Consider the following 265,182-nt stretch of genomic DNA (forward strand, 5'->3'; position numbering starts at 1 on the left):
CAGTCGGCACTCCGAAGCATTATTTTTAGCGGGGATAGCAAATGTCACCGTCAGCCATTGGTCAGTGCAGTAACTTCGCTGGTGTTATGAGGGGTGGTGGCTTCTTGAAAGTTCAGGTCAAGTACTAAATTTAATCGGAACAGAAAAGCGTACTGCTCACATGTCACGTAACTTCCATGCGTGTTAGACACTTCTGTAACGGGCAATGTCGTAAACTATGCGGCTTTTGTACTGTTTTCAAGGCGTCTTTGTTGTTTTAAAAGTAGGGCTCAATTTCTCGTGCTTCATGTGCATGAGCTAGAAAACTTTTATTATTATTATTATTATTATTATTATTATTATTATTATTATTATTATTATTAAACTGTTTCTAACTTGTGCTCTGTTGTGTAAAGCTCCATAGCTGGGCATACGCAACAGTCATTGGGCAGCAGAGTGCAGCAGATGCGAGCGTTAAACGAAAAGTATGTTTTGCGAAACGGGGCACCTAGAAAACGTGAGTGAGAGAGAGAGAGAGAGAAATAAGGATATATAGAAAGTAAAATAAAGAGAATAAAAAGAGGGAAAAATACGTGGTAGAGAGAAATAAAAGTAATAAAGACATAAAAAGATGGAAAGACAGAAACATTAGGACAGAGATGGAAAGAAACAAAAATGATAAAAAAACGTAGAAGAGAGAAAAAGATAAAAAGGCGGAGAGCGGGAAAAAGAAGTAGAAATAAAAATAGATGGGCAGAGAAAGAAACGGACACATAAAAAAGAGATAGAGAGAATGGTAGATGGACAGAGAAAAAAACGGACACACAAAAAAGAGAAAAGTAGAGGGTGAAAGAAATTGTGTAAAAAGAAAAAAAATATAGAAAAAGTGACAACAAAAAAGAAATCCATGTAAATAGAAACAAACAGTAGGCAAAAAGCAATAGAAAGAAACAATAAAAAAGAGACGCAAGAAATAGAAAGAAGGGGAGAGAAAGAGAGCAACCTAGCTACACTATAGTGCGCAACTGTCATAATTTTTTGAAGATAATAGTCTTCCTTGGATACGTTAACGCAAAAATTTCAGTCTGTCTGTCTGCTTTTATTTCTGTCTATAGAGTTTTCTAAAACTATCTAGAGCAGCTCTAGAGCTGCGATCGATAAGCGACCATCGAAATGATGGGTAGTACACGGATTTGCCTAGTCTTCGTACTTGCGGGTGAAGAATCACACTTGTGGCTTCGTTTATTGCCGTGTTTCCATTTTGTTTCGAAAGAAAGAACGAACCCTCTTAAACTTCGTGATTCGATTTCAAATTATAAGACTAAAAGATTAAGGCCATGAAGCTCAACTGCTGAACATTCGCTGATTTCTTTTGTGACGAAACAGGCAAAACAGGCAAATCGATTAATGACGTTTAGTCCACCCACCTACAATGCTAAACAGTGTCTACAAGAAAATAAAATGTTTGATGTGGCCGCCCCGGTAAAATTCAATCTCGCCACTTTTCGTTTCAAACTAATTACTGAACAAATATCATTATCATCTATTACTTCATCATATTTACTAAATACTAACCAAACTCGTTTCACGCAGCATAAACACTTCATTCTGCCCTAAGTACGAACTAATTACGGCAAACACACAGTTCACTTTGCAGCCATATTATTGTGGAATACATTGCCATTTTTATTAAAAATTCGAAAAACACATATACATTTTGCCATGAACGAAAAAAAAATTTTGTTATGCGACACTCACTCTTCTGCCTAACTGGTTTCTCCCTCACCATGTCATTTTTTCTTCAGTCTCTTGCCTTTTTTCTTTATCACGTTATGCTATTTATGTGTATGGATATATATTTCTTTACAGTTTATACATTTACGATTGCATATAGTCGATGTTAGCATGGTCATTTAACTATATCTATAGTTCATTTTGTGTAACCTTGAAATGTATTATTTTTGCCACTGTTATTGCCAATCAAATATTTATGCTTACATTTCATAGGAGGTCCCATTTCAGTGTATACTATGGGACCTCCTTCTGTATAACCTTTTTTGTGCATTGTATTATGAAATAATAAAAAAGTGATTTGATTTGATTTGAAAGTCACGGGAACCCAAACGGAACCAGAAGTACGAAGATTAGGCAAATCTATGTACTACCCATAATTCCCATTGTAGGCCCGTGTGCTCAGATTTGGGTGCACGTTAAAGAACCCCAGGTGGTCAAAATTTCCGGAGCCTTCCACTACGGCGTCTCTCATAATCATATAGTGGTTTTGGGACGTTAAACCCCACATATCAATCAATCAATCAACCCATAATTCCCATGCTCGCTGGAGCGCCATGTGTTGCAGCTTCCATAGACACTAGTGCCAGAGTTCCCTCTAGTGTATTTCTAGGGAACTGTGTTTCTGTCAACTAAAACTATTGAGCAACCAGGCCGAAAGTAAAACCACTTTCTCAACGCCCACCCATTTTATTATGCCGTCTGCGTTCATGCTTTTGTACATCGTCGACCAAAAAGCAAATACTGCGCATATCTGAGGTGCGATATCAACATGTGAATATTTAGTGGTGTGTTTATGCTAGAAAATACACGGATACGTAGTTCTACAGACCGCGGTGTTTATTGCGCTTCGCTGAGGATGCGACACTGTGCACGAAAAGATGGGTGTTTCGTGCACTCTGCAAAGACGATACTGCGCCAGTTGCCAGATGGCGCTCACGTTTTTCGCAGTGCCTCCACCTTATCACACAGAACATCAAGTATACGTTTTATTCTCTCTCCATACAGAAGACTGTCGGCTTTCGACGAAATTTGCAGCAAAACATGCAGATACGCGACCATATTTTTTTCTTCAATATTTATACTCAACAAAGGTGATATGCTTTACGCGTATATACTTAGCTATATATTTTTCATCTTGTCGTTTCTTTAGCCAAATAACTTTATTCCACAACGCATGAAAACTTTACGATGTGTACTAAGACCAGCACATTGCTTACGAGTTAAACACCTACACCTAATTGAAGCTTGCGCCCACAAACAATAACGTTGGGTGCCACGGCGTAAAGCGGCAATTGTGCTGCACTATTTAGCACGACGTTTCTCACTCAAATTTAAACCATTGTGAGCCTATTTTGATTGGGCAAAAGTTTAAAAAAAACACATGAAAATTGGAACTCACCTCGAACGAAACTTTGTGAGGGGTCCTTCATAATCATATCGGGGTTTCGGCACGTAAAACTGCCTTATTTGAACTGCTGTCACATGGAGCGACGATTAAGAGGAAAAAAATAATCCGTAAAGCGTAAATGACAGAGCAACTTACAGCTCAACAATGCATGAAGAACAACACTCGTTTACAAGGTGGTGCTGCTGTCTAATGACCAAAGCAGCGCTAAAGAACAAAAGGGGCTCTCGGGAAAGCTGAAACGTCTGTGAGGGGTTCGAACTTGGTGTGCAACAAAGTTGTCTGTTTTGTTCATACAAAACGAAAATGAAGCGAAAAGTAAGAAAACTAAACTATGTGCGACAGGAGAAGAAGACATTCCCCACGAGACGGTTTATTCTTCACAGAGACGGAACAAATCAGCGGTCCGTAACGCTGCTGATAAGAAGCGAGCACCGATTTTCGCTGCCTCGACGTCCTTTCGTCGCGAGACCGCCTTTTTATCGCACTCGTTTCTCGGTAGCATCGCCTCTCAGTAACCCCCTTCCACATCCCTCGTAACCCCCCTCAGCCCCATTCTCGCTCGATCATTTTATTTCCACCTTATTTTGCACGCGCAGCGCGATTGGACGTAGCCGCAGACACTCAGCGACGCAACCCTTGCCTTCTTCTACTTCCCCCTTCGCAGCGTGTCCGTACATGGCTCACAACGTCGTTCAATCTCGCTCGCGTGCCCGGAGCAACTGACCCAGAGCTAAACGTTTCTCTCCGGTGGGCGGCGATCGACTCGTCCGTGACACTTTCGGCGGGCCAAACTCGGCGAATTTTTCACCGAGTGAGTGTTGTCGTCCCCCTTCACTCTCTCCTGTAACTCGCTCGTTCCACCTAGCCCAATTTTTTTTCTCTCTTCCTTCAACTTTGTGCGAGAGTCGACTGCCACCTAGCTAGATGTTAGCGGACGACTTTACTGTGAAATTTATTCTTTCTTTTCTCGGTCTGCGGTAGCTCTTTATCGACTTCGAGAATGAGTTGCACACTTCAGGGATCGCGATAAGAACGCGGGTTAGTTTAGGCTGGCATCACGGAAATGCTTCTTTTCCTCTTGCTTTTTTAGCAGTACATGTCATGCGACACACCTGTCGCTTCATTCTACGCCATATTTTAATGGCGTAAAGTCAGAGCCTATGAATATCCCAGAAAATTACAAAAAAAGCTGATTGCAACTCTCATGATAGCAATCAGTGTACCGCAAGACTGAATCTTTTTACCATTTTTTCACACGAATATAGTTCATTTTGTATTGTATACTGATGTATGAGAGCTTGCACAGTGTCTGCTGGCATATTTCATCCGTAGCGCCACTTGACGTCGATGCACCCACGTAGACGCCTAGCGGCACATTTCCATCTCGACGACTATAACGCCAAGAATCATGATTTAATCTTTGAGGTAGCCGAAATAATTAATGTACACCTCGACACAACATCTGCTGGGTCCCGCCCAAAGATGCATCAACAAACACATAACACTGGTACTCAATACCCACCGTGGTGGTCTAGCGGCTAAGGTACTCGGCTGCTGACCCGCAGGTCGCGGGATAGAATCTCGGCTGCGGCGGCTGCATTTCCGATGGAGGCGGAAATGCTGTAGGCCCGTGTGTTCAGATTTGGGCGCACGTTAAAGAACACCACATGGTAGAAACTTCCGAAAGCCTCCACTACGGCGTCTCTCATAATCATATGGTGGTCTCGGGACGTTAAACCCCACATACCAACACCGGTACTCGATAAGTACTCAATCAAAGCATCATCAGGACAGAAACGGCAAAGTTCGCGCTCCCCTGTAATAGTGTAATCGGCGCCCGTGCTCATGCATGGACCACAAAAAGCTTGATTAACGCTAGACGCAGAGTTTGTAACTTGATCTATAACCTCGAGAAGGCGTTCCGGTTACCGCTGCACGAAAAGCTGGAACTACTGAAGCACCCACTGTCTGCTCTGGTTGGTGCGGTGATGTGGCCCCGAGATCAGCTCAGGCAGCACAACGGCATGCTACCGTTGCCAATCGTAGAAGCCACGGCTAGAACACCACGGTTGGGACACCAAGGGAAACACGACGCAAGTCGTGTGTCTTCTCTAGCCTGGCATTTCTCAAGAGAAGTGGTGGCTACTAGGTTCACCTTGGCTATGCTAGCCATCCCTTTGGCGGATCGCATACCTCCATAAAGTCTGACGATAATAAAGTTGCATTCTCTTTCTTCTGGTGGAGTGCGGGGAACGTGGTGTGATAGCCAGGCAAGCATCGCGCAGTTTTTTTTTTTGGGTAGGATAGGATGCTATGAGTGAGGCTTGGGCTAAGGCAGTCACCTTGTAGCATGTTGAGACATTTATAAAATTACAAATGATTGACATATGACAAACGCGCTGAATGGGACCACAGCGACGAATCTTGGAAGCCATGGTCAATAAGGAGTACTTCATTTCCGTGACGGAAGTACGTCACTGAAATCTTGATAGACCCCGTCATGAAACACTTTCAGGTTAAACTTAACTGTGCAGCTTGCACTGAGTTTCGCAGGTTGGGGCACAGTAGAGCTCATCGTCATTCGACCGTTTCACGTGATCACGTTGTAAATTACCAGTATTGGTTAGGTGTCGACCGGGTTTCATTGGGCATTGCTTGTAAATAGCAGCACCGAGTAGCTAAAAAAATAGAAGAGTATTTTTATGTTCTTTTTTTATTATTTATTTTTCTCGGTTTTTCTATTCCCTGTTTAATTTTTTGCCTTCCTGCCTGTCTCTATACATCCCGCTTACTCTTTCTTTCAAGATCTTTCTCTATACTTCTTTCTTTCTTCTTCATTTCTTTCTATGTATCCTTTCCTTTCTCTTTCAGTTATGATCTTTTCCCCAATCTTTTTATATGTTCTTTTCTATCTATTCCTCTCTTTGTAAATGTCGTTGTCTGTCTTTCTATATTTATTTTTCCTTTTCTATCTAATCATGTATATCTACCTTCTCAGTTGCTACTCCTCTTCTCGCACGTCCGAGTTATTCTTTTCCACGCCGGACAAATCAGCGCAGTGGTAGAGGGTGCGCCCGCCGCTAGTCTACGGGTAACGAAGCAGAACATGAAGAAGATGACAAACAGAGTGAGTGCTGGTATGATGACGAATGTTTCTTATCTACGTCGCGAAACGGACTAACAGAGGGCGTAAAAGCTCTGCTGTAAAATTATTGCGATCTCTAATGTACAATAGAAGAGGCTGTGATTAGAGCGCTTAAATACAGAACGAACGGACGCATGGTACGATTAGTTTATTTACCATTATCGTGCTCCCCTACCCTCATTATCACAGTGCATAGCTTACAACGACTTAGTTAGGCCGGTTATTGAATACTCTGAAATTGTATGCGGACTTTGGACACACTTGAACTGCAATATAATGGTGAGGGTACAATGACTTAGTGCTGGGTTCATCTAAACTAAATATCATCGGTAATGTCCTCCTACTTAAGCTTTGTAGGAAAGCTGACCAGTCTATAAATTTTGGTACATATATCGAATATTAAGATCGTCTGACCTGGCGCTCTTCGGCCATAAATTGGTCCTTGCGTCATAAAACACCACGCATCACCAACGAATATTAAGACACTTGAATTGTTTTTCTATCATTCCACAATCAGATGAAGCTCACTCATGCAGATTTTTTGTCCATACCAGCCCAAAAGAAAATTCCAGACATCACCATAGCATATAGAGGTCGGTCCACTGTTAGAGGGAACAAGTGAGCGCGTGGCTTGCGCTGCGCACAGCAAGCAGCGAGGACCACGCGCATGCGCAGAACGACGCTGAGGTGGCACATGCCGTGCGGGTGAAGGCTTGGGCTAGTTGGTTCATGGTTGCAACAGGGAAAGAAACACCATGAAACATTTAACCGAAACACAAGACCAAAAAAAAAGTATGACAACTGCGCTGATTCTTCTCTTATAGCTGTTGTCTGCCCATCTTCGTCTACGGTTATTTCAGACATTTTTTGCCTTTCCATTGAAAAATGAGGGCTCTGTAGCAAGTTAACTGAGATGGGAAAGGCTGCAAGGCCGTCACTTCGAATGTCTTTTAGTGTGGCTGAGAAACAGCTGCCGCCAACCACGTCCACAGACTAATCCCCGTATTCACAAACAATCCTCGACTCGACTTTAACCCTTCACTTGACAGAGTTGAGCACTGCGCCGCTGCTCGGCTGAAATTGACGCTGCACTGATCGAGAATCGCACCGCATTATCGCTGATATGCAGTGATTTGCCGTACCTAGAGAGGGCGCTTCCATCGGCTTTCTCAAGTGGAGGTGAAGCGTTGAGTGAAGGGGCGTTCTAGAATACGGGGGAAAGGTAGTCCGCGCAGCCGCCGCGCCGAGTTTGCCACGAGGGGCGCGAGCAGTGTACGATCAACGAAATGTCCGCATCAGTGTCCGAGATAGGGCTCAAAATTAGCCAAGAAGGCCGCGTTAAGCCCCTAAGATCGACCAGCTCATGCTGTTTCTTGAGCTTCAGACGGTTAATGTAAACTTCTTTCTTTTTTGTTTTTCTTAGTAATTAGCGTGAAACAGAGGCTCGATATGTTTGTTAGATTTGCATATTATGTGCGTGTGCACTGCTTCACAGTGCGCCACTTCATGTGTAGTTTTTGTTATGGAGAACCACAGTATGCGTGGACGCGAGGCGGGCCTCGATAGCACTCGTTTGAGAGTGTTCCGCTCTTTTCCACTTCATGAAACGAACACTCGGAAGTCATAGTGAAAGAAAAAATCACCTTATCGCTTAACTAAACAATGAAGCGCCTCTTCTGTCATAGCATACATACGTAATATAGTTTTCTTTTAACTATTTCGAGTGTCTCGTGCCTACAATATTATTGGGAGCATATTATTGGCTTGCAATACGAATACGTGGCATGCTTTCTGCTAGATAATTAATGTGACAGCTACTGAAGTTGAAACTTCAATAGCACGAAGCTCTAGCAGTTATGGATGTAAAAGACATAGGTTAATTTCGGTACAATACAATGCTTTTTCATTGGTAATTGAGGCACGCTGCACATTCGCGCAATGAATTACCATTGTTCTGAGTACTTCTGCCCATTTCTAAGTCTGTGAGTGTGCGTTCGTAGAGCGTGTGTCTCACCGTTGTTTTCACTTATTAGATGCGTTACTTGAGTCGCATGCATGTCGGTATGCGGGCTGACTAGCCTTTTTAGCGTATAATGTAGCAATCGTCTATGTTGAGTGATTTTGGCCAGATGTTACCATACCATGTCGAGATGGCTAAAACTATTTGTTTGAATATTTGTGTTTAGAATTTATTTAGTTAGTAACTTGTCTGTTAGTTAGTTAGTTAGTTAGTTAGTTAGTTAGTTAGTTAGGAGGTTAGGTAAATGTTTCAGTGCAACACCCGAGCTTAGAACGCGCACAATTGCGATGGGTACGAGGGTTTGTGAACTCAGTGAACCCACGTGAACGCCTTTACCGCAACTGGGAGTTGAAGTTGCGGCGTTTTGTTCAGCGACAAAGTCTATGTAGACGAAGTCTATGTATATATATATACATAGACTTCGTTTATACATAGATAAAGTCTATGTGTAGTAACAGAGTAAACACAGGGGAGGGGGTGAGGAGGTGCGTCGTACATTGTCGTTGATTACGTGTATATTAGCAACCATTTTCAATGTTCCTTGTTTCGGGCCGAGGAGCAACGTTGAATGAATATGAACAATTCGGATATGGTAGAGCAACCAGATATCAATAAAACAATGTTGGCTAAGCTTTAACATTTAAAAAACATGTTAACACCAGCGAAATGTATGTTTAGCTTGGTTTTGCGAAAAGTACGCACTCGGGAGTCGGCTACTATTTGAACTAAATAACGATTGTATAAGTTTTCTTTTTCCTCATAAGGTGTTTCAAACACTAGCGTGGCTCCGTAATGAACTGCTGAGTGCCACGCAGCAGACTACTTTGTTACGTGCATCCATCCGATTTCTCGCTCACAGCCACCTACACCAATGCAGACACCAGAATCTCTGTGACACGAGTTATTTGACGCCATTACGTTCGGAGAACCTTTGCAATACGAACCTAGGACTGTTTTATGACAAAAGGAGAGCGTCCTCCCTCTGTTTTCGTAGACGCTTTATACGCACGTTTTTTTTTGAACGATGTACTCTATGATTGGCAGGTGGGCCCAGAGCGTCCATCATCTAATAGCTCGGCCTTGGATTGTGAAAGCCATCGTGACAAAGGCGCGTGCCGCCGTGGATTGATTGATTTGGGGGGTTTAACGTCCCAAAACCACCACACGATTATGAGAGACGCCGTAGTGGAGGGCTCCGGAAATTTCGACCACCTGGGGTTCTTTAACGTGCACCCAAATCTGAGCACACGGGCCTACAACATTTCCGCCTCCATCGGAAACGCAGCCGCCGCAGCCGGGATTCGAACCCGCGACCTGCGGGTCAGCAGCCGAGTACCTTAGCCACTAGACCACCACGGCAGGGCACGCGCCGTGGAAGCCACAGGAGTCCCTAGGCACTCCTCCAAGAGTTTGTACAGCGGCCGGCCCTCGAGGCCGCCCCGGTACAAACTCTTGGAAGGAGTAGACCCTAGGGCTTCTACATAGTCTACAGAAATGTTTTCCACCATCACCACAGAATAGTACATTGTTAAGAGCACGCCCATGCCCTTAGAGCGTCGAGTGTCTTGTGGCTGAGGTACTCGGCTGCTGATCCGCAGGTCGCTGGATCGAATCGCGGCTGCGGCGACTGCATTTCCGATGGAGGCGGAAATGCTGTAGGCCCGTGTGCTCGGATTTGGGCGCACGTTAAACAGCCCCAGGTGGTCGAAATTTCCGGAGCCCTCCACTATGGCGTCTCTCATAATCATATGGTGGTTTTGAGACGTTAAACCTCACATATTAATCAATCAATCAATCAATCAATCAATCAATCAATCAATCAATCAATCAATCAATCAATCAATCAATCAATCAATCAATCAATCAATGTTCTAAGAGCATGTGCCAACCATGCGCGGGAACATGCGCCGTTTGAAACGTGACATTTCTCGACATTGGTCGTCGTTTTGGGATTAGCACATATTCCATGTCAGGAGAGAGTGTACATTGTGTGACACGTGTAGAGAAAGAGAGAGATGTGATATGTCAAATACAGAAAGCAAAGAATGTTGCGAGCATTTTCGGCTAATGGCAACGGTTTACATGCCGCACATTTTGTTCAATGTGCAGGTGTTTGACGTTCGTTCAATGACGTAGACAAAAAATTGTTGAGCTCCCCGTACTGTACAACTTTATTTCTTTGAAAGCTCGTTATTGTCACCCAAGCAGTAAATATGGAGAAGCTGCTTGTTCGTAAGTCGAGTGAGCAGGAAGAAAAATGACACTGAAGAAAAAGAAGTGGCTTATGTGAAAACAAGAGTTTTGTGTAGTTAATGTAAGTTAACTTTTTTATGACAGCGACGACAAAGTGAGAATAAATGAGAAAGTTTCGTCGCAAGACAATTCAACTTCAGTGTGTGCTATCAACAGCAAAAGTTTGCGTGACGTTGAATCCACAAGAAATGCAAATTTCTGCTATATCAGTGCTTAATGATTGTAATGAAACTGGTGGCTGTATAGGTCGGAATGCTAAGTGCAGTATGGAACCCTTATTTATAAATTACACTCACAGAGAAAGGGAAAATTCAGCTTTATCAAAAATTTCGCGCCCTGCAAATTTTCGCTGTTGATAGTACAAAAACACAAAAGAACGTAATATATTTATACCTGTGTGAGTGAACAAAAACTAAACACCGGCTGCCTCAGTAAGAAGCGTTATTTTTTTTATCGTTCACCAATAATAAAAAGTTTTGTCTGCAACTAAACACAAGCGCATTGGCTTCAAATTCGGCATTGTATACAAGGTTCATGCTATCTAGCTCCAGAGAGCCGGCTGATAAGTCGGTTCTTTGGGACCACGTTTAGAAGCAGATTGCACCATAGTATCAATGATGCATGATGTAGATGTCTACAACTGCCTGCAATGATGCAATTCAGCTGCATGTACAAGCGGCGGCTCGCTGAAGCTAAAATGCATTGTACGTCTGCCGTACTACAGAAATTCTATGTGGCCTTTTGCTAGTGCGTTTTAAGTACCACCGCGTTGCAGTGTCCCGTTTAAAATTGAGCCTCTTAAAGACTAGGACCTGAGAAGATAGCGCCTTCTCAGAATAACAAAGAAAACTGCTTGCGCGATGTGTCGTAACCAAAATAGCGCATTCAACTCGTGTGACTTCTATATACCTATTCAGAAAAGAAGAACCTGAACCCATCAGAGCAGTTTTATAGCGAAGATTCTGCGACATCTTTCTGAGCAGGTACAGTCTTTGTCAGAAGTGCGAGAGCCTCTCTGCGACTGAGATATTCCACTGGTCTCTGCAGCTGAGATTCTATGGAAAGCCTGGCGATGCGAAGTTCGGAGAAGACAGTATACTTTCAGCTCTTTGAAACAATTACAGTTTCAGGAGGTATGTGCATGCGCATGCTCAGGCTGGCCAAGGACACTGTTTAATCTTTCGACAAACACTGTCAAAGCTTTGAGAGCGCAAAAATCCATTCTTACCCTCCTTCATAAAAACAAAAACACGCGGTCACACGAAAGAAAGTCGAAAGCTGCTGCCGTACGATGTTCGTACTATAGATTATTACCGTACGCCTACAAATGGTAGGTCTTACGCCTATTGATTATTATGGCCATGTACTGCGTATTTCGAGATCGGATAGCAGGAGACAAGAAATGTTGATTACAGCGTATTTGGAGCCAAAACTGTGCGACATTGCTGCGTCATAATCTTCTAAGTTCGTTGAATGCAGCGTAATAGCGATAATGTTGCAATATTTTTTTTGTTCGACGGTACAGCCTCCTGCAGATAAATTCTCATAAAACGTGCAATTATTAGGTGTAATCTCCAATTACTAACATGTAATAGAAAATAAATTGGGCTGCTTTGGTTAATCTTTCTAGCTTTTGATAACATCGTCGTATTATAAAGATATGATAATAGATAAACGCATGTATAATAAACGAACCATTTAGTTCGGACTTCTTTTTAAGTGCGTGTGATATCCGCGATTTTTTTTATCCTTTAGCTCGAAACTAAGGCAGCTACAACAGCAGCTCTCGTGTTTACACTCTCCAGCATAACTAGCTAAACAGCGGTGCAGTTCTACCAAAGCGTTCGCCATTTCACAAAAAAACAAACAAAAACTACTCAGTTACAACATGCTTTGTTCTTTTCCTTTGAGTCGGCATCAGTTGGCACGTCGTTTACACTTGTTTACACTGCAGAGGAAGGGAGTGAGAAGGAATATTTGAGGAGTAGTAGAAGGAAGAGAAGTCGGGTTTGTAGGCGGCACAGGTGTACCGGCACGTTACTCGAGCAGACCGACCGTACTTGTCGTCCTCTTCATTTTTGTTTTGGCGCAGGAGCCTTTTCACAACTCGGTTGGTTGCAGAGTCCTCCCGCGACGACACTTGTTGAGATGCGAGGAGCACCGAAAGTACCGTTGTCAACATGCACTGAGCGTCCATCAGTTCTTTCGCAAAGAGGTCGCACGTCTAACGGTGATAGTTCCGGTCATTTTCTGAATTTGGTTTTTTTTTGTCTTCCTCATTTTGAGCTCGAGCCAAGCTGATGGCGGGTGCGAATGAACAGAAAGAAGCGACTCTTCCTTGCGACGCGTTCCATCGTTCAATTTTTTTTTGTTGTTGTTGTTCACATTGGCTACGCGCAGCGCCTGGAAGCAATACACGCGTGGTTCTTGATTGCAGGCGGTAGTCGTTGAAAGCGGTGATCAGACGCCATGAGCGCGAAGCAGCAAGGTGCAAACTGCGACCAGGAGGACAACTGCGGAAGACGTGGCACGGCTTTGCGGGACCGAGTTGTGACCTGACGATGGTCGCGCGCTGTCTTTGTCCGCTGTAGGAAGAGAGAAAAAACAAACAAAACACAAGTCGTAAAGTTGCTGACATCAAAAGATCATGCACATCTTTCATCTACGTGATCGGAACAATCAATGCGACGTTGTACCATTAGAAAAAAAAGTAACTGAGAAACCATCATGAGAATTATTATCGCTATAATATTTGCACCCACTCAACCAAGCATAAAATATATTTGTTTCTTGTTTTCTTTATATTGTAACAACCAAGGGAAAAGAGTAGCCGTTGCCAAGTAATGATGACAACTATTTCATTCATTTATTATTTCAATAACAAATTAAGAAAATCGTGAATAGAAATACCCTGCGCTAGCAAGATCAAGTATACTTTGTACTGGAACCAGCATGATAGGGTCTTGTTCCCCAGTCGTCCACGTAGGAGCAGGTTGAGTAAGGTGTAGCCCTATTGACACATCATTATTACTTAAATAGCATGGTAATAATGAAACGCTAAGGCGTCAATTATCTCCATATTATTCATTGACGTTTTATTCTTAAATGAGGCGTCGTTGCAGAGTTCAAGGTTTCATCTTCTCAAACGGTACTTTTTGTTCATGTATCGAATTGCCGTTAATGGTTGCGCGGCACCATCACTATGCTATGTGCTAGAGACGCTTACACTTCGATATTACAAGCCCTCGAAACTCCTGTAGTTCAGCATAGTATAGCGCCATGAATTACACACGTGGTTGAATGACGACTGTTGCCCCGCACATTTCTGTGCAGACTTTTCTTGGCATGGAGAGACCTCTGGGGTACATCTATTGTTTTATTTATTTGTACAAGTGCCTGCAGCTCCACGAGGGCATTATAGTTAGTGGGCAACTCAAGAAGCAGTGGACGCATACCAAATATATGATACACAGAGAGAGAGATGAAAATATGACCTATGTAGGATATCATACGACCGACTCACTAAAACAAGTGCACATCACATCATGATAAGAAAAACACGTATCACGCATATCACTTCAGAAAACATATTCGAAAAGAGAGTTCCGGGCAGAGTGAACTATAGGCCTACATAACGCGGCTAAAATATGTGGTTGCTGCCCTGACAGAGGCAAGTCTAATGCCGAAACATTTGCTCCAACGACATTCGTGTTTCAACGATTTCTCAGACACGTCAAATAGCCATCACAAGGCCACTCGCGGCAAACAGTGAAGTAAACGAAATTTCGCGCACCCCTGGACAAACGCGATGTATAATAATAACAGAGTAGTGCTGTGGATGTTTAGGGCTTTCGAACAAACTCTGACTGTGTGTAATTATTAACGTGCGCGCGTAATTCCTGTGCACGAGTGTACTTGTGTTGCATCGCCATTTTTTTCTTTTTTACTGTTCAGCGCCAGGAAGAGGCCGGCGACGAAGCCGGCAACTTCGCAACTCAGCTGTAGAACACCACAGCCATCGATTCCATCAAAGTGGATGAAAATATACGAGGTGGTGCAGACCGCCACTGAATATAAAAATTTAAAAAATTACAATAACTTATAAACTACGTAGAAGAACGAACACGAAAATTACGACGACGGAGGCGTTCAACAGAAACGCGACGCCTTGAGGACGCAGCGGCGGTGACCGAACTCGCGGACTTCGACAGCTCTCGTGCGTGGTGACGCCTTCGTGTCTGTACCGACTCTCTCTCTCTCTCTCTCTCTCTCTCTCTCTATCTCTCTCTCTCTCTCTCTCTCTCTCTCTATCTCTCTCCCTTTCTCTCTCTCTCTCTCTCTCTCGCTATTCCCATAAATGTACGGCCGATCACTCCTGCGCCACACAGTCAATAACGATGAGTATAAAGAAAGGAAAAAAGCAGACCGGGCTTTCGCCTCAAGCACAGAAGACGAGCGTATGCGCAACAGGGGCGGCGGTAAAGGGCCTCTCCTTTTATACGAGCAGCCGTAAATGAGCGCACGAAAGGATGGCCACAACGGGTGCGCGATGGTCGCCCATTCGCACAAATTGCAATGTCGGCCCGAGCGATGCCCGTATAAGACGACTGTATAGTATACGACGAGTGGCGACGCGAGGGCCGAGTCTCGTACGAACACGCGGGCGAGGCCATTTGTTCCGAAGGGAGGAGGAGGAGGGGAGGGAGACGACACGTCGCTCGGTCGCATGTAAATGCGCCCTCGAGCAAGACTTATATTATAGCTCGGTCACGGTGGCGCATTGTGCGGGGAGTAACGGAACGTATACACATGAGCCGTAAGGCGTTGCTTCGGTCGTCGCGGCTTCATAAAACACGTATGTATTACGCCGTACGAATGACGGCCGCGTCGAAGGACGGGGCCCGAATGTAGCACGCGTCACCCGAGCTTTCGTAAGCAGACAAAACACGCAGAAAAAAAGAAGATGGAAAAATTGCTATTTCGGTCACGAATTTGTCGTGGTTGTTAACTGCTCTAAACGCACCTGTTTACCTAATAATAATAATAATAATAATAATAATAATAATAATAATAATAATAATAATAATAATAATAATAATAATAATAATAATAATAATAATAAAATTGGTGAAGTTTAACGTCCGGGAACCACGCCATGATTATGAGAAACAGCGTAGTGGAGGGCTCCGGAATTTTCTATCACCGGGGCTTCTTAAACGTGCACCTAAATTTAAGCACACGGGCCTCAGGTATTTCCGCCTCGACCGAAAACGCGTCCGCCGCTGCCCGAGATTCGTCGTGCGGATCAGCAGTCGAGTGCCGTAACTACTAGACAACTGCGGCGGGGTGTTTTCCTGCGTTAAACGGGTAAGCTAAAAACGGGCTTCGGATTTGTCAATAAAAACACTGTTTATTAGCAGATACACGCCTCTACATTTAAATAACTGTCACGTGACGTTGATCGCTATGTCCATGCACTTTTCGAGTTAAAAAAAGAAAACCTTACCTGGCGTGCTCGGTGGGACAGTGATATTCTAACGTGGCACACAGTCTGTTTGTTCCTCATATTTATTTTCTTCCTCCAATAAAAAGAAGGTTGGTCGAATATTTCGAAGTAGGTACATTAGGAAATGAGAGCTCGTGAGTCAGTGTATTCGAGTGCCGACGAGTGCAAGACACACTTCGTCGGGCAATATTAGAAAAAAAAACTTAATTTCGGGTCGGCATTTAGATGTATCAGGGATATTATAGCGCTCAGCCGTCACTAATACCTTTAGACGGCAGGGAAAGAAAAGCGAACAAAAACCAAATAGATTGCAAGGAACTTACCGGATCTCTCGTAGTCCTGATTAAAGTTTGGAGGAGGGTACCCTTGAGTGCCTTCTTCTTCAGTAGAATACTCTCCTCGGCGCCCTAAGAAAATTTTTGAAGTTATAACTCATAAACTACTCTTACTATTTGTACGCCATGTCGTGACATTATAGCTATGCACTCGCGGCTATGCCAAGTGTGATACGGACGTTATTGAGGCAACGATTATAATGTTTGGCTGAACAGAAAAGTTGAAAAGAGTAACAAAACAATCCTTTCGGGGACCTTACGTTTCGTGCAGCGCATACTATTGTTCTTAGACCTCCGCCTGTCCTTTCTTGTTTATGACGTTCTGGTTAGTGTGTGCAGTGTTTAAAGTATACAAAATTTTTTCCGCTACATATTTGTTTAGTCTCATTGGCAAATTGTTGTTTCAGCCGTGTAAAGCTGAAACAGCTCTTCTTTTTGAACTCAGTTTATTGAATCTTTGGCACTGAGGAACAATTATTTTATTGGCCTGACGCTGACTCATTCATTCAGCTTATTCTGTTATGGATTCACTCGGCATGAACCAGAAATTTTCATCCGGTTAATCTTCCTCTATTTCACTCAACCTTATTATCTCTCTCATTCGGCATGCGTACGTGAGAACACTTTCCGAGGTCATTATGAGCCTGATATTGTATGCGTCAACGGATATGCGCACAACTCAAAACATATATATATATATATATATATATATATATATATATATATATATATATATATATATATATATATATATATATATATATATATATATATACTCGTACTGGCAGACTTAGACTTAGGGCCTTTAGGTTGTATACGAGGGAGTATTGGTCACGCCAGACAGGCTCAAAAGAGTGTGCCACACTTGCCGCCATGGCTACTGGTGGCGCTGACTGACACTTCCACGTTTAATTTACATATAAACCCAATAAAGTGGCTGGGGGGATAGCTGTCGTGGTAGCTCAGTGATAGAGCATCGAACGCGTCATTCGAAGGTCGCAGCTTCGGATCCTGCCCACGGCAAGTTATCTTTTCACTCACTTTTTTTTCTTCATAGTTACATTACAATTCGGTCTGATATCTTCCCCTATACTTTCCTTGGCATTATTGTTTATTAGATCTGATCAATAATGTGTAAAAACACGAAAACACGAGTCCTTATGTATACACTTCTTTCCTTATATATATATATATATATATATATATATATATATATATATATATATATATATATATATATATATATATATATATATATATGAGATCTAACAGACAGTAATGCCAAGGAATGTACAGGGGAAGGTATTAGAACCAATGGAATGTAAATAAGAAGAAAGAAAAGTGGATGAAAAAATAACCGGCTGGTTATTTTTTCATCCAGTTTTCTTTCTTTTTATTTACATTCCATTGGTTCTAATACCTTCCCCTGTACATTCCTTGGAATTACTGTCTGTTAGATCTCAATAATATTGTGTTAAAACACGGAAAAACGAGCCCTTAGGTATACACTTCTTTCCCTTATATATATATATATATATATATATATATATATATATATATATATATATATATATATATATATATATATATATATATATATATATATATAATGAGATCTAACAGACAGTAATGCCAAGGAATGTACAGGGGAAGTTATTAGAACCAATGGAATGTAAATAAGAAGAAAGAAGAAAGAAAAGTGGATGAAAAAATTACCAGCCGTGAGCAGGAATCGAACCTACGATCTTCGAATAACGCGTTCGATGCTCTATCCACTGAGCTATCGCAGCGGCCCTCCCTCCATCCACTTTTTTGGGTTTATATGTGAATTTAGAAGTAGGAGTGACAGTCAGCGCCATCTATAAGCCAAAGAACGAGTGTGAAAACACTCTTATTCGCATGTTTGGCGTCACGTAGCACGTGAACTTATTATGAGCGGGCAGCTGATTAATTGTCCCTCTTATACAACCTAAACGCACCAAGTCTGCCAGTACGAGACCCTCGTTCAATGAAATAAGGGAAAGAAGTGTATACCTAAGGGCTCGTTTTTCCGTGTTTTAACACAATAATAATGAGATCTAACAGACAGTAATGCCAAGGAATGTACAGGGGAAGTTATTAGAACCAATGGAATGTAAATAAGAAGAAAGAAGAAAGAAAAGTGGATGAAAAAATTACCAGCCGTGAGCAGGAATCGAACCTACGATCTTCGAATAACGCGTTCGATGCTCTATCCACTGAGCTATCACAGCGGCCCTCCCTCCATCCACTTTTTTGGGTTTATATGTGAATTTAGAAGTAGGAGTGACAGTCAGCGCCATCTATAAGCCAAAGAACGAGTGTGAAAACACTCTTATTCGCATGTTTGGCGTCACGTAGCACGTGAACTTATTATGAGCGGGCAGCTGATTAATTGTCCCTCTTATACAACCTAAACGCACCAAGTCTGCCAGTACGAGACCCTCGTTCAATGAAATAAGGGAAAGAAGTGTATACCTAAGGGCTCGTTTTTCCGTGTTTTAACACAATATTAATGAGATCTAACAGACAGTAATGCCAAGGAATGTACAGGGGAAGTTATTAGAACCAATGGAATGTAAATAAGAAGAAAGAAGAAAGAAAAGTGGATGAAAAAATTACCAGCCGTGAGCAGGAATCGAACCTACGATCTTCGAATAACGCGTTCGATGCTCTATCCACTGAGCTATCACAGCGGCCCTCCCTCCATCCACTTTTTTGGGTTTATATGTGAATTTAGAAGTAGGAGTGACAGTCAGCGCCATCTATAAGCCAAAGAACGAGTGTGAAAACACTCTTATTCGCATGTTTGGCGTCACGTAGCACGTGAACTTATTATGAGCGGGCAGCTGATTAATTGTCCCTCTTATACAACCTAAACGCACCAAGTCTGCCAGTACGAGACCTTCGTTCAATGAAATAAGGGAAAGAAGTGTATACCTAAGGGCTCGTTTTTCCGTGTTTTAACACAATATTAATGAGATCTAACAGACAGTAATGCCAAGGAATGTACAGGGGAAGTTATTAGAACCAATGGAATGTAAATAAGAAGAAAGAAGAAAGAAAAGTGGATGAAAAAATTACCAGCCGTGAGCAGGAATCGAACCTACGATCTTCGAATAACGCGTTCGATGCTCTATCCACTGAGCTATCACAGCGGCCCTCCCTCCATCCACTTTTTTGGGTTTATATGTGAATTTAGAAGTAGGAGTGACAGTCAGCGCCATCTATAAGCCAAAGAACGAGTGTGAAAACACTCTTATTCGCATGTTTGGCGTCACATAGCACGTGAACTTATTATGAGCGGGCAGCTGATTAATTGTCCCTCTTATACAACCTAAACGCACCAAGTCTGCCAGTACGAGACCCTCGTTCAATGAAATAAGGGAAAGAAGTGTATACCTAAGGGCTCGTTTTTCCGTGTTTTAACACAATAATAATGAGATCTAACAGACAGTAATGCCAAGGAATGTACAGGGGAAGTTATTAGAACCAATGGAATGTAAATAAGAAGAAAGAAGAAAGAAAAGTGGATGAAAAAATTACCAGCCGTGAGCAGGAATCGAACCTACGATCTTCGAATAACGCGTTCGATGCTCTATCCACTGAGCTATCACAGCGGCCCTCCCTCCATCCACTTTTTTGGGTTTATATGTGAATTTAGAAGTAGGAGTGACAGTCAGCGCCATCTATAAGCCAAAGAACGAGTGTGAAAACACTCTTATTCGCATGTTTGGCGTCACGTAGCACGTGAACTTATTATGAGCGGGCAGCTGATTAATTGTCCCTCTTATACAACCTAAACGCACCAAGTCTGCCAGTACGAGACCCTCGTTCAATGAAATAAGGGAAAGAAGTGTATACCTAAGGGCTCGTTTTTCCGTGTTTTAACACAATATTAATGAGATCTAACAGACAGTAATGCCAAGGAATGTACAGGGGAAGTTATTAGAACCAATGGAATGTAAATAAGAAGAAAGAAGAAAGAAAAGTGGATGAAAAAATTACCAGCCGTGAGCAGGAATCGAACCTACGATCTTCGAATAACGCGTTCGATGCTCTATCCACTGAGCTATCACAGCGGCCCTCCCTCCATCCACTTTTTTGGGTTTATATGTGAATTTAGAAGTAGGAGTGACAGTCAGCGCCATCTATAAGCCAAAGAACGAGTGTGAAAACACTCTTATTCGCATGTTTGGCGTCACTTAGCACGTGAACTTATTATGAGCGGGCAGCTGATTAATTGTCCCTCTTATACAACCTAAACGCACCAAGTCTGCCAGTACGAGACCCTCGTTCAATGAAATAAGGGAAAGAAGTGTATACCTAAGGGCTCGTTTTTCCGTGTTTTAACACAATATTAATGAGATCTAACAGACAGTAATGCCAAGGAATGTACAGGGGAAGTTATTAGAACCAATGGAATGGAAGGGACAATTAATCAGCTGCCCGCTCATAATAAGTTCACGTGCTACGTGACGCCAAACATGCGAATAAGAGTGTTTTCACACTCGTTCTTTGGCTTATAGATGGCGCTGACTGTCACTCCTACTTCTAAATTCACATATAAACCCAAAAAAGTGGATGGAGGGAGGGCCGCTGTGATAGCTCAGTGGATAGAGCATCGAACGCGTTATTCGAAGATCGTAGGTTCGATTCCTGCTCACGGCTGGTAATTTTTTCATCCACTTTTCTTTCTTCTTTCTTCTTATTTACATTCCATTGGTTCTAATAACTTCCCCTGTACATTCCTTGGCATTACTGTCTGTTAGATCTCATTAATATTGTGTTAAAACACGGAAAAACGAGCCCTTAGGTATACACTTCTTTCCCTTATTTCATTGAACGAGGGTCTCGTACTGGCAGACTTGGTGCGTTTAGGTTGTATAAGAGGGACAATTAATCAGCTGCCCGCTCATAATAAGTTCACGTGCTACGTGACGCCAAACATGCGAATAAGAGTGTTTTCACACTCGTTCTTTGGCTTATAGATGGCGCTGACTGTCACTCCTACTTCTAAATTCACATATAAACCCAAAAAAGTGGATGGAGGGAGGGCCGCTGTGATAGCTCAGTGGATAGAGCATCGAACGCGTTATTCGAAGATCGTAGGTTCGATTCCTGCTCACGGCTGGTAATTTTTTCATCCACTTTTCTTTCTTCTTTCTTCTTATTTACATTCCATTGGTTCTAATAACTTCCCCTGTACATTCCTTGGCATTACTGTCTGTTAGATCTCATTAATATTGTGGTAAAACACGGAAAAACGAGCCCTTAGGTATACACTTCTTTCCCTTATATATATATATATATTGTAATGACGAAAACCGAAACTGGAACTCTCTCTGGCACAGACTCGCATGCTAGGGAGGAAGAGGAGGAAGACGAAGCAGAATAAGAACAGCCGGCCTGCAGCAAAGGCGTTGTGTCTTATTTCTCGTCGTTACAATGGCGCAGTCGACGAAGAAGACGTCTTACGTCCCGGCTTCGTCACCCAGGATACCCGCCGACGTGTAGCCGCGGTAAGCGTCGCTTGGGACGGCGTCAAGGCCTCCTCGGCGGCTCCAGCACCCGTTCCCGGTACCAATTCACGATAAGGAACGCCGTCACGCTTCTTCGCTGATGGAACCCGCAAGGCGTCCGTCGCGGCCAGCATCGATCCCAGCACCGACGGATGGCGTCCAGGCCTCCGTTGTGGTTTCGGGAAACTTGCCCAGGGACGCGACACGTCACGGCAACCATGCGCACGGGCCTCTCTCACCTAGGGATGGCGTACATGCCTCCTCCATACCTGGCAACCTGTCGGCGCTTCAAGCACCCACCGTGTACGGCGTCGAGGCCTACCCGGCGGCGCAACACCGCTTCATCTACGCCACAGTACCAGGTCACAACTCATCACACGGGTTCCGCTTGCCTGGGAACGTCGTTGACGCTTCCAGCGCCCTGGAACCCATGTCCACGAATCCGACCACAGCTGGATTTCCAAGGGACGCCGTCCACGCGTCCTTGGTCAGGAATTGTACCACCTCGAATACCGCAGTCACTGTATCCTCCGCAGAGGCGGGCCTTGGCTTTTCGTGCGGATCACACGACAGCGCAGCGGAGCTGCAGCATACCATCGCGCAACTCCGTGTCACGACCAACGCCCTCATAGCGTCGAGTTCCAAGCTATGTCCTGCCATCTTGCCAACATTGTGCGCACTCAATGCCATGTTGGCTGCGGCCGCCGCACAAAACTTCGAGGTAAGCTCGCCCGAGAACCGTCGCAATCTCCGGCGTTCTCTCGCGGAGGTATCGGAGCAAGTGAACTGCTTGGCGGGGGCACATTTCGGAGTTCTGCCCGCCGTCCCGCCATCGCCGATTTCCTTCGCGCTACCGGAATTTCGCGGCTTCCAGGACGACGCCGAGGAATGGGTGGCAACCGTCAACGCTCTCGGAACGACTGAAGAGCACAAGTGGGACATGGCCATAGATCGCCTGCGGGATGCTGCCGCAGCATGGCACAGGTACGAAGGCGTCAGGCAGCAGTCCTGGGCAGAATGGAGTGCAGCCCTGATTGCCGCTTTCGGACGGATTTCCTGTGACTCCAGCAAGTCCAGCTCGATCTTTCCCGAGGCCGAGGATGGAGCCCAGGCAGCGCCCCGCCTCGAGGCTGCAATCGTTCGTTGCAGCTCGTCAACGGAATGCTGCCAGGAGTTCCCTGCTGCTGACCCTGACCGAAGTGGCTGGAATCCTACACTACAGGTCCCGGACTCTGCATCGGTATTCGACCTGAAAATACCGCCACCAGACCTTCGTCCGGAGATACGGCCCTCGCGCTCGTCGTCTGAGGACATCGAGGCACTCAATCCTATTGTATTAGACACAACTGAACCCTACCAGACCACGATCATGCTCAGCCACGCAGACACTCGGCTACCAAGGAACGTTTCCTTCGAGAAAGCCCAGATACCTAGCTACGCTGAGGCCACTGCCATCGAGAACTTGCCGAGGACCAGCCCTCCTGCTGTTTCCTCCCAGCATACGATGTTTGCACATGACAGTTCGCCAGAAGCCACCGGCTCGACTACGTCTGGGAGTTCTGCTGTGGTATTTATGCCCAACCATGAGCTGCGTCCCATCTCATTTCAAGAAATGGCCCAAACGTCATCATGGCTGCCTCGCAGGGCATCCCGCTGCAGTTCAGTCCACCAGCGACGGTGGGACAAACACCAGCGTTTCCAGGTTACTCTGCGACCTTGCCGGAACAGTCAGGGCCGTCCACCTGAACTGCATTCTACGAGTTGTCAGGAAACGTTGCATCATGGACGAGTTCGACCACGGCGACAAAGTCAAGCCCACCCACCAAAAACTTTACCGCCAGCTCCGCGCGCGCACAGGACCCAGTCTCCATCACGACACGGTGAACGACCCAGACGACATAGCCAGTGTCGGCCGCCGGAGCCAATTTCGACAAACTTCCAGCGTGGTCGAGACCGACCACGACGATGTAGCCAACCTCGCCCACCTGAAGCACTGTCAACTGCTGCAGCTAGCCTTACCTACCAGAACATTGTCGTTTGGCCCAACGACAATGCTAGCAGTCATGGCCGAGTGTAATGACGAAAACCGAAACTGGAACTCTCTCTGGCACAGACTCGCATGCTAGGGAGGAAGAGGAGGAAGACGAAGCAGAATAAGAACAGCCGGCCTGCAGCAAAGGCGTTGTGTCTTATTTCTCGTCGTTACAATATATATATATATATATATATATATATATATATGTATATATATTTAAACAGCAGTACTCTTCCACGACGCACGAAAAATACAAATACTAGCTTTTACTTGTCTCTTGATTTTTGAATTTTGAAGACCAATCTCAATTAGAACTCTAAGAATAATTTTCTTAGCTACGGTTGATGGACTAATGTCGTCGTTTCGGTGTCATTTTCAACTTGAACAGTGAGTTGTACCTTCTATAGAGAAGTACAAGAAGCATTTATTTAGCAGGTAGTACCACCAGAGTCAACTTTTTCGCAAAAAGAGTTGCTTTCGTCAAGGTTTCCGCCTTGACGAATGCAACTGCCTTTGTCGATACATATGCTCCAGCGGCATTCTCTCTTCTAGAATTTTTCGTTACTTTAACCCCCCCCCCCATTCCTAACTTGCGTCTTTCTCTGGACTTTTTATTTCTATTGTTAACTATGCCTCATATCAAGGTCAAAAAGCTCGTACCAAAAGGACGCTATCGAAAAAATCACGAGGTTCCTTATGCATTCGCCTTATGTGAATCGAAGTCGAAAGCTGTCTTCTTTTTATTCCTTTTATTCTCAGTCAGTTGTACCGATTCCCCCGCCCTCGTAAATTTTCTGCAGCTAGCGTGGTTTAGCGCTGCATCCGGGATCGGAGACATTAAAGCCTTGTGCACCTCACGTGCCTCAGGGATCGGTCCACTTTGAGCGAACGACAATGTCATGCGACGGTGTCATAACGTGACGTCACGTGACGTGGCGCTACAGTGACGACATGATAATGGCATAATTATTTTAGAAATATTAAGTCATCACATGACGTCACATGTTTCACGTCATGAAGTAATGTCATTATGTAAGGAGTTTGATGCATGTGACGTCATGTTGTACGTCATAATGTGATGACGTTACATGGTAGCGGCACCACATGATTTTTTTTCGCCGTTCATTTTGACACCGCCGACGGTCCCTTTTTGCGTTTGATGAAGCATCTAAAGCTTTTGCCTAAATAATTAGACGGAAAAATAACAAGATACACACGAGAGAGATATTTTTATGCTCACCTTCTTTGAGCAGAGCGTTTGAAGCGTGAGTTCCCAAATGATGTCGAGGTCCATTGGATTGCTGCGTTGCTGAAAAGAGACAAAGATGCGTATAACAGGCTTTTTGTGTTGATTCTTACGAGTTGTACGTAGTTCACAAGTGGGAGGTCGTTTAGAAGAAGCATAATTAGATAAAAGTTTGGCATGTTTTGTCAAATAATCGCGTGAAAGGGACGCTAGACTTTGATTTACCTTTTTTTAAAATAATTTTCAAGGCCAACACAGCGCTAAGCTTGGAAGATTGTCACTCAGCTAATGCGTTTTTTTTCAATACTTTTTTTTCTTTGCCAGTACAATGCGACCAATGCCCATCTTGAAAAACACTTACTTTGTGTTGAACTGCTCATTGATTAAGTTTAGCCGTTGGAGTCCTAAACAAAATCACTGGACACTTGGTGAAGTCGTTCCAAGAAGCTTGTATTAAGTTTCGGGCGAAGAGTAAGATTGATGTAGTCGCTTTCCCGCAGAACTTAGTTTTTTTTTTTCGTTTCTCGTGTTTTCGAAAAGGTTGCTTGCGTTTGCGTTCGAAAATGGCAAGAAAAAGAAACGAGACAACGTCTACTCTATCACTAATCCAATCATTTAGATAATTTCTGAGTTTATTATCCTAAAATGTGCCTGTTCTTAGATATATGTGTCATGCGTGAGGATGCACGTGCTCTCAGGTTTTCTTGCACTATCTTTGTATCTTTGTCTTGACGGCTTTGTATATGATTACAGTACTGTTGTTAGCACAAACTATTCTTTGTAATCATAGAAAGGAGCCGAACGAAAGGTAAGGTTGTTAACTATGCGATGATGTTTATTCGAACAGAGGAGTCGCAACGAGGTCGTGACGGAAAATGGGCGAACAGCAAGTCTGGCAAAGGCGGCATAGGTTCTCGCGCAATCAGAGCACGGGCTTTTCGTTGTCTTCCGAAGGCGCATACGCGTTGGTGCGTATGCTCCACTACAATACCCCCGGGGTGAAGGGTAGCCATCCTGGCGACTCGGGGAGTAGGCACAATGAGGGGGTCGTAGTAGGGCTTGAGACGGTCGACGTGTACGGTCTCGCGTCCTCGACGGCGCAGATCTGGTGATTGTGTTAATGGCTCGATGACGTAATTCACCGGGGAGGTCGCGTCAATGACACGGTAGGGACCATGGTACCGGGCCAGAAGTTTAGAAGACAGGCCAGGAACGTGCGGGGGCACCCAAAGCCACACAAGGGAGCCAGCACGAAATGTAGGAGCTATGCGGTGAGCGTTGTCGTGTCGAGTCTTTTGTAGACCTTGAGCCTCACTTGTCAGAGACCGAGCCAACTGACGGCAGTCTTCAGCGTATCTGGCGACTTCCGAAAGCGGGGAGCACTCAGATGCATCAGGGCGATACGGTAGTATAGTGTCGAGTGGGTGGGAAGGTTCGTGGCCGTACAATAGAAAGAACGGGGAAAACCGGTAGTCGCTTGCGTCGCGGTGTTATAAGCGAAGGTAACAAAGGGCAATACAGCGTCCCAGTTAGCGTGGTCGGAGGAGGTGTACATCCTCAGCATGTCGCCAAGTGTGCGGTTCAACCGCTCAGTAAGACCATTTGTCTGTGGATGGTATGCGGTAGATTTTCGGTGGATAATGTTGCATTCAGCGAGGATAGCTTGGATGACCTCCGACAGGAACACTCGACCCCTATCACTGAGTAATTCCCGCGGAGCACCATGGCGTAGAATGAAGCTGCGGAGAATGAAGAGTGCAACTTCGTGGGCGGTCGCTGCCGGTAGAGCTGCAGTCTCAGCGTAGCGTGTCAGATGATCGACTCCGACAATAATCCACCGGTTTCCAGAGCTACTATATGGGAGGGGGCCATAGAGGTCTATACCCACGCGGTCGAATGGGCGAGCCGGGCACGGGAGCGGCTGTAACATGCCAGTAAGGTGCCGCGGAGCTGTCTTGTTCTGTTGGCAAGTGGTGCAAGACTGAACGTATTTCTGCACAAAGCGATACATTCCTCGCCAGTAATAGCGTCGGCGCAGCCTTTCGTAGGTTTTCAGGACACCTGCATGAGCACTTTGGGGATCTGCATAGAAATTCATGCAGATGTCAGAGCGCATATGAGTTGGGACAGCAAAGAGCCACTTCCGACCACCAGGCATGTAGTTGCGGCGGTACAGAACGTTGTCTCGTAAGGAAAAGTGGGCTGCTTGCCGGCGTAGCGCTCTCGTGGAAGGGACAGCAGACGGATCGGTAAGGTAGTCGACTAACAAGGCAAGGTATGGGTCTTTACGCTGCTCCGAAAACATGTCAGTCGTGTCGAGTGGTGACAAGGTGGTAAAAGGGGGAGACAGAGAAGCCACATCTGGTGTTAATGGCGATCGCGAAAGTGCATCGGCATCCGCATGCTTGCGACCGGAACGATATACGACACGGATGTCGTATTTTTGCAATCGAAGTGCCCAACGCACCAGGCGTCCGGACGGGTCTTTCAAGGTGGACAGCCAACATAGAGCGTGGTGGTCTGTGACCACGTCGAAAGGACGGCCGTAAAGGTACGGGCGAAACTTCGTCAACGCCCAGATTATGGCCAAACACTCCTTCTCTGTCACGGAGTAATTCAATTCAGCCTTCTTGAGAGCGCGACTTGCATAGGCGACTACGTATTCAGCTTGGGTGCCTTTCCGTTGTGCCAAAACTGCACCAAGACCGATGCCACTTGCATCGGTGTGAATTTCTGTGGCCGCAGCAGGGTAGAAGTGACGAAGAATAGGTGGTGAGGTCAGCAGGCAGCGCAGCTGGCGAAATGCGTCGTCACATGCAGGTGACCATGCAGATATGCCTTTGCTGTTAGAAAGCAGACTCGTGAGAGGTGCGATGATGGACGCGAAGTTGCGCACGAAGCGACGAAAGTAGGAGCAGAGAGCGACGAAAATTCTTAGGGCTTTCAGTGATGTGGGCAACGGAAAGTCAGCGACAGCTCGAAGCTTATCGGGATCCGGAAGAACACCGTCTCTTGTGATGACATGTCCCAAGATGGTTAGTTTTCGTGCTGCGAAGTGGCACTTCTTGGAGTTAAGTTGTAGGCCTGCAGAAGTTAGACCCGTCAGAATCTCGTGGAGGCGAGCAAGATGTGTGGGGAAATCAAATGAAAAGACTACGATGTCGTCCAGGTAACATAAGCAAGTTTTACACTTGTGGGCACGCAAGATGGTGTCGATCATGCGCTCAAATGTGGCAGGCGCGTTGCAGAGCCCAAATGGCATGACTTTGAACTCATATAGGCCATCCGGCGTTACAAAGGCTGTTTTAGGGCGATCACATTCAGCCATTGGCACCTGCCAATACCCACAACGCAGATCCAAAGATGTAAAGTACTCGGCACCTTGTAAACAGTCAAGAGCATCGTCTATTCGTGGTAGCGGGTAGACATCTTGTTTCGTAATATTGTTTAAGCGGCGATAGTCCACGCAAAATCGTACGGTGCCATCTTTTTTCTTGACCAGAACCACAGGTGATGACCAAGCGCTTTGAGAAGGCTGTAAGACTCCACGTTTAAGCATGTCATCTACTTGCTCCGTAATGATGCGGCGCTCTTCGGCGGAAACGCGGTAAGGACGCTGTCGCAGAGGCGAATGTGAGCCGGTGTCAATAGTATGAGTGATAGTCGTGGTGCGGCCCAAAGCAGGTTCTTGAAAGTTGAAAGAAGAACGAAACTTGTTAAGGAGAGCAACAAGTAGGCGGCGATGCGAGAGGGGAAGGTCTGCGTCAATAGGATTGTCGAAGGCTGACGAACTTGATGGCTCAGACGCATGAGTGATTGCAGCAATGTGACATGGCGTTTCGTCGGGAAGAATAATATCATCGACATAGTCGACAGGTTGCACATATCCTAACATTTCACCACGAAGTAAGCCAATGGGGTAGTTGCAGTGGTTGGTGACCAGCATTACGGTTAAACCAGACGCAATTGTAAGAACAGCAAATGGGAGAACGATGCCCTTGCGTTCAGTAAAAACCGGAGATGGCGTAACACCACCGGGCCGTCAGGTTGCGCCACACATGAAAGGCTAATAGGGACTGAAGCTTCAGGAGGCAAGGTGATGTCGTCATCAGCGATGAGTTTGCAGAGCAGAGGAGAGCGGTTGGGTGGTGGAAATTCACATGTTGGCACAAGGGACACTTCGGCACGGGAACAATCGATGATAGCTTCATGACGTGATAAGAAATCCCAACCCAGGATAAGGTCATGAGAGCAAGATGGTAGAACAAAAAACTGTACGACGTACAAAACGTCTCGGATGACGACGCGCGCCGTACACACAGCCGAGGGATGAATGCGTTGCGCGCTAGCCGTGGACAGCACCAGGCCACTGAGAGATGTGGTCAATTTCTTCAGTTTCCTACGAAATTTTGCGTTCATCACAGAAACGGCGGCCCCGGTATCAATTAACGCTAATGTGGCGACTCCCTCAACATTGACATCAACAACATTTTGCGGCGAAAATGGAGGCCTTAGGAATTGCGCACAAGGTGCAGTTCTTGCCTCCGGAACTGCACTGATTAGTTTCCCTCCTCAGGAGGTGGTCGACGACGCATAGGCGATGGCGATCGGCGACGAGGTGATGGGAAACGAGCAGTCGATGGGTGGCGATCCGAGTCGGAGTGCCTCTGTTCATATGCAGACGTGGTGGTCTGCTGCGGTGCGTAGGTAGGAGCTCCGAAGTATGCGTGCGCAGGTGTGGGACGGCAGCGGCAGAAGCGTGCAATGTGGCCAGCGATGCCACACGCGAAGCAGATGGGACGATTGTCTCGAGTGCGCCACTCATTAGATGGACGGAAAAAGCGAGGTGGGGGCCTGTAAACTGGAGGCGAGGCCGGAGGAGGTGGAGCCGATAAGGCGACTGGATGCGGTGGGGGCCGCGCGACCACAGCTGCGTAGCTGAGAGGCAAAGGCGGCGCAGTTGGTGCGTAGCCAGCAGTTGAGAGATCAGGTGGCACCGAAGTGCATGGGTAAGAGGCCGGAACTGTAGAGAGTGCATTGCAAATTTCAGTGCGTATGGCCTGCTGCATATTCGAAGGGAGGCTTGTCGTGGGCGCGTCGCTATGCGGCAGCAGGGAGAGCTGTCGGGCGACTTTTTCCCTGATGAAGTCTTTAATCTGGTTCGACAGAGTTCCTTGGTGAACGTTGCCGTTTGCGAGTGCGACGGCCGAGATCGAATCTGGTGATGGGACACTCTGTCGGGCGATGGAACGCTGACGACGCAATTCAACGAAGCTCTGGCACAGGCTTACGAGGACTGCCACCGTGGTCGGGCTTTTCGCCAGCAACATCTGGAATGCGCCATCCTCGATGCCTTTGAGAATATGTCGAATTTTCTCTTCTTCAGGCATGGATGAGTGAACACGCCTGCAGAGGTCGAGCACATCCTCAATATAGCTAGTAAAGGTTTCGCCAGGCTGCTGGGCTCGGTGGCGCAGACGCTGGTCAGCGCGGAGCTTGCGGACCTCTGGTCGGCCGAACGCTTCGGTCACGAGGGTCTTAAAGGTGGACCAGCTGGCGATGGCGGTTTCGCGGTTGGTGAACCATAGCTTGGCGACGTCAGCCAAGTAATAGATAACATAGGCAAGCTTAGAGTCGTTGTCCCATTTGTTGCTGGCACTCACGCGTTCGTACAAGGAGAGCCAGTCTTCGACGTCTTGCTCACCACTGCCGCTGCCGCTGACGGGTAGCACCGGGGCAGGTCGATGGGGCAGCCGATGGTGCTGGCTGTGCTGAGATGGGCTGGTTGTCGACTGCGTCAGTCATGTTGTACGGTGGTCTTTCGGCGAACTTGCGAGAGCGGAGCTCCAGGTCTGCTTAGGGATCTCAGCACCTCCACCAAATGCGATGATGTTTATTCGAACAGAGGAGTCGCAACGGGGTCGCGACGGAAAATGGGCGAACAGCAAGTCTGGCAAAGGCGGCACAGGTTCTCGCGCAATCAGAGCACGGGCTTTTCGTTGTCTTCCGAAGGCGCATACGCGTTGGTGCGTATGCTCCACTACAACTAGAAAATTTTTGCTAGATATTCTGCAGGATGTGGATGCAAGTTCGCTTCACATGAGTGTTGCGGCCACCGCTAACGTCCAACGTAATGTCCTTTGGACTGTACACGAACGAGTTATAGCATTGATCACGCTTAGTGCAACGGTTCATTGCACTGTCGTCTCTGGCATCGCAGGCTTGCAAATCGACGTGAGCATTGCTGCTGTTTTCAAAATCTACTGGCCTCAGTGACTGGTCACGGTCCTAATGAACAGCCGCACGCGCACTGATAACGCGTCCTCCTCATCCCCTCTTTTATTTTTATTTTTTGTACCATAACCTTTTCCCTAGCGTAGGGTAGCAAACTTGACTCTCATCTGGTCACTCTTCTGCCATTCCTTTGATGCTGGAGGCAAACCGAATTTCAAGTACCAAGTACTTGGCTATCTCGACGCAAAAATGTGAATAAAGTTAAAGGGGCCCTGAAACAATTTTTAAAGTAGCCATGGAATGAATTCACTAAAAGAGCTTATTGCCTCACGAATTCAGCGTCACAAAAATATTAAGAATCCGTCCAGTGCGAGGGGAGTTACAAAGGTATGTGGCATGTTTCAATTGCATTCTCTCTTCTCTCGTGCCGACGAAAGCGCTGGAAGCTAAGCAGGGAGCGATAGTAGGGCCACAGAAAAACGTCACATGCTCTTCGCAACCTTGAGCACTTCTTAATTTTTTTTCTTCGAATGCGCGGCTTTCTCAGTGTGATTGCGCGCGCACGCGGGGACAAGTCGCGGCCTCTCGCGGCGATCTCTGCAACAAGCGAGCGCGCCATGTTCAAGTCAACCAATGGCTGATAGATGGGTCGTTGGCGTGTTATTTTTGGACATATAACAAGATTTGTCGAGAGAAGAGAAAGCAATTTTTAGCTGACTTTGATAATTTATTTCGAATTCCAGGCCGTGTTCTGTGCTATAATATTTGGCTCGCTTGCATTGTCGGGAGCCTCTACTACCTATCGGCAGCGTTTTCTGACCACGCTCAAAAAGTGTTGCAGGGCCCCTTTAACGTAAACGTTTTGCCGATACATTGATGTACGCGTTACCATGCTGGAAAGCACATGTACGTATTAATGAAATCTTACAGGTTGTCTCCCAGTGTTTCTTGGTTTGAAACTCTTTGGAGGACGCCGCAGTCGAAGACGTCGGTCGAGGTATTTCTGCGAAAATTTTGAACATTCATCAGTATGAACGAAATTTATTGTACACCACATCAAGGGACCAGTGCAGTGCTTAAGCCAGAAACTGTTACTTAAGAACTGCTTTTAATTGTTTTCTTTTTTGTCGACAAGCAATTATGAGTTTTCAGCATTATATGCACAATCCGTATCAAGTAACCTCGCATAGAACGATGTGAACGACACTTCACCATTATTTCCTGCTTTTTAGCACATCTTTGTACAAGTGCTTCTCAAATACGAAACTGTGGTTTAGAACTGTGTGTTTGACAACGCATTAAAGCTTAATTGCCCCGAATGTACGCAGTTTAAAAAAGCGTCATTTGCACTATCAACTTGATTATGGTATTATGATAAGTTGTCTTGGTCTGGTTACGATTTTGTGTTGGACCACACCATAAAAATATACACGTGAGCACGACTAAACGTAAATGCTTGCTTATATAAATCAAAACATTTTGCGTAATACTACGCTTGAAAATCAAATTCTCATTGAGTTTTACGGAATAATATCATGTGGCTACTTTGAAGAAAGTTTTTCTACCACCTTCGTGCACTGCAGTTTACGGAGTTAGTTAGCGTCTTGACCAGCAGTAGTAGTATGAAGTTCAGGCGGCATTATAATGCAGCATCAGCCACTCACCTTGGAGCTTGATGTTGGCCTCGGTCTCGCCGAGTGGGTTCTTGGAGACGCACTTGTAGGTGCCGAAGTCGTCAGGCTTCAAATCGCGTATGGTGAGGCGCAGCAGGAGCCTGTAGGGTCCGGTCTCAACCACCAGCGAGTCGTACTTGGCGTTCGAGATGAGCATGGTTCCGTCGTCTCGCTCCCAGAAGGTCATGCCGCGAGGGTGCGTCTCCAGGTTGCACTCGAGGGTCACGTCGGCGCCCAGCGGCGCGCCCACCAACTGGTTGGGTTGCCAAATCATGGGTGCGACTGCGTAGGCAGGGCGCCCAGCTTTATAACCCGTAGCTTACCGTTTGTCTCTAGGGCCTGCGTTATCGAGTCTTTTGGGAATGGTGTAATGAAACTACGCCGCAGTTTAAAGAAAGATGAGAAATTGGAGTTGGGCAAATAACGACTCAGAGCAGCACGTCATTTTCGAGAGGGTCGACGCAGGAAAAAAAACACGGTTCTACACTGAACACTGCACTGAACACTTCTACAGACTACGCAGTTTAAGTAAATCCTAGTAATACTGTAAACGCGGAAGCACGTTTAGTGGCAAACTTCAACTGTTTTTTACTCTTTTATGTCAGTAGTGTTTCATATAACTCCCTTTGGTTATTCATGGTCGCTAGCGCATGCCTATTTATCAACGGCTCGTTGAACTTTATGGGTCAGAACTTTTTATCCAGCTATGTTGGAAAGGAGAATCGAGTTCGCTGTTGAATGCTTTGGTTTCCAAATGCAAAGCTGGCGATTTTTCTAATGACAGACCTGTTGTACAAAAGAGTAGCTGAAGGTTAACTCAACGTGCTTTCCTGAATTTGTCCCCCTTTGTTTTTATTTATACCTTGTGGCCTGCGATTAGTACTAACTTAACCAAGTTGCTAAATTTGTGAACTAGGACGACATAACTTGAGCAAATATGAAACCGTATAGCTGAGTTCACATGTGTAAAAGCATGGGCTCCTATCTGGATCATATAAGTCCCTGTGTCATACTCACAGTCAACCTTGAGAAGTATACGCTTGCTCACGGACGGCTGCACGCCGTTCAAGGCGATGCACAGGTACGGCCCCATGTGCAGCCGCGTCACTTTGCTCATGTTCAGGTACTCGCCTTGATAGCTGGGCACTCCTGCAGACAGCACCACAACACGTATTTATTGTTTATGTCAAGCCTTCGTTGTAACAGCTTAGCTGTTTGATTTCGAGGTTAATCCCTTTAGATCGTAGCGCAGTTTTTATAGTGGGCATGTTGCACATAAATTGGGTAAGCCCCGCTATTCCACTCAAAATTCTCGAAAATTACACAGAAACTTCTATTAGCAATCGAAAAATTTCAGACTATATGACCCGCCCGACTCTTGGCCTATCCCCCTGAATGGGTGGATGCCAATGATGCCAGGATCATTGTCATCATCATCGTCTTCGTCATGTGCCAAGCAACTCTAGCGGATATGTACCCACAGGAATTGGGCAAGCGCAACTACTCACCTACGGTCCCCTGAACATTACGAGCAAAGTCAAGCAAGGAAATTTCAATGAAAATGTGATGCCACCAGCTTCACTGTTTAACGAGTCTTCGCGACGTCATGTGAGCGAGACTGCTTCAAATATTATTCCTGCTACTCTATGCTCTCATTAAGAGGGAATCTCAGACGTACAGAAGAACATTTATTATAATTGCATCACCACGACGCACCCGAGCTGGTGATTTCAGATTGATTTACATAGCTTAAAAAATGATCCAACGATTTTGCGATTCACTCAGTAAATCTATCTATCTATCTATCTATCTATCTATCTATCTATCTATCTATCTATCTATCTATCTATCTATCTATCTATCTATCTATCTATCTATCTATCTATCTATCTATCTATCTATCTATCTATCTATCTATCTATCTATCTATCTATCTATCTATCTATCTATCTATCTATCTATCTATCTATCTATCTATCTATCTATCTATCTATCTATCTATCTATCTATCTATCTATCTATCTATCTATCTATCTATCTATCTATCTATCTATCTATCTATCTATCTATCTATCCGTCTCTCCGCCCGCCTGCCTGTCTTTCTTTCTTTCTTTCTTTCTTTCTTTCTTTCTTTCTTTCTTTCTTACTTTCTTTCTTTCTTTCTTTCTTTCCTTCTTTCTTTCTTTCTTTCTTTCTTTCCTTCTAGCTGCCTACGACTTCTTTCTAGCCGCCTACGAACATGAATGCATCGCCATATCACCAAAGTAGTGACTAGCTTATGATGAGCGGTATGATATTTACACGTCGTCGTAGTGGTGCTCCTGTGACCGGTTCCGTAACTTGATATATCCAAACATTGGTATGATAACACATTGCTGCTTGACCAACATAAATGACAGGTGATAATATATGTAAATAATGATTTGTATGTCCTGTACAACATGATTTACTTGTCACGCTGATGGTGTGCTGACGATGGTTTCGCTAGCTTGATATACACCAAATCAGGTATTGCGTGACGTGACTGTATGATGAACACCCTATAATATGGAAATCATGACATGTAATGTGCAACATAACCTGCATGCCACGCTCATGGCAAGCTAGTGGCTGTTTTGCTAGCTTGATATACGGCAAATTCGGTATTGCGTACCGTGTGACGAACATAAATGACAAGTGGTAATATAGAACCATCTTGGTAGGAAGTGCAGCAACTATTTCACAGAACACACAACATAAGCGCTTACTGGCCCGATACAATTGTTTATTGAGTAATATAGAAATCGTCACATTTCTTGGGCAACATGACTTGCATGCTACGTTTATGGCGCGTTCACGGCTGTGTCACTAGCTTGATATACAACAAGTTCGGTATTGCATGACGTGGCTGTATGAAAAACATAAATGACAAGTGGTAATGTAAAAATCATGACATGTCATGCACAGCAAGACTTGCATGACAAGCTCATGACGTGTTCGCGGCCGTTTCGCTAGATTGATAAACACAAGAATTGTTATTGCACGACAGGACCGTATGACGAACATAAATGCCAGACGGTAACATGAAAATCACGACATGCATGTCATGTATACAATGGGACTTACTTGCCACGCTCATGCTGCACTTGTGTCCTGTTCGCAAGCTTGATATACACTTAAATCGGTATTGCGCCATGTGACCATATGAAGAACATGAATTACAGGTCTTTAAATATGAATCATGAAATGCGCGTTATGTACAGCATGATTTGCTCCTTTCTGGCTTCTTCGCTTTACAACGATTTCACAATGCGTGAGATCTGTGGATTTTTTGTTGTTGATCAACTTAAAGCTTCGCTAAATATGTATACGTGTAGCTCGTTGTAAACGTGTAAGTGTATGTTAATTTTGCTCCTATCTCAATGCGACCGCCGCTACCGAGACTCGTACCCGCGACCTGCCACACAGCAGCAAACGTTACCACCGCTATGCAACTGCGGCGGGCTTCCTTGAGCATTGCTCAGTGATTCTCACACAGAAAAGAAAGTCGCTTTTCCTTCTTAAGATAGCAGAAATTGAAGTACGTATAGGTGGCAATTGGCCTACCGTTTTACAGTGCAAGCTGTTATTAGATCACAACAAGACTCGCGTTCTCCGCCACCGCCGCCGGTGTGCGTAACCACTGTCGCGCGAACTAGGAAAAAAAAAAGTAAGCAAATGAAAAAAATGCCACGCACACAATGGGATTCAAACCAGGGTCCCCGGCGTGCCAGCACGGTATTCTAACAGAGCCGCGGCGATGCTTGAAACTCCACTGCGAACTGGCCTTAGGCAAGCTTGATGTCGGGAAAGAACTCGCGGTAATATGAGTAACAAAGCATTTTAGAACCGCAAAAGAACAACGAGGCGTCACACAATGCAAATGGTGGTACGACGTCGTCGTCGAATTTGCTTGTTCCTGTTCACCTATTGCCTTTTGCCCATGGCACATACCCACTGTGAGAGATTGGCCAAGATGTTGATGTAGATTCTAAACTTGTGGCTCACACCCACCCTGAGGGATCGGCCAAGGATCGGGTAGCTCAACAACAACAAAAAAGGCGAATGTATCTATTTAATACTGGGGAAAAAATTTACAGAAATATTGATTTTGCGTAAATTATTCTTGAGAAAAATGAATTAGTATCTACTGAATGAGCAATAAATAATTGATATCAAAGAAAATTTTTCTATGGCCTTCATTGGTTAATTAACTGAGAACCTTTTGGTATTAAGGTAATTAAGTAAATCCTTTCGACTGTACAATGAAATCTTGCACGGCCACGCACTCATCCAACCCATTACAAAAGCTTCTGGCATGGTTCTTCGTCGTCGTCAGCCCAGGCGTAAAAAAAGAATGCACCAAATTCTTTTATTTGTATTACCTGTCGATCTCTACGTCGGAGTCACCCGCTACACGCTAAGCGCTTTCTGCATGATAAAAATAGAGTATTTCCATTCCATTCGTTTCAAGCGTGTAGTGGGCACCACGCGAAGAATGACGAAGGATGGCATGGTGAATGGCTCCCCAGTACACAAAAATTACGATGATTAATGGCGCAGTGGGTACCCTGCAACTGTGCTTGTAGCAGTTACGCAAAGACCGCTCTTCCAGCTTTCGCTGTGACTGTGCTGCGCGTTCCGCGCAGGCCTGGTGTTTTTTTTTTTACGACGGATGTTTGTAAATTTGACCCCCCCCCCCCCCCCTTGCATTCTCCATGGTTTGCAGTGGTGACGGCGTTCTTCCGTTAAACAAATAACAAGTTTATGCTAAGTACCAGCCAAAAGGGTAATCAAACGTGTTAATTGGGAAAGGCGATTCCCCACTGTGACTAATGTCATAAAAATATTGTACATTTGGTGTTTATGCTAGCGTATACGAAACAATTCTTATCTAAGATCGCCCTCTGCTGCCAGTGAGCAACGAGCTGACACGATAACGACAGCAGTCCTGACACGGCAAGTGATCGGAGACTACTCACGTTAATATACACCTTCCTTTATCTTCAAAGGCGCATTTTTACAGTTTTCTTCGCCGTTGTTTTGACAAAAGTTGCACATTACATTTACTTTCGAATGGCGCTAGCCATATGCTGAGTAAACTGTCACGAGGAGGTCCCAACCAACCGTGCACTTGGGTGCCAGACCTCGCCATTATTGACGTTTCGCTGAGCTCAAAATTTGACGAACTTTGTTTCACGCCTGGCAAATTATGTGTTTAGGGTATAAAAACGTAGTCCTCCCATTTTCGCGCACTCTGATTGGAGTACTGCATCTGAAAGTGAAGTCTAAGGATGGCCTCACCGCTGAAGGGCATTTGTTTGAAACAACGTGTCACGGCTTTGTGATAGCCTTTCGTCGCCTTGTATAGTTCGCTCACACAGTTTACGGACGTGCAGTATTGTCCCAGCCGTCCGGTGCAGCTGTACGCAACGATGTGTAAGGGTCTGCGCCCCGATTTCGAACACCGCCTACGTAGCAGCGGGGCCCAGAAGGCAGCGGCATTGTGGCACAGTCAATATAGTCGGGCAATTAGCAGAGCTAAAAATTTCCCTCTTCCCCACCTCTCGCGTGACTCGGGGCACAGATTGACTAGCTATATCGTTCGTCCACGCCATAACAGCTTTTATCAGGGGGTCTTTACCGAAAGAATATCTTGCACGAGTTGCCAGAAAAAGGGTTTGCAGGAGAGAGAAGGAAAGCAGAAGACGATAAACATGAAAAAGAAACATTTGATTGGCTAATTTACGATCGTATAAGCCGAGGGAGAACACAAAGATGATGAAGTCAGAGGCGCTCGCACAAACGAGCCATTTTCGCGAGAGAGTCGGGGGAGGGTGGGGGGTGAGAGGATGAAGTAACGACTGCACAAGAGAGCGGAAAGGCAGGCATGTTAACCAGTTTAGAATAACTAATATGCTAACCATCACTGGGGGAGTTTGGAAGTTCAGAGATTAACGAAAGTGAGAAAGCGATGGGTAGTACACATAACGCCACAATTCATCAGTCTTGAACAGTGTACGGAATCACTCTTAGTACACAGCGGCATTTGTGAGCCTATATCTCTTCCTTCAAAATTGTAACAGTGCCTTTGTCGCTCTCATTCTCGATGACTTATGAGGAGGGCGGTCCACAACAGTTTCTACGGACATCGGTCTGTGGTCGAGGGGAGTTAGAGGGATTTCAAGGGCTTGTCTCTGCATGATAGCGTTGAAGTTTTTGTCGTTGCCCTCTGGTATGATGTTCGGTGGGGACAGTGTTCCAAATGTTACACACTGAGCGGAAGGTTGCGTAAGTGCACAGTACATCGATTTGCTCGCGTGCACACCAGGATACTTTGCTCGTTCACTGGGAAGTAGTGACTAACACGTCTTACGAAGCATGAACCTCCTAGAGTCCGGGCGCCACATTTTCGAGGCTTTTGTTCGCGAGAGATGACACGACCCCTAACATTGGACTGACAGGAGAGTATCGCGCATGAAGCTGTTCTGCTCGACTCATCCTCAAGGGCCCTTTCTGGCGATCAGATCTCATGACACTCCAATTTTGTGTAATTAGATCTTATACGAAACATGACGATGACACCGACGGTGACGAAAATCCACCTGGAGTATATACCGCCTGGACAGAGTGGCTACCGCAGTTCGGAGACATCAGTGTGTTCATTCCTGGTTCTAGTGAATAAATTAATTATTCTTCACAGGGACACATTACTTCCAGGGTGAGTTCTAAGTGTTCCAGTAGAGGCCACAAGCTAAATAGTGGGATTGTTTTTCTTCTTCATGTTCTTTTTTGTTGTTGTTGTGGCGGGCAAACTTAAATTATGTTTCCCTTCTAGCTTTCCTGCGATGTATGCGCGACGTGTGTCGAAATGGAACTTACACGATCATAAACGGGCCGAGAAAACGCACACAGGCAAGAAAAACAAAGCAAAAATCCACGCTAGATGCGGAGGAGACGGTGCACGCCCACACTGGTGTACATTATTGCGCCTCTGCCAAGAAACCCAAACATTTTCGCTTCATTTCCGCGGAACTTCACGTTGAAGGCCAGGGGTCTCGGTCCGCATGATTTGCGCGACATCACTTAGGCTTATATTCCGAGAAAGGCAGACGGTGTCGTTGTTATATATATTTCCAGCAGTGCTCGTGTTGTTCGACTGACGAAGGCTCTCGCCGTCACCACTACCGCAAAGTTTTCTGGCACGAGTGCTCGTAGGCCCAGGCGCCGCTTTCGGGCATGGTGATGCGACTTCCACGACGAAAGACAAGAACCAGAAAGTGGAAGCAAACGGGGGGGGGGGGGGGGGGGGGTGTTCAGGAGGGGGATCAGAAAGGGGGAGGGACGCCCTTATTTTCTCTCTCGCCAGCTTTGTTCTTGGAGGCCATCTCAAGAAGCGGCTGGCCGACACGGACTGGCCCGGAGCCGGACTCTACGACGCCGAGAAGGGGGACCGACCGTTGTGACGACGTCGTAACTTTCACTTAGGCTGCCCTGTCTTCGGGACTTCAATTTTCAAAACGAGTTTCTTTCTCTTCCTTGCCGCTGTTTTACTTTCGCTATGTTGCATGCTTAGCACGGCGACACCCTGCAGCGCTGGCCAACCCGTTCCCTACCCCTCGTCCCTTTCCTCTCTTGCCGTCTTCCTCGAGGGAGGGGGGAAAGGGCTAGACGCTAGCAGTTTTTTTTTGTTTCTCGTACATAGAAGAGGCTTCGCACTGTAAGGCTCAGGACCATGCTTGTAGTCCCTCCTCGTTACATAATGGACGCGGCGCCCTCCTGGAACGCCGTACGTCTTTTACGCACTTTGAATCGTGTCCGTGCCTCTGCGCCGTACGACTTCTTATTTTACTGCGCTGTCACTCCAGTGGTGTACATGTACAAGGCCTTGGTTCGCTCTGTCTCCCCACTTTCCCTGGCCCTTTACTCTCTCTCTCTCACTGTTCGTCACCCTCGCTCTTTCTTTCCCGTATCTTCCCCACACCACTTCTCTCCTCTCTCTTGTATCTCACTTATTTTATTATTGCAAGTGCAGGCAAATGTTCCGAAGCCGTCGAGTTTGCCCGTCAACGTCAGGGCCTTCTTGGCCTTGCGAGTCGCGTTCCCTGCTACCGGGCCCACGAAACTTTTTTTTTCTTTTCGAGGTGCCCACGTTTTGTGTTTCTTCCATTCTTTCCGACGTTTTCTGCTCTCCTTTCGTCCCACCACCGGCCAACTGTACAGCCGAGCAGGTTTTTTTTTTTCTTCTTATACGTGGAAGCCAATGTACGGAAAAAACTGGATGAAGCGAATACGTTATGCGAAAAGCGCGGGATAGTCGTTAAGAGCGATCCGCTGCGCGACTGATGCAGCTCGCGTTATTAGGTTGTCCGATCGCGTTCCAAGGCACGCGCTCGCCTTCGGGGCGATAGACGACGCTCGCTCGGCCCACTCTCCGGCGAATTTTTTCGTTTAACTTTTTTTCTTCCGAAACGTGCACAGTCGTAGCCGCTCGCTTGTACAGGAAGTAAGGCACTTTACTATACACTATCGCGTGCTCGGATATGCGTGACTATCCGTGGATGAATTAGGCGGTGCGATGCGTTGCGTGCGTCTCGGCGTTGACAGTGGAGGTCACGCGCGCTATCCGAACGCTACATTTCCGAAAGCCCTTGACGATAATGTCACGTCGACGCTTATGTAAACTCTCCCCCCCCACCTCTCCCCCATCAACCCCCTCCCCAAGTTTTGTTTTTCAATAAACAAAAAAATAATGGTGACTAAAACATCTGAAAAGGAGAGTGCGTGAGGACTGATGCAAGAAAGCGTTACTTAGCGGATGATACAAAATTCAGGATGCGAGAGCAAGAAACTGTGAACATGTCTGGGCGGCGGGTTGTAACACGCTCCACTCTTGCTGTATGCATGTGCACTTGGAAGTGCCATGCAGATAAATGGAGTCTCCGTAATGTTGAAAACGCCGATGGAAAGCGACGGTAAATGGGAGCATTCAGTATACTTTGCGAACAGAACTGAGTGCACTTCAGAAGTTCCGACTTAAAAAAAGTACAGTGGGCAACAGAGGCAGCATACGCGTGCATATACGGGCGATGGGGTGAAGCTTGCGCTAAATTGGGCCTCAAGTTTATTCGGTCCGCATTAAGAAAGCAGACAATAAGTTCTTCAAAAAATGAAGTAAAGAAACATAGAGCAGCGTACTGTAGGACTTCGTCTGCATGGGGCTCGTATAGCTGGGTCTTAATGCGCGTCTGCAGTTTATTATTCGATGACTTGGCACTCCTTGGTGCCTCTGAGAACGATTATAGTGTGGAGTGCCAGTATTGCCGTCTTATTCATTTTTTTTTCGGTAGAACGAATCGCTGCGATGACTGAATATGTAGGCCAGCCACGTGCCGCAAATGTCCTTTTTTTAATAAGCTCTCGATCGTTGGCAATCATAGGGAGAAACCGTGTAGTTCCATGGAAGGTTACGCAACACTTTTTTTTCGTAAACAGTTCAATGAAGCCCTCATCCTGAAATAGATGGGATCGCTTACGCTGTGCCTGGAAAGTGTTGTCATTCATACTCCTCATATCGCACACACATATGGCTTCCGTATATGTGAATAGAGTGAGAGCTTGCATGAAAACTAAAATGCTAGAGCCATAAAATGAAAAAAAAAGTGGTAACACTCTCTATAGTATTTGAACGTATACCAAAGCAGCATAAGGTGATTGTCATAAATTGGTAGCAAACGAATTAAGTAAAAGAAAGGGAAGTGACGTTATCAAGAGGGAACTTTCCCGTTTGCGGTCTTGTGCTGTTTAGACGGAAAAGAAAAAAAAAAAGAAGCAGAAAAAAAAGTACATTGCACCTGCAGAAGGGTGTAGTATATACTTCTTGTGGATAGCGCACATCCTCCATAAGGATTTACACCATCGCTTTAAGATACTGTAATCGCAGAAGTTGTGTTTATCCAAGAAATTCGAAACTCAAAGAATATCTTGTTCCCAGTAAGTTGCATCGCTGCAGAGCGTAAGTGAATGAAAACATTATTATAGCAAATTATAAGGAATGGTTCAAGAATGGATCTGCGAAAGGTCAGGGTGTCCTTGAGTATATTGGTAAAGGAAAAAGAATTCGTGACTGGAAGTCGGTCTTATGCAGCTTATCAAGAATGAGTTTATGCGAACCGAAACGTCAATGTAGTAGGCACGCAATATGAGAACGAAATTCGCACGCGGGTCAGAGCTATTATAGGCGAAACATTTTGAGGCACGGAGAGTGTGCATTGGAGATCAGAGGAGCTTAGCCGATGTTGTATAAATTAAGGAAATAATGAGTAGGGTGGGTGGTGTGATTCGTAATCAGTGGTCTATTGGACTGATGCCACAAAACATGAAGTGACCAGATCGCAGTATCTGAATGACATATGATAGGGCTGCGTGCTTTACTTAGAAAACTTGCCATAAAATGTTAGAATTAACTGAAGTTAGAAAGTGAGAAATTGTGCTAGTCGACGAATTTTCATGATGCTTAGGTGAGTGGTAAGTGGTTGAGATAGTGGTTTGAATTCAGGAAATATGCTGACTGCAGCCCTTCATGGAGCCCGGTTCAGCATCGATGAATAAGGAGAAACGGGAGCCTATGGAACAGGAAATGATAGGCCATTTTTTCATTATATTATAGATCTAAGCACATGAGCGTCGATCTTTTCCGGATTCGATCTCGCGACCTGCGGGGCGGCAGCCGAGTACCTTAGCCACTACACCACCGCGGTGGGGAATTCGATCCTGCATGTCAGCATAACCACAATATTACTGTGGCAGGTGACAGTTAGATTGTTTTATAATACAGTTGTGGACAATCTTGAAAATAGCGCATTAAGAAAAAAAAAAGAAAGCAAACAAGAACAAGAGAACAATGAAGGTCTTCCGGTCACCTCTTGTCTGTCTCATTTTGTTCTTTTATACGGTTTCCAATATGTTCAAACGCACTCTTCCGTCTTCTGGTCCTCTGTCTCAAAACGACAGCACACAGGTCACGTGCGCATCCTCCTGTAACGTGCGTCTTGCATTCTCGTTTCATCGGCGCAGTTTGCCTAAATATGTCGTGTTTGGGCATCACCGGGAGATTACCTCCCTTAGCTGTGGGCGTGAATTGGAACAAAATGATGACTCATACTTTATAGCAGCGCCAAAGACAGAAACACGACGCAGAGAACACCAAAGGACAAGGCACCGGCGGGAGTGGCGGACACTGGCAGCTTTACATCTTCTTTTAAAATTATGGTGACCACGTACCTTTCTTTCCGGAGAGAAGTATGAGTGCGTCATCCTCCCTCCTCCACTTGATGACCGGTTCGGGGGTGCCCGTGGCTCGGCACCGCAGGGACACGTCGCTGTTCTCGCGCACCTCCACGTCAGAGCTCGTGTTCTCATCGTCGATCCTCGGAGGAACTGGGACAACAAAGTTAGAATGAGCCGCAGCGTCGATGACGTCGTGGCGTGCGTCAGGCAATATTGGTGCTTCCGGTGGTTCTATGCATCCTCATCGGGACGTGTAAGTCACGTCTAAAAGCGGGAAACTAGAGGGGCAAGACCAGTATTGTGCAACTATATGATATACGTTTGATGTCAGCCACCTAAATAATTATTGTTTGTGTTCAACGTCCCAAAACCACGATAGATTAGGAAAGACGCCGTAGAGGAGGGCTTCTGAAATTTTCGCCACCTTGTGTTCGTTAAGCTGTATTCACACGATGGGCGTGATCACGGACGAATACGAGACGTGACATGCGCGTCGTAATTCGGATCCCTCCGCAACCAGCATTCACGCGATAAGGGAGAATTCATGCTACAAGCGAGGATGTCGGCACTGCTCCCTGAGGATACCAACTGTGATTTGGCCGTTCTTTGTTTCACGAACCGCTCCGCGCGGACCCGAAGCGGGAACGCGGAAACCGGTGACGTATGGTGACGCAGTACTCGATCCCCGGACTCTAATGGTAATTTCGTTCGTCGTGTGAACACAGCGTTAAGGGGCACCTAAATCCAAGTAACATGAGCCTCTGGAGTTACGCCACCATCGAAATGCGGCCGCCGCTGCCCCGAGTAGGCCCCGTGACATTCGATTCAGCAGTAGACCCCCATAGCTACTAGGCCGCCGTAATGGGCAGCTATCAATCAAATCGACAAATTGTTTCGTTTAATCCGAGTCTTCGTGGCGACATTATATCTACTTAAAGTTTGTCTACAAATCTACGACTTCTAAAGCAACCTCGCAGCCGTCTTTGGGTATTTAAAATCACAGATTCCAAAAGCATGCCTTCTCCAGTGACCACATCCCCACCTATATAAAAATCAAGGGGCTAAGCAAGTCGCAAATCGCGCCCACTTCACGGATAGACTGGTCAAAGTATAGATCATCCACAGAGAAGCAATGCGAGAGAAACCAAGAAGGTTCTCTTGAAAGCCTAGAAGGTATAATGAAGGCCGCTATTCAAGAGGCAACGTTTAATTGTGGACCTTTGCCAGATTTTTGCAAATATGAGGTGGAGTTGGAGCGACTTCGTGCAATCTGTCGTCACGCCGAACGACGTTATAGGCGCACGAAATCCATCTACGACTTGAGGGAAGCGAGACGTCTACAAAAGAAGATTCAACGTCGAATCAATGCACTACAGTCGCAACGATGGAAGTCACTATGCGAGTCGCTCGATCCCCATAAACCTCTTTCGCAAATATGGAGAATAATCCGCGGCCTACGAACACTGCCACAACAGAATCGTCCGTTCAAATGCCTTGCTCTCCACCAAGGCCGGCGTGAAATCGATGTGGCGGAAGACTTCTGTGCCAGGGTTGCAAACAAGGGGTCCGGGATCAACATGAGTAACCTACGAAACGCGCCGGCGTCCAGAGACACTCGGATGGACATTATGTTTTCTCTAGAGGAGCTTCAGGCAGCATTGGCAGCATGCAAGCGCTCGTCATCGCCTGGACCCGATGGAGTCACTTACATGGCACTTGCTAACCTAGGACGAACAGCTCGGCGTGCCCTTCTAGCTGTATACAATGACTCGTGGAGCAACGGTTTGGTTCCTCCTTCGTGGAAGTGCAGCCGCCTTGTGCCCCTGCTCAAACCAGGCAAATCGCCTCTGGACATGGCCTCCTATCGCCCCATCGCGCTTGCCAGCTGTTTTGGAAAGGTGACGGAGAGAATGGTGGTGACTCGCCTGGAGTGGTACTTGGAACATAACAATATATACCCCGATGCTTTGACCGGCTTTCGACGTGGACGGTCTTCCATAGACAATGTTGTTGATCTTGTCACGTCTGTACAACAGCAGAAGAGCCTAAAGAGATTATCAGCGGCACTTTTCTTGGATATTAGGGCTGCCTACGACAATGTATTACATGAAACCATCCTGGACGCCTTGGGCAGCATTGGATTGGGAGGCCGCGTTTACCAATGGATCTACAGCTATTTGAAGGACAGAACCTTCTTCGTTCAGACAGAAGATGGCGCAACAAGGCAACATCATACTTATCGCGGCGTACCTCAAGGTGGGGTCCTAAGCCCCATACTTTTCAACCTTGCGCTCATCGGCCTCGTTGACGTCCTGCCACACTCCGTACATCTGTCGATATACGCGGACGACATCTGCATCTGGGCATCAGGGGTCACGCGTCTACACGTACGAGCCAGGCTTCAGACAGCGGCTACACTGACGTCAAACTACCTTCAAGGACGAGGACTGGAGCTGTCATATGAGAAATGCTCACTAGTTGCGTTTACGCGCAAGACAATGACGCCATACCGCATCAGAATTAATGGACACACAATCAGCTATCAAAAGACTCACCGTTTCCTGGGAGTAATAATTGATCGTGATTTGTCTTGGAGCCCTCATATCGCTTACATGAAGAAGAAACTGACCATGATCACCCACGTCCTAAGGTTTCTTGCGGGAAAATCATGGGGTGCATCGGTACGAGCCATGCTTCAACTGTATGCTGCACTTTTTCTTGGCTTCATGCGCTACAGCCTACCTGTGCTTGGCAAGGCCCGCATAACAAACGTACACGTCCTCCAGTCATTACAAGCTCAAGCACTGAGAATATGCCTCGGGCTGCCGAGATGCGCATCCTCAGCAGCGACTGTCGCAATCGCTCATGAACACCCTATCACAACGTATACATTCGTGTCGATGCTTTAAGAACGCACATAACACATGCCACCCGGATTCAATCGCATCACCTCGCCTCCCTTCCAACTTCCAGGCCATGCTCTGCGTTCTGCTCTATTATTGCCCCACATCGCACGGTGATTCCCACGAACTTCACGCACGCAGCAAGACCGTCGTTACCATTGTGGTGTCTACATCCACTGGAAGCCCTGATAACCATCCCCGGAATGCAAAAGAAGAAAAATTTGTCAAATTTGGCCCTAAAACAAACAACATTACTGTTTCTGCATGAGAAACACAGTGGACGCATTCACATTTACACGGATGGGTCGGTCACTTCAACAAGTTCAACAGGCGCAGTGGTAATTCCGGAGAAATCCATCACGATAAAGTTCAGGACCTCGCATCTGACATCATCCACGGCGGCAGAACTCGCCGCCATTCGTGCCGCTCTAGAGTTCCTAGTTGAAGAACCGCAACAGACATGGTCAATATTCTCCGACTCCAAAGCAGCTCTCCAGGGCATTGCCTCGCCATATCGTCATGGACCAAACGAACAGCTTATTGCTGAAATACGACTGCTTCATCACCGGGCTATAGAGAAACAACATGACATAGCGTATCAATGGATACCAGGCCGCTGCAGCATTGATGGAAACGACCGTGCAGATGAAGCAGCCCGAACTGCTCACGATGATGCCCCTTGTGTAGCTATACCATTATCAAGAACGGACGCCGCTGCAAGGCTTCGATCACTTGCACGAGAACTGACACTCGCTCAGTGGAATTCACCGGCATTCACCAACGTCCGCCTTCATAATTTGGACCCACACCTACAGCTCCGTCTTCCATCAGGAATAACCAGAGCAGAGGAGACACTTTTGTGCCGTCTGTGGATTGGGGTGGCCTTTACGAATGCTTATTCGTTTCGAATCGGAATGGCCAGAAGCCCGACATGTGACAACTGTGGCTGCGCAGAGACTTTCTCCCATCTTCTCTGCGAGTGTCCTCGCTTCAGCGTGCCAAGAAAAGAACTGTCAAAAGCCTTAGATAGAATAGAAAATCGCCAATTGTCGGAAGAAAGGGTATTAGGACACTGGCCGAGACCGTCCTCTGCACGCAAGGCATTGAAAGCGTTGTTGCGCTTTCTGCGGGCAAGTGGTCTTAGAGACAGACTGTAAACAGCGTCGTGGATCGTCTGATGACCTTCTCTCTCTTTTTTTTACAACGTCTCTTTTCTCTCATCCTTTATCCCCCTTACCCCCTTCCCCAGTACAGGGTAGCCAGCCGGTCTGAGAACTGGCTAACCTCCCTGTCCTTCCTCATTTATTCCTCCTTCTCCTCCTCCTTCTCCTAAAGATAAGGAAACGAATCGTTTAATATACTGAACACGGCGTCCGCATTTTCGATGAAGGCGAAAATATTTGAGGCCCGTGTACATAGATTTAGCAGAATGTTCGAGAACCTCGGGTGATAAGTAAGACTTTTCTGGAGCTCTCGACTGCGGCGTCCCTCGTAATCACATCGTGGGTTTAGGGACGATAAAGACAGCAAATCATTATTAATTACAAGAGCCGCCTTATCGTCTACAACGCATCGAATGGGGACGGGCACTCACCGACGACGTGCAGGTAGCCCATCATCTTCTTCATGGGGTTGGTGTTGATCTGGCACATGTACTCGCCGTGGTCCGCCTCTTCGACGTCACGCACGTGCAGCTGCCACGTGCGGTGGCCGTTGTGTGCGATGTTGTACCGCGGGTTGGTCGTGATCAGGTTGTCGTGCATCGAGATCAGCATGTGGCGGTCCGTGTGTATCCAGGCCACCTGCGCGTAACACAAAATTTAGGAGCTTTCTTGTTTTCTTACATTCTTGTTTACTTTAGAAGCAGCCCCGCCACGGTGGTCTAGTGGCTAAGGTACTCGGCTGCTGACCCGCAGGTCGCGGGATCAAATCCCGGCTGTGGCGGCTGCATTTCCGATGGAGGCGGAAATGTTGTAGGCCCGTGTACTCAGATTTGGGTGCACGTTAAAGAACCCCAGGTGGTCAAAATTTCCGGAGCCCTCCACCACGGCGTCTCTCATAATCATGTGGTGGTTTTGGGACGTTAAACCCCACAAATCAATCAATCAATCTACCTTAGAAGCAGTTCCAATCAACCACTTACTTCCGGTTTGAGGAATATTTAAAAAAAAATAGTCTTCTAAAAATAGAACTGGTAGTAAACCAATCGTTCAGGTTCTAGTTAAGAGTTGTATTAGATACATGTAATATCGGAGCGTAAGCTTACCTAAGATGCGTCAGCTGATTGTCAGGATATTAATTCGAAATCAATTCTATAGTTCGGTCATTGAAGCAATGTCATTACCAGTGGCATCAAAATCAGAAATCGGCATATAAATCAGTGGTAATGGCATAGAAGGCGGAGAGCATGTTAATTAAAATCAGTGGAATATGTTCAATCAAAAAGGAGACGTGCTTTTTAAGATCAGCTGGGAACGTGGCGGCACTTGGCGAATCGAATATGAACCATGCGCTCATTTTGACGTGGCCTCCGAGAAACGCTTCAGCAAGACCTAATGAATATATCATAATACACGAGCGCCGACGCGCAAGTACTGCTACCAGATTCTAATAAGTCATGAGATAGATAGATAGATAGATAGATAGACTGATTGATTGATTAAGTGAGTGATCGATCGATTGATTGATTGATTGATTGATTGATTGATTGACTGATAGATAGATAGATAGATAGATAGATAGATAGATAGATAGATAGATAGACGGACGGACGGACGGACGGACGGACGGACGGACGGACGGGTGGATGGATGGACAGATGTACAGATGGATGGATGGATGGATGGATAAATGGACGGACGGATGGACGCCAAAAATGCTCCCAGTTGATCTATTTAGCGGTGTACAGGGGTATACAATCCTCGCGAACACCAGCGCTTCATATTAGCTTACCGCTTTTGGTGTTGTTAATATTGATGTTGCTGTTGGCATCGTCTTGCAACTGTAGACAACTGGTTACATAAAACATATGCGGTGGTTTAACGTATGTATGTGCGTGCATTTGTACTTATCTTTAGTGCAATTTCGTAACGTTTCACTGATTTGAAAATAAATTACATGACAGTCATTTTCCATCTGCGTGCTTCGCATAACGTCGATTCCCAAGGTGTGGGGGATCTGCCGAATTTTCATTATTACATTTTGTTTGAACAGCATCATTTCCCGGAAGTGAACTTATCGGGAACCATCTATAGCAAGTCATACGCTCACTATCTTTATGCCAAATAACACGACCACTGCAGACACCTTCGTAAGAATGTCTGCGAGAAATGCGGATTGCATTCATTGACCAATGCTCGTGCTTTGTTTGCATCACACACGGTTCGCCTTTAAAAAAAAGTCATGTTACGTTTCATTAAAAATAAAGGCCTAATTTGTCCGTGGAACAACCAGGGTCGATGATTCTGAAAGTCTTTGCGTTTAGCCCAACTATTGACCACCGGAGATTTCGCCTGTTTGCTCTTATGCCTTTTATGACATCTAATTATACAATTACTGGTCTATTGTGTTTTCTCTATGGTTGACGAAGTACGCATAGAGTGTTTGTTTTTACGCCACATGATTTATTATTATTATTCTCTCCCTAACAGCACTTATTGCGCGTCGATTGTTTAGTAACAAATTTAGAAATGCTACCTTCGATCACTGTGGTTATGCGCGTGGTGCAAACGACATATCTGTAGTCTTGCGAAATATGTGGACACAACTTTAGGTCTGTGAATCAGATTCTCTTTACGGGATAAAAGAAATAACTTTTTTTTTGTCATTCAGTAAAACTACCACGATGCAGACAATTCATTCGTGACGTCGATCGTGCTTCACTGCCGCCACACTGTGCGGCCCTTCCGTAACAAGTGTGCGAACATTTTCGAATTACCGTACGTGAACTTATCAGGCGAGTTCTCGTACGTTACGAAACGCTGTGCTGTTCGATAAGATGACTACACCGGCCTGTTTAATCATTGAAATTCAAAGGAATATCAGTTCACCCAGTATACCGCGTTTTTGTGTCTGTGAAGTTCCTCTATGTCCTCTCTATTTGTGATTTGGATGAAGCCACGTGAAAGATCCGCGACATGTTGTCTGGTATCATTCAATATCCCGGAAGCATCGCTTTGAGAAGGATATGAAATGATCCTTTTTCTCGGAGATGAGGAAACAGCCGCTAATCTTGAACACGAAATAACCTCGGAAACTTATTTTTCGTGCGTTTTCCTATAATACCAGAACTACCGCCTGACCGTTGGAAAGAAGCCAGCCTTATTTGCATTACAAAACCTTGTAATTGAGATCCTATCGCCGCATGGTTGGAGGATAACATGTTCCAGGAAAGTGGAGCGTGACAAAGCATTGATGCGGCTGTCAACAATTTGTACGGGATGACTATGTCGTATGCTCAGCAAGCAAGCATCTTAGATGCCGACAAGAGGCGCTGCAGCATGTACGTTTAATTAAACTTGCAAAGTCCGAGTACGTGTGCGATCACACCCTTTCAGTAGGAGTTTCGGTAGTTGCTGGTGCTGTACAAAAGTGCGCCGCTCTCTCCCCCGCTTGCATGTTTCCTCAATAATTCTGAACTATCCATTCTTAGCTGTTTCTGCAAACTTATGGGAAAAAAGAAACGCTTGAAAGCTTGGTACCGGAAAGTGGAGTATAGTTAGATGAGAACTTGTTGCGGATGAATAGGGACGAAAGCGTTGCTCACTCTCTTGAAGACAACACTTTCGCACTGGTGGTTATAGACCAATAGCGGTATTGTGATTGTGAGGTCTCTGAATGTGTGTGTTTGTGTTTGTGTGTTTGTGTTTGTGTGCGTGTGAGCGAGCTCATCCTCTCTTCTTTTCTCTGCCTCTATATTTCACACTCCCGAATCCCTTCCTCCAATGTAGTGCCGTATAGTTTTTCTTGACTGGTCTTAACATTCCTGCTTTTCTTCTCTCTCCTTTATACTTTTTTTTTCATTTTTTGGTGTGTAAGAAACATTCCTTCAGGGATACATTAAAAGCCTATGAAAGTCTGTTGTCCTTACTGGAACTTTAGCTCAACAAAACTGAGCATAAAGCATAAGAAACACACCCCCACCCCCCACCCCCCCAAAAGAATGTTTTTTTTTAACCTTTCAGCCTAATACGGAAGTCTGCTTTAGCATAGTTTTCTGTTGTTTGCCATTTATGATAATTTCCGATGCCAGCGATGCTCAGCAGATTGGCGCAGTCCTGCTAATCACCCGGCCGCCGAAGTGGCCAACCCAAATTTTCCCACTCCCACGGAGCGCTGTCTGTGTGGGACACGCTACGCACGCTCGTGCTCACAGAGCGTCGAAGACGGAGTGGTGCGTCAGGCACCGAGACGTGGTGCACGCCGCAATGACGCGCATCTAACAGCCACTCGTATACGCCAAAAATAAAAAAAAATAAAAAATAAAAGAGAACTTTACGAAATACAGTGTAGATATAAAGGTATTCTCTGCTGCCATCAACACCAGCGCCTACATTGCTATTGCTACTATACGAGAAGTCCGCTTGACAATCTAGCGAAGGGGAACAATGGGACGTGTGCGCTCTCCGCACGACGGTATTGTACGACGCGAAGAGACGTCAGTGGACGGCCGCGGCATGACGCGCTGTACTGAAGAGCGTGGACCAGTGGACGACGGGGCGAGTTGAGCGAAATGAGCGCTCGGAACAAGCGAGAATGAACGCCTAAGATGAAACGTTAAAGCTAGAAAGAAAGGAAGAAAGAAACACTCAAATAGTGGATTGAGAGAGGGGACTTCTGGGCGCGCTTTGGTATCATCCGTTGTGAATAAACGTAATGGAAGGAGGGGAGAGAGGTCGAAGGGCCACCGCCACGGTGCTTGGGAAACCAACGTAATATGGGGTGCCGTAGAGAGGAGAATTCGTGAAGAAATAAAGAATGAAGAGAGAGAGAGAGAGAGAAAAGGAAAGAAAACGTGGCGGGAAGTACCCTCGATTCCACCCAGAGGAAGTGTCATTAAAGTTCGCCAACGAGTCGTGTCACGTAGCGCTGTGCGCCGTGGTGCCTCACTTGACGAAGCCCCGAATAGCCGCGCAACAGACGCAGTTACGGGCTCGGCATCCGCTGAAACCTCCGCCTGACGTGTGCAGAGAGTGAAGGAAAGAGAACGGAGAGGTGGTGTGAGAGAGAGTGGCCAGTTAAACGAGAAAGAACACGCCAGGGTGAGGAGTTATCCGAGTTGGCAGCGCACATTGTTACTCAGCTGAGCGCACCGCGGAAAAAGGTGCGCAACTATAACACGACGACGGGGTCGAGGTAAGAGAGGAGAAAGTGAGTGCATTGCGCTTTCATTCGACGCGGCCTGTCGTCTCTGCCTCGGCGTTCCTTCGAGCGGTGTGCGTGGCGCAGCGACGACGACCAATTCGTTGCCGCAGAGGTTGATACGCATTTATATATCCACCACAAGTGCAACAGCCGGTCGGGTAGCAGCTGGTTTGCGAATTGTCGTTTCTCTTTTTTTTTCTGTTTCTCTACTCTCGTTTAGTGATTGTTACCGCACTCCCGAGCTCCTATCAACGCTCGGAAGTGTCGTTTGCCGCTTTTCATCACAGGTTACACGCTAATAAAATGGTGAGAAAAAAAAAACAGTCATCTGAGCCTTAGTGGTACCATTCCTGAAGGAACGCTGGAGCTGAACTGCCTTCCTTGCTAGGACTTACCTTTTTTCATTCTTTTTTCGTATCTTTTTTTCTCTGTGTTTTCCTATCTCTTGTTTGTCTCGTTTTCTTGCTAATTCTTTCTTTCTATATTTTTGCAATCTCTCTCTCTATATATTTCTTTTTTGTCTCCCTTTTTTCTAAGGTGTGCTGTGCCATATACACTTCTTTCTCTCCCCCTCTCCCTCAGATCCCTCATCCTCGCTTCCATTTCAAGCAGCGTACTGTACTATACTAAACTATACAAGTGTATGTTATACACTGCTAGCGTTCTTGCATGCCCGAGGAATCACGATGCTCACCTACAGATCGTCGGAAAGCGGGTTCGAATCCCGCCTCGTCAAGATTTTTTTCGGCACCTTTTTGTTTCTTTCTATTTGTGTCTCACTCTCCCTGTACTCGTTCTCTCACCATTTGATTTATCAGAATGGTGCGCCGGACAAATTGGCAGCGTGTTCTGAGAAGGACGAAGACGAGGACGGACGGGGAGAAGTGGACGAAAATAGCGCATGCCAGTTTTTCATGATGATGATAATTTTCTTGCGACGGATTGCAACCAAAGGCTGGCATAAACAGCTCCGCTGCTAGATTGCTCTGTCTATTATTGCGTGCTAGATCATTGGGAAGGCACAACTTGTGCATGCTGCCTCGCATAAAAAAATGGATTCCACAGCATCAGTTTATAAAGTTGCCGTTCTTCGAATACGGGCTAAATTCACGAACCGTTCGTTTTAAAGAGCCGCCCACCATTGGCCAATGGCGGAATAGTTAAAATGATCTCTCCATTTTGACCGGCCGGAACATTCTCGTATAAGAATAGTGTAATGCAAAAGAATTTTTTTTAACTAATCTTGTGGTCTTCAGCATGTCTGGCGCTTCGGTCTTTGTGTTTCCGGTCAGTGTTCAATTGCTTTCCCTCTCGCAGACCATTGTGCGTACGCCAAGCTATTATGAATCTCCGTTACGAAATTTTCTAACAGCGCACACAAACAGGCACTGCTCTGTAATTTGTTTCCGCCACATTTCAATGTGGCACTTGAAAGCAACCTTTGAGTATTAAAAACTTCTTTTTCGCGGAAGCCCGACCTCAAAAATGGGCTATGTTTTGTGACTCCAAGGCATCCCTTCAGAGCTTGCAATCAGCTTTACGACAAAGGGAGCATCAACAACTAGTGAATGAAAATGAAATAAGAGAAGTGCTTCACGAAGTTTTATTGAAAGGACATGACGTAGTGTTCCAGTGGTTACCGGGACATTATGGTATTGTCGGTAACGACCTTGCTGATAATGCTGCCCGATCCGCCCACGCGGACGCCCAGACAACCCCAATTCCATTGTCGAGAACCGACGCTGCAAGGGGCCTTCACTCGTTCGCTAACACTATGTCGGAAACTTGGCTGAGTGACCCCAGTGTCAGGAACCGCCGCCTACACAAATTGGACCCATCGAGAAAGCTTCAAGTTCTATCGGACCTCTCCCGCCAGGATGCAACTTTACTGTGCCGCCTGTGGTTAGGAGTAGCTTTTACGAAGGCGTACTCCTTTCGCATAGGAATGGCGGATAGCTCCCGATGTGAATGGTGCGACACGGACGAGACAATAGAACATCTACTGTGTTCATGTGAACGTTTTGTGAGCGAACGCAACTTGCTACGCGAAACGTTAGAGACACTAGACGGTGGACCTTTTTCCGAAGAGAAGATCCTTGGTTCATGGCTCTACGCCTCGCAGGCCAGCAAAGCGACGCGGGCATTGCTAAGTTTTCTAAAGACGACCGGACTACGCGACCGCTTATAAGCGTGCAATGGACACGGTCACATCTACACACACGTTGCCCTTCACTTCTCTCTCTCTTCTGCTTTAATCCCCTCACCCCTTCCCCCAGAGCAGGGTAGCGAACCGGACGTGCGTCTGGTTCTTCCCTTCCTCCTCCTCCTCCTTTTTTGACCCGCTTGGTTTAACGATTGTGGCACTCCTGTGTGTTTGGGCGTCTGCGTTGGTTAGTATGTGGGGTTTAACGTCCCAAAACCACCATATGATTATGAGAGACGCCGTAGCGGAGGGCTCCGGAAATTTCGACCACCTGGGGTTCTTTAACGTGCGCCCAAATCGGAGCACACAGGCTTACAACATTTCCGCCTCCACCGGAAATGCAGCCGCCACAGCCGGGATTCGATCCCGCGACCTGCGGGTCAGCAGCCGAGTACCTTAGCCACTAGAGCACCGCGGCGGGGCAGGGCGTCTGCGTGTGTGTTTCTAACTTCCTCCCTCTTTCTATATCATCCCTCTCTTTTTTACTTTTCTGTCTCCCGTTGCTCCTTCCTCAGTGCAGGGTAGCTAACCTGATACTTGTTTTCCGTATATCTTCCTGCATTTGTTTGTGTGTGTGTTACAGCTGCATTTTCTATTCTTCCACTTTTTAATTAAACGTTGTTCCTCTCTCTCTTCTCTATCATTCTTTACTGTAAGGTAGAAAACCGACTGTTTCCAGTCCAGTTAACCTGTTAATCTTTCTGTATTGGTACCTGCCTGCCTGCCTGCCTGCCTGCCTGCCTGCCTGCCTGCCTGCCTGCCTGCCTGTCTGTCTGTCTGTCTGTCTGTCTGTCTGTCTGTCTGTCTGCCTGCCAGCCTGCCTGCCTGCCTGCCTGCCTGCCTGCCAGCCTGCCTGCCTGCCTGCCTGCCTGCCTGCCTGTCTGTCTGTCTGTCTGTCTGTCTGTCTGTCTGTCTGTCTGTCTGTCTGTCTGTCTGTCTGTCTGTCTGTCTGTCTGTCTGTCTGTCTGTTATTGTGCTAAGCTAGCAGTTTTGTTTCCTAGACATACTGTTTCTTGGCTTGAAATGAGAGGCTGCGGAACAGTGTGCGCCGGACGAGAGAAAAGTGATCTGGGCATGCCCAGGGTTTAAAAAGAAAAAAAAAGCAGTGAAAAAGAAAGACCCCGAGATTAGATGTGTGAGTAAAAGTATTCTGCGTGGTTCAAAACCACATAAAATCAATTCGCACCTTGAAGCTGCCGAGGTTGTCCACGACGCATGTCAGGGTCACTTCTCGTCCTGCTGCCACTGTCACATTGGGAATGGGCTCAGCGAAGCTTGGGAGCTTTCTATGCACCGACGATGAACCTCCTGGAATGCATAAAGAAGATACACGTCAATCAAGTGAGCGAGAAATAAACTACTCAATCGAATAATTTGTTGGTATATCTACCAATCATTCGATCGATTATTTCATGAATCAATCAATAAGTCAGTCAGTCAGTCAATCAAGGCATAGCTTTTTTTTTTCGCAATAAAGGAAACTACAAAAGTTGAGAAAGCAAGGAAATAGGCAAATCGACAAATTAATTGAGTCGTGCATTTGATTCGCGAGTTTTGAGATCTCTGAACTCTAAAATCGCAGAGACTTCATAGCTTTCCGTCAATTCGTGCCTTTTATTCCGGCTCTGAAAAGGGTGAACTGTGAATTGAGATAAAACGCTCGAAGAAGTCACGAGAACACAATACGTTAACATCGGCCTCTGAAGCCGAAGCGAGACACGTCACGTGAAAGATTAACGTCGCTCTTCGTTATTTATTATCCCGAGTCCCCGTCGAGTCGGCGCTATTCCAGGAGACCGCTTAATCCCGTCGACAAACACTTCAGCTCGCAGGAGCTGTCTTCCCATTAAAACAATCGAACCGCCCCATCTCGAGATTTATTTATAGGATCTCAGCCGACCGGTGTTTGCTTTAAGGATTGCCCTCTTGCGGTCGTGCTTGAGGCTCCATCCAAGATCACCGTTTCAAGCAACTCTTTCTCTGTTTTTTTTACTTGTTTTGAAGGTTTTCATCAATAGCATTCTTTTGACGTCGGAAGCGCTGAAGTTTTTTTTCCATATTCACGACTGCTCTTTATTCATTTGAAATTTGAAGTTGAGAGGGATTCTGTGTGCAGTTTGGTTGAGTCTAGTTGCCTTTACGTGATTTCTCACCGCAGTTCATTTGCGTCTCTCTTAATTCTATTTTCCTTTTGTCTTCTCAATGTACTCTCCATTAAAATGCAGTGGAAGTAATATAGAACTTGGTGGTGATGAGAACAATAACCGCTGCCAAACAACGTGGAGGTTATTTTCGGGTAAGTTCGACTTATTCTTTTTCATCGTGGCTTGACAGATAAGAAGCCCTTTTATAAGTTGTCATAAAACGCTTCAAGCTTGAGGAACTGAAAGAGTGAATTGTCGGCACACTGCAGTGGCAAGTTTTCCGTAACTGGGAAAGGCTTAGGAAGTAAAACACTGTAGCTGTGAAAGAACTTCAACATTACAGTTCTTGTCTTGGTAAGCTTAGAAAAGGGTTACAGACAAGGAAGCGTGGTTACGTGTGTACTTATTCAATTATTTACTTGTTTGTTTGCCGACGTCACCTACAAATTTGCCCGAAAGCCTTTAATCATCTTAGTCTTCCCGCATATTTTACTAACAAAATACGACATCAGCCCGTGGCGAAACCTAGATACAAACTTCCAGACATTTTCTTTTCTTATTGCGATAGCAACCCTATGGACAGTCTCGGCTGGTTTTTGTCGTCACCGCCGCCGTTTCACCTTTCATTCGCATATATATATATATATATATATATATATATATATATATATATATATATATATATATATATATATATATATATATATATATATATATATTGTAACGAAAAGCGGCGCGGCAGCTGTGGGCCATGGGCTGGACAGCGAGGAAAAAGAGGCAGAATAGAACAGCTCGCCCGACGAGCGGGTGTTGTGTCTGTCTCACTCATTATAATGGCGCAGTCGTTCAACGAACCTGTGCGTAACGACCTGCATGAAGAAACCGTCCTATGGAGCGGACCCACTCTCCAGCGGCCCGGAGCTCCTGCTACCGTGGCCATGGCATCCGACCTGGCCACCGCGGGTACCGAAGCCAGCGCGCTGCCTGCAGGCGTCCTTGCCAAGCCACAAGGTGAATCCTCTGACTTGGCTTCACAAACCACCTCCTTGTCCAGGGACGCCGTACACGCTCCCTTGGACTTCGCCTCAGGTAACATCCCTGGTGCAACGTAAGTACCGTCGCCAGAAGACGGGCGTAATTCCTCGCCTGTAGACGCCAGCGAACTCTGCATGGTTCTGCAGGCCATCGCTACTTCGTGCCAGCGTCTTGCAGACGCTACCGTCACTTTTTCAGCAGCCTGTGCACGCACCACGTTGGCTCCTCCGTCCATGGCTGAAATTCCTGACTTTACTGGCGTTGATCAAGACCCAACCGTCTGGCTGGATGAAATCCATTCGTTGGCCCGTCGACATGCATGGACTGACGACGTGACGCTATCGCTAGCCGTAACTCGACTGCGCGAGTCCACCAAAGCGTGGCATCAATGCAATGGCTGCAAGTACAAATCCTGGAGTGACTGGACTACAGCCTTCGTCACGGCCTTCCCACCACTTTCATCCGCATACGACGACCATTTCATGCGCATGTGATTGCGTCGACAGGTTCCATCGGAAGACGCCCGTAAATACGTCTACGATAAGCTCGGGCTTCTCGACAAATATGGCATTGCATGGATCTCTCCGGCTGCCCGCCAGTATGTCGTTGATCGCTTGGCTGACCCTACCCATGCAGTCATCTTATCTTGCCAGTCACATGAAGCGTCACCCCAGGTTTTCGCTCAAAAGGCAGCCGAAATTCAGCAGAACTCTCGTCGTCGGCTTAGCTTGGACACATTACCGACTGTCCGTTTGACTTACGCCTCCACACGACACAGATGCTTCAAGTGTGGTCGCATTGGCCACAACGCCAAGGAGTGTAGTCAACCGCTCCAGACGCGAATTCACTACCAAACTTGTCAAATTCTTCGGATGTCCATTCATGTTGAGGGAATAGGTGACCTATCTGCTCTGGTGGATACCGGTGCGGAACGAACGGCGCTACACCGACGTCATGCTCCGGACACTATCCGACCGTGGACGCAACCTCCCCTCGGCGGACTTGGAGGAAGTGCTATGCCAGTCGGAATGCTCGACATTTCTGTCCGGACGGCATGGGGCACTAAAGTTCTTCCAGCCATTCCCGTCTTTGAAGACCTCCCTGCCGACATGATCCTTGGTGCTGACTTCTTGCTATCTGATGACATTGAGCTCACCATACATCGCGGCCTCGTCGAACTCCGGTCTTCGACAGCTGGGACTACCGCCACAACCCTGCCACCACCGACAGGTGAGCCGTCCACTCCGCCTACCTTATCTTCTATATTGGCTCGCCATCAGCCAGTATTCGCTGGCAATACAGCAGAACTGCCAGGCACTAATTTGCTGCTCCATCGCATACCGACGGGAGATCATCCGCCAATATGCGTACCACTGCGACGATACGCTGAACGAGAACGGCCAGTGATCGCAGAACAAGTTGATGAAATGCTTGCCGCAGGCATTATTAGGCCGTCATCGAGTCCGTGGGCAGCGCCAGTCATCCTTGTTCACAAGAAAAACGGATCACTACGCTTCTGCGTGGACTACAGGCAGCTCAATAAGTGTACAATGCCTGACTCCTACCCTTTACCCGCATTGAGGATGCTGTTGATACAGTACGTCACTGCAAGTTCTTTTCGTCACTTGATTTACGCGCAGGGTACTGGCAGATTAACGTCGCAGAGGAAGACGAATGTAAAACGGCCTTTCGCACACCTTTCGGTTCGTATGAATTCAACCGCATGCCATTTGAACTAAGAACGGTTCCTAGCACTTTTCAGCGTGCGATGAATTCAGTGCTCAGACCATTGAAAAACCAAGCCTGCGTGGTGTACTTGGACGACATCCTGGTCGTTGGCAGGACGGAGGATGAACACCTTCGCAATTTGGACGAAGTACTACACAGACTCTATGCAGCAGGGTTTCGTTTGAACCAAGAGAAATGCCGGTTTGGGGTGTCCAACATTTCGTACCTGGGACATAATATATCTCCTGTTTGCATTCAGCCCCTCCCGGAGAGAATAGCTGCCGTGTCGCAGTATCCCACACCAACCTGCTTGAAGCAGGCTCAGTCATTTCTGGGTATGGCCTCGTATTTGCGAAGGTTTATTCCCCACTTCGCTTCGATCGCCGCTTCCTTGAGCGGTCTTCTTAAAAAGGACACGCGGTTTCAATGGGGCGTCTCATAAGAAAATGCTTTTCGAGCTATAAAACAAAAGCTTTCTTGTTGCCCCATAGTAAGTCACTTCAATGAGGACTGGTCCACGGAAGTGCACACTGATGCCAGCCAAGTCGGCCTAGGAGCTGTGTTAGTGCAGCATGATCCAGATGGCGTGGAACACGTGGTCGCTTATGCCAGCCGAAAACTTTCAGACTCCGAGCGCCACTATCACTCCAACGAGCTTGAATGTCTTGCAGTGGTATGGAGCGTCGATGATAAGTTTCGACATTATCTTTTCGGGCGTAAATTCACTGTTGTGACTGATAATCCTGCTTTAGCATGGATGTTCTCCAATCATCAACTTAAGCACAAATTTGCCCGGTGGATAATCACGCTGCAAGTATACGATTTTGACATGCGCCACCACGCCGGGGGGCTAAACAACGTCGCCGATGCACTTTCACGGAACCCCCTTGACTGCGCGCAACAAACCAGGCAAACCCACATTTTTTTCACCCAGATGGATATATCCCGAGCCGTACAGGAGGATAAAGATTTGGCATCCATTATTGCATCTATCACTGACAAGGGAAATCACAGTACTTTTGTGATGCGCAACGCCGCATTGTACCGGCGTCACTGGCGGGCGGACCGATCCGAAGAACGTTACCTCCTGGTGATCCCGAAATACCACAGGTCAGAAATATTACGAGCTATTCATGACTCCCCAGAAGGCGGACACACCGGCCAACGAGCCACGCTCCGAAAACTACAATAACGTTTTTGGTGGCCGAAGATTCAAAGTAGCGTCCGTTCTTAGGTCGCCAGTTGCAAAATCTGTCAGCAGTTTAAGCAACTGCCTGGGTGTCAACCTGGATTACTAACACCAATCCAGATACCCGAAACAGTTTTCCACACGATTAGCATTGATTACATGGGACCTCTGCCCACCACCACTGCGGGAAATCGTTACGTCATTGTAGCAGTAGACTACCTGTCAAAATACGTGCTTCCCGTGCCATCTCTTGCATCCATTTACCTAATCGACTTCCTCAAGCACCAATTTGAATGGAGACATGGCTTCCCAAAAAAAGTTAATATCTGATTGGGCTACAACTTTTCGTAGCGGGGAACTGAAAAAGTACCTTTGCACGGCAGGCGTGCAGCACCACTTCGCATCCGCGTTTCATCCTCAAGCAAACGGCCTTACTGAGAGGACTAACCAGACCATCCAGGAGCGACTCGCTTCATATACGAAGGCAGGGAAAAGAGGAGAGGCCGACTGATACGTCCACCTTCCGTCAGCCGCTTTTGCGATTAACACAGCACTGCAGACGTCTACCGGGGAAACGCCCTACGAAATTGTTTATGGAAAACTACCACAGCTGAAAGCGGTTCTCAGTATGGATGCTCCCATTATAGTTCCACATGCCAACGATCGCATAGCGGCCTGTCAGAAGATCCGAACTAAGGTGATCAAGAAAGCCACCCACGCACAAGAAAATCCAAAGCGCCACTATGACAGACGCCGTAGGCCCGCTCCTGCTTACAACATCGGTGATGAGGTCTGGGTGCAAAGGGGCACCAGCGGGCTCGGCAAGAAGCCACTCCCTAAGTTCGACGGGCCATTCTTAATTACTCAGCGTGTAGGAGAAAATACCTGGCATGTGAACACCTCAGATGCGAACTTCACTCTCGATAAACGCAAAAGAAACAACTTTGCCGTGCATGTGTCGCGCTTGAAAAAAGCAGTCGGACCGCTGCAGGTGCAATGAACTGTAATTTCTTTTTTTTCTTTGTCCGGCCCGCAGTGGGGCCGAATGTAACGAAGAGCGGCGTGGCAGCTGTGGGCCATGGGCTGGACAACGAGGAAGAAGAGGCAGAATACAACAGCTTGCCCGAAGAACGGGTGTTTTGTCTGTCTCACTCATTATATATATATATATATATATATATATATATATATATATATATATATATATAGGGAAGGCCGGACCCGCGGCCGAAACGTCGATAAAATCACTTCGTACGTGCGTCTTCTTCCCTATAAAAATAATCTTACCCGGACCCAGCATCACTTTAGTTTTTGGTATATATATATAATATTTATATACCAAAAACAAAAGTGATGCTGGGTCCGGGTGAGATTATCCGTATAGGGAAGAAGACGCACGTACGAAGTGATTTTATTGACGTTTCGGCCGCGGGTCCGGCCGTGGGTCCGGCCTGGTGAGACGCGCCTCCCGTGGGCAGCGCATGCTGGTAGCTATACGTCGTTTATATATATATATATATATATATATATATATATATATATATATATATATATATATATATATATATATATATATATATATATATATATATATATATATATATATATATATATATATAATATATATACGCGGACGGATGTGCTAGCCTCTTCTTTCTGCAGAGCGAACATCGTTTTTTTTATTTTTGGGCAGGGGTCGACTGCGCACGCGCTTATCTCATGGGTGAACAAAAGGAAGGGGGAGGGGGCGCTTATGAAACAATCAGCACGCGGCTCTTGCTCCAACAGCAGGCGGGAACTTCTACGGGCTGCGCTCTTAACACAAGAAAACTGTGCCAAATTGTACCTTGAGCTGCCGTCCACATATAGATGCTCTCTACTACAACAAACTGCCACCAGCGGCGACAAACGACGTATAGCTACCAGCATGCGCTGCCCACGGGAGGCGCGTCTCACCAACGCCGTCACTATGCACAAGCCCTGTTGTGTTCATTTACTGTGACCGCGCCGCAGAAAACTTGGTTACTTAGAAAGCGCATGTTTACTACAAATATTATTGCTCCTAAAAATGGTAGCCTTGCCTCGTAAAGCATTCGAGTGCGTTGCTATCGCATTCATTGCTTCGCCCTTTTGATGAAACTGTGACTTTTTTTTCTCTAAAATCTCGTTTTAATCTTGTATTATGTTTTACAAAGCACATCCTGCAGGAACCAAAATTTCTCGCGTGTTTTTATTTGCTGGTCGAATTACCCCCTGTTATGATAAAAAAAAACGCATATTGCATCGTCTAACTGGGCAAGCAACGAGCCCCTTCGGTGGAGACAACGACGTACAGGGTAACAGCCCAGAGCAAAAGCACAGAAAGGCGCGCTTCGCGAGATATGAAAATGAACACGAGAAATAACGGCCCATGCGCTGCAAGCGCGACGACTCCACCGAACACGGACGCGCCTTTACAGCGCTCGGACCCAAGCCCGTTTTCTGCGCGAACCAATAATTTACGCGTTGTCTGCTCTGGCACCTTAATGGCTTTCCAAGCCACAGCCGTGAGCCCCTTACCATCCGGACGTTTACGCATATGGCCCGAGCAGCGACCTCTTTTCCGTCCCCATCTTTATCTTTTCGTCGATGGCACGACAAGGGTCAACAAGGAAGTTTGGGAGTGCCTTGATCCCTGAAAGGGTGAGTAAGACGATGGAGAGCAAGATGGGAAAAGGAAAAACGAAGAAGTCTGCATGGAGAGGCAGCCATTTTCTAGCCGCTGCAACCCTTTTAAGGAGCACACGCGTAAGAAGAGATATTGGGAGAGAAGAATGAGACGGCCCAAGCAGACGAGGCTGGTCGACCAGCGACGCCGGGTTTGCCCGGAGAACACGGGGATCAAGACGGAGCTGAAGAGACGGGGCCGATGGAAATGCGCTCCGGCGGCGCCGCCGTGGCCGATGCGGGGGAGATACTCTTCCCTTCCCCCGCCCCTTCTCGGCTTCTTCTCTAATGGATTACCCTCGCCCGCGTGTTTTGTCTTTACGCCATGCACCATCGGGACGGCTTCGACGCGCAAAGCGAGTGCGTGCGCGCCTCGCGTTTCGGTATATACGCTGTTTCGGGCGTGCCGCCTCCTCTTCGAGGGAGAGAAAGAGCTTAGATGGGGTGCAAGATTAATGTTTCCCGCGCGATCCGTTGCCCCAATATTTCATGTTTCTCAGCAGCAGCCAGCCAGCCAGCCAACCAACCCAGCCACCCTCCCTACACCCTGCCACTGGCCCAAGTTATACCCTTCCGCACAGTATCCATGCTTCCAGCTATCCGAAGAACCTCGGAAGTCGTTCCCCTCTATCACGGATGCCAACTCTCTCCTCTCGCATTTATAGCCATCGCTGTACTCTCCCCATTGTCCCCCTTTTTCTCTCTGGTTCTCCTTCCGCATACATAGTCGTATGCCTAGGCGAGCGCGTCAATTATTGACAGCAGCCGATAGCACCCCCGCTTGCCAGCTGCACCAGTTTGCCTGCCACTGCTGGCTTGGCTTCTGCATTGCGCATGTTTGGGGGGACGTGTCGGTGGATGGCCTCCTGACCACCGGGAGGAGGAGGGGGGGGGGTAACGAGTCAAGCGTGCACCCTTGTGTCTTCCTTAAACACACACAACGCGGACCGGTCATTTTTCCAGACGCTCTCTGTGGTACGCACGCGCGCGCACTTACGTGGCCTTGCTTGCTCGCATATCTCCACTGTCTCTACTCACACGTGCAGATGTATGCCTCTCAGATTCGCTCCTTTTACTCGATAAAAAACTTAGTCGCGAGAAAAGTGTGAGCTGGGAGGTGACGGAGGAGGGGGTGGTGGTGCACCTCTTTCTTTCCAAGCCGTGTCTGCCTGACAACCTCAACTAAAAACTAACGAAGAGTAGTGTCCCAGTATAAAGTTCTTCAAAATAACGCGCTTCTGTACTTTTAATCATCTAAAGGTCTCTCCATTGATATAGTTTCAATGGCTAGGCTAAGCGTGGGACGAGCTCGGCGTGTCTGACCCGGTACACGGCTAGTCCACCTCGAAACTTCTCTCTCTCTCTCTCTCTCTCTCGTTTTCATACCCCTGTTTCGCATCTGAACGCCGCTTGCTATACAACTCATTTGTTCCATAGCAAACTCATTTGCTTGTCGTCCCAACACTCAGCACGCACCAAGCGGCCCAAGCATTCACGCTTGACGCCACAAAGGAGCGAGTGTTGGGGCGTTACCGCGTGAAGCCATTCACAGAGACGCGTGCAGTACGCCAAAAAGAGATAACGGGACCGAAAAAACAAACCTGTGAAACGAAGAACAGCAACTCTCGTCCCACGACTCCCTTGCACTGTCGCATACATATGCGGCTTCAATAAAAACGAACACAAGACGACGTACGTCCTTTCTACTTGCTGTGCGTGCATACAAAACTTTACAAGTAAACGGCCACTTTGAGGCTCACATAGCATGGCGTATGAAGCAGCGATTTTGTTGCCGTGCGCGGCACTCGGCTTTGAGGCATCCAGTCCGAATCTGCGTGCGTCTGTATAATGTATTTCGTGTTGTCCCAGCGGGCGTTGTGGAGCTCCTGTACCTTTGGACCGCGTCTTCATGGCACCCAATTGTTCGCACGTGCATGTGTTATTTGTGTCACCGTCCAGATTGCAAGCGCGCTATGGTCTTCTCGCCTTCATTACCCTAATTTAATAACGCTTTCTTTTTTTTATTTGAAAGGAAAAGGAAGAGACACGAGTGTAAAACGAAGTGCACAAATGACTTGTTTTCGCACACCAATGACCTCTCCCCCTTCTTTTTTCAACTCTTTGATAAATGCATTCAGATCGCTAAACTGATATGCGTTCGTGATTATCTATTTACCCGTAAAAGAAATGGGTACTTTCTTTTTTTATTTTAGATAATCGTCATTCTTCGTCACAGAGTTTGCATAATAAGCTTGCCACGCTAACGGTTTATTTAAGGAAGGAAAAGAAAACGTCATTTTCCAGATTGCTATGGCTGTTATTATCACTCCTCCACAATGCTCATGAGTCTACCATATAGCATTTTTATTTGTCTTTTTTTACGTGCGAAAGTGCCTGCCCGCCTTTTTTTTTTCTGCAATAGGACAGAGATTGCATTTTTTGTATGGAACTCAAATGTATTTATTTTATCGCTCTTGGTACTAGAGTGAAATAACACGTTACGTTTGTTTTAGAGGCGAAGCTCTTTAAAGTGGCACCCGTTCGTCCCTCGTAGTAGTCGTAGTCGTAGTCGTAGTGTGTAACCAGTCTTACGCTTTTACCTGCAAGGCGGTGCCAGTGGAAGATTTCTTGCGTGCGTTGTTGAACACTAAAAAATTCGCAGCGTGCGTGTTAACTAAAAACTGAATTATATAACCTGTCTCTCCTTCTCCCTTAGCAGCCATTGGCATCAACATTGAGCACTATCTGACTAGAAAGGGTTGCTACGTTATACTCGCTGGGCGTAAGCTCCTTGGTTTTAGAAAGGTTTAGCGAGCGTCGAGCCGCAGTGCCATGAATACAGTAAACTAGTACATACCATGAACTCGAGGTGGTTAAAGGTGGGAAGTGGACCCGAAGCGCAAGCCGTAAGAAAGTGTGCGTGTGCCACCTCTCGTTTAGTCCTTGGAATGTCCACTGGATGGCGGTGCTTCTATATGGGGAATATATATTCCCCATATAGAAGCACCGCCATCCATCATATATATGATCATATATATGATCATATTATATATATCAAATCATATATATGATATGATTTTCATCATATATATGATGAAAATATGCGAGATGGTGGTACTTGGAGTGTTGAATAGGTGGACGAACGGACACACAGACAGATGCATGGACGGACGCCCGGGTGGCTGCACGGACGGACGCAGGAGCGGCTGTATGGCCGAACGCAGGGACGGACGCACAGAGGGACGTGCGGACGCACGAACAGACGCACGCACGGACGGGCGAATGGACGCACGGACGGTCACACAGACAAACGCATGGGCGGACGGATGCTTCGCCCCACTCTCTATCATTCACTCCGTTGATATGCTGCTATTTTTTATTCTTGAGACGTTAAAACCGCCGTATCAATCAATTGTTTTCTATTTTTCTACGAGGTAACGTTTGTCTAGTATTCACAATATTCACTTTACTTCGCTGTAGTCCTTTCAGTGGTTTAGTGCGCAGGCATTAAAACTTAAGCGAATCGATCACTCTCTGTTATATCTTCTGTTATCGCAAGTGCTAGCCTCCTCCTCGCTAGCCCGTTGTTCTCGCATGAACACAGCAGCTGGTGCTTCTGTTTTTGAACGTGGCATTTGCCGGCCGTTCTTAGTGTAGTGACAGCTTCCACGACGCTTCGTTGCATCATTATGCCGCAAGATTTTACTCCCTCGTGCACACAAACTGCTTCATGACCTACAAAACTGTATCCAGTACGTAACGGACGTGATTAGCAAGTAACGCAATCGCACGAACATCCGAGCTGTTGTCGGCTAGTTCCCCGCGGTAGGGAAGACGGTAAACACACATGCGCGCGCGTGCAGTGGTTGACACTGCCAAGTGTACACCGTCGCGAGACGAGGTCCATGCCCACGGCACTGCGTGCGCGTGCAAGCGTCATCGTGTGTCACGAAAGCGCCGATAAGGGTGGAAGGAAGGTCGCCCCGCTCTCTCGCGTTGCCGTTGGAGGCAGTGCCACCGCGTGCCCAAGTGTTTTATGTCGCGCATGCAGCGCGGTAATAAAGACGGAGCTGCCTGTCACCGACTGCGCGTGGTGTATACACCGCCGGCAGTCCGCGGTCAGGGAAAATAGCCGGCCGTGGGGCAAGAAAGAAGCCCGGACGCTTGAAGGCAGTAATTATGCGACGAGGCCCTCGATCGCGGCTCCGGCGCTCAGAATGGAATGGACCGCGCTGCATGAGGTCGAAGCAGGAAAAAACCCCCTCCTCTCTCTCCCTCCCTCCCTCCCTCCACACACCCCGTATAACACGCGCTCGTATAACTACATTAGCCTGGGAGAGATAATGACCCGACAACCCTCCTCCTTCGCCTGCACCTCTGAAGTCGTGATGCCGATAGGAACGGCTTTATTTCACTTCTCGCCATTCCGTCTCCGTATTGTCACCGACCTCACTCTGTCACTCTCTCCTTCCTCTCTTCTCCGCGAGTTAATTTATTGCTCAAAAAAAAAAGAAAAAAAGAAGTCGTATGCTCGACCATTCGCTAGCGCTCTTTGCATGCTGGCTGTTTACGTTCCATCCGTTCACTTTTGTTCTATTCGTAATTATGGTTCTTTATGAAGCTTTTAAGCATTTATGGTGTTAATTTTTGTGCTTATAATTTTGCCAAATTTGTTTCTTTTAAATTCTGGTTTTAATGGAAGTTTATCTTGCTGTGGATTAAACAATGATTGTGCGCAAAATAGATGCGTATTCGTCGCTCTGACCAGCTATCACGACAGGAATTGAAAGTTCCGCTGACGCCCTTGTGATTCACGAAGGCTGCTGACATGCGTCGTGCCAAACCTTAATCGCTGAAATCTTCTCAGCTGCATCAACTTGACCAAATGCACCTGCGATTTTCTTTGTAGATGTAGATGTAGATCCTATCCTAAACTTGTGGCTCACACTCCCCAAGGGGATTGGCCAAGAATCGGGTAGCTTAACAATATATATATATATATATATATATATATATATATATATATATATATATATATATATATATATATATATATATATATATATATATATATACTAGCCAAAAGAATATTAACGTATTTATTTTTTGCAAATTATTCCTGACGAAAAATTTTGATGAATTAGTTGCTACTGAAGGTGAAATATGATTGATATTAAAGAAAACTTTTCAGTAGTCTACATTGGCTAACTTTGAACCTTTTTGGAATCGAGGTTATTCAGTAAATCTCTTCGACTGTACAATGAAATCTTGCACGGCCTCGCACACTTTCCCGTTGCTGTGACCTGGGATATGTGCCCCTAGAAATAGTAAATTTGACGTTGTCAAAGGTAATCTAAGGAATCGTAACAGAATTTCTAGTGATACCCTTCTTAATGATGAAAACTTTCTACAAGATATCAAAAAGTGTTCCACAGTTTCCGCTTATCCACAGAGAGAACAGAGCAGAAACCTGAATCAGTGTCCCCCTCACTCCTCGTCCTCTTTATCGTTCCTACGGCTGCACATCAGAAAAGCGTTGCAAAGGGTCACTGGTTTTATCAAACGGCATTCTTGACTGTTCTCCCATTTCCTCACCTTTTTGCAAATGAATGACTTTTGGAAGCTTGTATTTGAATATTTATCTCTAGATCTCCGACAGAATTTAACAGTGTTATGTATTCTTGTCACGTGGCGAGAAAGTGCTGCGAACCTTTTGTTGCTTGCACATATACGGATGAGTAAGATAACCGAACTGACCCAACATGTTTCCTCTAGCTTCTAATTACGTGTTGCTATTGCAATAACATCAACACATATTTATGAAGTATATGTTTTCTACGTGGATTTTATACAGGTATTCCGAAGCCTTCGTGAAATTCGCGAATGTTAAAATAGATTGATATCAAGCTTGTTCTTTTTTCATAACGCAGTTTATGTCTGTGTCTAAGTCATTTGTTAAATGAGCGCGCGACTAAAGCGAAACGCAGACACGTGATAACCAAGGTCGCCATCTCACAAAATAAACTTCTCATTTTGTACTGCAATCATAAATCACCGACTGAAAGCCCAAATATGGGTGCTCAAGAAACAGTGTCATCGGGTGGAAGCTGGAAAACCTGGTATAAAAGAAAGAAACTGGGCGCGCTTTAACATTTTGCTCCACCGGGGACTCCTTGCTCCGCGTGCACTCAAATCAGAAGGCGTAGACCTTATCTCGTATTTTTCCCCCATATAGGAACGTGGCTGTTACAGAAGCTGTGATCAAACACGGTTGCTCTTGTTTAGTAAGAGAACTTCACATTGACTGATTCACCATCAGTGCGGGTAGCCGGAGATACCAACGAATCGGATGAGGATGCACTAGAGCAAATTGGAACCTCTAAAAAAAAAAAGAAACGTGAAAATCGGTGCAAGTGAGAGCACCCAGCGAATGCGTGCTGTAGCGCCCGCAACAGAACGGAGTGAGCCGCGCTAATAAAATTGAAAGCTCCGCGCATTCAAAAGCCATTGCGAATCGACCAAAGCGAAACAGGGGCCTCTCAATATCGTCACTTCCTCTTCCGGTCGCATTCGCTTCCACTTCCGATTCATCTAAGCTGATTTCGCGAAACCGTTCGTCGGAGACTCTGCTCCGTGGGCACTCAAAGGGAGATGAGTCGTTTAATTCGATTTGTTGCCGGCGGAACGCAGCGTGCAGGCTGTCCCATAGGAGCGTGTCATTTTTCGCCGTCTTTCTTCTAATATTTTTAGTTGGCGAGACCCATTAGGGAAGTTCGTTTGAAAACGGTCCGAGTCAAAGACCAGATAATGAGGGCTCTCGCCCGTGAAGTGAGCTCCAAAAATTAGGTTAGGCTCCAGTGCCGAACTGCTGCAAAGCGATCCGACAACTGCCGCTCACTGGCCTAATCGTGCTTCCAAGTGATGCCCGCTTCGAACACACATTTGTCGTTCCTGCTGCGAAAGCTTGACGCCGAACGGAAAGCCATGGGGCCCGCCCGCGTTCTTTTTCTCCACCGCTGACCTCCAAATGAAGTTATTTTCCCTTTAAAGTGCAGCAGACTCTCCCTCCAATATTGCTTATGTTTGAGTCATCGACGAAAAAAAAAAAGAGTGGGAGAGTGTACAGGCATGCCATAAATAGCACTTTAGCAACAACATTTGATTATGAGATTTGTTGGGCAAACAAGCAAAAAGAAAGGTCTTTAATGTACTTCGTAATTTCAAGACAAGAAAACGGCGTCAAGTTTTAACTTGTCTCACTCAGTTTCATTTCTCACTGGCCAGCAGCTATTTCTATTCTTGGGTTAGAGCTATACTCTCGCTAAAACAGACCCCACCTGGCGGCTCAGTAGCATTGCGCTGCTGCGTGAACGACGTTGCTGGCGCAGTTCTCTGCCGCCATGACTGCATACCGTGCTTTGCGCGGACATGGTGACAAAATACAGTCTGAAGCCATGAAGCGTGGCTTATGTTCTCGTTTCCTGTGCTGCTTCGCGTCAAATGACTTCAAGATATAAGTTGTAAGTATTTCAGTCACTGGCTCTTGTACACGCGCACGTCAGCTTCCAATTTTATCGATGTTTCAATTTATTTTCTATTATTTCTTGTCATTCACTAAGACTCACATGACACATTGGCTGTAGTTGGCTGCATAGAATGACGTATCTTCATTCTATCATTCATTCATTCATTCGTTTGTTCGTTCGTTCGTTCGTTCGTTCGTTCGTTCGTTCGGGCAATGGCTAAATCACAGGAAAGTACAGAAATGATGTCATAAGACGTAAATGTGTCGCTTTCTCTGTGTGTTTGTTTGATGGTCTAACAGTACATCATGCTGAATTAGCTAGCCAGATTCTGAAAATCTGAGGCAAGAGATTCTCGCAAACAACGGCTTCCACTTATGACGAGTCCTGCACCTGGTGCATCGAAGGACAGTGTGCAGGCCACAACAGACGTTACATGCTAAATCATTTTGGAATACCCTAAACGGGGGAAAGAGGAATAAGGGGGAAAACAGAGAGATAGAGCACACTAGAGAGAGAGAGCCCACTTAAAGCACACTAGAGAGATCGGTGATATTCTTCAAAGTCTTGACAATAGAGCAGGACTTGGTCGAGAGTTTCTACGCAATGGCAGTTATCACAGTTGGGGGAGCTAGCCATACTAATGCGATAACCGAATGAATTGGTAAAGACAACGCCGACCCATCACTGACCCAGCATTGTAGCGTCCCGTCGCTTGTCGGACTTGTTCGGAAGTGGCAGCGCAAACATATACAGACAAATAAAAAAACACAGTAGACGCCACTTCTAATGTTTCTAATGTGTTTCTCTGTCCTTGTATCTTTGCGCTGCCAATTCCTAGCATTACGACACCAGAAGTTACCTACGCCACGGCCGGTGAAGGAACTGTTCCCGCTTTTAAGAATAATAGACTTGCTCAAGCGGCTGTGGCCTTGATTTCATTCTTTAGTGTGATGGGAAAGCAGTATTGCGCAGCGAAAATTAGTGGTGATAGCGACCGGCTGTGATGGTACAGTCAGACTTGCTCTTTATCTTTCTGCGCAGCTCTTTTTGCTCCCTTTTGTTTCAAACACCCCGTCTATTTTTTTTTCTGTGTAGGGCAGCAACACACCAGACTTTTCCTTCTGCATATTCTCTCTGCCATGCCCCTAATATATCTCGGTATGTAACATAAATAAGAAAGTGTACCTGCAATGCACGTAGACCTGTGAAATGCCACAGCGGTAAAAATTGACACGACGTACCGCTTGTAGCCCCACCTTACGCAAGAGCGAAAGAGAAAGACCGCTCGGGGTACCTGAGTGCACTTCAGGTCCTTTTGAGGGCTTCATGACGTGAAGCAACATGACGCAGTCGCTTAGTGCTTTTTGCGGTCGTGTTTTCTTCTCATGCTTCCACTACCGCGAGAAATAAAGCAGACCGGCAGGGTAGGGAAACAAGAGGGTATGAATGGCGGCAGCATAGCAGCGTGAAGAAATAGAAGCAAAAAAAGGGACAAAGATTAGGTAGGTCTCGTGGGAGAAAGTGCAACCCTTGAGTGAGCGAGTTACAACATTTTGTGCATTATTCAGGCAGCAAGTGGATGCGGGGGCCCAGGGGAGGCAAAGTCACTTGGTTTACTTCTTGTCAAGCATGATTTTTCTCTCGCTCTCCTCCTCTTTTTTTCCCTTCCGTTGCGAACAGCGATCTTTTCCCACTGCTCTCCTTCATGGCGGGATCTGAAAGGGCGGTCGGATCTCCCACTTCCACGTCTGTTCTTGAAGATGGCTAGTGGGACTTTACGGGGGTAGAAGAAGGCGAGTGCGTGCCGAAGGGAAAGCAGGCAAATACGCAAAAGGGGAGGGTGGTGAATCGGGAATAGGACGAGCACAGCCAGAGAAAGGTTTTGAGGGACAAGTGAGAGAGGGACAGCGGGAAAGGAGACAGGTATAACACGCACGCTCACCCTATACCGGCGGCCCAAGAGAAGCGGCATAAATTGGACTTTATTGGATTGCGGTGCGTGTTTGTGCGTGCGTTCGCGGCTGCGTTTCTTTCCCGACGAGTTCCTTTTTCTTTCCTTTATCCCCCAAAGGAACCTAATGGTCCGGTAGTGGCTACTACGCTGCACCGCACGTACGCCGAAAATGGCGGTCCCCTCTCTCTCTCTCTTTCACATTTCCCCGAGAGACACGCGAGAAACGCGTACAAACAAACAAACAAACAAACAAACAAACTGACGAACGAAACATAATCCACCGACGCAAGCAGGCTGCTCGGTTGCCCCGTATTACAGGCATTGGCTCCTGCGACTCCTTTCCAGCGCTTCCTCCACTTTTGCTCCGCGGCTCACCTTTCTTTTTTACCGATGTTCATCCGTTGCTTTTATTGCTGAATAACCTGGATCCATGGTTTCTTTTTCCTTCGTATGGATACGTTTTCTCTGTATATCTGCGTGTATATACGCACGGTTCGCGTGGTTTTTCGTGTTCGACGGGAGAGCGAAGAAGACGGGCGAAACGCGAGGCGATTTCATAGGTCGAGTATTGCCCCCTCTCCCTCTATCTTAGTGTTCATTTTTATTTTGTTCAATCACTCTCGATTTCGACGTGTGTCCTTTACTTTCTCTGTCATCGTATTGTTACCCATTCCCGAGTCTTTGTTTCTGCCGCTGCGGCCGCGTTATTGAGCGTGCTCGCTCCGGATGATAGTGCAACGTTACGCCGCTCGAGATGCGTGTAAATTCCGTCAAAAAAAAAAAAAAAAACGCGGCAAAGGAGAACGCTTTCGTTGGAGCACTCAAAGCCACGCCAGCTTTGCACTGCTCCGTCTACCCGTTAGGCCTTTTCCGCCACTGCCTTTTCAACGAGATTCGCTCGTGCGGCACAACAGTTCAGAAAGATTAAAGAAAGAACAATGGCAGGCCGCAAGAAATCATAATCAATAAAACAGTAGGGCAGTGGCGCCTGCCAGCCAAAGTGAATACTAACTCTACTACTGTGCTTCTTGTAGCAAAACTGCGTTTATTTTCCCGCGTTTCTCTTTGCTTCAGTTGCTTTGCAGCCGCTTCCAGTCACTCGCTGGCTTGCCGGCATGTTCGCCTATCCCGACCTTTTCCTGTCATTGCGGCGGGGTGACTGCTATATGTTACGGGAATCGGGGAAAAAAGGGAGAGAAGGACCGTGACTGACAGAGGTGCACTTGACTGAAAGAAAGGGAGAAAATGGGGAAACACTTGGGGGAAAGGACAGCCCGAAAAGTGTGTTGAGTGCGGCGAAGGGGAACAGAGAAAAAAAAAAGCTGATGATCCCGCTTTGCTCCCCATGGTTTTGTAATGCCATTCTGCTGCTTCGATTTTTTTCATCGTTCTTTTTTTTTTCAGTCTCAATCACTCTTACATCACGTGCCGCGCTCCTTGTGTTCCCTTTTTTCTCTCCCTATTTCTCCACAGTGTCCGAGCGAGAATTGGAGAAAAAAGAGGGATTGAGAGGCTAGGGGATCGGTGGGTGGCCTTTCGAACGTCCACCCGAAGCTTTTGGGAAAACTAGAAAATGGCGTCCGTCGTGCGGCAGTTATGGGGACGTCGGTCCACGTTCCAGCGAGATGGACAGTGGGCACTTCGCTACCTTACTGTGTGCATTACGGGAACAACCTGATAGGGAGGCGGTATGCACCGCACGCCTTGGCACTTCTCCAGCAGCTACGAAACCTCACTACTACTCGAATTTTGGGCATTGTTTTTATTTCTTCTGTTTTGTTTTCCTCGGTGAACGCGTAACATACGAAAAATCTTGTTCTCGGGCGTTTATGCCTGCTTTTATCTCCTAAACGAGACATATTGCTGATTTATATTTGGCTTGTGATGTATATTTCAACTGACAGCTGAGGCAAAGATGAATAACATTTTAAGTACTTGCTGGCTTTATACACGAAATACGCGTTTTTTGTGTGTATAATACAAGATATGTAGACAGCGAACGAAAAACAAATTAGTTTCTTCTATGATATCAGCTGTCGAGCTGTGAGCAAAGTATGACAGTTAGTCAATGACATTATTCTAAGCGACATTTTTTGAAATCGTGCAGAGACTATATGATGAATAATCAAGAACAAACTCCATAACACTAAAGAAATAAGATCATCTGTCCAGCGGTGCGTTCTCACAATTGAGGCTTGCGTCGTCTAGCCAGAGCACAGTTACTGAACTTGGTGGTTGGCTTTGTTTGGATGTGTGACCAGAAAATGACACTTTCTCAGCCCCTCGTGCGCGTTTTGTGGTCCTTGTGAGATACTGCAGCACGTTACGAAGGACTACACTGCATTAGTTCTTTAACGAATGCTGCTACTATAAGAGAGAGAGAGAGAGAGAGAGAGATAAACATCTTTCCTGTATGTGTAAGGCTCCCTGGCTACTTCTGGTGCAGCCCCTCGTTCAGGGCCCCACTGGAAATTGCGGCTTGCCGGGCCTGATCAATGGTCACCACTTGGCTTGCCAAGTCCAGTTCGAAGAATGCGCCTTCGTGTACCTATTTAGGCCTGCTCTTGGTAAGCGGTGAGTCGACGTCATTCGTACGCTCTGTGCACATTGAAAGTAGAAGTTGTGCGCCTGTGTGTCGTGGTGGAGTTGCACAATGGACATTCGTTGCTGTGTGTTTCGGGAAATATTTTGTGAAATCTGGGTAAATTTCGATAGGTGTTAGTCCGTATCTGGCGCCAGTTCCTCGCTTGTCTTCTGTTGTGTTTGGGATGAGGAGGTGCTTGGGTTCACCTTTGGTTCTCTGTGCCTCGAGTGTGTTTCTTGGTGCTCCATCGGGTGTCGGAGAGGCAGTAGTTCGAGCGTTATGTATAGCAACTCGGCTGGTTATGCCTTGAGCCAGATGATCTGCCCGATCGTTCCCTTCCATTTCGATGTGTTCCGTACACCAGAATATTCCATGTTCTGTTCGAGGCTTGATTGAATCTTTCGGAAAACCACAACCACCAATGCTCTCCGAAGGCAGCATCGGAAAAGTAGTCTATTAGGCCTGCATTAACCATCATAAGTTTTTGTTTATAGTGTTGCAGCATCAAGCACAGAACAGTGTTGATTGGACTGAATAAGCCCTGCAGTGGGCGTATTGCACAATGCTCTCTCACAACGTTTACCTTCACCCTTGCCAGGAAATGGACTTCTGACCACGTTCTTAGCAGCGCATCACTGAAGCTGCTGCAGGCAACGACGACGGTCATTCATTCTCATCCAGACAGTAATGGAGCGTGGTAACTTGAATTGGCAAATGGCCTCGATAAGAGATCAGATTATCACATTCTAAAAGGCTGGTAACAATCAAGCCTATGATTGAAAAAGTAATAATTGCTCAAAAGTGGTGCCTACAAATAACCACGTCACCGGCGCACCTCAGTGGGCCTTACTTCTGTACGCTCACCTGTGATTGTGCACTGCGCTGTGTTATTTGCGTACTGATATCCCACTAAAATATGTGCTTAAAATGATAGTTCATTCTTCGAGTTTCAGCACTTTTGGGGACGGCTTCAAGCTCTCCCATAGTAGAGTACCTAGTACTCTAAATCGTTCCCCACTTTTTCTAAACACAGTTCCTACACTGACGCGTCTCAACATTTCATGAAAGCTTGCTTTACGCCGCGCTTTGCTTGCAGTTGTACCGGCGAAAATGCGGTGAGCAAATGCCACAGATTTAGAGATGTTGGAGACCTTGCGAGATCACGGAGAGCGTATCGACGCGTGAGAGCGTGGATGTAGCGGCGAACGAACTTCAGGACGAGTGAGCGAGCAAGCCACGCGCGTCGTTAATGGCGAGAAATAAGGTCCACGTACGAGAAAACGCCCGGGCGGACACTCCACCCTGACGCCATCTCGGAGCTGGCAGGGCGTCGGACGCGCCAGCTCAGAGGCGCCGGGTGCATTAGAGTACTGGAAACCCGAGACTTTCGACAGCCAAACTTTTCCCCACGACTTGCGCTGGCCTCTGCCTCCTTCTCTTTTCTTTCTTCCGTTCTTCAAGGCCCTTTTCGCTTGGCTGTCTTTCTCTTGCCCTCCGCACTTCTTGCCACCATGCCTTCTCACACTGTTCCTTTATCGGGCCTTTATGTTGAAATAGAACAAAAAGCTACCTCCAAAAGGGAGGCGCCGGGGATAACAAAGAAAGAAAAATTAAACGAATGAAGAAGAGAGTCTAGGCACAGGGACTCGGAGAAGGGCACGCACAGGCCAAGACTTAAGACTCAGAGAGAGCCGTGTCATACTATAGTTTTCTTCTTTTCTCTCGCATTTTAGCTCATCTCGCCGGCCAGCCGGTTTTCTGGGCTATTGGCGAGGCCTTTCACAGCAGGCTGCGAGAGCGTGGGGTATCGTGTAGGAAAAAGGGAGAAAGATGGGGGAGAGGGGGGAGGGTTAGGGGGGTTGGGCTGGTATGTTCCTTGGCAGAATCGGGGCACTCTTGCGAGGATGCACTCACTTAGCGACGGTGATGACGCTACGGCTGGCACGTTATTGACGGCGGGGAGAAGAAACCCGGCAGCAGCAGGAACGGCCGCTCCTGCTGCTGCAAGCCCCGCTCGCGTGAGGGTCTTGCGAGGCTCCCGCAGCTGAAGATCTCGGGGGCCCGCCGTCAATATTTGCAGCGTGCATTCGCTAAGAGTCCCCGGACCGCCAACGCTGCCGGCCCACGCTTCTTTCTTTCCTCTCGATCTATGCACTCACGGCCCGTCCCCTAGTCACTTTCGCAGCTTCTTTTTCCCCTCTCTCTCTTCCTTCTACAGAGTATATTTCTATGCATTTGTTAGTGACTGCGTGCGTAAGTGCAGGAACTTCTCGAGTCTAGGTTGCCCTTGCTCCTATGTCCTGCAGCTTGCTGCCGCTGTTGCCTCTGTATACCGGGGCCTATTGGCACCCATACATGGCTACACTCTACCAGAGTGGTTCGTTTCTAGCTGTCATGCGCGGGTGGATGGCGAAAGATTTTCCTTTTGCACTTGGTGCTCTTTTAAGTTTGGTGCCTCTGTCCGAGAAGCTCTTTGTTTGTTTCTAGAGAAAAATTATGGAATCCTACAAGGGAAAACATCCCACTGATCAGATAGTTGCCTATACGTGAATTGTCCTTAACCTTACTTCTCTCATTTCAGTTACTCCTCAGCACCGAAGACTGGGCAGGGCACGGAATCCGAGAGGACAAACAAATTTTCCTTTCGAGCGTATTTTAATGTGACGTACAAGTTTACAAGGACGCATAGAAAACTGAAAAAAGCTTCGCATTCAGCCTTCCATATAGGCGCCGAAATATTGTAATACCGGTATGTAATATTGTTGTGGTAAATAATTGCACTCAACACGAATTCATCCATTAAAGTGGCGATTCATTTTCTGATTTGTTTGTCGGATACGAAGTTTCTTAATCACAACTTTTGCAAAAGTCTCAGTAGTAGAGCTTGTGTAGGTTCTCGTCTTTCTGCTTTGTCGATATCTCTGGATACAAGCGTTTTGAATGAATTCTGAGCATTTTAACTGCAACAATTTTCCACTAACGCTCACTTCTTTAAAAGGGTCATGTCCCACTTTTCTAAGTGACCATCGATTGACCTCAGTATCAAAGTTTAATGCCTAACTAATCGATATTCATAAACATTTCTCGAATGCGTCAAAAATGGGAGGGAGTTTCGCTGGAGTTTGTCGCGCGCTTCAAGCGCTTTTTCCCTTCTCTCATCCTGACGAGCGAGCAAGAAGCTAATCAGGAAAAATTGGAGAACTCTTTGTAAGTTCCAAAGTGTGTTCGACGAAAGCCTGCGATCATTAGACTGATTATGTCACCTTTTTCTTTAACACGATCTCGGCAATGAGAGTGTAAGGGGAAGAGGCCACTGCTGTGGTGGTGCAACTGTTGCTATGCACCACGGTATCATCCCGTGACTGCTGGGAGAGTGTGAGGAGGAGAAGCCACAGTTGGTACCATTACAGGGCACGGAAGGACGGATGAGAGTGCTGGACATGAAGGGTTTTCGCCTTAAATAATGGCGTGGGGTAAAGCAGTTAGGTCAGGCCCCGTCATGACCATGAGCATGTGTAATGGAACGCTATCACTCTCTTCAGTTGTTATTTTTTTGTGACTATGGCTGACTGTGTAGTGTTAGAAGATTATGCAGTGCTGCGTCAGCACGTTGTGGCATTCCGTGGCAAGAAGTGCGTCTGATCGAAACGTCACACTTGATTTACGTCGGCTATTGAGTAATGACATGCTTCCCGCTGTTCGCATTCAAGCGAAGAGCATAGGCAGCAACGAATAGACCGAGCAAATGTCTCCGTATGAAAAGGGGGCGGCTGAAGAAATGACAACGTCACACTCCACTTGCAAGCTCTGCATGACGCGCACGACATGATTTGGCTGACGCGTCCATAGCAGTGACAGCTTGTTCAATACTTCACAAGGCAAAGACTTTAATGTAGTAACGTTGATGATGAACAATGTTGGCATCCAAATGATGCCTTCTTCTTAGACAATGTTTGCTCTGAGGGGAACTGAAAAGAAAGAATTGGAGGTACGTATGTATATGAATATAACCGTACAATGGCATTATTTGTCGAGGAAAATAAGGCCTCCGTGTGCTCAAATTTGGTTGCACGTTAAATCACCCAAGGTGGTAGACATTTCCGGAGCCCTCCACTACGACGCCTCTCATAATAATATGGTGATTTGGAGCGTCAAACCCCGCATATCAATCAATCCATCTATCAGTAGAGGTAAACAAGAGCAGCCAGCTGCTCAAGCTCAAATTGTGTGCTAAAATATAACTCAATCTTGTGACGTCCACAAAAATGCTACGGATGCTTAAATGTTTGTAATAACGGGAAGGTTATTAGAACCTCCTTTTTGACTTTATGTTTATCTGCTGTCGAGCGTTTTGGTGAAATGGTGAAATATCTGCTTATATGCTCCCTCTTCCCATATCGTGCATTCACAGAAAACTTGTGTCGCATTAGGGCCACATGATGTAGTCATACCAACGCTGCAGCTTCGTTTATAGTCGCTTTCTACCGATGCCGCTTTCGACGCGCGGCATTTCAAGCTGCTGTAGTCTCTTCCGCCGTGGCGTGCTTTCTCTTTCTTCCCCTGCCGTGAACAGGATCTGGTCACTTCATGTTCAAGTTTTCTCTTTGTTTTCCGTAGAAGCTTCAACGGCGAAGTCGGCGCGCAGCTAGAGTGAACACGCGATATTTTCTATGCACCAAAACGCAACCTTGAAACATAGAGACAAGGTTTTCGTCTTAATAAGTAAACGCTAGTGAGACCAGCTTTTCTACACCACAAGTGTACTACACTAATATCCCCTTTTCTTTTCTCTGCACGTCTTTTTTATTTACTTAGTTCTTTTTCGAAGCCTCTTCTTTTTTATTTTTTTATTTTTGTCTTCCGGCACCACGCTGAGTCCCTACCGCGCATAACACTTTCCCACTCTGTGATTGGGCTCTGCCTCATGCACACCCTTCTTACAGTGAAGCACGCTCTGCAGAATAGAGTCATGTCGTTTGAAAGATAAGATTGTATTCTCGTGCTTTAAATCAAGTTGTGTTTCTCTCTGTGTGTGTCTATGGATTTACGCGCTAATACCAAAATATGTTCATAACACATGGAGCAGCTTGAGAATTCTTATAAGTGGCTGTGTAACAATTAACACACACACACACACACACACACACACACACACACACACACACACACACATATATATATATATATATATATATATATATATATATATATATATATATATATATATATATATATATATATATATATATATATATATATATATATATATCTTGCCGGGAATAAATACCGTGTTTTCCAACTCTGCAGCGCATAGGTTTGCTGCTGTTAAGATACTGCGGTGGGCAACGTTATGGACTAGCCAGACAGCTTTAGAAAGATGTCTATCGTCAGCGTGGCTTTTTTTTTTCTCGCGGTATCTCTCTATATATCGTTCTTTATTGTCTTGTGCAACTAATAATTTGTTGTGTATACATGTCAGCAGCCATTTTGGTGACAGTCAAACCGGCCCACGAGAAAAAAAGAGCCCTCTTGGAATTTTCGATACCAAGTGGCTTTGCCTCCAGGCTTGCGAACAAATGCCTGTGCATTTTGATGTTGGTGAGGTTTGTGCGCGGAACATGCACCTACATTACTCGTGTACATAGCCCCCCGTACGCTGTTATTGCCATTACAAATGGCTACCTCACTCTTTTCCTCCTTCGTCTTTCTCTCTTTCTCACTTAGTTTCTCATTTTCCACAGCGCAGAGTTGAAGTGCACAGAAAAATCTCATCAGACGTACCTGTCTGATTTTCTCACTTGAAACTGTCTGTTTTTCTTGCCTTAAATGTACGCTCTCTGTAAATTGATGTAAGAGGCTGTTCTTGATGGCACGTGACTGTGTGATGTTTTTCTAATAAATCAATAGTATAGCTTTTGTGGTTCCGTAAATTGTGTGGTTGTCAAAGATGTCCACCTATATAAAAACAAACAGGTGGTCGGTCCCCTGTTGCGTTTTATGTTGCGTGATCCGCAACGTGGCGTGTTTTACAGGGGCACTGTTTTTGCGACCGGAAACGTATGAAAACGCAAAATTAAATGCGGGCACGTAATATGGAACGATCGATGACCTCTAAGCCACTCTGGGTTTGAAGGGTTATGAAAAAGTTTTGCTATCAACTTTGCTACCATATACAGATGCATTTTTAACAGAACGTGAAGTAGTCAATTTTCTCTGAAACACTTATCATGGCTACACTTTTTTTTCAACTCGATGTTGGGTCGTGCGAACAATCATAACCTTACTATGGGGTCTGAGATCGCCTGATACGAACGACAGCTAACCATAATGACGAATTGGCGTGCGACTGCATGGCAAAGCGTGCTAGCAAATTGGTTCTGAATAATATCACTCATAGATAGGCCAATCGAAAGCTTTTACCCTGGTGGCGCCACGTGCGTGATTCTGTGAGAATCGTGACGTGGAGAAAAATATTAACAAATAGTCGTCGGACTAAGGCGCACGGGATTATTCAGTAGTTCTTTCTTGCAGTGTTATAGAAGGTTATCCGGGGGCCGCTTAAGTGATGACGCACGCCTATAATAAAATCAAGAAGATTGAACATGCGGATAGTGACAAGTTGATTGATATTTGGGGTTTAACGTCCCAAAACCTCCATATGATTATGAGAGACGCCGTAGTGGAGGGCTCCGGAAATTTCGACCGCCTGAGGTTCTTTAACGTGCACGATAGTGACAAGTCAAAGAAATGAGAGAAGTTTAATCGTTCGCAGTTCCAGTTCGTTTATTAGAAAGTTAGAAAAATAGGTGGAACGTAATAATAATGACGCGTGCGATGTGTTACAAACAGTGAGGGATATGAGAGAGATTGTGGAAACTTGCGTAAATACAGATGTTGTTTTATATGGTGCACTTAGATACGGGTTGAAGGGATAGTATCTTTTATGCACGATTTTGCGTACCGTACTGTGTAAAATCGGTTTGTGTAAAATCGATCGATCATTCTGCGGCTCAATAAATAAATGGGCAGCCTAAGTCTGACCACCGCATAGTGGCTCTCTTGACGGCTCAAAGCTGATCCACCTTGTTGGGGCTTCTGATGGCGGAGTATCACTTGACAGGGTTGGCTTGATCACTGCCCAGTAACGAGGGACATCGCCAAACCACATGCTTTAAACTAGCTACTACCCCACAACAAAGGCACGAGCTGCTAGTTTAAGTATCTAGGTAACCTTTATGAAATAAGACCAGATTCAGATATGAATCTGTTTGCAGGAGTTTAAACGTCATTGCCTGGGCTCCTTGTAGTTTGCTGTGAGGAAGGGCTAGACACCCTCTGCTTAGGTAGAATAGCTGCGTAGTCTATGTGATCTGTATGTAGTCTAGGTAATATATGTGGTCGGCTGATCCCTAATATCCAACGTCATGGACTGGGGAGAATCGCCGTAGGCGCGGAACGTCATACCTCGCTCCTTGAAGTGGGTCAGCTCGTTGAGATTGCTGGGGCCTCCTTGAAAATGGCTCGTGTTAGCAGGGAACCACGTTAAGATGTGATTAGAAGTGACTTTTTCACCAAGAATATGGCGTGCTCTCTCGGTGATGGCACCGACCTCGAAGGCTCGGACGGCTGTCCGGGAGTCACTGAAAAGGTTTACACGCTTGTCGTCGAGGAGAGCGATGGCGATAGCCACCTGGTCGGCAGGTGATTTGTTTTGTGTAGACATAGTGTAAGTCCCGTTACCGGTTGACTTATCAACTGTAGTTGCTGTTTTGCGTGAGTTAAATAATAATAACGATACTTTGGTTTTCACGTGACCTCCCGGTCCCAACGTAGAATTATACGGGTAGAATTAGCCGGGTAATTAGCCGTAGAATAGCCGGGTAGCAACCCCACTATCTGCACTGCCTCAACATCAGCAATAGAATATAATGAAGTTATACTTTCTCGCTCTCTTTTTTCCACGTGAAAAAGCTACAATATAATTATGAGTGATGCTGTAATAAAATAGCTCCGGACATGTCTACCATCTGGTGTTTTGACCTGCACTCACATTGCACAGTACGCGTGCTTCTGTGATAGCGCCTCCGTTTAAATGCGATCGCCACTGCCGGGATCGAAACCGCAACTTGGGGGTGAGCAGCCGTAACGTCTAACCACTGTTGCCCCATGACAAACACGCGAAACGCGTGAAGCATCAATAACGACGAGCGCAAATCGACGCTCCGCGGTCGAACGGGCTGCCCACAGCAGAAAACTTGCTGCCGTCGGCAAACGACCCTTGGAACTGGCGCTCCGAACAAGGAAAGTTCAGGTGAATAAGCTGTCGTGGCGTTGCCTCCTTTTGACTTAATTAGTTTTCGCGTTTCGTTTCTTCTCTTGCTTCCAGAGACGCTCGATAGCGACGAAGAATTAAGCGTCTGGCGCGCGTCTCCTGATTGAAAGGAAGCGTACGGCAATGCAAACACGACGCCCGACAAAGGTCATTAATATCGGGCGCGAATCGCCCCCTCGTGCACGCGCGGCTTTTAATATGAATAATGAAGGGCCCGATACTTCGCGGTGCGTGAAAATTGGAGAAGCAGCGCAGGCATTTACAACGCTTAGTCTTTCAACCAGCTTACGCAGCCTTCCTGTTTATCGAACCACTTGTGTGGTCGCCCCCCCCCCCTTTTTTTTTCGCCGACGTTTCGCAATCGCTACATTGATGGCAATTATTCATTTGCACTACAATTGTTTGCACAGATTTGCCCCCTCCCACTCGCGGCTTCAAAACCAAAAATAACGGCACATGTTCGGTATACCTGACGCTATATTTTCGCATGGTTTCCCCTCCCCCCACCCCGCCTTCTCAGCTTTTTGAGTGATTTCACTAACAACCGCTCTGTTTCTTTCCTTTGGCGCCATTCAGCTAAGCGTTTGGTACCTTGTTTTGCAGCTGGGTTTAACAATATCAAACTGCCCTTTAGCGCAGAGTGTGCACTTATTGCGGCAAAACTGTCATGTGCGCATTTTTTTTCCTGTACGAATCATTTTTAATAAATCATCACTATTGACCGCAGTACTCGAAGAATTGAATAGTGGAAGTGAACAAATACGAAAAGCCGTTAAAGTAAATTAAGTCAATTTTTAATGGCGTTGGAGCTTGAACACCGCCTCTGTATATTTGATGGGGCCTGAAACTGACGTAACATGAAGACTGCTTTCGCCTAGCGTGTGCCCAACGTGGTGCGTTCAATATGAATTGTTTTTTCATCATTATTTTGAAAGATCATGCTTTCAGCATATTTGCTGAAAAGCCAATTGCAGCCCCCACCTTCTGGTGGCTTTTTTTTTATTACTCGTTTAATAGCTTGTACTATATTGATACTATAGAAGGTGGGTGGATTATTTAGTTTTTTCAACTTGTCATAATATATTCTTTTACTATACCTATAAGTTCATTAGTCACGCAAAAGTATAAACCGAGGATATAAAAGTGCGCGCGTACACAAATTTTTAACTTTAATATCTCTATGGGTTACTTACATCTATTCCTAAGGCTAATATTCTTTTTAAAGGGCAACAAAATTAGGTTGGGGGCAAATATGGCATCATACTCGAAGGCAGCCTAACCTGCAAGTTCCATCGTTACCTATGATATACGTTACTAACGAACCACAAACATAGTTAGCACAAATAGCTCATCGTAATAATCTACCACTGTAAAACTTACACAAAAGTTAAATGCCAACCGCTGATTACGTTGGTCAAAAATAAAGGAATAAGGGCCCCTGTTATTATGGCAGCTACCGGGTGCCAAAGCGTGGAAGGCAAAAGAGCCAACACGAATGATTTCCACGGTGCTTCACTGTTCTAGTAACACAAGGCACCCACTACACTGCGCGATACACGCGGCTGATGACTGTGGCGTGTCGAACGCCGTGGAGTATCAGCGAAAAGTAAGCAGCAAAGCAGCAGCTGCCAAAAATAAGAGGGCGCCGAGCAAAACTATCTATAATCGTGGCATCCGTTGCCGGTTCCAGAGCAAGCTTTTTTAACGCTATCACCGATAAATTCATATACTTACGCCGTTTACAGAAACCATTTGCTAACCACGAGTTCGCATATCGTAATAAATTATCGCTATAATATTTCATATGTATTGCTTTTTGTCATAGCTCTCAATAATCCGTTCATTCGATATACCCAAGAAAAAAGCGAACTTTACAGTACCGATTCAATGGTGGCTGTGTGTCTGTGGCATGCACAATGCCATCAAATGGGCATCGCCTACCAGCTTCGAGTAAAAAAGTAGCTGTCGTGACGGCAGCTACCTTTGCATTCATAGTGCCAGCGTGGCTTACTAGAAAGCTCTCTTTCAATTAGCTCCTCGTTTTTTTCCATTTCACCATCGTGGCAGAGTGTGTTGCGCTAGGGCACGATTTCTCGTGTAAAACATGAAGGGAAAACTCACTTTACCTTCAGTTTTAGTCTAAACGAAAACTAGGCGAGCCAATGGATCTCAGGTTCTTGCAGTGTAGAGAGAACAAGATAAATAAGAGAATAGGCCACAGCAGCAGTTCACGCTGAAACGTGCCAGGTTATCACCCGGTAGCCGCAACAAGAAACTATTTGCCAACTGCCTCCTTCCGGCCATTCTTCTTGGGTGTCGCGTTTAAAAGGCCTCGATAAGGGTACGCTGCCGCTTTCAGCTCTCGATAAGACAGGACTCGACTTTGAGCGGATCTGGCTATTTGCTTCCTCAATCTTGAAGACGTGTGCGTTGACGCAACATTTGCTTTTTCCCCCCCAAATATTTCATAGGTCCTCTTCGTACTTCTGAGATCTTTACCCATACCTTAACTTTCTTTTTTTGTCTTTGTGTAATTCTTTGCACTTTCAAGCATGAGTGGTGCGTGGAACTTTTTCTTGTTGCCGTTGTTTCCTGTAGCGTTACCAAAAAAAAAGCAACGAAAAAAGCAGAATGCGAGCAACACACGAAAAAAAAAATGTTCATAGAAAGCGCCAGTTATTCTTTTATTTATGATACGAGGTACACGTGCTTAGTAGAAAGTCAATTGTATTTTGTCGGGTCTAGATTCGTCAATTTTATTTTTTTCTTTGTCGTGAGCGCTTTGTCATTTGTAACTGTCAGCGAAACGTGCTACTCCGAGAAGTGCGAGATCGGTGATGAAGTGGGCTGCGGAAGATAAGTCTTCATTCATATTTTGTTTTGTTTTTTATTAATTTTTTACCTTCTCATAGAGCTACTCGACAGCTGACGCAAAGGTTGTGGGATCGAATCTCGGCCGTGGCAGCTACATGCACTTCTATGTAAGTGAAAATATATAAATTTAGGCTTGAGGTACACCAAGTTTTAGGTGCACGCTAAAGAACGCCTGGAAACAAAACCGTGAAAGGAGAACTTTTACTGCCGTAAAATGTTTTCTTTATTCTTTCACTTGAGTGAGTATGGTGTAAATGTAGCGCAAAAAAAGGGGGGGGGCAAGGACAAGATGACCATCACAAGCGCTACTCGCAACTGAAAGCTTTATTGCTTGAACCGAAAATACATAACATCTAAACCTGACCTTGTCTTTTTTTTTTTTCACTACATGTACGCCGTAATGAATCAGTACCAATTCGCTTGTCACACAGCGATGCCAGCTCCGGATGGTTTTGAATCAACTTGACCCCGGACCATTTTGTGTGCAGAAGATACTAGAACCTTGGGCATCTGCCCCAGTTGCGCAGAAAGCAACTAAAGCACTGCTACTTTACCTAAAGTCAAGAAACCTGAGCGACCGCCTGTAGACTGTGTGTGCTCCCCGAGTGTGCTCGTGATTGTGTGTACCTTCTCATCTCTCTGAAACCTCTTTTCTCCCCTTTATCACTTCCCCAGTGCAGGTTAGCAAACCGAATGTGCGTCTGGTTAACCTCCATGCCTTTCCTTGCATCTTCATCTCTCTCTCTCTCGCTTGTCTCTCCGTTTTGCTTTCACTTAAGAATTCGATGTAACAGGACGATTTTAGTAACGCAGATCAACGTTAACTGTGTTGGTTTGGTATTTTTTTCTCTCTCTTGTATGCATTAACTGCTGCTTTTATGCGGAGAAAGACTCCATTTCGTAAAGTTATCACTTTCTGAGGAAATGTATGATGCCTTAAAGTATGATGCCTTAAAGCTGAAAGTATGATGCCTTAAACCTTTTCAGCCACGTAGCGAAATCATTCGAGCCGTGAAGTTCAGGAACGTGACACACACACAAACACACACACACACACACACACACACACACACACACACACACACACACACACACGCACACGCACACGCACGCACACGCACACACACGCGCGCGCGCACGCACGCACGCACACACGCACACACACACGCGCGCGCACGCACGCACACACACACACGCACACACACACGCACACACACACGCACACACACACACACTGTAACGTTTTCAAATATTCTATATAATAGTTTTTAGACGCAAAGCCGAGGTCTGCAGCGAACTATACCTCTGAAATTATAACTGAATGTAACTAGGGCAGTGAATGTATCTAGCACTAAAGAGACACTAAGCAACTGTATGTTTTAGCCTTTTTCTTATTTCACTCTTTCTTGTACTTCACATCTACTCCGGCGAACAACTCAACTTTCTCTAACCGCCTGCCCCCACGTTATTTGTTCTCTTGGTTCCGTTCGTTCTGTTTGTATATTTGAGTTCCCCGTTCAAAATTTGATTCGCGTCTGACGCTTCGGACTCCTGTCTTGCGGCTGCCCGTTGCTTCGCGTTACCCGGGCGTTTTCTCGCGTCTTGTTTCTTCCATTTCTTTCTGTTTGTTTGTTCGTCTCTCTTTCTAGTCGACGATACAAATTCGAATCACCGCCAATTCTATCATTGCCGAGAAAACGCGAAAGCGTGGTCTCAATCACGGCCCAGGCCGGCGGCGGCCCTCAACCACCGAGAAAGGCCGCCAAGGCCACGTCTGGCTCAGCCACGGAACTTCCGCCACTCGAACACTAAAGCCAGTTACGGAGGTATGGGGCGTAGCTTTGCTGGTAGAAAAGCACTGCTGGCACCAAGACTACAGGAAATGAGTGGCAATGAATATTCGCCGGCCTCAACTGTTGCACCCAAGTTGTAGTGAATAACAGTTTTGATGTGCATTATGTGTTAAAGCTATGTATTCCTGGGTCTCTTCCACCCACTTTTTCTAATGGAGTACGATGGCAATATTAATGATTCCAGACCGAATTCAACAATGACATTTATTTGTACACTGTCGCCACTATTTGTTCATCATTCTATTAATGCAGAATAGTATACTTTCACTTGATAGCACTTGGGTGATAGAGTTGTGTTCAAATTTCCATCGTGTGATACAAACCCGAATGTCCAAATGACGGATGTACAATGTACTCTATTGGACGTAAACAATCGAAAAAATATATATACAAATCGTGGCCGCCGGGAAGTTTCTTCAACTTACGAACTGTAACGCTTGATAAAGCGAACGGAAATCGTTGAGCTGATGTCGGCGTATAGGGCAGAATATTGACAGAGGGTCACGACGTGAACGAAGGGAGTGACTGAATCTACAAGATGAAACTGTTTGTTTGGCCTAACTTGTGGTCGCGAAACTGAAAGTCTGCTTGCAGCGAGCAGTGTACGCTGTACACTGATATCGGCGCACAGTGCGTCGGTCGTCGATAATCTCGCAAGTGGCGATGCGCTTCGGCATTTATACACGTACTTTCGAACGTTCCAGCGTTATCGCTAGCGTCCACGTATGTTCCAGAACGATCTGTAATGTTCGCTTTGTGCGCGTAATCGCATCGGAACGTTATAAGATTATCTCGGTGGTTCTTCGTTCATCGGCGCACTCACATGTGTAAGGGGGCGATAATAAAACTTGGCAAAGGAGTGTGACAGTACTATTTGTCGTAATTGCCGGGTACGACATGGCGACAGACAGAAAAGTCACGTAATTGTAAAGTTAACCGGTGTCAGTCGTTCACGATTGTTTTTGCAGCAGCTTTTTGCGTTTTGGAATTTGCCTGAACGCAATGAAGAAGCGGAGATGGAGAAGTGCTTCTACGCAAATATGGTATTAAAAATACAATGTCATAAGTTATTTAGTTTTGTTTATTTGATGATTCATTCTTGAAGCTCAGCATCCTGAAAGTACACTGAATAATTGAAATCCAGGGTTATGAAAAATTGCAATATGCACTTAGTGTTTGGAATTCATTTTTTTTTTCTCGAACAGAAAAAGGGCAACACCGTAAGGCCTTGCAAGCTGACAGGCTCTATGCATTTTGTACTGACGTTGTTGCACCACCGCAACGACCTTGACTACCCGTACTGCGTTTCTTTCAATCTGGTCCTCTCCTCGCTTTATTTTTCTATACCTATCTCTCGCTCCTATTATAAGATTTCGCTAGCATCATCAGCTAACAAAATGCATGCACCTGGACTTCCTGGCAATGCATTTTTCCGCTGGTAACGCGAGAGGAAACACACGACGAGGCACATTACCTCATCTGCGCGCAGGCAGGAACTGACAACGCCATTTGTCTAGCCGTTCCTGGGGAACGTATGCATTGTATGTAGTAGACATTTTCCAGCTATTTCGACACAGCGCCACGCAGCCCAACTGGCAAGATTCTTGGAGGTGGTATAGAGAAAAGGAAACCTTCGTTGTGCAATTCTGGGAGTTTCGTGGAATGTTGTTTGGCGCGCAGTTTTCGGGACCATATTGGGTCTCAGGGCAGGCACCAGCGTTGCTCCCATGGGGTCAGCTGTTGTTCGTTTGGCTAGCCGAGCAGTGCTACCGTGCTGTGATTGGCCTCTCGGAAAAACGGATGCTTTGTTTTTTTTAACTTGCTTTGAAATACTCATTCGTGTCAGCCGAACTTCGTACATTTATTTCCTTTTCATCTTGGCGTGGCCTGTTACGTTGTAGCTGCTGCTCACTTTACGTATGAATATATTGGCAGGTATTGTCACGAGAGAGGCTACGTGGTGTGAGAGTATCATTAGAGACGTGACGAGAACAGTCGCATAGTTTCACGAGGAAGCAGCACAAGCATGATAATAAAGATGACGACCTAAAAGATGTAGGGAGGATGAAATTGGATCAGAAAAAGAAAGAGCTTGGCTGAACAGAAAAGGCCCGCAGAGACAGACATGCTGCTAGCGCTACGGGGCGGTGCGGTGGAGAAGCGCGTTTCGGTGTCGCGAGTGCTTCGTGAAACAAAACGAACCAGTCGAGCGGAAAATAGGCGCGCACTTGACTGGCCCGGCCCCTCCTCTTCGACACTTCGTTTCCCTTCGCACCAGGCTGCTCTCCCAGGAAAACGAAAACAGGAAAGGTACGACGAGGAAGGAACTAGCCAACCTTCTCGCCTTGCACATTCGCTCGCAGGATTTCAAGCTGGACGGTTGTGCCCTCGCGATCTCCGACTTCAGCGTAGCTCCCGCCGACTGGTTCGCCCTCCGCGGTCTCCTGATGCCGTGTAGCTCTCGCATTGTGGCACCCCGCCCTTGGACTGCTTCGACCGGATCCCCACTTTCCTATCTCCTTCTTTTTCCTCTCGTTGGCTGTCTTCTTCTGCTTCTACTTTCCTTCTATTCTTTTTATCCCTCCTTCCCCCCACCCCTATAAGGCACTGCGCCGTGTCGCCTGAAGGCAGACAGAAATTAGGTGCCTTTTTCCTCTTCATTGTAACCACTACCACCACCACATGCTGTTTCAATAACGCGCTAAGAAGCCGAAGGGAAATATGTATAGACTTAGTCGACAGTCGGAGAGATTAGAGAAAAAGAGGAAAGAATCTGTTCTGATTCTGTGTGCTTATAGGGGACTTCAGAGGAGGTTTTACGGAGTAGAAGACCACAAAGCGAAGCCTGTTATTTTTAGGGGTGTGGGGGAGGAGGTGTTATAGAAAGAAGTCTCTATATCGAAAGGAAAGGTTGACTCCAGCTAGACACATGGGTCCAAACGTGGCTGCGGTATTTGTTTGTCCTCTCTTTTGTGTGGTTCTCTGTGTGCAGTGACCCATCTTGCCGGTGCTGTCTTTCTGACACTCTCCCTCTCCATTTCTCCTTCCTCCTCCTCCGTGTTTTCTCATTATTTTTTTATGTCTTTTCAACGTTGCTGCCGAGTCAGCCAAACCAGATCGTTGACGGTCTCTATTTGGTTCGTAAATACCGTCTGATCGGTGGCAAGAAAAGCGGAGTGGGTTCTCCCTTCTACGTACCTTCGCTGTTTACTCAGGCAGACAGAGGGGCCCGACGTAATCTCTCAGTGTGGATTCGACGTATTGATTGTGGTTCGAACGTCGTCGCAATGAAAGAGAAAAAAAAAAGACCCTTCATCCGCTTCTTAAAAGTAGAAAAAAACTTTGCCTTTCTTCACAATTATACAACACACATGCCGTATGATAAGTGGGGTTTAACGTCCCAAAGCCACCATATGATTATGATAAACGCCGTAGTGGAGGGTTCCGCAAGGTGCACCCAAACCTGAGCACACAGGCCTACAACATTTCCGCCTCTATCGGGAATGCAGCCGCCGCAGACGGGATTCAATCCCGTGACCTGCGGGTCAGCGGACGAGTACCTTAGCCACTAGACCACCGCGGCGGGGCACACATGCAGTATCGATGGCGCTTTAGTCTTGCTGCTCGTGTGTAAAAATAACTGAGGTGCAGCTTATGCTGTATTATTGCAATATAGTAACACAGCCTCGCAATTACACTTGGCTAAAGCCTTTCACCATTGCCACGGAAACAGCAAATGTGGTTGGTGGAGAAAATAAATTGCGAAGCGTTGCAAACAGTATTCAACATTTAATGTGATTATTTTCTTCCATGTGCTAAAGATGTGCAGCAAAGTCGTGTTTTTCGCTGGAGGGAGAACGAAAATGAGGGCTCGAGCCCGAACCGAAATAAAGCGTAGTTCATGGCAGTGAAGTGTTCTACCAAACACTTACGATAATGCATTACACTGCTTCGAAAAAAAAAACATTGAAAGACAGCTTCGCACTAGGGATGCCAAGCCTGAAGCAAGCGCGGAGCTCGGCAGCCCTTTTTGGTGGTGGTTGTGATGATGATGATTTTTTTCTCGCTCATTGCTCTCACTAACAAAGGGGGATTGGCCAAGAACCGGGCGGTTGGATCTTTAAGTTAGGGGGCTACGGATATGAAAACATCCCTCTTCGATTTTTCTGTTCCTTTCCGTCTCCTTTCTATTATTTTCCTGTTTTTCAGTTTTTTCTTTCTCTCTTTCTATTTGTATATGTATTTTTATTTATTTTTTCTTCTCGTTTTATCCGTTTCTAGCTCTTTCTAGCCCATTCCATTTTTTTGCTTTTTTTCTTTATATCTCTTTCTAGTTTGTGCCTGCATCTTTTTTTATATTTGCATACATGATTTTACCTGCATTACGTAAAGCTTACTAGTTTTTTTGTCCCAATGTTGATTGATTGGGGATCATCAAGCCGCTTCAAGAACAAGAGGAAGAAGACTTCTTCTTGTCGCTAGATCGCGCTCAATATGCTATATTCAATTTTCAAATAGGGGAGGAGGAATAAACTTTATTATCCCAAACCAGCAGGCTTATGTCACCGGGCCTGTAGGACTCCCATGAGGGGACGCCAAGGGCTTGCCTCGACGTGGCCTCACGGGCGCACTGGGTCGCCCAGGTTTGGTCGTCGAGAGCGGGGCTCCGCAGAGCCTCATGAAGCTTCGACGAAAGGATCGTAGGTGTTAGCGTGTTTGTACTGGGCCGGGCACTCGCACAACATATGCGGAAACGTAGCCGGGTGAGTGACACAGCATCGGCAGTGGAGGTTGTGTGAATTGAAATTAATTTTTTTGATTACCAGACTAAACTGAAATGTCGCCGAGGCCAAAAGTCGCGAGAATGACTTGACAAAGGCCCGGGTGACATATGGAGCGTTACACCAACCGACGACGACAGCTTACGACAGCATATGACAGTCCGGCTCTCTTAAGTGCTGAAGCGTTATACCACGCGACGCCACACGTTTAGCGGCTATGTAATGTTACATGACATCAGCGTAAAATCACACTAGGTGTCAAACCACGAAAACAGCGTTACGGGTGGGTGTTTTAAAGATGCCTACTCATTACAACGCGCTCAAGTACAAATTATCATCATATTGACTACCGCCACTATCACAATCATCATCGTCGTCGTTATACACGCAATCAACGCCCCGCCGCGGCGGTCTAGTGGCTAAGGTACTCGGCTGCTGACTCGCAGGTCGCGCGATCAAATCCCGGCTTCGGCGGCTGCATTTCCGATGGAGGCGGAAATGCTGTAGGCCTGTGTGCTCAAATTTGGGTGCACGTTAAAGAACCCTAGGTAGCTAAAATTTCTGGAGCCCTCCGCTACGGCGTCTCACATAATCATACGGTAGTTTTTGGACCTTAAACCCCACATATCAATCAATTATACATACAATCAACAGAGTTTGCAGCTGTGTAGGTACACGTGTTGCCCTACAGACAGGTAGTGGGCACTTCACTACTCCGCAAAATAATGGGTTATGACGCGGTATTCCTTTTTCAAAGCAACGTGTACCTTCTAGCTTCGCCAATTTACTGCCTTTCGGCTCCTTCGAGCTTGAAATCGTTTGTCACTATCACTTTTTCTATATTATGTTTGTGCTGTCTACAATCAGCAGGACCATCTTTCTGTGTTCATAAGATACCGCCCTTCAAGCGAGCATTGACACAAGACTGCGCGTTACTAAGTGAATTCTGGCTATACGACTGTATCGAATCGCATTCGATTCCCTAGTGGCACTGCGCCGCATATTTCTTTGTATTTCACTCGCGCTTTCGAGAGAGTTCAGCCGCTGAGAGGCACAGTATCATTTTGCGTCTTCTATCTACAGCATATCTAGAAAAACCACCGGTCTCAGCCCATAGCGGCCTTCCTTAAGTTCCATCTCATAATCCTCAAACGAAGCGGCGAACATTAGGTCACAAAGACCTTAAAGGCAAAATAGAGACGAATAAAGCGGAACACTGAAACGACTGCCTCAACCGTATAGTGTAGCCGAAGCTTTGTCGGCACTTCGTTTGGTACAGACAAGTAGAATAGACACATAGACGCACACTAACACGGGAAAACTGCGCGAGGGACGTTTTCGGGGCCTTCGCCACGAGGGAGAGGTCTCTGACCGAGAACGCGTCATCCACGACGGTACTGCAGCCGTGATTCCCCAGAGTACACCCCCGCGCAGACGCAGACAGCCCTCCTCGACACTATACCCCCCCACTCCCAACATCCCCCTTCCGTCCTGCTTCACTCCCCTCTCCTCATCCGTGTATTTGGTCTCACTCTACTTATATTTGTCTCTGTTTTGCCAGTGCGTGTCTTGCATATATCCCCACGTCTTCCATCGTCAACGCCTGTTTTCCGCGAGCCCTAATCTCGACCCGCCGCTGCTGCCACCGCCGCCACTGCCTCTTATTCAATATAAAATTCTTTATAAAGTAGTTATTCAGTGCTCTTGCTCAATGTGTATTTTATTTATTTATTTTTGTTTTACCTTTCTTTTTTGTTTTCGCGAGCTATTTCTCCGCCCGCCTTATACATTATTGTCGACACTCGTCTCCAGTGGCTCGAACGTTTCAGTTTGTCATTATTATTTATAAAAATGGAACTGCCCCTCTTCTCTCTCTCTCTCTCTCTCTCTCGCTTGCTATTTTTGTCGAACTACGCACAGCAGCTTTTTCTTATTTGTTTTCCTGGTATTAAGGAACATATAGATACGATCCCGAAAGAAAGTTGGCAGTAAACTGAAAATATCTATGCGAATGACGCACTCGCTGCGCCCATAGAGCAGACAGATGATTCACATTTTTTTTTACTATTGCTTTTCTTCCTGTGTTTTTTCTTCTTTTTTGTCATGTCCGCAGATTTGTCGAGCTCGCATCATAAGGCACTCACTTAGCCGCGCTCGTTTCCGAGGAGCGAGGGCTAGAAACGTGCATAGGTGTTCTCTCTTCTTAACCGGCGACAGGAAAACACAATATATTGCAGACCACGCAACTACATCTACGGTACTGCCATGAAACAATTCGGCTTGAGTACGCCGTCTGGCTTCTTTTTTTTCCGCTTTTAACGAAATGAGCCCGCAGAGAACATGAAAATGTCTCCAAGTCACAGTACGCGTATACCGAGATTTATAACGCATTTGAACACTGCCCTGCTTGACAGGCATTTGTGTGAAGGTCAGATGTTTATGGCCAGATACGCTGTGATTGTTGGTATACATTAGGACAGCCTCGTCAAGAAACCGATGGAAGAGGTAAAACGCAGTCAAAATTAAATGCCTTTTTTTTTTGCGAGTTCATGTTTCACCGTCAAGTTCGGTGCCATGTCTGTATGTCGTAGCGCAACGCTGCAGTGCTAAACTGTCTCGATACAAAATTAAATTGTTAAAATACAATGATTGTGCATTCTCTTGAGTACCACACCATTTGCCAGAGTTTTCTTTGAGGAGATGCAAATTTACTTAGGCTGAATACAAATGCTCAATTTACGTCCTCAATTTACATCCTCGATTTTTTCCTAAATACAAACTGTATTGAAATGGCACGAATGGATGAATGTAAACATGGTACTGCGTTTTATTCTATATTTTTTACTGCTAGTTAGTATTTTTCCATCTCATCAGATGTGCAGATGAAGTGGAATAGGAGGATGCGTCATGTACCACATTTCAGCAGCCGTCACTTCACGTAACGAGTGTAATTTTCTGTGAATAAATTTCTGAGGATGTCATACTTTGCCTTAAGCTACAATCAAAAAGGTACGAATAAATACTGAGAAATGATAAAGGGCTCGCAGGCTAACTTTCTCGAGCCGCAGTGCGAAGCAGTCGCACCCAGCAGGCTGTGTTCGGGGCGAGGTGAGAAGCCTCTGCTTCTGACGTGTCAAGAAAAACGCGTAGAAAATGGCCGCCGTTTCGTAAGATCGTTTCGTAAACATATTCTTCTCGCTCCACTGACTGCAGACGTCGACATACAGAAAAAATACTGCAAACGCGCTGCATTCGGGGGTCCCACGGCACAGAGACGAACTTATGCACTCTTTGGGGAAAAAACAACAAAAAACATGCACATAATTAAGTATGACCCGACAACTAGTTGCGCAACAACAAACACGCACAAAGGTTTGAGGGTTGTTGTCGGTATACGAATAACCGTTTGCGCCACCAAGCGACGATGATTGAATTAGCTCGTTGCATAACCTGCTGAGTCGAGGCGAACCGAGGCGATATCAGGCCGGCTACCATGTTCTGTACGGAGGCCGCGGATGAGGATGCACCTCAAGATGACTTACTTCTTCGTTGTTCTTTTTGAAGAAGTGCAGAGATTAGGCAGAGCTGTAGTGTTAGCATCCATGCATGGCTTTAGCCTCTGCAGTTTGGGTATTTTCATGATATTTGTTCGTAATTACTGCTCTCTTCAAACTCGCGAATTCAAGCTTCACGTTACAATGATATGAGTATGGTATCATTAAATCATTGTCGTACTTCAACTATAGTTACACAAATACGGCTAGCTGGGATCATGTCAGAAATTCTTACACGCTTTCTGACGCTGACAACTGTAGTCCGAAATAGGGATAGAAAGATACATCTCGTGAAAGACAGAGGGATTGGTCCGAGCTATAGATTGGGACGGTTCGTTACTCTGAATTTCGGAAGGAAGACCAGGGAAAAAATGGAGCGATCAACGACGAAGATAATATAGCGAAGTGCGTACGTAAAATTCATCACGGCTCGGTAAGCTTTGCGTTTATTCTTGTGACTAGTAGAGAGTATATGTAGCACAGCCGCTCGTGCAGCCAAGGCCACGCTACCGGCGCCACACGAAGAAAATCTTGCTGAACGTTTACGTGGGCCACCAATACAGAGCTATACTCAGGGCTAATGCCATTAATATAATGATATCGTCGAAGCTTCGCATCATACTTCTTTGCAATTCCTCTTGTTGGCTTTGGCGTAGTGTTACAGCGCAATTTGTTGTAGGTCAGTGACTGTTCTATTATCATTATCCGCCCTGTGTCCATACTGCGTCTCCCAATGATCTCCCATTTACCCTAGTCTGTACGTATTTTTTCATTGCAATTATCTTTAAATTTTTAACACTACACTGCTGCTGAAACACTATGACAAAAAAAAGCTCACGAAAATTTTAAAACCACTGAATTCCTTAATGCTCAAATTGTACCTGAACCTAACTTCATCATACATCTTGTACATACAAGTGACGTAGTCGGTATTTTACCAAAAATATATATAAAAAGTATCAGAGTAATCATAAAAACGGAAACATGCTGAAGCACATGTTTTAATGCCGAAGCTTTTCAAGTTAACGGTAACTTGCATTCCATTGTGCGAAACTCGACAGGTGGGTATGCACCACAGAAATCGGGCAAGCCCCACCACCGACTACAGCAAGTGCAAGCATTACGTAAAACTCTGCTCATCGATGTGGAGCATGTAAAACATGTGGAAGGGAGATAGATAAAAAAAAAGAGTCGAGGAAATATAGAATAAGAACGAAAGACAGAGAAAAATCAATAGCTGGAAAGAAATAGAATAAGGAAATAGAGAGAAAAAAAGAAAATAAAGACATACGAGAGGGAAAGGCAGATAAAGACATAGAAATAGTAAGAAACCTACATTAGAAAGAGATAGCAAAAAACAAGAGAGCAAGGCAGAAAGACGGAACGATGATATCAGTAAATGTCAACAGATAAGGAGATATAAAAAAGCGTAGAAAGAGAAAGAGAACGAAGAAAGAAAAATATAAATAAAGAGGTCAAGAAAGAGAAATAAGTAGATAGGGAGAGAAAAACAGAAAGATATAAACAGAAAAACTTATTCGAGAAACAAAGAAAAAGAAAAAAATAGAGTAACCAGGAAGGGTACCTCCACTTTTTCGTCAGGCTTGACACCACTAGTACGAAGATGCCATACTCGTTTTTTTTTTAGTTATTACCTAGTGCAGCTCAGGTTGATTTTTTTTTAATTTTCGTAGTCTTACGTTTGGTCCGCGCAAGTCGACCGGCTTCGCGACTATTATGGGGAAAAGAAAAAAAAAGAAATTTCATGGCTTATTTCAAGAAGTATCTAATATCATTAACATGAACCTTCGATATTGTTATTGAACTATATTTTTTCTGCGCCCTAAAAGGCCACGAAACATAGTAAATGTGCAAGAAAGCAACATAACTGCTTGCGTGCTCACTAGTCGTACTCTAAAAAAAGTGCCACGTATGAGTTAACAGTGCAGGAGACCACCTATTTAACCTTCATTTTCCCACGAAGCATCCTATTTTCGAAAATACAGGCTTCGATGACCATACTCATTCGATGGCTGTGCGTCTGCCATTGTTCATCAGTGCGTATGGTGCTCAGTTGCTTATAACATTATTGTTATTATTAACACTTATATTAATTATTATTATTATTATTATTATTATTATTATTATTATTATTATTAGTATTATTATTATTATTATTATTATTATTATTATTATTATTATTATTATTATTATTATTATTATTATTATTATTATTATTATTATTATTATTATTATTATTATTATTATAACGGGTCGTCAATAGAAATGAAAGACATGGCGGGTTGGCGACAAAAAATCAAAGCACACGTTTTCTGGAACTCCGACAGGAAATAAATCCTTTTAGCTACAATCCAATTGCTTCCACAGCGTGGGTCACGAAGCGAACGCGATTCATGTAGAAAAGAGGCTTAAGGTGTGGCTTGTACCTTGTATGGCCCGGCAATAACGAACTGGAATCAAGTTACACGTGTTAAATTTTTTTTTCGCATTCCTCTTAATCGCTCCTTATGCATCTGAATCTAAGAAAAAAAATTGATTATGTTACCACTACCGAAGATTCGTTTGTCATATCATATCGGTGGGAAAAAAATGCGAGCGTTTCCTACCAAACATGCGCACGGGTGAATTATTTTTTGTCATTTAATATTTTGAAGGGTGGCACGACCTAGTCAGGCGTTTATTTAAGTGTGGCAGCTTGGGCTACTTGGTATGACATGACGATAGTTATAGCGCGAGAACAGAACAACGACGCAGAGTGTCCTTCGTGTCCTTCTTGTCTCTGTGTCGTCGTTTTGTTCTCGCGCCCAAACTATCGCTTTTTAGCCTTTAGTCGTGTCCCCTAAGGCAAAGTGTAACGATTTTGCCTTGAATAAAAAATGAAACCTAAACCTATATGCACCCAGCTGCTGTGAAAAATGTCACCCCAATTATACTGGTTGTTTCGGCTTACTCGCACGAAGTAAAGAGCTAAAGGGGCAATGGCGCCCAATTTTCGCTCATAATCTGTGTTACATAGGCTAATCCCTGCGTGTTTGCAAACAAGCTGGCTGAATTTAAGCGCGTTTGGCCGAGCACCTAATTTATAAAGAGCGTTTTTCTAAACGCGCAATCGACGTGCGACTGTCCGACAACAGTGGTGCACTCGCGAGCTGTGACACAACGAACCACTCACTGTTTAACCCCCGTATTCGCAAACACTCCTCGACTCGACTTTCACCTTTCACTTGACAAAGTTCTAGTGGCTAAGGTACTCGGCTGCTGACCCGCATGGCGCGGGTTCGAATCCCGGCTGCGGTGGCTGCATTTCCGATGGAGGCGGAAATGTTGTAGGCCCGTGTGCTCAGATTTGGGTGCACGTTAAAGAACCCCAGGTGGTCGAAATTTCCGGAGCCCTCCACTACGGCGTCTCTCATAATCATATGGTGGTTTTGGGACATTAAACCCCACATATCAATCACTTGACAAAGTTGAGCTCTGCGCCGCTGCTCAGCTGAAAATGACGCTGCGCTGCTCGAGAATCGCACCACATTATCGCTGATATGCAGTGACTTGCCTGGCCTAGCGAGGGCGCTTCCATCGGCTTTCTCAAGTTAAGGTGAAGCGTTGAGTGAAGGGACGTTCTAGAATGCGGGGGTAAGCGTCTGTATTTTGGCCAGCGATATTGTTTTGTGGTCAGTTGCGAGGTCAGAAGCTGTCCTCAGTTCGGCACTGAAAATCGAACGGTTTGCAGCGGCTGAGACTTACAAAATGACGGCTCCACTCTATGAATCACATGACGCCACACGCGTCATTTCAAAATGGTGGTCACCTATACGGCTGGTGATGTTTGCAGCCGGCTACTTCTAGGGCTCATTTTGCTTTGAAATATTGTTTTACAGTCCATCCTCTTACATGTACAGACACAATACACCCTGTACTTCTATATTTAACTTAAAACCACAATGGTTGGGTGGGCGTGCCATGGCCTTTTTAAATTTCATGCCCTTTATGGAAAGGTAAAAAAAATAAACAAGGCAGCCATTCTAGCATACATTATTCAAATATTTGTTAATTATCAACTTATGAAATATTCGGAGGTTTCAGAACCAGTGCTACAATTCTTTCATTGAAGATTATTTGCTAGAGTTCCCCCCAAAAACTTAATTAACTATTTTATTTAATTACCAAGGTAAGTGTGTCGGGAACAATATCCTGACATTCTGCGTACAGCTGGAAACAATACTGAGTTATTTAGACCCGCGTAGCGCTGTCTCTTTATAATATTAGGCGCAAATATACGTTAACTGGTAGTGGTGGTGAAAACCATTTATTTATGGAACTTATGTGCAGGGTGGGTGGGGAGCGGTCCTCAAGGGGCCACCCCGTACGAAAACTAGGTAGCCTCCCCCTTACGGGATCCCGTTGGCGTCGGCCGTGGCCCTGGCTCGCTCATTCAGTCAAGACCCGTTGAACTGTCAGGTCAGAGTGGCCTAGCAGTGCTTCCTCCCAGTCCTCCCAGAAAGGGTTGTCTATTGGGGTCAGGTATGGGGTTTTCTGGCATGTCCACACCATGTGGAAAATATCACAGTAATTTTCCTCACAATGCGGGCACTTCTCCGTGAAAGCGGGGTTGAAGTGTTCTAGGATTGCACAAAGGCAAATGAGGACTCGCTCCTCCGCCTTCGTGAGGCCCTTACAGGATTTTAGATAGATGTGATGGTCGGGTCGGCAGTATTTTATGATCACCTTAAATGTGTAAACACGACTGCTTTCAAGGTTCGCATCGGTACGAGATGAGGACGGTGTTCGGAGAGTAAGAGCGTGGGCTGTGGCATCGGCCGCCTCATTGCCGTCGAGGCCCGTGTGAGACGGAGCCCATACGATTGTTCGGTGCGTGGGGCTCCATGCTGTTTTGCCTAATTGTCAGGCCAAGAACGGAACGTAGCCCTGTTCAACGTTGTGGCAGGCACCCCTTGAGTCGGTGATAATGACCCTCGAGTCCCGATCTGCGGCGGCTATAGTGCGATGGCGATCTCCTCCGTGTGCGTGATGTTATGTGCACGGTCCATTTACAGGGTTGTTTCGGTGGACGGCCACAGCCTTGTACCAACCCCCGTGGTGTGGGCCGGAGGCGTCCAGATAGAAAACTCCGGATTTGTGACCATAGTGGTGAGCCAAGGCCTGCGCGAGGCGTCGGCCACTGTGGTCGTCTCGGGTCATGTTAACCGGAAGAGGGCACACATGCAGGAGGTATTTCCAAATATCAGGAGTGTGCACGTGCTCTACCGTACGTATTGTATGATGGATGTGTAGTCGGACAAGGAGGTGGTGACCCGGCGGTGTCTGGGACAGCCTGGTATATTGGTTTGTCAAGTGCGCCTCTCGCAGCTCCTTGCATCCTGCAAACATAAGCCTAGACAAAAAAATAATAAAAAATTACAACGACACTTTCAAATCTGCTGAAACTCTCCAATGCCTGTGTTTATCTTCTCGACATTCTCTTCATACCCACTGCTGTGGATGTCGGTGACGAGATTGACATTATTACTAAATAAATAAATAAAAAATACCAGCTCTGACGTTTTTGTTGCAGCAAGGCTAAGTACTCGGCCACTGTAAATTATAGAGGCCTTCGCGGGACCGTGAGATTTGACTGATATGCTCAAAAATTCGAGTTAACTTTTTCAGGCAGGATGAACAAAGTTTAGTGTTCTTTTAACTTGTTTCAAACGGGCTGTATTTTTTCTTTCTTTTTTTATTTTATCCTTTCTGATCCTGAAGTGCGACTCAACCAGCATTCAGCGAACAGCGTAGGCGTCTTTAAACGTTGGCTCAACATTAAACTGTCACGTAGCTATCAATGTCACAAATTCTAAAAACAAAACGGATACAGCTCATGATGATGGTGAGGATGATGTACGTTGCCGGCCAATTTAGCCTCGCAAGTTTTGAGGGCAGTTGACGGACCAGCCCGGCTTCTCCTCTCCAGATGTGAAACGTGGGTAGAGAAGCGGGAATTCCGTTCACTTTTCGCACTGTTCGTGTCCTTCTATTGACTGCTGCCCACATGAAGTGGTGCCAGCAGGAGTCGCGGTGACCGAAATATAAAACTTTGACGTTCGAACCAAACGAGCTTTTCTTCCACATCAATGCTCAGTAGTACTCTCTACTGCTCATGTATTAGGTGACAAATAAAAAAAAAACACAGTTAACATAAATACCTAAAATTGACTGAGTGACCTACTTGCAAATCTCTTTCACATAAGGATGAAAAACCACATTATGAAATATCACAGATTCGAGTAAGCCTTCGCGAGATGTATGCTGTCTCGACTTTTCCCTCGTTGCCCTGTTTTCCACCTTCCACAAATCTTTTTCTGGCGCTGCTGTTGATATTCTTTCAGAAGGATAGCAAATGTCCCACGGAACTTCAACAGCCATCTTTCTTGACACTCTCGTGACCCAGGCTGCCCATTTTGAGCTTTTTTTTTTTATAGCCCATCTGAGTAGTGACGGAGTGAGGAGATCAACTCGGCTGTAACAAGTTCGCGTTTTCTCGCCACTGATACTCGTGTGGAGGCTATTTCTAGATGAGTCGGTTCATACCACAGGTAAAAGAGTGCTGAAACAAGGGCATAGTGCTAAAGTGAACAAATTTTCTAAACTACACAAGCAGAAAAAGAAACTAGTACTTAAACTTTGAGCTCGAACAAGTGAAACGCAAAGTGTAACCAGCATCAAAAAGAAGCGGCAGCACCAGGCCTCCTTACCAAAGCGGTGTGGGGCTTTTGTAGGCTTCGCTCATACGCTGTTCTCGACAGAATCAGCACGGAATATTAGTCCCACCGTTCGGTTTGGAAACGTGAAAAATAATCACGTCTAAGGAAAAGTGTGAAACACGGCGAACACGCTCTGTAGTGGTGGGTCATCCGCACTGTGATTGAAAACACCACGATAATGAAAACCGAGAGAGACCGGTGAAACACGTCAGTGAAGGGGCAAGGCGACGTGCGGCGTTCAGGAGCCGCTCAGGCTCTACAGCGCACAAAACAACATCGAAATGACCTGTCCCAAGCTACACAAACATACACGTGACCCTGCTAAGTTTTAGTGCCATTCGGCTGAGCTCTTCTTTTCGCCTTGGAGCTAGAGAAGTGCGTTTGTCTATGTTTGTGACGTTCGGGATGTGGTTGTTGGGGAGTGAGGGGAAGGGTAAGCGAGGAGCTTGAGCGAGTCTTGACAAACCTGCGGTCCGTCTAACCGCAGGCCTCGTATATATATAAGTCGTGAGTGGAGACAGGTAACGCGTGTTTTCAAAGCCGCTGCCGTCGACGGGCACGCCACTTTGATTTATGAGTCAATTGCGCCGGAAGCTCGCACTCCCCGAAGGAACAGGATTGCGAGTGGGTTGAGAAGGAAGAAGGTGTTCATTGCATTATTGTAGCTCCCGGTGGTGGGCAAGCTTGGACGGCGCCTCGATGTCTGTGTGTTGTTTACTCCTATAGCGGCCAGCGTGTACCGGCGTCTTCACGTCTGACCCTCCTTCAACTCGGCGGCACTTTGCCATATATTAAGTTGGAGACGGTGAAACTTATATAGAGAGAGCAACCGGGGTGAAATATTTTGATGTTTGTTCATTTTAGTCGGCGTGAGTAGGGTCTCAAAGGTGCTACCCATGGCGGGGTGATATCACACACTGTCAAATGGCCGCAGCTGCGTGATGAACACTCCGCTTAAGAAAAAAAAAAACCACCCAGTCGTGTTATATGTCAAGATATTTTGGTTCCACCAGGCAGGATTTTGTGTAGCACAAAATTTTAGTGATCTCAATACAGAGATTTTATTATATATCATTATGTGTTTTTTTTCACGTCCTCTACCTTTCGCAAAAAGAAGTAAAGCCTGTGTCGCAAAAATGTGCCAACATGTTCTATAAACGTCCTATAACGTATAAAGATAATATAAGTTAGCTATCAATTTCGTTTTCTTTATCGAACGTGTTTTTGTCATTCACTGCCGCCACCAAGTGATAACACCCTTTTTTTATTGTGTAACGCGAGTTCTTAGCGATGTAGTTTGACGCTGCGTTAATTGTGTTTCTCGTGCATCCGCTATAAATTTGCGAAACGAGTGCGGCTTTTAACAAACTTGCCTTTTCATCAGGAAAGCAAGATTATTGATGTTGTGAATTTATCGTTTAGCGCTGAGGATTTTCACTCGGGTGATTCTTTTCAACGGCGTCCTTTATGCGCACTTAAATCAGCGGCTGCAGGTAACAGCATACGCAGCATATTAGGGAGCTCTTCAAATTTCGTGCTGGTGAAGTTAACAAAAAAGATATTCCTAATACGTGCACGAGAAGCATTTAATTTTAACGGTTCGGGCCCCTCATTCAGCTTCGATGATATTGCTCGCTTTTGTTTCTTGACTTACATGCTGACGACAACGATCGATAACCGAGCTCTGGCTCTGCTGCAGAGGCGTGTGCCGAAACCCTGACGGTTTACAGCTGAGTTCGCAGTTTTTCAGAAGAGACGTGTTGGCGATTCTTCTAGCACCAGTTTCGCAAGGTAGTAACGCTGTCGCCGAGGCCCGTGTCGTAGTAAAAGAGGGGTGGTCAAATAAAGAACCTGGACACGGCCGAGGCGCGTAATGGTAGACGTTTACTGCGCAAAAAAAAAAGAACAAGAGAAGGAGCACTCGCTGCATTTTACGTGGTTGCAGAACGTTAACCAAGCCATTTAGACAAGCCACTGTTGTTTATAATGATGGCGAAGCACCGTATATTGTGCACATTTTTTTTCTTTTTTTAAAAGGAATGTCACTCACACACGAGTTTGTGACAAAATAAGGTTGCAATCATTCGAGGCGAAAAGGATTTCAGGTGTTTGCTGCTGCTGTCGTCAACAAAACCTTCTGCTCAATCGCCTGTCCGTTTTGCTAGAACAAAAAAAATATTCTGCATTATTTTCGTATATGAAATATCTCAATTGAAACTTCTCGTAATATATTTTTACACAACCTCGAAAAACGCTGCAGCGCGTAAGACATGCAACGATGCAAAGTAGCTTTAGAGAGAGAGAATAGTTGTAGAGTGGAGAGAAAGAAAGAATGGGTAGCCCCACGGCGGTGGTCTAGTGGCTAAGGTACATTGCTGCTGACCCGCAGGTCGCGGGATCAAATTTCGGCAGCGACGGCTGCATTTTTGATGGAGGCAAAAATGCTGTAGGCCCATGTGCTCACATTTGGGTGCACGTTAAAGAACCCCAGTTGGCCTAAATTTCCGGAGCTCTCCACTACGGCGTTTCTCATAATCATATGGTGCTTTTGGGACGTTAAACCCCATGCATCCATCGATCAAGAAAGAAAGGATAACTAGGAGGCAGGGATGAGCAAGGACTGAAGCGGAACAAACTTCAAGCCCATGGTGCGTTCTCATAGGGTGCTTACTGCATGTCTTTTATACACCTGCGAATCACCGACTATACGCCGTAATTTGTGATCATTTTGCGATGTAGCGATGTAACCGTGGACTGCGCAACTGCAAGGATACATGAGCAGATGCCCAGCTGCACAGTTTATGGACGCAGCACCTGCTGCTGCTGCCGCTTCTGCTGTTTATGATGATGATGATGATGATGATGATAAATAATAATGGTTTAAGCTTTTGTTATGAATTTGTTGCACTAACCACATACTCATGGCGAACCACACATGGTGCGACGCCTGGTGCGATCTTCAGCTCTCGCCACGCAGCATTTTATCTTCTAACGTGACTTCGCGCCCTATATAAAGTTTGCATAGTGTCTTTTGCCGAATAATTTCAAGCACTGGCATAGCTCTGTGATGAAATACTTGATTCTCCCCCATGTGCAGTAGCGTAGCCAGGAGATAACCAATCAAGCCCGTGACCCCCCCCCCCCCAAACTTTTTTTGCCATGACATCATCGTCATCATCATCATCATTAGCCTGACTACCACTGCAGGACGAAGGCCTCTCCCATGTTCCGCCTGTTAACTTGCTCCCGTGCTTGCTGCTGCCAATTTATACCCGCAAATTTCTTATTCTCATCTGCCCACCCGACCTTTTGTCCCCACCTAACCCACTTGCCTTCTCTGGGAATCCAGTTAGTTACCCTTAATGGCCAGCGGTAATCCCGTCTACGCACTACATGCCCGGCCCGTTGTCCATTTGCTCTTCTTGATTTCAACTATGATGTCCTTAACCCCCGTTTGTTCACTAATCCACTCTGCTCTATTCTTGTCTCTTAAGGTTACACCAACCATTTTTCTTTTTATTGCTCACTGCGTCGTCCTCAATTTAAACTGAGCCCTCTTTGTAAGTCTCCAGGTTTCTGTTCCGTAGCTATGTACCGCAAGATACAGCTGTTATATACCTTCCTCTCGAGGTATAGAGGCAATCTAGCAGTCGTAATTTGAGAGTGTTTGGAAAATGTGCTCCACCACATTCCTATTCTACTAGTTACTTCAATCTCGTGGTTCGGCTCCGCCGTTATTAGCTGCCCTAAGTAGACATATTCTACATAGGGACAACCGCATAGATACGAACAAAACTTCATAGATAGGAACAAAAGGTGCAGTATTACCTATCTCGATGCACTGCTCTCTTCCGAGGTTGTTGTACATTACTTTCGTTTTCTGCAGATTAATTTTAAGACCCACCTTTCTGCTCTCCTTGTCTAACTCCGTAATCATGAGGTGCAATTCGTCCCCTGAGTCACTCAGGAATGCGATGCAATCGGTGAAGCGCAGGTTACTAAGGTATACTCTCCATTAACTCTTATCCCTAATTGTTCCCATTCTAGGCCTCTGAAAACCTCCTGTAAGCACGCGGTAAATAGCATTGGAGAGATTGTATCCCCCTGCCTTACACCCTTCTTGAATAATATTCCGTTGCTTTCTTTATGAAGCAATATGATAGGAGTTGATCCCCTGTATATTTTCTCCAGAATGTTTATATATGCTTCATTGACGGCCTGATTCCGTAGTGTCTGCAAGACTGATGATAGTTATACTTAATCAAACACCTTATCGTAATCAATGAAAGCTATGTATGCCATGATACAGAACAAAAAATGACCATATTAAGGGGGTGCCCCCACCGTAATCAAAGAGCCCCCCCCCCCCCCCTTTTCCCCTTCCTGAAAAAAGACTTCTGCCAACGCCCCTGCCCACGTATGATGTCTGGGTTTGATTCTGAATTGAACGCTGTTCTCTCTCCCTCTCTCAGTCTCGATGTATGCAATGATGATGATTATGATGATCATGATGAAAGCATTATTTAGGCTCAGAGAAGACGCAGAGACGACCACGCGCCGCAGGCTAGTCCGACGTAGGTAGCGCGAAGCCGAGCTTGGCGGCCTGTTCGCGGGCTCTGTGAACGGCCAGGGTTTGGTGGTTGAGTTCGGGGCCACGCAAGAGCGCTGCCAACCTGTCCTCGCTGAAGGTGGAGCTGATGGCTTTATAAATGCACATCACATTATTGTCCTCCTCCTCCTTCTCCTCCTCCTTCTCATCCTTCTCCTCCTCCTTCTTCTTCTCCTCCTCCTCCTCCCCCTCCTCCTCCTCCTCCACCTCCTCCTCCTTCTTCTTCTTCTTCTTCTTCTTCTTCTTCTTCTTCTTCTTCTTCTTCTTCTTCTTCTTCTTCTTCTTCTTCTTCTTCTTCTTCTTCTTCTTCTTCTTCTTCTTCTTCTTCTTCTTCTTCTTCTTCTTTTTCATTTTCTTTTTCTTTTTCTTTTTCTTCTTCTTCTTTTTCTTCTTCTTCTTCTTCTTCTTCTTGTTATTATTATTATTATTAATAATGTGGGCATTTAGTATACGCATCCTCTTCACCGGTACATTATCATCATTATCATGTGCGGCTCATGCATCCTCATCGTTGTCGCGTAGCATCATCATCTTGGCTCATTCATCGTAGCTGTCGGCTGCCGGTTCCTCGGGCCTAATAAAAGGTAATCCAAACCAAGACTTCATAACAATATTAATATTTGTATGTCTAGAAAACACGAAATCAAAAGTAAATGGTCACGTGGAAAATGTTTATAAACACGAGGTCAAGTCCGTTTTTTTTTAACACTCCTGACCGATCACACTGAGTATGTAGGTGCGAATATTCCAAGGAGCATCATCATCGTCATCAAGAGAGTTTGCACGTTCACGTAACCCACGTATATGCGATAGCTGCGTTGTGCACCGCTGGCAGCAGCGACGGCGGACAACACTGACATCAGTATCAACTGTTGTCGTTAGCTCATGATAGCTTACGCTGTAACATTCTTAGAGGTCAGAGGGTAAGTATAATAAAATTAAGGGAGCTCAACTGCTTGCACGTCCGCTTTGTTACTAAACGAATTAATCGGTAGCCGTTCCTGAAAACCGCGCATGTGATCATGAGCCACCTTTAGGCTATGCCGTGGCGTATGTTTGCGATTATCTCTTTCCTGCCTAACTTGTTAAAGCCCACTTTTTTCAGTCCTGTCAAGTTTAAACCTCGCTAAATTTAACAATGCACGAAACAAAAGAAGAAAACAATAACACCAACCTCTCCTTACATACATTAAATAAAAAAAAGAAAAGAATACATGTAGCTATACAAGAGAATAAAGTCTTAAAAATTAAGCTAGACTAACACAAGCCTGCCGTCTAAACATTATGAATGACTCCAATCAGTAGACGAATTCACTTGAAAGACAGCAGTCCTGTTACTAAAAAAAAAAATGAATAGGAAGCGAGAAAATAGCACGGGCCCTCAATTTTTCACCTTGATTCATTTTTCCCCTCCTAACGTAAGAGCCTTCCAACAGATGAAATTGGGTACATTTGAAAGAGAACGAGCTTTACGGGACAAAGGTATTTACAACAAAACAAAAGAAAAAACCTCGAGGCAGGCCGGTGATTTGGTTTGAGTATTTTTCAGCTGCAGACTGCCAGCCCGCGCTCACTGCTAAATTAGGCTTTCGTGTGGCCGAGCCTCGCTTCGTTAGCGCTTATGCGAACATTATTGTAGGCCGGCTGAATAATAAATGGGCGCGGACGGTGCTGAAACGGCAGCGCTTTTGAAGGAAGTCCCCACGCCGCCTTCACTTTGTCCCTGGACGATTTCTCCGAGCCGAGGCTTGTCGCAATGCGCTGGGAAGCGCTCTACCGAACAATGCACGCCGCTGGTAAAGCGCTAAGCACAAGACGAAGAGAAGCGGCGCGTTTCCTTTGTAATGTGAGGAAAGCGGAAGAGACTCGGGCGACGAAGCGGCCGCGCTATGCACTGTGGCTGCACGCGAACTTGTTGGACTGTTAAGCAAAATTTGCTCACGCACCGCCCCCCCCCCCCCTTTACGCGTTGAGCGCTAATGGCAAATTGCCCGCCAAATCTTCTAAGTGTGAGAGTCTCTGGTAACTTTAAAAAAACAGAAGGCCGATGGCGGAGTTTTTTTTTTAAAGAAGGTGCACTTGGAGCTTGTAAAGCGAGAAACCAATATCTCTACACGCGTGTCAACGAAAAAGACGCCGGTAAAGTGATACGATTGCTGCTTGACATTACGTAGTTAGGAAAAAAAATTACGCATGGCATAACCATTACTTTCAGGTAACACAAAGCTTGTCATTGTTTGGTGAACGAAAATGGAATTATTGGCAGTCCATGCTTGTAACCTTACGAAGCTGATTGATATATACCGTCCTTCACCATTCAGCCCTGTCACTGGTCCTGCATGTTTTTTTTCTATTAATTTTGCTGGTTTTGTAAATTACGGGCTGTTTACCATTGCAGATGCTCATGGTATGCTGGATACGATGGACAGCGTGGGAATTTCTTCTCCACTTAGAAATGCATTGACGACACAGAGTGAGTAATATGGATATCTAACTCGTTATTCTTCATATTCGGATTTCGGGTGTGTGTGTAAGAAGACGTTTCGCAGACGTGCTTTGTTCCATTCTGCTTTGTTATGTGATTAAATGCCTCGAGGATAAAGAAAAGCTATAGAGAATACAAATTCTCTTCAAAAAGCATTCTTTCTAACTATGATCGAGTCGCAATATCCCGCAAGAAAATTACAAGCTCACGCTTGCTTCTGTGGCGAAAGGCTAATAATAAAATTTAAAAAAACATAAGTACCATCACATTCTACGAGCAGGAACTTCTACTCGTCAGGCATCGCGCTCTTTTTTCACTTTTAGTGAGTGCTTTCTGTCACTGGCCTTCTGTTCCGTTTTTGATCAATGAGCGTTATGTTTTCCCTAAGCTTTTTTTTTTCGCACCATGAAGCACTCGTCAGAAAAATTAACGTGGTACAAGGATGCGTGTCATTGATGCAATTAACCACTCCACATAGCCAAACGTATTTCAAGGTCTTGCCGCTGATCTCGTATACCGTGTAAGCTGCACCAAGCTTTCTTACTCTTCTCTCTCTCTCTTTCTCTCTTTGCACCTCTCCTTCTCGTGCCCGACTATTTTTGCCGAAGTCGATCAAGAATAACACGTGGCTGGCTGCAGCATAAAAATAAAAGCCATGACTACGTGGCAAGAAAAAAGAAAGAAGGAAAATACATAAAACTGTTTGCCCGCAGAGCATAGCGTGCATGTATGTACAGTTCACGTATTTCGTCAGAACCGCGCACGTAACTCGGCGCAACCTAATCCGAAAAGCAGCGCGCCAACTGACGCAATCATCTCGCGCGACGTGCAAATAATCGTCGCACACGTCGAAGCTCTTTAGCAACGAACTGCAAAAAAAAAAAAGGCGCGCTACGTAACGGTTGCTGTTTACCTGCGGGCCTTTCAGCCAGCCGAGTGTAATCACTGCGAGCACATTTTCTATGGAATGAAGTTTCGTCTTCTTTTCTTTTTTTGTTTTTTTTTGTTCTCAGTCTTTGTGTGCGTGCGTCAACTCTTGCGCGTGAGGGTTGCGTGCGCAGAACGCCCATAGGCGTGCGCTGTTGCGAATACCTTTGCGCAGCTCTGTAGGTGGAAGTTAGTGAACTGAGTGCTCGCTACGCTACGAATTCTTTATGCACTTCTTCGCGCAGGCCAACTGAAATTAAGCAGCAGCGCGTAACTTGCTGATCCTGTTATATTCCCCACCATGTCGCTTGTTTCTCTCTCTTTTTTCGCTTCTGGCTTCATGTCTCTGCTCCGTATTATAATTCCGTAGTCCAGCTTTTAGTTTTTGATAAACCGCAGGGAAACTCTGCCATTTGTGTTACGCCGCGGAGTGCAGCAGTACGTGATCATTTAGTTCCTGCTGCCTACGTCACAAGTAAATCGATAATAGGCGCACATTTGGGAGTAGCGAAAACACATTGCGATAATTACATCATTGAGGCGTGCGGCATCAAAAGAAAGAAAGAAAGAAAGAAAGAAAGAAAGGAAGGAAGAAAGGAAGAAAGAAAGAAAGAAGGAAAGAAGGAAAGAAAGAAAGAAGGAAAGAAAGAAAGAAAGAAAGTAAGAAAGAAAGAAAGAAAGAAAGAAAGAAAGAAAGAAAGAAAGAAAGAAAGAAAGAAAGCCACCAACACAGGGGTCACACCTAAGAATGCCATGTGCTTGCTCGCCAGCTCGGTGCCGACCTCTAAGGAAACTGCTAGCATAAAAAAACAGAGCGAAACAACGCCGTTAAAGAAGGGCGAGAAAGAAGCTCACCTCGTGCTCAACGATGACAAGTGTTCGACGAAAACGCTTACAACGCAGTCGACGACGACGATGTCGGCGTTGACCGCGCTCTCTCTATATATGCAGCTACAGTAATGAGTCGCCGAGAAGAGGCGTCGGGGAGTAGTGCTTGACGCTGCGAACACTTATGAATATGGAGATTACGGTCACTTGGTGGCCTGTTGCCGCCGTCGCAACGTGCATCGTTGCTAACACGCGTGACGCCGCTTGCACTGTTTGTCGAGCTCACCCAACGCGACATGGTGGCTTCGCGAGGGACTTAGGAATATCCTTTGTACTTCGTCTCTCCTCAGAAGGGGATTACTTTTTTTGTTCATCGCTTCTTGGCGTGTTCGTATTCGCATTTGTTTTGCTTAATCTACCCATCCGTGACTTAGGCCGTAGTTATTTGCGTCGCGGGACAAGATGAGCGTCATCCGAAGCTCTCTCTGGGGCGGGATTTAGAGGTAAACAGTAACAGATGGAAATAGTTAGAACACGTTAACTGAAAGGTTAGCTGAAACAAAAAGACGTGTCATTTTAATCATGGTCGGCTGAATTGGCCGGTACACTCAGCTATAGGCGTCATTTCAAAGATGACAAAAATAATGTTCTGTGTTGGTGTTAGGTGACGTGTAATTGTAACTAAGGTGGAGAGGTAACCTTGAGATGTCTGGCAAGTACACTGTTGCGCGAGTAAAAGGTGTTTATTTTTACAAGCGGCAAAACCTTAATATGGGAGGATTTCTACCAGAGCGCACAGTGGGCCAGTATTTTCAAGAGCGTTCTTAATCTCTAACCTTACGTAAAAGAAGATGGAAACATATCTTCACCATGATCATTTTGCCATCTAAGGACACCACTAGGGGCAAACAGCTCTTATGAACGAAAAGAGTTTTTCTTCTTTCTTTTGTTGTTATTTCACTTGTAAATTATAAATCGTGTATTTGTTCATTTATAACATTGAACTATAGCGAGGCATCACCTGTCTCGTTTCTTACTCGTAATTCATAAAATAGAATTATAAAGTACTGGAGACAATAAAACGTTGCTTTGTTAGCTGCAAAGACGCCATTGTGTTCTCGTTTATTCGTCAGGTTAATATTTGCTAATAATTAGTGCACTGTGCGTTATTTTTCGTCCACCTTTCTTGACTAAGTGCCCTCTGATATGTTTTTCGAAGCGTCATGAACACTTTTTGGGTGCAGTACTGCAATAAAGAAACCGACAATTTCTTCAGGTATCTCTACAATAACATCTGGAGTTTAAGGTACCGAAACAACGACATAACCACGGTAATCCATAAAGGGACCCATGGGATAGACGCCGTCGTAGAGGACTCCGGAAGTTTCGACCGTCTGGGGTTCTTTTAAGGTGCGCCTAAGTTTAAGTACATGGGACCCAAGGATTTTCGCGCACCTTCGAAAATGAGGCCGCCACGGCCGTTATTCTATTCCGCGACTTGCGGGCCAGCAGTCGAGAACCGTAACTATATATACTACCACAACTGGTGTTCGAGTATCTTCCTCGAATGGATATTTATCTCAGAGATGCTTATCACGAACTTGACATTAGAGCATGGTGGTACATTTTTGGGAGGTTTTCGACATCACCGAATGTCCTGTGCGCCACATAGTGAAGAACGCTCTTCGAAATAGTAGCGCATTTCATGTTAGCCTTGAAGTGTTTTCTTGGGAGCGCTTGCGTGGTTATTGTGGCTACAGGATTGTAACTCGGTCTTCTACCACGTGCGATATCATTTCAATATTTTTATAAATGCCGTGAAAGCAAACTTAGAGAAACAATGTGTTTACCTCATAATTTCTTCTTTAGTGCAAGAAAACTCCTAAAAGGAAAAAAATAACGACACGAATTCGAAGCTGACTGTTTGTAGCTTAGTGATGGTGGCCTACCCTCTCGCTTTCGCACTAGTTGAGGGGGGGGGGGGGGTCAGCATAGAAGCGAATACTTTGTGTTCGCTGCGAACCATGCATCGTCCCTGGCATCCTTATTTTAAATTAAATTCCGTCGACGAATTGTGCCGCCCAAAATTTTAAAAGAGGCCTAAATGCATCAGTGATAAGGCGAATTTTCAGCAAAAACAATACTAAGTTGCACCATTTAAGTTACTCTTGTCCCAGCGAAATTCACAAGTATCGATTCTGTCTCTTTTAAAGAAACATAGTACGCAAAAATTCATAGGAAATAAATTATATATCCTGAAAGTGAACCGTCTGTTTCAGCCGAGGTCAGTCACCTTTACGGCTCAAAAGAAGTACAAGCTGAGAAGCAAAAATAACCACCTCTTTTTATTTTTTATTTTATCTGAGTCGAAATTCAGCGGAAAAGTAGCTCTTACAGCCAGGTCCGTTAGCCCAGCACGCCTGATGTGTTTTGAAACGCCCCCTTCTTCAATTTTCTTTTTCCTCGTTCAGACTTACTCGATGTGCCCGTGCCAACGCTCTCGCACTTTTTTTTTTCTTTTTCGTGCCCTCTTCTCTGATTGTATTGACATACGGAATCTTAAACCCCTTGTTTCTTTTTCTCTCGCTGTCGCTCTCTTTCGGGGTGTTTGTTGTGAAAAAATATATTCCGTTAGCTTTCTTCTTACATTAACCGTTGGTGCATTGCCAAAATGTTTTTAATTAGAGTGATCGAAAATAGATTACCTTTTTGTCGTATGTTGTATGTGCCACTGATTTTCTGCACAGGCTTCTTTTGTGATTTTTTTTTTCTCCCCACGTATTAGAGGCGTGGCCAAAAGAAAGATGGCTTTAAACTTTGTTTCAGTCCAATTCAAAGCACAGTTTCTACTATGGCGTTGCTCTATGTATCTGTAAACTCATCTTTTGTTATTTTTAAAATGTATCTGTAGACGTAGAGAGCGGTGACGAATGTTATTTTTGCTGTGAACGTATAAAATACTATGTACGAAAACGTTACCACGAAGCTTTTAGGTGAATGTTTATGCTTGAAATATTTTTTTTACGTTCGCGCTTCGAAGACAAGTGAATCACATGATTCAGTGAGTCGTGCATTGGTGTTCTGCCGAAGTACACGTGCGACAGCGGGAAACACTGATGTTGTGGTTGGGGCATAGAGACATTATTTATGTGCACTAGAGATGCTTGCTTGGCAATAAGCAAGCGTCTAGCAATAAGCTTGCATTTCGTAAGCTACCCCATATGACAGTGGTAATTCATAAAGACCCCAATTCATAAACGGTGTGCCATACCACGCAACATGCACATTTAACATGCGCAAAAACTAATCGGAATGACCCGTGTTCTTGTAGAAAAAAAAAACCACGTCATATGGGTTATGTTACTATTATGCAAAAAAAAGAAAGAAAGGGTGGAGTGCATCGATAAGGCGTGAACAGCGCAGCCGACAACCGCAATTGCTGAACAGGCCTCCCCGAAAGCACCAAAGCGAACAAATGGCTGCAGGAATTAAAATAAAGGATACAAATTGTCGCAATTAATGTGACATAATCTCCATATAGTTGTGATGCATGTCGTAGTGGCCACGTTATTTGACTAACGTTGGTAGTAGGAAACTCAAGATTAATTTTTCCCGTCTGCAGTTTTCAATGTGCTCGTAGATATAGGCACATTGGTGTTTTCGCCCGCTGTTCCACCCCCCCCCCCCCCCCGAATTTCACCAAGAAATAGCGGAAGATATACGTAAACACTATCATCGGAACAAAAATATACGTCCGCTCAAGCGCACAACTTGTTTAATTAACTGGACATTTATGTGCTTTCTTTCGCAAAGTCTCGCATGGACATCTCAAAATACTCTTCTTAGACTCTTAGATTAGATTAATTTGAGGTTTTTGTTTTGTGGCGTACGCAATGCTGTACATGTCACGTGTCATGTTTTACGTAGTTTGGTTTCTCTAGTTACCTTTCCTTGCTGGCAGGATGCATGCTTCTGTGAACACGCCGGTACACATTGACGTTTTTTTTTTTTTTGTGCATGGAGAATCAAAATCTTGTGCTGTTGACATGGAGCGCAGATCTGGCTTTGTCGTTGTGACCGGCGTAGTTTCAGGACTCTAGTACTTTAGCCCTATGGCCAGCCTCTGAAAATACAAAAACGCCCCGCCGCGGTGGTCTAATGGTTAAGGTGCTCGGCTGCGGTGGCTGCATTTCCGATGGAGGCGGAAATGTTGTAGGCCCGTGTGTTTAGATTTGGGTGCACGTAAAAGAATTCCAGGTGATCAAAAATTTCGGAGCCCTCCACTACGGTATCTCTCATAATCATATGGTGGTTTTGGGACATTAAACCCCACATATCAATCAATTAAAATACAAAAACACGAGGGCTTTACTTCTATTCGGTCGTTTCTCATCTTTCTCGCACACTTCAGGACGGAAGTACGGTGATTCAAGTAATTTGATTACGGTACATACTCTCTATTAGTCCATATACGCGAAATAACAGGTTTGAATTGTCTAATACACCACTTTTTTATGCAGCCACCCACTCGCTTTTTCTTGTATCGTATGACTGTCGTGCGTGATCAATTGATTTCACTTGATTTTGTCTGTTCGCGAATGGCTAAGCGGAGATAACAGGGCGTAGCCGACGAGCGGGGATGCTGGGAGGCTCCGGGTTTAGGGCTGGCATTGTGCCCGCGCTTTTAATGAATAAGTGGCGAGGAGGAGAGAAGGCGAGAAAGAAACCACTCTCTCGTCTTTGAACTCATTCGAAAGGGGTGAGGGACGCTTTACGTACCGCACTCACGTAGTATATCTATATACAACTTGCTGTATACACTCGCCTAATAACTTTCTTTTCTCGGAAGAATTCGAGCTGAAATACGAGATTTGTATCACAAGCTTACTTCAAGAAAGGGCAGTATCATCCTGCGCTGTGGAAACCGCCTAAGGGCACCAATATCCAGACGACTTACAAGTTTTCCGAATGGCCGCGAACATTGCTGCTCCGTTTACGCCCGCAACACAAACGCAAGCAACGTAGCGCAAGTAATGCAACCGAAGGTCGTATTAATGACCGTCCATCTTTACCTCGGCGGTGAACGCAACTCCTTCGGCTTTAGTGAATAACATCTCCGCTAAATTCCTTTAAAACTGATTCGTACGGTTGATGGGTATAGACGAAGCAGTAGTAAAAAGAAAGGAAGAAACATAAATTTATTGTGTTAAGTTTCCTTTGGGATCGCTCTAAACTGGTGGATGTCCTTTCGGATAAGAGCGTACAAAGTATGTAGTTGCGTTTTTTTTTTATACTTGACGTGTTTCTCTTGCGCATGCCTCGGTGTAAGGGCGTGAGCTAAAAAGCGCTGTGACACGGTGGTCGGAACGTCCGAAGCCCGGCGGGTTGGAGTTCTCATCGAGAGAATCCTTGGGGGCGCGTGAACACGGCAAAACTTTGAGGGAACACTAAAGGAGGACGCGTTTAACGAATGACTTTGTTGACGAGGCAGCGCAATAGCTGTGTTTCTCTTGTCTTGCTTTCTTTCTTTTTCTTCAGTTTCAAGCTGTGTCGGACGTATTACATTGGCAGAAACTTGCCAGCGATACAGTCATTCTTCTTCTTTATTTCTAGCCTCGAAAAAAAAAAGATTGGCTATCTTTTAGTTTCCTTACTGCTTGATTAAATTGTTCACAGAAAACAAAAACTGCAATAGAGCCGCTATTCACGTTAAATGAGGCTGATTGCATCTACAAATCGCGCATGTGCTCTCCGGGGCGCCACGGCGCTACTATGATTGGGCCAAGCAGCGCACCAGCGCAGTCCGATGCGATTTGGTGGAGATGCGACAAGTTGTTCATTGGCTACCTTGCGTTGTTTTTACCGTTTTGGTGTCTTAACTATAGTAATATTTGGTGTTTTTTGTAAGAAACAATGGCGTGAGGCGTGTCGTAATGAAGCGCTCAAGAAATTTCATTCACTTGACGCTTTTTAACGTGCACCTAAACCTAAGTACATGGCCCCGCCGTGGTGGTCCAGTGGCTAAGGTACTCGGCTGCTGACCCGCAGATCGCGGGTTGGAATCCCGGCTGCGGCGGCTGCATTTTCGATGGAGGCGGAAATGTCGTAGCCCCGTGTGCTCAGATTTGGGTGCACGTTAAAGAACCCTAGGTGGTCGAAATTTCTGGAGCCCTCCACTATGGCGTCTTTGATATGGTGGTTTATGGACGTTAGACCCCACGTATCAATCAATGAATCTATGTACAAGACCCTTCTAGATGTTCGCCTCCATCTAAGTGTGACAGCTACGAGCGAAGCCAAACTCACGAGCACTGAATCAACACCCGGCCACCTTAACCACTCTACCACCGTGGCCTCCGCTATAAGAGTTAACCCTAATGTATTTTCTACTACGTGCTTTTGTCATCGCTCCTTGTCGGTCATTCGGTCTGTCGTAAGACCGAATCAACGAAAGCAACGAGAATCGCGCGCCTTTATTTTCTTTTACATGGCGATTTTCATCTCGCGAGGACTTACACCCGAAATCTGGGAAGGTGTCCTCTGGAGGTTTTGGCACCTACGAAATAACTGGGCGTCGGTGCTGGCAGCTGAACCTATACAAGGCAGCGCGGAGACAACACCGTTCCCGGCGCCTACCGCTCCGTCTGAAACCACTGGCCGCCTCCAAAGCTTTGCTGACCCACATCATCTTCTTCTCCCTCGTTTCCTTATTAGCCGTTCCAACCGCAACGACTTTTTTCTTCCATCCCCCATCTATATAAGGTCGAGCGAAAGGCAAAAATTAAATTGCTCAGAAGCGCGGTAACAAGAACAAAAAATTGAACGAAAAAAAAGAAAGGAAAGCAGTTGCAGCATGCGCTTGAAGACACGAACGAGTTCCGAAGTGAAAAAAAGAAAAAAATGACGCCAACACCCGGAAACAGTGGGCACCGCGAAAATCGAGAACTTTGGTCTATAGCTTCGACCACGAGAACGAGTGGGAAATGGGAGGCGGGGGGGGGGGGGGGGTGGAAGAAGTGGCTCCCAGAGGTGATGACTCGTAGCTCCATCATGAGTGGGAAACTGTAAGGAGACGGCAGCGACCATTCACGTCGTGGTCCACAATGGGGCGACCGTGTTGATATCGACGCCTTCGGTGCTTTTTTTTTCTTCCTTTCTTTTACCTACTTCCTCTTCTAGGAGGTCTCCAGGTCGTTTATCGTCCGTGACGTTTTATGCTACCCCATTCCTTGGTGAACTTCTTTGATGATCACATCTTCCTGAAGTGCTTCGAGACAAATTTTTTTATTTTGTCCACATCTGTTGATTCATTCTATTACTGTTCTTTTTAGGGCTTTTTTCCGTGGTTAACGCTCTTCGAAAAGGAATATATAAAGTCGGAAAGCAGCCCATAGAAGCACCGTTGTTTCTTCGAAATATTGAGAGTGCTCGAGTGCGTGCAGTGCGCGCTGCGTGCTCGAGGCTGAGTGCGTAAGCAACGCCTTTTTTATTTATCTATTATGCAGCGTGATTTTTTTTCAATTTGAATAACGGGTTTTCTGAACGGAAATAAATTTATTTCCCATTTCACAAGCACTTTTTTTTTCAAGCATTTCCTTGGAAGCATACTTGAAACGTTTTCTTTTTCTTTTTTCGGTGTACTCCTGACAGAGTGCTTTACGTGTTAGTTTTTGCTTTGCTTTTTTTTTCTCCTTATTTTCAGCTAGCTTTGTGACCTTAAAGGTCTTTCCTTTCTTCGTCCATAATTCGAAAGGGGTTCAGACAAGCCTGCTATATTTTACTTGAAGTGAGGTGCGACTTGGGAAAGCGAGTTTAAGGTAAAGCACAGGGTGACCTCTGTCGCATTTGATTTATATACGATTAGTCATAGTATATTCAATCTTAAGAAATGAAGTTCTCATATGAGGTGTGAACTTATAGGTTTACTTTCAATACACGGCATTATATCCGCTATCGCTAAGCCTATGTTTAGGCGTTCTTCGAAGACGGAGTAAATGCACACCGAGAATTGCACTAAATATTCTAGGTTTTTATTTTTTTTTTGCCCAATGCGCCATCTTTACATTTTGTGTGTGTGTGCTTGAGTTGAGTCGCAAGCTCACAAACCCTTTCCTTGTACGGAGTGCGGCTATCTATCTATGCGTTTTGCACGAAATCTAGAAATATGTAGATGGGTCAGAAATATGTCATGGGTGATGCCTTTAAAAGGCATCACCCATGACACGAACATCCACTTCCTTTACGTTTTGACGGCCTCGAACCCAATATATGTTAAACCAAAGATGCATTTCCTGATAATCTCTCAAATGTCTCTCAAATGGCCTGATAAGTTATAGCATACTGTTACGGCACACGATTACCTTCCTCCACAATAACATTTGCTGCACAAAGAAGAAAAGCAGCATAGCGGGTACTCTTGTTCAGCGTTACTTTAAAATAATAAAGGAACACATAAATATAATAAATGCGAAGAATTTCTTTGCGTATTGCAGGCTTTTTTTGTATTCTATCCATCCATCCATCCATCCATCCATCCATCCATCCATCCATCCATCCATCCATCCATCCATCCATCCATCCATCCATCCATCCATCCATCCATCCATCCATCCATCCATCCATCCATCCATCCATCCATCCATCTATCTATCTATCTATCTATCTATCTATCTATCTATCTATCTATCTATCTATCTATCTATCTATCTATCTATCTATCTATCTATCTATCTATCTATCTATCTATCTATCTATCTATCTATCTATCTATCTATCTATCTATCTATCTATCTATCTATCTATCTATCTATCTATCTATCTATCTATCTATCTATCTATCTATCTATCTATCTATCTATCTATCTATCTATCTATCTATCTATCTATCTATCTATCTATCTATCTATCTATCTATCTATCTATCTATCTATCTATCTATCTATCTATCTATCTATCTATCTATCTATCTATCTATCTATCTATCTATCTATCTATCTATCTATCTATCTATCTATCTATCTATCTATCTATCTATCTAGCCGCCTTCTTCTGGGTGCTCTCGTGATCACCTTAACTTGACGTGAACCAAAATTGGCATGGGAGGTTGACATGGTTTGACAAATATGACGCGCTAGTCAAGACATGAATAATGTCACACCACCGTCGCGTACGTCGTCAAACACTTCCCGCCAGACAGTGGCACATACCCACGGGTGGGTATGTGCCGCTGGTATGCGGATATGTGCCACAGGTGATTGACACTTAGTATCTACTCAGGAACGACGAGAACACACACGGGCAGTTTTAACACGGGAGCGTTAAGAAAACCTCGACTACGGCAGCTTTGATCCGACGAATGCAGCGAATAAATGCCAGGGTCCCAGCAGAAATCGAACCCAAGTTTTCCGCGTGGCAATCAAGCATTGAACTACAGAGCCAAGGCAGGTCTGGGAACTACTTTTCAAATAGACCCTTATGTTCGTGAAACGTCAATCGTGGTCGCAGCGCTGGCTATCCAATTTTGTAAACGTTACGTGTGTACTCCTGTGATTCAGCCGTCACGCCGGATTAACGTCAATTGTAGTTAGGTGCCATGCACTGAAGTTGACTTATATAGAAGTGTCCAGGGCTACTATCCTCGCGAGGACCTGTGCTTTGTGTAGGTTTATCGCTTCTGGTGTTGCTAATTCTCATGTTCCTGTGGGTGTCACTGCGCACTGAGTGCAAAGAACTGGTTATGTAAACATCCACCACTTTTCAACATATGCTTGTGCGCATTAATGTACATATTTTTAGCGTGATTTCATAACGTGTCGATAATTAACAAATTACAACACGGTCACCTTCCCTCCGCATGCTTCACACTATAGCGTCGGTTCTCAAGGTATGGGGGATCTGCAGAATGTTTTTTATCATCATTATACATCATTTTTCACGTACCTAAACATTGCAATCAAGAAAATTGTAATTTGACTTCGAAATAGTGTAAGAACTTCAAAGTGTGCCTCACTACGTTATTCAAGCTTTGCTTGTAAACTGAGAGGTCTGATTGGTTTCCAGCTATCGAAAGATGGACGTAGAACGAACACAAACACACACAAAAAAGGAAGGAAGAAAAAGCCGCGTGCTCTGCTTGCTCAAATGTATTTTTGTTTGTCAAAAAGAAAGTGAGCTAGGCGTAGAAGTCTTTGTCGCTATTTACCGGTAACGGCTACTCTTTTTTCGCTTGGTTGCGTATGTTAAATTTATGTGCTTCGGACCAAGAAGTCAACGAAACTTTCGCAATGCCCGTACTGTATCAACCCGCGTAACTGCCCCAAAAACATGTCCCCTGCGAATTCACCAGTCACGTGGCAACTGCATCCTCTGCCGCGATGAAGTAAACTGTATCTCGAGCGTCTAGTACCAAAGCCGAAGCGTGCCAATTCAAGCCGACTTCTCTGCCATTCCTGTAAATAAAACTTCCAGCTACGTATCCACTTATACACGCTCAAATACGGCAAACAAAAACAACGCCAGAACTCACTCATTCGGGTGTTCCCGCCGCGATCCTCCTCGTGAACAACTTCCGGCCTCACTCGGAAGCTGTGGGCGCCCCCCTCTCCCCATTTTATTTTATTTTTTTCCCCTGGCGTGGTAGGTCATTGCGTGAAATGCGCCGCGCACTCCGTGGTTTAACCACTCTTCCCTCTCCCTCGAGTACGCCATCCTTTCCCCCGGATAAGGTCTCTCACTTTGTCTTCGTCGGGCCGCTGTCTCCATTCGTTTTCGTCCCTAATCCTTTGACGTTTGCCGCTCGAAAAGCCGCGCGACGTTCAAGCACGTCTGTGTTTCCCCTGTTCCCCAGACGTCGTACAATGACAAACGACTGGGCATACATTCAGGCACGGCTGGTTGGTTCCTTAACGTCGGTCGCTCTCTGGCACGACGCCCGCCAACTGAGACTGCGTGGGCTTGTGAGGGAGAAGGCGTGTGTCGTCGAAGAGAAACAACGCTTCCTGTGGAACGAACGAGAGATTTCCTCAGCGACACGTGCGTTCTATTTATTGGCAACGAATTTAGGCGACGCACGGCACCATAGGACAACTTATCTCCGCCTTCTGAAATGTTTTATTGTGCATACGCATTCTAGGGCTACCGTCTTGAGGACAGTGTCCGTAGGTAGGATAACGCGTCACCGTCAGTAAGAATACACGGGGTAATATGGCCCCGCCGCGGTGGTCTAGTGGCTAAGGTACTCGGCTCCTGACCCGCAGGTCACGGGATCGAATCCCAGCTGCGGGGGCTGCATTTCCGATGGAGGCGGAAATAATGTAGGCCTGTGTGCTCAGATTTAGGTGCACGTTAGAGAACCCCAGGTGGTCGAAATTTCCGGAGCCCTCCACTACGACGTCTCTCATAACCATATGGTGGTTTTGGGACGTTAAACGCCACATATCAATCAAACACGGGGTAATGTGAAGGCATGTATGGCAATGCCGTATTGTTGCTGAAGAATAGCCGCAGCAAGTAAACATGCCACCCTGTTGGCGTATGAAGAGACCAGGTCCCTAGAGCTAGCGCATGAAATAACCTTGTCATACAGGTTTTTATTGACATAATCATTATTATCATCAGCTTGACTGCGCCCGCTGCGGGAAAGACTTCGCCAACTTATCCACTCCTGTGGTTGCTGCAGCCTTGTTATTTATTGATTTATTTTTATTTATTTATTTATTTATTTATTTATTTATTTATTTATTTATTTATTTATTATGTTAGCCAAAGGCCGATACAGGGAGCACTAATGAAATACGCTTCACACATTGTTCAAGACACAGACTCTACATAATAAAATTAGTTCAGATAACACATTTGACAGCTTGAAACAAACCTACAGCATTGTTAAGGGTCGGAAGGAGGAAGTTGCTGATGGCATCCCACCGCTGCCACCAGTTGTAGCGAATGGGGGGTCTACCCGGTCTCTTGGGGTAGCGTGGTGTAACCGGGTGGAGGAAACGAATGCTGACAAGAAGAGGATACGAAAAACAAACAGGTTTATGACACTATTTACACTTATTTACAGCAAAGAAAGTTTAGTGGTTTCATAAACCACGAGCGTGGTGGTTGAACCGTTACATGGTTCAGAGCGACGTCCAGCACTCTGCGGCGTCGTTTTACGCCCTGTAGGGCTCCTCCTCTCCGAGTGGAACACCAATCACACACACACAACAGGTGAGGGGGACGAGCATGCACGGCCCACGTGCACGTCCAATATTGAGTCATGATCACTGCACTGCAAGGTGGCGCCAGCGGGGCTCTTCCTCGTCGTGTGTGTACCGCTAGTCGAGAGGTCCAAAGATCCTGACAGCACACATCAAAGGGTCCGCCGATCTGTTCGCTCAATTAGCGGGGTGATTTGCGGCGGCCGCCACGGTCTCTTCCAAGGAAGATGCTGTCTTTGTTGTCCTCTCTGGAACGGTTTACGGCGTCGTGGCGACACGACGTCTCATCCTCCGGCTAGCAAGGACAATGCCTGACGAGCATAGGCACCAGGCCGGTCGGCTACTTGACTGAGGATTAAAAGAGCGCCGCTCCCCCGTCAGCTCTGGCGCCAGTCACAACAGCTTCCCCCTCGCTAGATGAGTCGCCGAGGTCATCAGGCACCACTGCTGCTCGAAGGGACGACGAAAGGGTCCGCATTTGAAAGTCAGAAACTCGTTTTTGCATGCCGCATGGTCTGGGCAATTGCCGAAATCTTCAACAGCGTCTGGCACACTGGGCGCCGAAGGGGCTGAGAGCCTCCCCAGTAGACCGGCTTATGCACAATGGCGTCTGCCCAGACGAATAGCCGGGTCAAACGTAACAGCATACAGACCTTATCGTTATTTAAGCAAAATAAAAATTTAACCAAAAAGACAAAACGCAATTTCATTCAAGTTTTACCTAATAGTGATGAACGATGAGCATTGAGTAACACAGTTGCAAACACTATGTACTTAACAAAAGCTGTATCATATGCCTAGAAATATTTAACATCATTGTCCTGAAATTTTCCGACATCACGTACAATTATTAGAAATCATTTCGATGCATAAATGTTGCTTATCGCTAAAGAAAGGAAAGTAATGACGCAAGTTAGTATACCCACCAACTTCTTAATCTATCCGCCCGCTTTATTTTCTTCCTTCTCGTGGCGCGCTCTTCTCCACTTCAAATCCAGTCTGTCACTCTTTATTGCCAACGGTTAAGTTGCATTTGCCCTACGCGCCTATTCCTTTTCTATTTCAAATGAGATGTTCAAAACACCCATTTGATCCTTTACCTACTTTCCTCCCATCTTGTCTCTTGAGGTTCCCGACCCACTGCGTTTGCAACCATTGGCTGATTGATGACTAATGTTAATAAAAAACATTTGTCAACTTCACCTACATCGAAGTTTTATCACCACATTCCAGCCCACCAGTTAGCGCGCATCTAAATTGGTGCCTTTTGGTCCATGAGTAGTCGATGATCATTGCCACTGCGCATGCTCTCGCAGACGCCGTGCTTCGAGTGGCATTTGACTGAAGCTTAATCTTCGTCAGATTCTAGTTTTCTTGCCCAATTTTGATGTCATTTTGATCTATCGCTAAAGGTTTCTTTATTTTTTTTACAGCGAAAGCTGTTATTAGGTCACAACTCAGGTCTCGCGCAGCGCCGTAGTTGTCCGCCGCCGCCAGTGTCCGTAACCACATCGGGCGAAATTAGAAAACAAACCGATTACCAATGACACAGTGGGGCTCGAGCCCGGGTCCGCGGGATGCCAGCCCATTACTCTACCACTGAGCCATGCCGGTGCGTGGTACTTGTTGGCAAACTTGTTTTAGGCAGGCTTAATGTCGGGTAAGCAGTCGCGTTAATACGACTTATAAAGCGTTTTAGGACAGCGAAAAAATAAGCAGTCGTCGCACATTGCGAATAACGTAACCAGTGGGTCGTCCGATGCTCCAACGTATTACAAAAGCTTCTTTCTGTTCAGCCATTAACTGTGGCGTATACCCACTTCAGGCATACATCCTCATCGTCGTCAGCCACTGCATGAACAATTGGCACAAATTTCTCGCAATAGTTCAGCGGATAGCACGCTTCCCAGAAGAATGACAAAAAGTAGCATAGTGAATGCCGGCCTACTACCAAAACAAATTCTATAAACAATACCATAGTAGGCATCAAGCAAGTGTGCGTCGTGCAGCAGTTACCCAATAATATTCAATAAATAAATTTGTTGTATTACCTATTCCTAGCCTAAACGAGAAGTACTGCGAGGAAACACAAGATAAAAAATTCACCTAACACTTGGGTAATCACTTGCATTGGGTAAGAGCCATGAGAATAGGAGAACAAAAAGAAAAAGGGGCGTTTATAAAAGGCTCTGAAAGGCCGCTCTTCGAGCTTTCGCTGTGACTGTGTGGCGCCTTCCGCGCAGGCCTGGCGTTTTTCTTTTTCTTGCAATAGCCGTTTTCTTATTAGTCATATAAGTGTTTATTCGCGAACGGCCCGTGAGAGTATACCTTAAAAGGCTCAGCGACTCTAGACGTCGGAATTTCCCGACTCGTCGTTTCGCGGCGACAATTTCGATTTCCTAATCATTCCTGTGCACAGGAGGCTTCCTTCGCAGCCATCGTGCCGCCTTGTCACTTCCAATCAATGGGGTCGCTTGTCTTCCTTTAGCGAAATGCCGTGAATTCACGGGGCGCAGATTTTAACACAATCCTAATATTGTATTATTCCTAATACATCTTGAAGTAATCTGAAGACATTCATATATCAAGCGTCATTTGAATCGTCACGATCTTTGTTTTTACTTGCTCTTGATCTTAAATAAACTGCGATTGCCACATCCCCTTTTCTTCATACGTCAACTGACCAGCGTTATTCTAGGCTGTCTTGGCATGTTTAACATCACTCTTACTGACACTGCTTCTCTAGCTGAAAACAAATCTCAAGTACTCTCAAATAGATAATTCCCAGTTTTTGACAAAACAGACATTTTCAATGTGTCATACATACATACATACATACATACATACATACATACATACATACATACATACATACATACATACATACATACATACATACATGCATACATACATACATACATACGCACATACGTACATACATACATACATACATACATACATACATACATACATACATACATACATACATACGTACGTACATACGTACATACATACATACATACATACATACATACATACATACATACATACATACATACATACATACATACATACATACATACATACATACATACCATATCTATCTCAAAAGACTGCAGCATACGCTACTGCTACTATAATGATTACCTAAATCTTCTGGACTCTTACAAAGAAGAGGCAGAACGAGCGAAAGAGACTTTATTTGCATGAATACGCAGTGGTCGTCTAATGCCTGTGGCCTTGCTGTTTCCCGCTAAGGAAGGGCGTCGAGTATAAAACAATGACATGAGTGTAAAAGACAAGGAGGTTGATAGCGCGGCGCAATATGCGAGAGCTGCAGCTTGCAGTTTCTTCGTACCCCGCGTACGCATCAGAGAAACAACAGTACATATTCGTTGGATGCTGCAGCGTAACCAGTAGCTGGAATGCGAATCGCGTGCATTGCTTTTGCAGCGTGGCCATGATCTCATATTTCAATGGAACACCACAGCTCCTACCTTGTCATCGTCCTCTTTTATTATTGCGATAGCAATTGTATGGACGCTCTCGGCTGGATTTAGCCGCTAGCGTCGGCGTCGCCGTAACTCACCGTATACGTATACATATCTATATATACGAAAACACAAGAAAGAAAATAATTCAGAAAAAAACTCCAGCACCCGGAATCAAACTTCGCACCTCTGTAACTCAAATGCGAGGCGTTAACCACTAATCCACAAAGAGGCACTTCCTTCAACGTTCAAACGGCACGCTGTTTATAGCTACCACTTACCGCTGTTAACGGGTATCTCGGGGGGAAGAATCGTCTTTTCAGCTTATCCAGCAAGACTGCGCAACGAGCGCACGTCGCCACATCATCAAGACGCGGCGACGCGCACTCTCATCTCCAGCGCGTACTTTTTTTCGTGGAGAGGAGGGGGGTCGACGCGTGCTCCCCCGCGCTTATGTCGTAGTGGGGAGGACCGTACGTCATGGCTGGCCTTAGGATTTAACCGGAACAACTCTGTTATAGTTACCGGCGCACAAAGATCACTGCAATCGTTGCACAGTCTCCGTTCGCGAAAAGGGTGCACTTTTTAGACACAGCGAAGTAACAACTGAAAAGTTTATTCGCGTTCATCTGTACCTGTGAGCACGTTTCGTGCGCCATTTGTGCGTGAGAAACGCGGGGAACGTTTCGTTCTGCTCGACAATCTGCGCGTGACCTTCCAATTTGTTGCTATCGCGTTCATTGTTTCGCCTTTGCGGCAAAGCCATGACTTTTTTTACATTTTGAACTCCACCATTGACTGCCCCGAAAATCTTTAAAAAGGAATAACACAGCTGAACTTTTACAACTACATTATCGGACCATCCGCTTTCAAGAGGCATCATTCACCGGCATCTCCTACAACCGTGCTTTCGTGAAGGTGTACCCACGTGTGAATCGTGACTCGCCGCGAAAGGAAATATCGTTTTCCGTAAGCCATTCGGTGGGACCTACATCACGCGAGAGGAAAGGACAAGAGAAAAGTTCAGCGAACGTACGCACACCACTTGCTCTGGCGGAGCGTCGGTGATTGTTTCAGTCAGTCTTTTCTCATTCTTCCCGCCGCTTCTTCTTGTTGTGTCCGTTTTGTCTTTACTTTTTACCTCCGTTTCCTTCGTTCCTGCTTTGTTTTTGTTGTCGTGTTTGTCTTTCCTCGGGGACCAAGAGGGAGGCAGACCGCCGCTGTCGCAGCTTTATCTTTTCTCCTCACTGGCTCCGGCGCATCGGCTGAGTGCACGCGCTAGCACGATGTCGCGAGGGCCCAAAACTGATTGTTTATATCCGACATGATGTCGCTCTCGCTTCTTGGAGTTTATCTTTTCCCTCCTCCTTCCTCTTACACGTTTCTCTTTCCCGTGCTCTCGTCTCTTGACAACTCATCTTTCTCTCTCTCTTTTATTGAGAACACGTGATCGAGACGACTACGACTTTCCCCCTATACGCTGGTGCGGTGGGGATTTTATACCTTCTTATACAATCACCTCTTTTTCTCTTTGTCTCATTTTTTGCTTGTTTTTAACCGATTCCTATGGAATATCTCGGGAAAGAAGGGTCGATTTTGCTATGCAAGCAGTTTTCACGTGCTTGTGCTTTGCCTTCATTTCTTTCTTTCTTTCTTTTTTTTTTTTGCGCTTCTGTTCGATCTTTGAAACACGTGCGATAGCTGCACACAGCTGCTCTTAGCACTTGTCCGCCGCGTGCATGTTACTTTTTATATTATTTATTTATTTCACTTAGCTTTATTTTCTTGTGTATCACGTGGAGTTTTTTTCTTCTGTTTGCTTTAAAGTGCATCGCCTTCCTATCACAATGAGTGACGACCAAGAGGACAATCGGAGCGTTTACGTAAAGTCATTGTGACATGCTTGCACGTAGGCCTCGGCAAGGGTATATAGTGCCGTTTCGAAATACAAGATTTCCGTCAGAGGTGCAGGAGCGATACGCAGTTTGTGGTTTCCTGTGCACACGCGTCTGTGACACTGCCGCACCCAGTAAATTTACGGAAGTAAAAATTGCTCAACCGAGGGCATGGCTGGCACATATCGTGAGTCATGTCGAATGTGATTTGTGGTGACAGCAATAGACATCAGTGATTATTGCGCTACATTTGCAACCTAATGTACCTAATGTTCTTCAATCATTCATTCATTCAATCAATCAGTCAATAAGTTATTCAACAAGCCCTGGAACAACCAATATGTCTGTGCAGGTACACGCAACAATAAAACAATACAAACAACAATACAATACAGCCACTCTTCAGAAAAATCAAATAAAGAGTGTAATAATAATAATAATAATAATAATAATAATAATAATAATAATAATAATAATAATAATAATAATAATAATAATAATAATAATAATAATAATAATAATAATAATAATAATAACCACGATTTAGCTTATAAAACCACAATATGATTATGAGGAACGCTTAGTCAAGGGGCCTGGAAATTTTCATTTTCTGGTGTTTCTTAAGGAGCACCTATATTGAAGTAGACGGGCCTCTAGCACTTGGTCTCCTTCGTAATGCGGCTGCCCCGGCTGGCATTCGAACCTACGACCTTTAGGTCAGCAGCAGAGCACCGTAACCACTAGACCACTGAAGTGGGCGGAATTTTTTTTTAATTAACTTAGCGAACTCCACGCACTTTGAAGTTTCTATCTATCTATCTATCTATCTATCTATCTATCTATCTATCTATCTATCTATCTATCTATCTATCTATCTATCTATCTATCTATCTATCTATCTATCTATCTATCTATCTATCTATCTATCTATCTATCTATCTATCTATCTATCTATCTATCTATCTATCTATCTATCTATCTATCTATCTATCTATCTATCTATCTATCTATCTATCTATCTATCTATCTATCTATCTATCTATCTATCTATCTATCTATCTATCTATCTATCTATCTATCTATCTATCTATCTATCTATCTATCTATCTATCTATCTATCTATCTATCTATCTATCTATCTATCTATCTATCTATGCCACGATGGATGGTTCGATCCCAGTCGCGGCCGTCGCATTTCGGTTGGGGGCGAAATGATTGAAGCCGGTGTGTTGTCCGATGCCAGCGCATGTTAAAGATCACCAGATGGTCAAAATTTTCAGAGCCCTCTACTACAGCATCTGTCATAATCATATCCAGGTTTCGGGACGTAAAACTCTACTTATTATTATTATTATTATTATTATTATTATTATTATTATTATTATTATTATTATTATTATTATTATTAGCAGCAGCAGCAGCAGCACCTAGCTAGCTAGCTAGCCGCCTACGTTTGGTTGCTCTCGTGATCGACTCTTTAAATTGATGTTGACAAAAATTATATAGGAGCGTAAGAGAGTTTGAGGAATATGTTTGATCGCGACATGAATAACACGAGAGTCCTGTCGCGTACGTCGTCAAAACCTTCCGTCCAGACACGTGTGGCACATACCTACATGATGATGATATATGGTGTATTTTGGCGCAAGGGCCATTTGATCATACCTACATCCCACGGGCAGCGGTACGCGGGTATGCACGGCATGGGATTGAAAATTAATATTTACCCCGTAATGATGGGGACAGCCCGTCGGGTTAAGTATGCGGGTGCAACGAAACAGTCGCGTCCTTTCTCTGTGGCCGCACCCGCTTCGGCTGCGAAAGAGCAACCCTCTCAGCCACACTAGGCCAGCTGGACAGAGGACAAAACCTTGGGGCCCTGGCTTACTCGGCCTGCATTACGAGAAGCTCTGAAGGCGTTGGTGGGGTTTACGCAAGCAACCAGACTGAGTGACCAATCTCGGATAATGTTGCTGCGTAGTATACTTGGATGGTGCTCCAGTCACTAGCTTTTAGATGCGAGGCTGCTCTTTGACTAGCCTGTGTAACGCAGTCCGTCCGTGTCTCCGTGCCAACGTTCCGCACCGCGTTCCCCCCGCCGCAGTTGTTACGATGGTGGTGGTAGTGGTTATAAGATGAGAAAAGGCACCTAATTTCTGCAACCCGGTCGGGAGCACGGTGCAGTGCCTACGATGCCAAGTACGTCATGTCGCAGCTGCGCGTTTACATCACTCTCTCCCTCACCCGTACCAGCTTGCGGCTCCTCCCAACACCCCTAGGTGTTGTTGCTCCTCCACCCACTCAAAACACACTTCTCACTCGCTTCACCCTCTCCGCTGCCCACAACGCTCAACCGCACGGTGAGTAGAAACACTTTTCCGGCTCGATTATTTGCGATTAAACTTACTCGAAAAGCAACCCGCCTCCCGTGGCTTTGCGTTTCAAAGAAACGTTTACTCGAGTAAATGCTACACCAAGTTTCGCTTCAAATCATTCTTCCAGCATTCGTGTGGATGACCGTTTCAGCTGGGTCAATGGCGTGCGCACCACTGCTGCTTCGCATCCCATCATGGTTCCCTTCAGGGAGATGGTTTATGATTTTTCTCCCACTGTCACAAACTCTGTTTCTTCTCTTTCACTTTTTTACACCCATTTTCCCCCTTTCCAAGTACAAGATAGCAAACCGGGGTCTTCCTCTGGTTAACTTCTCTGTCTTTTTTTTTATCTTTCTCTCTCAGTGGTTAACTTAAATGTGAGACAGTTGAAAGAAACCGACATCTAAAGTGTAGATTCAAGAAATGCAACAAACCCCGCCGCGGTGGTCTAGTGGCTGAGGCACTCGACTGCGTACCCGCAGGTCGCGTGATCGAATCCCGGCTGTGGCGGCTGCATTTCCAATGGAGGTGGAAATGTTGTAGGCCCGTGTGCTCAGGTTTGGGGGCACGTTAAAGAACTCCAGGTGGTATAAATTTCCGGAGTTCTCCACTACGGTGTCTCTAATAATCATATAGTGGTTTTGGGACGTTAAACCCCACATATCAATCAGCAAATGCAACAAAAAAGTCAGGATTTCAGCAGATATAAAACCCGTGGTTTCTGAGAGACAATGAGGTAGCCATGCCAGGTCTTGAAACTGATTTTAAAAAAACGCTATGCAAACGTAATACCGCTGAAACTTCGATTGTGGTTGCAGTGCTGGCTATCTGCGTTTATCACAAAGCAAGAAACATTTCATTCTTAAACTTACGGCACAAACGTCATACCGGGTAAATGTCAATTATGCTTCATCTTCTGACTCCACTTTTATAGCAGTTTAATAAAGACTACATTTCCATTGCTATGATTCAGCAAGCTGTATTAAAGCGTTGCTCAACACCGGGGAATATGCTAACGAAAGGTACGCGTTATATTCACATCGTCACACCGTAAAGGGCACACCGTTTCGATAATACTGATGTCTGTGCTCAAACGTGAGTGCTGGCGTTATGTCGGATCATAAAATACTCAGTGTGAAAGCCATTAGACGCAAGTGTAGTGGTCACTCTGGGTAAGCCCACTATGTGCACACAACTACCGCACGTAACATTGATTCACCTCGTAACACTTGCCTCAAAGTTAGCAAATTCAGTGTAGACAAGTACTTAGACAAGTACTTGCCGACTGCCTCGCATGTCACCGATTTTCATGAGTCCTGGCATCTCCTGAATTTTTTTTATTAGGAATGCTAGCAGCTCTGTGCAGAAATGTCAAAGGTACGAATAGCGATGCACGCAGGCATAAATGGCAGCAAGAAAGGATTAATTGCGTAATTTTACCTAATAACGCAACGCTCCTTAGATACATCCACGCGTAAAACAAAAAAAAAAAGGTCACAAGAGCATGTTATGCGTTTGCCTCCCATTGGATACAAAACACCCTTGTTGGTTATTTGCGTGATTTTACACCTACAGACGTTAGTGCTTTTGTTAGCATATAGAGCGAAAATTTGGAGGATAATGGGTATATTAAAGAAAAAAGTTGTAGGACTACACAGAGTGCTGTAGAACAAGATTGTGATGGTCACGACATTAAGAGATAAAAAGACAGCAGTATAGATCATAGTAAAATAGAAGGCGCGGAAGGTAATATAGTTTACAATAATGAAAGACTGGTGGAGCTGGTTAGAACAATGGCGGATAAGGAGTTAGAGCAAGGCCATCAACATCAAGAAAGCTATAGGACTTTATTCAGAAACCTTTTTGTCATGTTTTCTATTTATTTAGCAGTCTTCGCTCATGATATGCCCCACATGATAATTCATTGCAATATACTCTAGAGAAAATTTCAAGCGTAAGATGTTTTTGATCTTCAAAACTGCATTCCTTTGTTTTTCTTTTGCTTGTTTACTTATTATCAAATAGCTTGTAATTGCGAACATCTAGGAAAACTAATCAATCATTGCTGTCCCCTCTTACTGTCATAATTGTTTAGAACAGTTATGTTTTGGCACCTATAACTCTTTATTGTTTCGAATGCTCACTGATGTTCGTTCTAAAATTCACGTCTATTTCATTAACTAACAACACTTCCCTTTAACCACGTGGAATAATATAGCCTGTCGGAACATAGCTGTAGGCCTGAATAGGTCGATAAGTACGGATAAGTACATCTGTCGTAACACATAACTATTAAAGCTGTCTTTTCTGGATACGACAGCGACATTATATTTAACGCACCAGATCATTTTCGTTATCTCTCCTTTTTTGTTCCGAGATGTCGAAATCGTCGTTGCCTCGAGCAACGCACAGTGGCCGCCGATCACTGCCACATTCCCGTAAGCAGGCAACCAACGTACAAATTACCGCCAACCGAAAAGAAGATGCAGGCACAGACATAGCAGTGGGGGGGTTGGGGAGGGGGCGTCGTGTACAGGAAAGGTGGGGGAGTGGCTTCAGGGCTAAGATGCGCGACGTTACTAGCCGGCAATAAGATATTGAGCATCGCCGAAGAAGAGGGGTTGCAGGGCGAGGGTTAAGCGGCGCGCAACGGAGACTTCCCGAGCCGTAAATAAATAACGAGCGGCCATTATCATTGTTCGCGCGCGGAAGGCAGGCACCGGCAGGAAGGCCGGGTCGGCTGCTGGCTGGTTTCATAGCCGAAGCCAGAGCCATCAAAACGGCGCCAAGAACACAGAGCGTGACGCGGATGCGGAGGGACCCGCCGCTAACCGCGGTGCGTAGAGAAGGGGGTCAGTCGTATATCGATCAGGCCAATGGCAATCAGGAGAAGCTGACCACCGACGCCCACCGTCGCCGCCAGAAGAAGAAGACCCCAAGACGCCGGCACACGCACACGAGACGCACGAGTGCTTGTGCACGTGTTCCCCTATACCGAGGCCAAAAAGCACAAACTCTGCGGCGCTCAGGGCGTCAGATCGGGACAGGAAATGGCGCCACGAGAACACCAGCAGTGGCATGTACTGGTAGTACAGTGCTCTCCCTCCACCTTATCTTCAGCCGCACAGCTGTCTGTGCGTATCTCCTAATTTTTTTTATTTGTTTAACCGGCATCGCGTTACATCACCCGATCTTTCGGTAACTCTGTAACTCCTTTTGCAGCTCGCAGAAACGAATCGAGCTCCTTTCGGTCTCGCGAAATTCTAGCTACTGCTTTCGCTCTTCTCAAATGATGTTTTCCCCGGCACTGCCATGCCACGCGTTGGCATTTCCGTCTCAAATATAAAGCGCTGGTTCGGCGATTGGAGAGAGGGAGAGAGAATGAGAGAGTACACGATTTTTTTCTTTTTTTGTGCTCTTTTGACTGAAATACTGTTGTCCTTCTTGTTCTTCATAATACGTTTGACACCATGTTGTGCTGCCAGAAAAATTCCACGCTTATTTTGTACGTCGTCATCAAGAACAGCTATTGGACAAGTAAAGCAGGTAGGTTAACCAGTTAGAAACTGTCGGTTTGCTCTGCATGCGGAAACGGGATGAGGAAGAATGAAAGATGGAGAGGAAAGAAATAGAAAGACTAGCACATTACACAGCACGGGCACAGTCAGTCAGAGTGAGTCATTCTTGCTTGGTACGTGACTATACTGTCATGGCCGCTTGTCTGTTTTTCTTAAAAACCCCAGTAATGCCTTTGTCACCTCCAGCTGTGAGCACTTGAGTCGACATTCTAGAATAGTTTTAACAGACATTTGTCTGTTGCGAAGGTGTTCTAGAACGGACGCCAGTGACTGTCTCTAAACATTGTATACCAGGCAGCCTTAAGTTCTTAAATAGGCAAACGTTGGGATGTGCAAGTTACGCAAATGTTCCAACTCCCAAAGCCACAGTTTACTTATGAGGGGTTATTCGAAAAATCTGAAATAGTCTTTACCGTTAGCTAGAAGATAAACCTGTATGAATGAAAAGTGAGTACTTAAGAAGAATTTTATCACTTTGCTACTTTTTTAAACGTGGGAAGGCGAATGAGTAACCAAGATGGAAGGAAGAAAAGAAAGAAACTGGAAGACAGAAAGAAGGCGTAGAGGTTAACAAGGAAATAGTTTGTTTGGCTACGCTGCGCTAGGAGAATAGGAAAGGGTGATTGAAAGATCAGAGACGGAAAGAAGAGCTTGAAAAACCATACGTAGGGCAGCGTGTTACCATCCAAAAGCACTTGACTAAGTTGTCTTCTAGAACCGACTGTGAAGTTTTTTATTGCGCCGTCATCATCAACATCACGTGATTTTGTCTTACGGGCTCTCGGTAAAAAAGAGCCACATTGAAGAAAGCGAAAGTTCAACGCAGTCTTCGTAACGTGCTAGTTATTACTGGGGCGTGAACTGAACAAAGTAGCGAGTGAGTGCCATAAGACACACCCAAAGGTGCTAGCTCGGCCACGTGCCTGGAACATTGCGCAAAATTACAAGCCTCAAATGTTACGCTAAATGACGAAGTTTAGACATGAACTTAACATTACATACATGGTATATATGCGTACAGCGCACAAGAACACTTAGATGAGCAACGTGCGCCGGCCTATACCATGTCAGTGATGACCATTCTTCAAGATAACGCTATTCTATTCGAATAATTACTATTAAGAATAAAGCTTTAGAAGCCTCATGAAACGCGAAATTTGATCATAGGCTTTCCACGACGGCGGCGTCAACACGAGTGATGCAAGTTATCATCATCACACAATGCCATCGTTATATGGTGTGTTGATGACGTCACTGATCAAGAATATGAATATGGCATGTTGGTAATGCACAATTGAGAGCTCTTACTCGTCCCTTCTCCTGTTCTCTGTGGAAAAATGTTTGCGCGTTATGATCAATCACTGATAACTTGACTTGTGGTGCGATAATGACGTCATCATTACGTCACTATGGGATTTCATAGTTTGCCGTCACATGATGACGTGAACACGTCAACACATGACAACGTTGCTTGGTTAAAGCTCGTCCGATCACGAAGGCAGTGGAAAACCACTCTAGGCACACAATGCTTTCGGAGGAAGGCCGAGTTCTCGAGGACAAATACATCAACTGAGAAGAAAAAAATTGTTTTCGAGCAAGTTAGGCGAACGCATAAGCGATTTTTTCCCCACGCTCTCTCGACCCACCTAAGCGTTATCACTAATGTTGGACATCCTTGAAAGCTGTTTAATAAGAAAAGCCCTCTCGCATTATACTTGCTCATTTTCGCGTATAGATAAGCGTGAGTCTCGGTCGGGCGCTATCAGAGCTCATCGAAGTTCGCCTGCACAGCGCATAGTTCAAAGGAGCTGCCACGTGTACTTCACAAATATTTCAGAATAGCTTTCCGGGTCGGAACGCATGTGTGATTGCATAAGACACCTTTCACCTGATTCCTCAACTATAAAGTGGTGACCAATTCTTTGTACCAAAAATAACTGATTCGGTGCGCATCCGCGGACTCAACTCATTCCGATTGAATAAACGCAAATGTTATAAGTCCTATGCGGGCTGGGTTTTATCAATAGTAAGCTTAATCTCCAGCGTACGTGACGCGAATAAATATTATGGGCACTCGTAGAGCTCCCAATGTTGAAAGTTGATCGGGTTTGAAGTAACGTATAATGTAGCTAGAAAGCACGAAAGTGTTCCAGCACGGCGTTTCGTCCCTCCCGCGCATGACACTTTCCCGCTCTGTGCACGGGCTCTGCCTCACGCACACCCTTCCTACAGTGAAGCACGCTCTGCAGAACACAGAGTTGTGTCGTTTGCAAGATAAGATAGTATTCTGGGGCTTTAAATAAAGTTGTTTCTGTGTATGTGTCTGTGTGTGTGTGTGGGGGGGTGTGTTAACGCACTAATACCACAATATGTTTATGAGTCATGACGTAGCTTAAGAATTCTTATTATTACCTTAAAACCAGAGTTTCTTTACCACCCTAGCAAGACTTCTTAGACACGGGCTGTTTAAGAATTACGAAAAAAAAATCACATAACGTCGGAGTGAATGATGTTGAGTGGGGCGAAGCGTCCGTCCGTCCGTGTGTTTGTCCATCCCTGCGTGCGCCGCTCTTCTGCGTCCATGCCCCACCAATGATCCCAATGATCCGCCATGTACTGCGACTATTGAGGAGACTGAGAAAGGCACTCGTTTTCCGCATACCCAGGCACAGCTGGCGTAGCAGCCAATCGCAGAGTATGTATATATATATATATATATATATATATATATATATATATATATATATATATATATATATATATATATATCCCTCTCTCGTACGCCTGAAGCATATAATTGTCTTTTCTATATTTTTCACTGTAATCTGTCCAGCCCTTTGAATACATTCAGGAACAATAGCAAAGATCTTACGTTAAATTCTTTTCATGTCCTCCCTCACAGAGTGATTGCCCACTGTGAAAACGCTTCAGTAAAGCACCTACACAACGAATGAAAGGCTTATACCCATCGAGTAACACACCCGTTAACCCCGTTTAGCCTCTTTCTCGCCACCATCATTAACACTTGTCTGAGCGTGAGCGCCAAACGGTACAGAACGAACTTCTGCAAAACCTTTGCAAACCGAAGCGTTCGTCAACCGTCGCATTCTCTCTGGCTTCCAGACGGAGCCGCTCAACTCTTTAGTGCGTCCGTCTTTAGTTAATACTTGCGCAACCGTAGTCTCGTCCTGTATGGCATCAACTTCAATCGCGTTGCTCGACTGTATTTCGAGACATTCCCATGAATGAGTCAGGGAAAGACGGTGCCCGCAGACCTCTTCCAACAAAGTGCCCGTCAGGGTCTTCGCGTCGGCTTTGGGAGCGTTAGCGTCATTACAAACGGACCGGAAAGTTCCTCGTACGACAAACGACAAAACAAAAGACGTGCCCAGTGAAGATGAGAGAGAAGGGCATCGCGGGAGCGTCGTGCCGTCTCGGCGTCTGTGCACAACGGTTTCCAATTGGCCCCGAGGCCTTTTGGAAGGTCGGCTGCTCTCTCGGACGCGCCGGCTCGGAGATCGTAGCACGTGCCTAGAGTGTCGAATTCGGAGATCAGTGCTTCATCGCGCGCCGAGAGCGGAGAGCGCTCTTTAAGGATTGAAACGTTTTAAAAGGGGGGGGGGGGAACGCGCAGCTCTCGGTGGGTGTCCCCTCGTTCCCCGCTCTTCGTACCCCTTCCTTAGCCGCCTCTTTTTCATCGTCGGCGGCATCGCCTCTTCTCTCGAATCTCACTCCCTCGTCGTGTTCTGCTTCTCGGGACAAGCGATACACTGGATACCGCCGTAAGAGAACGAGAGACCGCATCAAGAGAGCCCAATGCGGCGGCGCCCTGCCTCGCGTATTAGAATCCCGGCGACGTGTTCTTTAGCACGCCCGTATTAGAGTGCGCCCAACTTGGGCAGATCGGTTCGGACCCGGAACGTTATGCAGCTTATCTCATTTTCTTTCTTTTCGCTATCTACCAATCTAGCGCTGGTTAGCTATGCGTTTCTAGATTCGTCCGTGGGGAAGCGCAGGTTTTAATGAAAATATTTCAAAGTGGTCGCGACCAAACGTGCGAATGCTGTTATAAATGTCGCATATATGGTGCATTCAAGCAAAGGATATTTCAGTTGAGCGTTGTTTAATTTTCTCTTTCTTCTACACCGAATCAGCGTTGGTGTTGCATGCACTCGCTGCTGAGCACACCTCATCCGCCGTGTGGACAGCCCGAACTGTGAACGTTGCCAGGCGTGCGAAACGACGGGGCATCTGTTTTGTGATTGCCTACTTTAGGTGTCGCGAATGAAAAACGCTCGCTTCAACGCTGGCAAGAATTGGTGTGGCAACGTTTAGTTAAAGAGGCATTTTATCAGCAATGTGTGATCATGCAAGTTCCAAAACTGCTAGAAGGGCTGCGGTAGGTTTCCTAAAAAGTACAGGACGTGGCACTAGAGTCCAAGTGCTAAGTTGGTATTGTATACACGCACAACTTGTTTCTGTCCTCATCGTGACCTTTCATCACTTCTTTTTTTCTGTCTCTCTTCTCATATCAGAATAGCAGGCTAGAGCGAACTAGCTCAAGGCAACCTCTCTGCCTTCTAATAAATATCTCTCTCTCTCTCTCTCTCTCTCTCTCTCTCTCTCTCTCTCTGTCTCTCTCTCTTTCTTCTGTTTATATTAATGCATCCTTAGACACACTGCCTAAATGAGTGCTATATTGCAAGAAGTGAGAATAGACAAGGTCGGTAGGGCCGGATAATTGCTCCAAAACAAGTTGTATGCTTCCATATATTTTCAGGGTAGCAAACCGGGCATGTGCCTGGTTAACCTCTCTGCATTCTCTCTTGTTGTTCTTGTCCTCCTCCTAGTACCCCCCTGAGTTTATTAACAGGGGCAACGCGCAGTAAAGAGCTGCTCGCGACAGTTGGTTTCAAAGCTTAAATCTCAAGCGGAGATTGAGAAAAGGGAAGTGCTCAGAAAGGACTGAATGGTGAGTCAATCTCGACAGCCCTACCTTAATTATCAACAACACGTGGTGAACGCATGCATACACACATCCACATACAACAAAATATGCTGTAACAGGTCCACACAAGTGTGAATAGTAATGAGCCAAACTTATTCACGAATATTTCCTCGTTTAGTCTGAAAATGTCTTGTATCTTAAGAGGTGTTCGTAAGTAGGATGCGTCATCCACGAAAAGTAAGAACGCACATTCTTTGACGACGACTATTGCGTATATCGCATCAACGAGAATCTCGCATCCTCACCAACCAAATGTGCTGCACCGCAAGTTTTACATGTCGCGGGCCATCGTCGCTTGTTTACCAACTGCCGCAGTGTTAATTGCGTGAATACGGTCAAGCCAGCTCACCGAATTTTTTCAAGACGCTACACATGTCTGTTCGTTATAACTGCCATATGTGGTCACGCCGAGAATATATATATATATATATATATATATATATATATATATATATATATATATATATATATATATATATATATATATATATATATATATATATATATCTATATATAATTTTGTGTACTAAATATGTGGAGAAGGTTGCTATGCACTCAAGGCTTCACAATTCAGACGAGTATCTCTTTTACTGCTGACGCGTGTTGTTCTCATCTAACGCTACACGCTCGTTCTCCAGCTCAGTCCTCTTGCATGTATTCGTTTATCAAGTTTCTCCGGCGCAAACTCACTCCGCGTTCTGCTCTAACAACACCACCGTGTGAAGGTGCGAGCGTACAAACAGCCGCGAAATATGCGCGGTCTTCGTACCCGTTAAGCGTATTGGCGCCGTAGGGAAGGTAACGGAGGAGGACAGGCGAAAATTGGGGCGAGACGGAAAAGGGAAATGAAAGGGCGCGTGCAGAGCGAACGACGATGTGGCGGGAAGCGAGCGAGCATCGCTGCGCGCGGTCCGATACAAGGTGGTGATGGCGGTGGCCGGCCGCGAGTTGGGTTGACGGAGTTGTGTCAATATTGTCACAAGGAGGAGTCCCCCTCTTCTCGGGCCACCGCCGTGGCAACGAGCGTAGCGTTCCCGTGTTCGGGGCCAACGTAATGATCTTCAACGAGCCCACTCTCTCGGGAGGGCTTCCCCCCCGACCTTTCACTTCCCTGGCTCCTTCCTCCCGCACGCCCTTTTTTACCCGTCGTTTCCAAAACTCGTGCTCCCGCGAGTAAGCTAGGCCTCGTTTCGCGAGCATGTTTGTGTGCGGTCGACCGGAGTTAGAAACCCGAGGATGCCGCGCCTCGGCGTGCCGGATGAACGCTGTGCAAACACGGGGCCGACCCGTTTGCTCGTCGTAACGGCCCGTTCGCCGGACGCCTTCGAATCGTGCCATCTGACGGACACAGCGTTGCCGCTTGTGCCAGGCCCGCTATTTATGGTCTCCTAATATTTTAGTTTTACTCGACGAGATTGTCTGGTTGATTCTCTGGGTTCGCAAGGATATGCTTTTGCTCCGTTTCTCGTTTCTGGTTATATATGCGTAGAGTATTTTACTGCATCTCTTCTGCAGTTTATTTGATAAACGTGTCTTGCCACGCGTCTGTGGAGTGAAAGGACTAAAATAGTAACTTCGCATGCGTGAGCAAGTGTGTTCTCCACACGTACAGCCTCAACCACAGACTGGTGGGCATTTTTTTTTTCATTTCCCTCTAATCTCTCTTTTTACTTCGTTTTGTCGCACGGTTTCTCTCTGCATGCGAGGGAACTTAAAATACGGCGTGACATTTCTACAGTGAGTTCTGGAAAATGTTACCGGTGCTGCAACATCGCTGTAATATAGATGTATTAACGGGCTCGGAGTAAGGGAAGCCAGTCTGGAAACGATAGGTTTCGTGTGAAAAATATTCTTGCAGAAGAGCCAACGTACAAGTGTTAACAACGTGAACGTTAAGGGGTGCTCACTATTTTGCAAAATGTCAGCTGTTTGGTATAGATATGGCGAACCTCTTCGCTTGGTCTTATTCCTTTATTCGTACAATCTAGCTTGGCACTTACTTTAGTGAGCCGCTTACTCATTACAGTGGTGTAATGTTAATTCAAAATATTTTTATTTCAGAAAACTAACCAGAGAGGTTCTGCATGATACTACTGCATGCTTTAGTGGTCAGACCTCATACCGGGACGCCAATAGAACTGGCTGACCACTGTCCGGACACGCACGCCAAGGAGCGCCGCTGCGCATCCTGGGTAGAGCAGCGGAGCAGGTACTCCTCCTAATCCTCTATAATTGAGATGGGGAAGCGAGATGAGAAATGGAGAGGGGTTTTCGAGCATAAGTCTCCGACAGGACAAATGCTAGTGAAGACCTCCCAGGTCTAGTGAGTGCCGTAAATTTCCAGCAAAAAGTGTCTGGCGACCGTCGGACTGAGGTGTTCTTCTGGAGGTGGCGTAGTAATCGTCTATCCGCTTTTGTCAGACCGCATGCCAGGTTCCTGTACAGTCTGTGCGAAGCCTGGTAATAGGCCAGGCTTTCGTAAAAACACATCAAATTAACTTTGACAGATTCCCACTTGAGACATGGAAGTGCACGGCCCAGATGAGGGAAGGGCGGTCACCGTTCTCGCCAACTCGATGGCAGGCAAGCCCGTGTGGCCTGGTGGCTGTACCGTGAGAACGGAGTGAGGGTTATACCGCCAAGAGGCAGCCCGAAGTAGGGGAGTCACGAGCTGCTTGATGTAACCCTGGAAATATCGAAAATCAGCTAAGCGCGAGTCCTTTGGGATGGTACACGTGAGGTTGGATGCGAGGCAACTAAAACAATGGCAATCAGGTCGGCTTGTCTTGTAGTGCCGGTTCTAAAGGAGAGGCCAACAACATGTTGTCCCTCCGATCGCAGGGGCCGTGAAAAAAAAGAAATTCACTCATTTCTTTTAGATACTAAGCATCTTATGATCTTATGCCGGGGACTTTGCCCGTCCTTCTTTTCCGCTGCGTTCTCACCTCACAGCGCATGCGCATCCCTCTGTCTATGTACGACGCTCCCTTCCCCCCCCTCCTCTCTCCCCCAAGTCGGTAGTGAAGGCAGCAAAACGCTTCCTCGCTAGTGTGGCGTCCACACACCCACTGCACATGCCCCGCCGCGGTGGTCTAGTGGCTAAGGTACTCGGCTGCTGACCCGCAGGTCGCGGATTCAAATCCCGGCTGCGGCGGCTGCATTTCCGATGGAGGCGGAAATGTCGTAGGCCCGTGTGCTCAGATTTGGGTGGACGTTAAACAACCCCAGGTGGTCAGAATTTCCGGAGTCCTCCACTACGGCGTCTCTCATAATCATATGGTGGTTTTGGGACGTTAAACCCCACAAATCAATCAATCAATCACCCACTGCACATGCTCATCCCCCTCCCCCCTCTCTCTCCTGAGTCGGCGGCGAAGGCAACGAGACGCTTCCTCAGTCCACACAATCTCTTCTTAGTCATTGATTGGTGGTCTTGCGCCGTTTCAGGTTTTCTTGAGACAGATCACGTCTGCTTTGGTTAGCACGGGATCTCGGTGTCTCTGGCGTGCGCGTTGAGGGACCGGCTGTTTAGCAGTGCTACAGTCATGGTCACTGGCAGCGTTGATTCCCCGGCAGCGTTAGTGAGGTAGGAATTCTGAATCTTGGTGCACCTGCTTATAAGGCGACGTAGACGAGCTTCCGTGGGTGCCGTTCACCATCTGCCCGCTGCTTTGCATCCATACGTGGTTCCGTCTAGAGGGAGATGGCGTAATTTTAACTTATGTCATATGAGGTAGTGGCACTAATAAATAATAAAGTGGTCTAAGGAAACGGGGCCAGATTGATTTGATATGTGGGGTTTAACGTCCCAAAATCAACATATGATTATGAGAGACGCCGTAGTGGAGGGCTCCGGAAATTTCGACCACCTGGGGTTCGAAGACCCAAATCTCAGCACACGGGCCTACAAAATTTCCGCCTCCATTGGACGTGCAGCTGCCGCAGCCGGGATTCGACCCCGCAACCTGTGGATCAGCAGCCGAGTACCTTAGCCACTAGACCACCACGGCGGGGCAGACGGGGCCAGAGACGTCCACGTAGAAAGCAACAGAGCTATTTGAGTGTTGCACCTGAAGAGCCATGGTGCGCGTTAGCATGCGGCTGATGTGTACTTCGAAGTTCATGTAGAAGAATAGTAGTTCTACCCATAGTTTTTTTTTACTGCAGAGTTCTGATGCCGGTTTCAGGAGGTCCTAATCGATTATCACGTTGAGATCAAGCCAGTTTGAGAAATATCAAAAATGTTTTTAATTGTACTCAGAACTTTCTCTTGCAAGCTGTTTTCTTAAAGTTAGCGCGATTGAATTTTTTATTGAAAAGTGTTAATATAAGCTTTGGCAGCTTTATAAACAAACATGCTGAAAAAGTAATACAGAATTTTCACCGCTTTCTCGTACGCCCGTTTTGAAATAAAGGCCTGCAAAGTAGGAGAAAAAACGGTTCATGGGTCAAATTTCAGATTCCTCATAACAATGTCTGCACTATCCAGAAAAAACAAAAAAATAACTGAACGTAAGACCAGGTACACATACATTTAGCTTAACAAATTTGAACTATGTAGCCACAATATAGTAGTAGTAGTAATATAATTTTATTCAGCCACAATATACAAGCCGAGCATTTCGACCGGTTGTGCGACCAGTCAATGCTGTTCCTCTTCCCCTTCGGCGCCGATCCAGTCGAGCCAGAAGGTGATGGAAAGGGATGAGGGAGGGTAATAGCTGGTTTATTTTGTGTACTTCACCGCCCAAGTCGGAAAAAACAGCAGAGCAGGTAAGCGTGCTACTCTACCTCTTCGTCATTAATGCTTTACTGTGCTTCGAAGAATTCGTTTTTCGGCAAAATCACTTGTGGATCTGTTTTTCCACTCAGGGAACAATATATAAAAACTTGAAAAAAAATTTAACAAGTTTACCAGCCGTGCTTTGCTCGATCTTACGTTGAATCACCCAGGAGTAAAGTGACTGCCCCTTGAGGTGTGCACTTGTACCTAATCTGTATGGGCCATGTCCAATAGAGGCGAGGCGGTTGAAGTCGGTGCAATGAGATAGAAAGGCGCGAATGTAGTTGAAAATCTTCTGTCCGTGCTTTGTGGGAGCGAAGTTCGAGAGAATACTATTGTGTGTCTGACGTCGAACGTCCTTCGAAGATCGAGAGCGATCAAGGCTTTGTCGTTATGGCGCATGCGGTTGGTTCTATAATTTCGTGCTGAAGCTGGAGCCGTCCTGCGCCTACAAGTAGGTGAAAGCCAAACGTTTTGTCGACAAAGGTCTCTCTGGCCTCAAGGTAGACGGAAAGGCATTCGCAGACCACAATTTCTAGGAGTTTGCTGGTGCAGGAGGTGAGAGAGATGGGTGTCAATGCCACGGTGCTGACCGCTGTGGTTTATTGGTTATGAATGTAACGAGCGATCTGGTCCATTCTGATATAACCGGGGAGCCGTCCCACATCGAACCTATAGCGTTGAGTAGCAGAGTCGAAGTGACTCAAAAAATGGGCAGAAGGGGGAGTGCTCTCTTTCACTATCTTCTTTTCTCTCCTAAACTCTGCAATGTACATACTATCGTTGTGTACTACAACCAACTCGCTGACGTTTCCACACACATATATTCCTAAGCCTCCCGCATATATATAAATAGACTAATCTAAATTAGGAATGCGTGGGTCCCTTTGAAAATTGGTCTTTATACGGCTTAGATTGGAATGGGAGCTTCATCCTCGCCGTATTGTTTAAACGTACTGGGTCCAGTACACGCGCTGTCTGACAAAAGAGGATTATTTCCCCGGAAACTTAAAAAATTATTGTTATATCCCATGTCTATTTAGGGAGGCTTTGTGTAAACTGCATCGCCTCTTGCGATTACCTGAATAATCGTTCTCAATGTAGCTATGTACACTTCAATCATTCAGAGGTGCACTCCAAATGAGCCTTCAGAGCTGTGGACTTCCGCGTTTTTGCTTCGAACGCGTAGTCAATCAAATCCCCACGTGTAATTAAAATTCGACACCCACGACCACCTCCGTACTTTAACGACCATGCTTCTGTTGTCAAAAGGAACGTAAGTTCTCCATTCTTCGTGAAATTACCCACTTACGTTTCTTCAGGAGACGAGAAAGTAGACCTCTTTTTACAAAAATGAACGTTATTTACAGAACTAATAAAATAAACTTCATTACAGAAGGAACTGCATCTCTGAGCAACATATTAACTTTTCACTGTTCTCTAAGCACGTGTCCTGCATGATCTGCATGTTAAGCTTTAATAGAAAGTTGTAATGTTAAGAGCCGTGCAGCTATTATTCTAACTCCGAATCTTAGCGGCTAAGGCGTTGAGCTTCTAAATTGAAAGACGCGAATTCGATTCTCCGCAGAACGGCTTTATTTATACCGGGTGATATTTCAAAAAAAGAAACTCGTGTATTTACATACATCACCGTGTTAAAGAGCTCCGGAGGGTCAAGATCATTCTATGATTCCCAAGTTCTATCAGGGTTTCGGAACATTAATCTGCGTGACACTACAAGCATAACATGTTGAGCATGTGTTCGTCTTGGAACCATCGTAAGCTTTTTCGATCAACAGTGCATACATACATACATACATACATACATACATACATACATACATACATACATACATACATACATACATACATGCATACATACATACATACATACATACATACATACATACATACATACATACATACATACATACATACATACATACATACATACATACATGCATACATACATGAAGTTACCAAACGGCATCCTCTTATACATTTGAGTAGTTTGATCGAGTTAGGCCTAAGGAGATCAGCCCTCTACACTTCAAAGCGAGTGTCGTGAAATTAGACGTTTCGTTTAATTTGTTTGTATGTGTGCAAGCGCCCTGTGGCGGTTCTTGGGTGAACAGGCAAGGAAGCCCCTTCGCGGTCGACTAAACGAGCGTCACGTGACTGACTGAGCCGCTCGGTGAGGCTTCGACGGAAACACAACAGCAAGAAGATTGAGGCTGCAAGCAGCTGCCGGCAGCGTCTGAAAGCACAAGTGACTTTCCGCCGTTCGTCGCCTAATTAAGCAATTAGGCCACCGCGCAGCGAAGCTGCTCGCTGTCTTGAAGCCGACTTCGAATGTTGCCGCTGCTGCCGTAGCCTGCCGAAGTGTCTAAAACTAAAGCGAGTGAGACGCGAGTTCCTTTCGTGGACTCTCGGATGAGCTCGGAAGGCAAGTGAGCTAGCCAAGTGTCCACGTTTGCAGCAAGGTGGCTGTCTTCCCAATGCATCAATCACGTTTTGTTTGTTTTCTATCGTTCCATCTGGCTGATTAGAAACTGCGGGCGCCGATTGTCCTCGGCATCTTTACTTATACCTGTTCCTGATGGAAGAAACTTTCGCTTTCGAATGCGTCGACCGAGAGCATTCAAACTAAACTACCGGATTTCGTGGCCACTTAGTTCCTGTACGCTGTCCCTCTGCTCTTCTTCTTGATGATCTTCTCCTTTATCTTTATTATTTATTTTTACGCTTGTTGCCTCTTATGCGGCTCTCTAGGTCGGATGAGAGTAGCTTGGCAGAAAAACGAAAAACGTGACACGTCCACCTTTTTAAGTATTTACACTCGAGCGTAAGGGACGAAGGGACGTTAGGGAAGTCTTTTATCCTGTATTGTTCACTTTGCTTCCTATGCTGTGCTTGCTGCAGTCGTGGAAAAACACAAATGTCTAACTACAGGTATGTGCCTTAATGCGTTCCGAAACACCTGAGCCTGTATTTTTTTGTTGTTGTGTTTTCGTGACATTCTTTGTCACAGGCAAGTTAGTTACTTCACAATACATGCCGCACGCATTACATGGTTGGGGAATATTTAAAATAAGCCTCTTTTTATTGAGACAGCTTTAAAGGCCGGGGATTGTTGAGGTTCTCTTCGTGGTCGCCTAACGGCTTGATGGAATATCATAGCCATTTCAGTTTCATGCGTCCTCAAAGTGTGTGACAATATTAGTAGAGACTTTGAAAGTTGCGGACCCAAGAACTTTTGGACGCGTCAAAGCGCCTGCGCAGAACGCAAGCGAATATTGGGCTCTTGTGCTCGTGTTGACTCAAGGCCCAAAAATCGAAAACTAGCGTGGGTCCCCAAGGTGTCTTAAATCGCCAGCGAGATGAAGCAGACGCAGCGTGAGACGTGAATCTGTATGGTCCGCGTCTCGCATAATTTTAATTTGGCCACGCGTGGCACCCCGTAGGCTTGACCCAATGCAGCCTGGGTTGGACACAATTCGCAAACTTCTGGTTCTCCGAATGCAAAAAGAAACTACGCAACGCACCATGAGAACCCAGTGTCTTGGGCCCCCCAATTCTCAAACTGTCTGGTAAACTTAGTTTTCATTTTTATGGCTCGAACGGGAACGCTTATTTGAACACTTGGAACTCGCGAATGCGACTTGTTTTATGCTGCGGTCCACCAAGATTTCAGTGCAGTAACGCATTCTTCTCGCAGAAAGGACGTCGAAAAAATACGCAAGATCAGAAGCCAAAGCAGAAAAAAAAAGTTGGCAGACCCCACGTACAGTGGGAATCGATGATATGCAAAGCACGAATGAGAAAGGTTGATATGTCACTTTAAAACCAGCACAACGTTACAAGGCCGAGGTAAATGATGCCGTACATGACTTCCGTCTCATGATTATCATGTTTGGATGTGTCGTTTACCTTCGTCATGTATTCACGTCACGTGATACCAAATTTAGTATATGTAGAGCTGGCGAAACGACCGCGAGCACGCTATGAGTGTGGTATGTTGTCATGTTCTTACAGGACACGCGTGTCAGGATTATCATGTTTGGACCAGTCATATACTTTCGTCATCCTTTGACGTCACGTAACACCAAATTTGGTAAATGTGGAGCTGGCAAAACGGCCGCGAGCACATCATGAAGGGCCCAATATACACCAATGTAGCGTTGACGCGCGCGCACGCTGGGCAGAGTCACGCTACGTTAGCAAAACGCGAGCACTCTATAGTCTGACGCCAGGTGCGACCGGCACGACCAGCGTCCGTCGGCACGGCCCGACGGCAACCGGTGCGAAATGCGACATGCTGCATTTCGCGCGGATGCGTTACCCAGACAACACTGCGTCTCCTTCTTTTCGTGACGGAGCGACGCTGGACGCGCTACAACGCGAATGCGTCAAAGTAATGCAGCGCAGCGTGCGCCTACGAGTATATGGCAGGACCAGTGCCTGGCGTGGCAACGCCGGCCTGACGCGATGAAATGAACGCCAGCGAGCACGCGCACCACGTCACGCCGAAATGTATTGGCGCCTTGACTGTGCAATGGCATGTAGTCATGTTTTGACATGACACGCATCTCATGATTATCATAACTGCACCAGTCACATACCTTCGTCATCCATTGGCGTCACGTAATACGAAATTTGGCATATATAAGGTATACAGCAAAACGACCGCAAGCACATGATGAGTGTAGCTTGTAGTCATGTTGTTACATGACACGCATGTCTTGATTATCATGTTTGTATGCGTAATTTACCTATGTCGTCCATTCGCGTCACGTAATACCGAGTTTGATACATGCGAAGCTATCAAAACGGCCGCTAGCGCATCCTGAGGCTAGCATGTAGTCATGTTCTTACATGGCACGCATCTCATGTTTATCATGTTTGCACCAGCATCATACCTCCGTCATCCGTTCACGTACCGTAATACCAAATGTGGTATATGTGACGCTAGCGAAATGCCCGTGAGCGCATCATGAGCTTGGCATGTAGTCATGTTGTTACATGACACGCATGTCATGATTTTCATGTTAAAATCTGTCGCTTGTATTCGCCATGCAATCATGTCATACCATACCAGTTTTGCAACATTCCATCTGAACAAAATCACTACAAGAGCTGCAGGACCATGAAATGTAAATCATGACATTCATGACATCAAAGTCATGATTTTCATGTTATTACAAGTCAAATATGTTCTTCATACAGTCATGGTATGCCATATCAAGTTTGGTATCGATACCATTATCTAAACGGCCAGGAGAGCTAAAAGTCGTAGGCGGCTGGATACATAGATAGATAGATAGATAGATAGATAGATAGATAGATAGATAGATAGATAGATAGATAGATAGATAGATAGATAGATAGATAGATAGACAGACAGACAGACAGACAGACAGACAGACAGACAGACAGACAGACAGACAGATAGATAGATAGATAGATAGATAGATAGATAGATAGATAGATAGATAGATAGATAGATAGATAGATAGATAGATAGATAGATAGATAGATAGATAGATAGATACGCGAAGTCGCCGAAGTTCACTAAGAAATGCTTGCCATTTAAAAACGTTCCGTCAACGGGAGTCGAGCCCATCACTCGTCCGTCCACAGAAACAGGTGCCGAACACGCTATTCACTGCGCCAAGTTCACGTGCTATGTAAGCGTTTAAAATACGCCTTTCATATGTAACACTGTCCACTCAATGTTCTTGGTGAAATTCAGTAATGCATCATGACCACGACATCCGCAATTAGTGCCTTCACCGCGTCGTTTCTATATAAGCATCCGTCCCATTCAGTATGTTTCCAATAGAATTGCAATTTCGCCAACGCCTTAGCGCACCCTTATGTGACGACCGTATATCCAGACCGTCGGTGTCTCTCATATATCATCCATCCCAAAAATAGCTCGGCGACGCCCACCGAATACTCCGCGTTCCCCGCGTACGTTCGCACGGCGAATAATAGACAGATTTAGTTGCGCGTGCTCAGAAGCCGTACGAGCGCGGCTCAAAAAAAAATTGCCCGCAGCTTCCCTCGGGGGAACACTGAGGAGGATGCGGAGCATATAATTGGTTAACGGGGTGTTAAAGTGCGACTTACTTGGGTCGATGGCTAAATTGGTTAACGTGGTTGTAGGAGGGGTGTTAAATGAGTGAACACGTACGACACGTATGCGAAAGGGTTGGACGACGACTTGGTTGCGGTTCCGCCAACACTTTGGCCGGCGCTGGTCGAAGGGACGTCGATCATTGAGACCTCGGACGTCGACGCGCCGTACAAACCAACCGACGAGCGGCAACTGAGCGAGCGAGCACCGACCTTGAGTATATATACAGCGCGACGGCGCATGCACTGTCAGCTGTCGAATGTTCGAGAAGGGGGAGAAGCGCAACGGCGCATGCGCGCGCGTCAGCTGCCGATGTTTTCGAAGCGCGACGGCGCATGCGCGCGCGTCAGCTGCCGATGTTCTCGAAGCGTGACGGCGCATGCGCGCTACATTATACAGCTAGCGAATGTTCGTGAAGAGGAGAAGCGCACGCGGTGTGTAGAGGAGGAAGGGTGCACAGATGGTGGAGGAGTGAAGCGCGCGCGGTGTGTAGAGGAGGAAGGGATGCGCAGGTGGTGGAAGAAGGAGGAGGAAGCTTGCGGACAGCGCCGCACTACAAGCCTCGAGTATGAGATGCTCCGCATCTAAAAAACGGCCAAAGGGATGACACGATGCGTGTTGCGTACAGCTTCCCTCTGGACAAGCAGGGGTGTTCAATAACTTCAACATGCCGCGATTCATATCCCAAGTTCGGCCACGCTCGTGTGGCTGTCACGTCACTTTCTCTGCATGGTTCCGTTCTCACTGTTAACTACTACGGCTACTACGGCATAAACATCTATTAGCACATGAGCCCGTTTAATAATTTGAGAGTTTTCGAAAAACGCTAATGGTCGTTGCGGGCGTAGCGTTAACGCATGGGCACCATATGAATTTTCGAATGGCGTTTGGCCACGCAAATGCTGACGCACGCTCACAGCACGTTCGCGCATTTAAAAGGTGCTTTGCAGGCCCCTCGAGCCACGCGCTATTTCGAATTTTTTTTTTGCGGGTGGATTATGAACGTGAACGCTGGTTCGCGTTATGACGCATGGACAGTGGCAGCTACCGCAACACAAAGACTTGCGGTACGCTATTCGAAAACTCCCTATTAATTGGGAGTTTAAGAATAGTGCACCCCGAGCCCTTGCGGTGCGGTCGCTGCCACTGTGCATGCAACGTACGCGAGCCACCGTTCACGTTCGTTGCCCGCCAGCACAAAATACGAAATAGCGCGCGGCGATCCCGGCCCGCGAGGCCTGCGAAGTGCTGGTGTCGAGGCTATGTGTAGTTTCCGTGCATTTGAGTTTGCGGACCACCTAAAGTTCCTAGATTTTTCCTTAAAAGGGGCAAACGTTACTCTAAAACTCATATGGTGCCCGCTATGAAGATGAAGAAGAAGAAGAAGATGAAGAAGACGAAAAATGAAAAAGATGAAGATGAAGAAGATGAAGATGAAGAAGATACGCCCGCAGCACCTGCAAAGTTTATTCTAAAGCTCCCTAATGATTGACGTTAGTACATCGTCGGGATGTAACCCCGCCGCGATGGCCTAGTGGTGAAGGTACTCGGCTGCTGACCCGCAAGTCGCGGGTTTGCATCCCGGCTGCGGCGGCTGCATTTCCGATGGAGGCGGAAATGTTGCAGGCCCGAGTGCTCAGATCTGGGAGCACGTTGAAGAACCCCAGGTGGTAGAAATTTCCGGAGCCCTCCACTACGGCGTCTCTCATAATCATATGGCGGTTTTGGGACGTTAAACCCCCATATCAATCAATCAATCAATCAATCAATCAATCAATCAATCAATCGTCGGGATGTAGATGTATGACTAAGCGTCAACGTTCATGCACTCCCGCTAAGCGGTGCCGTAGCTGTCAAACGCCAAGAGACATTGCGCCAGCTCTCTTATACCAATATACAGTAAACATTCAACTACTTCGGTAAGGAAATGTCTGTGTTTTACTGATTCTTATGACGAAGGCATCACCCAGGGTTTTTTTTTTTCATCTATGGAACCAGTTGTGGGTTCCCAGAAAAAGAAAGCTTCAAATCCTCTGTTATAATCAGCATTCTGATTCGTGCGCGTTAAATTAAGTGAACTGTCTGATTGCGTAACTGCGTAGTATAACTTGTACTTGGAATTGTATTATTAGCCATGTCTCTGGGATGACCCTGTGGCGACACTGTCTACGCATAAATGTGCGCAGCGTACGCCTCGTCCTCAGTTAACCCGACATGATACGGCTGCATGCTGTTGAATGTCTCCGATAAGCGACAGCGCCACTGCAACATCACGGGAGGATTACGCCACCATTGGTGGCTACAAAACCAGGCAAAATAAGTGCGGTGCTCCGCTACGCCGACGAGCGTAGCGTCAGAATGTTCAAACCGATACCTCTGCTAGTTGGATAGATCCTCGTCCTTAAATCCGTCGACACTGCATCACACAACCCAATATCGAGAAATTCGTCCAACTAGTTATCCAATGATCCCTATTTATTATTTAGTGGTCATCATCAGCGCAGTCTTTATTAAAAAGCTGTTGCCTTACTTTTTTACCCTCAACATCATTATAACCTTAGGATAATTACACAAAACTAGTGCATCGTCTATATAAACACAGCGACAATGAGTGTGTAAAAGCTTTATTGAATATGTCCGGTCGCACTGAGTGGGGCGGAGCTACCACCACCATAACCTGGGTGATGACCTCGAGTCTTTAAGTATGGGCGGCTGCCTCGGTGAGCCGGATAGCCCCCAGTTGATCTGCGAGGTCGTGCCTATAGGGCCATGTGCCATCACATCCCGCTGTTCGAGATGTCCTGTCTACCCGGTTTGTATGGGACTCCTGCTCATCGCTACCGGTACACTCCCATAGCATTTGCTGCAGCGTTGCTCTGGCTTTACACTCTTTAAGTTTGTCGCATGTATAAACGTCTGGGTAGCAGAGGCGAAGGATCACTGTTTCCGCGTACGTTTGCGTCTGCAGTTCTCTCCAGAAAACCTCCTCTTTCTTGATAAGTTCGGCGTTGGATTGGGGAATATTTTGTGTATGTTTAATCTCTAGTGTTACGTGATGGCTTTGAAAGTGTTCATGCGGTCCCTGTCTACTCCTGCATCACTCTCGAGAGGGAGAGATATCGGGATTACTGACGGACGTCGCAGCTTGGCAACGTGTGTGCGGGAGTATCTACGCGAGGAAACTCGTTTTTTGGGCAAATTTTGCCTTTGTGAATTTCGACAGTGTGAGCAGCTCTCTGAATGTCCGACCGCTTCCGTGAGCCATGGAAAACTATTTCATTCTCTACAGTCGGCTAATTGAGAAATATGAAGCAAGAAATGTCTGGGGGTTGGATAAGACGGTTTGCACCTCTAGACAAATAAATTACCAAATGAGAGAAAGGGAGGTAGAATATAAAGTCGAGAGAGCGTTAGTATTTGGCCTTAAGATTGCCATTAGATGAATTCTAGGCTTAAAAGAGTCAACGGGCTTAGATTTAAGTGCACCTTGAAGTACCTCAGATGATCGAAACTGAGTCCATACGCATGCAAGAAAATGAAACGCAAGACCCGGCAGTCCTCTCATTGCTCGTCGCCAAACTGAAAATAGCACCGCAATACCCGTGACAAGTTGACCAGCTGTAACTAAATTCAGGAGACTCGCCACGATTTGCTGAGGAATTATAAAAATCTGATAAAGAACGAACACACAAGTTTCGCGAGTTTCTGCAAGCATATGTGCACCTCTGGTCTTCTTAAGCATCTTACGACGTATGTCGCGAGGAAGTGGCATGAGTCATGTTGTTAACAACGAAAACAGCTCGCAAAAAAAAAAAACGACTGAATGGTGACACAGGGAAAAGAATGAAATAAAGTATTTAGTGGGGAGTCGCTTTAATATATCAGTCCAGTCGTCTTTCTCTAATGCCGGGCTTGTTTCGGAGATGTAGCGCGAACACGGCCTCCTTAAATTTACTCTTTCTGGGGACTAAACAGCACAAAGTAACTAATGTACGTGGCCCTCGCGTGGTCACTAATAGACTGGAATATGCATCCGGCTATCCTCTGGCGCGAAAAATAAAAGCCTTTCCGGAAAGACCTGGGCTCCGCCTAAGCGCGGTAGCGTATATACGAAGCCATGGAGTGTTCGTTTCGTGTAATTGCGTCCCACGTGGCGACAAAAGCTAAGCGGTATTCGTAAGCTGCGGCAGCGCAAACATGGGGATGAAAAGCCTACGCAAATGGACGTAGTAAAAAAGAGGCATAAGTACGCACAGTTTAAAAATGGGACCAGAAAGGCGGTTTCTATCAAGGGTTATGCTAAATGGTTTCAGTTCTTTGTTTTGGTTGGAACCAAGGACTGCATAGTCTTACCTGTATGTAGGAACACTTGCGAAAAATGGAAGCGCACTGTAATTTTTGGAGTAATCCCTGCAGGTGACTAGCTTTGCATTAAGAGAAGCTTTGGCGCGATATAAAAGTGGCAGTTTGAGAATATGAAGCCACGCCGGGTAGTGTATGTTCGAGTCGTCCTTTTAGAGCATGCGGTTCTTGGCGTCCTCGACTCGCAGTAACTTTCAAACGGCCTCACGTTGTGTTTGCTGGCATGCGCACACGAACACACAGCAGGATCACCATACCTGACGATAATAGATGCAGCTTTCCGACCTTGCTGGTCTTCCATTAAGCGACTGCAGACATTCACGCGGGTACTTGATTGAACGTGAAGAAAGCGGTAGGAACACATCTTAGACGGAGTTATCAGTCTTTGTCGCATTTCTCCACTTTGTACTCGTTACTTTGGAGATCGCCCTCAAGACGAGGCTCGCAAGGCTGCGCAGTTGGCCCTTGCACTATCTCTCGGGCAGTTAGCGATTGAGCCTCTGCGATGCTGAGCTAGCTCAGAGACACACGCATCTCCAACTTTACAGGGCGTGATAGTGATATGCTGGTGGATCTAAAAGCACACGACCGATGAATCACTTGTTGCGACGTTGTGGCCTCTACCCGGTGATTTGAGCCATGACCCCTTGTTTGACCACAGCGACTCCGCTTCTCAACTTACCGAGCCCCGTTGAAAGGGCGAATTCAACAGAGTGGCCTGGTTTATTTTACGCGATCGCTGACGGGGAACCAGGAGAAATAAATATAGAACGAATGAGAAGGGCTCAAGTATATGTTCTATACAAGCTCTGTCCAGAGTTGAAACAAGATCCTGTGGTCTCTGTGTAGACTCGATTACTTTTAGTGCGGTTCCACGTGGCCAGCGTTTTCTTGTGTTTACTCGTCTGCAGGGATTCAGCGAGTGCGCCACTGCTGCAACTTTTAGGATCCGAAAAAGGGAAGCACGCTAAAGCAGGATTTAGCGATAAGAAGAAGCAATGAAGAAGAAGAAGCGAAAGCTGCTGGGGAGAAGGTGTCCGCAGAAACATTGAGTGCTCAACGAGCCGTGATAGAAGAACCATCCTGACGAAAAAAAAAAAGGGCGTGGCGTGGGTTTTGTGGTAACCATAGAGGAGTGGGTGGTTTCAAAATACAAGTTTAGTCTTCGTTTCACCGTAAACTTTCTTGGGTGAGAGCCGTTGCTGGCCGAGCACAGCGGCCGCTGACGCGAACGGTAAGGTTGAGGCGTTGGTGCTGAGATTTGTTCAAATTGCAGCTTAAGAACCTCGTTTTTTTTTCTTTCAGTTTTCTCATTCTTTTGTCGTTCTTTCTTTGTCTACAGAAAAGCTTCGTAGATGGAGAGGCAAAATGCGCTTGCGAAATGATTGAAACAGGGACGGAGGAAAGAACTTGTTGTTCAGCTAGTTGGTTCTTCACATCAGTAAAAAAAAAATTAACCGAGTGCGAGATTGGCTCATTCATACATGCACGCATCTACACATTGACGCAACCAAAACACGTACAGATCTGCTCGTGTTTAGGTTGCTTGAATGTGTGTTTGTTTGTGAATGAGCCAATCTTGCGCTTAATTATTTTACCCCATAAGGATGGATAAAAACGGGGGAAACATGGCGTGTAGAGCAAGAGTAGAGTGATTGAGTGAGCGAGGGAGTGAGGATGGAGAGAGAGGGAGGGAGGGAATCTCGCCGCACATATTCATAAGAGAAAACGATTAGTAAAATTTAAAAGTTTCTCAAAAAACACCAGGACGCAATTGCTGTCCGAAACCACATTTTTCTCATATACTACGTCCCGCACCACGGCGCTTCTGGTGCCTCCAGTACTTTTGCAGCTGTGGGGTCTCAAGAGCTCAGTGAGATTTGGAGCCCATTACGATTCCAGTGCTAGAGCAATATATGAAAGAAATAATAGCAATAACACTGACGCGCGTTGAGGGGGACGTTTTCTTTTTTTTTCCTTCTCTTCTACCTTGTTCGAGAAAATAAAATAAGGAATCGCCAAAATTACCAGTCGGAATGAGAAAGAGGTATAGAGCAAAGGAAGGGTGGAACCCTGTATACCGGATCGCAGCGGAAGCACCAGCAGATATACGCACTTTAATCCGGGCCATATTTCAAGGCTGAGCCAAATAGCTGCTCGGGCTCAGGGGCATGGCCGCTGCTCGTTTCCCACGAAACCCAGTCTTCTACAGCGCCGAGCAGCCGCCCCACGGACTTGGCGGGACTATTTCTCCACCGCGCCCCGTCTCGGCGGGCTTTCCAAATAAAGTACGCGTGAGAAATAAAAGATTGAAAACGAGAAGAGTGAAACCGAGGTACGGGGACCGAAACTGCTGCTTGAAACAACGCTCGCCGCGGCTTATAGCGCAGCGTTCGTAATTTGCCGCGCAGATGAAATAACACGGAGAGCGACGAACTGATGGCAGCTCCCCACACGCGGTTGAGGCAATCTAGCGGGGCTCTCGCCAAGCGCGTTCTTGAGAAGGGAGAAACCGCCGCCGATTTCGCTACGGCGGGTTTTAGCTGACGGGTACGATTCGAGCGGCATAAGTGTTATTTACCTCGGACGACGGTCGAGTGCGTCGTCATTGCTGCACCAACGTCTGTCACCGCGAAACTAGTCCACGCACATTTACTTCAGTGCCTCTATACACTGAACCGACGCTGTAACGAGAACGGCCGAACGACATTGCTCAAGTGCCACGGAGTCGGGTTCCTCGAGCTTTCTCGAACGCTGTTGGCTGGAGGAGACCGGAACAAGAAAAATGGTCCGAACTGGTTCTACCCAATGCTGGTTCTCTCTCGATATGAGGGGCTGGCCGAGCGTTCTTCTCTCTAGAGCCCGTTAGACCACCGTGAAAGGGCTACAGGCTGTTGCGGCCTCCCAGCTACGAAGTGAGAGTGGGCTATACGAGCGTCACGAGATGGTGTTTGAGTGAGCAGACGCAACTGGTCAAGTAAATGTCGTGGAAGTTCTTCAAAGAAAAAAAAAGAGCACCAGGAAGTGTTGCTTTCTTTGTACACACCTCAACCATGCACGTTAGCACGTACACATGGTCAACATGCTTCAATGTTTAGAGAGAGAGAGAGAGAGAAGGAATATACAAAAAGTAGGCAGGGTAACAACACAACGTCCAGTTTGCTACTTTGCACATGAACAGAGAATTAGGAGAGTAAATGAGAGCTATCATCATCATCATCATTATCATTATCATCATCAGCCTGACTACGTCCACTGCAGGGCAAAGGCCTCTCCCATGCTCCGCCAGTCAACTCGGTCCTGTGCTTGCTGCTGCCAATTTATACCCGCAAACCTTTTAATCTCATCTGCCCACCTAACCTTCTGTCTCCCCCTAACCCGCTTCCCTTCTCTGGGAATCCAGTTAGTTACCCTTAATGACCAGCGGTTATCCTGTCTACATTCCCGGCCCATGTCCATTTCCTCTTCTTGTTTTCAACTATATCCTTAACCCCCGTTTGTTCTCTAATCCACTCTGCTCTCTTCTTGTCTCTCAAGGTTACACCTACCATTTTTCTTTTCATTGCTCGTTGCGTCGTTCTCAATTTAAGCTGAACCCTCTTTGTAAGTCTCCAGGTTTCTGCTCCGTAGCTAAGTACCAGCAAGATGCAGCTATTATATACCTTCTTCTTGTGGGATAGTGGCAATCTACCTGTCATGATCTGAGAGTGCTTGCCAAATGTGCTCAACCCCATTCTTATTCTTCTAGTTATTTTAATCTCGTGGTTCGGCTCCGCGGTTATTACCTGCCCTAAGTAGACATAGTCTTTAACAGCTTGAAGTGCACTATTACCTATCTCGATGAGAGCTATAAAGAGAAACAAATTTTACAACACGTACGCAGTGCAGTCTATCACAGGCGAACGCTTAACTCAGTTGCCTTCAAGTACTACAGGAGAGCTCGCGTGACTTTCTGAGAGAGAACACTCAACCGAGCGCCTTTTACATTGCTAACCCCTGGTGGCAAGTCAGCGGGGAAAGCATGTTTCGTGCACGGCACTAGTCTGTCAAATAAATGTCGACCAATAGTTGCTACATGCAAATATATTTATACTTAATACAGCGAGTAGCCAAAACTACCAGCAACACCACCCCAACGCTTCGCTTCAGTTTCCAATATCAACTGGACTCCGCCGAAGAGAGGCCACTCTGCTATACCGACTGCGGCCGAGAGCGACTTTCATAAAGTCATTTTCGTTTCGTATGAGGATGGCTGACGATGTTCTTTGAGACGCTTGAGCTTCCGAGGAGGCTTTGCCGCATAGCTTCAGTGACTGTCTCCGCTAAGCTGTGCACAGACGATTACTCGCTATTACTCTCGCTCACCTCGACAAGTGGCCGATTTCGCTAGTCAGCATCCTTCGATGTCATCCGGAAAAGTACTCCAAAGATAAAGCAACCAAGGAGTTGTTACAATTTTGTTCAAAAACAGGCCCAGCCATGGCGGTCGCATTTCGATGAAGGCGAAATGATTGAGGCCCGTGTACTGTGCAATGTCAGCGCACGTTTATATAGGAACACCAGATGGTCGAAATGTCTGGAGCTCTCCACCAAGGCGTCTCTCGTAATCATATCGCGGTTGTGGGACATGAAAACCCCGATATTATTATTACACAGACACATTTTACACGTGCGTCTTGCACGTTTGAGGCAATACAACGTTTTTTGTTCTTGATTTTGACGAATAAATCGATGCATGACGTAAAGCCAATTGGCAACAAGCTTCAGCGCACATCTTTCTAGGTTGGTGTAGTTCATCGTTTATCTGCGAAAGCCCAAATCCAGCAGAACAGAGCCACAGGCAAGAAAGACAGGGGCACCCTCCCACGTGCGACCCTGCGAGCAGTCCTATCTGACATGCCCCTTTCTGGTTTTGTGTTTATGTTCTCGAGGCAGTTCATGCATTTCCACAATTCGGTAAAAAAAAAAAAGGAGACACCAGTGTATTGTGCAAGTGGGTGTGTTGTCAGGAAAGCCACCTAAGATTGCTGGAGACAAGTGGCTATGACGAACAGAAATCCTTGAACTGGCCTGACGGTCGAGATACCTCGAAGCGGTAATTGAGCTGCAGCATACGCCCATTTCCTTTGCCTCACCCTTGACACCTGAAACTTGTCGAATGGTCACGCCAGCATGGACTTGACCCTCTGCAAACAGATTGCTGTACGTTGCCATGGCCTTTCGCGATCACTCTTTATCTTACTCGCTTCTTCTTAGCTGACGCGCATGCCTTCGCTCTAGATGAATGTCATAAAACGAACGTGTCAGCTCTAGCCCTCACGGTTAAGAAATATTTTTTTCCAGTGCATGAATGACTTTATGTGAAGTTCAACCACTCACAGAATTTCTTTCTAAGACTACTATTTAATCAGTCAAACAACACTGTAGGAGATCGCACCTGTTGAAATGGTTGGCTGAGGTCACGCTCTTCAGCTTGTTCGTAGATATCCGTGGATTAGTAGTAATATAAGAAGTGCGTCGGTTAGGAAAGTCGAGGACAATATATTGCCACTTGCGCATTTGGTACGGCGAGCGCGAGCCATGGGTGCCCGCTAGTCATGGGTACCCGCTAGGAAGAAGATGTTCTGGGGTAGTGCGCGCTCTTGCTGACTGTTGTTTTGATTTCAGATATTCATCTTAAGGCTGGTGTACACCGGCGACTAGCAGTGGTCGCGCGACCATTTGCGACTGGCCGCAAATAGTCGCGACAGGTCGCAAACGGTCGCAAAGCGAATGCTTTGGCTAGTCCCTTCCTGACCGATTTTTCAGTCGCGCGACTGCGGTCGCAAAGCTGCTGGAACCAATCAGCGACGCTCATTTTTTGTTGTTTGTTTTTTCCATGCACTGGTAAGAACGGATAAAAACAAGAAATGCGGCGCGCTCGGTTTGCTCTCCGCTCACTCAGCTGGCGGCGATCAGCTGATTGGCGCCGGTCTCCAGAGTTCTCGCTGATAACGAGATCCGGACGTGACTCTCCGGTATTGCGACTTCCGGTCGCTCGCATGCAGCTTCTGCCGGTGTAAACATCTGTCGCTTTTTGGTCGCCAGTCGCAAATGGTGGCGCGACCGCTGCTAGTCGCCGGTGTGCAGCAGCCTTTACCCGTTCCTCTGTGCGCCTCTTTGCCGGCTAAGTTCTTCCTAGTTGATGACCTTTGAGACACGTGACAATATTTAAGTGTACTATCATTCGAAGACGCGAGCGCACCGCGAATAGCCTCGCACCTTACATCGACTGATTCGCAGCGCCCGTTCTCGGAAGCAAAGTGGAAAAGTCCGCGCGTTTACGGTATCTGTTGACACTACCGCCTTGGTAACGTTGCTGCAAAAAGGCGGCATATAGCTCGTTAGTGGCTGCCAGCGGTGATATAACATGAACTCACATAACGCGTGCAGCCACACCCAGTGACCTACCAGGCTATGCAGCTGCTGAGCTATCGGCTGTGACGTAGGCTGCCATGATGCCATTCCTGTATTATATGTAGGTGGCGTTGGCTGCGCATTTTGACGCCCGTCTTTCACTCACTTTGTCTTACGTGCATTTTTATTCGTGTTATTGTCGCTAGCGGCAGATTTCACGCAATCATCAGCCGTTTCACCGCAACACTAGCGAAGACGGATTGCCTACAAACAGTGGAACAGCGCTTCTCCTTTCTCCTGTGGTTTCAGCAGCGCCATCCACGTATCGTGGTTATCTTGGTTTTGAGGTTTTGCCACGAGCTCGCGTTATCGAGCTCATATTGCTCACGATAGTACCGCGGTAGTTAATCATGCTCGCCGCACTCCACCCTGAGTAAAAAGAAAGTTAATAACTTCGTGTAGTCAACAACCTGTTTGCACAAAAGACATGGATACGTGCACGGAAGGCTCCGAACCCTCGAGCTTATAGGAAAAGCGACATTTCAACTACAATAATATGGCAATTTATTCAGTCACAGTGCGTCTAAATATACACTGAAGAATACGTCACTACAGTGAACAAATTAGCCAGTTGTTCTTTGTTGGAAGGGAGTTGTATGCCTCACCAACAGGACATGACATACTTCCAAACACTGCGTAAGCGCTGCTGCGCTTCTTGTGATGCACCAGCCTGTAGAAACGCCTTTGACTGAAACGCATTTCGTGATTGGTGTTTAGTGAGAGAGCATTACAGCGCGTAATGTGTGAGCCCACCATCGCCAAAAAGCCGTATCAGAAAAAAAATTAAGGCAGCTTTGCGCTGGTTGTGACAAGTCTCAAGGAAGTGAGGAGCTGGGAAGCGTGCCTACTCTTTAACTTTCTCCCTCTTTCTTCTAGCCCCGCCGCGGTGGTCTAGTGGCTAAGGTACTCGGCTGCTGACCCGCAGGTCGCGGGATCGAATCCCGGCTGCGGCGGCTGCATTTCCGATGGAGGCGGGAATGTCGTAGGCCCGTGAGCTCAGATTTGGGTGCACATTAAAGAACCCCAGGTGGTCAAAATTTCCGGAGCTCTCCACTATGGCGTCTCTCATAATCATATGGTTCACGTTTTGGGACGTTAAACCCCACAAATCAATCAATCTCTTTCTTCTACTCTTTCTCTCTATTTATCTTTTTCTCTGTTTCGGGAACCCTATTTTCTTGTCACTGTGCCTTTCTATTAGTATTACAGCGAAAGCTGTCATGAGATCAGAACGCGGGTCACGCGCACCGCCGTAGTTTTCCACCACCGCCACCGCATGTGTCCGTTACCAGTATCGCAAGAAATAAAAAAAAAGAGCTCAGCAATGGAAACACACCTAGACCGCAACGTAATTCGAACCCACATCCGCTGCGTGCCAGCCCTGTATTCTACCACTGAGCCACACTTGTGCTTCAAGTCCTCTAGAAACTGGCCTTAAACAGGCTTGTGTAGGGCAATGCCAGGTCCTTCAAGCCTAATAAATATATCCTTAAAAGGAGTGACAGAACTATTATTGCGGCTAGACGTAAAAAAATCGACCGGCCCGGACGGTATCCCAGCTGTTTTTCTAAAGAGGTATGCTGAAACTATAGCTAGATTCCTAGTAATAATATTTGATGTTTCGATTAAAACTAGTACAGTGCCCGACGATTGGCTGCTAGCACGTGTAATTCCGGTATTTAAGAAAGGTAACAGATTATTAGTCAGCAATTATCGACCAATCTCCCTTACCTGTATCTGTTGAAAATTACTTGAACATATTATAGCGAAATATTTAAATACTTTTCTTGAACAAAATAATGTAATTCACAGCACGCAACATGGCTTCCGACGGGGATTATCTACCACCACACAATTATTAGCAACTGTTAACGAGTTCTCCAAAGTTCTGGACAAGTCTGGACAGGTTGATGTCATCTTTATGGACTTTTCCAAGGCCTTTGACAAGGTCCCGCATATCAAGCTAATAGATAAAATGAAGGATATTGGCATTCCTCCGGAAATAATTAACTGGGTCATAGCATACTTAACGAACAGAAAACAGTACGTAGATATAAACGGTTTCACCTCTGGTTATTTGGGGGTGTTATCTGGAGTCCCGCAAGGGTCAGTTCTCGGGCCAATACTATTTAATATTTATATTAACGGTTTAGTTAGAGCCATCCGACCTGGCGTGTCTGTTAAGTTATTTGCAGACGATTGCATAATTTTTAATACCATAAATTCTATCTCTGACCAGCGTGACTTGTGTGAGAACTTAAACTACATAAAAGAATGGTGTAAAAAGTGGGAAATGGTAATTAATTTGGAGAAAACTGTATATTTATGTCTGAGTAACAAAATCCGAAAACTGGAGTTTACTTATAATGTAGGTGGATATGCTATCAGGCAAGTAGAAGAATTCAAGTACTTAGGCGTAACGATTACATCGAAGCTTAGCTGGACAGCACATATTGATGGTATATGTTCTGCTGCCAGGAGAAAATTAGGCTTTCTAAAATATAAATTGGGTCGTTCTTCTAGTTCACTAAAACTTAGAGCCTATAAAGTCCTAGTTCGTCCTTCTCTTGAATATGCCAGCAATGTGTGGGACCCCCACACAGCTGGTAATATACAGAAAATAGAAAAAATACAACGATTAGCTGCTCGATTTATATACAACCGGTATAGATGTCGTGATTCGCCGTCAGTCCTGTTGCAGGATGCGAACCTCCAACTTTTGGCCGATCGAAGGAAAACTGCACGGCTTAACTTTTTCCGCCTTTTATACTTTTCCAGATCAGGATTGCATGCACCAGATTACATAACACAGGACACAACCAGGGCTTCACGTCATAAACATAGTCGTAGCATTACACCTATATTTGCACGCACTAACATTTACAAGTATTCATTTTTCCCGAGAACTGTCTCTGATTGGAATGCTCTGCCCCATGATTCCCCTATGCTCGACACGCCGAGATGAAACTATACCCTTTTCTTGTCGCTTAAGTCTGCTTCTTTGCCTGTATTTGTCCCTTGTTTTTCACGAATTTTTAAGGTACATGAATTTTGTTCTGCAATGAATGTATACTGCAGCTGAAGTGTATGTATGTAGAAGAATTTTGAACTGTATTGCCCTCTCCTGCATGGACCATACTTGGTCCGCAGTATGTGATAAATAAATAAATAAATAAAAATAAATAAACTGCGTTATTATGAGTAATAAAGCGTTTTAGAACATTAAAGGAACAACTAGGCATCACACAATGCGAATTTCGTAACGAGTGGGTCGTCCAATGCTGCAACCCATTAGAAAACTTGTTCTTGATCACCGATTAACTGTGGTGCGTACTCGCTTCAGGTATAATTAATTCTACATCGTCGTCCACTACTGCATAAAAAAATGCGCAAAATTCCTAGCAAGTGTGTAGCGGATACCACGCTTCTCTGAAGAATGACGAAGGATGGCATAGTGAATGCTGGCTTACTACAACAAAAAAAATCGCAGCATATCCAAGTAGTCAATGATGATGAGTGGGGCAAAGCGTCCATCTGCCCGTCCGTGTTTCCGTACGTCCGTTTGTTGTTGCTTCCGTCCGTCCACACGACCATCCGTGCGTCCATCCATGCGTCCGTGTATGAGTCCATCCATCTGTCTGTCTGCTCGTGCGTCCATCTGTCCGTGCGTTCATCCGTCTGCTAGTCTGCCTGTCCGTCCGTCCATGCGTCCATCTAGTGAACACCCCAAGTACCACCATCTCTCATCTCGCATCCCCTGTGGCACATACCCGATCTAGAGCGGGTATGTGCCACCGGTGGTTATGTACTGCTACATACATACATAGAAGAAATGAACAGACCCACGCCTTAAGGAGCTTCGCCCCTAAAATCAAGATTATTTATGGCGTAGTGGGTACCCAGCAAGTGTGCCTGTAACAGTTACCCAATGAGTGTTTAGAAAAGGCTCTGAAAGGCAGCTCTTCAAGCTTTCGCTGTGACTGTGCTGTGCCTTCCGCGTGGGCCTGGCATTTTTTTGTTTATATCTCTTTATATTTCCTTCCTTTCTTTCTTTTCTTTCCTTTCTTTCTTTCTTTCTTTCTTTCTTTCTTTCTTTCTTTCTTTCTTTCTTTCTTTCTTTCTTTCTTTCTTTCTTTCTTTCTTTGTGTATCGGTTCTCTCGCCCATCAGAGTTCCTGCGTCCGACAACGGGCGAATCATTGCAGGCGTTCTGGAAGTGACGCAGTAAAAAAAAAGGGAGGATGAAGAGGACTAAGTAAGCGCGTACCAGTAAATGATGATGATAATTTTACGTTCGCTCTGCACGGACTGACAGTCGGCTCAAACAGATACGCTGTTGAAATGGCATACAAATTTCGTGCAATCTCCTCCCAGCAAAGTAAAGAATTCACCATGCGTAACGCTCGCGATGCTTGAAGCATTATACCTTGGGGCCTTTAGATAAGATGTCTCCGCTTGTTGTGCTATCTCGTTTTCTATTTCTTTCTTGTCACCCTCTGATTGGCTGCGTGAGGCTCATAAACGCGTCACCGAATGAATAAACTAGAACTTGTCTTTATGCACTGCGTGTGCCGTCTGTTCGTTGGGCCGGCGGTCGTCGAGCTGCCGAATGCGTAGCACATGGTAAGGGCTCGAACTTTTGCGCCACCTCCACAGTGATCGCTCCGCAGCTGAGGGCATTAACTAGGCTACCCGGCAGTAGCAAGAAATGCTGAATATCTTGGACCCGGTGCACGTTAATAATTGAAAATTTTGTTGAAGCGCACTAAAAAACGGACGGTCAGAAGAGGCTGAGCACTTGTTCTCACAACTGAAGGTTTATTAATCAGAAAATGTATTTAAAGCGGATACATAGTCTTTCGGGCATGTGCATCAAAACACGGTGCAATGGAAACCACTCTTGTCAGGATTACAAAAATTGTGCATATTATGTAACATTTGTTATATTTTACAAGTACTAGGTGTCGAGATACGCGTATACTCTTTATCATGCAGCACAATCGTAGCTTGGCTACCACAGTCATGTCCCCTCTTTCGGATGTGGTAAAATTCCACTATCTCGCGTGTTCGGGTTCTACGTTGTGGGTGATATACACTATCGAACGGCTTCACCGTGGTCTGTCTGGAGTCTTCATCGCCCGCTGTTGACATCGTCAGACGAAAGAACAAAGTTTGACCACACGTGCCAGCTTATTGTTAACTAAGTACGGGACTAGCGGATTGAGGTGGTGAGGCATAACTACGTTCACAACCGAAGTTCCCAACAAACATAAAAAAAAAACGATTGAGCGGCTGCAAAGCGAGTGAAGTGGGCAGCGGGGAAACTTTTGGCGCTAGTCGTATCCGCCTTTTTTTTTCCTTCGCGGTGTGACAGCGCATGCGTCATTCGATTGGCGGCAAATTCAATAACGATTACTCTATGGTCACAGCATGCTTTTTGATCTCGGAAGCCTCTGTTCCGGCGAACCCGGTTGTCCCGGATCACCTCACGAAGTTCCACTGCCCCGCCGAGACGGCAGAGGGTAGCACGGCAAAATGAAAAGGGCGGATTATCGCTAGACCCGAGAATCGCTTATTCTGCTATTTAGCCTGCGACGTAAGTGGCTACGTTAATGAGAACTCAACAAAGAAAACTCAACTGAGAGGGGTCGCAGATCGGGACAGTTAGTACGTGATGATCAGAAACGTAATAGCGCCTTTCTGCCTTAAAGAAGACATGTCAAAACGTTCACTCCAGTGACGTTACATATGAAAAAACCTGCTGTTGGGAGAAAGCGTTATGGGACACCTTTAAACTTGCTGGAAAAAATATCGTGTTTATACTTGAAAGCCAAGAGGTTAGAACCACTGCAGCCATCTAATCGACCACGCCGTCAATACATGGCGTGTTGACGCTGTTACCACCGAAGTTTTGCGTTCGCAGACACGTTGGGGGGGAAAAGCCTCATAAAATGAAGCTTATTTTTTGTGAAGGCACTGGTTAAATTACGTATTTGAGCTGTTCATTGTACGCTGCAGCCGCAATGGACGCGCATGTGTCCAAACCGGGCTTATGTTCAAGGCCAGGGTAAATGTAAATTGCTAGCACGCACGACCAAGCGTGCATGCGTGCTTGCCATTTTATGGCAAATGACGCGCTTTACCGTATCTAGAGGATTCTTTTGCGGTGGCGTGACATGTACCTAGAACTAAAGCTGTTGCTCAAAAGACCCACGAAAAACCTCTGAAAAAAAAAAAAAGACGAGGAACGAGTGCGTCACTGTGTTTCCCGTCTTGGCGGTGCAATTCCTGATGCCAGTATGTTCACGTGACGTCAAGATGAAATAGGCTCTCGATCGGTCGATATTCGAGAGATATCTGCTGCGGATAGTGCCCGATTTCCTCTGTTGTTATGCAGTCGCTTGCTACTCTACCTTGTCTCTCACGACTATAGTGTGTGATAAACTAAGTTTCGTTCCATTCATCACTTATACGGGTATAACGAACCACGGCAAGGACACAAAAATAGGCACATGCACACACAGCGATATGTGTATGTGTGTCTCCCTCTTTTTGTGTCCTTGTCATGGTGCGCTATAACCATATAAATGAACCCCGAACAACTAGCCCGGCATCGTCCCTTAGCAAATTTATGTTCAGTTGTTGTTTTTTTGTTCGTTTTCCGTGTTTGTGAATTGGATATAGCAGCCTGTTTAGTTGCAAAGTTCTCAATGCATAGTGTCAATATTCCGCGCGTTTTATGAAGACATAAGTAGCGAGGATGAAATAGCGCCTGTTGGAAGAGCAAGGAAGGCGACAAAGAAACCGATGCCTTGGCTTGAGATTCGATGTGGCTCAGGGCCTTTTAAGGGCAGTACTTTACGTTTCAGTCCGCAAAACTGCGAAGATCGTGTTTTCAAGTTTTCAATTTTTTTGGAAATGGTCAACGCAAGCGAACTTTCTGCAGAGCTAGTTATTTTGGCAGGATGACGTCAATCAGTATACACTCGGATGCGATGAGTCAGGTTTGTTGAAGAACAAGCTTCAACATGTCGTCGGTATTCATTCAATCATTCATTCATTCACTGTTTATTCACACAAAAAACAGATTGCCTAGGTTGAAGAAACTAAAGGCAGATTACCTCTGCCTGACTAAGGTCCCTCTACCTATATATTTGCTCAGGTGAAGTGGAACAAAAGATAAAAATTTCATTCTGCTTTTGAATGAGGGGACACAAAATTCCAAATGAAAAAGTACAACAGATGTCGACACACATGTTTTAAAATAATCCCTTGCTTCCTTATGGTTTGCCTGCGACTGATACAAAGACAGCACACAGTGCCTGCATTTTTAACTGGACCTCTGGTTCCGCACATTTTTTTTATTTGTAGTAAAGCATCAACACCCTCTAAGTTTTTACAGTCATGTTGAATTTGTATGATGAAAACACTGTGTTCAAGAACGAAACTCATGCACTCTTCACAGCATGGTTGGTGGAGCGAAGCACGCAACACATGGTGTTGCTTTTCAATTACATTTTTTTTAGAGAGAGACAATGCGGAAACAGAAGCGAGACGAAATGCAAAAGGCACGGGTGCTGTATGATCTCATGCCCATTAAAGAAACCCCGCTGCTCTAACTTTTGTCAGAGCCCTCCACAATGCCGTGATTTTAATCCCATCCTATTTTCGGCATGCTGCAGGGTATACCCCAGAAGTTATTGCTGATAACAAAACTAGGACAAGTCCGCGAATCGAATGCCATACGACAAACATTGCACCCATGCTATCGGAAGTATAGTGCTTCCACCGGTCACTACGCGGCACAACCGTACGTGTACATAGCAAATAACATACACGAGCTGCCAAGCACTTCTATCTACCCAGTGTAGAATATAGAGTCCAGGCTTCTTGGTACAACGCACCATCACAGCTTCCCAGAAAAGGTGAGATAAATTGAGCAACGAAAAGCGAGATATATTAATTGAGCTTCAAGCTAGCTTTATGTTATTGTCCTACGTGAAATTCCACTCTCACTTCCTACCATCTTTCGATTAAATGCGCACGTACAACTGAAGGAACGAGATGGCGAGGAATCGGGTGACAGTTAGGTGCCCATAACAATCCCCTCCATTCTTGATTAGTGCTGCAGAATATCCTAATTTAGTGTTACAGAATTATTATTTTTTTGTCAGTAGCGCTCAGATGACTGGAACAATGTTCGTCTTTCAATACTCATCTTCACCCGAGTCCTGTAGTCTTTTGTTTTTTGTTTTTTTACTTGCGTGTTCCCTGTCGGTCCGGTTAGTTCGTTATCTCTCAAGCTTTTTCTTGAAGCTTGCTTGCTGAGAGTTTATTTTTCGCTTGTCGCGTTATAGTATCTTTTTACTAGATCTCTAGTTTTATTTTATTGTCATTTTTGCTTTCGTAGAGAACACACTTCGCGTGTGCGCACTCACTAACACACTTGCCATGCACATTAGAATAAGCTATCGAACAAAGAAACGACGTACTTGTGTTATCTTTTTAACTGTCTTTATTTATTTTGTCTTTATAACTGTCTTCATTTCTTTTACTGATAATTTTTCAATAGAACGACCACTCGGAAAAGGAAAACTTAACGAGCGTAAAAAGAAGCGCGTATCCCGAAATGCCTGACTGGCTCAAACTACCTGCTATCGGCTTTTCTTCCTCTGCGCTCTCTTTTAGAAGGAAAGATTGTTGCGAGGAGAGAGGTGAGTGCGTGATGATATTCTGTGTGCACTTCCGTCGCGATTGTGCGCGCGTCTTATAGCAAAGAATGTATGAAAGCAACAAATTACTGTTTCACACCTGTTGCATCTTTAAAACGTTAAAATCCAGTTAACACAAGCCTTAAGGCGCACTCATTATACGTCTGTGCCTCACTGTCTTTATCGGACCCCATCTGGGCAGTGTCGCAGTGATTATAATGGGGCCAGCGAGAAAACAAAACTGGGCTGTGACGAAAATGCGCGTAAAAGTGCAAGAAAAAAGCGTACTGATACGTAAATTTAGTCGTCTAAAGTTTCGAATTTCCTCCCTCGGCAACCAACGGGGCACTTGCTCGGAGACCGGCGGACGATTTTTTGTTTACGTCTCGTTGTTGTCTGTGCCGTTATTTTTGTGATTATTGCCTTCAACTACGTCAGGTCACGCATGCAGACAGATGCACACACATACACAGGCACACACACACAGACACCAACACAAGCACATGCATGCACACGCACACACACAAGTGCATGAGTGCGGGCTTTAGGAATACGCGTTTAAAATAGCAAAAAAATAAACGACGACCATATCGAATTAATAATTCGCAACTTTCTCCTTCAAAAAGCCTTCGAAAACAAGAAATTACTTTTCTCTTTCGTCGTTTTTTTTTTGTCAGCGGAAGTTTGTATTAAATACGCAGCTTCAATACTTCTTATTGTAACGAGTCCAGAAAGGGCAGGCATCGATTTGACTAGGCTTTAACATGTTCGCCATTTTATTCAGGCCCTACAGTCGCTCTGAATAACGGTGTTAATTGGCGCCGCGTTAATACCCCAGCTCATTTCTTGCTCTTACCTTTTTATTGGTGCAATATACTTCATCCGCTTTCCTCATTTATTTTTTTTTACTTTTTTTGCGAACACTTTCACACCCATTCTTTCAATTTCTTCGCCTGGTCTGGTGCTACAGCACCACACCAGGACTTAGCATTATAGTGTTAAGTCCATGCGCTCAAGTTCGCTGATAGTCTGCTGATTTGTTCTTTTTTTTTGTCTTGTTTCTGTCTTTACTTGAAACTCTTTCTTTCACTGTACGTCGCTTGCTCATTTGTTCTGCCCGCTCTTTGTCACAAGAGACGCTTCACACAAGAGCGAACGGTTACCGAGTTAGTCGCACCCTTGGGAGTTTAAAAGTGTCCGCACGCACAAACAAACACACACACACACACACACACACACACACACACACACACACACACACACACACACACACACACACACGCCGACATACAACACAAAATAAGAAGCGACGACGGCGATTGCTTAAAACGCACGCGCTTTTCTCGATGAAGGTGAGTGAGTTTGAGCATTACCTAATTCGTTCTGATACGAGGAGAAGCTTTATTAGTTTTTTGTTCTCTTGCTTTCTCTTTAGTGAATTTTTGAGAGGGCAGCGGGAGCTGGCAATCACTTCCCGGTCTTCATCATTTCAGACCTCGCCGCTCACATTTCCCCGCTTTTTGTTTAAAGGTAAAGTATCATAAAATACCGAGTTACTTTTCATGCGCGCTTTTTTCGAACGACTCCCCTCCCCTCCCCCCCCCCCCCCCTCTTGAGCGTGGATAAAATACTTTAGCAATGAACCAAATCGCTTGTGTCGTATGGAAATGTCAGGCGTTTTTTTTTTTGTAAATTCAGGCTGCCGTTGAGAAGAACTACATCTTTGGTTGCCTAAAATTTAATTGAGAGCCCAAACGTTAACAAAGTTACAAATTAATAATTTCAGAAGCTACAAAAGCCGATATATCAAAACCTGTACGGTATGTTAATTTTGTAAAATGTATGCATACTTGTTCATACTCATTCAATGAAGAATGTATAATGTGTACTACACTCCACCGACTGTGTAACCTACTATTTCTTGAAAATCTCTGACATGTATTGTGTCTGTGCCCTTCCTGCGAGAATCCCGTGAGGGATTGGCAGTATGTTTAGATAAAATAAATAAATAAATAATTTTTGAAAGGTTATCCAATGTGGCAAAGGCTCTTTGTAAAGATGCGCATGATCGTGTGTGTATCGTAACCACGACAATTACTGTTTGATATACAGGCTCGCACTCGCGCCATTTCTCCCGCAGTAAGCAAGTGCAAGTTGAGCACGTTCACTTTTTACGGAAGTTCAGAAGATGAAAGCGCAAGGCAAATATGGCCACGGGACCATACACTGAACTGACAGTTGTTAGTCCAGCTCCTTTTGACCTGTGGTATTATTTTTCTTGTACTTCCGTCTTTTTCACTGCCTTGAAATTAGCGTGAAGCTACCATGGGGGAAGCCTTAGGGGCCTGAGAGTTGAGCTCGCGCCACTTGAATCCCTTTTATATGCGTTTTCACCGTTTATGCCTCATGCGTTACCGAAGCCATGTATACGCAGAAAAGCGAAGTTAATATCTCATTCTTTTAGCTGCAGCAACGAGACCCATGCACTGGATTTCTTGATATAAAAATGCGGTTTGTACTTTTTCAATTAATTTTATAAGTGCAATATTAAAGAAATTGACATATGCCTCAATGTCCGCTGTATTGTATACAACTCTTAGTTTAACACATTACATTCCATTTGTTGGCGTTTTAAGTTTTATTTAGATTTTCGCCCAACCCGCAACAGCGCTGGACAGGATGGTTTTGAAAGATAGCAAGGAGTGTCATTTGGTGCTCGGGTCACTAAAACGAACTTGAACCAACTGACGCAGCTTTCACGACACTAAACGCATGCGAGGCACCACCGTTCATTCGAGCAACCTCGCTTTCAATAAAACTCGAGAGGGTCATTACAAGCACGCAAACCTCTACTGTGACTGAGTGTGCGCGCGTGTGCTGCCGAATGTGCTTTGTTTATTTCTCTTCCCTCTCTGCCCTTTATCTTTCGTCTCCGCCATCCCCCTCCCATGTGCAGGGTAGCAAACCGGCTGCCTATAGGCTGGTTAACCTGCCTGCCATTCTTTTTCTCCTATTTTCCTTCCTTCCTTCCTTCCTTCCTTCCTTCCTTCCTTCCTTCCTTCCTTCCTTCCTTCCTTCCTTCCTTCCTTCCTTCCTTCCTTCCTTCCTTCCTTCCTTCCTTTCTTTCTTTCTTACTTTCTTTCTTTCTTCCCTCCTTCTACCGTATCCGCAAAGCGCGGAACGGGGCTGTTGCACGCAATGATGATTGCTGGATAAATGTTCAGCCAACAGTTCACGCGTGGGAGTGGCATCGGGTCACCGTCGCGACCACTTGGCCTTCAATAGACCACGCCGCATCTGTCTGTCGGGATCGCGTCACCGATGTCGGCGTCATATCGACCCTCTTCCGGGAGCGGCGCGCGTGAAATGACAGTTTATCCATCACTATGCACGCGCGCTTACGCATATATAGGCCAGCAGAGAGTGCAGACCGCCGCTCGGTTGAGCCGAGATTTACTGAGACAACTCATTTTGCTCCATACCGTTCGACAAGAGGAAATATGCGCAGCGGTCGGTCCTGGCGAAAGCGGCGAAATTGCGGAGGGGTTAAAAAAAGAAAATACGGTAAAGTTTTATAAGCGTACAGAGGGGGAAAAGAAAGCCACAATACCTCACAAGAGTGGAAACATGGGCTAGTTGGTGCGTAGTCATATTTGCAAGATGTTTCAGCGCGCGAACAAAGGAAAAAGAACAGGGTAGACAGAAAGAGCGCTGACTTCCAACTAACTTTATTTCACAGAGTGGCAAGAATATATACTGCTAAAAAAAGGATGATAACAGAGCATGAAGGTAAAATGCACCCTAATCTACACATCAGTAACAAAACACGTGTGACAGGTCCTCTATTGCCTCAAAGCCGAGCTAGGTAATCACGCTCAGCTTGTGATAAAGCAATCGATGATGTGCTTACACATTTATCTCCTAGCAAGTGTATTTTTTCGGCTTCAATAATTTCTCGGGTAAGCTGATCCCTGTGCCTTGCCAATATGGAGCATTGATCAAAGAGAGGTGTGCACCCACAATCTCGGCAATGAATGCCAAGATGCCCTTGTACCACATTGTGCACATTGTTTCGGTGTTCTCGGAGGCGGTCATTTATGCACCTGCCGGTTTGCCCGACATAGATGCACCCACACGTCAGTGGAATCAAGTAAACGACTCCCACTGCGCATGGGACGTAGCGTGTCCTGTGCGCGACAGAGCACGAGGCAGAATTTGCACGAGGTGCATTGACCCGTTTGCAAAGCCTCTGCAATTTTTCCGGGGCAGAATACCTCGCTGTCACAATACCTCGCTGTCACAGAAGAGAACCCCTTTCTTCTTTCTTTTTTTTCTTCTCCAAGCTACTAGCGGGCGCCACCCGGCGAAATAAGGCCTTCTGAATTCATAAGCGCCAGACTGGCTCGAACGCAGATATAATCGAAATTAGATTCTGCACAGCAGTGCAAGAAGCCGGGCAGCTATACAGCGCTTGCGCCGTATTCCCTTCCAACTAAGTAGGGAAATAAAAAAAAACAGGGGGGCCACAGTGAAAGGCGGAAGTGCAAAAATGTTCGAAGGGCTCAATGCCTTCCGGCATCAGCGAACAACGTCCGCTACTACTAACAGATGAAAATAGGGGCAGGTAAAAAAGAAGAAATAGTATAATGTTGCTGGATTCGAGTGGATTTGGATACGTTTCTACTTTTTTTAGGGCTTCTATCTTTCTCAGCCGGTTACTGGTAGTCTACTTTAAACAGCGTGTTGTTGTTTTCTGTGGTTTTTTTTTTTTTCATCATGTTGAGTATCGGTAGGATAGCAGAAACAGGGCTGCAACGCCGCGACAAAAGTGAAAGCGGCTCTCCCCACCCCCCATCTTCTAAAAAAATTAAAACAAACTCGTGTTTTTTTTTTCTTGTATCTCACCGCATTCAAAACCGTTGAAAGGGCTTCTCTTTTCGCCAAACTCTCTTACACCTCCTTGCCATCACTCAAGTTCCTTCCTTCTAACCCTATCAAAGACAAATAGAGGGAACAGAACACAAAGAAAAAAAAACATTGGGGTGTGGAGTATAATCCCCAGCCACAAACACAATACGGTCGCAAACGCCACACGAATAAAAACAAAACTCCAAATGCTCAAGTGGGTTGCGGCAATCCAGGGTGAAACGAAAAAGAATGAAAATGTCATGAGAGAAGGGAACGGAGGTTGGGGGGAAGGCACGCGGGGACGAAGCTATTTAAATTACAAATTGATTCCTCAAACTATCCTACATTTAAATTCGGTAGATCAGTCATACCTCTACCTCGCATGTCTCCTCCTTGCGTTCACATTTTCTTTTCGTTCTCTTTGTCACCCCTCGACCTTGCTTCTGGACGCGTAGAGACATTTCAGGGAACCTCAAATCGCGCTTGCAGAACCTCGACAACACTACCTCCTCGCGCCTCCTACCCTCCCCTTCTCTGCTTGTTTTGCCACTACAAACGCATGTTCTTGGTTTTCCCATTTGGTTCTTTAATTTGTCGCTTTTTAATCTCGCCACGGTGGTCTAGTGGCTAAGGCACTCGTCTGCTGGCCCGCAGGTCACGGGATCGAATTCCGGCCGCGGCAGCTGCATTTTTGATGGTGGCGAAAATTCTTGAGGTCCGTGTGTCTTTATATTTAGGTGCACGTTAAAGAACACCACGTGGTCAAAACTTGCGGAGCCCTCCACTACGGCATTTCTCATGACCATGTGGTGGTTTTGGGACGTTAAGCCCCAACAATTATTATTATTGTTGGGAGGACTGAAGGAGGAATGACAGGGAGGTTAGCGAGTTTTCAGGTTAGCTGGCTACCGAGGGCTGGTGAAGGGGATAAGGAGAATAAAAGATTGCTGTCGCTTTTTAACTTCAGTCATTCGTTTTCCCACCCCTGTCATTTTAGACAGCTATCATTATTGTTTATTAACCGCTCCTTGCGCTCAGTCGAAATTCGTTCGACGCGTCATCCTTTATTGTATGCTGAGGTCGTTCACTACGTGCGTACACTAAGTTCGTTCATTAAATGTGTTTACTAAATGCTTAGACTGAATTCATACCCTAGGTTCGCGTATTAGGTTCGTATACACTATAAGCCTACACTAAGTGCCTACCCTCGGTGCTCACTCGAGTGCGTACACTAAATTTCTGCACTAGGTGTGTACATTAATTGCGTATACTAAGCATGATATACAACATAGTGTTATCGATATTTATTGTTTCTTGTATAATTTGTTTATTTCCGTTATGACTTACTTTTAATCTGTGTGTGTGTGGCTGGTCTTTGCCTTCACGTCTTGCTTCCATGCTCTTGCAGATATCTGTAGCCTTGTTCTTTTGTATTATTTCTAAGCCCGCTTAAACTATATTTTGCACCCTATTTCAAGGCTCTTGTCTACCTTTCAATATATATATATTGCTTATTAAAGCAAGCCTGCGCGTCCTTTTTCTTTGTTTTGATATGATTATGGCATGAAACCATCACTATATTCATCGTTAAGGGCCACTTTTATATCCGTGTGGAAAAATATTTTTCCGATTGACTTCGCCACGCAATCTCTATCGAAAACGCAAAAAAACTTCACAGTTTTATCGAGCGTGCAAAAGAAAAACAATAACAAAAAAGCGTAGAAACCCAAGGGACTCGCGTTGACCTCCTGCCACTCCGATCTCCTTGATGGTGCGTAACCACTCTTGTGGATCTGCAACGAGTTGGCCTTTTTTACATAACCGAGCCATTGGACCCGCGCGCGGAATGTCATCATAGAGTAAACACGAAATTGGGGTGAAATAAAGGAACGATTTTGCAGCGAATCGACGGCGATTCTGCAGGGAAGGGCACTAGAACGCCAGAAACGAAGTAAGAGATTTCAAAGGCAAAAATTTCATGTTGTATATAAATACAAATATACATAAGAAGGCAGATAAACCTCACGACTTGCTCGTGCTAGCGGTTTTCGCACTTTACGGCCCGATTCAAGAAGCTTGCATAGATATGCGGGCATAAGTGCGGTGGGTGACTTCGATAGCGACAAATAAAAGGAAGGGCTGAATGAAGCCGCGCACGAAAGATGGAGAATTGCAGGTATGCGCATCGTTGGAAGTATGGAAAAAGGCGAGTCTGGCAGAAAAGCAAACGCCCTTCGTTCCCTCCACAGATGGAGAGCGTACGAAGAAAGTAAATGTAAAATTTCTTGGATCATCCGAAAAAAACACAAGAAAACGAAGTAGGCATGTGCCCTATGACCGTTGTATTCCCGAAAAAAACTCCTCGGAGTTTTCGAGGACGTGAGCTCCGATTTGAATGCCGCCGTTCCGCAGTTTCCCGACGGGACCTCCCCCCCCCCCCCTTTCACAGCATAGAGAAATAGGTGTACATATACGAAATGGAGATATGCGCCATGCAGGGGCGCAAGAAAACCGGGAGGCCGGCGTCAGCACTTTTGAAGTGTTCCGCTCACTTACACTCGCGCCGCCAACTTCTTGCGTCTTCGTACATAAATCTTTCCTCCTCTTGTTTCTCTCTTTCCTATCCTCTCTTACTTCCTTTCATCTTCTAATAGTTGTGAATGCACATTCTTGCTCATACACAGTTTACCTCGGCAGTCGTCTCACTAGCGATATTATCTGATATCTCTTTCTTTGTGTGTGTGTGTGTCTTTGCTATGAAGCTACAGCTCGTATCTTGCTTCCGTGCAAAATACTTTCCAATTATCCACGTTTCCATCAGTCGTCGCTCTTTACAGCGCTTATTTTTCGTTACGAAGAGCGAAAGCTACAGAGTTCAAGCGGTCATTTGTGAAGTTAACGGGGCGCGAAGTTTCTCACTCAAACCAACGTGTCGCTCATCTGAGAACCTGTCTTGACCGGTTACATTGCGAGGCAATTCCGAGTCTTCAAACCGACGATTTCGGTGTGGTAATGAAGTCATTGGTTTGGTTGTTTTTTTTTTTACCCTAAAATTTCACCAATGACGTCATTTTGCCCGGCATTAGGAGTGAATGTGCCTCGGAGAACGATGAGAACCGGGTAAAAAACAAGTGAAGTAAAAAAATATATCTGTTCATATTAACCTGAACGCAAAAAGTGACGTCTATCCACTGTTTATACTATTATAACTTGCTATCAAAAGTGATATGGGAATTCTAAATTAAACCTGCAAGCGTCCGCACTTTCCATGTTCATAGATAAGTGGGCTATTTGAAGAAACGGCCAGTGTTAAACCGCTTTCTTTAAACACCACTGAAGGTGGTGCGCAAGTCACTTACCGTAAGATTTCCCGTTGTGTGTGATCACTTGCAAATCCTTTGTGCATATATAGGTTGGTAAGCTTTCGTTTAAGTGAGCGAGAAGTAATGTTGAGTGAAGTTAGAGGTATATATTATAATGGTATTGCTTTGAGCTAAATCGCTTCACCTGTAGCCGGTAACAAATGTAGCAAAACCTGCAACGCCATCTCAATATCGCCGAACTTTCGCCTCTAAGTGAATTCATGCAATTTCAGTGATACAAATTTTATAGTTACCTTCAACACTTTATTTGAATCGCACTGTAAACAGCATCTATCAGCTTTTTGTTTTTTCAGCACAAAATACCCAAAAATTTGCTACCTTACTGCACAGCCACTTTAGTCAAAAACATCTACTATGACGCTGAAATTTGGAAAAAAAATTACCGGAAAGGCATTTGTGAGCATCATTACTTCAGCTGCGTGCAAATAGAGCGTCGAAAAGAATGGTTAAAAGACGCATCGAATAGGTGCAAATATATTTTGACCTTCTGCTGGGTACCTCCCATTTTTTCGATACTTAAAAACTGCTAAAAAGTAGCAGCCATCAACAAACTGTTGATTGTTATAGCATTTTTTAACTGTTAAGGAGGTCGCATGAAGCAAGTCACCGAATTCTCATGCGTAATTCTTGAAAAATACTGGACGAAAATGGTACTTATTATAAAAGCATACAGGTATATTCCTTGGAAACTGTATATATTAGCGTATGTTTAAGTTAATTGCGTGGAGCTTCTGGCTTAATACAACATACTGAGGGTAGATAAAGTTAGTATCATCGTCAGTATGGTTGGTGCTAGTGAAAACAAACCTATACTAGCATTTTCTTCATCACTTTTCCTCATTTACTTGAAATTTGAAAGGCGTGTCTATAGTAACTCACCTTATTTCGCTTTTTTTTTTGTTCAGTTCTGTCGTGAGTCGGTTTTTTTTTAAGATAAAAAAAAGATACGGCAACCCAAACAGAAGTGATGGGGGAAAAGATAACGCATCTTAATTATAGATTATGTGCTATGAGACATAAATGAAGTGTGTTTAATGAAAGTTCATTTTTATAGAACTAAAATTAAACCTCTAATTGCAAATACGCTCAGTGTAAGCACTTTGAGGCAAATGATACAGCAGAAGTTGTCGGCGCGTCTGTTGCCCACTTGACAGCCTTTAAGACAAAACACTGAAGTGACTAGAGCAGCACCAACTCAATGTCTATTTGCAGCGTTTCCTCCCCCTTTGTTCATAGGGCACTCTGTATTCAAAGATTCTGGCTCCGGCGGCTGCATTTCCCATTGAGGTATAAACACTTGAGGCCCGTGTACTTAGGTATCATCATCATCATCAGCCTGACTACGTCCACTGCAGGAAAAGGGCCTCTCCCATGTTCCGCCAGTTAACCCGGTCCTGTGCTTGCTGCTGCCAATTTATACCCGCAAACTTCTTAATCTCATCTGCCCACCTAACCTTCTGTCTCCCCCGAACCCGCTTGCCTTCTCTGGGAATCCAGTTAGTTACCCTTAATGACCAGCGGTTATCCTGTCTACGCGCTACATTCCCGGCCCATGTCCATTTCTTCTTCTTTATTTCAGCTATGATATCCTTAACCCCCGTTTGTTCCCTAATCCACTCTGCTCTCTTCTTGTCTCTTAAGGTTGCACCTACCATTTTTCTTTCCATTGCTCGCTGCGTCGTCCTCACTTAGGTTTAGGTGCACGTTAAAGAACCCAAGATGGTCTAAATTTGCGGATGCCGACCGCGACGGTGTCTCTCCAAATCATATCGTAGATTGATGACATGAAATTCCAAGAGTTAATATTAAGTATTACGAGTATTGAAGATTGCTTTAAGTGGAAGCTGTGACCGTCAGTATAGATGAAGAAAATTTCGCGATCGCACACTTCTCAAAAGACACCATCCCACCAAAGTCAAAGACTGCGATTGATGTAACTTTTGTACATTGCATCTACTAGCCTATAGGACTACATGCGCTGATTCTGAAGCTGAAAATACGGAAAAATATGCTACAGTGCGGAGGAAACAGCTGCTGCACCGCTGTTATGTCACATAAAGAAACACCAGTCCCGGCACGCTCTGAACGGTCCCTGATTTCGCCACCCATGCAAAATCTGCACAAAATGGAAGACCAAAATACAAACCCTTTGCAAGAAGCAAGGGGTGCGAGCTGGACAAAGGCCGATATTTCGATACGGCCATGAGCTCGCTTCAAAAATTCTTGCTGAGGCAACATTGCGTGACATCAATTATGTGGCGATGTGAAGGCATAGGTGGTGTACCTGACTGGAAGGATGCGTGAAGGTGGCAAAATTTTCTGAGTGCAACACTACTGAATGAACCGTAATATCAATAAAACAATACCCCCCACAACCAACCTTAAACGCGCAGCAACTTCTATTGATCTGTCCTACTGCCCCTTCCGTTTCCAAAGGAAAAAAAAGTATTTACCGCCACCACCACCACACATATGCACCTTGCTGCTGGTGAAGTAATGTACTTCGACCTCTGAGCATCCTCATCAGCGCATACATCATCCTCCAAGCCAATGGATCGCATCATACCTCGCTGTAATGTTTGGACTTTGTCAAATTCAACAGTGACGCATTTTAAATAAACACGCAGACAAACATGCACACACGCACACACACACACACACGCACACGGCACGAACCCCCAAAACTGAAGTTGGGTAATACACCCCTAATGCATTTCAACCTGCTCCTTCCTGAGATAATAATTGGTTTATTGCTTGCACTCAGATGCCACAATCATTAAGTTTTACCTTTGTTATGTTTTTATCAAATTGTTTTCTTTTTTCGAAAATTACTTTGGGATGTTTCTCTTCTTCATTTATGTTCACATTGGATTGAGCCTGTTATACCTCCAGATGATGCTGGCTACCCCATTTACTTTTTAGTTATTTTTATATATAAGGGGCCAACAAAGTGCGCGCGCACACACACACTCGGCCATCTACTCTTACAAAATAGCAAATGACAGTTTTATCACCTTCCTCCAAATTGCAAGAATGTTAGAGTATACTAACACAGAACTCTGCCCAATATAAGCATTCCCGGTGAATGACCAGCCGCAGGTGGGGACAGAAAATGGCTCATGTTGCTTTTTACACCAGTGTCAGACGGTCACTTTTGAGCGCGATCTGGCCTGATCCTAATCTAATATCCCGATAGGGATCGGTTCGCTTACGCGATGTGCAGAAGGGAGCCAATCACTGTACAAGAATTTCATCCTAATGGAGCTCGATCGTGATTAGCAGTGCGCCTTGTGGCACCCGTATTTTTTCACCGGTGCGCGTCTTTCGATGAAATCGATGGTTTGACAAAGCATCGTCTCGTTGTGAAGAAGCATGAAGAAAAAAACGACAAGAAATAGCACTGACCAAAATGAGAAGATTGAAAACACTGTTAATGTTTTAAACCTTTTTCATTTTGGTCGGTGTTCTTTCTTGTCGTTGCTCTTCGTCGTTATCTGTGCCATGTGTGCGTGCGCGTATGCGCATGCGTATGTGCGAGTTATTTTGTAGATGTTTTTTTTATGATACGAAATTTTTAAGGTACGCTGGGTGCACTTATACGATTAACCATTATAGAGCTCGCGGAAATCCTAAGCCTCGTGTTATCGTCCCCGCCCATCACTCTGCTTTAGAAATGAAAGTAATACATACAATCGAAGAAAATGCCTATTTATAAACCAGAGGTGCACGACTATCCTCGAACTATGTAAGGTGACAGGTGTGCGCATGTGTGTTTGAGGGAAAAGCAATGAAGGGAGGGCAGGAAAGGGTGTAGTCAGTGCACTCAATCTTCTTAAGCGAGTGCAACTGATGGATTTGGGCATTGGTTTAACCGTTTAACTATATACATCCCCCTACTTTTTAGCGCAACCCACCCACTGAGTTTTAAACGAATAGACCGGAGTGCACATTCGCTGAAAGCGTTTTGCTTCCTCTATATTCAGAGGCGTAGCGACGACAGAATTGTTCGAAAGCATCGCGGGCTCAACAAATGAACGTCGGGATCGTAAACGGTGACGAAATATCGCCGCTCTGTATTTTCCCGTCATACTTTGAATTCGCCCAGTCAGCTTCGATAATTGATTAGCGCTATCCGGCTCAAGGAACGTGTCGGAAAGCGCAGCTCATAGAAAGTCTCCGTCTATAGAGTAAACGTCATATAGCCTCCTTATATATGCTTGGCGTACAAAACGCCAGCGCAACGGCTTTGATTGATTGCTCCATGACTGAGGTCCCCTGGCGTCTCTTCGTCGTTCGGTGACCCCTCGTTTGCTCTTTATCTCCGGTGTGAAGAATAAGACGGTGAAGTTCGAGCTGCACAGCTTCTCGTGGCTAGCTAGCGCTGTCGTTTGAAGTGTGTCTCGCTTACATTATTTTCTCTCTTGTGCATTAACAAGTTCATCTGCCATCAAGTGGTCCCGGAGAGAACCCGTTGCCCAACGAGGAGCTGTCATTATAGTCTCGGAGCTGCAACGTTTCATGTCTCTCCGAGTGAAAAAAAAAAGATATCTCGAACAAATTGCTGAATGAAATCATCACAAAATAAAGAACTAAAATACTTAAAGAGAAACAAAAAATAAAAGATAAAGGAAATACTTGTCTAGAAGTAACAACTCCTCCTGCAGTCGTTCGGGCTATAGATTACCTTTTTTTTTTTCTAATTCAAAAAAGGCAGTCAACCAGCAAAGGAAGGCAGACCCTTGAACTGCATTGCATTGAACTGAATTTTTGGTCGAACTAGAAAGAGGAAGAGACATAGACATAGCTGGAAAGGAAGGGACGAGCTAAGCTAGATTGACTGAATGAACTGAGAATGAGCGTAAAAGACTACATATTCATGCTAACGATGAAAAAAGAGTCTTCCCAACAACATTTTAATCTGATTAAACGGCCTAGCCACTTTCGTATGGCGAGAACGCCTTTTCGACAAGTGGCGCAAGTACGCACTGACGAGAACGTGGGCTTTGATCCCTGAAATCACTGCAGTTGTCTCAATTAAGTGCTTGCAGACAGCCTGATCACTAGCTACAGAGACGGTATTTTAGACGTTCATTGACAGGCTTCTCTGGCTGAAGTTCATGCGTTTATCTCTCCACTACCAAGGCACATTACTGTTTATTTGCTTGTTTGTTTGTTTAAAAGTACCTTACACGCCCAGAGATGCATTTAGTAAGGGGGGTTGGTAATACAAAAAAATATTAAAACGTCTCTAGTGTACTAAAAGAGAAAAATATATATTAGAACATAAAAACTGTTGCTGTAACACAATCGCGAACACAATATATGTTATAATTGCATTATCTGCTATAAAACAAAGAGAGGCGAAAAAAAATACAATTAGAATTTGGCACATTAAAATACGAACAATCTAATTACAGAACAAACTCGACCTATGGTGGCTAAAACAAAAAAAAAATGTAACGTAAAACTGCTCACAAATGACAATAAAGGCTATGAAAAAAAAACTAGAAAATAGTTGTGGTATGAAACATTATTTTAACAAATGCGTGCTCAGTAGACGTTTGAAGTTTTCTTGGTTATTCTCGGAAGCAATGGTGTTTGGAAGGTCGTTGCAAAGGTGAATGTCTTTTGGAAGACCGGAATAGTTAAATGAATTAGTTTTTCCGCAAATGCGCATGAAATAACACGGTGAACAGACTTTCTTTCGTCGATGGAACACACGTTTCTTCAGAGGAAGGAAAGGACAGGTGGAGTTTCCAGTTCTTCCGTACTAGCCATGTGCCAACTCTAGTACGCATACATGCGTTTCGTTGTCTGAAGTGTGAATAACTCGATCCACTTTAAGTTTTCTTCAATTTGTAACATTTAGATACACAGATAAATTAAATTTTAATGCTCATTTGTAAGATGTATGCTCTGTTTTTTTTTGTCGTTTTTGAAGTTTTGTTTGTGTATGTACGAGTGGCGTGTGCAATAAAGCTTCCCTTTTTCTACTCATTATATAAAGAACGAAAAACAGAAGGAAGCTGACAAAATAAGAAGGCAGAGGCATTAACTAGAAATACATCTGGTTGGCTACCCTACACTGAGAAATTAGAGAAGGGGAAGAGCCCCGCCGCGGTGGTCTAGTGGCTAAGGTACTCGGCTGCTGACCTGCAGGTCGCGGGTTTGAATCCCGGCTGCGGCGGCTGCATTTCCGATAGAGGCGGAAATGTTGTAGGCCCGTGTGATCAGATTTGGGTGCATGTTAAAGAACCCCAGGTGGCCTAAATCTCCGGAGCCCTCCACTACGGCGTCTTTCATAATCATATGGTGGTTTTGGGGCGTTAAACCCCACATATCTATCTAGAAAAGGGGATGACTGTGGCTTAAAGATGTATTTATGAAACAATAATAGCCGGGCTATATCCTGACGATTATGAAAAGGATGAAGAGATAAGTCTAGTTTAATTTGCGTAATAATCTTGTTAGTGTCGTAACAACTTGAAATTAAACGTGCAGCCTATTTTGTGCAGATTCGAGTTTTTTCGATTAGATATTTTTGATAGGGAGACGAAATGGATGCCACGTACTCAAGCTGAGGTTGTACATATGTTAGATAAGCTCGTTTACGAATATCGTTAGTATACTGATGAAGCTTGTGACGTATGTAGCACAATGATCTTGAAGCATTGGCCAAAATGTATTTGATACGAGTTGAACACGATAGGGTAGAAGATAGATAAATACCAAGATAATTATATTGTGTGTCATGCAAAAGTTTTCTGTTTTTGTACAGTAAAAAAGGTAAATGTAGGACGCTTGCGGCTAAAACTAATTATTTTACATTTAGCAACGTTAAGCGTCATTAGCTAAGTGTTACACCAAAGATACAGAAGTCAAAGTCTTTCTTGGGGACTTGGTCATCATCATTAGTTTCAATAGGACGGTGAAGAATCCAGTAATCTGCAAAAAATTCTCACGTGTGATGAAATACTACTCGGTCAGCCGTTATTGTATATAAAAAACAGAGTATACACTTTGTAGCAGAAATAATGTATATCAGAAATGAATGGAAGTATTAAGGCAAAAAACGTTATAAACCTCGCCGCACATGAACCGTTGGCGGGAACGACCTACGCAAAATATTATCGTGACGTGATGAGGTCATCATATGACGTCACTAGATCACCAAAGTTTGTGAAGTTACCATGACGTTACTGCGGCGTCAGGTCACACGATGGTGTCATCACATGCCACCGTAGCTTGGTAAAAGGTAGTCCAATCGTGGATGCTCTGCAAGACCAGTTGAGGTGCCTGCGGTCTTGAAGGCAGTGGAAAATCGCGTTAGCTGCAGGAAACTTTAAGAATGGTGCGCGGAAAGTATCAATACATCGACTGCGAAGAAAGGTGCGATAACTTTCGCCTTGGAGTTTTCTTGAGTGAACGCATGACGGACCTTGTGAGAATGTTTTTTTTTAACACAGCGCGTTATCTCTGCGAGCAGAGAGGATCTTGTTGTAAGACTGCTCCGGATTACGAGTGGACCAATTTTATTCCTCCATCGAAACATTCGTTTCTCCAATTCACGCTATCCTCCCTTCAAAGCAATTCGTAACCTAATTCACTCTCTGGTATAATACGGACTCTCTTAGTTACAAACTTACTGTTATTAGGGATGACCTTATTGTCGATGCAGTGAAGCAATGTGCTTTATTAGCGATGCTTGTGCTCTCTTCTTTTTAAAAACTGTAACATAAGTTGGTGCCAGAGCGATGAATCACGAGTTTATTTATCTCTATAATAGTTCTAACCCAGTGCTCTTTATGTGCTCAGTTGGCCAAAGCACTTTATAAGAATGGTGGCGCCACTTAACTGAAACAGTTCTGCATAACAGGTCATGTAGGCTCAATCTATATGCAAAAATAGTGAACTACTACTTAGGTGCACACGCCTCAAAAGAAGCAGCACAGCGGATTCACTTTTCAAGCCCCACTAATCATGTCTTTTTGAAAGATATGACCCTACCAAACTTTGACCCTCGACGGGCACCAAAGTGGTGCCAAGTCTTCTGTGAAAAAATTAACGGCTTCAATGATTGAACCGGTAGAACTGTACATCCAAACTTTCTCGTCAAACATTGTTCAAGCAGTGATGCACGAAACGAGACGTAGCTCCGCGCTTTTAAATCTTGAGGCGAGCATGAGTTGAACGTGCAACAATCTCAAGGAGAGGTGCAATATTGAGAAGACAACAAAAATAATGGTGAACAATGTCAAAGGCTATAGTGGCAGGGTTTAGTAGAAAAAAAAATTGCGAAGCTTGTGTTAAGACGCGCATGGCTTGAAACGACGAAACTGGACAAATGCGAAGACTAATATGGCTGCTTCTAAGTCGTTGCTGGGCTTAGCTACGTCATTCTGGGTTGTTTCTATCTTCTCAGCGTAGAGAAGTTCGAGTTAAAGCACAGATAGTCACAGACACGACACGGATGTCGGACGGACTTCGGAGTCTTGATGAAACCAAGCGCTCACGCCTCTCGTGAATGTATGAGCACGTCGCCTTCCACACTTAGGGCTCTTTTCACAGCCACCATTGCATTTCTCGTTACCTATTTCTCGTTGTACGTACTCAGGGTTTTCGGCTCGCTGCCATCGATTCATTTGTTGTTTGACTGACTGTTGCCTTGTTCATCTTTAGTGGGCCAGTGGTCAGTAGTGGGATTTGCCCCATTCTTGTAGCACACACCCGTTTATCATGATGACAGTTTTTTCAGTTCGTGGGACAAAAAACAATTTGCTAAGTAGATTCACTGTTTTAAAAAAAAGGCACATTTGCTGAAGTCAGCTTTGTAGCAAGGGCTATGCAGTGAATGTGGAAGCCACAAGTTGGAATGTATCGGGAAGTAAGACTAGAAACTCACTTAAGAAACACGGCCGCTGCAGCGAGTTAAGTAACCCTCTTGCTGTTTATGCCTTCAACGCAAACTTAGCTGTGAGAGTCACTCAACACGCACGAAGGTACGAGCCGTCGGCTGACCACCTCCACGTCCCGCGCACAGCGTAAGATGCGCGACCGTATAGGCTGCCACGCCTAAATCGGTCAATCCTACCGGAAGCACGCAGTACCCCTCCTCCACCAGCTTCTATCTTGATGAACCTGTCGTGCGCGGAAAGACGGCTGGCGCGTGTCTTTCGGTTGAACAGAGATCGTCGCGAGACCTTGCATGCGATTTCACTCTGACATGGAACACATTACTTGTGGGGCGATGTGTTTTGATTATGCCTTTATACGGAGCATCACAGCGACGGGAAAAACGCGTGTGGAGGATGATATGGTTGCTAACACAACAAAAGGTATACAGCAGCAGACATGTCAATGCTTGCTACTTTTGGTGCGTACAGCATCGCCATGGATTGTTTCTTAACCTGCACCCACCCTCGGTTGAACGACGACTGGATGTACACTACATCAGCGTTGTGAAAACGCACCAAGCGTCTCTACGCACTGTGCTGCAAAAATAAAATTCTTGGGGAAGCTATCGGCATTATATGAAACTCGCGAAGCAACACATCGCTCAAGCGTGGACCATCCGTAAAGGTGTTTCTATTCCACCTGACGAGACGTGCGTATGCGGTGTAGAGCTTAGAACATCGGGTATCCGGGTGCTTGAGGTGCGAGGTTCAAAATTCAGTCGTCGAGACATTTCACTTTATGCTGGTGCGCGGTGCACTAACATCACTCGCGTCTTGACAGACCGTTAGAGTTGCCCATATGGCAGCTAAATAAACACTATGCGTGTTTAAAGTAAGCGCATTCAAAGAAATAAAAACGTGGTCCGCAGAAATTCGACCGACCGCTAAGTAACATCACGTCCCCTGTGACCACTCGCTGTGTAAACATGGGCAGTATTTTGCTGGAGACGATGCGAGCCCGTAACAAACTACGCCATATACGAGTCGGCGATGCTCTCGTCTGTAAATTGCGCTCGGCATATTGCCGCGGCCGCGCTTAAAATGCCAAGGTCGCACGTGCCTCCTCATCGAGAATGTTCACATCGCGATAACGCCCATTACCGCTATGGCGCTGCAGCCGGCGCCACCAAGCACATACATACGCAGCGTACAGACATGGCTGTCCCACATTGCCCGGTACTCGCAGCAGGTACTGGAAGCTCTTCAGCGCGCGCTTCATGCGGCCATTGTGAACGCCTACGACAAAAAAAAAATACAGTGTCCCCTTTCCTTCCACCTCTTTCTCGGTCTCTCTCGGTGACAAACTAGATGCGTAAAACAAAAAGTATCAAGTCGTCGCCATGCAGCAAAGTGAGCGTGCAGAAAACTGACGCATGAGGGGGCAGTAAACAAATTACGGTTTCCTGTGACGGCGCGGAGCAATACACGCTTCTGTGTGCGTATACATGTTACGCCGCATCGCACACAAATGCGCGTCGTTCCCGCTAAGAGGCGCTTTCGCGATAACCTTATCTCGGCTGCTGCCGCTTGAGAGAGGCGCTATTAATTTGCCTTTTCGAAGGTAGCGGCCGACAGGTCGTCATTTCCGGAGCTGCTGCAACAAGCAAGCCGGAGCCGCATTCACGTACTAACTCTCAATTTGTTTTTGTTGTCTTTCCTCGTTGTTTCACTATCTTTTAATTTTTCGTTTTCGCAGTCCAGGTCACCGGTGTTACTTCTAATGTAGGTTGTTTTTTTGTTTTTTTTTACTTTAACAATCACTACCACGCGAAATCGCATACAGTAGTGGATCTTTCGATGGTACCAGAGCATGACTGCACATATAGGAAGGAGCTGAAGCGTCCTTCATTGTGGCCAAGTGCGTTTACTTACTTTTATCTTCACATTGTATCTGTAGAGGAAACCAGCTCTATTGAGCTGATTCCCGCGCTATTTTCTCATGTTATTTCCGGGTGTAGCTTAAATGAGAATTTTATCATCATCACCATCACCCTGACTACGCCCACTGCCTCTTCCATGTCCCGCCAGTCAACTCAGTCTTGTGCCTGCCGCTGCCACTTTGTACCCGCAAATTTTCTAATCTCATCTGCTCACCTAACTTTCTGTCTCCCCCTAACCCGCTTGCTTTCTCTGGGAATCCAGTGAGTGACTCTTGATGACCAACGGTTGTACTTCCTATGCGCTACGCGGCCGGCCCATGTCCCTTTCTTCTTCTTGATTTCAATTATGATATCCCTAACCCGGGTTTGTTCCCTGAGAATTTGAGAATGAGAATATAATTAAGAGTAAATGTGAATCTGCTTATCTTCTTCCGTGATCACAGCGTGAAATTTTCTCATTTCCTTTTGAGCGTGCTGCAGGAAGTAAGGTGTAAATATACCCGATTAAACGCAAGTTCTTTCTTTTTTTTTTCTTAGTAGGATGAGAAGGAAGTGCGTTCAAGTACTATAGGAGCAGTTGTATCTATCCGTCAAAGTCAGTGGAAGTGCCTGCGGCATTACTGAGGTTATTCTCACACGTATCGTGAAGGTGACAATAATTATACGTTGGGCGTGATCTCAATGTCTCTTCCTCTCCGTCGCTATAGGAAGCCCAAGCGCAGAGAAAATGTGTGGTTCGTGAGTCGAGTTCTCGAAGTTAAGAAACACGTGTTTCATTGTCTTACACTTTATCTCGAAGAAAAATTCAGTAGATCCTACTCATTTTTACGGTCGATGTCATGCGAATCAGTAGGCGAATAATGGCTTATACGGCTTTTTTTTTTTTGCTGTAATTCAAGCAGTGAGAGTTGTACAAGCTCTTTGTGGGTTTTTACTGTCTGTGGGTACACCGTGGCCAGACCTGTGGCAAGAAATATTTAATCGGAGGTAGGAAGGGGGGGGGGGACGCACTAGTAGGAAGTCTTGACTCTATGAGAAAAGCGCGTATTTTGCGTGAAGTAATTGTTTGAGGAAGAACAATTCGGAAGGGGGAGGTGGGGGTTGGAGACCTTATGGTTATGGAATTGATCGTGCGCTAACCAGGCACATCGACCACAATGAGACCGAATGGGTATCCTATGGTACGGCGCAACGTCAGTACTCGCGTTAGAGGATATATATCAGTTTTACGCAACCGAACTGCACGTTGTTGTGCCATGATGGGCAGACTTTAAGAAGCGGTTTTCACCCTACTTCTCCGGGTTGAGCAACGGCAGGCCATAGCTTGATGAGTCCTAAGAGTTAGTATGTGATGTTCATTACATTGTTATACATGCCGATGGCAAACTTAATCACAGATAACGTCGCCCCCGTATGACGCCATTATAGGGTCTTTGTCGACAGCAGTCCCAAGCACTGGAATAGCTCTGCGGTAGAATGCTTGACTTCCACGTAGAATGTTTGGGTTCAATTCCGGTTTCAATCACGATTTTCAATCTTTCCGTCACTTCGATGCTTTATTTATAGATACTGTGATCTGTTCCCAGATCTTAGCAGAATCTTCGCAATTTTCTCCTCCCCGACAACACTGCTGATGCCTGCACTATATTTTCTACGACGCAAGCTCCAAAACGCGATCGCGTAAGAATTGATGAAAATGTATGTATGTATGTATGTATGTATGTATGTATGTATGTATGTATGTATGTATGTATGTATGTATGTATGTATGTATGTATGTATGTATGTATGTATGTATGTATGTATGTATGTATGTATGTATGTATGTATGTATGTATGTATGTATGTATGTATGTATGTATGTATGTATGTATGTATGTATGTATGTATGTATGTCTGTATGTATGTATGTATGTCTGTATGTATGTATGTATGTATGTATGTATGTATGTATGTATGTATGTATGTATGTATGTATGTATGTATGTATGTATGTATGTATGTATGCATGTATGTATGTATGTAATGTTCAAAGTGCGTTTATGTGGCTAAGAAAAACTTCGCATTTGAAAATAGCCGCTCATCAGCGTGTCCAAATTTGTGCCCCGACACGCCGCAACAGGTAAAAAGCTGTTTCGTTTCAAAACAGGTTTTACGTAAGACACGTGAGCATCGCAACCTTGGGCTGTATAAACGAGTATTTTTCTTCTCATTTTGTTCAATATGAAGACGTGAATTGATTACATCACAAAACGTCGAATGCGCCAACCAAACCGTTTCCATGTGCATGCGTCTCGCGTAGCACTGTTCATTTAAATATGAACAGTGAATTCAAACAGCCCATTATCGCGGCACCAGAACCAATCCGTAAAATGGCCGGTAGTTTTGGTTGGTGGAGAAGCATGAAATTTAAACCGACGTTATAATCAAGAGACAGTTTGTTATTTTAAAGAAATCGAAGAACGCTAACCACTTTCAAGGAAGAGATGGGTGCCGACGGATGTAGGCGTAGTCTGCCGTAAAATTCGTATAAATAAGTACAATGTTGTTCATACAGGATGGTCGATGTCTTTGTATGCGGATTCATTTTTGTCAAAAGCGCCCTGTCCATCAAGGTGGACTTGATTCTCGGCTGCTGACCCGAAAGTAACGCGTTCGATCCTTACCGCGTCTTCAACTTTTCAGCGGAGCCTTTACCTTCAGTATGTCACCAACTAGCCCCCACACAAGATTTTCAGCGACTGAACCTTTTAAACTAATACGTGAAAAATCGCAAGGTGTCTTTGACAAAGATGGGACCATATATCGAAACGTATAAGACGAATCATCTTCTTTTTAAAACATCCCCAGCTATCTTCAAGAGACGGTGCAACCTCGCATAGGGAACAGGCAGCGTCGTACGGAAGGCGTCACAGGTGAGTCTTGTACGTACATAAGTAAAGAATGTAAAAGATTTTAAAAAATATGTTTCCTACCAATTGTCCCGTCGTCGTTTTGTAATGCGTCCCACGAGGTGACACACGTGAGCGGAGCGTGGTGGAACGATTTGTCAAGCGCGAATGGCAAGGTCCACAGACATCAGCCGAAGCCAGCCACAGGCTTGCTGTCGACAAGTGCTGTTTCCGGTACCATGCGAACTAACAGGTTTCTTCCTCTTTTGTTTTTGTTTTTCAACCGCGTGGAACGTCGAGCCGCTCCACCCAGTGGTCGTTAAACAAAAAGGGGAGATGCAGCGCAGCGTCGCGGTCCGTTTAACGCGTGAGTGCGGGCGCGATAACGACCTCCGAAAAACGTGAGCGCGGCCGACTTGCTGGCCGGCGTGGTGCCCAGCTGGATACGAGCGCGTCCAGTGTGGCTTGGCTGCCCGCTGCCGGGCCCTCTGCTGGGTCGCGCGAAAATGAGCCGACCCGGTGTTTTCGTGTCACCGCCGTCGCCAGACATGCGCGAGCGCTTGCACGAGACGAGCATATTGTCCGGAGGGTTCTGCATATTTGTTTACGAGATACGACTCGCGGTCTTGCCACAGCTATATCCTTTAGCTCCTACGCGGAGAGTTCTTGTCAGCAGTACCAGAGAAAACTGACAGTGCGATTGTTCGGACACAGCGGGAATGATGAATAAAGTGTGTAATACACTTATTTATTTATTTATTTATTTATTTATTTTTATTTATTATACCTCAAAGACCCCTAAAAAGGGGCATTTTACATGAGGGTGGGCATATCTACAATATCAGTTCTTCTATGCTACGTTTGAACATAGTTGGGTCAGATTGAAGCACTGCTTTTGTGGGAAGGCCATTCCAGTCCCTTGATGCCAAGTTGAAGAAGAAGGATGCATGGGAGGCAGTGTGAGCTTGAGGGGGTATACGGTCTTTTAGTAGTTGGTCCGGCTTGAGTGGCGATGTGCGGGAACAATGACGGTGGCTTGAGGTGATTTGTGAAATAACTTGTGAAAGAGAGAAAGGCGGGTGACTCGACGGTGAGATAGAAGGATGAGATGGTTTGCGTGGGGTTTGAGTTTTGATGAACTAGAGTTATAGGAATTGTCTGCAAAAATGAAACGTACGGCACGGTTTCAATCTGATGGTAATGTGGTTATGTCGGTAAGGGTACCGCAGTACTGTGTAGTTTCCGACGTTCTCCACCGCCTCAGTGCCGTGGACCCTACTGGACTCAGGCCTGCTAAACTCCCTGTCCTTCTTTTTTTCTTATTTATCTTCAACAACGGAGCCGCGCCGTTATATACACAACGTTAAGTGGTGTGACGAACAGAATACGAGGTCTGTGGCACTGAAGAAGACGTCGATAGTTTGCTGAGCCAATGCCCTCGATTTGTCCCACAGATACGAACCATTTTTTACGCGTTGCGGGGATTAGACGATCGGCTGCTCTGATGGATTGATAGAAGGGGTTTAACGTCCAAAAAACCACCATATGATTATGAGAGCCGCCGTAGTGGAAGACTCCGGAAATATCGACCACCTGGGACTCTTTAACGTGCACCCAAATCAAAGCACACGGGCTTACAGCCTTTTCGCCTCCATTAAAAATGCTGCCGCCACAGCCGGAGTTCGATCCCGCAACCTAAGGGTCAGCAGCCGAGTACCTTAGCCACTACATCACCGCGGCGGGGCGATCGGCAGCTCTCCGCGCAGGTGTTTACGGAGCACCATCCCCATCGCTCGTAGGCTCACAAAGCACTTGAATCGCTGTTTTTTGAGGTTTACCGCGGGGCTATCTGAATGCCTTTGACTATTCTACAGTGATAATACTGACAAGTGGGCCAGTTGGTACTGATTCGCGACTTTTCGCGCAACACACACGCGAACACGAACACACGCCCATAGTGTCTACTTCTTTGTAGCTCGTGTGTGTGTTGCCCAAAACAAAAAGTCTTGTCTATTGTATAGTGGTGGTGGTGGTGGTAGTGGTTAGAAGAGGTAGAAGGCGCCTAATTTCTGCAGCCCGGTAGGAAGCATGGCACAGCACGTACACTATTGTATAGTGCCACAGCAACGTGCGCGTCGGCGCACCTACTGATGGTTATATATATATATATATATATATATATATATATATATATATATATATATATATATATATATATATATATAATGTGCGTGTGTGTGTGTATACACTTAGTTGATACGCTCGTAGCGCGTTTATCGAGTTACCCCCTATCCGTTTTCGCGGAACAAGAGCGGACAACTGTGACTCTGAATTGTGCGTAGAAAACAAAAAAGAAACGGAGTGGATGGATGCGACAAACAAAGTGGTTCCTCCTCAAGTTAATTTTGCGAAAACGAAAGCTGTCCTCGCCTTTCCCCGCGCGAGCGTCAATTGCGGGTCGCGATTTACCGTACACGTGTCTGGCGCAGTGAAGACCCTCTTGTTTCGTTCGCTTAATAACTCGCTCAAAGGAAGGGAGTGGGGGCACGCATAGCCGCTGGCATGTTTTATAAGACGTGGCACGTGTTTGTTTTTCACGGGACGACGACGAAGAGAGCGGGGCGTCAATGCGGCTTGTTTTTCCCGCTTAATTATACAACGCCTCTCGCGGGCAACCTTTTCAAAGTCCGTTTAAAGACAAAAAAAGATCGTTTCTTTCTTGCAACCGGAGGAAATTAACAATCATTTTCCGCCTCCGGCGCTCCCGTAACCCTCCGACCTCTCTATCCCTCCCTTTCCCCCATGCCCTTTTTCACTGCCTCAAAAAGGCTATATCGGCTTTCTTCGCTCCTGTCACTACGCATATGTGGATGTGTTCCGTCTTATTGTCGCGCTATTTTCTTTATTGATTTTAAGAGAATGTTGTTTAGGTACAGGGGAGAAAAAAATGCAATCATCAGATAAACAATTACCCCGTTACTTTATTCTGGGCTGGCAATAAGAGCGGTAAAGAGCTCCGTGGGTCACTGAGGAAAAGGGGAGAGATTATTCTTATACAGCGAAAAAAAATAAGGGAAGGTGGGAAGGAGGCAGGTGGACGCGGGAGAGGCATCCACGCTTCAGCTTGTCCCGAAAACGCCCCCGGCACATAATTAGGAGAACAACAGAACCCGGGGTTCTCCGGAACCATGACCCTCTCCACCTCCCGTTTCTCTGCTTGTCATTCGCTCCCTCTTTTAGTATTGTGAAGAAGAGAAAAATAAAGACATCATGAGCACTCCCTCGCTTTCGCAGCATCTCTGTAGTATGCTATGCCCAAGCGAATTAAAGGGTACAACTGAAAACATTCAGCCCATTTTAGAAGCTGATTAGTCGTGTTTTAGTTTGCCTTTTCTGTCTTTTACTATCATTGTCAATTTACTATCTCTTTCATCAGTTTTATGCACGTCCAATGAATTCATGTTTCTTTTTTCTATTTTTTAGCATTTTACCTTTGTTTATTTATCAAGTTCAGGCGGCATGGTTGGCGACGTTGTTCTGACTTCTGTTACATTACGCGTACACAAGCTGCACGTTTCCAGTCAGTCAAGAACTTTATTTAAGCCACTTGGGTGTCCACGAGAGACATTCCAGCAGCCGCTACTGTAGGCGACGATAGTTATAGCGCGAGAACAAAATGACGACACAGAGACAAGAAGGACACGAAGGACACGAGCGTGTCCTTCGTGTCCTTCGTGCCCTTCTTGTCTCTGTGTCGTCGTTTTGTTCTCACTCTATAACTATCGTCATGCCATACTAATTAGCCCAAGCTGCCACACTTCTATGTAGGCGACGCCCGAGCTGGGGTGGGAAGGTGGTGGCGTTCTTGGTCCTTCTGGACTGCCCTTTGTTGGTTTCGGAGATAGGAGCTCCTGAGTGCCTCCTCCCAGTCGGACTCACTGCAGTGAGAGGTGCTCCAGGTAACGCGGGACATCGCCAGAGCATGCGTTTGAGTTAACAGTACACTTCTGAGCGGTCTGGGCATTGTGAATTTAAGTCCGAGTTGCAACGGCTCAGTCAGCCCCGTGATGGGTACATTCTAGTTTGTAGCATTCGAGCTTTGCTTGCGGTAAAGGGTATCGGCTTCTGTCATTGCGGTAGTAGGAGGTAATTTAGTGCCTGAAACTTTTTTCTTATAATGAAGTAAAAAAACAAGCACGTTCCTTCTCGGCGCAGTGGTACAACCGACGTTCTTACTATAGAACTGTTGAGTGTGTCCGCCACGGTAGTATACATTAAGTATAGTTGTGGCTCTCGGCTGCTGGCCCCAATTCCGAGGTTTTGACTCCACCCATGCCGATCGCAATTTGACAGATGCTGATTGGTCTGTGTACTCTATGCAATCTCAGTGCACATTAAAGAACACCAGGCTGACGAAGTTTCCGGAGACTTCCACAGCACAGTGCCTTAAAATAATACTTTCAGTGGAGCGAGAGAGGGGGTTGCTTAGGGCACCATAACATAACATTATTAAGATTTGCTTTCACTGCGGAGCAGTATTTAGAGGAAGGGACCGGGTTGAAAGAGAGGTAGACGAAGCGAGCGAGGTGAGCGGTGGGAAAGGCGCGAGTCTGCAGCTGTCACCGCAGTACCACACAGACATTTCAAGTGCATGCAGTTGCCCCGCCGCGGTGGTCTAATGGCTAAGGTAGTCGGCTGCTGACCCGCAGGTCGCAGGATCGAATCCCGGAGGCGGCGGCTGCATTTCTGATGGAGGAGGAAATGTAGTAGACCCGTGTTCTCTGATTTGGGTGCACGTTAAACAACCCCAGGTGGTCTAAATCTTCTTAGCCCTCCACTACGGCGTCTCTAATAATAATTTCGGGATGTTAAACCCAACAAATCAATCAATCAATCAAGTGCAGCCCACCGTGGTGGTGCTGCGGTACAGCGATTACGGTCCTTAACTGCTGAGCCGGAGAACGCGGATTCAATATCAGTAGCAACGAGGCCACAAAAAACTTTACATACAATGCTCAAGGACCGTGCGCGTGCCGCACGTTTACCGTGCAGTGCCCGTTAAAACACTCCAGGTGGTCGAAATTATCTAGAGCCCTCTCTTATATCGTATATACGGCGTCTCTAAATATGAGTCGCCTGACCAAACCATTTCAACTGCTTGTCGCCGCGCCAATCTTCTAAAAGGACAAAGAATTGCGAGATGCCCAAGCTGCATTAACGTCTGAAAGAGAGAAAATTTATTGCGGAAAGGCAGGGAGGTTAACCAGAAAACATATCCGGTTTGCTACCCTGCACTGGGGAAAGGGTAAGGGGAAAGGGAGGAAGAGAAGCACAAACACACATACACACACTCGCACACAGTAGTGTCACAATCGTTCAACGAGGCGGGTCGCTCGCAGAAACTTCATCAGCGCCTTCGTTGCTTTCTGGCGTGAAGCTCGATCTTTCCGACATTCCAAGATTGACTGCTCAGAAAATGGCTGGTCGTCGAGGCGAGCAAACACTGCTGAGAGGGACTGTCGCTGAGAGCTGTACTGGGGGCACTGACATAAAATATGTTCAATTGTTTCGTCATTGTCGCAATGGTCGCATGTAGCGCTGTCTCTCATTCCGATGCGGCAGGCAAAAGCGTTCGTGAAAGACACCCCAAGCCACATACGGCAGAGAAGGGTCGTCTCGGATCGGGGTAGGCCAGATGGAATAGTAAGTCGTAGGCATGGGTCCAGGCGGTGAAGACGGGTGTGGAGAAAACCGGGCGTATTCCGCATAGACCTTGCGACATCCTGCGCAAGCGTATTAATCTTTGCTGCTGCGTCGCTTCTTGATAGTGGAATAGGTTCCATCACTCCATTTTCGTGAGCATTCTTAGCTGCATTGTCGGCATGCTCGTTACCGATGAGGCCGCAATGGCCTGGTAACCACTGAAAAGATATGTCATGTCCTTCGTCTATTAGGTGATGGTACAGTTGTCGTATTTCGAGCGCCAATTGATCTTGAGGTCCACGACGTAGAGTATTGTGTAGACATTGGAGAGCTGGTTTCGAATCAGTAAAAATGCTCCATTTTTGTGGTGTCTCTTGGTCAATCCTGCGGAGTGCGCTGCGGAGTGCCGCGAGCTCCACGGCTGTCGATGTCGTCTTGTGTGACGTTCTGAACTGGATGGTTTCGGCTCTTGCTGGGAAGATCACAGCTCCTGCAGATCCTCCAACAGTTGTCGAGCCATCCGTGTAAAGTTTGACATGATCTTTGTATTCTTCGTGTAGCATGAGTAGAATCATCTGCTTTAAAGCTGGCGCCGAGAGCTCCGCCTTCTTGCGAATCCCCGGCACTGTCAAGCGCAGTTTTGGTCGGTCCAAGCACCAAGGAGGTGTTAGTATCCGTTCCGGAGGTGTGTAGACTGTTGGAAGGCACTCACGGAAAGTCAATACTCTCTTACAGAAGGAGGCACTCGGTCGATCTTCTGGAAGCGAAGCTAGGTGGTGGGCAGGGGCGCGAGCAAGGTGTCTAATATGAGCTCTAAGCACCTCCAAAGTAATGTGCACAGTGGCCGGATGATCTTTGGCGATTGCGATGGTTTCCGCTGTTGATGTACAGCGTGGTAATCCAAGACAAACTCTGAGTGCCTGGCCCTGGGCGTTTTCTATTGTGCGTATACTGCTTTTGCAAGCGTTCGTCAGAACCGGCAAGCTATACCGCAGGTACCCCAGAAACAGCGTTTTGTACAAATGCAACATCGCGTGCACTGATGTGCCCCACGTTTTGCCTCCGAGGAACTTGAAAAGTTGTGCGATGGCCGTTAGGCGCTTCTTTAGAGTGGCCACATGGGGACTCCAGCAGAGATTTCGATCGATCGTGACCCCCAAAAACCTGTGGGTCCTGGCGTAGCAGACACTGTGTCCATTGATGGCGATGGGATATGACGTCATTGCCTTCCGCGTGAACGCGACCAGCGCCGATTTCTCAGGAGAAATCTCGAGGCCTTGTTCTCTAAGGTACGCCGATATTGAATTCGCTGCTTTCTGGAGTCTCGCACGTACCTGAGGACGTGTTACACCTGATGTCCAGGCACAAATATCATCTGCATAGAGAGATATCTGCACGGAATCTGGTATGCGTTCAACGAGACCGATCAGAACCAGGTTGAACAGTGTGGGGCTCAATACTCCACCTTGAGGAACACCACGGTGTGTATAATGTTCAGAAGTCGGCCCATCATCAGTTTGCATAAACAATGATCTCATATGTAGGTAGCATTGGATCCAGCGGTACACTCGCCCACCCAAACCAACTGACTCGAGGGCGTCAAGTATGGCTTCGTGAGAAACATTGTCATATGCTCCTTTGACATCTAAAAATAGTGCGACAGATAACCGTCTGCTCATTTTCTGGTGTTGTACGTAGGTCACCAGGTCAATGACATTGTCAATGGAGCTCCGAAGACGACGAAAACCGGCCATGGCGTCTGGATATATTCTATGGCGTTCTAGGAACCACTCGAGTCTGGCAAGGATCATTCGCTCCATCAGCTTCCCTACGCAACTAGCCAGCGCTATTGGGCGGTATGATGTCAGCTCTAGAGGCGATTTTCCAGGTTTGAGAAGTTCAACCAACCGGCTTGTTTTCCACTCTCTGGGGACCGTTCCATCTCTCCAAGACTCATTGAATACTTCCAGCAAAGCACTTCGTGCTCGATCACCGAGATTGCATAATAGGCGGTATGATATGCCATCCGGCCCAGGCGATGACGATCGATTGCATGAAGCAAGAGCCACATTCAGTTCTTCCATTGAAAAAGGCAGGTCCAGGTGCGGGTCAAGTGAATGTGGCGTGTAATCAGCAGTAAGGGCTTCTGTGCAATTTGGTGGGCCCACAATCTTCCTACAAAAATCTTCCGCTACCTCGATATCCCTTCTATTTTGGAAAAGGGCCAAGGCTTTAAACGGAAAACGTTGTTGGGGAAATGTGCGTAGGCCTCGCACGGTTCGCCATATTTGAGAAAGCGGTTTGCGAGGGTCTAGACTCGCGCAAAATTTCGCCCACCGTTGAAACTCCAGTTTGTCTATACGACGCTGGATCTTCTTTTGCATGCGCCTGGCCATTCGTAGATCTTGAATGGATTTTGTGCGTCGATATCTACGCTCCGCACGCCGACGAGTCGCACGGAGTCGCTCTAACTCCATGTCCGTTTCTGAGGGCCTTGAAGAATATGCCAGCGTGCGCATCGCACTCTGCGCTGCTTGTTTGATCGCTTGCTCAATGCCAGAGGTTAAGCCTTTTTCACAAGCGTGTTCAATGTTGGTTGTGAATGCTGAAAGATCGATCCTCCGTACGGTTTTCGGCGGGTGGTCGCTAGCAAAGCCTTCGATGGTGAGATAACTGGGGATGTGATCGCTACCATGTGTCTCGATGTCTAAAAACCACTTAACGCTTGTGGCGAAGCGACGTGACACGAACGTCAAGTCCAAACAGCTGCTGTACGTTGATCCTCGCAGAAATGTAGGGCTCCCATCATTAAGTAGAGACAGTTCATGAGTCGATACAAATGAAGCCAGCCTCCGGCCCGTGGTATTGACTTTTGAACTTCCCCAGATTGGGTGGTGGGCGTGGTCACATCAAGAGTGTATGTACAAACACCACAGTATGCCCCCGATGCGCTGAGCCGCACACTGCAGACGCATGTCGGGCAACAAGTCTGAAGTGCAGAAACTGTGATGGTCCGCATGATGCTGCATCCAAGGAATGCCCTCGGATTAAGAAGGAAATCGCCATTATCAAACAAATGGTTAGGGACAATTCAACCCACAGAGAGGCTGCTGAAAGGGTACGGCGGCGACGTAGTCGCCGACGGAGGCGTGTAGGACAGAGTGTTGCGCATAACCCATTTCCTCCGAGCACGAGTGAAGTAGTAAGCACGAAGCGAAAAGAAGTGGAGAAGCTCACAGCTGCGGATGAGTGGCCTACGCTTCCGCGTACACAGCCTGCAAAGGAGCCTCCTGCGAGGCCTCGCCGCCCTACACCTTCCACCGAGTCTACTTCCGTTGAGGATGTGTCAAGGATCGATCGACAGATCATCCCGATGTTACGATCCCTCGTCGCTGTCATGGCAGACATACTAAGAAGCCTGGGAACTCCAACCGCTCGAAGCGGGTTACAGGTGTTGGACGCGCTGAGCCCAGTCCTCGCCTCCCTCGCGTAGAGTCATGGCAGGAGATCAACAATCGTTCCGCAAAGACGTCAGAGAAGCATCAGTCATCCAGTGGAACGCAAGAGGACTTAGATCACGGATTTCCGATTTTCGTCAGTACGTGTCTTCTAACCTTTTCCCAATCATCGTAATATGTGAACCGAAATTATCAAACCCGATCAGGCTATCTGGCTACGAATCAATCCCGTCCAAAACCCGAAACGAAAGCAGCAAGGTCATTGTGTATATTCGTCGGGAGCTTACCTACATCATTCAACCTGTGTCGCCTCATGATGAGAACCAATATGTTTGCCTGACTGTGAAGCAGAAAACCCTCACCTTCACATTATTAGGTGTCTACTTATCTCCCTCAGCCCGTTTTGATTGCCAAAGACTGGATGACATTCTTTCGAGCGTCCCGGATCCGTGGATAATTATAGGGGACTTCAACGAATTTAACGTCTGAAAATACCGTTCTTTCTTCCCGTTTCCTGAAACGGCAGCACCCCACGATCCTCCTTCCCAACCTTCGCCTACGCCCTCTTTCACAAGCCGACACGGGACGCCATTTTGTATCATTATTCGTCTCTCGCTGTGCAACTGTGCCGCCGGTGTCTGTCTGCCTACTCCTGTTCGTTCACACCTGTTTTCGAAACAAGGGAAAGGTGTGCTCGGCGCAGGACAAATCCGGTGGAAGAAATATAGCAGCTGCAAGCAAGGTGGCCCATTCCTGCTTGAGGAATCAAGACACTGGTAAGGCAAGGCCAAGGATTAAAGAGAAGAATAAGGCCCGAAAAAAGCGTATTTGGGAGGGAAAAAAAGGGTGTACGCGGTCGTGAAATTGAATTAGCAAACTAAGTTTTTTTTTCGTATTTTTTTTTTGCGGCGTGCCGTCAAGGAAATAGAATCAGCGCCCCCTGTAGGAGAAGGTCCAGTCATTTGTCAGGCGCTGTAGGCTGCCTATACGCTTCTCTTCCACCCGTTTACCTTCTTCTTCGTTTTTCTTCTTTTTTTTTTCTTAGAGGTACACCTTTCTTTCCCGCCCAGCCGTCTGGGCCCTGCAAATTAGCGCGAGATCTGCTCTCTCGGGTGAACGCTGCGTACGAAACAGGGACAGAAAAGACAATTGAAACACAACGGGTAAAACTAAATAATTAGCTTTCATCTCGTGCACGGGGTGTGGCGATACTCGCGCACGCGCACTGACTTTACCTTGTGGAGGAGGGGGTGTCTTACTTAGGTGTTAACGTAGAAGATATCCTTTCTCAACTTCGCCAATATCTTGATAACGCTCCTGACAATTAAGACCTTATCTTCAACGTTCGCAGTTAACAATTAGAAAAAATGGCAGCATATCCACGGAGTGAAGGATGGAGAGTGGGACGAAGCGTTCGTCCGTCCATTCTTTCTTGCTTCCGTCCGTCCATGCGTCCGTCAGTGTGACCGTCCTTGCGTCTGTTCGTGCGTCCGTCCCGGCGTTCGTCCATGCATTCGCCCATGCGTCCGTTCATGCGTTCATCCATGCATTTGTCTGTGTGGTGTCCGTTCGTCCATCTATTCAACACTCCAAGTACCATCACCTCGCATCTTTTCATGATGTGTTCCCCATATAGAAGCACCGCCATCCAGCGGACATTCCAAGGAATAAACGAGAGGTGGCACACGCACACTTTCTTATGGCTTGCGCTTCGGGTCTACTTCCCACCTTTAACCACCTCGTGTTCATGGTATATACTAGTTCACTGTATTCATGGCACTGCGGCCCAACGCTCGCTAAACTTTTCTAAAACCAAGGAGGTTACGCCCAGCGAGTATAACGTAGCAACCTTTTCCCATCAGATAATGCTCAATGTACATGCCATTGGCTGCTAATGGGAAATGAGAGGCAGGAGACTTCGGCTTTTACTTGCTTACGGCTTGCGCTTCGTATCTACTTCCCACCTTTAACCACCTCGAGTTCATTCATCGTATATACTAGTTCATTGTATTCATGGCACTGCAGCTCAACGGTCGCTAAACCTTTCTAAAACTGAAGAGATTACACCAAGCGAGTATAACGTAGCAACCCTTTCTTGTCAGATAGTACTCAATGTACATTCCAATGGCTTCTAATGGAGATCGCAGCGTGCACGTTAACTAAAAGACGAATGCTCCTGTTTTTCATTCCCCCTTAGCAGCCATTGACATGTACATCGAGCACCATCTTTTATTGTTCAACAACGCACAGAAGAAATGTCTCACCGGCACCACCTTGGAGGTCAAAATGTTATACTCGTTACACACTACTACAACGGCTACGAGGGACAAACAGGTGCCACTATAAAGAGCTTCGCCCCAAATACGGGTCGAGATATCTCTAATAACACTGAACGTTCCTTTTATTAAAGCTTACAAGTAATTTCTTTTTCTTATTAATAGTTAACTGAGACACCAACTGAAAGCTATGGGACGCGTTTCGTGCACTGTTGGTCGGCAGTTTTCGTCATCTTTTTTACCAACAATGTTTCCCCCGCTACAAATCTACTATTGCGCCCTAACAGACCACGATCATCGGGGCGTTTACGAAGCAAGCACTCCAAAGCCGCTGGCAGCATCTTAAACAACTCTTTCTTCTTTCTCATCACGTCTCTTCTTCTCAAGCCTTTCCACGAAACAGTCTGCGAGAGACGAGTAAACGTTAAAGTTAAAAAGAAAGATATATCGTGAGCTGCAACGATATCCGGGTCAAATTAACCAAAAAGGGTTTCGCGCAATACAGGACAAACAAGAAAAATGGCCGTACACGTACGGCGAGAATAAGGACCGCGAGACGAAATAAGCGAAAGAAAAAGGACATCAACCAACCGCAAAATAAACACGAGATAGACTGAGAGGGGGTGGGGGGTGGAATAAGGACATTGATTGCGAAAATGAAAAGAGGAACAAAAAAAAGTTGGAGAGGAAGTTTGGGAAGGGTGGAGGCGCCTTTAATCACAACCTCTGCGGCTCCACAACTCATTTGCGTTGGGATGGCGATCTCTCTGGGCAAAAAACTGTCTCCTGTAGGTTGAAACAGGGGCGCAAAAGAAAGTTCGCCGAAACCAACACGAGACAAGGGGATGAAAAGGAAATGGAAGCGGATGCTCACGCAAATGAGAGAAGCTGCCTTCTTTATGCTGGGGTGAATGGGGTGTCGACGTCAGGGCGTGGAGAAGAATGGATAGCAATCGCAGCAATAGGAGAGGGGAGGAGAGGAGAAGGAGACCAGCAAAGGGTGCCTCTCGTATAACGGCTGAAAAGTGCTGTGGTGGAGAAGATGCGAAGAAGAAAAAGAGCGAGAGATGAGACCGTAGCGTAGTCAGTTTCATTAAGTGGGTTTGCGTGCTTTTAAGGTTAGAAACGATACGTGTGTGTGTGTGTGTGTGTGTGTGTGTGTGTGTGTGTGTGTGTGTGTGTGTGTGTGTGTGTGTGTGTGTGTGTGTGTGTGTGTGTGTGTGTGTGTGTGTGTTTTCTGTTCCACATTTCTTTCATATACACCGCAGTGCTTTGTTTACTGCCGGTTGCGTCGGGATATTTATTCAAATATATGTCCTCCTGCAATTTACCAAATCATTATTTACCTTTCTTTCTCTTTCTACCTTTTTCCGCACTAAACAGCTCAAAGTTGGTTAGAAGGGTTTGCTGTTGATTTCGTCCTTATAAATCTCCAGACTGGGCTTGTTTTACCCTCCTCGTCATCATCATCACTAAGGCATATGCAATACAGGTCATTGTTTGGTTTATCAGTCCGCCTACTTGTATCCCTTTCTGTAACTGTTCGATATATCTAAATATCCATCTGCTTTCGTAAATCTATCTATCTATCTATCTATCTATCTATCTAAATTATAGTGGCAGGAACTAACAAGCGTGAGCATACTACACGGCACTTTTTCCTTAACTTTCACGAGTGTCGTGCACCTTCGTTTTTTTTTCCCCTTCCTTCAAGCGCCCTGCTGCCCTTCTCGTATCTGTTTACAAGCTCCGTGACATTATCAACTGATTAGTATCTTTTCCCCTGCGCGACTTCTTTCTTTCATTCTCTATCTCTCTTCCGTGTATGTGTTCCATGTTCATGCGAGTTCCGGTTGAGATAAGCTTGACAGGGCCAAGGTTGGGCGTGGCCACGGACACCCACGCACACACACGAACACACAGCGGACGCACAGAGAAGCGCCGAAGGGCTGAGACGGGAATGGCTGTGCCAGCAAACAACGCGTCGCAAACACGCACAATACACTCCCGTTTGATTACTCTCATTTATTCGTCCTCTTCGCGATTCTCGCTTCGTGGGACGCTGTCGTTGTCAAACACTCCGGCAGGTATCTTGTCAGAACGGTCTGCGAGCTGCCTCTTTATTTTCTTTTTTTCACGCGGTGCCTGCCACGGCGCGAGTCAACGCTACAAGATCACCATCATGTTGTCTTTTGTGTTTCTTTTCGCCATTTGTGTTTCTTTTTGTCATTTGTTGACCGTCTTTACGGGAAGTCACGTGAATCGTTCTCTTTAGCGCTAAAAATAACATGAGTACGAAATTCGCTATTTTTTGAGGGCCATCCAGCCACGTATGTATTTTCGATGGGTGCGGTTCTCAGTTTTTACTGTAACACACTGTAACCTACGTTAAGATAAATGCTATGTCACGTACGCTCAAAGACTGCTTCTCACTCATAACCTGAACCCTTGTTTCCCGTCATACACATCTTGTTTATGCGAGTCACAGGCTATACACTGTACCTCAAAATAAAATACGTCGCTTGCGGTAGTACGTGATTGGAATTATGTTTATTGAGTATAACGTGCAATCGTACTCTCGCCTTTTTATTTGGGAGGTATAAACGTGTTAAGATACCTTATTATTACGTATTTGTTGCTTTTACGAATATATTGTCATTGTTTTCGTTAGAATGTATCACTGAGTGCGATTTATTCGATCTTCGTGCTTTCTTGCGAAACCTACGACATCTATACTTCAACTAATTCGCACCTTGCTGTGCTTGTCTAAAACTGGAACAGTGGGACTCTCCAATTCGCACGACCTGTTCTACTAGGAAAGACCTAAAACAGGCTGTAGGTGATTGTTTTCGTCGTGGTGCAGAACGACACGTTCTGAAAGCAGCCCTGCATCTGCAACGTGGCCCCAGCTTGGAACTGTGGCATCTACTTATCCCATGGCAGAGTAGCAGCTGCGCGACGCAATGCAAATGCACTGTTCGTGTCATTGAAGACTACAGACCAAACAGAAACATCATGTGTTACTACTTTGTGTGTGTATGTGCTAGTGTGAGTGTGCCTGTATGCGATCTCTGTGTATTGTTGTCTATATGTGATCATTCTCTACACTATAGCAACCGTTCGAAGTAGCAAAACATGCAATAAAGCAGGCTATCATCCTCCTGTTCAATATGAAAAATTGCTTCAGATATGTGAAGTTGTACAGAGTGAGGTGCGCGTTCGCTAATGCGTTCAACGTTGTACATGCTTGTTTTATGCAAATATTTGCTCACTAGATGCTACTGACAGCTCCTAAAATGATATTAGTGAGCTTTCAGTTAGACTTGTTGTTTAACCTCGAGCGCAGCTATATACATTTTTGTTTTGGTGATAACGCCAGAGATGGTGTACAAAATTGAAAATTTTAAATTCGTAAAATGAGTAAGTATTTACTAAAGAGTGATTATGTAAAAAAATATCATCATGAAGCAATGCTAACTGGAAGTAGTGAATCACACTGTTTTGTCAGTGACAGCTTTGTTTTCCTAAAAGCGTCATCAATATTTGGTAGTGAAAAACGTGCGCTACACATGGCATTAAAACATTTTGTTGTTGTTTTTTTTGTTTTTTTGTTGCCGTCAGGATCCATAATTACAAATTATCACTGAGATTAGATCGTTTATTTTTGTAGTTTCGGGCTTATAGTTAGCGAACAGTCCTGATACTGTGAGCATGACAACGAGACAATCAGCGTTGCGCTTACTGGTCCTAGATAGCACTTTCATAACAAGGGGAAAAAAATCCAGCCTTGGGAAATGTAGTACTGATACGTAAGATGAAATTCGGCAGTGACGAGACAAGTCACTCGTGTTGTTCAGTTTGATTGACTGATATGTAGGGTTTAACGTCCCAAAACGACCATATGATTATGAGAGACGCCGTAGTGGAGGGCTCCGGAAATTTCGACCACCTGGGGTTCTTTAACGCGCACCCAAATCTGAGCACGTGGGCCTAGAACATTTCAGCCTCCATCGGAAATGCAGCCGCCCCAGCCGGTATTCGAATCCGCGTCCTGCGGGTCAGCAGCCGAGTACCTTAGCCACTAGACCACCGCGGCGGGGCGTGTTGTTCGGTCTTCCTTTGTGATTCGTCTCTGTGCTGTTCCAATGTGAATACAAACCAACTAGCCCAGCTTCCCCTTTTGCTGTAAGTAAGATGAGATGTTTGTTAGAAACGAGGAACTCATACAGCGAATATAATTATCGCTTTTCACTGGGTAGTGCTTACCTGAACAAGTACAGTTATCCTGATCACTTTTTCTTTGCAGAAACATATTTAGAAATGACATGCGTTAAAGAGCCACAGGTGGTCAAAATTTCCGGAGCCCTCCACTAGGGTGTCTCTCATAATCATATGGTGGTTTTGGGACGTTAAACGCTACATATCAATCATCAAGGCACGACATGCTTTGATGGAATACATATAATTAGGACCGGCGAAGGCGAACGCGTTTGAAACTGAAGCTCACAATCTACTACTTCATCCATTGTTTCAGAATGCGTTAGATGTAGTACATGCAAGGATTATTTCAAATAGCTGTTGGCAAGACTCTGAATACTAAGGCGTTCTGGGGAGCCTAATTTGTAACTATTATGCATGTTCATATATGTGGCAGTGTATTTTCGAAAACGGGAACAGCGAACGGGTGGAGTAGCGTTGCGTCGTTTCTTTTTTTCTTTTACTCTAAAGATAATAGTATGACAGTCTCGCTGGACTAGTACTATTTTCTGTGATGATAAATCACGTCGACCGAAGCGAGTTAAGGAAGGGCCCATTCATCTTGTTAGAAAGAAACTATTATTAAATTGTTCAGAAACTTTATCAAAGCGTATCACCTTTTCTAGAAGGCAGCAACTGCTGTATCCGAAACAGAACTCTTTTTAAGATAGATTTATTCGCTAATATGGCGGCTTAGTTTCATTTTCAGTTTTTGTCCTAAGGTTATTAAAGCTGATGTACTTGTTTGTTTATTTGCTTGAAATCAGTAGTTTTGGGACAGCAAGTCATGTATATGTGGCTATACTTTCTCACATTTTTTAGGAATAAAAAGAGCGCGAATAATACTCGGACTAAAAATTGTAGTCTAACTGTATTAGGTGCATATACATAGGCTTCCAGATTATTGTGGTACACAGTGACGTGGTTTTCCATCTCCAGGGCGTGGTTCTAAACACAACCGGCAACAGAGGATATGCGAAATTAGCAGAGAGAATTAGAATTTCGTTATGAATTCTTGTCACATTCTTTGTAAACTTCAGCTGAGATTCAGCGTTTATCACGTTCACAACTTTTCTTTGTGTGCTGCGTTTTGTTTTGCACGACGGTTTCACAACAGCGCACCTACTAGTTCAATTGTCAATGCTTCTAACTACCGAGTTTACACAAAATTGCATGTGCGGGTTTCGCCAGGTACGCGCACCAGTCTTATGCATTAAATCTTAACTTAACACTTCCTCTCGGGCTGTAGATTATCCACAGGTCGGCTACCTGTTTAAATAGCGTAATTAGGCTCTTTCTTCCTAGCCTATTTTTTGCCATAGCACTTAGAATACTTGGAAGCAGACGGAACACTCAGCACCACTACACTACCCGAACGCTTCGCGTCTTCAGTTCGGTTCTTCTCAGACACCTGCTGGGCTACTCCAAAAGAAAATGCTTCCCTGCTTTACTGTTTATGGATATAAGTGGCATTCACCAAGTTGTTCTCCTTTGTAACCAAAAGGGCCGAGAACCTTTCTTGCGACAGCTGTGGTAGAGAGGAGACATTGCAGCATACCTTCTGCGACTGTCATCGCAACAGGGCGCAGAGAAAATCACTCGCGGTAAATTTAGCTCGCGCATACCAAACGGGGAGGACGGCAGAAACTTTTTTGAAAGGTTCTGGGATATCATCGTGGGTGAAGGCGATGAAGGCAGTGCTCAAATTTTTGAAAACATTGGACTTGCACGAGTGGTTGTTGACCAGAAACGTTATCCTGACTGTGAGGTGTTTCACATTGTGCGTTTTCTACCCCTATCTTCCTTGTTCTTTAACTCTATCTTTAGAACTTTTCTTTTTAATCAGTCCTTCCAAACGGTTGAAATACCTGCCATTCTTGTATCTCATTTCTTTCGATTGAACCCGATTAAACCAACTTTTTCGTAGCGTTCTCTTGACCCGGGTATGTCTCGTATGGAACTGTTTCCCGTATTTATTCACGCGATAGGAAAGAAGACTTACCGTAGACGAAATTCGAAGCGGCTGCAATCCAGAGTGCGCCGAGAAGCCAATTTTCCCGACGAACGTCGCACCAACCGCGATGGATGGCCGACGCCCCGTGGCATCGCTGGGCCTTCATCGTTCTCCGCGTGCTGTCAGGCATCGCGTTCACTCAGTTTCATCCGTACGCGCTCTGTAGAACTCAACGGACTGTTTCACTTCAAGCAGTTCGTTGCGAGCGAGTTGACATGCGGCTCGGTCACCATCGCGATGCACCAAATTGACCAGGGTCAACGTACTCGATGGTCACACTTGCTACAAGCTTACACGCGTTTCAAAAAACTATGTGGCGTTGCAGTCTTCTTTCTCGATTCAGTGCATGTTTGCGGCCATAGACTACGGCGTCGTTTTGAACGTTTTTCCGGTTTTCGATCGTTGTTGTGCCCTGACGGGGAACGCACAGATACACAAATATCCAGATAGGCCGAGAATTCCTTGTGGGTCAGAATGGACCTTTAGCCATATGCTTTAGCTAAATGTGCGCCTTACAGTCAGTGCAAAGCACAGATGAAGACATAGTCAATGAGCATGTAGAGATTACATATTTTGCTTATTTCGTACAGCGTGCAAGCTTCCCTTTGGTCTCGGAGATATTCAGCTACTTATCCTTGTGTACTTTGCTGTCGCCAGAAGACAGACGCCACACCCTGATAAGGCTTAGATAAATTCCTTCGTTCAAGACGCCTCGCTTTTTCTCAGCTGTAAAGATTGGTCTTCAACAAATGGAGCAGTTTCACGTGTTTGTGAAGTTCCTTCGCAAGCTCTTCGTTCACATGGTTGTTTTATAGAATAGCCTCGGATAGTTCCACTGATACCGCTGTGTAGTTGCTTTTCGTTTCTGCGTCCGAGCGAGTTGTCCGGCTTACCGGGCCAACGAGGTGACCATTCACTGGGTTTCTGTATCTTGCTGTGCCACCTTCAGCGCTTTCAACCGACTTGTTCGTCGCGCGTTGGTCAAACGTCCGTTTCTTCACGAAGAACAAAGCCTCGAGAAGCAGGTCGGGCGCTTCTAAGCGGTGCTAGGCTTACACAACGTGGTACGAAAATTGTCTACGGCAGCAGAGGAAGGTTCGTTTTCATGTTTGCCAACGTTGATAGCCAGCTGTCGCGCAGTTTTGTCCAAGACACTCGCGACAAAACACTGTGAAGGAAGCGGGCGCGAGAAGCTGTGTGAATTTTCTGTCAGGACGACACCAAACGAACCTGCCGCAGGGAACACGTGCTAGGGAAGCCAACAAGTTGTCGTGCCGTCGAATTTCCCGCGGGATGCGTGCCTCTGACACAGCCGTTGCTCAGGTTCGAAGACAGGCCACGCTGCGCGCTTGAGTGAGCCCCAGTCCAGCCGCACCACTCAGTCAGACGTACGCAGGTTCGGCACAGAGAGCACGTGCGTCAACGTCGGTCACTCACGCGACGCGGATCGGTTAGCGTCGCCGACGCACGTCGGCCAGCGCTGGCATCGTCGGCGGTGGAGCAACGACGAAACGTCCCGGCACGGGACTCCGGGAGACTCTGGGGGGAGAATGGGGAGAAGAGGCGCCCGAACACGGCGGGCCACCGGGCGAGAGGGTCCCAACGGCCCGCGAAACTCCCGTCGGAGAGAGCAGCGCTCCGCTCGAGCGCCGAGGCTCGCTCCAAACGAGATTCTCGTTTCGGCTTTCCGGGGGCTCGGACATTTATTAGATTGTGGGAGGGGCGAACCGAGGAAACGATCGGAGCGCCACCGACGCCACGCGTCGCGTCCTGGCCCTCCTCCTCACTTTCTTATTCCATCACCCCACTGCGCTCTTCGTCTTTCGTCCTCCTCCCGTCTACCCCCCGCTCACTCCCCATCTTCCCGATTCTACTCCATCAGACACATCCTCTTCTTTTATTCGCTTTCCTACGGGCTACGTCTTTTCGTTTATTTTGCCTCTATATTTGTTATATAAGCTGATCATGTTTTTCTACAGTCACTCGTTCCGTTTACTCTCCTTACATCGAAGTGTTTTTTTGTGTCTTTTTTTCTACGGCCGGGCGCTTTGTTAAACCGCTGAAGCGGCATTTCTGCTCCGCGAGGTCGTGATGCGTTTTCGCTCCAAGAGTTCGTTGTCTTCTCGGTGTCTTCTCGGAAAAAAAAACCAAAGAGAATACACTTTGCGCAGCAGCCTACCAACAGTATATGCATGACCATATTTTATATATATCCATCTCTGGCTGTATATCATAGGCGCTCCTCCAGTCCGGTCTCCACTAAAAAGCCTGACAGTAGAATAGTAAGGTGTGCGTGTAAATAGTTTATGACTGTGTGAATTGCTCTAAGAAAACTGTGTATTGGCATAATATTTGAACTGGTTTCAGTGTGCTGTTATGTTTGTTTTTTCTTTTTTGTATTGTTAATTTTTGGGTACCGTTCTGTATTACTCTTTTTTTTCACTGCAGAACTTTGTGATATGGAGTAGCCGAGGCAATGTGCACCTCAACCTCTCCACAGCAAAACTGTTAAAACAGAACAGAACAGCCCACCAACACGCTCAAGCGCGCGATGAGACAGTAGTTGTGACAGGGAGTTTGAATTGCGCTATTTTCATCGTATTACGTGATAGCGCAACGCAAATGCGTCAAACCATCTCGTGATTTACCCGGCACGTATTCACAAAGTCGCAAACTCTTCTGAATACGTCATAAAGCTTGGTTATAAGATCATCGTGGACTCTATAGGCAGATTTACCGCAGTTCATTTATTCGCATCGCATAGCTGTTTCATTCCTTACAGTCTAAAAAGACGACAAAGTTAATGTGAAGCACCAGCGAAGAGCAAAGAATTTTAACGAGATCGGAAGTAACAATCAACGCAAAACAGTATGCTTTTGTAAAAAACAAGGCCACTCAGTCTACCAAAATGTAATGGATAGATCGATCATGTTCAATCAGTCAAAATATATACAGAAATGGGATATGTTCACAATATTCACAAGCTTCAGCGACGACGAGAAGGTTACTCTCAAGGCTGTGTTAGGGCACTTAGTAAGCCTTTATAATGAAAAATCACGGAACCACGCAATCCATGTGCGGCATGAATCGCCACAACATAATGGTTGCGTTAATCTATATCGTGATAACACCGGGGTTAAGTTCGGTGGTTGAGCAACTTAAAAGAAGCTACACGTTAGTTCGTTATTTTGCATAATGCTAATACTCTATCATTTTTACCACGTTATCCGCAAGCCTGAGCAGGTACCTTTTTTTTCTACCATCTTCCTCTAAATAATGTTTTGAATAGCATCTGTTTTGTGTCTATTCTCGATTACTTTTGTTCTTTTCCGCGCTGAATAAATATAGTAAGCTGCACAAAAATCAACAATGTTTTCTTCTCCTGCACAGTTGTCGCTGTTGATTAACATTAAGCAATGTTGCTGTGTAACTGTCAACAACGCATAAAGTGTACCCTCGAGAAGTGCTTTGTGAAGGTTTTGAACGGAAACATGAAACACGATGCGATCCATTTGAGGTCATTTACACAAAGGTCAGTGTTACTTACCGTAAAGAATAACAATGTTATCATAAAGAGTAATCGAAAAGGAAGCGGCAGTGCCACCTGTTACGACGCGTTTTACAATTTACATTTTATTTCTAAGCCCGGTGCAGTATAGTAAATAAAAGTTAAACTCTAGACACCACACCTCAAAGAATCCCGCCATGTCGAAATTTTCACTGCCCTCCAATACAATGTACCATATAACCATATCGAAGTTTTGACACATAAAACACCTACAATAATTCATTTCTTTGCTCATCTTTTTTATCAGTCTTTTCACTGAATTTAGTATGATGCGACTGCTCAATAGCAGAAGATAAGGCATCATCGAATATCACGGATACTGTTTCGTAACTTACGTCGCATTCGGCCGCATATCTACCTTTCCCTACGCGCTGGAGACACGTGCTTCAGTTGAGATGGGCGCCCCGCGCCCGGCGCACAAGCGGGATGGGGGCGTCCCAAACTCCCGTCGCTTCGGGACGACCACTTGCGTGGAAGGGAAAGGAAGTGGCCGAGAAAGAGGAGCGGCGGGAGGAGGAAGAAGACTGCCATAAAAACGCGATTGTCTCTCTCTCGGCGCCGAGTCTCCTCCCCCTGCGAGTGCGTCGCCGCTGACTTGTCTTGCGCCAGTGTACACATGTGGGGATATCGTGCTCGCCTCTTCGTGTGCCTCGGAATCTCTCTCCTTTATTTCGGCTTTCCCGGTTTTCGCGGCCTCGTCCCTGCCGCATCCCGACTCATCCCTCGTTTCGGCGCCCGCTTTACGGCTGGAGATGAGTCACGGTTTGAATCCGAGGAGGGTGGAAGGATGCGGGCGAGGAAGATGAGTATGCGACTGAGAGAGAAGTGTGGAGGAAGGGATGGAACGGGAAAGAGGAAAGGGAGTTGGGGAAGACAGGAAGTGAAGTGCGTCGAAACAGCGTCGGAGAAGGATAAACGCGCAGTGAGATCGAGCGTGACGTCCTACCGAAGGCTTCATAGAAATAAGTGAGAAATGGGGAATAACTCGGCAACGACAAAAAAAAGGAATGAAAAGAAAACCGGGGAGCCCCACCACCCAGAACCAGATGGGGAAAGGCGCCAGAAGAGATGTCGGGAGCTTTACGTCATAGGGAACAGCACAAGTGACGTTCGTTCGAGGAACAGGGGTGTAAAGAGACATTGAGGACACCGAAAAAGCGGCAATAAAAAACGAACGGAGTCGGTAGAACGTGGGGGCCCTGGAAGACACCACAGGCCATTGCAACCAAGCCGGAAACGGCGCAAAGCAACTGTGATTTAAGGTTCTCATCGCGAAAGAGACCGAAAAGGAAGGAACAACGAGGACTGAGTGGGGAGAAGCAGGGAACGTGAAGGAAACAGGAAGAAGAAAGAGAGCAAGAACAAGAGTTAATGCACAGTAGATTGAAAAGAAAGACAATCGAGGATAGTGTCTCCGGATCTGGGATTGCCTATGGAGTCTGCGAGAGGAGGCTTCGAGTGGAACCCGTCGTCGGCAGCGTCGGGACCATACACAAAGACGGGGGGCCTCCCAGACGCAACAATGGGACGCTTCCCCGACGCTGTCGAGCGCGAGACGGAGGCGGAACGGCGCGAAGACCCCGACCAGCGCGTGCGTGGTTGCGCTTGAACGAGGGAGGAAGATGCACTCCGTCGTGTACTGAGAAAACAATGTCGCTCGAACCGAGTGGCTCCTCGTCCGATGAGTCACGTTGCGTGCGGTAAGCTCTCGCTTGTCGCCGATGAACTTTCCCCTCGGAGCAGATCCCAACCTCGGCGCACGTTCTTCTACGCTCTCCTTTGAGCGCACGACAAGATTACCGCGGTTTTTTTTTTTTTCGACATAAAGAACTTGAGGGTCCCGTTGCAGTACTGTACTTTGGGACCCTCGTCTGTATATTTTACTCCCTGTAACATCCTTTCATGACATGATAATAAACTGATTGATTGATTGATTGATTGATTGATTGATTGATTGATTGAACTTTGATCATCGTTGCCCTTTACTGTTTTGAAGAATACGTAAAAGAGGACTTGGCTCGTTACTCCACAGTCGATAAATTGTTATAAAAAAATATGAAGCAAAACAGGAAGGTCACCCAGAATGGAAACATCCGGTTTGCTATTCTACACTAAACGGAGTTAAAAAAAGGTTGAAAAAAATAACAGAGAGAGGAGCATGTGTGCAAGAATAAGCAAGCAAAGAAAGTGAAAGGTAAGGCGTGGCCGTAAAGCTAATAGCATCTGCCATGCTTCTCTGTATATTTTACGTGTATACGTTCGATGTGGTAACAACGGCGTCAGCTTTGTAGCACTCCTCTCTTTCAAGATTTTTTCCAGGAAACGTGGAAGCTGCCCACGCTTACAGACACGAATGCTGTCACACTTTGACACTAATTTGCTGTCTCGTTTGAACCCTTAAGACGTGACCCTACACCAATGTTCTATCCGTGGTTCCCAATTACATCCTCAAATGCTCATTTCTTTTCATTATTAAAGTGACTATAGCCAGCCGCTATGTGGCGTTCACATATTCAGCTAAACAATCCTGCTGCTTCGCATCAAGTTCCCGCTTTGTTATTTGGGCTCTCGTCAGAAAAAAAATGGCAGCATATCCACGGAGTGAATGATGGAGAGTGGGGCGAAGCATTCGTCCGTCCATGCGTCCGTCTGTGTGACCGTCCATGCGTCTGTTCGTGCGCCTGTCCCTGCGTTCGTTCATGCATCCGCCCCTGCGTCCGTTCATGCGTCCATCCATGCATCTGTCTGTGTGTCCGTTCGTCCATCTATTCAACACTCCAAGTCCCACCATCTCGCATCTTTTTATCATATATTCCCCATAAAGAAGCACCGCCATTCAGTGGACATTCCAAGGGTTAAACGAGAGGTGGCACACGCACACTTTCTTGCGGCTTGCGCTTCGGGTCTACTTCCCACCTTCAACCACCTTGAGTTCATAGTATATACTAGTTCACTGTATTCATGGCACTGCGGCCCAATGCTCGCTAAACCTTTCTAAAACCAAGGAGGTTACGCCCAGCGAGTATAACGTAGCAACCTTTTCCTGTCAGATAGTGCTCAATGTACATGCCAGTGGCTGCTAATGTGAAATGAGAGACAGGAGGATTCAGCTTTTAATTTCTTACGGCTTGCGCTTCGTATCTGCTTCCCCCCTTTAACCACCTCGGATTCATTCACGGTATATACTAGTTCATTGTATTCATGGCCCTGCGGCTCAACGCTCGCTAAACCTTTCTAAAACTAAGGAGGTTACACCCAGCGAGTATAACGTAGCAACCCTTTCTTGTCCGATAGTGCTCATTGTACATGCCAATGGCTGCTAATGGGGATTGCAGCGTGCGCGTTGACTAAAAGCCGAATGCTCCTGTCTCTCATTTCTCATTAGCAGCCATTGGCATGTACATTGAGCACTATTTTTTATTGTTAAACAACGCACAGAAGAAATCTATCACCAGCACCACCTTGGAGGTCAAATGTTATACCTAGTTCGGGTATGTGCCACTGATGGTTACGTACTACGAGAAATGCCCAAGCCACGCCTTCAGGAGCTTCGCCCCTAAAAAAAAAAAAAAGACTTGAGGGTGAAGGGCGTGCGCACAGAAATTACTGTTTCCAGCCACATGTGCAGTTGGTTCGTCAGGTCGAAACCCTTCGCAGTTACTTAGCGAGTCTTGAAAATGTGCTTTTGGGCATCTCTTCAGGATAATTTATTTTGCTTTAACATCATTACTCGCGTGTTGTTGTGGTGAGTATAAACGCCGCTACGAGCATGTGAGAGATGCACAGCTCTGTCAACCTAATTAATATCCAGGCTAACATTTCCAGCCTTTCATTAAAAGATTTCTCTCTCTCCCTCTCTCTCTCTCTCTCTCTCTCTCTGTGTGCTCATGGAGACACGGCTCTCGAACATAATGTAAGCGCGAATACAAAGAGAAACGAAGGCAACTATGTACTTAGAGCGTACCTTTCTTCTTTTATGGTGTCCGTTCTCTCTTGGCTCTTCGCACGCTTGGCTTGGCACCAACGGTTCGAGAGAATCACTCCGGCGTTACGCGGAAAGCAAGGCTAAATACGGAAGCGTCGTATGTTGCGCCACGTTGACAAGTTATATATATACACCACGCGTGCCTGCATGTGACTCATTTTCATTTTCTCGCGTGTTGTTCCTTCCGGAACATATCACTAACGGACCACCGCCATGACAAGAGGTGCGTACGTGGTACTTAGCGGTGTTGTGCACAACCTTGAACTGATTTTTTCTTCCTTTCCTTTTTTTTCTGACACGCGTGTGCGTTATCGCACCTACGCAGGGACATGCAAATACGCATCGACACTGTTGACGCTTGACTGAGAAGCCAATCAGGCTGATATTGCACTACAAGTCATAGAAGCGACGCCACGGTTACATTTTGGCACTCTCTTCGTATGCTTACGTCGATAGTTTGTGCCCACCACGGTGATATTGTCACGTAATACAAGAGGGCGAACACACACACAATGATTTATTAAGGGCGAGCTTGTGCCCAGAAAAGTAGCTATGTCACAAAGAAGAGTCTGCTAAAAGCGTTCCGCCTACGTGTCCCTTTCTGAACAACTATTCCGTCAGTCTTCCCGGCTCGTATACCAGAAGCATGCGCTGCTCTGCGCCAAGATGCGTGAGCACGCGCGAGGCACTGTAGACGCCCGCATAGCGTCTCGTTGGTTCTCTTCGTAAAATGATTCCTAAGAGCAATCTTTGTGGCAATATATCGGTTATGGTGGTTGTGTTCTGACTCAAAGGTCGTGGGATCGAATCCCAGCCCCGGCGCCCACATTTCGATGAGGGCAAAATGGTATAAGACCATGTGTTTAGACGTAGCTGCACGTTGAAGAACATCTCGTGGTAAAAATATCCGGAGCTCTCCAGAATGACGTCTATCCCAATCCGTGGCTTCGAGGCGTAAAGGGCCAATAGTTGTTGATTATCAATACTGCGTATCAAAACGGCGCCATCTCGATTACTATACGTCACCCAGTTCTATCATGAGTTTTTGAACCACACTGCAGTAATTTGGCGAAATAGTTTTCGCAACAAACAATGAATAAAAGCTTAATATTCTCCCCCGACCATCACGGTGTTCCCAACGCCTTACAGGGCTTTCCCGGCTCTATTTTCTTTCTTCTGACATCAACTGTCATCTAAAATATCGGCTAACCTTGCTTGCCCTATACTCGCCAGAACGTGAAGTGTTAGAGGCCTTTTTATCAAAAAAAAAAAAAGGATCACCAAGTAAGCACCCCTTTGATATCTCGTTCTCAAGTGAATACCAGTTTATCGGTACTAGGCTGTGAGAAGATAGAGTGTATGTCTTGACAGTGTATGCTGTTGTCTCTCTTTGGTGTTAATGCGCACATGTGCCACATGTGTATATTCGTCTTCGTGGTATGAATAAATCGGTTAAAAGTGAGCGCTGTGTGTGTGTGTGTGTGTGTGTGTGTGTGTGTGTGTGTGTGTGTGTGTGTGTGTGTGTGTGTGTGTGTGTGTGTGTGTGTGTGTGTGTGTGTGTGTGTGTGTGTGTGTGTGTGTGTGTGTGTGTGTGTGTGTGTGAGAGAGAGATAGAGAGAGAGATTGCGTCGTGTGTTAGCGTTCAAATTAATTGTTTTAATACTCACCGGTGTTTCCATTTTGTTTCTTAGTGTTATGCTTAAAACTATTCGTTCCATCGCGTGCTGCGAAGTTATTAACTCATAAAGTTACTCGTTTACGGCCAAGATTCTGTTTTGCATTCTAGAAATTGAGAGTATAGCAGCTGCATCCTTTTCTTGAGCAGTCGTTGACGTTTTCATAGCACTTGTAGTATGCGCTTCTATTCAGTTTTATTAGATTCAAAGTACCTTAGGGGCTGGGTTCGTCGGCGTATCCTGTTTTCGTGGTGTGTCAACTGGTCAAACTGGTCACGTTACATCATAAAACGGACATGTGCCTTTATGGGTAAATCCCACAACTCGCAGCGGTCCACTAAAAATGAAGGTGATGGTTAGCCCAACAAATAGCCGATTGCACAAGCTGAGCAGAGGCATCCTTATCTACATGTCTTAGCATGGTGGTGCGCAAAAAAGAACGATAACACCGAGAAAGGAGTACGGAAATGTTATCGCTCTTTTGAACGCCAGCGTGCTGAGTTATTAACTCGCCGAGAAGTTCTTACTTCCTTACACGTCGTAGGGAACTGAAACCGGACATGTGAAGTAGAAAAAGAACTTTTTTTTTGTAGCGATTGTATTCATTTTTGTAGCGATTGTATAATTTGTTGCCTAGTGCATATGTACTGTCTAGTTGAACCTAACTTATGTTAGTGACTACTTAAACTGTGTTCTTTTGAATATGTATCTCCATTCTAGTATGCTGTTTATTACTGCTATCATTTAGTAGCCCTCGTATAGTCAATGTAGACAACATATACATTGCCTGATTCGACTTACCTACGTACACGCCTACTTGAAGATACCCCCTTTCCTGCAACAGCCTCAGATGTGAGGCTGGCAGTATCTTCAAATAAAAAAATAAAAAAACTGGCAGATTTCATACTAACGGTGATCTTTCTGCGTTAGTCACATTAAATATTGCAAAAGCTATGGTAGTGTTTAACACAGTATATTGATTTCCAGATTGGTGAGCTGTGATGAGCCTAATTACATTATATCTTTGGTTCAGGAGTTTCTCTTGGAGAGACAAATATTTTGTTGCCACGAGGGCTTTACGTTTTACACAAATATGCAAACACGAGGTGTTTCGCAAGGATCAGTTCTGTCACCACTTTTATTTATATTCTATTATCATCAATCCCAACTCATGAAAATGTTCACCTTTACGTCTACGCCAATGAAATTGCCTTTTTCTCGTCATCCCGAGATACATCCAACATTGTACTATATCTTAGTCCTACTTGAGTGAGCTTGAGGCATGGCTTGGTAGACTGTCTTCTCCGCTCAATGTTAGCAAATATGTTGTACTTGGCTTCCCTGTATCAGTTCCTGTATTTATTTCGCTGCATTATCGAAATGAGCCGATTTCACAAGTAACGGCCCTAAAATATCTGGGCTTGTTTACGTGGACAGAGTAAATTGACAGCACCAAACAAGAGTCAGACAATCGTGAAACAGAAAGCGCCATGAAATTGTTGCGCCGGTTTTACAAAAAGAATTCAGGGATGCGTATGAATACGTCACTTATGAGATACAAACTTCACGTACGCCCCATCCTGGAGTTTGGTTGCGTTCGAGACACAGCCGCAGAGCCAAGCTCTGCAGCTGTGTCTCGGGCTACCTCGGTGTGTTGCTAATAACGTGCTTTATTTGGGAGTTCAAATCATTTTACTTGATGCAAGCCTTCGACAATACCGTGTAAACATTTTTAAAACTCTATAATGTGCCCCTCCCCCACTTTCAGACAGTTTTCACCAAATCTCCAGATTCTTTAATTAAGCGCCCGTCTCGTCGTTATCAAAGACCTCAAGCCATCTTCGTCGAGTATCTGTTATCGAACCTTCACGTTTCTTTTCGGGATGTAACTTCCTAAACCCTGTGTTTGTTGCAACTTGACTTAGTTTTTCATGCAATTTTTCTTAAAAAATGTTAAGTTACTTTCAAAGCATATTCTGGAGAGCATTCTTGAAGACTATCTCAGTCATTTTCCTACTCGCTGGTAATTTCTACGGATGAAACGCAAAACTTTCAGAAGGCCGGAGTAGGAATTTTTTTTTCTCGTCAGCTTAATTGGTCTTTCGCGCTTCGACTGCCTGACTACACCCCAATTTATCTCGCAGAATTTCTGGCAATTACATTGGTTGTTAGAAAATCAAGTTTTCAGCAATCAAAAGCTATTATTATTATTTCAAATGCCTTGTCTCTTTGTACGCGTTTAACGTGCGCCAAACAATCTCCTCTTTTCAGGACATTTTGGTTTCTCGTATACCACATAGAAGTTTGATTTGTTTGGGGTGTCTGGGCATGCTGGAATGCTAAGTGGAGCGACTGACTCGTTCGCTTCAGCGTCTTTAGGTGGCCCAGCATAACTAGTAGCTCCACAGTTTTCGTTTAATACTGCAAAACGATTCAAATGCCTGTTTTAACGCTCCTACAATCTGAGGAGGTCCAGCACTTGCAGTTCCCGTGGAACACCGCAAAAGGCTTTTCCCGTCAACTAGAGGTGATCCCCACAAGTTTTTGCTGAAGAGTTTCCCGGTTAAATTATTGTCTTCAGAAATCTGCATTCTCATTAACTAATTTGTGTGCAGATTGCAATGAACCGGAAACAATAGATCACTGCCTTCTCCATGCAGCCGTTTTGCCTCACTCTGCCGAATGATTCTCTAAATGCCGATTTGTATGCTAGGATTAGCATTCAATCCATCCAACCTTCTATCGTATGGAGCCAGTCAGTTGGGTACTGGTCGTGGGGCTATTCTGTCCGCGCTACATAAGTTAATTCAGAATTCGGGAGGATATTGTCGTCGTACAACGCGACACACGCGTCAATATGTTGCTAATGGTACCGCTAGATGAATACAATTCTTCGCCCCCTTCTTCTTTTTCTCCATCTTTCATCTCTAGCTTTCCGAATTCTTTTGCCTTTTTCACATTTTTTTAAATTTTTTATGTACGTTAATATACGTATCGTTCTTATCTTATTCCTCTCTCTCTTTCTCTTAACAGGCATTGTATCTTTTATTATCAGGAACAGGGCGGCCAATCCCTGTTGTGAGTATGAGCCAAGATCTTTTAGGCGGCGAAACAAAACAAAAAAATCACAGTATATCCACGGAGGAAATGATGATGAGTAGGGCAAAGCGTCTGTTAGCCCGTCCGTTCGTTCTTGCTTACAACCGTTCGCGCGACCATCCGTGCGTCCATCCATGCTTCCGTACACCTGTCCATGCGTCCATCCGTTTGTCTGTCTGTCTGTTCGTGCGTCCATCCGTCCGTATGTCCGCACGTCTATCCATCCGTCCGTCCATCTGCTAGTCAGTCTGTCCATCCATCCGTCCGCACGTTCACCTAGTGAACACTCCAAGTACCGCCATCTCCCATCTCGCATCCCCTGTGGAACATACCCGCTCTAGAGCGGGTATGTGCCACTGGTGGCTACGTACTACTACATGCATACATACAAGGAATGGACAGACCCATGCCTTAAGAAGCTTAGCCCCTAAAAGAAACAAAAAATTCAGGTAAGCTGCATTTCGACGAAGTTTTCCGACGACATTAGTGTAGCGGAAACACTCTTTCCTATATCCTTCACCCCTCTCCAGATTTCTTTTGTATTTTTTTTCTTTTTATGATCATAGCCCGCTCTCAACATTTCACCTGTATAATTGCACTCTTGCAGAGGTTCTAGAGGCTGAATTTCAATCATGAAACGTCGTTTTTTTTTTGCCAGGCTACTGAACGTTGACTATCTTTTCTTCAACACTTTGGAGGCTTCAATTAAACGGCAGCTCCCTTTCGTTTTTCAATGGCGGACATCGAGTGTTGCTGCAAGCTTGGATTGAAGCTATCAACCACTGCCGATTTACCTTATATCATGGTCTTCATAAAGCTTTTACGTTTCCTCACATACACGTTTGCTAAGAGAGAGAGGGGGGCGGCGGAGATAAACTCAATATAGATCAGCTTGCTAGCGATGAGAGTGTAAGTATAGATTCGTTCTTCGCGGATTCATTTTCTTTTCATCGCACTTCCTTCATAAAGAAAGCAAAGCCCGGCATACGAATGGCTACACTTCACAATGAACAACCCTTGTCTATGTTCTGTAATTAAATTAGTTTTGTTTATACTGCTACGTATTTCATTTGACACAGGTGTTACTGCTTTGAGAACCTCGTGTTAACTATTCCCCAAGCCGGTTGGCGCCATGCCTGTTCCTTCGCGAAATAACTGTGCTTCGGCGAGGGTGGCATTACTTCGTTCAACCTCTGAAAATAACTTTCACAAACTCGCGCTCACAATTTGTTATTCTTACAGCTGCCGCTAAGAAAGGCTTATATATGTACTCCTGAAGTGAGAGGGGGGGGGGGCGGGGCTCTCACGGGCAACGTTAATTGGTTGCCCCTTGCAGCGCTTAATGAAACAAGTTCGTGGAACATCCAGCAATGGAGAGACTGTAATGAAACAAGTTAATTAGCGTTTCTCGCGTCCTTTACGCTGCAACACGTAACATGTCGCGTTTCTTTTATTTCTCTCTCTCTATTTTGTCTTTGTAAGAACTAGTCCACGTATCTTGCTCTTTCATTCTTGTTTTACTTATGGGAAACCACTCGATTCATTTACGCAGCTGCAGCCGCTTTAGCGTTTTCTGCCATCGTTTTCATATTAGAAAAGCCAACACAGTGTGGAATGTGAGGCTCAGAAGCACGTAATACCGTGTCTCTTCCGCAGCTTGGTAAACCGGCACACTTTTTTGCACTTGCGTGTGGTGTACCATGACTTGAGTACCACCGTGTACTGTTGGGTACTGTTGATACTCTGACACATGTAATATGCTACACCGACGGTGACAGTATAACAGCTCAAACGCACTGAATTCAGGCGGCAAATGGTTGCCTTCTTCTGCCAAGGATGCACTAGATCTATGCCACTTGTGTGCGACTTAATACGTCGCCTCCTTCATATGAATGTCCAGCCTGGCTTTTAAAAAAATAATCGCGGTGTATTGTAGCTGTCAAAGTCTTTCCGACGTGTGATAGCATTTATAGTGCTAATGAAGCACATTTTCTTCGGGAGGTAATGGCGAGCGATCCGGTTACTTATGATCTATTAACCAACAGCGCGAATTCAGATGACAAGGTTGAACGAAGCATTGTAAAGGACTTTATCCTTGTTTTCAGAATTTTCACTGCTGTTGTAAAGTTAGATATTGTTAGAGAAAGAAAGAAAGAAAGAAAGAAAGGAAAAAGAAAGAAGGGAAAAAAGAAAGAAAGAAAGAAAGGAAAAAGAAAGAAGGGAAAAAAGAAAGAAAGAAATAAATAAAGCAGGGGAAAAAGAAAGAAGGGAAAAAAGAAAGAAAGAGGGGAAAAAAAGAGGGGAAAAGAAAGAAGGGAAAAGAAAGAAAAAAAAGAAAGGGAAAAGAAAGAAAGAAGGGAAAAAAGAAAGGAAAAAAGAAGGAAAAAAAGAAAGGAAGAAGGGGAAAAGAAAGAAAGGAAGAAGGGAAAAAAGAAAGAAAGAAAGAAAGAAGAGAAAAAAGAAAGAAAGAAAGAAAGAGAGAAAGAAAGAAAGCAAGAAAGAAGGGGAAAAAGAAAGAAAGAAAAAAGAAAGAAGGAAAAAAGAAAGAAAGAGAGAAAGAAAGAGTGGAAAAAAGAAAGGAAGAAAGAAGGGAAAAGGAAAGAAAAAAAGAAGGAAAAAAGAAAGAAGAAAAAAAAGAAAAAAAAGAAAGAAAGAAAGAAAGAAGCAAACAAAAAGAAAGAAAGAAAGAAAGAAAGAAAGAAAGAAAGAAAGAAAGAAAGAAAGAAAGAAAGAAAGAAAGAAAGAAAGAAAGAAACGTAGTAGTGAATGGTAAGTGTCAAAACTGAATTGTAGGCAGGACAGAATCGAAGCCAGTGGCCCATGTGCGAACATTGAGACGTCGCAGTACACACTATTTGTTAATTTAACCTAGATAAATACCATTATCTTTTTGTTTGCTTTGCTTTCATTTCACGTCACGTGATGACTGCTGAGCGCTGAGGAAATACTCAGTCGGCGCTCTGCTTAGACGACATCATTGAACAAACGTCAGTACCAAAAACTGCATTGGCTTCTCCTCTATAATAATCATATTGCTGCGAAGCACGCTTTACAGGACAAACAAAGCTTCACAGATGATGTTGCCAGAGGCTGACAGGATAAGAAGGACCAACGCAGAGCGTTCGTTTTACACTTCATTGCCACGAGTTCATGATGCACTCGACTGTTTTCGAAGAGCAGAGTTTTTTTTAGATGCGGAGCATCTTATATTTGCGCCTTGTAGTGCGCCGTCCGCGCCGTCCGCACCGCTTCTCGAACATTCGACAGCTGACGCGCGCGCATGCGCCGTCGCGCCGTCGCCCACTCTTCCATCATCTGTGCATCCCTTCCTCCTCTACACACCGCGCGCGCTTCACTCCTCCACCATCTGTGCACCCTTCCTCCTCTACACACCGTGTTCGACATCTACAATTCTCCTGATTCTCCAGTGGACGCGCATGTGGCGTCGCGCTTCGAGAACATTCAACAGCTGACAGTGCATGCGCCGTCGTGCTGTATATATACTCAAGGTCGGCGCTCGCTCGCTCAGTTGCCGCTCGTCGGTTGGTTTGTACGGCGCGTCGACGTCCAAGGTCGCGGTGAAATGAATTCCAACGAATCCACAAACACAATGATCGACGTCCCTTCGACCAGCGCCGCCCTTTCGCATACGTGTGTACGTGTTCACTCATTTAACACCCCCTCCTACAACCACGTTAACCAATTTAGCCATCGACCCAAGTAAGTCGCAATTTAACACCCCATTTCACAACCACGTTAACCAATTTAGCCATCGACCCAAGTAAGTCGCACTTTAACACCCCGTTAACCAATTATATGGTCCGCATCCTCCTCAGTGTTCCCCCGAGGGAAGCTTCGGGAAATTTTTTCTTTGATCTCCGCTCTGGCTACTAGCAAGTGCCCTTGGCTGAGAAATTTATTGTAATACCTTTGGGTCTCTGCAACGCACCTGCCACCTTTGAACGCAAGGTCGACGGCATGTTGCGTGGTCTTAAGTGGCGCACTTGTTGATTGATTGATATGTGGCGTTTAACGTGCGATAACCATCATATGATTATAAGAGACGCCGTAGTGGAGGGCTCCGGAAAATTTGATCACCTGGGATTTTTTAACGTGCACCCAAATCCGAGCACACGGGCCTACAGCATTTTCGCCTCCATCGAAAATGCAGCCACCGCACCCGGGATTCGATCCCGCAACCTGCGGGTCAGCAGCCGAGTAACTTAGCCACTAGACCATCGCGGAGGGGCAGTGGCACACTTGTCTCTGCTATGTAGATGACATTGTCGTCTTTTCGCCAGATTTTCCAACCCACCTACGCCGATTACATCAAGCATTCACAGGTCTCCAAAATGCCGGTCTGTAGCTTAACTTGAAAAAGTGTCTATCCGCAGCTCGCTAACTAATTATATGGCCACATTTCCTCTTCGAGTTTTCGTTATCGCCCCATTTCACTGTCAATAATTATCTGCGCAAACTGCACCTACAGTATTCGAGAAGTTTCAGGACTGCAGTAGACTTTTTTGTTAAGATTGCGCTCACTTGATTATTCTGGAACCTACGTCATCGCTATAGCGATAACGATAGAATATTCGATGGCGAGTGTATAAATGCCGACACACTTCGCCGCTTGTCACTCGATCAACGGCCAACGCTCTGCTAGCCGCTATAAGTGTCAGTGTCTTGCGTCCTGACTTTTCTTTTATGTGGCCACAAGTTCAGCCCGAAATAAACAGTTTAATATTCGACCTGCAATCTGCTCCCTTCAACCACGTCACAACCACGTGACAATATTAAGGCATGTCGTCTCCAAATAAGGCGTTCTCTATGAATCTGCTAAACTTGATTCTGCTAAACTTGATTATGCTATGATTCTGCTAAAATGCCGTATCCGTGTTTCCGAAGCCTACTAACCTCAAGTCATTACGCAGCTTCGATGACCTATGCTCATATTTTCGACGCTTCATTCTAAATTTCGCTCCTGTCATCGCACCCCGCAATGCACTTCTTCAAGGCAACAATGACCTATCTACTTGATAGAAAGCTTGTGGTGATGCTTTTACGACACTTCGCCGCCTGCTTACGTCTCCGCCATTTTTCGTGGCTTCGATCCGGGCGCATGCCCAGAAATTCTTACTGATGCCAGTGCTGTCGGCCTTGGTGCTGTGATGCACAACGTGATCGTGCCGACGCCGAGTGCGTGGTTGCATATGCTAGTTGTTCATCCACAAAATCCGAGTCCAAGCACACCGTAACCGAGAAAGAGTGGCTCGTCATCATATGAGATCTTCATAAGGTTGCTTCCCGTCTGTGTGGTTGTCCTTTTGGTGTTGTAACAGACTACTATGCTCTCTTCTGGTTGTGAAACTTCAAGGATCCGTCAAGTGGCCTCGCTCGGTGGGTTATCCGACTCCAGGAATGTGACATCCGCGCCGTATATCGCTCTGGCCGCCGACACTCCGATGCTGGCACCCTGTCCCGCTTCCCACTGATTTCAGGTGCCAACGCATCTAGTCACGATCACGATATTTCGCCTCTTGATATCTTGGACATGGTCTCGGAGCAACGAAAGAACCCATGAACCGCCGTAATTCTGAACGTTTTGTCAAGACCCCTGGCCGCACCAGCCCCACGAGCACTCCGCCGCCAGGTGCCGCATCATGCTATCCACGACGGCCTTCTATACCGCCGCAATTGCCTCAACGATGGCCGCACATGGTCATTAGTCGTACCCCACCATGTTGGTCAGGGCTTATGCTCTTCTTTTCACAATGACCCGCAGTGTGGTGAGATTGAGGTGGCGTGTTTGAGATGTACACGCGCCTTCGTCTACGCTATTACTGGCGCGGCCTGTATAGCTTCGTCTGCAAATACGTCCGCTCTTGCCTCGCCTGCCAACAAAGCATACTAGTCTCGCTACTCTCCACAGCACCTTTCCAGCCACTTCCCTGCCCAGCCCACTCATTTTATCGCATCGGCATTGATTTGTATGGGCTACTCCCATGTACTGGCGCCGACGACCGCTGGAATGTCGTCGCTGTAAATTATTTGACAAGATACGCCTAAACCACTGCCTTACCTGCCGCAACAGCAAAAGAGACGGGTTGCCTCGTTCATTCTACGCAGCTTTGTTCACCGCCACAAGCCCCCCCCCCCCCCCCACCCGGAAATGCTCAGTGATCGCGGCCGTGTATTTCTGCCCGACAAGTTGCAATCACTCCTGTCCGAATGCAGAATTATTCACCGCACCACTACCGCATATCACCCACAGACAATGTTTAACGGAACGATTTATTTGAACTCTTGGTGGCATGTTGTCGATGTATGTTGCGTCAGACCACTGCAATCGGGATCTTGTTATTCCGTGATGCGCTCGCGGATGTTTTGCTAGCTCCACATATACCAAATTTGGTATACGTGACGTCAATGGATGACGAAATATATGACTGGTGCAAACATAATAATCGTGACACGAATGTCAAGTAAGAACATCACAACATAACACGCTCATAGCGTGCTCGCAGCCGTTTCGCTATCTCCACATATACTAAATTTGGTATCACGTGACGTGAATAGATGACGAAGATAAACGACACATGCAAACATGATAATCATGACGCGGAAGTCATGTACGGTATCATGTACCTCCACTTCGTAACGTTGTGGTGATTTTAAAGTGGCTTATCAACGTTTCTCATTCGTGCTTCACATATCATCAATTCCCACTGTACGTGGGATCTGGCAATTTTTTTTTTCATTTCGTTTTCAGTACTCTTTTTAAAATATGTTTAAAGTATGTGTATAAAATAGAGACATTTCATTTCTTTCAGACAGCTTACGTAAAAAATAACCTATCAAAAAGGGGTCACTTAGCGCGTTTTAAAACTTGATACTATTTTTCGTTGCTCAAGAATTGTCCGGCGGTTTTTAGATTTTTCAATAAAAAATCAGTTGATGTCTAGAGCCCGTCCTGTTGATGTGTTCTTTCTGTGTCTCCGCCTTTTTTTTTTGTTTTGAGATACTATTATGAATGCAAATATTTCTGTTGTAGCTCGAAACGTTGAGTCTAAATGAGACAAGTCTCGGTTACCCTTAAAACGCTGCAATTTGATGCATATTTTTGTTTCGGTGGTGGACAAAATAATTCCATGCATACGCAGGCACAACGTCTGGGACCACTCACATGCTTTGAATATTCCGGCGCATCTAAACAAACAAAATAACGAATGAGACGTTACGAAACGCTGCCCCTTGGAGGCTTGGCGTTCAGAGTTTGCAACACCGATGTAAAGAGCGAGTGCATTCGCGCATGCAAGTCTACGGCCATGGTCTACTGAGGCCTTGGTTTCATTCTCTAAGACCCACGAGCTGCTAACTTACTTTACCGCTACCTATGCGCTGGTTAACGTGTCCGTTTTCTGGCATGTATTTCGCATTGAAAAAAAAATGTATGCTAGCTAGTTATTCTAAGCACGAGTTATTCTATAGACGTCAAATCATATAAATATGAAGACCAATAGCGTTCCAGAATATTTTGACTATCCGTTGAGAGTTACAATCATCGTCGATAATTTCTGCATTTTTTGGCAACCGACAAACGCCTGCACTGAAAAAAAAAACAACCAATACTTGTCCTTTCAATATTTTGTTGTGGTGAAGGATACTTTACAAAAAGTGTATATCAAGCAGCGATTTGTGCGGTCTTTATCGTAGGAAGAGGCGCTGGAAGGAAACACAATCTTATTGCTAGTAAAAAAAGTATAGTCGTAATGCTGCAAAAGTATTGATTTTCACCATACTCATGAACACTCATAACCAAACACGTAAACTGGCCTTTATTTCAAATGTGATTGTGTTCGTTTCTACAATGTTTTTGCTACTTTAAGGTTACCATCTGGCACCTACGACGCCCTCCTATGTCATTCAAAATTTCTTCAGCGTTTTCGCCAATTGCAAGGTGATAAAGGTGCGCCTGATTAAACATATAAAGAGCGTCGCGAAGGGCACTGTATACATTTTCTGATGCCCGTAGTTCACACGGGACCGAATTGAGCCATACATGAGAGTAAACTAACTGTTGTAACTTCAGAACCAGGGCATGCTTTTCGAATCCTTTATTCAGGCATGCCAAAGGGCAGCCTCACAACAGCACAACGAACCCCGTAACATAGGGCACACGCCCCTATATACAAGTGGCTCCAGGTTACACATGCGCAGTGGCGATCATTCACTTATCACCGCAACTTGACAACTACGACAGGTGTAGCCTATCGCGATATGAACACAACACTCCCTTTCTGACAACTTTAAGTACGGCTACTATAGCCCCAGCGATCAGGCGCCCGGCGTTGTCGGGTGTTTCTCCGGAGCGTAGTCATGTCCGGCTGCGGCATACGCTCCGTGCTCGACTGGTGTTGGGTAATCGGTGGTAGCGTCGTCGTCGAAGTAGTAGGGTCCCGTTCTTCGGGCACATGCGGCAGCTCGAACTCGTCGTCCACAGCTGGCTCTTTCTCCCGTTCCAGACAGGAGTGGCGCAAATGATCGGCATGCACATATCGCACACGATTTCCCACCAACACTAAGTATGTGCATATTGATTTTACCTGCAACACTCTACCCGGTAACCACTTCACAGTCTCTCCACGCACTGATCGTACCAGTACGCACTCATTCATCGCAAAAGAACGAAACACTGCGCGCCGCTTGTCAGCGGATGTTTTCACTTCCTCTGCTTGGTCAGTCAACACACCGTTCACATCTGGTCGTAGCAATGATAAGCGGGTCCTCAGTTTCCGTCGCAGAAACAATTCTGCTGGTGATTTCCCAGTGAAAGTGTGCGGGGTTGCGCGGTACGAGAACAAGAAATTATCTAGGCGATGTTGTAGTGACCTGTTTGTACCTGTCCTTTCGTCATCCATTAACTGCTTCAGGAGAGCCTTCTTAGTTGTTTGCACCGCTCGCTCGGCCGCTCCATTAGATTGCGGATGATACGGTGGGGTGAGCGTATGTTTCACGCCATTCGCTTTCAGGAAAGTTAGAAATTCCGCTGCGCGGAACTGAGGCCCGTTATCAGTAACCACTTCCACAGGTAACCCGTGAGACGCAAACCAGGAACGCACAGCCTCGACTGTTTTCGCAGCCGTGGTCGACTGCATACACTTAACCTCTATCCATTTGGAAAAAGCATCTACTGCAATAAGAAAGATTTGCGATTCTTTTTCCGCAAAATCCAAGTGGACTCGTTGCCACGGGTGTTCACAAACTTTCCATGGAAACAAAGGAACTGGCTGCGCTGCAGGAAGTACTGCCTGACAGATACTACATTTGCGCACCGCCTGTTCAAGGGCATCGTCGATACCCGGCCACCAGACCATTGACCGTGCAACAGCCTTCATTTTTGAGATCCCGAGATGCTGTTCGTGCAAGAGTGCTAGTACTACAGTCTTCAAGCTTTCAGGAACAACAACCCTGTTATTCCAAACAATACAGCCCTCGTCCACCGTGAGCTCAAATCGGCGAACCCAAAACGGTTGCAGTTCCGCACTGACAGTCTTTGGCCAACCTTGCCATATCCTATTTCGCACAACTCGCAGCAAACTGTCACACCCTGTTGCACGCTCAATGTCTTTCGCGGTCAGCGGCAAATCTGACAACGTGGAAAAGTAGCAAATTGTGTCCTCGTCATGCCCCCCCTCCGACAACGGTAGCCGTGACAAAGCATCAGCATGCGATATGGCGGAGCCCGGCTTATGCGTAATTTTGTACCGATAGTCTGCTAGAAATGTCAGCCATCTGTGTACCCTGGCAATTGCCACGGCACCGCAATGTCGGTTTGGGTCGAAAAGAGCCGTCAGTGGTTGGTGATCCGTTAAAACGTTGAATGCCCTGCCATATAGATACTTGTGGAATTTTCTTACTCCAAATACTATGCTCAGTGCCTCTTTCTCTATTTGTCCGTAGTTCCGCTCGGACACTGATAGCGATCTTGAGGCGAAAGCGATAGGCTTCTCTTGGCCGTTCACGACATGCGATAGTACGGCTCCTAGGCCATACTCTGAAGCGTCACACGTGAGCTGAATTTCTTTTGCCACATCATATATTTCCAACACACTTTCATCCGTCAACAACGTTTTACACTTGTTGAACGCGTCGTCACATAGTCGGGACCAGTGCCACTTGGTTTCCTTGCGCAGCAAGCCATGAAGAGGCTCCAGGACTGTAGCTACATTTGGTAAAAATTTTGCGTAAAAATTGACCAGTCCCAAAAATGCCTTTAGTTGCGTGACATTGTCTGGCTTGGGTGCATTCTTTATCGCCCTTACTTTGTCACTGGTAGGGTGCAACCCATTGCCATCAACTTCGTGCCCCAAGTAGGTTACTCTTTTTTTTAAACAAGCTGCACTTTTCCGCGTTGACCTTGATACCGTATTCGCTTAGGCGCATGAGTACTTGTTCCACTCTTTCACGACACTGCTCGTAGCTAACTCCCGCTATGATGACATCGTCAAGATAGCAAGCCGTGCCTTGCAAGCCCCTCAGGACTTGGTCCATTACCGCCTGAAATGCGGCTGGTGCACAGGCTACACCATAGGGTAGGCGCCTGTACCGGAAAAGGCCCATATGCGTGTTAATGGTGAGCAGTTCCTGAGCGTGCTCATCTAATTCCAGTTGCAGATACGCCTTACTCAGGTCGAGAACTGAAAACACAGCTCCACCTTGCAACGTGGTGAATATATCTTCAGGCAGCGGTAGAGGGTAATGGTCAACTACCACGAAAGGATTGACGGTGACCCGGTAATCCCCGCACAGTCGAATGCCATTATTCTTTTTCGGCACAACCACCAGTGGGGTGGCCCAAGCACTGTGCCTCACGCGGTACACAATGCCTGCCTTCTCCATATTAAGCAGCTCTTGTTCTACCTGCTCGCGTAACGCGTATGGCACTGGTCTCGCTTTACAAAAAACAGGAGTAGCGCCTTTCTTAAGCACAATACTAGCGTGAAACCCTTTAATGGCCCCGTATCCTGGTTGAAATACCTCGCGGTACTTATCAGTTATCTGTGCTTCTTCCCGTACGTTCTGCACCCGTACCACATTCAGCCAGTCGAGTTTTATTTTCGTTAGCCACTCCCGCCCTAATAATGTTGGCATTCTAGCCCCTGTGCTATCCTTAGCAATCACTAGTGGCAAGCGAACGTGTTGGCTCTGGTACTCTACATCAACATCCATAATACCTTTGACCGTGACAGGCGTGCCATTGTAGGTGACTAGCCTAACATCTGTTTCCCTGAAACTTGCATCGGGAAAATGTTTTAAACATTCTGTTTCACACATTACCGATACGGCTGCGCCTGTATCTAGCTCCATCGAAATCTTTTTTCCGTTTATCAGCAACGGCACCACAATGGCAGGCGTGCCCGACCTACGGTCTGTGTGACACAGTGTCAACAACTCATCACGCGTTGCATCATTAGCCAGGCAATGAATAGGCGCCCTAGTTTTACACATTTTGGCTACATGGCCTTTCTTGTTACATTTAAAACAACGGCTGTTCATGAACGGACAACTTACAGGAGAGTGCCGCCCACCGCAACGATGACACCCCTTAGTCTCTTGTGTACCTGCAGCTGGAGTGGTTTTCGGCATGAAACTCCGTGCGTAGTCCCCAGCGGGTGCTGGCCGTTGTCCAGCTGCCGTTTCCTTGTTCCAGTGAACGTCGCTGTCGACGGGGGTCCCTGTTGCGAGGGTCGCCACCATTTCCCGAGTGCCTCTAGTAGCAGATTCCATGGCTGCTACAATGCTGCAGGTGCGCTCCCAGGTTAATTCTGCATCAGGTGTCGCCAGAAGCCTGCACCGTATGCTGTCGGAACACAATCCCGCGATGAGACGATCTCGCAGGGCTTGCTCAAGAAATGTGCCGAACTCACATGTTGCAGCCAGTTTCTTGAGTCCTACTATGAAGTCGCTGATGCTTTCGTGCGGTTCTTGATTGCGTTGGTTAAAACGGTATCTTTCCGTAACCACGGAGCACTTTGGGGTATAGTGCTTTTTCAGCGTTGCGATGACCACGTCATACGTCTCCTGGGTAGGCGTTTTCGGCAGAAGAAGGCTCCTCAGCGTGACGTATGCCTTCTCCCCGATGGACGTCAATAGCACTTGCAACTTCTTATCCTCTGCGATGTCGTTAGCAGCTGCAAAACACTCAAATCGCTCGAAGAAAACATCGCAGTTGTCACCGTCCGGATCGAACTCTGGAAGCTTTCCGAGCATGGCACCACCCCGAACAGCTGCTGTTTTTCCTGCTGTCTGGATCCCATCCTCGTCGCCAATCATGTTGTAACTTCAGAACCAGGGCATGCTTTTCGAATCCTTTATTCAGGCATGCCAAAGGGCAGCCTCACAACAGCACAACGAACCCCGTAACATAGGGCACACGCCCCTATATACAAGTGGCTCCAGGTTACACATGCGCAGTGGCGATCATTCACTTATCACCGCAACTTGACAACTACGACAGGTGTAGCCTATCGCGATATGAACACAACAACTAACTGGGCACGTAGGACGAGGTTTGATGACCAACAATGGTTCTCACCGCCAGATATTTTAAGTTAGTAACTACATAGTGCCTTTTAGTATAGCTTCTGTTCATTTTAAGACTTTTCACTTATTTTCGCAGTTATACGGGGAACATAGTTCCCTTTTCGGCGGCGATGGAAGTGGACTCATCTGCACGCCCACCCGAGTTGCCGGCGACAGCGCCGGCAGCCTCAAGGAAGCGAAACTGCCTTTCCAGTAACAGCGAGGCTACCCTCATTGACAATGCCGAGAGCGTCGATAGCTCCGACGATGAGTACGTGACCGTCATGAGCCAGAAAGCAAAGCGGAGGATGCTCAGGGCATCCATGGACGCATCTGCTGGGAGGGCCCCGAAAAGCCCGCCGAGGTACACCGTCCTATTCTTGCCTACGCAACCGTCCATCAGCATGAGACTACTGAACAGGCAAGCTGTATCTTCAGAGCTCGAGGCACTGGTGCCGAACAGTATTAAGGATATCAGTGTGAATCCCCGGAAAAATGTTGTAGCAGTGGACGTCGCTCAAGCGTCAGCGTCAGATTCACTGAGCAAAGTTACCATCCTTGGCGGCATGAATGTTCACACTATCATTCCGCTAGGAAATCAGGCAACTACAGGCGTCATACATGACATCGATGTGACCATCTCGAACGAAGGTCTGCCGATTATTATTAAGCCTGCTAATGATGGGCCCCAAATACTACAGGTGTGCCGTCTAGGAAAGTCGAGATGTGTGAAGATAGACTTTAAGAGTGATTGCCTGCCGACACATGTTAAGTTGGGTCATTTCCGACATGCTGTGCGGCCATTTGTCCCTAAGCCGCTTCAGTGCCGAAAATGTCAGAAATTTGGTCATGTGAGCGCCGTCTGTGGAAATCCTACAACATGTTCTCGTTGTGGTGCACCACACTCTGCCGACAACTGTAAGGTTAATTACTATAAATGCCCGAATTGCCAAGGGCCCCACGACGCCACATCAAAAGAGTGTCCGTAAATAAGGCAGGAGATTTCGGTTTTGAAGAAAATGGTGAGGGACCGTTCGACTCACTGAGAAGCGGTTGCTGTCGTTAAGCGACATCGTTCTCGTCGCCGACGCTCATCTAGAAAGCCTGCCCACATATCAAGTCTTCTGTAAAGCCTTCTTTCATTGAATCGGCTTCATCACCACCGCCGGACAGAAGAAACACGTGCACCGAGAATGCTGCCCCTGAAAAGGAGGCTCTGGAACAAGCATGGCCATCACTTCCAAGGATAACCCCTGCAGAAAAACTGGAATGTGCACCGGTAGCACCACTTTCTGCATCTAGCCAAGATGAGGCGACAGAGCGTGACCGAGAAATTTTGACGATGATCAAGTATCTCATCAATGCCATTCGCACGCTTATAGGCAACACGAACACGCCTGCAGCACGATGCGCAGTGAAAGTATTGGATGCCCTGAGTCCAGTGCTTGCCAACTTCACATAGACAAAATGGCTTTTTCACTGCCTTCATTCCGAGACGAAGTACGTAGTGCGACAGTTTTACAGTAAAATGCCAGAGGACTTAAATCACAGATCTCATGTTTTCGACATTAAATTTTCCGTAACAAATTTCCTATATTAGTAATATGTGAACCAAGTTTGTCAAAAGCGACAAAGCTTTCAGGCTACGAAGCCTTCACTTCATCGACTTGTGGTGAGCCCAGCAAAGTAATTATATATATCCGCACAGATTTAACCTACATTCCACATTTGGTGCAACCCCATAACGGAAATCAATACGTATGTCTCCGCGTTGCAAAGAAGAAGGTAGCCTTCACACTTATCGGCGCATACATCTCACTATCTGGTCAGTTCGATGGTGAGAGACTACATGACATCTTGACCGCTATACCTGGACCTTGGATTGTTATTGGTGATTTTAATGCTCATCACTTGCTTTGGGGAAGCCCAAAGATTGATACCAGAGGCCGGAAACTTGCTGAATTCGCTTCACGCCACGAACTTACGTTATGAATGGCAGCAGTCCAACGTATTTGCGTGGTATTCGAGATATAGTAGTTGCTTGGATCTTGCATTGGTGTCACGGCAATTCACCCAACAAGTTCTATGGTTCACTGACATTGAGACTCACGGCAGTGATAATATTCCAACGTATCTGAAGGTCACAGGATGTCCAACTTCCTCCTCGTCAACTAACAGAAGAGTAAATTGGACAATGTACAAGGCAAAGGTGGAAGAGGCATGCGATGATATCGCATGCGGCCTTGAGGAGGTAATGAAAAATGTGATGGAAGAGGTTAAGTGCGCCTTTAAATACACATCAAAGCGTACAGAATTTGATATAGAACTTGAACGACTACGAACGATTCGTAGGCGGGTGGAGAGGAGGTACAGGCGCACTAATTCGATTCATGACCTCAGAGACGCTCGACGTCTACAAAGGAAAATCCAACGTTGAATGGACAAGCTGGAGGACCAACGGTGGAAGAAATTTTGTGAATCACTCGATCCTCGCAAGCCTATGTCCCATATATGGAGGACGGTGCGTGGCCTTGGCTCGACTCCACAATAACGTCCATTCAACACATTGGCTCTCCATCAAGACCGCCTGCAGGCTGACGTTGCTGAAGATTTCTGCATGTGAATTGCGGGTAATGTGGTTACCATGAGTGACGAAGTTCTCGGGGATGCTCCCGTAGCACGAGTTTCTGAACTGAATATGCTTTTCTCACTCGAGGAACTGGATGCAGCTCTAGCCACCTGCAGACGTTCATCGTCACCTGGGCCGGACGGTATTACATACGCTGCTTTATGCCATCCTGGAAGACGCGGCCGAGACCAGCTACTAAAATGCTACAACCAGTCATGGAACGAAGGCGCAATTCCAGAAAGGTGGAAATCCAGCCGCTTGGTACCAATCCTCAAACCTGGAAAGTCGCCGATTGATCTGGCATCATATCGACCCATTGCGCTATCCAGCTGTGTGCGGAAAATAATGGAAGGAAGGGTTCTGACACGCCTCGAGTGGTACCTTGAACGCTATAATATATACCCAGAGGCCATGGCTGGTTTTCGAAGAGGCCGCTCTTCTATTGATAATGTCATCGACCTCGTAACCTCTGTGCAACAACAGAAATACCTCAAGCGCATCTCGGTTGCAATGTTCCTCGATGTGAAAGGTGCATACGACGACGCAACGCACGATGCCATCCTAGATGCCTTGGCGAACATTGGAATCGGTGGAGAAATGTTTCGATGGATTCGGAGCTACCTACAGAGGAGATCCTTCTTCTTGCTCACTGCGGAAGGCCGCACCGTTGATCATTACACCGCTTGTGGCGTTCCACAAGGCGGGGTTCTCAGCCCTACGCTGTTTAACCTCACGATCATTGGCCTTGTACAAAGTCTACCTCGATCAGTCAATATCTCTACATACGCTGATGATATATGTATCTGGGCTTCAGCAGTGACACGACTCCAGGTACGCGCACGGCTCCAGAAAGCAGCGAGAATAACGTCCACGTACCTCCATGCTCGAGGCCTCACAATTTCCACCGAGAAGTGCGCCTTATTCCCTTTTACCCGCAAGCCCAGATGTGTTATCCTGTTTCTATTGATAACGTGAACCTTTCGTATATGAGACGTCACCGATTCCTGGGCGTCATTATCGACAGAGATCTCTCGTGGAGTGCTCACATCTCACACTTGAAGAGGCTCAGCTCTATCACACACGTGATGAGATTTCTCACTAGTAAAACGTGGGGCACATCAGATTCATCTATGCTTCAGCTGTACAGAGCGCTCTTCTTGGGATATTTGCGGTATAGCACGCCCGTGCTTTCCAATGCCGGAAAAATTAACATCAGGGTCCTGCAAAGCATTCAAGGCCAAGTCCTCCGCACATGCTTGGGGCTACCTCGGTGCGCTAATACGTTAGCAACAATTGGTATTGCTAAAGACCATCCGATCACGACATATATAACTGTCGACACACTCCGGACACATATCCGTCACATATCTATTGTGCCTAACCACCACCTTGCCAGCTTGCCACTAGAAAGACCAAAGGCAGCGTGTTTTCCAAATTTGTTGCGGCTAACCAGAATTCCATCTCGTGGAGATTCTTGCCCGCAACCATACCACTATCTTCAGAGTGGTGCATGAAAAGACCGACTGTACACCTTGAAGTGACGGGGATATCTAAAAAGGCAAGCCTGTCATCTGCAGCCCTAGAGCAGATCTCACTGGACCTTTTGCATTTGTCGTATGCTAACCGAGTTCATGTTTACACGGACGGTTCGGTCTCGGGAAGTTCGACAGGTGCCTTTGTCATACCATCTTGATCAATCCCCATCAAATTCAAGACATCACACGTCACGACATATACGGGATTTGAGCTCGCCCCTCTTCGAGCCGCTGTGGAGTTTATTACGCAAGAATCCCCTAGTAGATGGGCCATTTTCTGTGACTCCAAGGCAGCCCTCTAATGCGTGCGAAGTCTACGACGTGGAAACTACCACCAGATAATGTATCGTATTAATGAAATTTGTCATCGCGCTGCTGATAAAGGACACGAAATTGTTTTACAATGGTTGCCGGGCCACTGTGGCATCAGTGGTAACCACCACGCCGATGACGCTGCCCGATGTGCTCACGATGGAGCGCCCACACTGTTAATACCCTTGTCAAGAGTAGACGCAGCTAGAGAACTTCGTCACATCACGCATAATGCCACGCTTGCGCACTGGAATTATCCACCTAACTCCAATCATCGCCAAAAGAACCTTAAGTCATTACTCCAGAAACAACTGCCATCCAAGATTTCTCGGCGTGACGCTACAATGCTGTGCCGGCTGTGGACTGGGGTAGCATTTACTAAGTCATTCAGCCATCGCATTGGCATGGCGGATTCATCCATGTGTGAAAGCTGCAACTCTATAGAGACTATTGAACGTCTCTTGTGCCACTGTGCCCAATTTCATAAAGATCGCCGGACTCTCCAGTGAGCCTTGAATAGACTCGATGACCGGCCATTTAATGAAGCAAAGATCTTAGGAGCCTGGTCGCGCAGCACATGAGCACAGAAAGCCACACGAGCTCTCCTGAGATACTTGACAGCAACTTCATTGAGGGACCGCCTGTGAAACTCGGCATTGTGTGTGTGATGTGACATGTGTCTATCCTTCTCTCTCTCTTTTACTCCCCTCTACCCCTCCCCTTGTGTAGGGTAGCAAACTGGACGCATAGTCTAGTTAATTTCCCTACCTTTCCTACATTCCTTCTCTCTCTCTCTATGCGATGAAAGTTTGCAATATGGCTAAATTGGACGCAGGGCATGTTGGTATGACATAGATGAAAGAAAACCGTGCAAAGACGGAGCAGAAGAAAAAGAAAGTGACAAACAACAGCGCTTACTTACAACAAAGGTTTATTCGTCAACGACGCGCAGTATATATGCTTGCGTAACTGAAAACAAAAAAAATCATAAACAAATATAATATAAATTACCACCATTATCACTGTAAACTATGCACATTGCACGTACAACCATCTGAGAGGCAATTAATTTCCTTGCCTGTCAAGGCAATCAACGGCTTGCTCAACGTGTACTCACGTGTGCGTAAATATGCACTCACGTATATGTCCGTGCGTCGTTAATCAGTGTCACTACAACGTGGGAGCGTGAATTATTATATTTCGAGAGTTTTGTGTAGACCGAGCTGCGCGGGGCAAGCAGGTGTTCTGAAACGTAAGCCTCGCCATTGCTCGTTTTATTTAACAACCTATAAAAGCGTCGTGCATATGCAAGAAAGTGTGTTCTCAGTTGCAATAGTGCGCAACAGAACTTGTGTGTCACACCATTTGAAATCTGTAACAATTGGATGGTTTCGTTGCATCTCCTGCCGAAGCTTTAGCGCACCACAGGACGCGTAGCGTAAACTTGCACTCCGCAACACCCAACTTTCCAGAACTGACTGCGCCGTCAAATTCAACTAACACCACTGCCACCACGTGAGAGATAGCATGCCGAGTACTGTAAGGTTTCCCGTCGAAAGTGATTTGTGCCTTCACTATTGCGATTTCCAAAGCATCCTCTAAGCATCGCAACCTGTAACAAACTTTACGGCTTAAGTAATGGAAACACCTACGGGTGATGCTCTGTGAGTACCTTCTATATCGAAGCATCGGAGGGCTATTCATGTAATATTTTAGCTTAGCCTGTTCTACGGGAACCAGGTAGATCTCCAGATCTCTTGAGAGAAGCAGGAAGCGCGTCGCAAAAGAGGTATGTGGTGAAATCGGCGGGAAAATTGTGTGGCGATGTGGGTGGATGTGTACGGATCGCGGCACAAATTGCTGCCACACGTGCATGAGACTTAACTTGCCGAGCTGCTTCTCTCTGCTGACACAACCACCAGCAGCAGCATCAGAAGGAAAACAGCCAGGCGTGCCAAGCGCTATTGCTAGGGCAACGCTAACAATGGTAAACACCATCCCGTACTGAACGGACGGTGAGAAGAGACGTCGCCGAAGGCACCGTCCGATACCCTTGCGAAATCCAGCGGGGAATGAAAGAAAGAGAGAGGGAGTCGGAGACGAGGAGGGAGAGAGAGGGGGGGTGCCGTGACCCGTAGCAGCAGCAGCCGAAGGAAAATGGGGAGCACGAGCTGAACGCCGGGATAAGGCGGCCAAAGCATCTGGAAAATGCCGCGTTCCGAACAAGAAGTTTTTCGGGGGGGCTCCTTACTCATCGGCGCGAAGAGCGGCGTTTTCCACCCCCTTCTCGTGATTCACTGGAACGAACAGCGAACGCCGAGCGGCACGCTTCGCTTCACTGCGGGCGACGAGAAAGCAGGAAGAAGTTGGGAAGGGAGGAGAAAAAGCGAGTTCGGCAGGGCGAGCCCGAATAACGGATTTCCGAGTCGGGATTATTGGGATTGCGACGGGGATTAGGGCCGCTGCTCCGTGTGGTTCGTCTTCCTCGCCGAGGGGATATAAGGCGCGGCGGTGGCGGCGATGCTCTTCTATACTCCGACGGTTGCTTCGTGCAATCCCTTCTTACCCGAGCACCTTCCCTCTGTCGAATCTTGGAGTTCCCGCGCGCCTTTCTTTTTCTCCCCATCATTTTCCAGCTTCCCGACATCCATCCACGCTCGCACACAACCAACTGCTATTGCTGTCCATTCCGCATCAACGGAACTCTTTCCCCGCGTGAAAGTCGAGTCGTTACAATGGAGTGGGACTGTGTGCCTGTAAGAGAGGTACAGCACCGCGATGGGTTTAGCACGTAACGGTTTGTTGTCGCGCGAAGTGCGCACTGAGACAACGCTGCGCGGGAGAGAGATCAGCCGTAGAAACGCTAAAGAAATGAAAACGCTGTTTGTTCGAGCTTTGCGAGATGTTTGGCGATAAATCTCGCTCACTTGCGTTGATTGTCAACGCACAAAAAAAAAAAGACTTGTTTGTGGTGCTTAGCAACAACAACAAAAAGGGAGCGATGAGAGCAAACTGAAAGCAAAGAAAGCAGCGAAAGTCTCTTTGCTTAAAGGAAATAGTGCACTAACTCAATTCAGGCAGGTGGCAGCAGCTGGTGGAACGAACTTTAAACTCGCAGGGGCCCCACCAATCTAGCTCATGATCCGAAAACCCAAACCCTTATTAACAAATTTTTTTCTATAAGTTATGTGATATCATATCATATTATAATATAATAAATTATACAGTAAAGGATTGTTAATTCACGGTTAATTCAAATTTGCAGTTCGTTCGAACTGGCGTCCCGGACCCGGACCTGCCCTGTGTATTTAATGGGGAAAAACTCCGGATAGTTCGAACGGGTTGATATCCACAACGGTTAATTCGAACTGGGAGTCCCTGGTTTTCATCGCTTCTCGCACGATTCGGCCCCAAGCGACCGCAGTGTGTTGCAAAACTGAACAAAACCAAATGTACTAGAGATGCAAAACAACAAAACAGCAGTATTTCACAGCAGGTCTGCAGCAGGTCTGACTACACGCACCTGTTGCAGCGAGTCAGCGCCTGAAATTTCAACGCGGTGCCGTGCCTTCTCCGTAGGGAGAGAGTGGGCTCGCAGCTTCCTGTAGTCTTGCGCCCTCTCTCTCTTTGCAGGGAGAGAGTGCGGCGCCGCGTCAGAAATCCCCGCGCTGACAATCTGCTACGGTATACGTGTGGACAGGCTTGTAGGCAAGCTGCAAACGATACTCATGGAGTCACGACGGAAGAAACACAAGCAAATGAATTTTACTTACAATTATTTTGATTGCGTTAAATATGCCACGAAAATAAACGTGTCTTGGAGCATAAATAACCCGATATATTTTCTACATAAATGCTCACTGCTCGCATGCATACATGTCGGTGTTTGTTTCTGGCGTATCACTGATTGTTCATTTAATTCTGTTCGCTGTTGGAGCTTCGTGAAGTTATTGAGTCAGCCTTAACAACGCATACGAAACTTGTGAGTGTATGGCTACCAAGATCACAACTTGACGCACAATATGAATACCTTCGTGCAATCCATCGCCGGGCAGAGAGGAAATACAGGAGGACGAAATCGCCATCTGACCTATCTACAGCACGCCAAGCTCAACGACATGTATCGCGACACCTCGATAAGCTCGGCAGGCAACGGTGGAGGGTGTTTTGTGGTTCTCTTGATCCCAGAAAACCCCTGTCTCGAATATGGCAAATTGTCCGAAGCCTTCAGGCGCCTACGCAACAGTTGTTCCTTTTCCGAGCTTTGGCTCTAAAGCAAGGTCGACCTGAAGTAGAGGTTGCAAAAGATTACTGCCACTTACTCGTAGGTATGTCCTCCTCACCGATATCACATTCGTGTTTAGCCTCACCGCCATCCAGCGACGATCACCTCGACTTACCATTCACACTGCACGAACTTGACGCTGTGATTCCTGTGTCCCGACGGTCGTCCGCACCAGGGCCTGACGGAATTACTTATTCGGCTCTATTTCACCTCAGCCAGGAAGCAAGGCAGGCTCTCTTGTCGTTCTACAACTCTACGTGGGAAACAGCGACAGTCCCAGAGAGTTGCAAGTGCAGCCGAATAGTGGCCTTACTGAAACCAGGCAAATGTTCACACGAGTTGTCTTCTTATAGACCCATTGCCCTAGCCAGTTGCATCGCTAAGGTGATGGAACACATGGTGCTGGCAAGATTGGAATGGCTGCTGGAGAATAATGACGGCTTACCAGATTTTGTAAATGGCTTCCGTAGGGGTCGATCATCTATAGACGGTGTTGTAGACCTAGTTTCTCCTGTTGAAAAGGAAAGACAATGTCGGAGATTGGCAGGGGCCATTTTCTTAGATGTAAAGGGCGTGTACAATAGCATCCATCATGAGGCCATTCTTGACGCACTTGAAGACATCGGCGTAGATGGCCAACTACACGCATCGATAGTGAGCTATCTCAGAGGACGTACAATTTTTATGTCAACATCGGACGGCGACACGACCAGGCACCTCGTAAGCCGTGGAGTTCCGCAAGATGCCGTCTTCAGCCTTATGCTTTTTAACATAGCACTCGTTGGCCTTGAAGCTGAGCTTCCCGACGTTGTCAAAATCAGTGCGTATGCGGACGACATATGCATATGGGCATCTGGAGCCACGCGACCACAACTGCGAGCAAGGCTACAACAAGGCACATCAGTGACATCTAAATACTTGTGCTGTCAGGGCCTGGAACTTTCAATAGCAAAATGTGCTGCATTGGAATTTACGAAGAAATCAATGTCGCGGTACCCAATCTTCGCTAACGGAGCAGTGATTCACGTGGTCAAGCACCACCGCTATTTAGGGGTCGTCGTTTATCGCAACCTGTCCTGGTCAAAGCATGTGACTGTGCTGCGGAAGAAACTAATCAGTTTTGTGTATGTTCTTCGTGTTATAGCAGGGCTGAGACGGGGCCCTTCAGAGAAAAGTCTTCTGCATTTATACAAGACATTATTTGTGGACTATATACGGTACAGCTCACCTGTACTTTCCGCCGTGCGGGCAACGTGTCTTCGTACTTTAAAGAGCCTTCAGCTACGAGCACTGAGAATATGCCTTGGCCTGCCATGGTGCACGTCAACCTCTGGCACTTTAGAGGAGTCCTGCACCTACCCTATACAGGTTTACACGTCCTGTGAGCCTCTTCGAGTGCACCTTCGTCTGCTGACCCGACATGCACAGTACCCGTTGTCTTCGGTAAGTCATGACGCACTTCTCACAAAGGCCTGCTCTAGGACTCCTGCTTTCCAGGGTGAAGAAAACAGTTCTTTGAATGTGACGACAGGAGTCCTTGGTCACCATGACTGTAAAAAAACCACGTAGTCACAACCCTGCGCGTTGAAATATGACGCAGAGGGCCCGACTGAATAAAGGTATCAGGCAGAGTTGGCGCCACCTTTAATTAATTTAGTATAGTGGTCCTACACCCCCTCGTGCGCAGGATCATGAACAAAGAGTCCTATCGCACCTACAATTGCCACATGTAATGCTGCTGGCCATTCTAATTCAAAATGATTATATCTACATGAATTTGTGAAGGCAAAGGCAACTCCAAGTCACGGGTGGCAAGTTGCCCACATAAGGTTACCATGACAATGCATTCTAGTCAAGCTTGCCAACAGTTTCCAAAAGCAACGATGCTTTACTATATCAAAGGTAGAAACACGCCTTGGGTATGCCACGTGCACACGAAGACGAGCAACATCCGGAGAAAGAAGAGGAAGAGTGATCCATCAAAACTCTCCGGGAAGAGCGTGACATTCGCTCACACCTCGCCGACGACGTGTCACGCGTTTCTTGTCATTTTTATTTCCAAAAAATGCCTGAGGACTGATTCATTAATCATTTCCGGAAGAAATAAATAAAAAGAAGAGCGCTGCACGTAAACTAGAGCGTCAACGCTTGAGCAACAGCTGCTGCTTGAAGTTTAGATTCCACTTAACCTTCTTCCTGTATTTCCTACCATTTTGTTTTCTCATCTTCAAAGGAGCTTATGGGCACAGCTTGCGGAACGGCGCCGATGTGAATGTGGGGGATCCACTTTCCACGCGACTCCATGGCCGAACGCTCGCGCATCAAATTCTGTCAGGAAAGCATCTTGATCAAAGCGTTCTTATGCCGGGGCCATACGGTAGAATGTGCAACAAAATTTTCGCGTCGTTTTCTTTTTAAATGAGGGAGTCGGCTCAGTCCTCGCAAGACACCTCTGGCGCTGCCAATGACAGCGGTGACAAGGTGCCTGGCCAAGTCATTTCATCAAAGCTCAGAAACACCCAACTGCTCCAAAGTGACGTCATGCGTAAGGCGTATGCATGCATGCACGAGGTGAAGGTGTTTGTTGACAGTGGCCGTAGTCCGTTCTTCAGCCATGTGCTTCAACTGGCGCGGGACTTTGCGTTGACAATATTTGTTTACATGTGATATCCAAAAACGCAGACGCAGCGCGACAGGAATAAGAATACAAAAGGAAAGAATACGCAACGTTGGCGTCTTGGACTAGTCGAAAATCCATGACAGCATACTACCAGCGCAATGACACACGGACAAGAAAGAGGACGACACGTTGACAGACCACACGACGCGGCATCACCTGTAGAATCTCATAACCAAGTGCCACTTTATTGTTAGAACACTTGTAAGGGGACGCAGCCCGAGGCTGCTATAGGCAACTATGTAACGTCCGCTGCACCTCTCTTTCTTGGCGAAGGTGCATTGGTCAACACTGCATCTCGACGATCTTCTTGAACTGGTTGTCGTAGGACAGGAACTTCGATGAACGACGTGTTTTCAGAGATCTTTGAACAGGCTTTGTGTTGGAAGTGCTTTCTGTCCTGATGTGTGGTTCTACTGGGTCATTCACAGGAGCAGATGACCCAGCACTGTCATCGTTATTCTGGACAGGCGTTCGATGCACTTCCGAATGATGGGGTGACTGCACATCTTTTGTCATCCCATCATCGTATCAGTTAGTAAAACTGCAGGCTTCCGACGAGGGTCGAAGATGCTGTCTATTTCACCTGAACTCATTACCGCCTTCAGAGAGTATACTCTGTAAGAACGTGGTACAACCTGGTCGAGCACCGTGGCTTTCCTTGACCATCCCTTCTCATCCCTGTCTCCTGGATGAAAAAAAAAACACGATCCTTTCGTTTCACCACGTTGAGGTTGCTTTGTGACCTTTCAGCTGCGAAGTGGATTGAAGTCAGGAAGACCAGATCTGAGGCGGCGATTCATTAGCAGTTCACCAGGGGAACTTCCGTAATCCAGAGGGTGTGTGCGATAATTCAGAAGGCCTTGATAAAAGCCACCTCCAGAATAGTGGTCTTTTTCAGAATATGTTACACCGCTTGCATGCCTTTTTCCGCGATACCATTTGAAAGTGGAAAGCGAGGACTTGACGTGATATGCTTGAAGTCATAAGATACTGCGCACCGGCAAACTCTCTTGGTGTGAACTGTGGCCCATTCTGAGAACTTCCATTCGTACTCCGTGCCTAGCAAAAATGAACGACATTTTGCGTACCACTTCCTGTACTGAAGTACCTTGTAACTCTTAAACCTCCGGATAATTGGTGTACGCGTCGTAGCGAACCACGTACGTTTTACCTGCATATCTATCTGCTCCAACATGAATACATGGAGAATGCGGGGTTTCTCTCATCAAGAGCGATTCTTATGGTTGGGCATACGTATTGATCTTGTAAGTTTCACATCTGCTGATCATGTTCCTAATGTATTGAGTTATTCCTGACCAGAACATCAAAAGCCTCGCTTTCACGGGTGATCTTTTATGCCTAAGTGGCCTTCATGTAGCCAACTGAGCATTTCTGATCGTAATGGCTGTGGTATAACCACTTTGACTCCCTTATGTAACAGCTTTTCAATGACCGACAATTCTGAGCCGGATGCTTTGTATGGACCCGTAAGCGGTTGTTTCTGCTCACATTGAATTTCTCTGATCACATCTAAGAGAATCGGATTTTTTGCTGTCTCTTTGACCAGTCTCGCGCTGGTTTTCTCACTGAATAGACTGGACAGGACCTATACTGCATGTACTTCCACATCGCTATCTTCGTCCTCTGTCACGTTGCAGTGGGCATTTGGAGCCCTAGACAGCATGTCTGGCAGAACTAGAAGTTTTCCCGGAACATAGGTAAACTGGTATTCGTGCCTCATCAGTCGGAGGAACAGGTGTTGTACACATTTTTATATATGGGAAGCCTGTGTAACGCTGCCCGTCCGTGTTCCCTTGCCAACGCGCCGGGCGGCGCTCCTTTCGCCGCAGATGTTGGGACGGTGCCAAGTAGGTCGCGCCTTCTTTCACAGTGCGTGATAAGGTTACTCTCTCCCTCGCCTTCCCTCGCAGTGAGTGATGACGCGGCTCTCTCCCTCGCCTTCTACGAGCTCACCACGTGTCACCTCTCCCACACTTCACCCTCTCCACCACTCGCAACGTTCGGGCGCACATCGAGTGAACACTCTTTCAACTCATTTATTAGCGATGAAGTGGACGCCAGACAGCGACGCTTCTTCGCACGCCGAAACATGCACCGAAGCAATTTGGCCTAACCCGGCCGTCGCTAGCGTTGCGAAGGTTAGCAGAGCCGACCGTATTCGCGAATGGCGACGTCACAACTGCAACGCCGACGAGGCGTGAGCTACGGAAGCCAAACGCAAGCGTCGGCAGCGGAAGACCAACGACACCGGCGAGGCGCGAGTCAAAAACGCCGATCGCGTCCGTGGGCAACGCTGCTGCTTCGCATCCCATCAAGGTTCTCTTTAGGAAGATGTCATTTTTTGTATCAATACCAACGGCTGCTGATCTGTTTCTATGAGCACCTTTGGCCATATATAAAGCCGTGAAACTTTTCACAGCCCTAGACAACGCCTAACGCCTTTTTTTCAATGTCATGAAACTTTTTATTGCCGTAGAGAACGCCTAACGCTTACTTTTCCATTTGCGAAACCTTTTTTCACATTCCGTGAGTCGTCTTGAGCTATATGCCACTGGTCGCCAACCTAAACTATGGCTTTCGAAGAATGCTACGCCAAGCCCGAATCCTGAGGCGTCAGTAGACATTTTACATTCTCTTTTGGGATCACAGACCGCAAGCACAGGTGAGCTAGTTATGGCCTCTTTAATGACTTCTAATTATTTTGTATGCTCGGGTCCCCATGTGAAGTCTCTAATGTGCTTTAACAGTTCACGGAGAAGCGCTATAGTTCTGTCTCAGAAATGAGGCACGTATTTTCCGAAATACGCAACCATGCCTGAGACGCGCTGAAGCTCGTCCTTTGTTCTTGGTTCTGGCATTTACAAGACGTTGCTGATGAGTTCGGGAGACGGCTGTATGCCTTTCTCACTGATCCTTCATGCCCACTTCACGCTTCTCAGTGTTTAATGTTATTCCATGTTACCGAGCCGTGTCCAACGCAGCCCTTAAACGCTCTTCATGCTCTTTCAGGGGCGAAGCTCCTTAAAGCGGCCCCCGTTCATCCCTCGTAGTAATCGTAGTCGTAGTGTGTAACCAGTCTTACGTTTTGACCTGCAAGGTGGTGCCGGTGGGAGATTCTCCTGTGCGTTGTTGAACAATAAAAACTTCGTAGCGTGCGCGTCAACAAAAAGCCGAATTCTCCCGTCTCTCATTCCCCATTAGCAGCCATTGGCATGTACATTGAGCACTACCTGACAAGAAAGGGTTGCTACATTATATTAGCGGGGCGTAACCTCCTTGGTTTTAGAATGGTTTAGCGAGCGTTGAGCCACAGTGCCATGAATAGGCACCCGACAGTGGACCAGAGGGCATGACGAAGCTTTTTCGGCCGCCTCAGCATTGTTGCTACCAACCACCAGAGATACAAAAAAAACTCTCGCTGAACATATTGAGACGCTGAAGTGTCAGTGCCCTTTTTGACACCTTTTCAAAGAATGCTTCCTGGGTGCTGAACAGACGGCCGCATGGACGGATGGAGGCAAGAACGAATGGAAGGATGGATGCTTCGCCCCACTCTCCATCATTTACTTCGTGTATATGCTCCTTTTTTTCCCATTCGAGCCCTACATGAGCACATCATCGACTTATACTCTCGCACCCGAGAGGTCATCAATTACTTGCACACCAGAATGGCATGCATACACCTCTGGCATACACCTGGCATACATCTCTGGTGCAGACGCTAGCTAAACCTAATGGCATGCGAGGAAATCTGAAACGCCCGAATGGCGTGCTGAATGTACATACAAATACGAGAGCTCTCTTCGTCTAACGGAATCTGACAGAAACCAGAGTTGGCGTCTAATCTTGAAAAGTCACGCGCACCGGTCAGCTCGGCTTCAATGTCTTCCCGCTTCGACATTTCAATGTGCTCACGCTTGAAGCATTCATTTTTGTTCCGGGGATCCATACGAATTCTCAGAGAGCCACTTTGTTTTTCTCCAAAATACAACCAAAGGACTCGCCCATTGAGCCGGTTCATCAACCCTTGCGATGATGCCGTCTCCGCTTGATCACTACAACTCATCGTTTAGCGGTTGCTTGAGGAGGTGCAGCACTTGGCAAGGGTGTTGAATAACTGGACTGCATATAGTTTCCTTAATTATTGTGTGAAATGGTATGCTGGACTGAAATAACTGGACACGTTCCCCTGTCGAAGCACTATCTCGTACGGCTTTCGAACGCATCCCAAGCCGCGAAACAAGTTCGGGTAGTCGTTTATGACGCGCGTTCCCGAAGCGTTGCTTTCCCGGTCTAGCTTGAGAAACAGCTGATACTTCCGCGGTGCGTTGAACAAGGTCAAAGTCCTCACATGCAGCAAGTCCGAGTATGGCACATTCTTTTAACACCACAAAAAATTAAGGCTCACAGTCTTGCCTTCAAATGAAACTGGCATCACTACTGTTTCAAGATGCTTGATGGCTTGACCACTGTAACTGCGGCTATAGCGTCGCCGTGCTCCTGGCCTCCGGAGTTAGCTGTATTTCACGGTTGCGTTTATCATCCATTCCAAACTCTTACTGCAATAAACTTGACACACTTCATACTGCCCGTTCGACGAGTTGCTGCACGTCTCTTCATTGTCTACCGTTATAAGGGCAAGCTTCTTATAGCGGCACTCGTTCGTCCCTCGTAGCATTGTAGTGCGTAACAAGTATAACATTTTGGCCTCCAAGGTGGTGCTGGTGAGAAATTTCTTTTGTGCGTTGTTGAACAATAAAAAATAGTGCTCAATGTACATGCCAATGGCTGCTAATGGGGTATGAGAGACAGGAGCATTCGGCCTTTAGGTAACGCGCACGCTGCGATCCCCATTAGTAGCTATTGGCATGTACATTGAGCACGATCTGACAAGAAAGGGTTGCTACGTTATAGTCGCTGGGTGTAACCTCCTTGGTTTTAGAAAAGTTTAGCGCGCGTTGGGCCGCGCAGCCATGAATACAGTGAACTAGCATATACCATGAACTCGAGGTGGTTAAAGGTGGGAAGTAAACCCGAAGCGCAAGCCGTAAGAAAGTGTGCATGTTCCACCTCCCGTTTAGTCCTTGAAATGTCCGCTGGATGGCGGTGCTTCTATATGGAGAATATATGATGAAAAGATGCGAGATGGTGGTACTTGGAGTGCTGAATAGATGGACGAATGGACACACAGACAGATGCATGGATGGACGCATGAACGGACGCAGGCGCGGATGCATGGACGGACGCACGAACATACGCACGCACGGACGGGTGGATCGACGCATGGACGGTTACACAGACATACGCAGGAACGGACGGAAGCAAGAACGAATGGACGGACGAATGCTTCACCCCACTCCCCATCATTCACTCCATGGATATGCTGCCATTTTTTATTTGCGCAGTTCATGTTTCATATACGGGCAACATTTGTATGTGCAATAGCGCAAAGAATGTATTTGTTCGCATAACACAAAGTATTTGTTGTACTTGTATATTTTGGTAGAAATGTATGCTACGTACCCTCCTTTGTTTTTTTGCCTGCGTTTTTACCATAATATGATTTATGTATTTCCATCCTGCTAAAACCTCTTGTACGGATTACAGAATATGTAAGTAAAATACATAAACATTTAATTTGCGTGCTCTACACACGGCATTCATAGAACGAACTGAATGAGTTGCTAAACAGGTCTCCCTTTTATATATAAAACTGGGAAAGTTGCGCGAGAAGTAGGAAGGGCCATTCATCGCGATTCGAAGCCCTCGTGTGAAGCGCAAAGCAGCTGCAACCTAATCTTTACAGAGAACGCGGGGGAGGGAGTTCTCTTGTTTGCAGGTGCCACGCGGTTTTGAAGCAATGGTTCTGTGGTATTCTTATTCGAATACTGCACTCTATGTTGTATATGCTTGATTACAAAGGAACATCCCGTTTGCCTTCAGTTGCTTAAGAGTCCCTAAACCACTGGTGGGTTCACCTGTGCCAATCAAAACCGGTTCACGGCAATGGGCAAGAAGTTCAGAGTTCGTGCAGTGCAGTGCGAATTTAATGGTGCAGGCACAGCACGACACCATGCACAAAGGAATGACGAAGTGCCGACATAACTTCGGCAGGTGGCAAAGAGCACGTGTGGCGTATGTTTTTTTTTTCTACTGACAAAATGGTTAGGTCTTCTCCAACAATTCTTTTTGCCAGTGTATTTCTGTGCGATAAAATTAAACCAGAGGCCCGCGCACAAGGGGGGAGGGGGGGGGCAGGAAGGCGCATCCTCCCCCTAGTCTCCCAGGAGGAGTGGGGGGGGGGGGGCGAAGTTTGCACCATACATTGATTTGTAAAGGAGGGGGGGGGGCAATACGACGAAACTTCGCCCCCCTGAAGAAGAACCCTGTGCCAACTCATAAAGACTAAATTAACATCATCCTAGTGCTTGCTCGCGGCTTTTCAGGTGAAAAATAGCAGTGAAAATGGCGGATTTGATCTGCTAGCCACAGTTTGTTGTTACTGTGGAGGGCACCCCGAAGCGCGCTATCTAGTGGTACAGCAAAGCACTCGATGGTAACCACGTCTTTCTACTTTCACTTTTTTTGTGTTTGTTTTGACATCTTTCTTCGTGTCCCTGTCGCTGCTTTTCGATCTATTTACTTTTTTTATTCCTTTTGTTCCTCTCCCTTCTTTGAATGCCGGACAACTAGGCGCAAGTGCTCCGGGCGCGAAGCAGTGACAAAGAGAGCGCATACCTGTTCTTGATAATTTTTGTTCACTCCACACGTACTGACCGTTGGCTTGAACATCTCCGCTGCTACAGGTTGACGCGTGTTTCAGTCATCCTGTTTCACGAAAAGTACACAGAATTTCATGCAGAAATGCCTGTTATAAAAATTGTCAGTGTTCTTGTAGCTGTATGAATAATAATAAATAAATAATGAACGTTAAGAAGAGAGTCCAGGTAAAAAAAGCATTCTCTATGCATGGCCTCTGAGATTGCGGGCGCGCGGCAAACACCACGCGCCCGCACTTGCGGAGGCCATGCTCTGCGTGTCGAATTTACCACGCTCATAGCTTGCAGTTATTTGCGAGCGCTACCAAACACTCTTTCTCACACGCCTGTTTCTTCCTAAATGAACTCACGTGCAGCCTAAATGCGGATTCAAGTTGTGTGGCAGCCAGGTTCAATGCCGACACGCTTGATAATGCCGTGTATTCAGCAGTTTCAATTGGTGAGCTCTGTTTCAATAGTTGAAAAACTTAGCGCTGAGGAAGTAAACAAACAAATTGATAGCCCTAAACATGCTGAAGTCATGGAGGAAAGAAACAAATCCTCCGTGTGCTTAAGTCCTGCAGCCATGCACTGCAGCCCTTTAGCAGACATTGTTATCAACTTAAAGGATATCATGCGTTGGTGGGCCATGCCTACCCAAGTATGAATAGTATATTCTAGGGAAGGGTCATTATGGAGGCAATTGAGGCTGCAGCAGCATTCTTAGTAGAGGTAGCAGAGGCTTGATAACTATTGGTGTTAAGCGAAAAACTGGAGTGTTTACCTCGCACGCCTGACGAGTCTAATGCGGCAACTTTTTCGGGTGAGATTTCCATCTTTGTGTTATTGCTTTGACCTCCTTGAAAGTATCACCATGATATTTACACCACTATAGTTTACTCTAAGCAGTTGAGTAGCAGATCACACTGTCAACCAAATTATCCCAATTCTTACCTGCGTAGCCGTAAATGAACGCTGGAGCATACAATCGATTGTCGGTTCGATGAACGGACGTCATTTACTCGTAAAGGCTTCATCACACGAATTTTAAGGGTGAAGCTCCTAAAGCCATGGGTCTCTCTGTACATTTATGTCCGTGACCGGCTCGTAACCACCTATAGTTATATAACTCACTCAGCAGGTGGCGCTAGTGTGAGAAACAGACAGACGGATAGACAGACAGACAGATGCTTCGCCCCGCTTATTGTCATTCACTCTGTAATTGTGCTGTGATTTTTTTTTTCTTTTTCCATGCATCACCAAGGCATCACCACGAAGAGTACAGCTGCACAGAGAGTTGGCTTGCCATCATGGCATATTTCTAAATGAGATGGCCGATAATCTGATGTGGTGGTCGCAAGACGGTCCGATAATGTCCACTGAACCTGCTTACAGCCTTTTGTTACAGTGTCAAGATTCCGGACAATATTACCTCTGAAAGATTTTGTGAAAATTAAATTACCAGTTAAATAACATGACACTCTTCCTTCTGCTCGGGATAATAAAGGGTGTCCCACTCACAAACTGATGGCAAATACCAACACTTAATTTTGGTTCATACAGGTCTGGTCTGGTGCCATCTTTATGCTCTTACTGTCAAGATCTTGAGCACACTGGCCATTTATTACTGACCTGCCATCATTTCACTAGTTCTTAAGAGCATTTGAATATTTTATACAGGAACTTAATAATTACTTAGAATTCTAAACAAATTCTTTTCATTGGGTTGTTTCCACCAGGATTTCTGCAAACAGAACGTCTGTTCAGCCATATACAAATTTCTTGGCGACACAAACATTCCTTGATCATATTATTCCCGAAACACATTTGGTACTGACATTTTCCTCACTAGATGGTTGTATCGCGTGTTATTGTACTACTTCTCATCTTTGTGGCCACAATCCAGTGATTCTTCAGTTTTTATTTAAACCTTAGGCAGCCGATTTGCTCCTCATCCTTTGTCTCAATTCGAAAATTTTCCCCTCATATTAACCAGCTGTTTAATGGCCAATACCGATAGCGGGTAGGAGCCAAGAATCAAGAAACGACCAAGCAAGCAAGCCCGAGCTAGCTGAGTGATGTTTTTAGTTTAATTCCATCCTGCATTGGCCAGTGCACAATCTAGTCAAACCTATTATAGTCCAAGAGACTGTGGCATGATGCACTGTCGTTAACATGCTAAGTAACATGTTGTCTTTATGCTAATTAACATGTTGCCTTTGACTGTAAAATAATTGTAGGTGATAATTAACATGACTATAAAATAAAAATGTCAGTTTCCTTTGCTTTCGAATGATACTTACAATACTGCACAAATATAAATGGCAATCGTAACCAGTTCATGCAATGGTCATGTATCACACAAAATGTGAGTAACTGCGTAATCATGATGTAATCAATGTCCCTTATTGAAGCTCTCATGAGATCATTGCAACTACAACTACGAAACCTGTGATATGCGGAAGATGACACCAGTGTTGTACTCTAATGAAATAACAATAAGCTGATTTTTTTTTTCAACTAAAGGAATTTTTTTCAAAACAGACATAAAGGCAACTTCAGAAAAGTAGTGTGTCCAAAAGACCTTGTTGATTTCACGTTTATATTACGTTAGAGTCTGTGTTGTTCACTGAATGTACACCAAGTGCAACAGATGCTACAGCGTTGGTAGAGCAATCAGAACACCGAACAAGAAACACAGGGTACTTTGCAGCATATAGAAATAAATAATGGTTTATTATGACGCATAATATTGGCACTGAAGTCCAATGTGGGTTCAACAACCCCCATATACAATACATATGTATATATTTACACGTAATGGTATAATGTCGCATACCAACACAAGATGATTCAGTGTCCTATCTTACATATGTACATGCACATGAGAGGAGGGGTTACCTCTCATAAGTGAAAGGAGAGGGAGAGATAAGGCAATATAATAAGGAAAGAGAGAAACACTGTCACGCATACGTTTCCACAGCTGCTTCAGATGAAATAAATACAAGCTATATACATCACACGAACATTGGAAAAAAAAAGTGCCAAAACCAATGGCAGGGGAACTTCCATTTCTTAAAAACGCATGCCATACAGATATACCTCTTTTGTCGTTAAAGGTAAGAATGAATTATGGTAAAAAATGTACATGCTGAAGTGCTGAAATGAATTTTAAAAAAAAAGAGAGAGGGAGATGTGACTCATGAGTGCCTGGTGGCTACATGAAGTTTGCCAACTCCAAACTGTGAATAGGTGGTCAGTGCATGTACGCACTGCTGTCGCAAAAAGGAGTGCGTCAACTGACTCCGCAGCCGTTTAAAGGAATGCTGTCCTTGATGCTTCATACTTCACACTTTCCCTCGATTTATACGTGCAAACAGCGTCTCTCCCAAGTGTGCTCATTCTTGCACACGTCCTGACCTCTCCTACACAGATACACATGCTATATATATTTTCCTTAAGTACAGTTGACATGCACACACAGAGCATAAAGCGTATACATTTGACATCCATCCCGATGCCACGGAGATGGAAAAGCAGCACTGCAGACATAACATCAGACACGCATAGGCATGCACAGTGTACAAACTTCAAAACACACATACAGGCCTCAAATTCAGTGAGAGTTTCTGAGAGCCTCGTTACTTTCCTGCGCGCTGCTAAGGAACAGGCTTTAAATGTGTATAGTGTGTGTGTGTGTGTAGCACTGAGCAAGTGGCAGATCTGAACAGCTAGATACTCTAAGTGCTACACAGGTTTCAAGCGTATAAAGAGAAAAAAAAGGGGAGAAGACGAGGGCATTGAGAGAAGGAAACGAGTTTTTGGAGAGTCTCGCATACATGAAATTTAAAGATGGGAAGTGATGTAACCTACACTCTCAGCAATGCATCCATGCCATGATAAACAGGCTGCTGGGGACAACAAACTCTTGGCAAGGATGCAACTGCCCTGTCCAGACAATTGCACGAGTGCCTCATGCATTGCCAATGTTGTCAATGCAAGTGTGCTCACGAAAAAAAAGCAAAAACATTGCCTTCTCTTTCCTTCTGTTTGAGAGGGCAACAGAGAGAAAGAGAAGGTAATGTGCACCAATTTACAAGATTCAAGCCAACTCAATGTTCAGGCATATGGAACCCTCGTTTAGTGCTGCCGTGCAAATGTCTCGAAACGCATGATGATAATGATGCACGCAAATGGTGTATATTTGTTCTGTGGTTGACATTATGCGCTGCCCAGTGGGATTATGTTGCAATGTTGATGATGCTAAGATGAAAGCAAAAAGTATGTGTGCGTATATGCAAAGCGGACACAATATGCACCTTGTGTACACGTATGAACACAAAAATTAACCACCAACAAACCACACGAAACAGGCTGACAGAGTTCTCCTACAATCATTACTTCACAAGGGCCAGCCCAGGCAGTGCAGAACGTGAGAGATGCACCAGGAAAAATCTTGACTGAAGGAGTGAAAGACGCCATAATGGCAGAAAAGAGGGTGTGCTCAAAGAATCTTGTGAGATGTGGCCATGACGATTCTTTGCATTCCTTACAAACCTAATCTCACCTTAGGCTGCGTACAATGATTGCAGCTCTCTTCTGATCACTCAATAACATAAGTTCCCAATTGCACTTTTTTTGCAAGATAGTTTTGCCTTTTGGCAGGAAGAGTGTGCCACTACATAAAAGGTAAATGAGTGTATCATATGATTTCAATTGTAGCACGATTACATGATGCGCTGCCACTAAAATGCACTAAAAAAGTCTGCAAGAGAAACAAGAATGCATGATTAAATTGGGACCACTTACATTAAAACTAGGGCACTCCAGGCAGCAGTATAGCTAGGCATTCTACTAAGCTCACAAGGTTATGCTTGATATCGTAATAAAGTGATAAGTGTAGTGTCTCCAAAATAATGTTGCAAGGACTGAATGAAATTGTGAAGCGGTAGGCACTCAGCCTTGCATAAACCATTAAATGGAATAAATTTCATGAATCACATCTAAGAAATAAGAAATGCAGCATTGAAAGTTTGCTTTCAATGAGAAGAGACACTATAAAAAGAATGTAAGCCACAATTCTGCTGCCGGTTGCTCTATGGGCAAATCAAATCACTTGTTTTTTTCGCTCTCAGCCAAGGTGGACGATGACTTTCACTCAGCATACGTGACCATAGAGATTGCTGTCTAAGTTTCACCAGTTCAGGCAAGTCTGCCTTCTAAACTCCACAGAAAAAAGAAAGGAAGTAAGCGTCCACCACGTTTGGAATGTACCTTGACTTAACAGATCTGACACAAACCAGCGCCTTTTAGGAACATAGCCTGCATGACAGTAAACCTTAGCCACGGAAGAATTATATGTCAAAATTAAAGATAATAAAAGATAAAATCAAGTAAAGAATGCAACAGTGAAAATCAGTGGCCCATAAAAGAAGTGCGTCAAATTGTTAAATCTGGTAGAAATAATGCAAGCTACAAAAAAACATATATATTCAGCAGACAAGTCTATAGACATAGTCTATTGACATAGTCTACAGACATAGTCTATGGACATGGACAAGCAAGCTTCAAAACAGCACATAACATAATATAAATGTGTTACGTGTTGGCATACTATAAGACACGTCATAAATCAAAAGAACATTCTGCACAAAGGGCTATATGCAGCAATGGGGGAATTTCGAAGCATATGAAGTTGTCCCTACCATATTCAAACCGCAGGTGCATAAGCCAAAAGCAATAACACAATAAAAAAAATTACATCAAGTTGATAGCAAGAAAATATGCACAGATGGCAAAGTGGATGATGATGGGTTTTGTTCTAGCAATCAGGAATGAAGCTCTACCCAATGAAGTGTCCCAAAAACAGGCTATCTTTTAATTTTGCCTGAAATTTCGACGACTCAATAAGAATATTTAGTGCATGATGATTTTGAGAGATCAGCTGAAGGAAACAGGCCATCACCATTTAGGATGCTACTAAAATTTTCCAAAACATCATGTCTTGGAACGATATCAGGCAAGTAAGCATAAAGCTCGACTTATACGTGATGCATGCAGTAGGCCTGGGTTTTTATGATTATCTATGCAAATGGGCTATGTCTAAGCTAGGTGAAATGCAGGCATCTAGGAGGTTATCCAAGAAAAGGATAAAAGTATAAAAGCAACTGTAAGATAGGATGGTAACTCCTTTTTCACATAACTACACACAAGGCTTATTACTCCTCAATCCTCAAATGTCAGTGTGCTTAGTGTTAGTTTTCATGGTTTCTCTTCAGACTGCACCACGAGCACAAACTATGAATCGCAGTGATTGCCTCTTACGTACACATCTAATTTTTATCAGAGTACAAAGATGCCTCCATGTAATGTGCAATGCTTCAAATTCAATCGACAAGACCTCTTCCGGCAGTCCCACATTGAAGTGACAGCCAGGGAAATCCCAGATAAAGCTGAGAAAGTGTGTGCCAACGGTGCGGCATACACTAAGAATGGCCTAGAAAGCCACAAGATTGATGTGAACAAAGCACAAAACTGTAAGATGGTCTGAAAGCTTTGCAAGATGCATGCCGCTAGACTGAGAGAGTGAGATAAAGAATAAAGAACAGAAACACTCGTGGAGATGCAGAGCAAACTCACAGCAATGGCATGAGAGTACAGGGAAGGGTGTGAACGTACTACAGGCGAACCAAAGCGAAACACCGTTTTCCTCACAGTGGGCACTCTTTTCTTGACACCATCTTTGGCACCATCGCACGCACAAATGGGGGAGAGGAGGGTGAATAGTGAAAGAGAAGATGCTTTCAATTGACACTTGATTATAAGGACCACTAAAAACAATGGCACAAATACTTCCGAAGATCAACACAACACAAAGTGGGTAGTACATGCATGCTTTGTTTTCGCCAGCCTTTCGCGACAGTTCACAATACTAAATATAAAAAAACACAAATAATACAAGGCCAGCAAAAAAAGAAAGATGCTATAAATGAAATTAAGGGTGGGGAGGAGAACATGCGAGGGAATCAAATGAGGAAAAATAATGTGATCAAAGCACTGTAAACAACAAAACCATGGTAAAGCAACATGAACAAACAAACAAAGTGAAGGTAATAAAAACACCCGTATGGAAAGCAATGTCGTTCTGCCACTGCCAACTGACTGCACCTATCTGGATTACGAGTTTGCAACAGCACACAATGCTAGGCATGTGACAATCGTGCTACAGGTTGTATAGGGTAGCTGGAGAGATGTAACGGTTTTATTTATTGAACAATCGTGCTGACGCACAACCACTAGTTACGGCGCACAGTGACAGCATTGTTCTTGTCCTTTGGTCATCACATGTGCTACGACAAAAGTTGACGATGAAGTTAATTTTGATGCAAATTGTGCTGCGTGAAGGAAAAAGATTCGCAAAGAGAAACATTTTCATGAACATAAGGCAGCAGTTGCACTGAAAGCTCTTAAGCAAAATCTGGTGCCAAAAAAAAAACGGAAAAGAAAAATGGCTCGTGCTAATCAGTCTGTCACCGAGCAAACCAGAAACGAATGGAGACTCGCCAAAAGCAAATGGAACAAGACAACTGCAAAAAATAGTTATCGCTAGAAATTTAACCTTGCCACAGGTACCAACAAACGAGGCTGGAAAAAATTTACAGGTGACAAAAAAAGTACAACTGGCCCACTCTTCATTCGTTCTGTACTACATATAATGAAGTAGGAACAAAACTCTCCACATGAATGATCACGATCTTAAAGGCCAGCAATATCGTAGTGGTGAGGCTCAGTGAAGCTATTTTACATAATTACGTACAAACAAAAAATGAAGCAAAAGATGTGACTAGATGTGGTGATGACCGTCATGGCATAAAATACTTAAAAGCAACAAGCTGGTGACATGAAGAGTCAGCCCAGCTACACACATAAAAAAAAGTGAGAGAAAGATGATTTAAGACAAAAAAAAAAGATTTCTTTTGCCATGCGAATATGCATTACCCGCTTGTATACCTTGTGCCGTTACCCTAATACCTTCCTCTTTAAAAAAAACGCTTTGACACTGAAGCAGAAGAGTTGAAAACATATACAAGGCCTGTGTATAGTCATGAAATGGGAGAATTCTCAAAGCCAGTAGTGTGCGTAAGTGCAACTTGACATGAATGCAGCGACCCCTAAGTACATTTGTTCAGTGAAAATAGGAAGTATGTAATGAGACTAGCTTTTGAGAATAACTGCAGAAAAATATGTTTGCCATTAAAACCTCAAACTCTCTGAATGCCTCAAACGATATTGTGCTTACACATCAACAAGTCATGCCAAAATTGACACTTTAAACTGATTGGACATGACATGAAAAGTAATGTGGCCAGTATTGTCATACTGAAAGTATGTTGCTAGAAGTCTAGGCTGAATACACCCCCTTCAATGGTAAACTAATTTCAAAATAAACATTCTGCCTAATAACTCTAAATGCCAAAGGTAATCCAATTGATCTCATTAAAAAGATCACTGCTCCAGTGGTCTTGCCAAAATAGCACGAACAGAGCGGCCCACATGCAGCGACCTCGTGGCCACTTTTGACAACCAGATCTCACAGGACTTCGATCATGAAATTCCATGTGCTCATGAGGGACAAGATTCATCAATACTAGCTCATTTTCATTGACAACCCAAGAGAAATGATAATAGTCAGTGCAACTGCAGCCTTGTCCGCTAGCACAAAAGACCACGGTCATTACACTTGACCATGCTAGAAACTATGTAAGGCATTAATCATTTCAGAAATGTTGTGTTGCATGCTCTCAAGCAGTTTGATTTACCAAACCACAACAAGGCACTCACATAGTTTCAGCAACGATAAAAGGGTACAATGCAGTCGTCAAAATTTCTTTTGCCGCAACGTGTGCTGTTACAAATCGACGAGCAGAATGGCTCGGCAGCGACTTGCTAATGTTACTGTCACTACAACGCGAATGTCAGGCGGTGTGATGGACTGCTACTGGACAGATGTCTGCACGATACATGGCAGGCCTTCATGTTGTGCGTTTGTCGAAGACATGCTTCAGCACATCCAAAACACACAGTGGACCAATTATCGCAGTAACGACGGCCCCTTTCGTCTAAATTGTGAGTGGAGCTCACAGCACCTTTGTGCCGATGACAAAGCAAATGAGGCGTGAGCATCTGCAGCAGTGATTCATAGCCAAAGTGACCCTTTCAGGTGCATGAATAAGCACTATAGACCTGCACACAAAAACCACATAGCTGTTACAGTGACATTCTATGAGAAATCTCATAAAGCTACACTTCCGTGTCAGAACAGATGGAACAACCACTGAGGCTTTCGACGGTAGCCGTCCCGCCCTACAGCGTGACCCACTTGTGCAGCCTCTATCAGTTGTTTCAACTGCCACCCACATTTCCCTCATGGGCCTTGCAAGGCCTGCCACAGACTATCTATTCACGTGCCCTGCCAATGCCTGAAGAATGCGAGAAC

The 265,182-nt window shown here is 45.8% G+C and overlaps 2 protein-coding genes across 2 annotated transcripts; both read right to left on the reverse strand.

Annotated features, from left to right (window-relative positions):
• Positions 1–12,677: 12,677 nt before the first annotated feature.
• On the reverse strand, positions 12,678–213,125 carry LOC119165330 (neurotrimin-like). Its single transcript, XM_037417513.2, has 10 exons — positions 212,545–213,125; positions 57,131–57,252; positions 48,973–49,180; positions 44,470–44,625; positions 34,186–34,317; positions 33,160–33,450; positions 32,424–32,498; positions 25,256–25,324; positions 16,429–16,512; positions 12,678–13,184 (listed from the first exon to the last, which is right to left on the reverse strand). The coding sequence occupies exons 1-10, from the start codon at positions 212,684–212,686 to the stop codon at positions 13,060–13,062; spliced, it is 1,404 nt and encodes a 467-aa protein (XP_037273410.2). The 5' UTR covers positions 212,687–213,125; the 3' UTR covers positions 12,678–13,059.
• A 17,139-nt stretch (positions 213,126–230,264) lies between these two features.
• Positions 230,265–237,217, reverse strand: LOC142767304 (uncharacterized). The gene is made up of 2 exons (XM_075868751.1): positions 236,456–237,217; positions 230,265–230,372 (listed from the first exon to the last, which is right to left on the reverse strand). Exons 1-2 carry the CDS (start codon positions 237,215–237,217, stop codon positions 230,265–230,267), a joined length of 870 nt encoding a protein of 289 aa, XP_075724866.1.
• Positions 237,218–265,182: the final 27,965 nt, after the last annotated feature.

Source organism: Rhipicephalus microplus, chromosome 1 (genome assembly GCF_043290135.1).
Source record: "Rhipicephalus microplus isolate Deutch F79 chromosome 1, USDA_Rmic, whole genome shotgun sequence".
NCBI lineage: Eukaryota > Metazoa > Arthropoda > Arachnida > Ixodida > Ixodidae > Rhipicephalus > Rhipicephalus microplus.

Coding starts and splice junctions, on each gene's coding strand:
- LOC142767304 (XM_075868751.1), bottom strand. CDS start 237,217: ATGATTGGCGACGAGGATGGGATCCAGACAGCAGGAAAAACAGCAGCT. Junction 230,373..236,455: donor GCGGTGGGCGGCACTCTCCT/GTAAGTTGTCCG, acceptor ACCTGAAATCAG/TGGGAAGCGGGACAGGGTGC.
- LOC119165330 (XM_037417513.2), bottom strand. CDS start 212,686: ATGCCTGACAGCACGCGGAGAACGATGAAGGCCCAGCGATGCCACGGG. Junction 49,181..57,130: donor ACAACCTCGGCAGCTTCAAG/GTGCGAATTGAT, acceptor TGTTACGCGCAG/GTGGCCTGGATACACACGGA. Junction 13,185..16,428: donor TCAGGACTACGAGAGATCCG/GTAAGTTCCTTG, acceptor CTCTTCCTACAG/CGGACAAAGACAGCGCGCGA.